General features: G+C 40.4%; 3 protein-coding genes, 2 long non-coding RNA genes and 1 pseudogene across 13 annotated transcripts; 3 read left to right on the plus strand and 3 right to left on the minus strand.

Moving 5' to 3' along the window:
- Positions 1-34181: 34181 nt before the first annotated feature.
- LOC115836920 lies at positions 34182-60359 on the minus strand. The gene is made up of 4 exons (XR_004031931.1): positions 60170-60359; positions 57786-57857; positions 42968-43144; positions 34182-34452 (listed from the first exon to the last, which is right to left on the minus strand). It is a non-coding gene; the product is annotated as an uncharacterized LOC115836920 (long non-coding RNA).
- POC1B (POC1 centriolar protein B) lies at positions 59920-163909 on the plus strand. 8 transcript variants are annotated; one of them, XR_004031930.1, is made up of 12 exons: positions 59920-60084; positions 60767-60851; positions 88338-88509; positions 93515-93694; positions 111134-111241; positions 111678-111793; positions 112917-113050; positions 115727-115795; positions 116488-116640; positions 123363-123385; positions 123683-123763; positions 158211-158265. XR_004031930.1 is itself a non-coding variant. In XM_004089153.3 (12 exons), exons 1-12 carry the CDS (start codon positions 60070-60072, stop codon positions 162473-162475), a joined length of 1437 nt encoding a protein of 478 aa, XP_004089201.1. In that variant the 5' UTR covers positions 59920-60069; the 3' UTR covers positions 162476-163909. The 8 variants fall into 8 exon arrangements, 7 of the variants coding, with proteins under 7 accessions (XP_004089201.1, XP_030675736.1, XP_030675739.1 ...); XM_004089153.3 differs by lacking the exon at positions 123363-123385 and adding an exon at positions 162371-163909 and having other exon boundaries at positions 158211-158429; XM_030819876.1 differs by lacking the exon at positions 123363-123385 and adding an exon at positions 159421-160187 and having other exon boundaries at positions 158211-158429.
- On the plus strand, positions 61180-66571 carry LOC115836919 (polypeptide N-acetylgalactosaminyltransferase 4). Its single transcript, XM_030819875.1, has one exon. It carries the CDS (start codon positions 61421-61423, stop codon positions 63155-63157), a length of 1737 nt encoding a protein of 578 aa, XP_030675735.1. The 5' UTR covers positions 61180-61420; the 3' UTR covers positions 63158-66571.
- On the minus strand, positions 82410-85604 carry LOC100590711 (annotated as a pseudogene).
- LOC115836921 lies at positions 129700-155870 on the minus strand. Its single transcript, XR_004031932.1, has 4 exons — positions 155557-155870; positions 142654-142817; positions 131730-131844; positions 129700-131317 (listed from the first exon to the last, which is right to left on the minus strand). It is a non-coding gene; the product is annotated as an uncharacterized LOC115836921 (long non-coding RNA).
- Positions 163910-228430: 64521 nt separating the features above from the next.
- DUSP6 (dual specificity phosphatase 6) lies at positions 228431-232977 on the plus strand. 2 transcript variants are annotated; one of them, XM_003259629.4, is made up of 3 exons: positions 228431-229405; positions 230019-230456; positions 231478-232977. In XM_003259629.4, exons 1-3 carry the CDS (start codon positions 229006-229008, stop codon positions 231783-231785), a joined length of 1146 nt encoding a protein of 381 aa, XP_003259677.1. In that variant the 5' UTR covers positions 228431-229005; the 3' UTR covers positions 231786-232977. The 2 variants fall into 2 exon arrangements, with proteins under 2 accessions (XP_003259677.1, XP_003259678.1); XM_003259630.4 differs by lacking the exon at positions 230019-230456.
- The last annotated feature ends 55381 nt before the right edge of the window (positions 232978-288358 follow it).

Consider the following 288358-nt stretch of genomic DNA (forward strand, 5'->3'; position numbering starts at 1 on the left):
ATATTTGAACAGTTAAAAATCTCTGCCTGACTAGCATCTTGTTAACCTGAATCAGGGCCCAAATTTTTGAACAGTTACAAATTTCTGCTTAACTCTTAAGCGTTTCCATTATTGCACTTTTCTGGTATCAAATGCTTCTGAGAGGATCTTAAGAATCTTCACAGCCTTCCTGGGATAGCTCAAAAGACTGAGGCAGAATCACCTATTAAGATGTATAATCCAAGCTTTCCTCATGATCAGACTTCCTCTAGCCAAAGAGTCAAAGATAAACTCGGTAGAATGGTGCTTTTAACAGCACATTTTGAATAGAGAATTTCATTATTTAGTGCTTTTAAGATGGGTATGTTTATTCAAAGTCTTATAGATAGCCCAATAATTTAACCTGTTGCTTTGTTTCCTAGATAGTTTGGAATGAAAATATAACATTAGTGAGGCACTCTGCATCTCTGCATTTTTTGGTTTTAAAGCTTATGAGACTAGGGTGTTTTACTTTCAATTAACTTTTTATTTTGTGAAGAATTATTTTGTCCTTAAACAGTATTTTCTTTGATGAGAATTCTTTTTTTTTTTTTTTTGGAGATGGAGTCTCACTGTCACCAGGCTGGAGTCTCACTGTCACCAGGCTGGAGTGTGGTGGCACGATCTCAGCTCACTGCAATCTCCTCCTCCTGGGTTCAAGCGATTCCCCTACCTCGGTTTCCCAAGTAGCTGGGACTACAGGTGCACACCACCACGTCCGGCTAATTTTTTGTATTTTAGTAGAGACAGGGTTTCACCATGTTGGCCAGGATGGTCTCGATCTCCTGACCTCTCCGCCCACCTCGGCCTCCCAAAATACTGGGATTACAGGCGTGAGCCACCGCACCCGGCCAATGAAAATTCTTAATGCTGTAATATTTAGTCCTATTGCACATTGGATTTTAAATGATCTGTTTTTAAAATAAGAAAATTGTTGCCATTTTTAAACTACTGTCTTGATACCATTTTATATTAATGTTATTTGCTTTGTAAATTGTTCCCCTTGGTCTGTAAAAATTAGGTGCCGATTTTTATAATCTTAAAGATATCTTTGTTAAGAAAAAGTATCTTAAAACATTGTCCTGGAGGGGAGGTGGGCAAAGTGGTGATTTGGGAAGGTTTTGGATGTGTCGGATGGATTGGTGATTGAAGAGACTGAGGATAGAGATGTAAACAGAACAGTTAAAACATTGAGTTGTACAGGCCTGGGGTACAGAGGGAATAGACTAGGATAATAACAGCAAAAGTAGAGAGAATAGAAAAGAAAGAGTACTTGAAAGCACAGATGAAATATTTGTAGCAGGCCGGGCGCGGTGGCTCACGCTTGTAATCCCAGCACTTTGGGAGGCCGAGGCGGGCGGATCACGAGGTCAGGAGATCGAGACCACAGTGAAACCCCGTCTCTACTAAAAAAAAATACAAAAAATTAGCTGGGCGTGGTGGTGGGCGCCTGTAGTCCCAGCTACTCGGAGAGGCTGAGGCAGGAGAATGGCGTGAACCCGGGAGGCGGAGCTTGCAGTGAGCCGAGATTGCGCCACTGCACTCCAGCCTGGGCGATAGAGCGAGACTCCGTCTCAAAAAAAAAAAAAAAAAAAAAAAAAAAGAAATATTTGTAGCAAAACAGGAAACCTAGTTGATGGCATTTCAAGGCATCATCTACTTTTGGATTTGTTAGCTACTTGTGTGTAGAATGAAAGAACATTTAATTAGGTGACCACTTAATTGGCAGAATGATTGGATTAAATATCAGTCTGGTAGTGGTTTCAAAGCATTGTTTACAGATCTTGTCCATGTCTTTCAGATTTTCTGTGAAACAGTTGTTTCAATAAGGAAGTAGAAGGAAAGCTTGTCACTGTCTTGGGCAGCATTAAGCTGGGAAGGGTTGAGAATAAACTAGATGACAAAATCAGGAGTCAAACTGATATGTGATGAGATGACTAAAACAATAGTTTAATATAGATAGATGTAAAATCCTGCTCTTTGGGACCTAAAGTCAGAAACAAAATGACAAGAGGAGGCAGATGTCTGCTAAAATGTGGAAAAACTATAGGTTTGGTTAACAGAATGGAAAAGGTGCATTCTAGAGTCCTGAATCCTGGCCTTGAGGGACATAGGAAGGTTTGGAATAAATGCATTGAGGAATGTTCCTGAAAAGAATAAGAGACAAAAGCTAGTTTGAGCAACAGTGAGGAAAACCAGGACATTAGTATACATTTTGCCCACCAGCAAGACAGATAAACTAAAACTGAAAACAGGTATGAAGTTGAAGGTGGCTCAGGTTTAGGTACCAAGGTAACATAACCTAAAGAAAGCAAAGCCATCTAGGTCAGTCACAACAGGAGCGAGGTGGCCAACTCGAGTAAATACCTCCAAGAAGCTATGAATGGCTCTTCATTTGCTCCTTAACAACTCTAACCTCACATAGTTGTCACTTCCCTCTCTTTTTCCATTGCTATGAGCACATTATATGTTCACGTGTTCTTCCTGCCCCTGTAAATTCCTCGAGGCCCCTTTTGTACTTGTATCTCTTCACAGTGCTTGCACTACCCTGCCTCTCCTTCCTCAACACAACAGATGTGTAAAAGAAGGTGCTTTTTTCTGCCCCCCCAAAGGAAAATCACCTCTCTGGGAGGGTGTTGAGGCTCAGAGTGAATCTCTGAGGTGTGGAAGAGGCAGTATTTTTTCGTAGCAGTTCACCAGAACTGGGTTCTAAACGGTTCCAACTCTTATACCAACTTTTAATATTTTGAGCCCTCAGTTTCCTCAACAGGAATATGAGTATTGTGATTTCTGCCCTGCTTTAGAAGCTCAGATGAACTTGAAAATGTGAAAGCACTTTTAACAATTACAAAGCACAGTATAAGGTAAGCCTATTGACTGAGCAACTGAAACCTGTGAAGAACTGTTCCTGCCTCCTCTAAGAAATTTGGCTTAAATAAAAAATTTCAGAGTTGAAAAAGACCCTTAAGTCCCAACTGGGCCATAAATACCCATGCATTATGAAGGTTACCCGGGAGATTCATCTCATTAGAATAATAGTGTTTGCGTCCATTTCCATTTTTTCTGTTTTTAGTCAATTTTCCCTTCTAAAAAGCAGGTTGCTTTCCTCTGGGTGGTAAATAAATGAGGGTGCTAGTGATCTAGTCACACAGTTTTTTATTATTTATCATTTAGCTGAACACTAGAGCTGCTCTGATGGTTTGAGACCATTACTAAGTTTTAATTGGTCTTTCTGTTCCCAGCTATATCTTTATTCCCATAATAAACCATGGGATAGATCAGTACTTCCCAAACTTTGCTGTACATTGGTGTCACTTGGGAGAACTTTAAAACATACTGGTGCCAGGCTCCCAGCTCGGGCATTGTAGTTTATGGTGTGGCCTGAGGGAGCACTGACACTTAAAATTTAATTCCCAAATGATTCTAATATGCAGCCACACTTTGAGAACTACTGAGTAAAACAGAGGGAAGCATTGAGAACCACAATGATGAAATGCAAGAAGTTAGTGAGCATAAAAGAAAGTATACAGGTGAGTGTATTAAACTTAGGTTTTTGTTCTTCTTTTTAGAGACAGGTTACAGTCCTAGTTCACTGCAGCCTCAAACTTCTGAGCTTAGGTGATCCTCCTGCCTCAGCCTCCTGAGTAGCTAGGACTACAGGTGCATGCCACCACACCCAGCCATTTTTTTTTTTTTACTTTTTATAGAGAGGAGGCCTCACTATGTTGCCTAGGCTGTTCTCAAACTCCTGGCCTCAAACAATCGTCTCATCTCAGCCTCCTGAAGTCTGGGATTACAAGTGAGCTGCTATGCCCAGCTAAGCTTAGTTTTTTTGTTTTTGTTTTCATTTACTGTTATTAAAAACCTGAACTTTTGGTGGAAGTTTACTTATACCAGGTTGAAAACGTCTTTATCTCATTTTTTTAGAAAAAAATTATGAACAAATTTAAAATAAACTACTTGGTCCTATGAAAGCAAAATTAAAGGATTTCTTTTTTTTCTTTTTTTTTTTTTTTGAGATGGAGTCTCGCTGTGTCACCCACGCTGGAGTGCAGTGGCACGATCTCCGCTCACTGCAAGCTCCGCCTCCTGGGTTCACGCCATTTTCCTGCCTCAGCCTCCTGAGTAGCTGGGACTACAGGCGCCCGCCACCACGCCCGGCTAATTTTTTGTATTTTTACTAGAGACAGGGTTTCACCGTGTTAGCCAGGATGGTCTCAATCTCCTGACCTCATGATCCGCCCGCCTTGGCCTTCCAAAATGCTAGGATTATAGGTGTGAGCCACTGCGCCTGGCCAATAAAAGGATTTCAAAATCAGGTCATGAAAGTTTACTTTTAATTTCTAGTCTCTCTATATTTTTTGCGCCCAGCCTGTGACCAAAGCCATCTAGTCTGTATTTATACAGTTTCAAAATCACACAGTACGCCTTTTTAAAGTTTATTTCTAATATATTGTACTTTTTGGCACAGTTGAAAGTAAACAGCATGTATCACTTGGCAGGAAAATGTCAGATTTTATGATGAATATTTAAAGTATTTATATTTAAGAGTATACATCTTTAAAATTAGATGTTTATATAAAATCACCTTGTGCCTGGGAAAAATTACTAGTTGATTTTTTTGTTGTTGTCTCTAAGAACAATTTCTAAGTCAAATTGGTCAAAAAATATTGGCTCCAGCCATACACTCACTTAACCTCTAAAAGATCCCAATAGCATACCCAACTGGCCTGTACCATATCCAACTATAGTTACAGTGCACAAACTGACTTATTGAGCCACTGTTCTGGATCACTTGCTTTTGTATTTTACCCCAGTAAGTCATTATAACTCTACTCCTCTCTTATAATAAAGAAGTTAAAGTTGCCTGTGACCACACAACTAGTTAGTATCATCTGGGATTTGAATCCAAAATTGTTCAACAACCGAACTCATGACCATTTTGCTGTATCTGAAATGGTATATCAGAAATGACTTGGTCCAGACGCTCTTAAGTTTTAAAATCCTGGCTGGGTGCGGTTTCTCACACCTGTAATCTCAGCACTTTGTGAGGCCAAGGCGGATGGATCACCTGAGGTCAGGAGTTCGAGACCAGCCTGGCCAACATGGTGAAACCCCGTCTCTACTAAAACTGCAAAAGTTAGCTAGGCCTGGTGGCAGGCGCCTGTAATCCTAGCTACTTGGGAGGCTGAGGCAGGAGAATCGCTTGAACCCGGGAGGCAGAGGTTGCAGTGAGCTGAGACCGTGACATTGCACTCCAGCCTGGGGGACAAGAGCAAGACTTCGTCTCAAAAAAAAAAAAAAAAAAAAAGCTTTAAAATCCTATCAAACCAGATTTTCAGATATATAAAGGCAGCTTGCAAGTCCCTCAGCCTCCAAACTCCATTCCTGTCTTCTCTTCCTTGCTCAACATCTCCAGTTTCTACAACTGTTCTTCAAGAACATAGAACATCCTAGTGGGGTGCCCATATGTCCCAGTTTGCCAGGGTAGACTTGGTATGCAAGCCTGCCATCCCACTGTAATTAAGAGCGATCTGGGCTAGGCGTAGTGGCTCACACCCGTAGTCCTAGCACTTTGGGAGGCAGAGGTGGGCAGATTGCATGAGCTCAGGAATTCAAGACCAGCCTGGACAACATGGTGAAACCCCGTCTCTACTAAAATACAAAAAATTAGCCAGAAGAATCGCTTGAACCTGGGAAGCAGAGGTTACAGTGAATCGAGATCGTACCACTACACTCTAGCCTGGGCAACAGAGCGAGATTCTTGTCTCAAAAAAAATAATGTTTTCAAGTTGCATCATCATTTCTATCCTTTTTCTCCAATGTGTCTGTATCCCTCTGCAACGTGGCAACTGTTACTTTGAAATTGTGAAATTTAGAATTCTGCTATGACAAGTGGAAAATTGAGAAAAGACACAGCGCCACTTTTTGTCATCATATAGGTGACAAGGAGGCTCCCAAGTATATCCTGCTAATAGGAGTTGCTCTCAAAAGTTAATCTCAATGAAGTCTCCTAAAGTCTCTGGCAAAGAAAACTGCTGCAATCCCTTGTACAATTCTCCAGACTAAGCTGTTTGGGGGAAGCCTACCTTTTTTCAGCCCGAAGTTCAGGAGACTGAGGATGTAACTGGGGACATGATCATTGATTCAAAGGTGATTGCTTAAGTATCTTAAAAATGTATAGAGCTAATCTGAGTACCTGCTTAAATTTCAAAGAAGCTCTGTGGCTTTTTTCTTTCATTTTTTAAAGGATAAAATTTACTCGCCAGAAATACATTGTGAGTCAGACATCCCTTTGAGGACAGCATCTAATAAAATGACTGGCACACAGGTGATCAATTAATGATTTTAAATGAATGAAATCAAGTTCTTTTAAAAAATGCTTTCCTACATGATTTTAATAGCAAAACAAGTAATAATAGAAGCTCATTTAAGAGTATTTTAGTGTATCTTCATGATGAAATAATATGCAGTTACTAAAAATGTTTTTTAAAACTTTAAAAATCATGCGTTTCATGGCCTACTCTTCATTCAGCATAATACTGTAAATATTTCCATGTAAATATTCTGGATGTAATGCTGCACAACGTTGTGTGGGTTAGGACATGTTATTCAGTCCCTGAGCTTTACCTTAACTTTCATCTGTGAAATGAGGCTAACAGTTTATCTGCCTATGGTAGCTCAGTGTTACTGTGATGATCAAATGAGATGGAGTCAGAAAATCCTGGCACAGAGCATAGCCTGTAAAAGAGACTCAGTAAACATACTGTGGTGAGAAAGAAAAGAACTTTCGGCCGGGTGCAGTGGCTCATGCCTCCCAGCACTTTGGGAGGCCGAGGCGGGCAGATCACCTGAAGTCAGGAGTTCAAGACCAGCCTGGACAACATGGCGAAACCCTGTCTCTACTAAAAATACAAAAATTAGCCAGGCATGATGGCATGCACCTGTAATCCCAGCCACTCAGGAGGCTGAGGCAGGAGAATCGCTTGAACCTGGGAGGCAGAGGTTGCAGTGAGCCAAGATCGCACCACTGCACTCCTGCCTGGGCAACAGAGTAAGAGACTGTCTCAAAAAAAAAAAAAAAAAAAAAAACTTTCATTGATGAAATGTTACTAGCAAGTTATTTAATATGTGCTGGCCCTAGTACAATGAGAGAGGCAAAGTAATGGCTTGGCCAGAAATGGTAATGGCTCACAAGGTTATTTTTGTTTGCTTGTTTGTTTTTATGTTTTTCATTGTTTGGCTACATTGAAAATTAGATTTCACCAAAAACATCCATATTTTTTGGCATCTGGCAGCATTAGGCCTTCATTCCCGTGTAACAATAACCTAGTGCTTTTCCTACCCTCCAGTTTGCCACGGTCCCCAGCACTCCCTCTGGTCTCTGTGCCACTGTCATTTATCAGTATTGGTGGCCATTTATTATTGTTTCTGTAATGGTAGAACTAAGAAGAAAGTGAAATATTTTTGTTGCTATCAAATGTGAAATAAGGAGACATTTAAAAGGATTTACTTTAAAAAGAAATTCTCGTCACTCTGGTCATCTTCACTCATATTTTACCTGCATGACTCCATAGGCATTTATGTGGAAATTGTAACCTCTTATAAAGTTTTAGAGCCATAAGGAACCAGCACTTTAGACTAGACAGTCATACTTTTCCTGGCATAGACCAATGAGTTAAGACTAATCACGCCTCTCCTGGTATAGATGAGTGAGTTAAGATTTCTGAGAAATTACAACTTGCCCAAGATCCTAGTTAAAAATAAAGTTAGGGCTGAATCTAGATGTAGAGTGTTGTCTTTATATTAGGTATTTAGAAGTTTTATTTTTTACCTTTATTTTTAAATAATGAAAATTAGTGTAAATTCTCTTTAGAGTAAACAAACCTTCCAACAACTCTCCCCTCTACAAAATACATATGTAAGTCATGGCTTTCTAAAAGTAGATTTTTAGCACTTTCTGACAACTTCAAGAAACTTTTTAGCTTAATAAGCTTTAGTTTTGCCACAGTGTTTGCAGCAAATTTATTTAAAGAGACCATCTGAAAAGTATTGAATTTTGTGTTACTGGTTTTCCTTTTCTCAAAACTGAAGAACCTGGGCAGAACTTGTCCATTGAAAGCAACACAACCTTGACCCTTGGATCTGGAGATTTCTGGAAGTCGTAAATTTGATTTGGTCTATCAGGAAGAGACTTCACAGTGGCTCTCGATTGCCTGTGGAACTGGAAAACCCACAAATAATAGATTCACTTTGGTAGATAATTTCAGTCTTCTCCAAAATTACTTAATGCAAATAACAAATGAGCAAATTATTTTGTTTTTGTGCTTTTCTTCTTCCCCTCTCTGGTTTCTGGAAAGGGAAACAGCCCAAATAAGTTGGAAAGCAGATAACATGGGTAATTGACAATTGGATCTGTACTAATTAAGTCATTATTAGTATGTATAAAAATGTAAAGCTCTTTTGAGGCCAGGTGCGGTGGCTCACGCCTGTAATCCCAACACTTTGGGAGGCTGGAGCAGGCAGATCACCTGAGGTCAGGAGTTCAAAATCAGCCCGATCAACATGGAGGAACCCTGCCTCTACTAAAAATACAAAATTTAGCTGGGTGTGGTGGTGTGTGCTTGTAATCCCAGCTACTCAGGATACTGAGGCAGGAGAATCGCTTGAATCCAGGAGGCGAAGGTTGCAGTGAGTGGAGACCACGCCACTGCACTCCAGCCTGGGCAAAAGAGTGAGACTCTGTCTCAAAAGTAAAACAAAATAAGATAAAGCTCTTTTGATATTTACCATGAGACTAATTGAATTCATTTGAAAATGGACCCAAAAGGAATTATAGCTAATAGCTCTACTTTAAAAACATCTTAGCTTTTTACGCTTTCTCTTTTGAAACATTGCTTTCAGCATTGAATTGGTAACCACTTTATATGGGAGATTTTGTGTTATATTTGTTGTGAAATATTCCCAAATATAAATATCTTTGGTGTTTATTTCAGATTATAATAATCTATGCTCACTATTAAGCTGGCAAAGTATATAATGACAAAGAAAACTACCATTAAGCGTATCACACAGACTTAAAATTTTGGTGTATATATTTGGAAGCTTGTGTTGTGTGTGTGAATACCATCATTCACATCTAGCCAAACCATTGGAACTGTACACAGCTGCGGTTTCAGATATATAACATTCAGTTGATGGATTTAGGAATGGCCCACTGCAATTTAAATTGCAAGGTAGGACGAGAAACACTTTTTAAAAAAGTTTGCATATATGAAGGTATAAGGCATGGGCCATCAATCTCTGACCAGGCTGGCTGAGAGGAAGAGAGCAAAGGACCTTGGTTCACAATGAGGCTGTCCCTGAGAAAGAAAGAAGTGAGAGTGAAAATGCTGTGTGATTAATGTCCTCAGCAACTGTATGGGAAGTCTGTCTTCTTTCCAAAAGGGCTATAAAATGAAATATAATAAGGAGTGGCCCAAGCCATTCTTCTGTGAGACCCCCAAAAGTGGAGAGAAGGACATAAACAGAGAAGCCATTTCTCCATCAGTCAGAGAGAGGGAGATGATGTAGGCTAAATAGGCAGTGCATCAAATGACAGTAGTCCCAAGGGGCGAGTGTGGAAGACCCAAGTTGAGTGGCAATGGCAAGGCAGTGTTGTAGTAACAAGCAGCCTTGTCACTCTAATAACTCAAAGTGATGCTTTGGATTCTGTTTCAGAAACCATTGCACGTCTCCCCTATGCAGGGACTATGCTAGGCAGAAGGGAAACCAAGAATCCCCCGTAGGAACAATTATAATACCACACTACGTGCAATAATGATGTCAAACAGGGTATGTTGGAGGGTTAACTTCAACAAGCATGGGGGCCCAGGGTTAAAGAATATCTAACAAAGTCCATGGGCAAGAACAGAGATGGATGAGGTTTTGCCATATGGGAAAAATGGGGACAGTCCATACTGAAAACAGCTGGTACAATGAAGCAGGAGAGATAATGATATTTCTTCATGATCTACAAACTCATAAGGTAAGCAGTAGTGCTGAATTCTCTATTCTTTCAGATTTATTGAAGTACAGCTGTTTAAAATATAGTAAAAATCTCTCTAACACAAGCTAATGAGAAAGCCTTATCTGATTAACCAGATTATTGGAGATAAGGGATTCTATCGCTTTTAGATATGTAAACGTCATTTAAATGGAGAGAGTAGCTGTGTTTGATACTAAGAGTTTTGGAAACTGACAATGAAACATTGGCTTATAAATGGGTGCTTTTGACGTTGTTTTCTAGCCTTTAAACCTTTCCCCTTACAATCTTGATTATGCTGTAAATTTGCTAAGTTAACTTTCCTTTTTCTTTCATCCAAAGCAAAATCCTGAAAATGAATAGTAAGTAGTGTGCTATTTTGTGCAAAATAATACTGATATTTTGGTTAGCAAAATGAAATAACATACCTGAAATAAATAATATACCTAGTAAATTTGTACTCATGGGTCGATTTGATGACAGAAAGGAAAAGAAAGCTTAAAGATAAATATCTCTAAAGTTATGCTTTCAATGCCATCTGTACAAACTTCACGTCAAGATCTAACAGAAAAAAAAAAAAAAAAAAACTCTGTCTTATGCCAACACAACTAATTCCATGAAGTCTGGATCATCACAAAACTCAAATTGTTTTATGATTTCTTTTTTCCCTGTCTTTTAACTGTACAGTACATTTTACTGTATATACAGTTTTATGGAATGTGGAGGCAGCATCTGATGTAATATTTTCTGTTCAGACTGTTTACTTTGTAGTCAAACATTCTTCAAAAACACTTTAGTCTCCCCTCCCCTCACCCACTCTGATTTTCCATTCAAGTCTGTCAGTTCCTATTTAGAAAGGTTAATTGACACCTGGAGTCTCAAAGCCTCTGATACAGAAGCAACTTTTGCCATCCTTAACACATTTCTTTGAATTTGCTGCCAGGTCTTATTCTACATGTAAATATTTAAGTGAGTTAGTAAAATAAAAATAAAAATAAATTAAAAAAACTTTTTTAACAAGAGTGGGAAAGCAAGGGTACCATAAAGTAATTTATGACATGAGAAAATGAACTTTCATTTCTGCATACTTCTTTTTGCAAACTTCTTGGTTATTGTCAAATTTGCAGATGTCTTTCTTACTGCTCTTCATTAAACTTTCAGCCTCCTGTGGAATTGCTGAGTCAACCAGGAGATAATGCAACACATTTGCAGAAGCCCATTCTGTTTTAATTATCTCCCCTTAATGTCACCAAGGAGGTGGGGTTGAGAGGGCCCTTTGCTGTGACCCTTAACTCTTGAAAAGTGAGTATCTTCTTATAAGAGCCAGCTTTGAGCAGTTCACTTCGGACTGCTGACATGTTTTTTACCTCTCCAAAAAGCAGAGCCTGCTTTGGAATGCAATGGAAATAACCCACCACAGAAGAAATAGTCTGTAAACCGAAGAACTTACTGTGAATGTTGGCTTTTTGCCACAGCCTCCTGCAGGGAAGGAAGAAACCTTGTCTCTTTCCACCACCTCACTTCCTCTTTCCAGCCAGTGGTCACCCACCAAATTTAGACAGGAGGAAGGCCCTGAGAGGAGAGCCAGGCCCTGCGCTTACTGGTCCATGCCTGAACTGTCCAATTGGAATATAATGTGAGCCACAAAAGTAATTTTTAATTTTCTAGTAACTGCATTAAAAAAGTAAAAAGACACAGATGGAATTAATAATATATTTTAACCCATCATATCCAAAATATTGCAATTTCAACATGCAATCAATAGGAAATTTAACAAGATATTTTTGCATTCTTTTTTTAATGGAGTCTTCAAACTCAGGTGTTTATTTTACACTTACAGCATATCTCAATTCAGACATTAAATTTTCATTAGAAATACATGTTTGGTTGTTTAACTTTCAAAGCCAGGCAGCTTTGGACTGGGGAGATATTAAGTGGTTGAGAATCCATTAATCAAGTAGTAATTTGATTCCCATTCTGCTGTCTTTCTTTTTGTATACAGGGTCCTGAAGAATGAGCTCAGAGACAGTCTTGCATATTCAAGCATATCTGAGTTATTGTATATCACACTTATGATATACTAAAATTCCTTACCCTTTACAAACTCATGGTGGGGAAATACCTCCCTGGGGTTTCAGTCCTAGGAATTACTATGTGTCTCACAATGGCATGTTTGCTTTATCGCTTCAACACTGAACCATCTAAAGGAATCACTCCTTGGCTGGTCAGAATTTTCAAACTAGGTTTACAACCCTCGGCTAGCAAGTAGACTAGGATTCGTGTATAATATATACCAGCTTCCTCTGACTTCACCTTTATTTCCTACTGCAGTGTCCCCACTTAGCCCATGTGTTTTCTTATAAGCAACTTTATATTTCTTTGGGGAAGAAAATCTTGGAGAGGGGTGTGAGCAAACCTCACCCAGATCATACCACTAGTCAGCTTGACGCTTAAAAGAGGAATTCTTATTTGCTGAATTACTAGAGTTAAATCTGCAATATTTTGTAACTCTAAGTCTTTAGTCTCTGCTTAAACAAATATATCATCAGCTTTAAGAATCTGATAAGGTAGACATTTTATATAGTACATAATTCTTGTGATTTTTGTCAAGTTTCCTTATGAGAAAAATAGAACTTTCCTTGGGCTGTCAGAATAATATAAGACAGCTTGAGATTTTTTGCCTTGAGTTTGCGTGGGCAGGAAATTTATTCTTTGCTTGGTACGTCTTTGAGCCGCACACAGCTGTGTAAGATCTCAGTTCTTTACAAATTGCTAATAAAAAAGATAATGCCAACATTTGCACTCTTCTCAAAAGTCAAACGCTGAAGATTTAAATCAAGATTTCTGGATAGAAAATCTTAATCTTTTGAGTCATGTTGCCATGCTTTTAAATTCACTTCCTAACACTGAAGGGAACTAAAATTAGAATTTGGAATAAGCCAGAAGCAATGAAACAATTTTCTCATTCATCTAACATGTACTTACTAAGCATCTAATCTATGTCTATGCATTTAGAAATTTTTTAAAATGACAACATGGGTTTGATCTCCAAATACAGGACTCAATTAAGTTTTGGCCAGAGAGGAAGAAGATAATTAATATTGGTTGTGGCCTTACTATGTACCAAGCACTTGGTTAGGCTTTTTATAAATGTTATGATGTAAATATTATTGATCCCATTTTACAGATGAAGAAACATGCTACACAACCAGTGAATAACAAAATAGGAGTTGAACTGCAGACTGATTCCAAAACCCACTGCATTATACTACTTCCTACAGTTTAAATTTTTTGCACTTGGCTAGAAAAAGCTTTTCACTCTAGTTCTTACAAATGTTCTCATAAACATTTTCAATTTATTTAAAACATATACATAATGCATTTTCAATTTATTTAAAACAGATACATAATATAAACAATTTAAATATAGTGAATGCTCATGGAAGGAAGCTCAAGAGGCAAAGCGACTGCAAGAAGGTGTGCACTGGGAAGAGCCAGAGGTGATCTTTAAGATTACTCTTGAAAGATAGATAAGAGATGGGCCATGTACATGGCTCACACCTATAATCCCAGCACTTTGGGAGGCCGAGGCGGGTGGATCACGAGATCAGGAGATCAAGACCATCCTGGCCAAAATGGTGAAACCCCATCTCTACCAAAAATATAAACAATGAGACAGGCGTGGTGGCATGTGCCTATAGTCCCAGCTACTTGGGAGGATGAGGCATAAGAATCACTGCAACCTGAGAGGCAGAGGCTGCAGTGAACCAAGATTGTGCCACTGCACTCCAGCCTGGGTGACAGAACAAGATCCTGTCTCAAAAAAAAAAAAAAAAAAAAAGAAATATGGATAAAAGATGAACAGAAGACATTCTGCTAGAATAACAAAGGGACAGGGTTGGACTAAACTGAATGACTACATTCCATAATGACTTACATGTCAATGGTCCATATTGTAAAATGAGGCTAAATGCTTAACTTTCATAATCCCAGTCCACACCACATCCAGATGTCAGCTGGCAATACTGCCAACTTATGTCTCTTCCAGCTTCAAAGCAAACTTCACACTCTACCCTGGGGCTCTACTCATTTCAAAATGCAGACTGGAACATAGCCAGGAAATAGAAAAATCCTGATTCTGGAATATGCCAAGATTCTCCCAAATTCATAGGAACACCGAGGCCACTGAATGTGATAGTGGTGGGAGAAAGGGGAGAACTTTGTACCTGTGTAGGCATCCTAGAAAGCTGTATGTTCTGTATATTCTCCAGTGTGACCTAAAGACCACCTGGCCCAGAATCTACTGGGTGTGCTCACTGGAAATGGAGTGTCCTGGCCCTCCCCATGCCTCTGAGTCAGAATCTGTGAGAGTGAAACCCATTTATCTTCATTTAAACAACATCTGTGGGTAAGCCTGGTTCTCTAAAGCCATCCTTGGCCTGTATCATTCTCGGCCTTTGGGCCCAGTGCTTCCCCAGAACTGGTAGAGGAAGACAGCAATGGCTCATTTGCTACCATGTAAAACTGCATGTTCATCTGAATAAAATCAAGAGACTTACGTGCAAAATATTGTCCTAGGTGCTGTGGAAGAGAAACAATGAGGTTTCATAGCACTTTCTCTCAGGGGGCTTATGTCAGGAAACGGACACCAGGACAATGAGTTAGGAATGCAAGAGCTCTGTTAGAGGTCATGCCTATAAATGATAAAGACATGAGAGAAGGAGTAGGCTGGGTGAGCCTTTAGACACAGTGCAAGTCTGACACCTGTGAGAGGAAGAAGGATGGAGGATTGGGTAGAAAAGTCCTCAGACTGCTGTGCAGCTCTGAGACCATTCTGGCAAGCCAAATGGAGAGCTCTAGCTCCCAGATTTCCTATAGAGGAGTCCCAGGGTGACCAGATTCTACCACCCCTGCCATGCTCAGTCTTTGGCTAAAGCTACACAACATGGGCATGTCCTTGCCTCAAACATTGCACCAGACCCCAAAGTTGCTGCAGCAGGAGGTTCTCACCTGGCAGCATTCCTTGTAGCAGTTCCTTCCTGAAGGAAGTTCTGAGAGGTGCATTTCATGGCTGCCCAGACATTCCCTAAATGCGGATTTGATGGTCTTACCCTACCTAATCAATGAAACACTGGAGAGAAGGGATGTAGCAATAGTGAAGAATCAGGCACATGGCTCTAAAACCAGATGAGCCTGTGTTGGAATCACACCTCTGTCATTTGGTGTGTGACCTCAGGTAGGTGACCTAACTCAGACTTAATCCTCATAGGAAAGAGTAGGACAATATGTATTTAATAAGATATTTTTGGCTGGCTAGTGAGACAATACCTAGACAACACCATTCTTATTCCCTAATAACATGTGCACACACACACACACATCATAATCTGCCTTCATTCATTTACATACAAGTAAAGGACAAAGAAGACCAGAAAGTAGAAAAAGGCAAGCGTGTAAATAACAGCATGATGTCTCTTGTTGATCTGGTCCAGACTGGATTTGTATCCTCTATGGTTGGCCCAAGGTTGGGGGCCTGTGTGGATTGTTAGATCCCTGGGCTCTTTTTCATCACATGGTATTTATAGAAAATGATAGTATCATGCAGCCATAAAAAGGAACGAGATCATGTCCTTTGCAGGGACGTGGATAAAACTGGAAGCCGTCATCCTCAGCAAACTAACACAGGAACAGAAAACCAAACATCACATGTTCTCACTCATAAGTGGCACCTGAACAATGAGAAAACATGGACACAGAAAGGGAAACAACATACACCAGGACCTGTCAGCGGGGCAGGGGGAGGGAGAACGTCAGGATAAATAGCTAATGCATGCGGGATGTAATACCTAGCTGATTGGTTGATAGGTGCAGCAAACCACTATGGCACATGTTTACCTATGTAACAACCTGCACATTCTGCACATGTATCCGGAACTTAAACATTAAAAAAAAATTTAAAAAAGACAGTATCTGTAGTCCACACTGGGGTTGATGAAATAAAACTGCTCAAAGCCAAATGACAGTGCTAGGGCTCTAGTCACCCAGTCCCTCCCGGGCTGCCCCAAGGGCTAGCAGGGTCAATACCCTGGCACCCCTGAACCTTTGTGATACACTAGCATGCCATGATGCACATTTGGGAAGCTCTGCTCATAGACCTCATCAAAAGGCTTTGCAAGCCCCTGGCTACATTACGAGCTTCTAAAGAACTGAGTTGACATGGAATGGGGGAGGAGTCATGCTCCTTCTCTCTTGACCACACTGAGAACCATAACATTTTGCAGCATCTCCAGGTGGTACCTTGAATGTAGATATTATCATTTTCATGGTGTGCAATGACATCTGCGAGTGAAGTCATCAGTGAAGAAAAAGAACAGAACAGATTGTGTGGTGATTGAGGCTGACACTGGTTTATGAGAAACTATGAGACATCCCTTTGGGGACACCCAGAAAAAACTGAGGGACACTTAGATTTATTGGAAGAAATTCTCAAGCCAAGAAAGATCTGAGTCATAAAAAAAACTACTTTTCAATGCAGTTGAGAGGATTAAAGAAGATAAGTCATGTAAAGTCTGGCACACAGTAAGTATTCCATAAGTAGTAACTGGGATTATATGTGTTGGATATTCTATTAGTCAAGACTCATTTGCTGCAAGTAACAGAAAATAACTTAAACGTGCTTAAGCCAATAAAAAAGTGTGTGTGTGTGTGTGTGTGTGATGTTTATTGTAAGAAAACAGAGTTATCTCATGGCACTTGAGTACAAGAATTTACCTGGCCCTGAGAAGAGAATGGAACCAAAGACTGAAAAGCCATTCAGAATTCAGACAACTTCCATAAGTGAATTTCTCTACGGACCAACTTCCTCTGTTTCTCAGTTTACTCAGTGGACAAACAGTACATCAAAATTCCTGAGTTCACCTACTCTCCAGTCCATATGGAGAATTTCTTAATGCAGACTCCCAAAAACAGATAATTAGCTAATTATCTGATTAGCTAATCTGGGTCAGGTGTGCAAACATTCTTCCTATAAATTTTCGCCTGGAATGTGGAGTCCCCTAGCATAAACACTGCCCTTGGTGATTAAAGTGAGCAGATGCCAATGTTTCTCTCTCTCAGGTCTGACTGAGGTCTTAGCAGGGAAAAGAGAGAGCACACTCCCCTTAGGACAATTATAGGAAGGTTTAATAAAAGGACGACAAAAGTGGAAGAGTGTAGGGAACAGAAATAGGGCAGGGTCTAAGCCAGGCTTTTACCACCCGTCGGCGCAACCAGAAAAGGAGAAGGAACAGTCATCAGAACCCAAAGACTCAGAGAAGTTGTGAAATTCCTATGTGAACTGCAGCTGCCCCAGATGACTCTCCAGGATGGAGCCTAGAAAATAAATTCCCTCACATCACCCACCTCCTGCTCTTGGATCGCCTACAAGAAAGTCACCCATTGGCCAAACCAGAGAGTGAGAAACCCCCTTGATCTGGTAACCTCTACAGGCCTGCCTGCCAGGGAGGAGGCTGAGGGAGAAAGGTGCAGAGTGCATCATTCGGTATGGATCTTTTCACATTATTCAGTAACAGCAAAGGAAATAGCTCCTCTACACAGTTTTTAATGGCTCTCTTTTGAAAACATCCAGTGAGTTTACAGCATCACGTCTATCATCAGGCTCCAACAGCCTTAACCCTTACTTCAGTCAAAATAGGCTATTGACCGTTCTACTTACTGTAACCTCCCACTTTTTGCCCCCCACCCTGCTGCCCTGCCTTACTTACCCATCCAAGACCCAAATTCAAATCCCACCTACTCCCTAAGACCTTCCATCAAACAATCCCTCCCTCCGCTAATTTCTTTATGCTTTGTGCACCATTTTCCTGCTTTGTGTTGTATAATAATTTTTGTCCAAGTTCATGTTCATTCATCTCTGTATCTCTATGGAGACTTACACAGACTATTGCCCATAGAAGACACTCAAGAATGTTTGCTAAGCAGTTATTGAAGGAAGTATGAAGAGTTTGGCAAATCTCTTTTTTCCTAAGGCGGTTTTCTTTCTTTTAAGATTGCTTAATAGATACTTTAAGTTTGAAACCTGGAAATGAACACTGCTCAACAAGTCAGAACATTTGTAAAATGATTGATGTTTACCTCACAACTCTGACACTGCTCAGCTGTTGCTCCTGGGTTACTTTTGAAGAACTTTTATTTATATTTTGACTACTTCTGAGAAAGAGTTGATATTAACTAGTACAAAAATGAATCACTCTTGCATCTCTTATAAAGAGATAAGACTAAATGAAAATTATTAAAACTCAGATGGATGGCATCTTGAGACCATGTTAACTTAAAAATCAAATCACATAAAATAACAATGAAGGTGACTAATAGTATATATACAGTATTTCATTTTACAACTTTTGACCTTATTCTAAGGATTCTCTGGGGATCTAGAAAACTGCTCAATTTTCCAAATGTAACATTAGAAACAGAAAATGATCCAACTTTTCCAGTCTCATAATCACAAGATCACCGTCAAGACTTGTATCTTTATATTTAGAGGCCCTCCCATGGATATGTGGTTACTATTGAGGCCCACACCATTAAAATAGAGGTTGTGAGCCCTTTTCCTTGTTCGACCTGCCATCTTTCCATTCTGTTGCTTTTTAAACTTTTATCATTGATTCTCTATACTCTTCTTTGCTGCCATACTCAGTCAAACACCACGTCACATTTCTCCTGTCTGCTTAAAAATTATTGAATTCTTCCTGACACCAGAGTTCTTTCACAAAGTTGTGAGCACTTAATAAGAAAACAAGAGGAAATCAATGAGGAGTTCAATGATGAGGATAAAAATACCTGGAAAGGTTTGTGAGAAGGATTAAACAAGGTAATGTGTGCAAAGCATAGTACCTAGAGGCACATAGTAAGCACACAATAAATATTGGGTTTGTAGTTCTACAAATAATGAGAAAAGTAGCTTCCCTCCTTTCTCTTTCCCTTCCCTTTGTCTTTGGAGGCCAAACATAAAACTGGCATGGCACACGGTAAGCACTGAGCTCACTTAACATCACCTCTTTCTCTCCCTACTTCTGGGCAGGACTTGCTTCGTTAGTGAATAAGCAGGTTTGAGAAGGAACAGCCTTGGGCTCATTAGCTCATATTCTTTTGCATCACCACTGATAGCATCTTTAAAAAAAACAGTTCCCACCTCCCACACATCCCCATAAAAACACTTAGTTGTTTCACTGACAGATTTCATCTCTGTTGAGTTCTAAATTCTTGACCTTTTAAGGTCAAGCTTCTTCTACAGTTCTAAACTCTGCCTAGGCAGCCTTCATGACAGGTAAATAGCACTTTAACATCCAAAGGGAGAGAATTTAGCTAGGGAAACAGCCCCTGTGGCCTTGATAACTAGTCTTTGTGGAAAAATGCAAAACTACTACAGAAAAGCCATATCCTGAATCCCCAGCTTCGAATACATTTCTCTCTTATTTTTGCATTATTCAATCCCCTTCAAGTATACCACTGATCATATCTTTCCTCTTCCCAAGCCCTACAATCCTGCAGTGAATTATAATAATAACAGTTAATACCACCAATTGCACCATGACAAGCTCTTGGCATATACTGTCCCATTTGGCCGTCATATTCACTCTATGATGTAGGTACTGACATTATTTCCATTTTACAGGTGAGCTACTGAGGTTTGGGGAAGTTAATTGCCCACAGTAAAATCACTGGTAAATGGTGAACATAAACACATTTCTGAATCCAAAACCAGTATTTTAAAAAAATTTTAGGCCGGGTGCAGTGGCTCACGCCTGTAATCCCAGCACTTTGGGAGGCCGAGGCAGGTGGATCACCTGAGGTCAGGAGTTCAAGACCAGCCTGACCAACATGGACAAACCCCGTCTCTACTAAAAACACAAAAATTAGCATGGTGGTGCATGCCTGTAATCTCAGCTACTCGGGAGGCTGAGGCAGGAGAATCACTTGAACCCAGGAAGCAGAGGTTGAGGTGAGCTGAGATCGGGCCATTGCTCTCCAGCCTGGGTGACAGAGTGAAACTCTATCTCAAAAAAAAAAAAATTTTTTTAATTTTATTTATTTCTTGGTGCAGGTGTCACTTGCAAATAAATCCAGTGCTTTTTCTCTGTACCTGACAGTCTCAGGGAGCTTCCCCACTCTAATCTTCAGTCTCACCTGGCCAGTTTTGATGATGTTTTTGGCTATACTCAACTAAATACCCTGCTTCTGTCTTTAGCCTAGGCTCATATGCAGTTCAGCTCAGTGCTATGCTGAGTCTATAACAGAGACAGGGAATTCTGCCTTTAATTTTCCTAAAACTTAACTTTCTTCACCCAAGTAGGGGTGCCTGTCTATTTGGATAGTAAATTCAGGCCTTATTTCCTTTTTGCACAAAATTAGTGAACACATAGCCAACCACTGGGCATAAGGCATTAATCTCTTGTTTCTGTTAACTGCTCCCTCCTTGAAAAGACCAGAAAAATAACCTGTTGGTCAATCAAAGCCAAGTTTATTGCTTATTGCATTAAGGGACAGCACTGCCTTGACAGACTCTTAGTTGTATCTCAGAAGAAGGACTTCAAAGGTAGGTATTTATAAGGTTTAGGGAGTCTGGTTTAGGGTGGGATTTTTCCATGTGGGGACTTGACTTTGACCAGGCCAAGTTTATGATTTAATAATTTAGGATTGGTAAACCCAGCAAGGCATAGGTTTTGAAGGGATTCTCGAGTTAACAGCTCTTTGATAAGCAGTCTGGGTTGGCCAGTTGAACAGTTTGTTGTTCAGATAAATGAATTTTCAGAATGTTCTTAAAACAAGTATTTTGCAACTTTATCTCCTTGGACAAGAATTTCCCAGAATACTAAAGTTATGTTAATGTAGCCAGTCCTGTTTCATGTGAGTGCAAGCAGTTTTTGTTCAGTCTTCATGTCCCTTATCTGTAAATGGATATGATCATAGCACTTCACTGACAGTCATTGTGAGATTTAATGAGTTAATAGAGGCAAAGCACTTAGGAGAGTGATTAGCCCACAGAAAGTGCTATGTATGTATTTATTATCATCTTTACAACATAGTACATTTAATAAGCCTTGCCCTGGCCAAACTAAGAAGGTCTATCAGTCTGCATGGGTTTTTTTGGAGGATTTTTCTATGATAAAGTTATATTCATAGCAATGTCTTATGAACTGAATTGTGTCCTTTTCAAATGCATATGTTGAAGCCCTAACCCCCAGTGTGACTGTATTTGGGGAGAGGACCTTTATGGAGATAAGGTTAAATGAGATCATAAGGGTGGGACCCTAATCCAATAGGACCGGTGTCCTTATAAGAAGAGGAAATGACACCAGACAGTTCTTTTCTCTCTCCATGTGCATGTTGAGGAAAGGACATATAAGAACATAGCGAGAAGGCAGCTGTCTGCAAACCAAGAAGAGAGCCCTCACCAGAAACTGAATTTTCCAGCACTTTGATCTTGAATTTCCAGTCCCCAGAAGTGTGAGAAAATAAATTTTTATGGTTTAAGCCACCCAGTCTGTGGTATTTTATGGTAGCCCTAGCAGACTAATAGAACATGATAGCCACCTGACAGCTCCACATTGCTTTGCTTTTTAAAAGCCATTCTAAATAAATAAAATTTATAAATTTTGTATCTGTTCCCCTCAATTTTCTCTTTCCTGAATTCCAGATGTATGTTTCCTGTTGAAAATGAAACTCAGCTCCCCCAAAGGAGAACTTCTCACCTCTCTCTTCTAAACACGTTCTCCCAGTGCTCACCTTGGCATTACAGGAACTGCTCTAACACAGGACTGAAGACAGAGTATTCTCTGATTCCTCCTCCCATCCTCCCATCCAGGCTATTGTTCATGATCTCATTCATTCAACAAATATTAGTACCAGGTGCTGTGCCCAGTATAAAGAATAAAATGATGAGCAAAACAGATGTTAGTCCTTCCCTCACAGAGCACACAGTCCATTGGCAGAAATGGACATTAATCAAATGAAAAGTTGCAATTGCTACAAGTGCTGCTGGGGAAATGGTGACATAAACACAGCTATATCATGAGGACTGAGACAGTCTGCACCCACATACCTTAACTCAGGAATAAGAACTAAGACCGCTTATATTAACATGACTTCACTATTTGTTCCAGTAATTCTTGCCCAGGGAGGCAAGACTATATACCAGTAAATATGTTTATTGTTTGCTTTAGGAACTCCTAAAAATCAATTTATCTGAACTTTAGCTGCTCAAACAGCCAATTTCTCAGTACAATAAATCGCTTAACTTGCAAACTGCTTGCTCATCAAACAACTGTTTATTTATCAAGATTTGTCTCAAGACTTACCTCACTCTCTTCACCATTTCTAAATTATTATATAAAATACTTTGCCCAGTTTCAATCAGATTTCCTTAAACTACTTGAGTCTAGGCCTCAAAACTCTACAGATATCAGCTCCTGACTTCTCCCTTCTGAAACATTTATAAGTTTTACTTGATCAACAGCGTATTTTGGTAGTCTCCGGGAGAGTCTATGGTCAGTAATCACGGTAAACTGATGGTCACCAAGTGCTATGCAATCAAAGTACAGGGATGGGCTAGATAGAAAGGGGTCTGATCTAAAATGAGAGTAGGGGCCAGGCACAGTGGCTCACGCCTGTAATCCCAGCAATTTGGAAGACTGAGGCAGGAGGATCACTTGAGTTCAGGAGTTTGAGACAAGCTGGTCAACATGGTGAAACCCTGTCTCTACTAAAACTACAAAAATCAGTCGAGAGTGGTGTTGGGTGCCTGTAATTCCAGCTACTCAGGAGACTGAAGCGGGAGAATTGCTTGAACCCGGGAGGCAGAGATTGCAGTGAGCCGAGATCATGTCACCGCACTTCAGTACGAGACTTCATCTCAAAACTAAAATAAAATGAGAGTAGGGAAAGAAGACTCAGAAAAGACTCTGGAGGAAATGATGAGGGCTGAAAACTCAATGTTTAGGAAGAAACAACTAGATGAAGAGTGGAGGAGGAGGCGTGTTTTAGGCAAAGGCCTTGAGTTGAGGGAGAACTGTATTTCCCTAGACTGGAAAGAAGGCTATTGTGGCTGGAGCAGAGAGAATACAGTGAAGGGCAGGAGGAAATGAAGCTAAGGCATAAGCAGGAGCCAGCATGATTATAAGGACCTTGTAGGATATGTTGAGAATTTGAGCTTTTATTCCTGAAAGTAGACGGAAACCACTGGAGTGTTTAAAGCAAAAGAGTAACAGGATCTGGTTAGGAGCAGTAGTTCACACCTGTAATCCCAATACTTTGGGAGGCTGAGGCAGGAGGATTACTTGAGCCCAGGAGTTCCAGACAAGTCTAGGCAACATAGTGAGACCCTGTCTCTTCAAAAATGTAAAAATTAGCTGAGCTTGGGGATATGCACTCATAGAATTTTAAAAAAAAATTTTTTTAAAGAAGACAGCCTGGGAAACATGGTGAAACCCCATTTCTAAAAGTAAAAATAAAAATTAGCTGGGTGCGGTGGCATGTGTCTGTAGACCCAGCTACTCAGGAGCTAAGGTGGGAGGATTGCTTGAGCCTGGGAGGTCTAGGCTACAATGAACCATGATCATGCCACTGCACTACATCCTGGGTGACAGAGTGAGACCCTGTCTTTAAAAAAAAAAAAAAGTAATAGGATCTGATGTGACACCTTTTTCTGGCCATTGAGTGGATAGTGAATTGTAGAGGAGCAAAAGTTGATGGGAGAGATAGTTAAGAGCAACTCTAGAAAAAAGACTAAAATGAATATGACCCCCATATGGTAATTCAAATGCATCCTGTTTATGATGCCTCCTCCCAGTTTAGGCTTTCACCATATCCTCTTCACCTAGTCCATGATCACCCAGCTCTACCACCTAACTACCTCTCTGATTTCAGTATGTGGCTTTTTGAAACAACTGTAAGCAATAACACCTATGTAGCCTATTTCATTCAACAAACATTTTTTAGTAACTCTCATATGCCTAGCACTGTGCTTAGTCCCAGAAATTTAGTTATGAGCAAGACAGACACATACCTTGTCCTCAAAAATCACAAGCTCGTGTAAAATAATGCACTTGAAAGCTCTTTGAAAACTATAATGCTGTATCAGCATTCTTGATTGCAAGTGACAAGGACACCAATCAAACAGCAAAAGCAAAAGGGAATTTATTAGCTTATGCACCTGAAAAGTCTAGGAGTATCCTGGCTTAGTTGTCTTTGGATTTAGGTAATGACAATAGAGATCCACACCTCTATCTCATAGGGTATTCCACATGATCAACAAGATGGCCACCAGCAGTGCAATCTTTGTAGAAAGAATACAGTCATGCATCACTTAATGATGGGGAGACATTCTGAGAAATGCATCAGTAGGTGATTTCGTTGTCATGCAAACATCATAGATGTGTATATAGTATAGCCTATTGCTCTTGCGCTGCAAACTTGTACAGCATGTTACTGTGCTGAATACGGTAGGCAGTTGTAACACAGTGGTGTTTGTGTGTCTAAACATATCTACACATAGAAAAGGTATAGTAAAAATATGATGATATAATCAGATATGGGACCACTGTCATATATGCAGTCTATCATTGACTCAAGTGTGGTTATACAGCACATGACTGTACATCTTTCCCAAGAGCTCCTAGAGAAAAATTCAGGGCAGGATTTTGATTGGCCTTGTTTCCATGAGGCAGCGAAAACTCACCTTGATGCAGAATTCTGGCCAGTCCTGGATCATGTGTCCACTCCTGGAGAAAGGAATTGGGAGAGTCAGTCCTCCTGAACCGTATACAGTGAACAGTATTTCTATGGGATGGTGTAGGGGAAGACTGTTCTCCAATGAAAGGTTTGCTGGGAAGAAACAAATACAACATATGCCCACAACAAAGATGCTATAAACAAATATTAGGCTTTATAATTGGGACCAAAATATCTAATATAATTAGGACCAAGGCTATCTTTGTAAAATCCTTTATAGGTCTCAAGATAAATACCAGACAGAAAGAAAGAAGGAATAACAAGGGAAAACTTAAAATGGAATAATTGCTAGAGGAGATGTAGGATGAGTCAAGCACATGATTTTTGGGATAAGAGACCTGAAAATGTTTTCATTCTTAGGAAAGTAGAGTTGAAAACAAATGGAGAGAAAGCAAAAAATCAAGGAAAAGCAGGTCAAGGAAAAGAAGGAATAAAGAACATAAGAAGAGGATTTTAGTCTTGAGGAGGGGCATCCTACCTTTTGACACAGGAAGGAAAAAGGTTTGATGGCTATGGATGTACTGTATTTAAAGTCCATCAATTGTTGAACAGAGTTTATTTTCACTTTGAAACATCTGTTTTATAGAAATGGTCTTAGCATTGTTTTATAGTGTAACTGCAGCATTTACTTCTTGGTGTTACATGAAATAATGGTGCTTCTTAAAATCAGTAGTCTCAGAGTTGATTAAATTTGGTAACTACATAAGCAATCTAAAGGCTTTCATGCTGATAGGTTTTCTGAACAAGGAGAGTAGGGGATGACGTGAGACAGTTTGCCGATGGGGATGGGGTTGGGATTCGGATTAGGTCAGCACAGCCCCTGCTCTGGTGTGACCCTCAGCTCCAGCAGTCACTGGTTGGATCTATAGTCAAGTTGCTTCACCTCTCTAAGTTTCAGTTTTCTCATCTATAAAATAACAGTACTTAACCTACATGTTTGAGGTAAAGATTAAATAAGATAAATGTGTGGGAAAAACAACTTAGCATATTGCCTGAACCATAGAAAATGTGAGCAAAGGTTGTTGCTTTTGTTGTTCTTATTTTTGGCTTAAGTGAGGTGTGACTGTTTGGAACAACTGCCAAGCAAGTGAGAGAGGGAGCTAAGATCAATAGTAGGTGTTCTGAGAACCCATTTGGGAGATGAAACAATAGACTACAGTGTCACAGTCGGCCTGGTGGCATGTGTTCCTCCAATAGCGTTGGGCTGATCAGGCGATCAGGTGTAGGGACGACAATGGCAGGTTGTACCATCAGATGTTTGGTCGGGTAAGTACAGCAACATGCCAGCCATACCTCTGCTGCTGGGCCTTTGATCTTCTGCTCTCTTGCCAGGAACACTGTTTCTCATAGTGACATGGCTCACTCACCCCCTTACCTCCTGCAGATGCCCCTCAAATGTCACTTCTATAGGGACGCCTCCCTGGCCACCCCACCTAAAGTAGCTCTCTCTGCCTCAGTCTGTTTAATATTTTCATGAGTGAACCATGGCACCTAACACCGTAGTACATTTTAATTTGTCTATGTATTTATTGCATACTTTTCTGGCAAGTAAGGTGGCAGTGACTTAGCTTGGTTCAATGATCTATCATCAGTGCCTGGTCTAGAACATACACATAAATAATTGTTAAATCAATAAATGAATAAATGAAAATAAAGGGTGAGAGGGCAATTCAGGTAATCATTCAAAGTGGAGGTTTCAATGGAATTTATTCTGAGCAATGAGAAGCCATGCAGGATTTTAGGTAGTAGAGCAACATGATCGGAATTCTGTTTTAAACAACAAAAACATAATTGTCTCCAATTTATAACGAAGAAAACGGAAGTTCAGAGGGTGAAGCTATTGATTCAAAAATCACAAAGCAGGCCAGGCATAGTGGCTTGTGCTTGTAATCCCAGGACTTTAGGAAGGTGAGGCAGAAAGATCGCTTGAGCTCAGAGACCCGCCTGCACAACGTAATGAGACAGCATCTCTACTAACCATCTCTACTGACAATTAAAAAAAAAAAATTAGCTGGGCATGGTGGCACATGCCTATAGTCCCTGCTACTTGGGAGGCTGAGGTGGAAGGATCATTTGAGCCAGACAGGTCAAGGCTCCAAGGCTACAGTGAATGATTATGTTGCCACTGTATTCCAGCCTGGGTAACTGAGGGAGACCCTGTTTCAAAAAAAAGAAAAAAACAGAATCACAAAGCAAGTGGCCATGCCGAAATTGAAACTCAAGCAGCCTAAACTCATGCTCTTAGCCAACACACCCTGTCTCTCCAAAAGATATATGCAGCACCTTAAATGCCAGGGCACCTTAAATGCCAAGAAAGCAACATGCCGTCTCTGTGTGGGACCTGAGTGCCCAGCCAACAACACAAGCTATGTTCTATAGTAATTCTCTGTGAGTGTGTCTTTCTAGATTAAAGAAAGCCACTGCCCTTACCACTCCCTTCAACTCCAGTGAAATATAAATGAATAAGAAGGGTATCATGAAGTACATCAGCCTTAGCCCCCAAGTCTAGAGGAATTCTTCCTTGAAATATCAGCTCCTGCCCCTCACACCCCTTGTGAAGGGAACTTCCCTATCCCTATCCCCTGATCTGTTGTGGTCGGGTTTGTTCCTTGTGATCCCAGCTACAGTCATGATGAACCCCAAGGGCGACAGTTCCATTGGTTAGGCAGTGACATATTACAATGGTTCAGTAAGATTCTGCAATCCACTGGAACTAGAAAATGCTAAGAGATCTGCCTCTTAGCAGTGTTAACAGGAGCAAATATATAGGCAGAAGAGGCTGGTGAGTAGCGAGAAGAAAATGCAGCCAATAGCCAAATGTGGCAGTGTTGGTCTAAGCCGGTGTTGCTTCGGTTCCTGAGCAGTTTCCAGAAGAAATGCATGTGTATTCTTACAATACCCCTGCTTTTCCTGAGGTAACATGGAAACCTGACCAAGCCAAGCTAAAGCAAGTTCCCAGGTCACTCTGATATTTTCTTTTGCATTTTTTTTTTCTTTTGAGACAGTGTTGCTCTGTCACCCAGGCTGGAGTGTGGTCAGCTCACTGCAAACTCCACCTCCTGGGTTCAAGCTATTCTCATGCCTCAGCCTCTTGAGTAGCTGGGATTACAGGCATGGGTCACCACGCCCAGCTAATTTTTATATTTTTAGTAGAGATGGTGTTTTGCCATGTTGGCCAGACTGGTCTCAAACTTCTGGCCTCAAGCGATCCTCCCGCCTTGACCTCCCAAAGTGCTGGGATTATAAGCATAAGCCACTGCACCTGGCCAACTCTGATATTTTCAAAGGGTACCTCCATCTGCTCCTCATGGTGGCTGACCAGTCTACACCTGCCTCTGCTATCCCTGTAGCCATCTCCTCTGTGAGTCCTGGAAAGCCAGTCCCCAGTCTGAAGTCAAGGCCAATTTTCCTGACTTACATTGATGGGATTCCAATTGATGCCTCTCTCTTTTCTGATCTGGGATACCATATTCTAACCAAGAAAAGCATCTCACCAAGACCCTTTTTTTTTCTACTCAGGTATTTTCCTCTTATTTTTACTATAATTGCTAACCCAGTCTGGAACTAAGGATCCTAAAAATAATCCCAGCAAGTCAAAGCCACCTCCTAATATTCAATTCAATCGGATAAGCTCAAAATAAGCATCTATTATGTGCTAAGAGCTGGGAACAACTGTGCTCAAGGCAGGTAAGTTTTGAGGAAGTCTCAACCTTGCCATAAAAAAATAAATAAATAAATAAATCCACAGACTTGTAGTCTTACTTTGGTCTTGGAGTCCCAATTCTGTTGTGTACAGAGAGTTCTGTTCCAAAAAACATGGAAAAGTAATGGTTTCTCTTTCCTATCAGCTTAAGAACCTGAAGTTGGTAATTTTCTGGCCTACCATACTCATGGAACATAATGCAGGAAAAGCTGATTAAAGCGAAAGCATGTCTTCTTGTCTCATGGACTGAATACTTCCATTAAGGTTTGAGTGTCCTCTTTGTTCCTTTAAATGATGGCATCTGGCCAAGTCATTAGCTTTCTGATAGCCTGTCCTCTTCCTTAGCAATCTGATCCACATCTACACTGGACTCAAATTTCATGGCTGCTTTCATGGGAGTTGGGAATGAACAAACCTGTAGGTTATTAAATCTGAAAGGACATTGCCTAAACTGTTTTCTACTCCAGATAAATGTAAGAGAAAAACTGAATAAAACAATGCTTTTTTGCCTGTTTTATATACAGTATCTATGCAATCTTTTAGTTTTTCTAGTCTTATTTTAAAAAATTAACAGGCTAGGCGTGGTGGCTCACACTTGTAATCCCAGAACTTTGGGAGGCCAAGGTGGGTGAATCACCTGAGGTCAGGAGTTCGAGACCAGCCTGGCCAACATGGTGAAACCCCACCTCTACTAAAAATACCAGAATTAGCCAGGCCTGGTGGCGTGCATCTGTAATCTCAGCTACTTGGAAGGCTAAGGCAGGAGAATTGCTTGAACCCAGGAGGCAGAGGTTGCAGTGAGCCGAGATCTTGCCACTGCATTCCAGCCCAGTGACAGAATGAGACTCCAACTCAAAAAAAAAAAAAAAAAAAATTAACATATAGCAAAATCGACCTTATCTGTATGTTTATTTCTATAATTTTGTGGCGTTGTGGGGATGTTGTGCAGAACAGGGTCTTACTCTGTTACCTGCGCTAGAGTGCAGCAGTACAATCATAGCTCACTCTAGCCATGACCTCTTAGGCTCAAGCAATCCTCCTTCCTCAACCTGCATGCCACCACACCAGCTAATTTTTTATTGCCAGTAGACATGTGGTCTTGCTATGTAGCCCAGGCTGGTCTTGAACCCCTGACCTCAAGCAATCCTCCCCCTTCAGCCTCCCAAAGTGCTGGGATTATGGGCATGAGCCACCACACCTGGCCCAGTTCTATACATTTTGACAAGTGTATAAATTCATGTAACTTCCATCACAATCAAGATGCAGAACAGTTCAACCACCCCAGAAAGCTCCCTCATGTTATCCCTTTGTCATTCCATTCCTCTCCTACCTCTAATTCCTAACAGATCACGAATCATTGATCTGTTGTCTATCACTATGGTTTTGTCTTTTAGAAAATTTCATATAAATGGAATCATGTAGTATGTAACCTTTTGAGACTGGCTCCTTTCACTCAGTGATATGGTTTGGCTGTGTCCGTACCCAAATCTCACCTTGAATTGTAGTAATCCCCACATGCCAAGGGCAGGGCCAGGTGGAAATAATTGAATCATGGGGGTGGATTCCCCCATACTGTCCTCATGGTAGTGAATAAGTCTCACGAGATCTGATGGTTTGATAAGTGGGTGTTCCCCTGCACAAGTTCTCTTGCCTGTAACCATGTTAGATGTGACTTTGCTCCTCATTTGCCTTCTGCCATGATTGTGAGGCCTCCCCAGCCATGTGGAAGTGTGAGTCAATTAAATCTCTTTCCTTTATAAACTACCCAGTCTCAGGTATGTCTTTATTAGCAGCGTGAGAATAGACTAATACACTCAGCTTAATGCCTTTGAGATTCACCCAAGTTGTTGCATGATTCAGTAGTTGGTTTCTTTATGTTGTTGAATTGTATTTCATTATTTACATGTACTAAATTTATTCACCAGTTGAAGGAATTTGGGTTGTTTTGTTTGTGGTAATTATTAACAGAGCTACTAAATAAACGTTTCTCTATAAGGGGTTATTTTGTAAACTTATTTATTTCTCTATGCTAAATACCTAAGGGGTAAGATTGCTGGATATGGTGGTGGATATATGTTGAACTTCATTTAAAAGTTGACAAACTTTTTTCCAGAGTACCTGTATTATTTTACATTCTCACCAGAAAAGTTTGAGAGTTCCAGTGGCTCAGCATTCTTGCTACCACTTGGTATTTCAGTTTTTTTTAAATTTTATTTTAGCCTTAGTAGTAGGTGTGTAATTATGGCTTTAATTTGCATTTTCCTAATGGCTAGTGATGTTGGACATTTTTTCATGGATTTATTTACCATCTATACATCCTCTTTGGTAAAGTAGCTATTGAATGCTTTATCCATTTAAAAACTGGATTGTTTTCTTGTTAAGATTTAAGAATTCTTTATATATTCTGGATAAAACTCCTTTGTTGGAAATGTGATTTGCATATATTTTATTCCATCTGTAGCTTTTATTTTCACACTCTTAACAATGTCTTTTGCAGTGCAAAAGTTTTTAATTCTGGTGAAATCCAACATGTCAGTTTCTTCCTTTATGGATTGTGCTTTTGCTGTCATGACTAAAAACTCTGTCCTTCACCCAAAGTCATGAAGATTTTTAACCTGTTTTCTTCTAAAAGTTTTACAGGTATACGTTTTCTATTTATATCTGTGATCCACGTGAGTTTTTTTTTATTCTTTATACTGTTAATACGGTGAATTGAATTGACTGATATTTAACATTAGATCATGCACTCACAATATAAATTCCATTTAGTGCGGTTTATTATTCTTTTTATCTATCGTTGGATTTGAATATATTAAGGATTTTTCATCTGTTGTCATGAGCAATATTGGTTTGTAGTTTTCTTATACTGTCTTTAGTTGTTATATCAGGTAATGCTGGCCTCTAAAATGAATTAGGTAGTATTTCTTCCTCTTATCTTTTCTGAAGAGATTTTGTAGAATTGGTGTTATTTCTTCTTTACAAGTTTGGTAGTATTTACCAGTGAAACAGTCTACACCTGGAAATTTCATTTTTTTGAAGATTATTAACTAGGAATTAATTCCTTTAATAGTTATAGGGCTTTTTAGGTTATCTATTTCATCTTGGGTAAGTGGTGATAGTTTTATGGTTTTTTATGAATTGGTCTAGTTTTTCTAAGTTGCCAAATTAGTATGTGTACAGTTGTTCATAGCGTTCTCTTTTCCTTTTCGTGTCTGTGGAGTCTAGTGATATCCCCTGTCATACCTGATAGTGGTAATTGGTGTCTTTTTTTCAATCTGTATAATGGTATGTATTTACTTTTTTGGTATGTATTTTTTGTATGTATTTAACCTGTATGTATTTACTTTTTTAACTCTATCATTCTGGTTCTTTTTTTTCTGTGAGACAGAGTTTCACTCTTGTTGCCCAGGCTACAGTGCAATGGCACAATCTCGGCTCACCGCAAACTCCACCTCCTAGGTTCAAGTGATTCTCCTGCCTCAGCCTCCCGAGTAGCTGAGACTACAGCATGTGCCGCCATGCCTGGCTAATTTTGTATTTTTGGTAGAGATGGGGTTTCTCCATGTTGGTCAGGCTGCTCTCAAACTCCCGACCTCAGGTGATCCATCTGCCTCGGCCTCCCAAAGTATTGGGATTACAGGCATGAGCCACCGTGCCCGGCCCATTCTGGTTCTTTAAAATATGTGTATGTATTCTGGTTCTTTAAATATACATACTTTAAAGAACCAGCTATTGGTTTCATTGACTTTTCTATTGTTTTTCTGGCTTTGGTTTCATGGATTGTGCTCTTATATTTATTTTTTCCTTCTGATTGCTTTGGGATTATTTTAATCTTCTTTTCTCTAATTTCTTGAATTGAAAATTTAGATGATTGACTTGAAACTGTAAATTTCCTCTATGCACTGCTTTAGTTAAGTCTTATAGTTTCAATGCATATACTTAACTTTTCAAAATTTACTTAGAATCCATATTTTACTACCTGGACTATAGAAACCTTACCACCATGCAGATTTATTTTCCCTCCCTGCTTTGTGTTGTAGTTGTCTTATTTATTATATTTATATACATTGAAAACTCTACCAGGCAATGTTATAATTTTTCAACCATCCAGCATATGTTAAAATATTCATAAAAGAAGAATAACCTATTTTCCAATATACTTGCCATGTCTGTTGCTCTTCCTTCTGCATCACAAGTTTCCTTCCAGGATCATTTCACTTCTGTCTGAAGAACCCCTTTTAGTTCTTTTAAGATACAACTGCTATCAGTGAATTATCCTAGTTTTTCTTTATATGAGAGTGGTTTTTTTTGTTTTTGTTTTTGTTTTCCAAGATGGAGTCTTGCTCTGTTGCCCAGAACTGGAGTGCAATGGTGTGATCTTGGCTCACTGCAACTTCTGCCTCCGAAGTTCAAGCAATTCTCCTGCCTCAGCCTCCTGAGTAGCTAGGATTACAAGCGTGTGCCACCATGCCTGGCTAATTTTTGTATTTTTAGTAGAGATGGGGTTTCACTATGTTGGCCAGGCTGGTCTCGAACTCCTGACCTCATAATCCACCCACCTCAGCCTCCAAAAGTGCTGGGATTACAGGCATGAGCCACCGCACTCAGCCTCTCTCTGTTATTCAAATTCAATAATTTCTATTGATCTATCTCCAAGTACACTTTTTTCTTTGTTAATTTTTTTCTGCTACTGAGCCTATCCAGTGAGTTTCTTTAAGTTATATTTTTCAGTTCTAACATTTCAGACAGTTCTTCTTTAAATCTTCTATTTCTTTGCTGAGGCATTCTATTATTCTACCTATATAAGAGTTTATTTCCTTACTTGGTGGAGCATTTTTACAATAGCTCTGCTAGCAAGTCTTCGTCAGCTAGTTCCTAAGTGAGTCATGATCTTCCTGGTTCTTTGCATGCTGCACACTTGTGGATTGTATTCTAGACATTTTGAATGATATGTTATAAGATATGGGGTCTTGTTTAACTCCTACAAAGAAAGTTTATATTTTTGTTTTAGCAGGTAATTGACACAATGGGTTCAGCTCATAAGTTCTGACCAGCCATTTGTGGGTTAAGATTCCAATGCCAGTCTGTTTTTTAAAGACTTTGTAGTCCTGCTCAAATCTGTCTCATGTATGTGCTTCCCCAGTCTCAAGCCAAAGATCTGGGCAGTGGACAGTCTTTTGGTTCAGTTCCTTATGCCTATGTTGGATAGCATCAAATTTGTGCCTTTCCAAATCAAGGGTGAGCCCAAGAGCTCATAAACAATTTTAACGGCTATAATCCTGAACCCCTTTCTTTCTGTGATCTCCCTAGTACCCCTTTGTGTCCTGGGGCTCTCACATTGTTCTCTGGTCAGTAATCTGGGCTTCTGGTAGCCTTACTCTGTTGTGCACTTTCTGAAACTGTCCCCACATCTCAGATCAAGTGATGAGGGGACACAGAGGTAGAAAAAGCCACAGGAGTTTGCCTCACCCTCTCTGGGCCACAGCTCCTCCAACTGGAGAAGCATGTTCCTCTTTCTCAGTTTTGACTCCCATGTGCTCCTGTTATTGCTACCATTGCAGTAATTAGTAGGGGCTAACATAAATAAAAGACTGGAGAAAAGGGGAAAAAATTAAAATAATTTTTATCTCCTAGTGCTAGGCATTCCTTTCCCACTCTATGAGCCATAATTGGAAGATCCCTCCTGAGCTCTCTCTGTGTCTTAGTATCTATGTTGGGTTTCAGGCAGTCTTATGTTCATTTCAAAGGAAACTGGAGGGGAAAAAATGACACACTCACCATTTTGGTCTTCATCTCCAATCTGCCTGCTATTATTTACTTTTCAGAGTCCTCAGATGCTCCACTTATTCTGCCCAGGTTTCTTATCCACATTCAGTGGGAGGAACAGGGTGGTGTGAGTACACTTACTCCATTGTACCTGGAATCAGAACCCCTCCAATATTTTTTGAAAATTCATCTAAGAGGCAAGAAAATAATAAAGTTTCTTATTCGAAATTTCCTGCCTAACTGCATGTTTAGACCTATTAATGTTAGGAAGAGGAAAAATGTAAGTGTGGGTGGATGAGGTGGGACTATCATGTAGTCATGTGAAACATTTTAAAGCCAAAAAAAGGAAAGAATGTCTTTTAAGCTTTACTTTTACAGGCTTCTGTTTTACCCAGTACCATCTGTGGGAAAGGAAATAAGAATTGAAAGGCAAAAATTAAAATAAGTCTTGGAATCAGTAAAGGACTAAAGAAAGTTTTACTGGGCAAGTTAGTATGGATTCAGGAAAGAAGGAAATACACTATACTTACTGAGGTTTTTTTGTACCATCTCCAAGCCAGAGCTTGCCAGGAATTTCCCTTTTTCCACTCACCCTGCTCATAAGCCCACCACAAAGAGCAAGACTTGGGTTTGCCTAAGCCTACGCTTGAGACAGAAATAAAACTTTTACCTCCTAACAGAGGCCTGAGCTGTGAGACTCTGAAAGCGTCTCTTATTGCTTACCTTCTTATTTTTTTTCCTTTTATAGCCTTAGGTAGTCTTAATTTCCTTACCTTTTGGTCACACAAATACCTAGTTTTGGTTCTTATATTTCCATGTAGTCTATGGAGTTAGGTCACAATAGAGATCAACCTCTACACAATGCGCCACTGTGTTAGCTGGTTTCACTCTGAATCAGTTAATTCTGGTGTGCGTGTGTGTGTGTGTGTGTGCGTGTGTGTGTGTGTGTGTGTACTTTGGGAAATTGTAAAAGTCAGAGTTTAATCAAGGATATAAGATCCTGAATTAGGAGTCTCCCGATAAGCTAGTTTTTCTCCAAAGCCTTTCCTACAAGTGTCTTCAAAATAAGCTCCCATCCTGTTCCTGGTGTAGTCAGAAACACCATTGCCTCCAATCTGCAAGGGCTAGGGGTAAGAAAAGGATTTCCGGGTACAATTAATAAGACAAAATTACGAGTTATTCATCCCAGATGAGAAACTAAATTTACTTTGAAGCTTACATTGTTTTCCCAGAGATGACTCTCATGGAAAACACCATGGAACCTCTGCTAAAATGAGGGTTGTTCTTCACCCAAAGCACTGTCTCTCCTCTCGGGAGCCTGGCAGGAAATAGAATTATGGGAAGTAAACTGCTATCAGCCTAACAGTCTAACCTAGAGCAACCAGATTGCAGGCTTTTGTGGGTTTGGGATCACATGTTCTTCACTTTTACTTATGCTGAATAATAATCCTTCTACATGGTGGGAAATCCATATAATTTTTAACTAAGTGGTATCCGGACCAGATCTGAGAGAGTGGATTCATTCATAAACCAACATTTATCAAGTTTCCTGCTAGTGGCAAGGCTTTGTTCTAGATCTATATATTGCGGATGGAAGAAGAACAAAATAAATCCCTGTCTCAGGGAGACTGCCTTTTAGTGGGAGAATCAGAGGATAACCAACCAACCAAATAAATATAATACCATGGCAGGCAGTAGTAAGTGGTATAAAGAGAAAGATAAGTGGAAGAGACTAGTGTAGGCTGAGGCCAAACAATGATCACTAGTGATCAACAGTAGTCGTAGGCTTCTCTGAAGAGGTGAATTTAAACTGAAACTTTGGTAAAGAGAGACAATGAACTATTCAAAGGGGAGATGATCCAGACTAAGAAAACAGCAAGTCCAAAGGCTCTGAGGCAGAAGGATAGATGTTCAAGGAAAAAAAAAAACAGATAGAATTGATTAGGAAGGAAACACAGATGATTTGCATGGAGCAGCCTGCTGGCTTCCAGTTCAGTTTCAGGTTGGATCACCTTGATATATCTGGTCCTCAATATTCCTGGAGGGCCCAAAAGGGAAAGACCCTAAATGTGTCTCATGTATCAGGTCTCTCTAATAAAGGCTCAAGTCTCAGGAGATTTTGGCTTATTCCCAGAGCCCTGAAATAATTCATTCAACAATTTGTAATAATTAGGAAGCTCTTACCATGTGCAAGTTACTGTGCAATTAATCATTATCACGGCTTGGCATAGAAACTGGAAAAATATCCTTGGACTTATTTTCCTGGGAAGTAATTATTACAGTGGCAAGTGGTGTTAAGTCAACTAGTCCTATTGCAGACTTGAAATACTCTGGGATGGAACTGGCTGTTCTTTCTTTCTATATTATTGGGTGCTTCTCTTGGAGTGCTCCAGGCCTTAGTCTTTGGTTCTTGTCTCTATTATATACTCTCTTCTGTGTTATATTATCTAGTCTTATAAATATAATCTCTATGGCTATTAATGTGAAATTTACATTTGTATTCATACATTCATCCTAAACTCTAAACTTTTCTACTTAACTCCCTACTTGTCCTCTCTATTAGACTGTCTGATACACATTTCAAATCTAACGTACCCAACACTGAATTTCTAATCTTCCTCTCCAATCCTCCTCTGCCCACAGTCCCCCTGATCTGAAGCTGAGTCAATGACAGCTTCATCCTTGTTCAGGATCAAAACCTCAAAATCAAATATGACTTTTTCTCTTTCCTCAAATCTCGTATCCAGTCCTTCAACAAATCCTGTTGGGTCAATGTTCAAAATATACTCAAATTCTGACCATTATTTACATGTCCACTGCTATCAGTCTAGTCCAAGCTACCATCATTTTTCACCTGGATTATTTCTCCTCTGCAGCCTCTACTCAAAACAGTTGCAAGATACTTTCAAAATTTGTCAGCTTATGCCACTCTCTGGCCCAATTCCTGCAGTGGTGCCCCATTTCATTGAAAGTGAAAATGGAAATCTTGCAGCAGCCTGGAATTCTCCTTCCCCACATTGATTCCTGGGCCTCACTTTTCTTTTTTCTCACTTTGAGTCTTAATCACACTGGCCTTTTTTTCTTGAACTTGTAGGTTCTCTCCTGCCTCACTATTCCCTCTGCCTGGATTCTCTTCCCCAGCTACACATATGGCCAATGTCTTCTCCTTTATACCTTTGCATAAATACCACCTTCTTAGTGATGCCGATCTGAACAGCCTATTCAAAACTGCAAACTTCCCCACAATGCTTACTCACTCTGCTCTTTTTCTTAAGCATCCCTTATCAATCTAACATATCATGTAATTTACTCATTGTTTATTGTTAATTGGCTGGCTGTCTCCCCTCACTAGGCATCAGTTCCACAAGGACATGGAATGCTTTACTTACTCATGGAATCTCAAGCATGGAGACTAGTGTCTGACACACAGTTAGTGTTCAGTGTTTTCGTTTTGTGAATGAATTGATTAATCTGTGATATGTTGTCCTTCCTACTGGCCTATCAGCTATATCTAATGCAAGTCATTTCATTCTTAGGTCTTTAATAAGTCTAGGTCTTTAATAAGTGTTTTTGATGGGCTGTTTAGCCAGAAGAATCCACTAATTATGCAGCATTTCATAAAATTTTTTCATCTAGTTTCTATTTCATGGAAATTTTTGCCAAAAGGTCATCATTATATGCAACACCTTTCATTTTTTTTCTTTTTATTGAAGAAGAATACATGTATAGAAAAGTACAACTTTCATAAGTGCACAGCTTGTTGCAATTTCACAAAAAAAAATTCACTCAGGTAACCAATACCCAGAGGAGGAAACACAACATTACCAGCCCCTAGATGCCCCCTCATGCTTCCCTTCCTGACTTCTGATATTACAAATTAGTTTAACACAGTTTATTTTAAAAACACCATATTCAGATTTCAATAGTTTCAGTAATGCTTATATAAAAAACTGACTTTAAAAAATTGATCTGATTTCCCCCATCACTGACAAAGACAACATAAAAATGGAACTTGTTTTAAAAAAGCACAAATAGAAGGAATTTATCAGAAGCTCACACTTCAAGATAGACTTTCTGGCAAAAATCAATTAAGTTTACATATTGGATATATCTACTTCTACCTCATGTACATTTAAGAAAGACCATGAAATACATTACTTATCAGAAATATATGTCAAGGGCTAAGCTATTGCTTTGTTGCCTTATCGGTTTGTAATATTCATGCTGTTATATCTCTAAGGATTTTCTTTTTCTTTTTTTTTTTTTGAGACGGAGTCTCGCTCTGTCGCCCAGGCTGGAGTGCAGTGGCGCAATCTCGGCTCACTGCAAGCTCCGCCTCCCGGGTTCACGCCATTCTCCTGCCTCAGCCTCTCCGACTAGCTGGGACTACAGGCGCCCACCACCACGCCCGGCTAATTTTTTGTATTTTTTAGTAGAGACGGGGTTTCACCATGGTCTTGATCTCCTGACCTCGTGATCCGCCCGCCTCGGCCTCCCAAAGTGCTGGGATTACAAGCGTGAGCCACCACGCCCGGCCTAAGGATTTTCTTAAACCAAGTGAGAAGAAGCTTGATGAAGAATCATTTCACTTAAACTTCAGGGTAAAGAACTGCACAGACGTGGGTGAGCTGTTATTCTTTATCCCCTCACACCCTCAGATCTATTCTCAGCACTTCTCTTCTCTGCATAAGCAGATGAGTCAGACTTCTTACTGCTTCCCGCCTTTCCTTCAAACCATACCTCTGGTCTCCCCGGGTATTCCCTATGACCCTTTGATGAGAAAAGAGGGTGACAGTGGCCTGGTCTGGTTTAAGAATTATCTGTCTGGGGTGGCTCTGCAAGCCATAGGAAAATCTCCCCATGGACAGAACTTCAGGAAGTACATCTGGTTGGCCACTGACATGAAAGAAGGGATAAGCTGAGGTTTCCTGAAATACACAGGCAGGGGCTAATGGGTTGGTCAAATTATCAGGGACCTGGAAGGTTGGTGCCAAGATCACCTAAAGGGAAGTTATATAACAGACCTCTAAAAATGGCTAGTCTTTGAGGCTATTTGAGTAGCATATAAATGTTCCCCCAGAGGACATCTACCTCACAGAAAGCTAAATGAGGTGGTGGCCAAGATGACCTCTCCCTTGGTTGTAGTGAGCCTCCTTCCCTGGCTGCTATGGTCTAAATATTTGTGTCCCTTCAAAACTCATATGTGGAAACCTAATCACCAATGTGAATGGTATTAGGAAGTGAGGCCACTGGGAGGTTAGGTCCCCAGGGCAGTGCCCTTATGAATGGGATTAGTGCCCTTATAAAAGAAATCCTAGAGAGCTACATAGCCCTTTCCACCATATGAAGACACAGAAGGTGGCCCTCTGTGAACCAGGAAACAGGCTCTTACCAGACACAGAGTCTCCTAGAACCTTGATCTTGAACTTCCCAGCCTCCAGAATTGTGAGACATAAATTTCTGCTGTTTATAAACAACCCAGTTTATGGTGTTTTGTCAAAGCAGTTGAGCATACTAAGACACTGGCCATGTTTGTGCTTGGGTAAATGTCTCATGTACAAAGTGGCCATGGGAATAGGAACAGAGGCAATGAAATAAATAAACATGGGCTTCCTCCCACCACAGCTGATCTGCCACTGTCACCGCTGAGTGCCCAGATTTCTAAAACAGAAGGCAACACTGAACGCTTATTTGGCACTATTTCTTGGAAGTATCAGCCATCCAGGTTAATAATATCGGACCACTTCATTATGGAAGGGGCAGGAATTTGTCTTCATGGGAATAATTACATATACTGGAGAGTATCTTCCCTTTCCTGTGCATGTTGCTTCTGCCAGCACTACCATATGTGGTTGATAGGCTGCCTTATTCATCCCCATGGTGTCACACACAGCATTGTCACTGATCAAGGAACTCCTTTACAGTGAAACAGCTGTGGTATTAGGCTCACATCGTAGAATTCATTGTTCTTACCTGGAAGCAGCTAGATTGATGGAATGATGAAATGTCCTATTGAAGGCTCATTTATGGAGCCTGCTGGGAGACAACATCTTGTGAGGTTGGGGTGCTATCCTATAAGTGGTCAGATCAGTGGTTGATACATGGTGTTGAATACATGGCTCTGGGAACTCAGGATGAGTAATAGCCCACTTCAATAATACTGTCTTCTTGTCCCTAAAACGTTGCATCTAAAGGGAGTGAGGTTCTTGTGCCCAAGGGGGAGATATATTTCTACTAGGAAACACTGAGAATGCCCCTTCAACATTTCAGGTTGTTCATGACACTCATCAAAGGCAGAGGATTGGGTGTTTTTATGGACTGGTATGATTAATTTTGATTATCAAGGAGAAATTGGGATTTTTGCTATCACATGGGAACAACACTGTATCTGGAGCCTATGGGATTCATTGCACTCCCATGTCCAGTAGTAATGGTCAATGAGAAACGGCAGCAACTCAACAAAGACGGAACCACCCGGATCCTGTGGCAAGGAAGGTTTGGCTCACCCCATCAGGTAAGACACCTTAACTGTCAAGATGCTAGGTGAGGGTAAAGAATTATGGAATGAGTGCTGGGGGGAGGAAGTCAGGATTATTAGATTAGAACTGCTTAGATGTGGAGCTGTAGTATGATAGTTATTTATTTTTTTACCTTTCTTTGCTGCCTTGCATCCTGGTGGTGACTAAAGTTACAGTTTAGGGTCCAGGAAGTAATATGACTGAAATACATCATCACTCAGTGATACAATAGCTGATGAGACTATGTTTTCCCTGTGTTGAGGACCTGAGTTTCTTTGGCTAAGTAAAGTGTTAGAATGGAAGCTGAGTGACAATAGGGTGGCCTGGGATGGTTATTCTTAGATCTGTTCTCTGCCTTTTCCTGTCATGCTCTGTGGCCTGGGAGGCTGACCTCTACTAGACCTGTTGTTTCATTTGCTTTTCCTTGCACTCTGGCAAGAAACCACTGGCAAGAGGCCAGAGGGCAGGAGGAGAGCCAGGCCAGGGATTTTTATGCCCTCCTCCTCTTTCCTCCCTGCCTCACCACAGTTGAGACAGAGGCTCCAGCTCCCAGGCCCAGTGACCTCTCCTGCACAGTTTCAGCTCTTACCAGGCTAGTAACAGCATCCCCTCCCTTTGTCCCTGCAGACCTCCTGTGGTAAGAGCTAATCCCTGACTGTCTCCCCAGCTCTTGTTGGTTCCATTAACCCTGCCCACACCTCTGTAAATAATCCCTGCATGAAATTCTCTTCAGCTAAACCCTTTGATGGTGCCATCTGTTTCCTACTAAGGCTTCAGTGGATACAGCAGGAAAAATAGCTGAGAAAGGAGAGAGGTATGGAGGTCAGCTATTGTGAAGTGGGGGAACATTTGAGGGCATATGGCTGGCACATACAGGCCAGAATAAGATGCATTTTCACAGGCTGAAATTGGCCAAGACAAAAAGAGTAATCTCTTCTAATCAGAGCTCATAGTTTGTTTTTCTGTCTGTTTGTTTTTTTATTTTTGGTATTGTCAGAAAAAGCCTGCAAAGCTGATTGGGATGTGCCCAAGATTGAGAGGTTTTCTGGGTTGCAGGAATTTCAGTTCTAAAACTGGAACAGTCCTAGGCAAGCTGGGATAGTTGGTCACCTTAATCTGTGATTATAATCAGGACTTCTGAGTCTTGCCCAGCTACTCCTGCTGTAGGGACATTCTAGGCAAAAGGACACTGTTCTAGAACCACTTGGCTCCTCCTCTCCACCCTCAATCAATGGCAGACATCACTTATCTCTCAAGGCAGCCTTTCTCTACATGCAGTCTGAGATCTCTCTTAACACATGGTTCAGGCAGCCGGTATCAACTGATCAGAGCTAGAATGCCAGACAAGAACCTTGCTAACACTCCTGAATTAGAGCTTTGGCCCCAAACTCAAAGGCAGGGCTAGACCAAAAAGAGCCTCTCGAGATGTTTTTTGCCCTTGTTTCCTTGGGTATTGCTGAAGTAAGTAGCAGTGTGGGTGGCCTTTTTAGCTCCTTTGCACTTGGCCAATAATTAGATCCTACTCATCTCCATCTTTCCATCTAGTGTAAGAGATTCAAGGGCTGATATTGTGTTGTAATAATAGCAGCTCACACCTTTAACATTAACAATCTGCCCGTTTATTATTCCAAGTGCTGTGTATTTTTTAATGATCTATATGTTAAAGATGAGGAAACAGACAGTTAAATGATTTAAGTGACTTTTCCTAGGTCACACATGTAGCAGACCCAAGACTCAAATGCACTCATTCAGGCTCTTACTACTGCACTTAGTGCCTCTCTCCTAGTTCCCTCGGATATCCTGCACCTGGCTCAGAGCTTGCCAAGCAGTGAGTGCCTGGTTATTAAACATGTGCTTAAAATTGTTAAATGAACACAAATCTTACCAGGAAATATGTCCCTTTTCATGTCTCCTTTTCCATGGACCCTGCTCTGGTTTTGTCAGGCCTTCTAAGCAAAGGCAACCTTTGACTCAGCTGACTAAACCAGCAGCATGAGAATGAAACAGAGCAGAGAGTGGTCCATTGTCAATGGGCTCAAATCCAGGTTCTATCAGCCTCTTAATCTAGAAGGTGAGAATTTCAATTGTGCTTACCTCCGAAGAGTTGTGCTAAATGAATCAAGAACTTGGCACACAGTACATACTTACTTTTAGCTTTGATTATTTTAATGGTTATTCTTGCAAATCAATCCAAATGCAGTAAATCGAAGTGCAAAGGGTATATTTCCAATTCCAGGAGCAATCCCTTTACTTCTCCAGGCTTCTTCCTCTAGCCAAGGGCTCTTTCCTTGAAGTCTGTTTCGCCCTGATCTTTTGATGCAGCTCCTTGGGGATGAGTGGAGAGAAATCCTTGAACTCCCCCTAGAGGATGGCGGTGCTCCTAACTTCAAAACCTTCCATGACGTCCCAGGACCCAGGATTAAAATGTTTTCTGATATTTTCTGTTTGTTCCTCCAAATGTTTGTTCCTCCTTCTGTGCTGGGTGTTTTCTGTTTGTCCCTCCAATATGCTTTTTACCTCCTTTTTACTCTCTTCTGGGCTCCAGGGTCCTGACTTGTATAGATAGACTCCCTTTCTCTCCAACTTCCAGTTTGATATTAACCAATGGAAGTCATCAATATTGAAGAAGAGGAGACAGGTTGGGGTATTATTTCCCCAGGCCCCTCCCAACCAGGCTGCTAAGAGTAGGCATGATCCCTCTACTAAAGGCCATGGCTTCTATCATACAGACTTGCAGACTCTAAGATCTCTGGTTCCTTGGTGTTGGCTCCCCTGCTTCCCTCTTCAAACCTAGGGACAGAAATGACTTCCTGCTGTCGCTAGCCCATAGCACAGCACCATCCCAGTTTGCTTTCTCTTAATCCTAACTACACCTTGGTAAATGGTCCCTTTATTAGCTCTCCTCAACTACCCTGTTTGAGAGTGTCATCTGTTTCCTGCCAGCTACTACATGCTGTGTCTAAATTCCTTAACGGTCTCATCTTTCCTCCACCTCCCCAGTACCCTGTGCTCCAATAAACACTACTTACTATCTCTGTAATATAATCCTGCTGCTTTGTGGCCCATGATTCTCCCATTAATTCTTATATCCGCAGTGTCCTTACATTTTCCCTATCCTCTTCACAGCCCACTCTCCACCCTGGCCCTGATACAATATCAATCCCCTTTCCTCATTAAAGGCTTCAATTCAAAGACCATGTCTTCTATTCAGTCCTTCCTGATCTCCTTTGGCACACATTATTTTTTCCCACCTCACTGACATCCATGCCATTTCTGTCCTGTTGAGTAGCAATCTTACATTTGGGTTGGATTCACCTTTTCTCTAGAGTCTATGGAGGGTCTGGGATAGTTTAACTATGTTCCATTGACTGGATTAATACAGGCCTCATCCAACGGGTACATGATATTTCCCTGGCAACAGGGAAATGGCCAACACTTCTTTGAGGGTGTTCTACTCAGTGGGAGACTGCAGGGCTTTGTTCTGTGGTTGGTATCCACGCTCTCCCCTTCAGAAGTGAGCAGGGAGCAGAGAGTTGCACCCGCTGATCGTAGGCATCTGGTGACCAAGAGGAATGTCAATCTGAGGAAGAAACTAGCATGGAGAGAGGGCAGAGTCAGGAGGATCACTAGCAAACAGAACCGGGGCCTTGATCAGACTGTGTCCAAAGCTGTTATGCAAGCCTGCTTGAGATGTTTTTTTTGTCACACCAGCTAAAAATATATGTGACATTTATGTTAACAAAAAAGCAACATTCATAGAGTGCAATTAGAAGACAACTTCATCCTTTTCTTCTTCTGCTCATTCAAACTCACATAAAGGGTTACTTCTTCCTCTGCCTCTGGATGAAACCTTGGTGGGGTCCAAGGGGGAGGGAAGGTCCTATCCTTATCTATTCTTCTGCTGAGGATAAAATGTCTTCTAGTCACCTCTAGTTACAAAATAGTTTTATTTCAGTAATTAAAATATCCATTTCTATGTCATAGTCAAACCTCTGAAATTCATTTAACATGAAAGCTTCTCTTCTCTCCTGACTCCAGCCACTAAAAGCTACAGTGGGTGTTGGGTAGAGGAGGAGAATGTTCCTATTTCGTCATCTAACATGGGGAATAGTGGCTTTTTACCTATTTCCCCTTCTTCTTCACTTACTAAGAGGTCTCTGGCTCCTCCTGGATTAAAGCAGACGAAGGAGGAGAGATATGAGGTAAGTTAGGGTCTTATTCATGTGGACACTACAATGTAATATGATGATGGCTCCCTCTCTTTGCATGTTTAAAAGCACCTCTCCCTGGGTTTGAGTCCCAGAGAGAACTGTTCTCATGGGCACTTCTGTGGGTTCTCTGAGGACCTCACTGGGCACATTCAGCTGTGTTCTCTATGATGTGGACAATGTACTTTTATCTCTATGTCATTTTTATTCCTTTCTCAGCTCCTGGGGCCCTGACAACCCATCTTCCTGTTGGGTTTATGGCATCCTTTTGGGTTTTCCCAGGCTGCAGGGCTGCACTCTTTTTCTCCCATGCAGCTCACATCCAGTCCTGGAGATACATTCATGCATCTTTGTCCCCATCGTCAGTGGGAGAACAGTCTGTTCCAAGAGCAGTCTGGTCTTTTCTCTCTGCCCTCAGAGCAGCTAGCCAGCCGCAGCCTCTTGCCTTTTGATTTCACAGGCATGAGCTGCATGGCTGTCACTGTGCTTGAGGTATTTATCTCAAATATAGTATAATCTCCTCTTAGCAGGCTTGAGGGAAGAGAGAGATAAGTCCCACCCTTCCCCCATAGGCGTGGGAAGTAGGCCTGAGACACAAACACACGGACACACTCTCCATTATTTCCAAACTCACCTTTGAGATGGATGTTTGCTGAGAGACACAAAACTGGTTTGTTGCTCCTACCTTGAAAGTCCTGTTTAGGTATTCTAGCCCTTCCCATAGAACAAAGAGTACTGACCATCTGATGTGTGGCGGCCTTAGCAGAAACAGACAGAAAAAGCAGACAGATCCCGCTTAGCATCCTAACCTACATGCATACTTTACCCCAGGTGGAATTCACTGCTGTAGAGATGGATCCTGTATAGATGTTCATCAAAGTACTGGCAGCATGTTGATGCACTTGACTTTAAAAGTCAGGGACTGAGTCAGGTGAACAAAACTAGGAACTCATGGACCAAATCCAACTGGTTAGAGAGGCAAGTGATTTATTCTCTGGCTCATGTTTCTATATGGAGGGATTTTCCAGGACTAACAATCCTGGCTTCTCTCTTTTGGCTTTCTTTGTCCTCCTGTGGGGCAGAGTTATCTGGAAAGTCTGGAAGGGACCAGGCACATGCAGCTCAGCCTTTGCTGCTCTCCCCTCTCTTCATACCCGTGTTATCTGCAAGGAGGGGAATATTCTAGTTTACTCTCTTGACTGGAGGGTTAGTTCTGCCTTGCTGGGGTGAAGGGCTGGATTTGTGGGGAGGATGGTTAGTTCAATTCGGGAGCTTTCTAGCAAGCCTATTTGGTTGTACACTTAAGCCAAATCCTTTATGGTTACATCATCAGTATTGAAGCTGACATTTTGACCTTAATCTGCCTGAAACCTGTGTGGCTTAACTGGTTCCACATTCGGGTGAGAAAGAGAAGTCTTATTTTGGAGGTTGCTTAAACACCATCAAAATCCACAGACATTATTTTCTTTTTTTTTCCTTTGGCCCACATAGTCTTTAAAATTTTTTCAAATCAGTTTACAACTTTTAAAATTAGGGAGATTTTTAACTAGAGTTCTGGATTTCCAGCATATCATGATAATTTCAGTGAGTTCACTGGGGTTGCATGCCTTGTGGCAATGATTCCTGAGAGGGGGTGGGGAGGGGAGGTAGTAGCTGCTCCCTTTAGATAAAGCATGTACTTTCCAGCTCTCCCCAGTTCCCAGCTAGTTAGAGTTGCTGCATTTAGCAAATATGAATGCAAGAAGCCTGTTTAAATGTGAAGATCAGATAAACAACAATTTTATTTTTATAAATAAAGTAGGTCCAGTGCAATTCATGCAATTCAGTTAGGGCACCTATACTGTATCTGGCAACCCTAACTCAACCAGTTTTGTTATCCACTTGGGCCTAGAAGGGAAGTGAGCTTTTTACCCTTGTAGTCATTTTTACTTATCTTTATAAGTACAATACCTAACACACTACCTGGCCCATAGTAAGATGTTCGATAACATTGATGGAATGATTATATAAACATAGCCTGAAGAACAAAATCATATTCCATAGAAAATATCACTAGTCACACAGATGAATAAAGAGTAACAACCTCTTGCTGAGCGCAACTGGAATAAAGAGTACACATTTGCAATTATCTGAGGAGCAGACCTGAGATGGAATTCTGGACCCTTGACTTGTAGGTGTGGCTTTATTGCTGACTAGCTGAATAGAGTTGAGCCAGTTAATAAGCCTTCATGAACCTTTGGTTTCTCATCTCTAAAAGGAAGGAGAAACACTTGCTGTCTAGGATTTCTACCAAAGTTAATGTTTTTTATTTTCTTTTGTTCTGAATATTCATCACAGAGAAAGATTAATATGTGCAGAATTTGACAGTAGTATTAGTCAGCAGCAGAACAGTCAATTAATGATTATGTAACTGGTGATAATAAGTCAGCTAATATACGAATAGGTTACTTTGTCACATTCCCAGGTAGTATTTTGAAAATGCCTCTACTAATACAGGTAATAGAAGCCTAGAAGCGTAGCTTTTTCAGGAGGCTTTTGTTTTTGTTTTTGTTTTTTGTTTTTTATTTGTTTGTTTTTAGACAGAATCTCATCTGTCAACTAAGCTGGAGTGCAGTGGCACCATCTCGCCATCTTGGCTCACTGCAACCTCCACCTCCTGGGTTCAACTGATTCTCATGCCTCAGCCTCCCGAATAGCTGGGACTACAGGTGCACGCCACCACACCTGATTAATTTTTTGTATTTTTAGTAGAGATGGGTTTTTGCCGTGTTGGCCAGCCTGGTCTTGAATTCCTGGCCTCAAGTGATCTGCCTGCCTCAGCTTCCCAAAGTGCTGGGATTCCAGATACGAGCCACAGCTCCTGGCCCTTTTTCAGGACTTTAAGATGCCATCAACTGACATGCACCATGATTTGAGATTTGATAACAGCTTCTTAGGGGAAAATATATCAATTATTACATCTCACACCAATTCAAGAAATTTAAAAAGTGATTTTTAAAAAGTACATCTTGTAATGGAGAAATCTTGGTATACTACATATGGTTAATTTTAGGGTATTGACAATTATTTAAAACCTTATGGACACCAGGAGATCAACCCATGGTGAATCAACATTTATTAAGCATTTAGCAAATGCCAGGCACAGTACTAAGTGCTTTCATTTAAATATGGGTTTCTCATATCGGTATTATTGACGTTTGGGGTTGGTTCTTTGTTTTGGAGGCTGTTCTGTGCATCGTAGGATGTTTAGCAGCATCCCTGATCTCTATCCACCAAATGCCAGTGGCACCTACACTCTTAATTGTGATAACCGTAAGTGTCTCTAGACATTGCTAGATGTCCCATGTGGGAAAACTTGTCCCTGGCTGAGAATCATTCACTTAAATTACTCTGTTGAATTGGGTAATTCACCACAATCCAGCAAGGCAAAGTCTTTGTGGTCCTCACTGTGTTCACACCATGCTCTGGTCTATGCAGACCTAGAAGAAGGATGACTCCTCTGCCAATCTGTTTCCTACTTTGCCTCCAGGTTACACAAGCATAGCAGCCTGTGCCCAACTGTCTCACCAGACTCAATTTAAAAACCAGCTACTTCTGCTGCTTCCGGAGTCCTTTCTCTCCATAAGACTCAGACTAGGTCTGTGAGGCTGGAGAAGCAAAGACACCACGATGCTGCCCTCTGACCTGTGTTCCTTCTCCCTCTTTTGATAAGAGTGTTTACCTAAACCTTAGGAAGGTCAGGAGATGGAGGGATATAGCTCTAACTTGTAATAAACACTATCTGTCAGGCAGGAGATGGTAATAATATCTACATTACCTTTGCGGTGCTAACTTCTAAAATGAATGCCACTTATTTTATGGAAATTAATGGAAATTTCCAGTCTCCTCTCTTTTCCCAATTACTTATTCATCTTAACTTGAAAATGTGCTAGTATTTAACTTTTTCACTAACAGCATAGCTGAATCCTTTACTGATCATTGACATCTGGGTTGTAATGTTTTCATTCTGATTTTTAGTTATTTGTCTGAATCTGTGCATTCTCAGAAAGCTGTGAGCCTCTAAATCAGTAATCCTTGTGGGAATGAGGACACAACATCTTGGAGCAGTATGCCAGAATCACCTGTGGGGCCTTTATTTAAAAATAAAATAAAATCTCAAGCCGGGCATGGTGGTTTGTGTCTGTAGTCCCAGCTACACCAGAGGCCGAAGTGGGGGGATCACTTGAACCCAGAAGTTCAAGGCTACAATGTGGTATGAGAGCACCTGTGGATAGACACTGCACTCCAGCCTGGCCAACATAGGAAGACTCCATTTCTAAAATAGTTTAAAAATAAAAATAAATAAAAAATAAAACTCAAGCCTATGTTTTCTGCCTTCAATCTCTATCCCCAAAACAAAATAAAGATTATGATCCATCACTCGCCTCATCCAGGGGTGTGTGGCCTCAACTGAGAATCAAAGCTCTGAGTGCATTAACCTTCACGTGTGTTGGGGAATACAAATGCTTGAAAAACTGACAAACATTTCTTAACTTTCATGGAGGAAAGGTCTTGATATTGAACTGCATTCAATATTCAATCCAAATTCCTCCAGGTGTTAGACTGTATAACTTTCCACAACTTTCTTCATGGGGGAGAATTATATTTGTCTACCAGATATGTGACTTTCCTTGGTCAAGGAAATCTTAGAAAGCCATCGTGGGCATCATCTGCTCTCTTTTCCAGCTGCCAGTAATGTTTCTGACAGTGGCTTCGCTGACAGCCTATGTCCTGAAGTGAGGATAACAAGGACCTGAGAGTTGAGCCCTTAGTTGACTTCTGATGGCAACATAATGCGAGCAGAAAATAAAAAACTTCCTCATTTTAAGCCACTGAGATTTGGGGGTTGTTTCAGCAGCATAACTTAGACCTTCATGACTGATACAAAGGGCCAGGGAGATCATTTATGCCTGTGAATCAGACCGTGTACAAAAATAACAGAAGGAAGTGTACTGAGTCAAATTGAGTATTTGACTCACCTATAGGAGTTTAAATTTTAAAGAATGTTTGAACACATTAATGACCAAACAGATGAGTCAGTGGACTCATCTCAGTCAGTGGGCCACCAATTAGTGAGCAAGTTTACAAGGTTATAGAATAAAAGCTGTTTTTTCAATAATGTAAATACAATGAAAATGGCCCTGTATAAGATCACTAAATGGAGGGCCAGGCACGGTGGCTCACACCTGTAATCCCAACACTTTGGGAGGCCGAGGTGGGCGGATCATGAGGTCAAGAGATGGAGACCATCCTGGCGAACATGGTGAAACCCCGTCTCTACTAAAAAATACAAAAATTAGCTGGGTGTGCACCTGTAGTCCCAGCTACTCAGGAGGCTGAGGCAGAGAACAGCTTGAACCCGGGAGGTGGAAGTTGCAGTGAACCGAGATCACACCACTGCACTCCAGCCTGGGCAACACGGCAAGACTCTGTCTCAATAAAAAAAAAAATCACTAAATGAAGTAAACCACAGTAATTTTTATAATTGAGAAGAAACCCCAGGGTGGCCAAGTTTAAAATATATTCTTTTATTATGTTAGACACTGTTGAGATTTGGGATTTTCTTTTTAGATAGAAGAACCAATCTTTAAAAGAATCTAGTTTCCTTCTACTAAAATCACAATTCTATTGTAATACACAGTGAAGACTTTTAAGATTTTAAAAAATCCTCTAATTGTTTCACACAGATATCATCTCTTCCTCTTTTATTCCCTCATTAAGTCACAAAATTTTATTAGGTACCTACTATGTGCCAGTCATTGTTCTGATATATGGTGGATTAAAAAGAAAATGTCTCTGCCCTCATGGAGTTTATATCCTGGTGATGGTCCCACAAGTGATTCTGACATACTCCCTCTGAGGGTTTTGCCCTCATTCTCATGGGGATTACTCATAGAGAATGTATATTTCAGGGAGAGATAAGTGGTTGTTTATGCTTGCTTTTTTTAAAAAAAAACTTATTATTTTTAAGTATAAAAATCAGTGGTTTATTAGTACATTTATCAAGTTGCAGAACTGTCACCACTATCTAATTCCAGAATATTTCATCACCCCAAGAAGAAACCAGTCCCTGGCACACAATCCATATTCTGTCTCTATGGATTTGGCTATTCTGAACATTTTATATGGATGGAATCATACATTGTGTCTGGCTTCTTTACTTAGCACAGTGTTTTCAAGTTTCATCCACACTGTAGCATGAATCAGTACTTCATTCCTTTTATTTGCCAGGCATATAAATGTGTATGCATGCAGCACATTTTATTTACCCATTAATCAGTTGATAGACATTTGGATTGTTTCCACTTTTGGCTATCGTGAGTAATGCTGCTATGAACGTTTGTGTCTGCGTTTCTGTGTGGACATATGTATTCAATTATCAAGGGTACCTACCTAGATGGAATTGCTGGCTGATAGGGTAACCCTATGTTTAACTTTTGAAGGAACTCTCAAATTCAAGAAGTCAAAAGAATTACCACAGGGCTCAGCAATTCCATTCCTGTGTAAAGCAGCTGTACAATTTTACATTCCCACCAGCAATTTATGAGGGTTTCCATTCCTTTACATCCTCACCAACACTTACTATTATCAGACTATTTGATTATAGCTATCACAGTGGGTGTGAAGTAGGTTTTGTGATGTTGATTTATATTTCCCCTATTGCCTAATGATGTTGGGCATCTTTTCATGTGCTTACTGGCTATTTATATACCTCTTTGGTGAAATGTCTATCAAAATCATTTGTCCTTTTTTAGCTGGGAGGAATATGTGTTTGAAGAAAAATAAAAGTGTAATGTTATAGAGAATGAAAGGAAGTGCTTATTTTGAAAATGTGGTAAGAACTAAGTGAAATGAAAGAAGTGAGTCTTGAAAAGATTTGGGAGAAGAGCATTCATGGCAGAGGAACTATCTAGGGCTGTGAAAAAAGTATAACACAGTAATGGGATAGAAAATGACTGGAAGGCAGAGCCACAGCAAATAGAGTGGTCTAGGACAGAGATCCCCAACCCCTGGGCCATGTAGCCAGTACCGGTCCATGGCCTGTTAGGAACCAGGCTGAACAGCAGGAGGTGAGCAGCAGGAGAGAAAGCCAGCATTATGGCCTGAGCTCTGCCTCCTGTCAGATCAGCAGAGGTGTTACATTCTCACAGGAGAGTGAACTGTATTGTGAAATGCACATGCAGGGATCTAGGTTGTGCGTTCCTTATGAGAATCTAATGCCTGATGATCTGAGCTGGAACACTTTTATCCTGAAACCATCCCTCCCCTTCATTCCCCTGTCTATGGAAAAACCGTCTTCCATGAAATTGGTCCCTGTTGCCATAAAGGTTGGGGACTCTAGGAAGCCTCTTTGAGGAGTGACATCTTAGCCAAGACCTATTGTAAATTATTACCATGTTTTGTCTTTCTTTGGAGACACTAAAAGCTACATTTCTTTTTTTTTTTTATTTTTTATTTTTATTTTTTTTGGTAAAAGGGTAAAAATGAAAGTCTAAGCCCTAGAAGAGAAGTTACCAGATTCTCGGGATGTTGGTTCAGGACCAAGGACAGCATCTAAGTGTTTGTTTTTTTTTTCTACCCCCCTTCCCCTGTTCATTTTAATTATGCCACACCTAAACAAATATCTCTTTATGTTTCTACTGGTGCTACTCAAATAATGCCAGAATCTATCAATTCTTGCAGTGCCTTCCATTTGGGGGAAGAGCATTCATGGCAAAAGAACTAGCAAGGGCTATGAAGAAAGTAAAACACAATAATGGGATGGAAAATGACTGGAAGGCAGAGCCACAGCAAACAGAGTGGTCTAGGACAGGGATCCCCAATCCCTGGGCCACGTACCAGTACGGTCCTGTAAGGAACCAGGCTTCCATTGTACTGAAGTTCATCCCATGACTGTGATGCCTTTACTAATGTGCATTCTTTCAACACTTTACCCCTATGTTCTTCATTGCAGTAACATACACATAACATTTACCATGTAACCATTTATAAGTGTATATAGTTCAATTATATTACATATATTCACATTGTTTTGTAACCATCACCGCAATCCATCTCCAGAACTTTTTCAGTTTCACAAACTGAAACTCCACACACCCATTAAACAATAATTCCCCATGTTCTCTCCCCACAGCCCCCGGCAAATGGCAAACACCATTCTACTTTCCTTTGTTTTTTTTTTCTTTTTTTGAGATGGAGTCTTGCTCTGTCACCCAGGCAGGAGTGCAATGGTGTGATCTCCACTCACTGCAACCTCTGCTTCCCGGGTTGAAGCGATTCTCCTGCCTCAGCCTCCCTAGTAGCTGGGATTACAGGTGCCCACCACTGCGCCCAGCTAATGTTTGTATTTTTAGTATAGATGGGGTTTCGTCATGTTGGCCAGGCTGGTCTCGAACTCCTGACCTCAGGTGATTCACCCATCTCGGCCTCCCAAAGTGCTGGGATTACAGGTGTGAGCCACCGCGCCCGGCCCATTCTACTTTCTGTCTCTCTCCTTGCTACCTTTTTGTTTACTCTGCTAATTGTTACAGGATGGTTCATTGGCAGCATAAGCATCATACCTAGGAACCTGTATTTATTATAAATGTAAATTATTGTGCCCCATTCCAGACAGACTGAAACAGAAACTCTGGAGTGGAATCTGCATTATATCAAGTCCTTTGGGTGATTCTGATGCCCGCTAAGGTTTGAGAACCATTGATCTAGTGGATTTAAGTGTAAAAATCAGCAGTCTTTAGTACTTTGAAGTTGTAAACCTATCACCACTAATTCCAGAACATTTTCATCACCCTAAAAAGATTCCATTTTTTCATTAGTAATCCCTCCCCATTCTTTCCTCCCCCTAGTCTCTGGCAACCATTAATCCACTAATTCTACCACTTTAAAAAATCACAATTGAAGTCCTTGTTCCCCTATAAGTCTTTCCTGACACAAAAACATTTCCAAAGACCAATCAAATGTCTTAAGTACATTTGACACTATTGAAATACAATACTATGGTTATTATACAGATATTTTGTAACATTCCCATGGTTATGATTGACCTACTGCTTCACATAACTTTCATTGATTGTTTCATGTGGTGAGTCCTGTTTCCCTAATTAGATTTTAAGCTGTTTGACCTAAGCATCCCTATCAATGGATGAATGGATAAAGAAAATGTGATATATATATATATATATATATATATATATATATATATACAATGGAATACTATTCAACCATGAAAAAGAATGAAATCATGTCATTTGCAGGAACATGAATAAAACTGGAGAACACTATGTTAAGTGAAATAAGCCATGCACAGGAAGATAAATATTACACATTCTCATTAATATATGAGAGCTAAAAAAGTTGATCGCATGGAGATAGAGAGTGGAATGATAGATTCTCTTTCTCCCAGAGAATGGGAAGGATGTGTGGGTGGGAGGGGGGAAATGAAGAGAGGTTGGTTAACAGGTACAATCATACAGTTAGATAGAAGAAATAAGTTCTAATATTTGATAGCAGAATCAGGTGACTACAGACAACAATAATGCACTGTACCAAAATGGCTAGAGAAGACAATTTGAAATGTACCTGACATATAGAAATGATAAATCCTTAGGTGACGGATACCCTAAATGCCCTGACTTGATCATTATACATGCTATGCATGCAACAAAATTTCACATGTACCCCATAATGTACAAATAGAGTGTATCAATAAAATTACAAGATACTTTAAACTATTGGAGGACAATGATCATGTTTTCTATTTATTTTGTAGACTTTTTCAGTAAATATAGAGCTGGCCAGCCACACTGTCAGCTTTCAATCAATGCAGAAAATCTTTATTGTGCTCCTACTATGTGTCAGGGATTGTGGTGCCTGTAGAGTGATATTAAAATGAGTAGAACACAGTTCTTATCTTTACTGACCTTTCACTACAGTAAGTGCTGACAGACACATAAACATGATGTAGATATAAAGGCAGCAACATAAAATAGTGCTAAAAAGAACTCTAAGTTGCATACCATCAGGACCCAAAGGAAAAATAATAAGTTTTATTTTTATAAGGAGGAATAGGTTCAGAGAAAGATGATTTTACATGAACATATTTTCCCAAGTTCTGAGGTATGTTTCTTTGTGTAGAAGTTGGAGCAAGAGAGTAGCACAGGCATTCATGAGTACAGAAACAGCTCTAGCAAAGGCTCCAAAGGGTGTGTGTGTGTGGTTAACTGCAATGGCTTAAGGATTGGCCCAGGGGAGATGAGTGGTTAGATATAAAATAGGACTTGGTTTGAGGCATTTAAAAGTGAACTTAAAGTGCATTTTAAAGAAGATCTATGGCATGATATGCCCGTGGTTCCCAAATGTTTATGTGTATTATAATCACCTAGAAAGCTTTTTTGAAAACAGATTTCTAGTATTCACACTAGACCTTCTAAATCAAAACCTCTGGGGTGAGGCCTAAAAATCTTTACTTTTAGCAAGCTACCCTGGTGAATCATATGTTATTTGTTGGTAAATGCAGGGTGGACAGGTGGAGGGGAGAAGTTTTGAAGTCAAAAAGCAAGTTGGTGGTTACTAAAATATTCTAGGAGGCAGAAGGCAGGGTCTGTGGAGTGACAGGAGCCATTAGACAGAAAGATAGGAAGACAAAATATATGATGAGGAGCATGCCTGTAATCCCAGCTACCTGGGAGGCTGCTGCAGGTGGATCACTTGAACTCAGGAGTTCAAGGCCAGCCTGGGCAGCCCATCATATATATATATATATATATATGGTGAGGAGGTAGTTGATAGGACTTGAAGACTGAATGTTAACTTAAATGAATCATGCAGTTTTCAAAAATGTAATTCATTATTGATTCAAACCCATCGTGTACTTTTCCATGTGCTCTCCTATACTTTGGAGGAAGTGTATCAGTAAGGGAGTTCCATTGCCTGTAAACAGGCTCAATGTTCACTCCAAGTGCTATATAGTAAGGTGAACAGTAGATGGCACTTTTGTGCTATGCTGAATTTCCAAATTTGAAGGCCAAGGAAGAACCAGTGCCAAAATAAAAACAACTCTTTGTAATGCTCAAGTAAATAAATTCAATTTCTGTTTTAGGGGGAACTGGAAAAGAAGGGCTAATTAGAGGTCAGTTTGTCCTACCTAGTACCCGGCCTCCAGTAAAACCTTGTAGGTTTTTAAATACTGATCCTGCTTGTGGCTTCTACCTACATAAATGATTAAGTTGCAATCCAGAGAGGTCTAAATAATCATTGTAGCAAGTGAAATTAGGCTTGAGGTTAGAAAAAACTTCCCCAACTTTGACCACATTTCCAAATGTCTACCTCTGGGCTTTTGCTATTTGCAAAGGTGAAGAAAAGCCGAAAAGAACAAAATCAACCATGGAAAAGAACAACGGAAAAGGCAGTTTAGAGTAATAAGTGAGGACAGTGGAATGAAAATAAAGGAGATATTACTTTCATTTTGTAAAACTTATTATTATTAAAACCTTGGCAAGAATGCAATGTTTTATACATTTACATAACACTTGCAATCACACAAAAGTCATGACAGTGATTAAGAGAGTGGATTCTGGGCCAGGTGCGGTGGCTCACACCTGTAATCCCAGCACTTTGGGAGGCCGAGGCAGGCAGATCACGAGGTCAGGAGATTGAGACCATCCTGGCTAACACAGTGAAAACCCGTCTCTACTAAAAAAAACACAAAAAATATTAGGCGGGCGTGGTTGCAGGCGCCTGTAGTCCCAGCTACTCGGGAGGCTGAGGCAGGGGAATAGCGTGAACCCGGGAGGTGGAGCTTGCAGTGAGCCGAGATTGCACCACTGCACTCCAGTCTGGGCGACAGAGTGCAAAAAAAAAAAAAAAAAAAGAGAGAGTGGATTCTGGAGGCAGACTGCGAGTGTCTAAAAATCTCAACTCTGCCACTTCCTAGCTAGCAGTGTGCCTTGGGCAAGTAACTTAGTGTCTTTGCATATCAATTTACTCACCTATAAAATGGAAATGGTAATAATAGCACATGTCTAATAAGATCGTTATGATCACTAAATGTCAAAATTTGTAAGGTACTTAGCAAAGTCCTAGCGTGTAGTGAAAACATAGGTAGGTATACTAGTCCGTTCTCACATTGCTATAAAGAACTACCTGAGACTGGATAATTTACAAAGAAAACAGGTTTAATTGGCTCATGGTTCTGTAGGCTGTACAGGAAGTATGGCTGGGGAGGCCACAGGAAACTTACAATCATGGTGGAAGGCAAAGGGGAAGCAGGCACATCCTACTTCCTGGATGGAGCAGGAGGAAGAGAGCAAAGGCGGAAGTGCTACACACTTTTAAACAACCAGATCTCATGATAACTCACTCAGAACAGCAAGGGGGAAATCCACCCCCAAGATCCAATCACCTCCCACCAGCCCTCTCCTCCAACACTGGGGATTACAATTCTGCGTGAGATTTGGGTGGGGACACAAATCCAAACCACATCAATAGGTGACAAATTTTTTAAGATCAACTTTAGGTGATAGGACTAATAGGTAGTTTCCCTCCCATCTTTTAAATTTAAAACATGTGTTTCTTGATAACTGAGAAAAAAAGTAAAAACTAAACTTTTACTAAAACACTTAAATAAAAATCTATATTTTTTCTTCTTTTGAGCTAGTTTCTAAATCTCCAACTTCTTCCTTTTTCTGCTTCTCCTGTGCCCAATATTAGACATAACATACCTGTGAGTAATCCTGAGGTCCTGATTACTCTTCAGCTTCTGGCATTATTATTTTATTCTTGGGGTGAAATACCTGTAATGAAATTTACCATTTTACCCATTTTTTAGATATACAATTCACTGGCATTAAGTACATTCACAATGTTGTGCAAACATCACCACTATTTCCAGAACTTCATCATCCCAAACAGAAACTCTGCACCCATTAAACAGTAACTCCCCAGTCTCCCTTACCCCCAGCCCTAGTAACCTCTATTCTACTTTCTGTCCTTATGAATTCACCTATTCTAGGTACCTTATATGAGTGGAATCATACAATATATGCTCCTTTGTGTTTGGCTTATTCACTTAGCAAAATGTTTTCAAGGTTCATCCATGTTGTAGCTTGTATCACAATTTCATTTCTTTTTATGGCAGGATAATATTTCCTTATATGTATATATCACACACATTTTGTTTATCCATTCATCTGTTGGATACTAGGGTTGTATCCACTTTTTGGCTATTGTAAATAATGCTTGCTTTGAACATTGGCATCTGTTAGAGTCTCTGCTTTCAATACTTATGGGATATACCTAGCAGTGAAATTGCTAGATTATAAGGTAATTGTATGTTTAACTTTTTAGGAACTGACAAACTTTTCCACAGAGCTACATCATTTTACATTCCCACCAGTATCCAGCATTATTTTTAAACATGGCAGGCTTTTAAAATAAATCAAGCCTAAACTGGGAATATGTAGCAAAACTAAGAGTCCTGCAACAGTTTGCTGACAAGTTGCTGGTATCAACACTCTTAACATATCATCTCCTAGACTAATGCAGTGTTTCTCAACATAGACAGCTGAGACTCCCATAGTAATCATCTATGGAGCTTGTTACATCAGAAGGGCCCTGGATCCCCCCTTGCATATGTTGATTCAGCATCTCTGGAAATGGAGCCCCCAAATCAACATTACAAATGCTAAAACATGAGACTCATCAACCCTAGATTGCTGAGTTCTTGAAGGTAGGGGAAATATCTTAGTCATCATTGTGTCCCTCAAGGCCAAACATACAACAGATATTTAACAAATGTATACTTAAATTAACTAATACTGTAATCTAAAGCCTACCTGTTTAGTTGTTAAATACCATATTCAATAAAATTAAACTTAATCACTAGACAACTAGGGGATCTGTAATTAAGGTGTGTAGCATACCTTTCATTTGCATAAAACACATATCTTACCAGCTGTGTTCTATCATGACTTTTGATGTTGCTAAGGATCTTTACACTATATGTAATTTTCAGCTCAGAACATCACGCTTTGAGGCAGGGTTAAAAAAAAAAAAAAAAAGGATATGGACCTGGAATTAGAAGAACTGTCTCTGTGTGGCCTCTAAGACCAATATCTAGGAATCAAGTTTATAACTTGGAAACATTGAAAACATTTTGTAATTCTACCAACTTCATTGTTTGGCTGAAGCACAAATGATACTAATGTGTAACAAAGCCTGCTGTAGAAACGTGGTCTCACAACAAACAAACAAAACCATGTTTCCAAGTCTTCCTAAAGACTTTAAGTATCCAGCTGTGTAAGTTTAGTGCTCTAAGGTATACGCAAATGAGCAGATGAGAATGGAAACATACCGCAGAAAATCATTAAGCGCATGCACAACATTTATTCATTCATTCACTCATTCATTCATCACGCACATCCAGCATCTATATCAATATCCCGCAGGGCACTGTGTGGAAAACAGTGGTTAAATAAATTCAAATCTGCCCTCAAGGGATTTAGTTCCTTTTAGTATATTAATAACTAGCAAGCTGCCCCTCTTCATGTCAAAGCTTTACGTCAACAAAATAAGCGGTAGGGGATCACCTTAAACGTCACGGGTGCTATCTCTTTAAAACGTAATAGAACTCTGATTGCATCGATCACAGGCTAACAACGCCCTTCCATTCATCGCTCTTACTCCCGTCCTGGTTACTACCCCACTTCCTGACATCAAACCAGGGAGAACGCGAGTGTTAGTTAACATGGCTTGGTGTGTGGCCACAGCTGACCCGGCCCATCCCTCCCGTCCGCTCTTTACAGGGCTGGCGGTGTCTCGGGGCTCGGCTGGCCATGCCTGGAGCGCGGGGTTTGACTGGGCCGCCGTTGTTGTAGTGACCGGGAGGCGCTGCCGCTCTGGGTAGACGGTTCCGGGAGCCGCACGGTCCCCTCTCCTTCCCCATCCCCTCCCCTCCCCTCTCCGGGTTCCCCCACCCACAGGAGCCTGGGGCTGACCACTCCCCCGATGGCCTCAGCCACGGTAAGGACGGGTTGGAGGTGGGGGGGGTCCCTCCCTGGAGCCTGTCCCGCGGGCTGCAGGGGCCAGGTCCCGGCCGAACCCGCACCTGGCGGGAGATGGAGGCAGGTGTCCGCAGCCGGGTCCTGAGCCCCTCGTCCCGGGGCGTCCGTATCTCACTCTTTGCCGCCGGGGCGGACGGAGTGCGGAACCCAGACCCAGCTCCCGGGCGCTCTTCCCCGAGTTCCGGAGCTCCGGACTGAGCTGGGCGGCCCCACGGCCCCCAGAATTCTCGGAGGGTTTCCGTGGAGCGCCTGCGTCAGAATCACCTGGGAGGTATTTAAAAAAAAAAAAAAAAGTACCAAAGCCGAGGCGCATCCTCGCACCTGCCTGCCTTGTGCCAGCGGGCGGGACCCGGGAACGTGTATTTCAAAGGGGCCGCGGTTCCTGCGATGCCCTGGACTCTGGGAAGCGCGAATAGAGCGTTTTGCGGGCTCTGCGGGGAGAGCTGGCGCCGGCGTCTTCCTGTAGCAGGACTGGGCGCCGCGCCCGTGGGTGGGCTGCTGCCCGGCCCGGCCGCCCAGCCAAGCCGCCGTCTGGGTGGCCATTCCCAGGCCGGACTCCGGGGGAGTGGCAGCGTGGATCCCGGCCCCCCAGAATTCGAGGTCTGCGGCGGCTTTCAAAACTTGACAACTTTCCTTTCCAGGAGGACCCCGTTCTGGAGCGTTATTTCAAAGGCCACAAAGCTGCGATCACTTCCTTGGACCTCAGCCCCAACGGCAAGCAACTTGGTAAGTCTTATTCTTGTTTTGCTTTTGTAATGAGACAAAACTCCACGGGCCGGAAACCTTTCCTTCTGTCCGGACAGGGTCCCTAGGAGAACGGCTAAGGTCCTCTATGAGGGTTGAGAGCACCCGGAGACGAGGGCCCAGCGCGGCGGGCGCAGCCGGGGCCCCCTCAGCCATCCTGGTCCCCGGCCCCCGGCCCGGCCAAGAGCCTCCTATCCAGCGGTCTGGGCCTGCCAGACGACTTTCGCAAACTAACCACCAGGAGGAGTGAGTGGGAAGGGGAGGGGTTTGTCCTCGGCCCGGGGAGGGTGGGGTGTTGGCTGGAGAGTTTGTGAAAAGTTGTGAGCCGAGCAGGAGGAAGTGGGGAGAGAGGAGTTGGGCTGTGCCGGAGGCCGAGGACCGAGAGGGCTCAGGTGACCCCTGGAAAGCCTGGGTGGCTGGAAAGGAGCCCAGCGCCTGCATGAAAGGAAGAACCTGCTGCGAAGTACCTGAGCTAGAGCTGTGGGTTCCGCCGCCCTTCCCCTGCGTGGTGGCTTGGTGGCCGCGTCTGCGCCCCAGCCCTGAGAATCCGGATGGCGGTGAGGTGGACTTGGGCAGGCAAGAGCTGCCTGCTGCTGGCGTTTTTAACAGTGGCCTATATCTTCGTGGAGCTCTTGGTCTCCACTTTTCAGGCCTCCGCAGGAGCCGGCCGTGCCAGGGAGCTGGGGTCAAGAAGGCTCTCAGACCTCCAGAAAAATACGGAGGATTTGTCTCGACCGCTTTATAAGAAGCCCCCTGCAGATTCCCATGCACTTGGGGAGTGGGGGAAAGCCAGCAAACTGCAGCTCAACGAGGATGAACTGAAGCAGCAAGAAGAACTCATTGAGAGATATGCCATCAATATTTACCTCAGTGACAGGATTTCCCTGCATCGACACATAGAGGATAAAAGAATGTATGAATGTAAGTCCCAGAAGTTCAACTATAGGACACTTCCTACCACCTCTGTTATCATTGCTTTCTATAACGAAGCCTGGTCGACTTTGCTCCGTACCATTCACAGTGTTTTAGAAACTTCTCCTGCAGTTCTTTTGAAAGAGATCATCTTGGTGGATGACTTGAGTGACAGAGTTTATTTGAAGACACAACTTGAAACTTATATCAGCAATCTTGATAGAGTACGCTTGATTCGGACCAATAAGCGAGAGGGTCTGGTTAGGGCCCGTCTGATTGGGGCCACTTTCGCCACTGGGGACGTCCTCACTTTCCTGGATTGTCACTGTGAGTGTAATTCCGGTTGGCTCGAACCGCTTTTGGAAAGGATTGGGAGAGATGAAACAGCAATTGTGTGTCCTGTTATAGACACAATCGATTGGAATACTTTTGAATTCTATATGCAGACAGGGGAGCCCATGATTGGTGGGTTTGACTGGCGTTTAACATTTCAGTGGCATTCTGTCCCCAAACAGGAAAGGGACAGGCGGATATCAAGAATTGACCCCATCAGATCACCTACCATGGCTGGAGGACTGTTTGCTGTCAGCAAGAAATATTTTCAGTACCTTGGAACATATGACACAGGAATGGAAGTGTGGGGAGGTGAAAACCTTGAGCTGTCTTTTAGGGTGTGGCAGTGTGGTGGCAAACTGGAGATCCACCCGTGTTCCCACGTGGGCCATGTGTTCCCCAAGCGGGCACCATATGCTCGCCCCAATTTCCTACAGAATACTGCTCGGGCAGCAGAAGTTTGGATGGATGAGTACAAAGAGCACTTCTACAATAGAAACCCTCCAGCAAGAAAAGAAGCTTATGGTGATATTTCTGAAAGAAAATTACTACGAGAGCGGCTGAGATGCAAGAGCTTTGACTGGTATTTGAAAAACGTTTTTCCTAATTTACATGTTCCAGAGGATAGACCAGGCTGGCATGGGGCTATTCACAGTAGAGGGATCTCGTCTGAATGTTTAGATTATAACTCTCCTGACAACAACCCCACAGGTGCTAACCTTTCACTGTTTGGATGCCATGGTCAAGGAGGCAATCAATTCTTTGAATATACTTCAAACAAAGAAATAAGGTTTAATTCTGTGACAGAGTTATGTGCAGAGGTACCTGAGCAAAAAAATTATGTAGGAATGCAAAATTGTCCCAAAGATGGGTTCCCTGTACCAGCAAACATTATTTGGCATTTTAAAGAAGATGGAACTATATTTCACCCACACTCAGGACTGTGTCTTAGTGCTTATCGGACACCGGAGGGCCGACCTGATGTACAAATGCGAACTTGTGATGCTCTAGATAAAAATCAGATTTGGAGTTTTGAGAAATAGAGCACAACAGCACTTTTGTCATGAGCTGATAGTAGTGTCAAGAAAGTCAAAGAGCTTTAAGAGCCTCAGTGAAGATTGTATTTTATCAAAAGCCACCTAGCAGTCATCTGTGGAGCACTGGAAAGCTGGGGTTCATCTTGGTATATCACACTGAAACTGGGTACCCACAGTGCTGCTGTTTAATATTTCACAATGCCTTACTTATTGGTTGTTTTATATAAGAGTTTTGTCAATATGGTCTCTTCTTAAAAGAAGCTGACTGTGAATTGAAACACACAAAACATTTAAGTGCCAGACTTAATATTAAAGAATGTAAAGGTCCAAGTAAAATGAGGTATGATTTGTGCTGGTGGGTAAGTTCACCGCATATCCCATTTTTTAACAAAACTCATGAATGTGCAGTTTGAACCATTGCTATTTTGATTATATAGAATTTGAATTTCTTTTTTAGCCAGCACATTAAATTTTAGATTTTATTTTTGAATCTATTTTTTTTTCTAATCAAAAAGAAATAAAATTGAGCTTAAGGCAAAAGGCCTGCTTTTAGAGATATGTGTAATTGGAAGAGGGCATTTGTTTGAGTGTGAGTTTGGAGGCCTTTTTTACATGCAGACATACCCATATCTAAATGAAATGGGGAGATATTTACATTCCATACTTTGTAAACTTGAGCTATTGGACTTCACTGGTGTATATATTAATACCTCAAATTCCTCTGATTTTGTAAGCTGTCCTCCCTGTGAACGTGTTTGTGTGTGTAGGGCATTTTCTGATTGCACTTCCTTAAGTTATGAATGTACTAGAAAGGGACTCATTCAGAATACTATGCCTCCCTTTGTTAATGCTTAATCGTTTAAAGTAAACACAATTGAGGCCTCTCTGAAGTTAAACCCAACTATGTTTATTAAAATGTGTGAAAGTGAAAGTGGGCTAGGTTCTACCAAGGCTGTGGAACTCTCCTACGAGTTCTGCTGATCAGGAAATTTAAGAATTTATCTTAAAAATGCAAGAAAAAAAGACTGCCTTGGCAATTGTGAATGCTGCTTTCCATCTCGTAGCACCAAGCCTGGCACTTAGGCAGCTTTCAGTAAGTGGGTGAATGAATGAATGAATGAATGAATGGCTCAGCTGAGGAATGTAACTTTGGTCAAGTTATTTGATGTGTTTGGGCTTGGTTTTCTCATTTGTAAAATGTGGGTGCTGGATTAGATCTTAAAGATCCCTTCCAGCTCTGAAATGCTGATTCTTCCCAGATTCACAGTATATTCTTCCCAGATTCACTCACTGTGCAATCTTTACAATACGTTTTATCTTTTCACTTTTTACATAGGTAATGTTGTTGAGCAGTTGAGCAATGTTCAGTCCAGTTGTGAAGCTGGAGAAGACAAATGGGTTTTAAAAATTAAGTGAGCTGAGACCGGGTGTGGTGGCTCACGCCTGTAATTCCAGCACTTTGGGAGGCCGAGGCGGGTGGATCACGAGGTCAGGAGATCAAGACCATCCTGGGTAACAATGAAACCTCGTCTCTACTAAAAATACAAAAAATTAGCCGGGCGTGGTGGCGGGCGCGGTAGCGGGCGCCTGTAGTCCCAGCTACTCGGGAGGCTGAGGCAGGAGAATGGCGTGAACCTGTGAGGCGGAGCTTACAATGAGCCGAGATCGTGCCACTGCACTCCAGCCTGAGCGACAGAGTAAGACTCCGTCTCAAAAAAAAAAAAAAAAAATTAAGTGAGCTGAACTCACCTGAAGTGGTTTACTTCTGTGGGTTAAGAAGTTTTAGTCAGTGTTTATAGTCATTTCATCTTGGTAATTGTTGAACCTGTTTTGTTTTTAAAACCTTTAGACTCTAAAAGTAATATTTTGACTAAGAATATAAATATTTCCAAAACTAAATTATTCAGGAAGTAAACGCTTTTTTTTAAAAAAGTATTTTTATTGGTTTTATACCAATATTATATCCAGAAGTCACAGGATAAATTTAGAATTAAATCTCTATTAGTTCAGTTTGGCCTAGATTTGTGAAAAATGCATGCCTCGTAAAGAGTCCACTGTATTCACGAGTAAAGTTGCTTTTAGTGTTTACTTGATGACTTGGAGAGTAGGAATTTTGCAAAATCTGAATTTAAGGAAATTCTTTAGGATAACCATTTCAAAAAATAAAATTGCTATGCAATCTTGAATATTTTCTCTTTTGCCTCATAAAATGAAAATGCATTCATAGTTTCTGTAAGTTATTTAGCAACCTTAAAAGTTTATCAAAGAATTGTCCAGATTCCACGTGCAGCATGCTTGGCCCTGCATTTAATTTAAGAAGGATTAATAATAATGCTCTGAATTTTTCAAAAGGGATTCTCCTAAACCCACCCACTTCTCTTTCCCAGGCTGCTTTTTAAAAATTTTTTTTATTTTTTACTTATTTTTAAATTTTCTCTTTTTATTTTTTGTTTTCTTGCCAGCCCCCTATTATATGGGAGAACGAAAATTGTTATATTTTGAAAGTACTTATTACATTATTTTTATTTTAGTATCTTGATGCTCCTACCAAAAGGGAAATGAGGCTTTTAAAAGTAAAGTACCTTAATTCTTTATTGACTTTTTGCCCTAAATTGCTAGGTGTGACCTGCAATCTTTTAGGAAGAGATTTTACAGTGATGCTTTATTTGTATCAATAATCCAGTGTAATTAGGCTATTCATTCCTCATAATAGAGTACATAACAGAAAAGCGGGACTTTCACATTTTCATATTTAGGCATGTTCCAATATAATTCCAAAAATACTCTGTAATTCTACATTTAAAAAAACCGATTCCCTAATTCGAATTTATTGGTACCAAAGCTCTCTTTGGCTGTAGACAATTAAGAGTTGACCTTTTAAGTTAATGTATATGCTTAAAAACAGTTTTAGGGAAATATTTGGTAGACAAGGAGTTTCAACTTTAAATGTTCACTATGTCATTTAGTGTCCAACTTTATGGATAGATTGACTATCTAAATAGGCATTTTTAGTCATTAAAAAAAAAATCTAGTCACCAGGAGGATCTCTATAACTCAAAATAACTTGTTTGTAAAAGAAAATTTGTTTACTTACCCATTAGTAAGTTCCTGTATGTTCATTATATGATGGCAAATCAAACTTTTCTAGGATGAAGACAGCTTATTTTTAAGTTGTATAGTCTTAGTTGGTTTAGGGTCTCAATTTTAATTAATAAAATACTTGGTTTTTATTTGCTTGTCCTTTTGAATTCCTATTTTAATAATTTTAAAATGAGCACAAAGAATGTTGAAGTTCAGATTAATCTCTTCTGAATGATGATTTTTTTCCTCTGTGATGAGTTGTTTCTGACTTTTTTCCTGTTATATTTGTAATGTTGATTAAGATGTAAAATAAAAAGTGTGCCTGGTTATTTTTGCAAATAGATTATGATTATTTTAGCCTATGGGAACATACTTATAATGGCAATGGAAGTAAGTTCAGCTTGCAGTTCTTTTACTTATTTGAAAATTCAGACAGTGGATATTTAAAAAGTCAAAATTCCCATATTATTTTACAACGTGTCATTAATCAGCAAGTATTCTGAAGGGGTGTTAGTACCATTATTTTATTAACTACTCATGAGCAAACTAGAAATGATCAGGGATCTCTGGGGCCCACTTGGACCACTATAAAAGGAAGCAATGGGCACCTGGACATATTAGCACCAATTTCACTACCCTGGGTGGAAAAGAAAAATTTCTGTCCTCTAAACCACATATCCTCATATTTCCCTGGTCCATAAATGCAATTCCCTTCCACCAGTGGCATGTCTCTTCCTCTTTAGTGATTCCTAAATCCCTATACCCCTGTCTCTCCCTGGCCAGACACACTGCCTGAGAATGACTCTTCTAAGGACTCTAACAAAGTCAGATGGTCTTATAGCTGCATTTAGCATATATATAGGTGACCTAAACATATTTTCACTAATTTTTATACACTTAAAAGTTCCTGTAAATACTTGTATTCTAACCTTACTCTCTTATTAAGTGACTTGCAGCTCTGTGTAAATCACTTCATCTCTCTGTGTTTCAGTTTCGCGAGTATAAAAAAGACTGGAAAATCCATAGAGACAGTACGTTAGTGTTTGCCAGGGTCTGGGAAAGGGAGGAATAGAGAATGCTAACCGAGGTGAATTTTCGGCAGGTGGCAGGGGGTAGGGGATTATGAGAATGTTCTGGAATTAGTGATAAAAGTTGTGCAAATGTTGGGCAAAACGCTGGTGTACTTTAAAAGACTAAATTTTATGGTATTTAAATAATATCTCAGTTTTTAAAAATACCTCAGGGAAAAAAGCAGGCTGGAGAATTTCAGGTGTCTCAGAAAAGATTTCTCTTTGCATGCTAGTCCTCTTTGCATGCCTCTGTGCATGCTAGACTTTAGAACAGGCTAGTAGGATTTAGTATTAATAATACTTGAATCATTTTGTAATTTGCAGAATTAAGAAAGTTACACATATATATGAATGAGTCAGTCTGCTTAATATTAGGTGGGGCTTGGAAATCAGTTTATATTAGAGTTTTTCCTAAAATTTCAGAGAAACTTCAATCAATCCTTTTGGACAGGAGGTGGAGATTACTGTAAAAGGTGAAATGAGTTCCTGAGTTGTATGGTTGTCCACAGCAGAAATGAAAATTAGAGGGCACATGTCCTCAGGACCTCCTGAGGCTGTGTCATGTTAAAAAAAAAAAAAAAAAAAAAAAAAAGAAAATTAGAGAAGTCCTTCTAACTTAATAATTATTGGGGTACTACTTTTTCATTTGTGCCAAGCTTTATCAATCTTCTAGGCTGGGCTGGGAGTGATATCTACTGCAGGCCAGCAGTGTCTTCGGGTGTCTGGTCACCATTCTAACCTGTCTATTTGCATTTATCTAATCCTGTTCGAAAGGGGAAGAGGAGGCACTCTATTTATTTACTACTCCCTTATTTAGTTAAGGCTACTGTGTGCCAGATGCCATTTTATGCTCTGGGTATACATACAGAGGGGAAGAAAGCAGATGTGCTTCATAAGATGGTATGAAGAGTTCATGGTCCAGTGGTGGAGACAAATAATTAACAAGTAAACACAAATCCATTTGTCGGTACAACATGATGAAACAAAGGAAAATAGTCAAAGCTGTGAAGGAAAGTAAGAGAATCCTTTTTTTTTTTTTTTTTTGAGACCAAGTCTCACTCTATCACCCAGGCTGGAGTGCAGTGGTGTGATCTCGGCTCACTGCAACCTCCGTCTCCCAAGTTCAAGCGATTCTCGTGCCTCAGCCTCCCAAGTAGCTGGGACTATAGGTGCATGCCACAATGCCTGGCTAATTTTTGTATTTTTAGTAGAGATGGGGTTTCACCATGTTGGCCAGGGTGGTCTCGAACTCCTGACCTCAAGTGATCCACCCACCTCAGTCTCCCAAAGTGCTGGGATTACAGGTGTGAGCCACTGCACCCAGCCATAGAGTGCTTTTTAAAGGGAGGATAACGGTGGAGACATCCTTACATTTATGGGGTCAAGGAATACTTCCCTGTGAAAATTAGATTTAACTGAAGACCAGAAGGAGAAGTTAACTAGGTAAAGACTAAAAGGAGAATAGCATAGGCAAAGATCAAGGGTGAGAAAGAGCTGTCCTAGATCAAGAAAGTATAAGAATGCCAAAATGGGTAGAACCTGGTAAACAGAGATGAAGCTGTAGGGGGAGGTAGAGACAGCTTAGGCAGGGCCTTGAAGCTATAGTGGGTTTAAATGGTGGCCCTCCAAAAGATGTGTCCATGTCGTAGTCCTTGGAACCTGTGATGTGACCTTATTTGGGAGGAAAAAGTCTATGTAGATGTAAGTCTACAAGGATCTTAATGATTATGAGATCATCCTGAATTATCTGGGCGGGCCCTAAATCCAGTGATGTGTCCTTGTAAAAAACATACAGAGGACATAAGAGGAGGCCACATGAAGCCAGAGGCAGAGATTGGAGTGACACAGCCACAAGCCAGTGAGTGCCTGGAGACACCAGGACCTGGGAGAGGGAGGGAATGAGATATCCCCTAGAGCCTTTGGAGAGAGTGTGGCCCTGCCAACACCATGATTTCAGGCTTCTGGTTTCTGGAACTGTGAGATAATAAATTTCTGTTGTTTTATGCCTCCAGGTTTGTGGTAATTTGTTACAGCAGCTACAGGAAACTTGACATGTTTTAGGATTTTGTTCTGAGAGTGGTGGAAATTGTTGGAGGGATTAGTAAGGGAATAACATGATTTGATTTGTACCTCAAAAAGACCACTCTGGCCACTATATGGAGATTGTACTATTAGTAGGGAAATCACTTAGGGGGATTATAGTAATACCAGCAGATGATGCTGGTTCCATCTGGGCAAGATGGAAATTTGGGAATTATTAGCATATAAATGGTATTTAGTGTCATGGGAATGAATGAGATCACCTGGGAAGAATGTAGAGCAATGAGAACAAATACCCCCATGTCTGAATATTGAAGATACCCAACCTGTAGATCAGAAGAGGAGATAGCAAAATAACTTAAGAAAGAATAATCAGAAAGATATGAGGGAAAGCCACTATAGTAGGGTATCATGAAAGCCAAGGTTAGGAGTGGGGTAGAAATGTTGAAGATAGAGACAATATTAAATAGTCATTAGAGAGAGTGGAGGAAGAAACTAATAGAGAATCATGCCCCACTTTGGAGTATATAAGACCCATGTGAACTTAGTTATCAAATTTATAGTGTTTCCAATCTGTTTGGGGGTTGGGGTGATGAGCAATTCTCACTGGTATAGTTATAATCTCAGAAAAGGCAGAGTGATTGGGATTTTTGCCAGGGGAATTTGAAGGAAGGAAGGAGAGTCAAGGGATTGAACGTTATGTGTATGAGGGGGATTATAATTGAATAAGGAGAGAAATGAAGGTTATAAATTGGTTAGTGAAGTGAAGATGGTGAGAAGAGAGCCTCAATGGAGAACATGGGTCTGGATGAGAACATGGGTCTTGGAGTTCTGGATGAGATGGAAGTGAGTGAGTCATAAGGAAAGCAAGTTGTCCTGGTGGGTTGCAATCAGAGATTTGAGAAGTGCTCATGTTCTGCTGGTGACAAAATCCTCAGAATGGGTTGCTGAGGAGGCAGGAGAAAAAAGGTCTTTGGAGAGGCCCTATTTTCCCCTCGGTCTGAAATGTTCTTCACCACCTCACTCTTTATTTGGCTGACTCCCTGTCCTTCACACCTCCACTTAAAATGCCCCTGATCATTCTATCTAAATCAAGATTCCACCCCCACACAAAATAAAACTTCCTGCTTTATCTTTCATGCCTCTTAGCACAATTTAAAATGATATAAAGCCAAGCACAGTGGTGCATGCCTGTAGTCCCACCTACCCAAGGGGCTGAGGCAGGAGGGATAGATACCTTGAGCCCAGGAGTTTGAGACCAGCCTGGGGAACATAGTGGGACCTCCATCTTCAAAAAATTAATATAAATAAATAAATAAAATGATACATTTGTCTGCATTTCCACTTGAATTTAAGCTCCCCAATTAGAGATTTCTGTCTGCTTTGTTACTTAGGACTCCCCCTTTTTGCCACAATGCCTTACATGTTGCTGGGGTCACATATCTGTTGAGTTAATTCATAGTGCTCAGAGTTGAAATGGAGAGGAAGACTGTGACCTGAAGTAGGTGACATGTGAAAGAGAAAATGATTGCTGCTTGAAAGGTGTAAGGAAACTTGGTGTCCCCAAGCAGAGTCAAGGTTTAAGTACTTAAGGAGGAAGAGGGACTTACAGAGAGGAGGATGTGAATACAAGAGGCATCATCTAGTGGGTGATGTGGCCCAGTGGTAAATTTTGAGGAGAGAAGGCATGGGTACCAGGTCAGCTTAAGGGGATATCCATAGCAATATGAGAGTGAGAGATTGCACAATGATTGATGACCAGAGATGCTTGAGGCTTCAACTTCTGGTCATGATTAGAGGAAGCAGGACCTGAAGCATAGTGGATTTTTTTCTTAGTAGACTCTTAGAAGGTAGGATATATTAGTCTGTTCTCCCACTGCAATAAAAAAATACCTGAGGCTGGGCGTGGTGGCTTATGCCTGCAATCCCAGCACTTTGGAAGGCTGAGGCGGGCAGATCACTTGAAGTCAGGAGTTTGAGACTAGCCTGGCCAACATGGTGAAACCCCGTGTCTACTAAAAATAAAAAATTAGCCAGGTGTGGTGGCAGGAGCCTGTAGTCCCAGCTACTTGGGAGACTGAGGCAGGAGAATTGCTTGAACCTGGGAGGCGAAGGCTGCAATGAGCCGAGATCATGCAACTGTACTCCAGCCTGGACGACAGAGTGAAACTTCATTTAAAAAAAAAAAAAAAGAAAGAAAGAAATACCTGGAACTGAGTAACTTATAAAGAAAAGAGTTTTAATTGGCTCACAGTTCCGCGGGCTATACAGGAAACATGGCTGAGGAGGCCTCAGGAAACTTAACAATCATGGCAGTAGGCAAAGGAGAAGCAGGCATATCTTACGTGGCCAGAGCTGGAGGAAGGGAAGGGGAGGTGCTATATACTTTTAAACAACCAGATCTTGTGAGAACTCACTATCATGAGAATGGCCAGGGGGAATTCTGCCCCTATGATCCAGTCACGTCCCTCCGGGCCCCTCCTCCAACACTGGGGATTACAATTCAACAGGAGATTTGGGTGGGGTCATAAGTCCAAACCATAATATAGGAGCTCTTAGGTTTCACAGGATGGGTGGAAAGGTGATGAGAGGGAAGAGGATGGGAGAAAACAAAATAGCCTGTGAAGTGTTGTCGTCCCTTTTTATGGTTGCAGAAGCTGAAATTTCAGTTAACTTGCCCAAAACTATAAAGCTAATAGGCAGCAGAGCCTAGTAGTGGTCCCCAATCTTTTTGGCACCAGGGACTGGCTTCATGGAAGACAATTTTCACAGTAGGATTCACACTCCTATGAGAATCTAATGCTGCTGCTGATCTCACTGGAGCTGGAGCTCAGGCCTTAATGCTTGCTTGCCTTCCGCTCACCTCCTGCTGTGTGGCCCAGTTCCTAATAGGCCACGGACCAGCACCAGTTCGCAGCCTGGGGGTTAGGGACCTCTAGCCTAATAGAGCCTGGTTTGAGTCTGATTCCAGAACCATACCCTTTTCCATTAGGCCGGTCAGCCATTTATTTCCCAGAGGGCCACATTCAAGTTTAAACAAACAGTAAAAGCCTGTTAAAGTATTTTCACATGGTTTGCAGAATCTGAGCTGTACTTTAGAAGTTTCTGTTGAAAATTACATAATTTTAACATTGAAGTTGTTACTTCCCCCTCTATTTCCTTCAAGGTTATCCTGTCATTGATTCAATCCTGTAACATGTGGTGTGCTTGTACAACAAATGATGGTAAAGAACAAGTTAATCTTTCCTTTTTTGACTGAATAGAAGCAGACTGAAATTTGAACTTTTTAGTTACTTTCCCTGCAGTGAAATCATAATAAAAGTTTGCCAAAAATTCTTTTTTTTTTTTTCAAGTTCTTGATTGCAGCCTATGTGGTACTTTGTGGAGCTACTCCTATTATAGCTTAAAAAATTACTAAATTTGTAAAAGCTGAAAAATTACAAAAGCTAAACTAATTTAGTGTATACACTGAGAGGTAGTAACAGAGTGCAGTGTTTCTCAAATTTCAGTGTGTATCAGAATTCAGTGAGAAACTTGTCAAAAATTTATATTCCCAGGTCTCACCCCAAATAATGTATAATTTACTAGAAATACATATTTTTAACAAGGATCCCAGTAACTGTAATGAAGATAATTCATAAATTCCCTTTGCTTTGAGAAGCACTGGTTTATTGGTTAAAAGCCTAGACTTGGCCGGGCACGGTGGCTCACGCCTGTAATCCCAGCACTTTGGGAGGCCGAGGCAGGCGGATCACGAGGTCAGGAGATCGAGACCATCCTGGCTAACACAGTGAAACCCCGTCTCTACTAAAAAATACAAAAAAATTAGCTGGGCGAGGTGGCGGGCGCCTGTAGTCCCAGCTGCGCGGGAGGCTGAGGCAGGAGAATGGCATGAACCCCGGGGGACGGAGCCTGCAGTGAGCCAAGATCGCGCCGCTGCACTCCAGCCTGGGTGAAAGAGCGAAACTCCTTCTCAAAAAAAAAAAAAAAAAAAAAGCCTAGACTTTGGAATCTTATAAAACTGGGTTAAAAATTGAGCTCTTTTCACTTTTCATCTATATTACCTTGACCAGTTACCTAACCTCACTAAGCCTCATTTCCTCTTCTGTAAAATAGAGATAATGATATTTATCTGCCTTGTTGTTAGGATTAAATAAAATAATACTTATAAAGGCGCCTAGTCTGGAGTACAGTGATGCAGTTACAGCACACTGCAATCTTGACCTCCTGGGCTCCAGCCGCCTGCCTCCCTCAGCCTCTGGAGTAGCTGGGACTACAGGCATGCACCACCAAACCCAGGTAATTTTTTAAATTGTTTGTAGAGATGGGGTCTCGCTATATTGCTCAGGCTGGTCTTGAACTCCTGGCCTATCATAGTCCTTCTGCCTTGGCCTCTCGAAGCACTGGGATTACAGGCATGAGCCACCGTGCCTGGGCTTGATACTTATGCAGTATTGAAAAATACTAGGCCCATAGTACCAATTCAGTAAAGGTTTCTGTTGTTGTTATTGCCAGTCCTCAAAGACATGTGAAATTTGAATAAATTAAATTCAATTTCTTCAGCTTGTCATTACCAAAGATTACTTTTTAAAGCACCCACAGCTCCTTTAGATCCAGCTTATACTAGCAAGCTAATTACTTAGTATCAGCCTGAAAGCTTAGTTATTTCCTCATTCAAGGCAAAGGGATTTTAAGTTAGTGCTGTCACTTAATTGTATTATTACGCAGTGCTTGCATAATACAAACTACTGACCGTATTGCAGTATTAAAGTTTGTCTAGTCAAGATTGGAATATTGTCTTTTTATTGTACAACCCTCTCCCTCACTTCCATCTAGGTTTGTTGTTGTTTTGAGACAGTCTTACTCTGTCACCCACGCTGGAATGCAGTGGTGCAATCTCAGCTCACTACAGCCCCAATCTCCTGGGTTCGAGTGATTCTCGTGCCTCAGCCTCCCAAGTAGCTAGTACTACAGGTGCACGCCACCACGCCCGGCTAATTTTTGTATTTTTAGTAGAAACAGGGTTTCACCATATTGGCCAAGCTGGTCTCAAATTCCTGGCCTCGAGTGATTCACCTGCCTTCGCCTCCCGAAGTGCTGAGATTACAGTGAGCCATTATGCCAGGCCCCATCTAGGTTTATAGATATATGTCTGGGGATTGCCTTTTATTTTTCTTTTCTTAAAAATATTTAGAAAAAACTCATTCTCATAGATTTCTTTAGATTTCCCTATTTTTCCCCCAAATAAAGCATTCTGGTGTTTCTTTTGTGACCCAAAGGCAAGCATGAACCTGGAAATGCAGCATAAAGTACAAAGCCATGGCACCAGGTGAAACTAGAAAGCTGAGTTTATTTTCAGTAATGGACTTTATAGTAGGACATAATGGAGGTAGAAAATATAGAGAAGAACTTCTGAAATAAGTGAAAAATCCAAGAATTTCTATATGAAGGTAATCTGAATTATCAGGATTTTTTTTTTTTTTTTGAGACAGAGTCTCGCTTTGTTGCCCAGGCTGGAGTGCAGTGGCACCATCTCAGCTAATTGCAACCTCTGCCTCCCAGAGACAAGCAATTCCCCTGCCTCAGCCTCCCGAGTAGCTGGGATTACAGGCGTGCAGCACAGTGCCTGGCTAACTTTTTTGCATTTTTAGTAGAGATGGGGTTTCACCATGTTGTCCGGGCTGGTCTTGAACTCCTGACCTCAGGTGGTCTACCCACCTCAGCCTCCCAAAGTGTTGGGATTGCAGGCGTGAGCCACTGCACCTGGCCAATCAGGATTATTTTGAATATGAAATGAAAAGGCCTGAGAGGGAATGTATTTCAAATGTACAAAGTTATCTAAAATATGTACTGTTTGGCCAGGCATGGTGGCTCACGCCTGTATCCCAACACTTTGGGGGCTGAGGTAGGCAGATCACTTGAGGCCAGGAGTGCGAGACCAGCCTGGCCAACATGGTGAAACCCTGTCTGTACTAAATACAAAAAAAATTAGCCAGTGTGTTGGGCACCTGTAGTCCCAGCTACTTGGGAGGGTGAGGCAGGAGAATTGCTTGAACCCAGGAGGCAGAGGCTGCAGTGAGCCGAGATTGTGCCACTGTATTCTAGCCTGGGCGACAGAATGAGACTCCATATCAAAAAAAAAAAAAAAGAATAAAAACATATTTCTACGTCCAGTGACGAAACTAATTTGTTGCTGAAAATATCAATAGCAAAAACCGCAATTTTGCACAACCTAATAATTGTAAAACTGGACAAAATATATGCGAGTTAGCTGTTTTCAGGCATTGACCTACAGAGAGTGTGAAAACTATGATCTTTGCAAGAAAGAAAATATGCAAGTTGATGATCTCCTTGGCTTTCTTCCTGGGAGCACTTTTCCTGCTGCACAGCAGAGAGGTAGAGCAGCCTCAGAGTAACAGCCTGGCTGAGCTCAGGATGTGCAGAGTGGGAAACTGGGAGACCACCAGGGATCTCTCACTGCTGGACTGAGAGCTGAATGATGATACTAATGACCATGCAGGGCTGGATGTCTAGATCTGTAGCTCCAACAAAGAGGAAATCTCTCTGAGCACTTCAGACATTGAGTTGAGACACCAGAAAGGCCAGGTCGTTAGGAATCAGGACCACACCTGAAAGAAAGGGCCATGCCTTAGGACTAATTTCCAAGCTCAAGTAGACCCATGCTACCAAAGAGCAAAAGGAAGTGTGCAAGAACAAAAAGGAGCCACCTATAATTTAATTGCCTCCCAGTTAAAAGAATGAAACAGGCTGGGTATGGTGACTCACACTTGCAAACCCAGCATTTTTGGGGGGCCAAGGCAGGCAGATCACTTGAGGCCAGGAGTTCGAGACCAGCCTGGACAATATGCTGAAACCCTGTCTCTACTAAAAATACAAAAAAAATTTAGCTGAGTGTGGTGGCGCACGCTTGTAATTCCAGCTTCTTGGGAGGCTGAGGCACAAGAATCACCTGAACCCGGGAGGCAGAGGTTGCAGTGAGCCAAAATCGCCCCACTGCACTCCAGCCTGGGCAACAAAGTGAGACTCTGTCTCAAAAAAACCAAAACTGAATCCTGAACTCCAGTTAGTGGGATTGTTTTTGCAGTGGTGTGTTTCCATGATTCTGAAACTACTGTTTGTATTTTAGGATTGAGCAAAGATATATTGAGCATGGGAGCCAAGTTTCTTATTGTGGGAAAACAGTCACAAATACGGAAAAAAGGAGGGCAAGAATGTATTCTGTGGTGTTAGATTAGAACTCATGGTTTTTAATACCTATATCAATTGACATACCTACATATAGATAGATAATAGCTTTCTATTTATAGCTAATTTCTTAGTTCTGCCCGTTGAGATTTCTGTCTTCCTTAGCTCTGTTCACTGACACACTAGTAGCAATGAGCAAACATTGTGCCCAGATATTGGTTTCTAAATACCATTATCCATTAAAAGAAATCAGAGCTTTTGGGGTGGAAAAAAAGGCCCATTTCAGGGCTGGAGCAGGAGAAGTACATCTTAGAACATCTTGTAATTCTAGAAAATAAGGGAGTATTTGAAGAATGGAAATACATCAAAAGGACACAGAGGCCAGCTTTTAAAGGGGCTTTCATTTGCCAAATCTGGAACAATTTGAGAGTCAAAATAAATGACAGTTATGGATTATAACCTGTTGAATTAAATAATCTATGCATTCACACTGGTAAAAATAAGTAAATGAGTAAACAGATAAATGGACAAAAATGGATGGTTCTTCCTTACAATAGTAAATACTTTTTTAGAATATTCATTAACTTACTAATTAAACATCAATTAAGTAGCAAATCATAGAATGGTGGGTTAGAAAATTATGAAAGGATGCCAAAATTAGTGTGTGACAGTTTGGTGAGGAAGACGATATTTATATAGTCTTGTCTCTCCATCATTAGTCTGTTCACACACTTCTATAAAGAACCGCCTAAGACTGGGTAATTTATAAAGGAAAAAGGTTTAATTGACACATAGTTTCACATGGCTGGGTAGGCCTCAGGAAATTTAGGATCATGGCCTAAGGGGAAACAAACATATCTTTCTTCACATGGCAGCAGGAGAGAAAAGTGCAGAGCAAAGATGGGGAAGCTCCTTATAAAACCATCAGATCTTGTGAGAAATCACTCACTATCATGAGAACAGCCCCCATGATCTAATCACCTCCCACGAGGTCCCTCCCCCAACACATGGGATTATAATTCGGATTACAATTCAAGATGAGATTTTCGGTGGGGACACAGCCAAACCATATTATGCTACAAGTTACTAATGAATTTCAAAGAGAAAAATAGTAACTTTACATGGTAGAGGTAGGATCACCTAAACCAAGCAATCAAAGTAAACATCAACACTGTTAGGACAAAGAGACATCATGTGCACCCTAATACGATGCACTGCTAAGGGCACAACATAACTTTTGTGATATTCTTGTCAAAATTATATCTTCAATCTAATAAAATTAACAAACATGCTACCAAAATAACAGGCCTATAGTCTTTAAGAACATCAACGTCAATAAAGACAAAGAGCAACCTAAGAACTCTTCTGTAATTTTTCTGTAAGCTTAAAATTATCAAAATAAAAATTTACCAAAAATAAGAGGGAAAAAGGAATGAGGCAGCTCTAGGTATTAACAAAACATTGTCTCCAACATATATCATGCTAAGTAGACTGAGGAGGCAGGATAGAGAGGCAAAATGCAGAATAGCAAGTATAATATACTACCATTTGTATAAAAAGCATACGAGAATAGACACACACACTTGTATAAGCACAAAGAATTCCCAAGAAATTAGTAATGCTGGTTGCCTCTGGGAAGGAGAACCAGGTTGCCAAGGACTAGAAGGAGATTTCATTAAATGCTGTTTTGTAATGTTGGAATTCTGTAATATTGGAATTCTGTTTCAGGTACACATATTGCCAACTGACAAGATACATAAGATAATTTGTAAGAAACAAAAAACTGGAGACAGTAACATTTCTTTTCAGAAAGTAGTGTTCCAGACAGAGCCTCTAAGTAACTGCAGCTGATTTTGGTCAAATCAATGAGTGAGAAAGCTTGGGTTGACTCAACGAAGTTATTGGTACTTAAGGTGACACAAAGGCGGGTGGCCGTTTGGACATTGTGTGACAGAGAAAGAGCAAACATGTTTTCCATTTGCTGTTCTTTGTTGTCACCTCCAGAGACAAAGCACTGACCTAGGTAAGCATGGGCTTTGTTCTTTCTTCTGCCAACAGGGATTTCTTGAAACAATGGATTATTGTTATAGAATATAAATAGTTTTTTTAAATTAGTAGATTACTAGTTAATGTTTTCCATTAATTTCCTCCCTTTTGACATTTTATCTCAAAATAGACCCGTTGAAGATGAATGGTACAAGCTTTGACATTTTAAATTATGTGGTAATGTTTATATAGGGTGTGGTTTAATGGAAATATATGAAAGCAAATTCCAAGTTGACACAGTACAACACTGACATCAATAAGCAAATACATTTTATTATCATGGTATTAGGGTTTGGTAGGACAATTCTTTTCTAAGAAAGAAGGTAAAGGAAGTAAAGAGGGAAATTCAATGTTGGTTTTCATAGTTTTTTGTTTTTTTTTTTTGAGACAGAGCCTTGCTCTGTCTGGAGCAGGCTGGAGTGCAGTGGCACAATCATGGCTCAGTACAGCCTCTATGTCCCACCTCAGCCTCCCCCACCCCCACAGAGTAGCTGGGAATACAGGTGCAGGTCACCATGCCCAGCTAATTTTTTTGTATTTTTTGTAGAGACAGGGTTTCGAGACGTTGCCCAGCTGGTCTCAGGCTTCTGGGCTGAAGTGATCTGCTGCCTTGGGGGTCATATATATTATATAATATGTATTAACTCCCTCCTATTTTCTTCTTTTTTTTTTTTTTTTTTTTTGAGACGGAGTCTTGCTGTCGCCCAGGCTAGAATGCAGTGGAGCGATCTCGGCTCACTGCAGGCTCCGCCCCCCGGGGTTCACGCCATTCTCCTTCCTCAGCCTCCCGCGTAGCTGGGACTGCAGGCGCCCGCCACCTCGCCCGGCTAATTTTTTGTATTTTTAGTAGAGACGGGGTTTCACCGTGTTAGCCAGGATGGTCTCAATCTCCTGACCTCGTGATCCACCCACCAGGGCCTCCCAAAGTGCTAGGATTACAGGCGTGAGCCACCACGCCCAGCCTCCTATTTTCTTCTAATTCCATGCCTTTCTGGCTTTGATCCCACTTTCTTGAGGAAGAAAACACATGGACAAATTCTGATGTTAGGAATATTTTAAGCATATATCTTCAATATTATTCATCCAGGACCAAAGTAAGTCCTGATGCAGGAAATGAGTGAGTTTCACAGCTTTCTGAGCCCCTACTCGACCCAGGAAGCCCAGCTGGAACCTCCTCTAACCTGGGCCCAGGGCCAGCTTTGTGGGTATACCTCCTGTACAGTTGCATAGGGCCCCATGCTTAGTTTAATGCTATGCTATCATTGTCCTGAAGTTCTTTTTTTTTTTTTTTTTTTTTTTTTTTTGAGACAGAGTCTTGCTCTGTCCCCCAGGCTGGAGTGCAGTGGTGCGATCTCGGCTCACTGCAAGCTCCGCCTCCCGGGTTCACGCCATTCTCCAGCCTCAGCCTCCCGAGTAGCTGGGACTACAGGTGTCCGCCAACATACCCGGCGAATTTTTTGTATTTTTAGTAGAGACGGCGTTTCACCGTGTTAGCCAGGATGGTCTCGATCTCCTGACCTCGTGATCCGCCCACCTCGGCCTCCCAAAGTGCTGGGATTACAGGCTTGAGCCACTGCGCCAGGCCTTTTTTTTTTTTTCTGAAATTCTTAATTATTTTCCTATAAGAGCTTCACATTTATGTTTTGCACTAGGCCCTGCAAATTATGTAGCAGGTCCTGATCAGGCCTGATTTTACTATACCTCATTTGACACACTTGTCACTCTCTTGGAATGCTCCTTCTCTTCCTGGACACCACAATGTCCTTGTCCTCTCCTACTTTGTTTGTGGCTCCTTCCTTTGCTCTTCCTTATCTGAACATTAAGTGTCCTCAACCTCTTCTTTATCTATACTGATTTCCTCAGTGATCCCATCCAGTTTACAGTCTTTAGTACTTTCTCTAAGCTACTACTAACAGAGAAAACTTTAGCAATAATAGCTACATTTGAGTATTTTCATGTGGCAGGCATAAATTGCAAGTACTATTTCCTTTAATACTTTCAACACCTCATTTTGCAAATGAAATATCCTGGGCACAGAGAGGTTGAATAACTTGCCCAAGGGCACACAGCAGTAAGTGACAGCATGGATTTGAACACAGTGATTCTAATTTCACAGGGTGTTCTTTTAACCACCACACTGCACAGTCAGAACCTCTCCCTGGGCTCCAGGGGGGTATATCCATCTTCCTACTTGACATTTTCACTTGTATGTCTAATTGGCATCTCAAATTTACTATGTCCACCCCATCCTGTATCACTTCAGATCTCCTCTTCTGGTCTTTCCCATCTCATTAAATGGCACTAAAACTCACTTGGGTGCCCAGGCCAAAATTCTAGCATCTTCTCTTTTTCTCTCCCTCACATCTAGTCATTAGCAAGCCTCATAGACTCTACAGTATATCTTGATTTTGACTCTTTCTCCTCCTTCCAAGGCCCCTAGCCTAGTCCAGACCACTGCTTTCTCCTGACTGGATGATTGCAGTAGCCTCCTAATAGATCTGTCCCTTGCCCCTTGTATCTTCTCCACACAACAGCTAGAGTGATGTTTTCTGCTTTTTCCTAAATGTTTTATTGAAGCATTGATATGTTCCAAAAATTGCACAAATCATATAACTGTAGAGCTTGATGAATCTTTAGAATGTGACCTGCTTATTTAACCAAAACCCAGAGTGAGAAACATAACATTACCAGCATCTCTGGAAGTCTCCTCTTGTGTTCCCTTCCAGCCACTATACTCCCTCCCTGCCGTCCACATAATCACTATATTTGCTTCTAACTTCATAGGTTAATTTTGCTCCTTCTTAAACTTCATATAGTAAAATTTAACACAGTAGGTATGCAACATGAATATATCACAGTTTATGTATTCGTTTTACTTGGATAGTTGGGCTTCTAGCTTTGATCTATTGTGAATAGTATTGCCACAAACACTGTACATGTCTTTTGCTAACCATACGTAAGAATTTCTGTGGGTATATTCCTAGGAGTGGAATTGCTGAATCAAATACTAAGTATATATTCAGCTTCAATAGATATTTCAAAATAGATTTTCAAAGTGGTTATAACCACTAGTAGTATATGAGCATTCCAGTTGTTCTACATCCTCACCAAGATTTGGTGTTATTTATCTTTTTCATTGTAATAATTCTGATGAGTGTGCACAGATATCTCATTGTGGTTTTAATTTACGTTTTCGTGATGACTAATGGAATTGAGCACCTTTTCATATGTTTATTGACCATATGGGTATCTTCTTTTGCAAAGTGCCTGTTTAAGTCCTTTGCCTATTTATTTTGTTGTTGTTGGGTAGTGTGCCTTTTTCTTATTGATTTGTAGCATTCTTTTTAAATTTTATTTTATTTTTTTGTAGAGATGGAGTCTCATTATGTTACCCAGGTTGGTCTCAAACTCCTGTCCTCAAGTGATCCTCTCACCTTGGCGTCTCAAATTGCTGGGATTACAGGCATGAGCCACTGTTCCTGGCTGATTCGTAGCATTATTTATAGATTCTGTATATGCACACTTTGTTGTGTGTTGGATATATGTGTTGTAAATATCTTCTTTGCCACTTGGTGGCTTGCTTTTCTACTTGGTTAGTGGTATCTCTCAGTGAACAAAACTTCTTAATTTTTTCACAGTACAAATTATCATTCTTTTCCTCTATACTTATTAACGTTAATGTCTTTTTTCACAAAAATGAATAAAATTTTTATTTTAAAACATCACAAGTAATTACAAAGACAAATGTCCCAACTATACAAACTGTTTTTCACATATACATATATACACACAAATATTTAAGGTTGGTTGATCTTTCATCTTTTTATCTGAGTAAAAAGAAGAACACTTTCCTCATTCAGGAGATTTTTGATGTTATAATAGTTACCTGACGGAACATAGAACGAATCCCCAGTACTTATTATATAAGGTGTTTCATGTAAAGTACACAAAAGGTCACCAAAGTTAACATAAAAAAACAATATATCCAACATGCTGCTTTCCCTTTTCTTCTTGTGGTCCTAATATCAATTTCCCAGTAGAAAAAAAGGATGTATCCAATGTCTTACATACCTTCAACTCACCATGCTTAACAAAAAATTGATATGTATCTTGTGGCCTTACAAGATCCATGAGAATAATCTCTCTTGTTTCTGGGTCCTTTTCCCTTGTTGGCTGCAAAGGATCTCCAAGAGGTATACCTAGATTTGCCATTAAGCTAGTCTTCTTTCATCGTTATCAAGACAGATCCTTTTCTTATTAGATTTTTTTGTCAACTTTTCCAATATTTTCTCTTGCCTTCCTTTTAGACGATATTTTGTCTGGAGATCATATTCCACTAATCACGAATCCTCCTGATGGCCTTCCTTGATAATCTATTTGCTCTCCTTGCCAGTACTCCAAAGGTTTCAAACGTGTTCTCTTGGTCCTGCGAACATTTGGTGTGTTGGAGGGCAATACTAGTTTGTGATGGATTCTGTTCTTTGGTATCACTTTAGATCGTTTTTTTTTGTTTTTTTTTTTGTTTTTTTTTTTTTTTTTTTTTTGTGAGATGGAGTCCCCCTCTGTCGCCCAGGCTGGAGTGCAGTGGCGCAATCTCGGCTCACTGCAAGCTCCGCCTCCCAGGTTGACGCCATTCTCCTGCCTCAGCCTCTCCGAGTAGCTGGGACTACAGGCGCCTGCTACCACGCCCGGCTAATTTTTTGTATTTTTAGTAGAGACGGGGTTTCATCGTGGTCTCGATCTCCTGACCTCGTGATCCGCCCGCCTCAGCCTCCCAAAGTGCTGGGATTACAAGCGTGAGCCACCGCGCCCGGCCTCACTTTAGATCGTTTTGAGTCATCTGAACTTCCATGAACTTCCTCATCATCCACATCATTGTTATTCTTTCCAGACATTAAATAATTATTATTGAGCCTGGAAGGTCCACTTTGCTCTAAAACTGAAGCCTTATGCTCTCCAGAATCCAAGTTTGACTCTGTTGGTGTATTACATGTATATCCACTGGTCTGAGGCTTTAGGGGAACATTTTGTGCAGTAATAATATTATCTTCATTCTTTGAGCTTCCTGTAGATCTAGAACAATCCAGATTTTTCTTCTTAGCCAAGTCTGCCTCATCACTTTCCAATGGCTCACTCAGCGAACAACTGGAAATTTCATCATGACCAATGATACCTCCAGAACCTTTAGCATTTAAAAACTTCTGTACTCTTTGGCTGTCTTTAGTTGCTGTCTTCTGCCTTTTAAGTGGAATAGTTTTTTTCCCAATATTCTTAGATGACTGATTTGTTTTCTTAGCAGATTTTTGCCTACTGGTGTGATGCACTGGTAATGCATTTCTTATTGACGAATTGCTATAAACAGGACTCTCCTCTGATTTTACCACCCACCAATTAGATGGATGCCTGGAAATTCTTCGACTTCTTGTGACAGTTGAAGTCACTTCTTCAGGTACAAGTTTGTTCTTGGACTCACTGGAAAAGTGCTGCTTTTTAGATTCTTCCTTATCTTTTCTAGTGCTACTTTTCTTGCTTCCCACAGGTGGCATCTGTTTTTTGGAGGCACAATCATTTCCCATCTCTTCGCGCTCTTCCATATTTCTGTCTGAATTTCTTTGAAATTTGTCTTAGGTAATATGTGACGTATGTATGTTTTCATCTTTAGACTGTCCCACATCAAGCTGTTCGTCAGCCGGTTTAGCCATAAATTTTCTTCTCTGGTTTTGTTTTATAGTCCTTTTGCTTCTAGATGATTTTTCTGCATTCTTGGAATACATTTCATATTTTGTAGATCTACAGTCATTTTCTGTTTCACCTGTCAAAGCATAACTTGTATCCAGTACTGTTTTATCAGAGGGCTGAGATGTCTCTACTAGGTGAGGTTTATGGAAATGTTTGTCATTTGCCAAAGTCTTAGCTAATATATTATGATACTTTTCTCTTGACTTTCTATCTTGAAGGAGTGCAGTGCTCTCAGCTGGGGATATGGTGCTTTGTTTCAGAGGCCCTGCCTTTCTTGGTATAGTAATCCAAGATCTACTGGCAAAACTTTGATCTGGCTCATCAATTATAAATTCATCCTCTATCAACTTCATATCATCGGGAGGACACGAATGAGGTGGAGCTATTGCTCCATGCCTGACAATGGATATGTAACTGGATTCACTTTCTCATTTTACTGTTTCTAAAAACAATGTTGAAAAACTTTTTTTAGCTTGTCATTGAATTTCATATTCCGAATCTCGTATTCTATTCTGAGATGATCCTGATGGTTTTCTTTCTTGTCCTTCTGATGTTTTATCCTCTTCATCTGATACTTTATTATCTATTTCTATTTTCCTTAAATTTACTTTATCTTCAAAGTTTAACCTTTTTTTGGTTTTAAGTGACACCTCTGTACTTGAAGGCAGCATATTTACTGAATTTTCAAAAGTGTAAGTCTCTCTCTTTTGGGCACTAGATGGAATAACATTTTGCAATACAGATGTTTTTGCATCCAAGAGAACAGAAGGTGAGCCAACAGATAAGTAAAATTCTTCATCAGCTTCACTGTGATGATCATTTATGTTTCTACTTGACATTTTTTTCGAGTCAGGTGTATTTTTGGAACCAACATCAGTTGCCAGAATTTTCTGACGAACTTCATGGGCCTGAACTGATCTGTTGGTGGCTTCACTTGGTTCTACAACAAACTGCAGAAAGGCTTCTTTCTTCCTTGAAGAAAGTGGAACTGACTTTGGATGTGGTTTCTGGCACTCTTTGCTTGGTGACTGCATACAAGTGTCTTTTATTTTGCATGTTGAATTAAGCACTGATTTTGTAGAATTTGTGCTAAAATCATTGGCAAGACTTTTTTCTTCAAAACAGCCTTGTAAGATTTCCAGAACATTCTGGCCTTGCTCTGTGTTAATGTCACGTGCCCTGGAAGGTCGACAAAATCTTCTTCTGTAGCCATTTCTGAGATGATCCAGACCCGACGCAGCCATGTTCCGGCCCCGCTGAGCTAGCGCAGGTGTCTGAGGTGGAAGCCCACACAGACTTCTTGCTCCAGGTGGCCGAACAAGAAATGAACCGCCGGACTACCAGGCGGCGCCCAAGCAACACACTTAAGTCAAAGGCGACGGCCGCGAGAGCTGGAATCCGGGAGGCATGCGCCAACAACACTTCCCGGCCATTGGCTCCGCCCTCAACAAACACGTTCATGTCTTTTTAAAGCAGTATTTGCCTACCCCAAGGTCATGAAGATATTCTGTGTTCTCTTCTAAAAGCTTACGGTTTTACGTACCACATTTAGATATATATTCTACGTGGAATTAACTTTTGTATGTGGTATAAAGTGTAGGAGTCAAGATTAATTTTCTTCCTTATGAATATCCAGTTGACCCACCACAGTTGTTTTATTTTTTATTTCTTTCTATAATTTATTGCCCTCCTTTGAGAACACGATTAAAAGAAAATCCTTTCCTTATTGTCAAAGTGACACTGTTCGTGACAGTGTTCTTAAACCAGATCATGAGATTCCCCCTGCTCAAAATCTAGAGTAGTTTCCCATCGCAGGTTTTTTTTTCTTTCAATAATTTCAGCTTTTATTTTAGATTCAGGGAGTACATGTGTAGGTTTGTTACATAGGTTTACTCCATGATGCTGAGATTTGGGATACAATTGATCCCATCACCCAGGTAGTGAGCATTGTTCTCAATAGTTTTTCAAACCTTTCCCCGCTCCTTTCCTCCCTCTTCTAGTAGTCCCCAGTGGCTATTGTTGCCATCTTTATGTCCAGTGTACCTACTGTTCAGCTCTCACTTGTAAATGAGAACATATGGTATTTGGTTTTCTGTTCCTGCATTAATTCGCTTAGGATAATGGCACATTTCACTTTAGAAGAAGAAGACACACCTCCCACCATGGCTTCTCCTCCTCCATCTGCCCCCTTTTCAGCTTTCCTCCTACCGGTCTCTTCTCTCCTGTCTACTGTGGAAACGCTGACCTCCTTGCCATTCCTCATTCTTCCAGGTGCTTTTGCACAGGGATTCCTGTGCTCAGAGTACTCTTTCTCCATGTCTCAGCCAGGATCGCTCCCTATTTCACTCACCTCTCTGCTCAAATGTCCTTTCCTCAGAATGGACCACCCAATCAGCCCCCCTAACATTGATGAGTAAATAATAAATAAAAGTCCTCTGTATCTGTGTATTATTAATGCTGTCTTCCCTACTATGTGATTCTTTGAGAGAAGGGATTGTATCTTACTTGCTTTTGTGTATCTCGTTTGCAGCATGATACACAGAACTCAAGTAGTGTCCTGAGTTTATTACATATGATAACTCATTGTTTTCCTTGCTCTGTCTACATTAGCCTTGGATAATTCTGACTCTGCTATAAATCTTTAGTAATTTGGATAAGCTCTGGTGGAATATTAACTTTTTGTATTTTTTTAAAAAGGGGCTGCTAAGCAATATTGTAGCTGAACTCACTTTAACTGTTTTACATGGAAATAATGCATGGGCTGAGCCCAAATGAACTTTGTATGTTGGCAAAAGAACATAGGTTTCAGTGACTTTATATAGCCAGGCCCTATGTTTCTCTAACAGTGATACTAATTGTGTTCAAGTTTATAACATTACATTTTTTTCTAAGCACTCTACAATCCAGATTTAGTGATTCTTATTGACCTACTTCCTATTATTGGGGCCATTCTAGGGCTACATGCATATAATAAAATTTGTTTTTTAGGCAAGAGTTAGATCTACCTTTCATTTGTTTATTTGTTCATTCTTTGTCAAGGCAATTATTTCCACCATTGATTGCATCTGTTTTCCTTTTGGTAAATCCTTAAACTGTTGTCTGACACACACGATTCTTTTATTAATTCTTTTATTAATCATCAAATGCCATTAAATTATAGAGCAGAAAGAGACTAATAAGATCATCTTATCCAGCTATAAAAGTATTACTGGATCAGTTGATAAAGTATAGTTGGTAGATTAAAATATTGCATCTTTAATAATCAGCTTCATGAAGCTGCTAACTGTGCTATGGTGTGTTAAGAGACTGTCCTAAATCTTAGGAAAAACACACTGAAGTATTTAGGAATAAAGATGCCTTGAGTTGCATAACTTACTCCTAAATGGTTCAGGAAAAAAAAATATGTATGTGTTTGTGTGTGTGGGTTTATGTGTGTTCATGTACAAGGAGAAACAAGTACAGAGCAAATTACAAACCAAATGAAGCAAAACATTAACAAGTAGATTTGCGTAAAAGGCATATTAGTGTTATTCATACTATTCTTGTAACTTTTCTGTAAGTGTGAAATTATTTCCACATAAACAGTTTGAAAAATTATCTCATCCACCCCCTTAGGAAAAACATTCAGTCCTCATGACATCATGACACAGAGGTTAACTAGCTTTCCATTACCCAGAGTTAGAAACAAAACTGACTCTTAGTCCTGTGTACCCTCTGTTACACTATGCTGCGGCCTTCTAGTAAATAAAGTTACTGAGCGCTAATCGAATATGGGGCCAGTCATCCTGCTGTGTGCTTACATAGGACACAGCCAAGCTTGCATATTAGTGATGTACTTTTGAGTACCTTTAAAAAGTAATTTGGCTATTACCTGGGCAGCCTTACAACCTCCAGCCCCTCTATTACCTGGACACCTTGTTATTAGATATGCTGCTCATTGTAATGAGACACACCTATGTTTGCATTTTAACAAACAGTGGTTTTGTTCTTCTATTTCTTGATAGCTACTGCTTCTTGGGATACCTTTCTCATGCTATGGAATTTCAAGCCACATGCTAGAGCTTACAGATATGTGGGTCACAAGGATGCTGTAACCAGCGTGCAGTTTTCTCCACATGGAAACTTATTGGCGTCTGCCTCACGAGACAGAACCGTGAGACTCTGGATTCCTGATAAGTAAGAGAAACAAATAAACACTTGATATCCTTTGGATTTGGAAATGTGAAAGAAAGCTGAGCCCGGCTGCTGCTCATGCACTGCTGCCTGCACTATTAGTCTCAGTCACATACAAGGCATGCTGCCCTTGTGGTAAAGTCAAACTAATTCATATAATTTTTTCCTCAAAATTATGTCTTCTTTTTGAAAACTATTTCCTACCATGGAAATATGCTTAATATGTCTTAAGTTTTTTTGAGGGAGTAGTGGTAGCTATCAATCCCTTTGTAGATCTGAGGTAAGCTTTAGACTATCTCCCCAGAATGATACACATCAGTATGTCTAACCAAAAATTCACAGTTTATTAACTTCCTAACGCCTGTTCATGGATCCTTCAAGGACCCTTGGATCCCTATTGAAAACCCTGTGCCTTTGATTTGATTTGTATCACTCATTATCGGGGTCCAGAATTTTCTTGTTAAAGAAAATTTCTGACAAAAGTATAAACCATTGGATTTGTGTAAGGTCATATGCGTTATAACAAATCTCTGTAACAGAGACTTTTCAAACCCTAACTAATGGCCCATCTATTTTAAGTAATTATTGAGCCATGATTTTTAAAAATGTTTTTAAGCTTTAAAGTTTGTAAATTTTCAAACATACATGAAAATAGAATGAATAGCATCACTCCCCTCCCTCATATTCCCATCAATCAGCTTCAACAGTTGTCAGGATTCTGCCCATCTTGTTTGATCTACACCTCCCCTCACTTTTTCCCCTGGAGTACTTTTAGACAAAATCCTACATATCATATCATTTCCCCCCATAAATACTTCAGAGCAGAGATCCCCAACCCCTGGGCCACTGACCAGTACCAGTCCATGGCCTGTTAGGAACCAGGCCAGAGCTCTGCCTCTGTCGGATCAGCAGCGGCATTAGATTCTCATAGGAGCACAAACCCTATTGTGAACTGTGCATGCGAGGGATCTAGGTTGCACGCTCCATATGAGAATTTCATGCCTGATGATCTGTCACTGTCTCCCCTCAACCCGGATGGGACCATCTAGTTGCAGAAAAACAAGCTCAGGGCTCCCATTGATTCTACATTATAGTGAGTATGTAATAATAATAGAAATAGGGCTGGGCTCAGTGGCTCACACCTGTAATCTCAGCACTTTGGGAGGCCAAGGCAGGCGGATCACCTGAGGTCAGGAATCTGAGACCAGCCTGGCCAACATGGTGAAACCCCGTCTCTACTAAAAATACAAAATTAGCCAGGCGTGGTGTCACGCACCTGTAATCCCAGCTACTCGGGAGGCTGAGGCAAGAGAATTGCTTGAACCTGGGAGGCGGAGGTTGCAGTGAGCCGAGATCGTGCCATTGCACTCCATCCTGGGCAGAAAAGAGCAAAACTCCTCAAAAATAATATAATAATAATAATAATAATACAAATAAAGTACATAATAAATGTAATGCACTTGAATCATCCCAAAATCATCCATCCTTCCCCCTGACTCCCTGGTCCCATGGAAAAATGGTCTTCCGTGGAACTGGTCTCTGGTGCCAAAAAGATTGGGGACCACTGCTTTAGAAGATAAGAATTTGAGTATTTCCTTGACCCTGTCGTGGCAGGATTTGACTTGTAGTCTGTGACTAAACAGGCCCTGGCACTCCCAAATGAAGGAAAGCTCATGGGCATTCCCATGCCAGTGGGTGCTTTTTTTCTGCCACCACCCAAGGGGAACTCTATGCTGAGAAATCTGAATATATTCCAATGGTAGTGAAAACTGTTGAAGAGAAGTGACATGTTAAAATGGCTGGCAATGTAGCAGGGAATTTTAAGGGACAAGGAACTTGTTTGGGGTCCAAGAGGAGAAGCATGTTCCAAAACCCTTAACTTTGAGAATTTAGAACTAGCTTTTTTACTATCTTCTGCACAGCATAACTTCAGTCTCCCTTTACTAATTCAAGGAAATGTCAGTGAACAAGCTGTATAAGGGTAGATGAACTAAAAGCTCACTGAGTCATTAATTTGTCATAGCTCATCTAAATACAATGATTAGGCTTGTGTAGGTGTCCCTAGTTTCTCTTTCTAAATCATGTCATAGTAGGGACAGAGCAATAATGGTGGATCGTGGCAACGGGAAGGAAGATGATGTGTCAGTTATCTATTGCTGTATGACAGTCGCAAAACCTTAGTACCTTACTACAGAAACAATGATTTGTCACAATTCTGTGGGTTGTCTGGATGGTTCTTTTGCTTATATGGTGCAGGCTGAGATTACTCATGCAGCTTCACAGAGCTGGCAGATGAGTAGATGGGCTCTGTTCCTCATTCGTATGCCTGGGGCCTTGGTGCGGGCTGTGGCAATGGCATCTTGGTTCTCCATGTGCCCTCTCTCCAGCAGGATAACCTGTAGTTTTCTCACAGCATGACAGCTGGGTTCCAGGAGAATCAAACCAGAAGCTGCTAGACCAATTAAGAACTAGGCCTGAAACTTGCAGTGTCACTTCTGCCACGTTCTGTTGCTCAAAGTCAAGTCACAATACCAGCCCAAAGGGAGGAGAAATAAACAGACTCCACCTCCTTTGAAGCAGAGAGACATGCGTGTACAGGGACGAGATGAGTCACAACACCTCCTCTCACAACACCTCCCCTCAAAAGTCACAACACCTCCCCTCAAAGGGAGGGGAAATAAACAGACTTCACCTTTTGTGAAGCGGAGAGACATGCATGTACAGGGATGAGATGAGTATTGGCAGCCATATTTGCAGACAGACACCACAGCTGGTGACCAGAAGGCAAAGAAAGAATAGGGAGAGGCTGGGGGCATGGCTCGCACCTGTAATTCCAGCACTTTGGGAGGCTGAGGCAGGAGGATCACTTGAGGCCAAGAGTTCAAGACCAGCATGGGCAACATAGCGAGACCCTGTCTCTATAAAAAATAAAAAAAAAATAAAATAAAATTAGCACACCTATAGTCCTAGCTCCTCAGGAGGCTGAGGAGGGAGGATCTCTTGAGCGCAGGAGTTTGAGCTGCAGTGAGTAGTGATTGCACCACTGTATTCTAGCATGTGTGACAGAAAGAGAACATGTTTCAAAAAATAAATAAGAATAGGTAGGAGCAAGCCTGAAAGCAAGTCTGGCCCAGAGTTGGTCACAGTGGGCAGTCAAGAGAATTTAGCTGAAAGGGCAAGTAAATATGTAGGAGGGAGAGAACCTATATTAAGTTAAGATGAGGAACTAGAAACCAGTTAGGCACCAGCACAATAAACACAAGGCACTCCTATCTTGGTTTCTTCTGTGTTTCCTGTTGAGACTGGATCCGGTGCTTGGTTTCGCCTATGGCTGAGAGGACAGCCTTTTAGAAAGGAAGCAAACGAACAGCCTGCTGGAGTGGAGAGTGCAGAACTAAAAATCAGGGCAGATTTTGATGATACTGATGGTCTGTCTCTTAGCTTCCCTGTCATTGCAGATGCCTTTTCTTTTCTTTGTTTTCGCTAGGCATTATGTTTGGATTCAGGCCAAAATATACTCCTGATTTCCACTCATGAAATTTACCCTTGAAACTTCACTGAGCTAGTCCCTGGATGCTCCCTCCTAATTTTTGTTTAATAAGTATTTCAGTTTTTCCTGAGTAATATCATATGTCAGGTGATGGAAATTTATGATAAAGTCACCTTTCCTCCCTACAGACCACTGGAAGGGTAAGCCAGGTTGGATCTACGAGCCTTTATTGACTGTTCCGAGTGGAATTCAACATGTATTGAGTTCTTTTTATGTGCTTGACATATTGCTAGATGCTAGTCTCATAGAGATGAATAAATCATCATTCCTGTTCTTCAGAAATGTACTGCTTAAGAGGAGACAAATCATTCTTTAAAAAGTCACTGTATAATGTAGTAAGCAAAATCGTTGTAGCAAATAGGGAGCCATTAAGCCTGTCTGGCTTGGCCAAAGGAGTCTGGGGATGGGGGAAATAGTCCAGCCTGAGAAAGCAGTAAGTGCAAAGGCAGGGGTGTGTTTGAACGGCTGTGACTGTTCTGAGTACAAAGTTCAGTGTGAGTGGCAGGATGCCTCACCAAAGCACTTGGGCATTGTGCTTTCTTTTGGAGAAGAGCCAGTGACACATTTACACTGGGATTTACATGCTTGGAGTTACGCTCTTAGCAAGGTAATAAGCACAATATGTAGGTGACTGGCAGGGGACAAAAGATTAGAGCAGGGAGACCAGTTAAGAGGCTTTTGCAATAACCTAGGTGAAGGATGTTGAGGATATATCTACCTTAAGGCACGCAGAGCCGACATAGAAGAGGAGGATTCAGAAGATATTTAGGAAGTGAGGATGATATGGTTTGCTAACTTACTGGATGTGGGAGAGGAGGCGGGAGGAGTTGAGTGTGACTTCAGGCTTCTGGCTTGGACACAGGCGGATGTCACTCTGACCAGCCAAGGTAGCAAAACACAGGATGAGGTGCAGGTGTATGGGAGATCAGTGTGAACATTTGAACATCTGAGACACATATATTGTGGCCAACTAAATTCTGTTGCCTGATGTTTTTCAAGCATTTATGACAATTTTCCCCACAGGGTATCTTGAGTATCAATATGATTTTCTAAATGGGAAAATTTCTAAGTTGTAGATACAATGTAAGGTGAAAATGCCTTGGCAACTTGGGAACACTGACACAAAGTAGCATTTACCACATATCATCTTGTAACTCTAACGCTATCTAGCCTGCTCCCATTTTAAGGTTTTCTACTTCTCACACGCCTCACATTATTTTCTCCATCCTTTTTTTTCTATTCTTTTCTGCCCTTCAGTTCTCAACACCTGAAATTTCATGGAAATTTCAGTGTTGTTGAAGAGTACAGTACAACATAGCCCTTTCCTACTTTTGTTAGGTTTTACAAGAGTTAAACCATTTTATTTAAACTATTTTATGTTTCAAAGTCTGCATTGTGATTAAGTATTAACTATAATTAAATCAAATGAGTTATAAATATTAAACTGTTTATTTCCAGGAGAGGAAAATTCTCAGAATTTAAAGCTCATACAGCTCCAGTTCGAAATGTAGACTTTTCAGCTGATGGCCAGCTTCTAGCTACAGCTTCTGAAGACAAATCCATAAAAGTATGGAGCATGTATCGCCAGCGCTTCCTATATTCCTTGTATCGACATACACACTGGGTACGCTGTGCCAAGTAAGTGCAAAAATTTTCATATTAAGATTTCCACATATTTTTTCTACTTCATGTTTGCTCCCAACTTCCAGAAAAAGGGTTTGAGGACATATTCATTCATTTATTCATTCAACAGATATTTGTTGTGTGACTGCTTTGTGCGGGAACAATAGTAAACAAAATAGTGAAAATCCTTGCTGTTACATTCCAGAGAGACAGACAAACAAGCAGGAAAATAGAGCAGGTCAGATGGCAGTAAGCACCATGGAGAAAGAGCTGGGTTAGAAGGGGGCGCGTAATTTTTTTTTTTTTTTTTTTGAGACACGGTCTCTTGTTACCCAGGCTGGAGTGCAGTGATGCTATCACTGCTCATTGCAACCTTGACTTCCTGGGTTCAGGTGATTCTCCTACCTCAGACTCTGAGTAGCTGGGACTACAGGCCTGCACCACCACGCCTGGATAATTTTTTGTATTTTTAGTAGAGACAGGGTTTCACCATGTTGCCCAGGCTGGTCAGACTTTTAGTTACTACGTTTTTCTTTTAAAGGTTTCAGCCAGTTTTTGGCTCTAGCCATCTCAGAATTATTTCTATATATGCCATATAGCTGTGTGGCTAAAAACATGGACCCTGGACCTAAATATGTAGGTTAAAGTTCCAACCCCACTACTTATCAGCTGTGAGACCTGTGGGGAAGTTACCTAACTTCTCAGTACTTCAGTTTTCTTACCTATGAAAATAAGATGATGATAGTAGTAACCTGCCACATAGGTTGTTACGGTATTCAAATGAGTAAATATCTGGATAGCACTCAGAACGGTGCCCCTCACATAGTAGTCAGTATATAATTCTTAGCTGTCATTCTCATCACCATCATTGGACATCTCATTCTTATTAAATTTATAAAGATACTTTATAACTTGAGTTGACAATTTTTTCCCAACCAAGGAGATAATGCACGATGGTCCCAAGAGGCTGATCATTTGTATTGATGTATAAAGTGATGCTGTAAATAAGAAGAGGAGGCAGAGAGCAGAGGTTCAGGCTCTGTTCTGGGATGGGTCAGGTATGAAGAGAGTTATTTAGCCCCCACTGTGAGCCAGCTCTGGGTATGGTTGGCAAAGGAAGCGTATTCTTCACAGGGAGCTGCACAATAAGCAAAAACATGACTGTTGATTTAACTAAGCAAAATAGCATGCCTAAGTTCCACCCTGAATAATAATAATAGCTGTTATTGGCCCTGCGCAGTGACTCGCGCCCGTAATCCCAGCACTTTGGGAGGCCGAGGCTGGCAGATCACTTGAGGTCAGGAGTTCAAAACCAGCCTGGCCAACATGGTGAAACCCCGTCTCTACTAAAAATACAAAAATTAGCCGGGCGTGGTGGCAGGTGCCTGTAATCCCAGCTACTCGGGAGGCTGAGGCAGGGGAATCGCTTGAACTTGGGAGCAGAGATTGCAGTGAGCTGAGATTGTGCCACTTCACTCCAGCCTGGGCGACAGAGCCAGACTCTATCTCAGAATAATAATAATAATAATAATAATAATAGCTGTTTTTGTCCAGTGCTATGTGCTCCTGTTTCATTCTAAAATGAAGGCGCTTTCTAATAACTCTCATACCTATGTATACATCGGTCATCAGAGGGAATCAGCAGACCATGTAGCCCTGAGGGTACAAATTTGACATGATGTTTAGCCTGATTCCTGTAGCTGAGGTATTAGTGGAGTGATGGTGGCTGATATAGTTTTCATTTTCTAATAACAAGAAGGAATATTATCAAGTTGTTCATGTAAGGGAAAATTTTTTATGGAAGTAAATTATAGGAGATACTGTATTCGTTGTCCTTGTATTGAATCATCTACATATAAGTCTTTTATCAAAGGGTAATCCTAATGTAAGACAATAATTTATGAAAAGTCACCAATAATGTGAAATTTTGGTCTTCAAAATATTACTTTAATAAGCATAGTCACTGCCCTGTACCATATAGCTGTATTAAGTATGTAGAGATGAAAGACACAGTCTTGGCCTCAGGGAGCCGATCGTTAGTTCAGTGGGGAAACATAGATACTAAATAATTATAAAACGGTGTGTCCTATGGGAAAAAGTGGCACAAACGATGATAAGGGAGTAATAAATGAGTGAGCATGGAACAAGATTTGTGCGAGGAAAAGTCAAGAAAGCTGTTTCAGGCCCAGAGCTGAGGGGAGAGAAGGGAAAGAGGAGGCAGCGGCATATTTGTCAGGTGCGAAGAGGGAAGGCAAGCTGTCTTCGTGAGGGAGCCAGGAGGAGCAAAGCACTATGGCCTGCAGGTACATAGTGTGCTCCAGGAACATTAATTATTCAGCTGTGGTCAGAACACAGGGAGCATATGGGACAAAACTATCCAATATTCATATGCCTGCCTGCACCACAGCATCACCCCGGAGCAAGTTGGCTCCCTGTTCTCAGCCTCTGTGGAACTTGCGGGTATTGAGGCTTCTCTCACTGGACTGAGGATGAGAAGTACCAGTTGATGGTGTTTGGGACTGAGTGATGCCATAAGACTACCTCTCTTCCAGCTGGGTGCTATTTAGGGAGAAACTCTGGAACTGGAGAGGAGTCACTGAAAATGTTCTTCCCCTTTATCAATTCGAGAGAAGAAAACGATGGTGGAACTCTGCACTTCTGTCTGCCTAGCATCCATTCCCTGTTTTCTGGTAGCAGTGCTCAAGCTTGCCCTGAGGAACCAGCCTGCCCCCTTGGTCCCCTCTATGTCGTGTGCAGGAGTGGCCCTATTTCCAGTTCCAGCAGCAGAGAGTCAGCTCAGGCTCACCCACGGAAACATAGCATCCCCTCCTGGAGGAGTGAGTCTTGTTGGAACCATGGGCCTTTCCTCTTGGTTGGCTGTGTTTAGGCTTATTTAAGCCTGTGACTGCTGAGGGACACCCTGGGCAAAGAACTGACCTAAAAATAATATTAATCCAGAAGAGAGCAGAGCTGTGAGATGAAGACAGAATGAATTTCTGTCTAATCATATGATTTGGTTTCTGTATACAGCCATACCTGAAAGTATTAGAGAGAGTGTGTGTATGTGTGTCTGTGTGTGTGTGTCTGTGTGTGTGTGTGTGAGAGAGAGAGAAAGAGAGAGTCTTTAAAAATTCCCTTTTCCTTTTTGGTTTATCCTAAAAAAGATGCTTTCCATAGGAAGTGATACTGGAGCAGAGCTTTGAAAAGTGAAATCTTCTTACCCGGTCAAGACATTTGTTTTATCTCCATCCTCAACACTGCTGCTGTAGTTTTAGCACCATTGGCCTTTGTGGAGACTTTTGCAGGAATCTCCTAAATGGTCTCTCAGATTACAGATTCCCTTCTCCCACCCTCCACCCCTGCATCTCTGCTTTTCTGAAAAACAAATCTGGTCATGCTGTTTCTCGCCTTAAAACCCCTCAGTGACTCCTTGCCCTGGCGTGTGTGCACTGCCCTCCTATCTTTCTTTTGTCACTTTCTGTCTTTCTTCTGTCACTTTCACCATTCACCTTCTTGCAGCCAGACAAGTCTCCTCAAGTGTGAATGACCCTTTTTGCCTTGTGCCTTTCCATATGGTGATTTCCATGCTGGGATGCCCCCTGCTTCCACCCTTCCTTCACAACCTGCTCTGCATCTCTTCCTCCAAGAAAGGTTTCTACCTCTCCTGGGCCAAGCTTATTGTGACTCCTTTATGCCACCACATTGCCTTTCTTATGAGGTCTGTTTGTCATCTTAGGCCTCTCTTCCCTATTAGACTTCGAATTACAAGTATTTATGTTGTATTCTCTTGCCAGGCACTGTTCTAAGTTATATGAATACAGCAGAAAATAAAACACAAAATTCCTACTCTCGTGGAGCTTCCTTTACTGAAGAGAGACAGACAGCAAATATATTAGTGATAAGTACTCTGGCGAAAAATTACGTAGGGGGTAACAAGATGAAGAGTGGTGGGTTTGGGGGTGATCTTTTACATATCGAGGTCAGGGAAGGCATATTTACCAAGGTGATGTTTGAGCCAAGACTTGACTATATTGTGGAAGTTAGTAAGGTTGGTGTCAGGAGAGTGTTCAAGATAGGTCAGATACGATCTGAGAAGCACTGTAGAGTATCAGCTACAGAGTGGGAAAGGGTCAGAGGTTGTGCAAAAATATGGTTGAATGAATCAGTGAAAGGTTGGTGAGTAGGCTTAGCTTTATCTCTAAAGCAAAGGTAATTTTCATGGATTTCTTCAGAGAAGAGTTATTTTTGTGAATCTTTTCTAGCAAATCCAGAAGTACTGGTGGATGCATGTTTTGCATGGAGATGTTTATATGGCTTCACTGCTTTCTTTGTCCATTTTGGTTGACTCTTGTTCAGTTGGCCAGTTGCTGACTTGGCACACCTGGCCTTCATGGACTGTCTTTATCTTACCTGTACCTTAAGGTTCTGAGGGATTTTTTTTTAACAAATCAGTTTTCTTACTGTTTGGAGTGAATGATTAATGTGAAACTCTGCAGAGGCCATCCTCCAGGAATGTTCTTTGATGAATAAGTTGGTTAAGTTTAATGAATAAGGATTTCATCTTCTTGGCAACTTTTTATTTATGTACACTACAACATGCTTACAGATTCTTTCCCATACATTTATTATAATATATCTTCTTGGCTTACCTTATTGCAGTTAGAACAGGAGAGTTTAGACCAATGTCTAGAGGGCCTGATTGACCACCGAGACCCAGCCTCCCAGAGTGTTTTGTGCATCTTCCCATGAGAACTTAACCTTGATGAAATCATTCTAATCCAGGACTCTCAAAGACGTGCAAGACTAGAAGTCCTATTTTCACTCTATACCTGAAGGTGAGAAAGCTCTGGGGAGCTTGAGTCATGTTTAATAAGTTTAGGAGAGTCTGAAACATAAGTCAGATGCCAGTTTACTTATTTGTAATGACAATGCTAACTGCCAGAGAGCCTGGAACATTTGCATGCCTTAGTCAGGGCCTTCTTCTTTTTTTTTTTTTTTTTTTGAGACGGAGTCTTGCTCTGTCGCCCAGGCTGGAGTGCAATGGCAGGGCCTTCTTCTTTTGCCAAGTCAGGATATAATCAGAAGGCTTTTCAGTGAGCCCTGGAACTAAAGCAAGAGTTGTTTGTAGAAAAAATCTTGTTAGATAGTTTTCTTAGGTTAGGATAGTGAGGTGGGCCCATCTCCCCATCCACACACCTGCTAGTGATCAGTACTGCTGGTCAGGCACCCATCCCCTGAGCCAGGATGGAGGCTGCTGACCAGCTCTTGCTGTTTGCTTGTTGCAGTTGTTGCGCACCTCCTCTCTGTTGACATAGTATCTTTCAGGTGATGCAGTACAATGATTAGTTTCAGCAGAGAGGCAGCGTAGAGTAGTTAAGAGCCTGGGCTCACTAGCATGTTACTTGGGCACATCACATTCTCTGGGCATTAGTCTGCTCTCATATAAAATGAGTACAATGGAAGTGCCTTCCTCATAAGGTCACTGTGAAGATTAAATGAGTTAATGAATGTAAAGTGCCAATTAATGTCAGCTATTAACTATCCTCACATGACAGTCCTCCCCCTAGGGATTATACTGGAGCCACTGTCAGCTGATATTCAAAAGTCGTTTCACATATTTGCAGATAGTTTTGGGGGTTGCTAATATAGATGGCTACTATCATCTATTAAATGTATGTTGTGTAGTAAACTTAAAAAGAAGGTCCTTTTATTTCAAAGTAGTTGGGTCTGAAAATCTCTGCCTTTTACGTGGAGTTCTTAGTCTGTTTAAATTTATGTAATCAGTCCTGTGATTGGGTTTAAGTCTACCATCTTACTGTTTTCTATTTATCCCATTTGTCCCATGTGTTTGTTATTTCTTTATCCTCTCTCCTTTTGGATTAATCAACTATTTCTTAGTATTCTACTTATCTATTTTATTGTTAGCTTTACTCTTTGTCTTTTTTGTTTTGTGGTAACCGCTAGAGATTACAATATGCATCCTTAACTTATCACAGTCTACTCTTGAATTAATTTTATGCTGTTTTATTTATAATGTTAGAACTTACAGAACTGTATCTCCATTTACTTCTTGACCATTTACACCTCCATATGGCGTAAGCTCACAATATGTTAAGTAGCCAATTTTCTTTTAAAGAAAATAAGAAACAAAAAAGTCTTTTATATTTGCCCCCATATTTGCTACTTCCAGCATTCTTTATTCATTTGTGTAGATCCAAGTTTCCATCTGATATCATTTCTCTTCAGCCTAAAACACTGCACTTACCATTTCTTGTAGTGAAGGTCTCCTGGTGATAGATGACTTCTCTCAACTTCTTGTTTATCCTTTGTAAAGGATATTTTTGCTGAGACGTAGAATTCTAGTTTGGCAGATAATTTTTTCTTTTAGTGCTTTAATGATGTCATTTACTGTGGTCTGAGTTTGTGTCTCCCAAAAAATTCATGTGTTGAAATCCATACGCCAAAGGTGGTGGTATTAAAAGATGGGGCCTTGGGGAGGTGATTAGCTCATGAAGCACACCCCTCATTAGTGGGATTTATGCCCTTATAAAAGAAGCCCCAGAGAGACCCTTGCCTCTCACCATGTGAGGACACAGCAAGAAGGTGTCATTTATGAGCCAGGAAACAGGCTGTATTAGTTTGTTCTCACACTACTAATAAAGACATACCTGAGACTGGGTAATTTATAAAGGAGAGGTTTAATTGACTCACAGTTCCGCAGAGCTGGGAGGCCTCAGGAAACTTACAAATCGTGGTGGAAGGGGAAGCAAATACATGGTAGCAGCAAGGAGAAGTGCTGAGCAAAAGGGGGAAAAGCCCCTTATAAAACTATCAAATCTTGTGAGAACTCACTCATTATAAAAAGAATTGCATGTCGGACACGGTAGCTCACACCTGTAATCCCAGCACTTTGGGAGGCCAAGGTGGGTGGATCACCTGAGGTTGGGAGTTTGAGACCAGCCTGACCAATGTGGAGAAACCCCGTCTCTGCTAAAAATACAAAAAAAAAAATTAGCTGGGTGTGGTGGAGCATGCTTGTAATCCCAGCTGTGGGAGGCTGAGGCAGGAGAATCACTTGAACCTGGGAGGTGGAGGTTGAGGTGAGCCATTGCACTCCAGCCTGGGCAACAAGAGCGAAATTCCATCTCAAAAAAAAAAAAAAAAAAAAAAAGAATAGCCTTAGGGTAACCACTCCCATGATTCAATTACCTCCCACCAGGTCCCTCCCACGACAAGTGAGGATTATGGGAACTATAATTCAAGATGAGATTTGGGTGGGGACACAGCCAAATGGTATCACAGGCCCTCATTAGACACCAAATCTGCTGGTGCTCTGATGTTGAACTTAGCCTTTAGAACTGTGAGAAATAAATTTCTGTTGTTTATATGCTACCCAGTGTGCAGTATTTTGTTATAGCAGCTTGAATGGACTAAGATGTCATTTTATTGTCTTTTAGTTTGCATTTTTTTAGTGTTAAGCCAGCAATCATTTTAATGTAATTCCCCTATATATAATGTATCTTTTTTCTCTGCTTCTCTCAGATCTTTTGTTTTCAGCAATTTGACCATAATGGGCCTAGGTATGGTTTTCTCTATTTTTCTTATAGTTCAGTGAACTGCTTGGATCTATGGATTGATATTTTTCATCATATTTGTTTTTACATCATATTTGTTGTCCTTTCTTCATTTATTGTTCTTCCCTAATTTCTTTCTCATCTCTTTCTGAAGCTCCAAATTCATGTATATTTGACCACTTGATATTGTCCCACAGTTTTTTGAGGCTTTGTTCATATTTTTCCATTTTTTTCTCCCTATGCTTAGTTTGTATAATTTCTATTGGCTTATCCTCAAGTTCACTGGTCTTTTCTGCTGTAGGATCCAATTAACTGTATCCATTTCTCTGGTGAGATTCTCCATTTGTTTGCCCATGATGCCCATCTTTTCCTTTAAATCCTTGAACATATTTATAATAATTGTTTTACAGCTCTCAACATCTGTGCCATATCTGGGTCAAATTTTTCTGCTTCTTCATATGTCCTGTGATTTTTTAATTGTATGTCCAAACATGGCTAAATTTTTGAGTTTAGATTATGCTGTCATTGTCTAAAGAGTGTTAAGTTTTGTTCTGGTAAGAAATTAACTTTCTGCTTGCCCAAAGAGATTCTGTTGAGGCTTGGATTTAGCCTGTGTAGGGTGGATCTAGTGTAGTCTTTACTCATGGGCTGTAGTGCCACTGGCCCTTCTAGCATTTCAACTGTGAATACCTGGAGTATTCACCAAAGGCTGGTCAGAGCTTGAGCATCTCTCAGTTCTGTGTAACCTCTGTAATCTTTGTTCTGCTCACAGCCACCCAGTAGTTGTTCTCTGCCAAGCCTTGTTGCCTTTGCACGGGCAGCTTTGTATTTGACAATACAAAGGGGATTGTATTGTATACAAGGGGGTTCCTTGTAAATTTTTTTTCCAATGCAGAATTTTCGGGGATTCTGCTCTTTGTAAATATTGTCTTGTACCCCGTCCTCAAAATTTCAGCCTGTTAGCAGCCCTGAGTTCTGATTTCTGTTTCCTGTGCCCAGTGAGACTGCTGTTATCTCCTTGGGCTCTACTTCCACGTACTAAGGTTTAGAAAGGGCTCCCATGTAGAAATCTGGGACAGATTTTGTGCTTATCTCATGTGTTTCCCATCTCTCAAGATTCACAACCCTATGCAGTCTCTTGCCTAGTTCCTAAAAACAGTTACTTCATATATTTGGCAGTTGTATGGTTGTTTATGGTAGGGGAGTAAGTCTGATAACCTTTACTACCCCATGGCCAGAACTGGAAATTCTGTCCAAGGAATTAGTGGAACCTGACAAGTTAATTTTAAAATTCACATGGATGTGATAAATGTGCAAGAATAGCCAAGGAAAATTGACAAGAAAACAATTAGAGCCAGGTGGCTCACACCTGTAATCCCAGCACTTTGGGAGGTCGAGGTGGGTGGATCACTTGAGGCCAGGAGTTTGAGACCAGCCTGGCCAGCATGGCCCTAACAATTAGGCCCTGACAATTAGGGCCAGGTGGCTTACACCTGTAATTCCAACACTTTGGGAGGCTGAGGCAGGTGGATCACTTGAGGCCAGGAGTTTGAGACCAGCCTGGCCAACATGGCAAAACCCCATCTCTATTAAAAATACAAAAATTAGCCAGGCATGGTGGCGCACACCTGTATTCCCAGCTACTTGGGAGGCTGAGACACAAGAATCGTGTGAACCTTGGAGGCGGAGGTTGCAGTGAGCTGAGATCACGCCACTGTACTCCAGACTGGCAGCAGAGTGAGACTCTATCAAAAAAAAAAAGAATTATAAATTAGCTTTATGACTTATCAGCCTCTTGCAAGAAGTGGGTGGATTGCTTGAGTCCAGGAGTTTGAGACCAGCCTGGGCAGCATGGCAAAACCCCATCTCTACAAAAAATACAAAAATTATCTGGGCGTGGTGGCATGCACCTGTAGTCCCAGCTACTTTGGAGGTTAAGGTGGGAGGATCACCTGAGCTTGGGAGGCCTACGCTGCAGTAAGTTGAGATGGTGCCACTGCACTTCAGCCCCACTAATGGAGTGAGACCTCGTCTCAAAAAAAAAAAAGAAAGAAAGAAGAAACTTGTCCAACCAGTTTTCAAAACATAATATAAAACCATAGTAATTAAAATATGGTGATAATGGTACAGGATTAAGAAAAGAGGTCATATAAAGCCCAGAAGCAGATACATGTGTATATGAGAACTTACAATAAATGTGGCATTTCCAATCAGTGGGGAAATATATGGTCTATTTAATATGTAGTTAAGATAACTAGATTTATATTTGGAAAAATATTAAAAAAATAAAGTTGAATATTTTACCAAAAAAATTTAGATGAATTAAACAACTGGATATTTTAAAATAATCCAAATGGTACAGCTTTTCCTCCCAGTGCATGGATAGTATACTTAAATGAATGTAGAAGATCAGTAGAGCAATTGTTTCTGCCTTTAGTATTTGAATTTTAAATGTATGCTATGGACTTAAGTAATTAAAATTCTGTGTCTGTCTCCGTGCCCAGTACTTTCTATGAGTTTGTTCTTGGAGCCCAAGCTTATTCAGTGTGACACAGAGATGGTGCCTGTTAGTGTAAGAGGAGGTGAATAGCTGGTTTCTCTAGACTAACCTTTGTTATAATTTAATTTAACAAAGGTTAATTTAAATAAATAAGGTATACCATATATTGGGAAATATATTCATGCTTTTAAAATGTAAATAGTATAGTCTTTTTATAAGTCTATTTGCAAAATATGTCAGGCATCTTTGTTGCAGTGATTCTACAACCAAAAATGTGTCCAAAATAAATACTTTTTTGCAATCACATGAAAAAGCTTTGTATTCAAAGGTAGTGCTTTCAGTATAATTTGAAATGATGAGAAATTAGAAATAACCATTTTTTCCAATTTTTATTTCAAATAAAAAACCTAGTTAAATATAGTTATATTATGATGTAACCAGTAAAAAGGGAGTATATATGCAAGTTATGGCATGAAAATATGTTTACATGGGGGCATGGAATGCAGTGATTATATTATAAAAGACCTATGCATGAACAAAAGATGAGGTATCTATTATATACAAGATATTAAGTGTAATTGTGTTTGAGTGACAAGATCTTGACTTTTAAAATTTTCTGTATTTCTCAATTTTTAAAAATAACTTTAATGATGAAGAAAGCATCATTTGAAATACATGTATGTAGGTGAGAAATATCTTTTTACTTACAAAAGAATTTTTCTAAAAGTTAAAATGAGTATAGCCCTTTGTTTTTAAAAACAATGCACATATTGTGGGATAACTTACATTTCTTTATAGTGTTCTTAATAAAAAATAGGTAGAAGTTAATTTAGTAGAGAACTTTTCCAAGTCTATTGCTTTTCCAGCATTGATTTTTTGGGAGTAAATATCTGCCTATAATTTTCAGTTGTTGATAGGATTACAAAGTGATCTTTTGACCATCTGAATTGAAAAGATTTTGTAAAATTGTGGTAAAATATATATAATAAAATTTACCATTTTAACCATTTTTATTTATACAGTTCTGTGGCATTAAGTATATTCACATTGTTGTGCAACGAATTGCAAAGATTTTTCTCAACTTACATTGGCTATATATAATATTAAGTTAGTTTAAATTCCCTTAAAACTTTTTTTTTTTTAATTTCCTAAACATTTACTAAGGACCTACTCAGTGCCAGGCACTGTGTCTGGGGATAGAGCATTGAGTGAGACAGATGTGAATTGCCTCTTCTTGCTTGTATTCTATTAGGGAAGCCAGCGTGGAGCACTGAGATATAAATGTGGATGTGGGGCCAGGCGCGGTGTTCAACGCCTGTAATCCTAACACTTTGGGAGGCTGAGACCGATGGATCACTTGAGGCCAGGAGTTCAAGACCAGCCTAGCCAACATGGCGAAACCCCATCTCTACTAAAAATACATAAATTAGCCAGATGTGGTGGCACATGCCTGTAATCCGAGCTACCTGGGGATGCAGGGTAGCTGAGGCATGAGAATCGCATGAACCCAGGAGGCGGAGGTCGCAGTGAGCTGAGATCCCACCATTGCACTCCAGCCTGGGCTACAGAGCGAGAGTCTATCAATAAATGAATGAATGAATGAATGAATGAATGTGGTTGTGGGCAACTCCAAGAACACATCCTGGGGTGCTAGCCTACTGGTGACAGTGTCAGGAAGGCCGTTCCCGAGGAAGTGACATTGAAGCAGAGAGCTTGAAGGAGGTGTAAAATCCTTTTTATAGATTTTAAACTAGGTAAAGACTAGGGAGCAGTGTTTGAGGCACAGGGAAACATCTGAGCAAGAGTAAGGGACCTAAGAGAAGGTAAAGAAGAGGAGGGTGATGAAGATGAAGACGCAGGAGGATAGGCCCTAGAGAGCAATGAGCATGTCACACTTCTCCCCAAAGGAAACGTGAAATCACTGAAGGTTTTAAGCAGAAAGATGACCCAATTTGATTTAAGATTTAAAGATCACTTTTGTTGCTTGTGGAGAGTGGAAGACAACAAGGCCAATTGTGACTTAAGGAGACAGGACCAAATAATGGATTGGAATGTGGGGAAGTAGAAGAGAAAGAAGAATCAAGCCAGACCCCCGAGTTTCTGGCTTGAGAAACCATTTACTAAGAAAGAAAACACTGAATAAAGAGGAGAAGAAGAGAACCTTCCTCTTCAAGAGGAAGAGGGTGAATTCATTTGGACAAGTTCAGAGCTGGAGGTTCCTGCAGGATATCCAAAAGGGGATGCCCAGCAAGCAGTTGTACTCATGGGTGGAGATTCCAGGAAGGAAGTCTGGGCACATAGATGGTAAATTCTCTAACAAATAATTTTCATGGCATGCTTCATCTTTTTACATCTTTTTCGTCTGCTTTTTGTCTCTCAGCAGTTGCAGAAATGAATCCTGCTATTGTGGTCAACAGATGGTTTCTCTTCTAATGCTGACCAACACTTAAAAAAAAATAAATGTTTTGCTTATTGACTTGAACTTCACCTTCAATCTGTAAACATCAAATTCTATCAAAGCAAACTCTGAGACTGCCAAATTTTTAGAGTCTGTGAAAATTTTAGGGCTGATTCAATCCAGACTCCTTCATTATACAAATAGGAAATGGTGGCCATTATGGTTGTGAGTTTACAAGATTACATAGCTGGACTGTTGCAGAACTGGCCCTAGAATTCAGGACTTAGTATTTACTGAGCAGTCTTATTTCCACTACTTTTTACTGCTTCCTCCTACTACTGAAAAGCTGTTGGCTTCAGAGTTCCTCTTACTAATGATTTGTGTCTTACAGGACATGAAATAGTGCCTGCCCTGTTTGGTCCCAGAGCCCTGAGTGTGTTTTTATAGAAAATGTATTCTGAAGATAAGAAATAGCCAAAGGAAAATTTGAATTTTTTATGAAAGTATCTATCTGTCTGTCTGTCTATCTATCTATCTATCTATCTATCCATCTATCTATTGAGACAGTCTCACTCTGTCACCCAGGCTGGAGTGCAGTGGTGCACTTGGCTCACTGCAGCCTCCGCCTCCCTGATTCTCTTGCCTTAGCCTCCCAAGTAGCTGGGATTACAGGCATGCACCACCAGGCCCAGCTAATTTTTGCATTTTTAGCAGAGATGGGGATTCACCATATTGCCTAGGATGGTCTCAAACTGATGGCCTCAATGATCTGCCTGCCTCGGCCTCCCAGAGTGCTGGGATTACAGGCATGAGCCACCACACGCGGCCTTATGAAAGCACTTTAAGACTTTTCATGGTTCATGCACACTTTTGGTTCTGTAGTGAACAAGTAACTATGACTATGAATATAGACATAAAATTTTTACATACAATTACAGGAACTCTGTAGATTCCAAGTTAAAAAGACTCCTGTTATATAATTTGGGCTATTTTCAAGGACATGTGAATCAGTTTTACTAGAAATAAGTTCAAGAATTTCTTCATTCTGGGCTGGGCACAGTGGCTCACGCCTGTAATTCTAGCACTTTGGGAGGTGAAGGCAGGAGAATTGCTTGAGCCCAGGGGTTCAAGACCAGCCTGGGCAACATGGCGAAACCCTGTCTCTACAAAAATTACAAAACTTCGCTGTGCATGGTGGCACAAGCCTGTAATCCCAGTTACTTGGGAGGCTAAGGTGGGATGATCGCCTGAGCCCTGGAGGTCGAGGCTGAAATGAGCCGAGATCGCACCACTGCTTTCCAGCCTGGGTGACAGAGTGAGACCCTGTCTCAAAAAAAAAAAATAATAAGAATTCCCTCATTCTTTTGAATGAATACCAGTAAAGTTTAAGGAATTCAGTAGTAGTTCAGCTAACTTCTCATATGCCTCTTAAACTCTTGAACGTCCATGTTTGGTGATCCAGTACTCACTATTGACTAATGTAATATTCATCTTGGTGATACACTTTGTAGAAGTTTTTAAAGGCAGTTGGGTGGTACTAAATTAAGAGAGTCAGAAATCTATTAATGTCTTAGTAGAAATTTTATATCCTCTTTAAATTCTTAAAAATCTAGTTAGATGTTATTTGAGCCCTGACAATAAAGGACTAACCTTTCCTAATCAAAGTCAGGGCAAAGAGAAGCCTGTTTTATTGGTGCTAACCTATTTCTGATGTATCTAATTAAAAATAAAAGGGAGGAGGAGGAAATAGAAATCATCATTCTCATTTTCAGCCACCTCAAATGCAAAAAAACACATACAGAGAGCATATGCAGGATTAAAATGCGGTGACCAGAGCAGGGGGAAGGCCTTAACCTCAGTACCCTTTAGTTTCTGTTAAGTTGATGGTAGAAACCTCGCCTCCTTCTGGCACCAGGTTCTTCCCGGCCACTGCCTGTACTTTAACTCATTCGAGGTTCACATCCCCTTCATTTATTTTGCTCTGGGAAATTTCTCCCAGCTATGGGCCCTCCTGCTCAGGAGGCACTTTTAGCTGACCAGGATAACACTTTTCCTCATTTGCGAGTTTCTTTAAAATCCTGTTTCCTCTATGGAGCTTCTGGTGACAAATTGGCACCTGTTTTGTTACAACCCTTTTTCATATCACTTTCTAAAATTATGTTTTTTGTGTGCCCTCCCTTCTCCCTAGAACAAAAGCCTCATAAGGGCAGGGATCTTGCCAGTCTCATTTACAGCTATATTCCTACTACCCACAGCAGTGCCCAGTGCCAGGTACAGACAAGTGCTCAGGGAATCTTGGAATGAATCAGTGGGTGAAAATTTTTCCCACAGACTCCTCAGTGACAGGGACCATGTCTGTTTTACCTACAGCTTATGGCAACACACACAAATGTTTATTCAAGGATGGTGTATAGCCTCCTAACAGCACTGCCTCCTGGTTCCTCTCCACTTTAGAACCTTCTGTTGTTTACACAGAATCCACACAGAACTTCCAGTGCTCTAAGTAATTTGGGCCAGTAGAAGACACTTTGCTTTTTGTCAGACTTAAGCAGAGTGGTTCAGAGATTTGGCTGTAGAAACAACTGCCTGATTCAAATCCGGACCCCTCTGTCCACTGACCTGATAACACTGGCAGTTACTTATCCTTTATGTGCCTCTGTTTCTTCACTGTAAATTGAGACAAGCAGTAGCACCTGTTTTACTGGGTTATGCTGAAAATTAAATGAGTTGCTACATGTAATGTGTTAAGAACCGTTCTAGGACATATGTGCTCAAGGAATGTGGGTAGGATAATGATGTGATGGTGGTGGTAGTATTTGCTTGATGTCATAGGGTAAGTACTTTTATATTTTGTTATTATCTAAGCATTTCATTTTATTAAATATTTTTCTCCATAATTGCTTTCTTGAAATGTAAGAGTTAAGTCTTCTCATAGAAATATTTTGGTCACTTAACATAGTCACATTAAAGAATATTTTTTAAAAAAGAAGCTTAGTAAGTAACACAATTTGATCCCTTGCATTAGTTTTCTACAGTTTTTTTTTTTTTTTTCTTTTGAGACAGAGTCTTACTCTGTCACCCAGGCTAGAGTGCAGTGCTGCGATCTAGGCTCACTGCAACCTCTGCCTCCCAGGTTCGAGCAATTCTCCTGCCTCAGCTTCCTAAGTAGCTGGGATTACAGGCACCTGCCACCATGCCTCACTAATTTTTGTATTTTTTAGTAGACACGGGGTTTCACCATGTTGTCCAGGCTGGTCTCAAACTCTTGACCTCAGGTGATCTGCTTGCCTTGGCCTCCCAAACTGCTGGGATTACAGGCATGAGCCACCACACCTGGCCAGTTTTTTATAATTATTATGCCAAGTTTATCCATGGGGATACCCAGTAGGTTTTTTTCCCCAGGGTCTATATACAATAAGCTTCCTCTGTTTGGAGCCTTTTTATAATACTGCCCTTCATATTTGAATCTTTCTCACATTTTCTGAAAGAAAATATTAACAAATTATTACTCACTATAAAATCAGGGTAAACTACCCAGCATGGAAAATTTTTCCTTGAAGGATTATTTTCTTGACTTTTTTTTTTTTTTTTTTTTCTGAGGCGAGGCTCACTCTGTCGCCCAAGCTGGAGTGCAGTGGCACAATTGCAGCTCACTGCAACCTCTGCCTCCTGGGTTCAGGTGGTTTTCCTGCCTCAGCCTCCTGAGTAGCTGGGATTACAGGCACCTGCCACCATGCCTGGCTATTTTAGTGGAGGCAGGGTTTCACCTTGTTGGCCACGCTGGTCTCGAACTCCTGACCTCAGGTGATCTGCCTGCCTCAGCCTCCCAAAGTGCTGGGATTACGGGCATGAGCCACTGCACCCAGACTTCTTGATTTTTAAATATTATTTCACATGGAACTTCTTTGTGTCTTTTTTCTGTGTGAATCTGTGAACGCCAGATGCAAAGTTTCTGTCACAAAGAATTAATTTTAGGTCAGCCTTAAGAATGGGAGTAGGGAGAGAACAAAAAGAAAAATCTTCAATTATATTCCACACCCTTAATTGATGACTTATAGTAATCTTTACTGTAGGCATAGAGGGAAACTACAAATAAAATTGAAACATAGTCTGTGACCTAAATCTGTCTTTTTTGGTTTTTGTTACTGTTAAAATATTAATAATAAAAATACTATTCATAGTTTTCTAATAGTCTAAAATTTGTTTTTATTTTCTGTGTGGTCTTCTGCTCTTCTATTTATATTTAAAAGGCATCGTGGCCAAACAATAAAAAAAGAACCTTGGGAAGGATCTTAAAGGAACAGACGGCATAAAAGCAGTAGACAAGATGTCTGAGATTTTTCTCATTTGCTTTTTAATGGGGTGTGTGAATGATAGATTTCTCCGTGAAGGAACTTCTGTTCTGTTCTGTATAAATGAATTGTCCTATTTTCAGTCCATTGGAGCTCTCTGGCCTCCCCAAGTCCAGGAAGTTACAGGCATGGGCAGTTAGGTTCTTTTGTTGGTGATGTCACTTAATTTTAATTCTCAACACACCATTCCTTTTCTTACAAAAAGTTTCACTGCAGGCTTGGTCGGATGAGTAATAAAGGCTCTCTCTTGAATCATATGGATAATGCTGGCAAGTGACAGAAATAGAGGAGAGTTCTTTTAAAAATACAAGGCACTTGGCTTAGAGTGAGTGCAGAATTGAATCAAAACCCCAAAGCAGATGCAATAAAACCAAAATTATTTTAATAAAAGAATAAAAGGAAAAAAGCAACTTGGTTAGTCTACATAGCATATTTTGACCTTTTAATGGTCTGTCAGTGTTATTTGTCATGATGAATATCTTGGCTGCAGAATATGACTTTACTGCATGGGATGGTAACAGTGGTCTCTGGTATTTAATATTTACAGCCTGGTTTATTTGTGGTGTAGAGGTGAGATGGTGACTCTCCAGAGCCTTTCACATAAAACATCTTCTTTCTTCTTCTTTCTAGATTTTCACCTGATGGAAGACTAATTGTGTCATGTAGTGAGGATAAAACTATTAAAATTTGGGATACCACGAATAAGCAATGTGTTAATAACTTCTCAGATTCCGTTGGGTAAGTACACTTTCTTTGTGCATTTGTGTGGGTTAGTTTTCTAAGGAGACATTTGATTATAACAATTTAAATAAAGAAATGAGTAAAGAAATTGAAATATGGCCGGGTGCAGTGACTCACGCCTGTAATCCCAGCACTTCGGGAGGTTGAGGCAGGCGGATCACCTGAGGTCAGGAGTTTAAGACCAGCCTGATCAACATGGTGAAACCCTGTCTCCACTAAAAATACAAAAATTACCTGGGCATGGTGATATGCGCCTGTAATTCCAGCTACTTGGGAGGCTGAGGTGGAAGAATCACTTGAACCCAGGAGGCAGAGGTTGCGGTGAGCTGACATTGCGCCACTGCACTCCAGCCTGGGTGACAAGAGTGAGACTCCGTCTCAAAAAAAAAAAAAAGGAATTGAAATATTAGGTCATCTTATTCTTTCCTCCTAGATTTGCAAATTTTGTGGACTTTAACCCTAGTGGTACATGCATAGCTTCAGCAGGTTCTGATCAAACTGTGAAAGTCTGGGATATAAGAGTGAACAAATTACTACAGCATTACCAAGGTAACAATTTTCCTAAAAAAAATTCAGTTACTGAATGGACTCCTTTTGGAAGGACTGATTCTCCTTGTTGGTGTGATTTGGCTGTCTTACTTGGGGTCGTGGGCTGCCTTGGAACAGGCTAGAGAATAGTATAATTAGCTCCCATCAACAGCAGGGTCTCAGAAGCCCAAGGAAAGCAGGAAGTGAAGAGACCTTAAAAATGATGTGAGGGCTGGTTAAAAAAAAAAGAAGAAGAAATGAAGAAGTTGCTATGAGATTTTCAAACTCTGGTTATCAGCATTGTGTGAGAAGTCAGGGATAGAAATGACTGAATTCTGAATCACAGGGAGTTATATGAGCACAAATAGGTGTTATAACTGGTAGAAAACAACTACCTACTATGCCTATGTATTGAACTAAAAGAGAAGTGAATTTTCTTGGTTTATATTGGATTTATATAAAATCCAAATGATTATTAAACATAGTAGCTTATCCAGTGTTTACCGTGTAGCAGACACTGTGCCAAATCTAAACAATATTCCTAGGAGGTATCATTATTACTCACATTTTAAAGATAAGGAAATTGAGATTTAAATAGGGTAATTAACTTGCTCAAATAATCAATAGAACTACTTAGGTCTTCCTGCTTACACAGTGCATAGAAAAATTAACTTTTGATCATTGTGTTATACTGCCTCCTGTTGGAAGGATGCTGTCTGGAAACAAATTCTCAAGCATGATGGCAGGACTGTGCCCATTTCAAACTGTCTCCACACTTTTCTCCCTTTAATCCCAAGCCACTAATTAGTTATTACCTTTAATTTGAGACTAGGTTATATACCCTGTCTGAGCTGATGATAATTAACTGTCAGTTTTATTGGCAATATATCCAAAGAATTTATAGTAATGTGGTCAATAAGATTACCTTTCCGTGACACAGTGTCATTTTTAAAGTTATTCTGGCTCTCTAACTGGAAGCTTAATGCTATGTGATGCCAAAATACTCGTTTTAGTGAGCTATATAGAGTTTTGTTGTTGTGGAAACAGTGCTCTTGTTTGCAACCTATTGCTAATAAGGCACTGGGGTATCTTCAAAAGTAAGAATTGTTCTCTGAACTTTTTGCTTTTATTTTCTACAAATCAGTTCACAGCGGTGGAGTTAATTGCATATCATTCCATCCTTCGGGTAACTATCTCATCACAGCTTCTTCAGATGGTACCCTTAAGATTCTGGACCTCTTAGAAGGAAGGCTCATCTACACACTTCAAGGACATACGGTATTAACACTCAGATTCTTGCTTTTTATATATAAAAATATAAAATAATATATATTTTAAATTTCTGATCCATTTTTCTGTCCCTTTATTATTTTTCCAGACATAGCACACATTGCTGCTATCATAAAATTTTTTTTACTTCCAAGGCTGTTTTTATCCTCTGGAAGCAACTCTTAGAAATATTATTTGTGGCCGGGCATGGTGGCTCACGCCTGTAATCCCAACACTTTGGGAGGCTGAGGCAGGCGGATCACCTGAGGTCAGGAGATCGAGACCATCTTGGCCAACATGATGAAACCCCACTTCTACTAAAATACAAAAAATTAGCCAGGTGTGGTGGCACGTGCCTGTAATCCAAGCTACTTGGTTGGGAGGCTGAGGCAGGGGCATCACATGAACCCAGGAGGGGGAGCTGCAGTGAGCTGAGATTGCGCCACTGCACTCCAGCCCAGCAACAGAGCAAGACTCTGTCTAAAAAAAAAAAAAAAAAAAAAAAAGGAAGAAAAAAATAAACATTATTTGTTGTAATTCTTATCAAAATCAATGTGTATCTTTCAATGGCCATTACATGAATCCTCTCCTGCTGTCTTTATCAGTATGTTGTATAGATTGACTGGGTAAATGGTGATGGGTAAGTAGATTCTGTACTTCAGATCCTTCCTTCATGTGGAGGCTGTCCCGCTTAGCCCTGACACCCAGCCTCTCACACCTCTTCCTCACTCCTTCTGCTAATTTGTTGGTGGGTTTAGGAGAAATTGAGTAAGCACAGCCTAACACCTTCTACTCTCCTGCCTTTGGGAGTGAGCCACTCTTCACTGTTTTTCTCTGATATTCCTTGTGGGGAGACCTGCCCTTGTCTAGTGTTGCCTGTGACTCATTCTGGGCATCAGTTCTAGAAAGCCTATTTGTGTTACACATAAAAGCCACATTCTCTTTTTACAAGCATTTATTAGAAAGAAAGGTGATATTTCGATTCTTATGTGCTGTATTCCTTTGTCTTATTTCTCAATTAGTTTAGAACCAAGTAGGTAAGAGGGTGCCTTTTACTGAGCCTGTGCAAAGATCCCTCCCCGGCATATAGATCAATTTTTTAAATTTATTATTTCTTTATTTTTGAGATGGATTCTTAGTCTGTCACCCAGGCTGGAGTGCAGTGGCACAATCTCGGCTCACTGTAACCTCTGCCTCCTGGGTTCAAGCGATTCTCCTAACCTCAGCCTTCTGTACAGGCGCACCACCATGCCCAGCTAATTTTTTTTTTTTTTTAGAAGAGACAGGGTTTCACCATGTTGGCCAGGCTTGTTTTGAATTCCTGACATCAGGCAATCTGCCTGCCTCGGCCTCCCAAAGTGCTGGGATTACAGGTTTGAGCCACTGTGCCCAGCCTAGATAAATTTTTTTGAGTATATAAACTATTCTTTTCTTCCAGACAATATTCAAACTTCTCTGAATTTTTTAGAATGCGTCCTCTTTTTTTCTAAGGTAGTTCCTTTTAACAAGTATAAGCTGTTTATATCTAGAAATAGAATGAGCTTTGTAGTCTAGAAGAGAGGAGTTTCTTTTTCACAGATTCTGCATGGCTTCCTGCTTTGTGTTATCATTTATTCTGCAGTGGCGTTAGGGTAAAGCAGAAATAAACACTAACCAGCTTAAATATATGCATATCCATGGATTTAGGCTGAATAAACACAACCAATAAAAGTGGCCAAGGATTGAAATAGCCATGAAAAAAGTACAAAATAATAGGGAAAAAAAGATAAACACAGTCTTCCAGTAGGAAAACACTACATGAAGATGGAATTTTAGTCTGGAAGTGAAGGTGTTTATGAAGCTATTAATATTATAACCTAAATCTGTGGAATAGTCTACTTGGAAAAATATGTTTTTCCCTAAAACTTTTCTTGTACAGATTAAGGACATACTAAAAACATATGGTATATATTAATATTTTTGAGATAAGAAATACTTACTCTTATCTGGACTGAAAAATTGACCTAGAGGCTATCCACCTTGTGACTGTGCCAAGCACAGCCTTGTCCAATTCCGCAGTAACTGCTCAATTTCAGGTTTTCATTACCTCTCACCTAGATAATTACAGTAACTTCCTAACTGGCCTCCAACCAAGCATCTTACTCCAATTCATCTTTCTCACAATTGTGATACTGATTTTAATCATTCACAGCTCTCCTCCTATCTATGTTCTGCTCTTTAAACTTTTAGTGGTTTATGGTTGCCTACATGAAGGGAGAACTCAGTGAAGCCCATTGGTCAGGAAATGGACTTCATGTAAATAGCCTCATTCCCATTACCTACATATTTATCATTCAGTTTCTGCTAGTGATTGGTTGAATACAGAGTCCAAAGCCAGAAAATCTTAACAGAAATTCTTATGAACTTACGTATGTACAAGCTTTTCTTGAAAGGAGAAAAAAGTTATTTTTTAATTAATTTTTAGTATTTTTTAGTATCATTTATTTGTGTTTTAATATGATTGGGTTGATTCTTTGATTATCTTTACTCTGCCAGCATTAGTTGCTGGCAACTGATGTGTTTTATTAGACTTATTGCATGAGTAGTATGCATAAATTAGGATGAGAAATTGATATCCATAGTCTTCTTGGCCATGAGAAAGCATTACCAAGTACTTTTTTTTCTTTATCTCCCTTTATTTCTCAGGGACCTGTCTTTACTGTTTCATTTTCAAAAGGTGGAGAGCTATTTGCATCAGGGGGTGCAGACACACAGGTTTGTAAATCTTTCAGCTCTTCTTTGATTTGGTTAAGGTAAAGGAATCCTTGACCTCAGCTAAGAGTTTTACAACCAGCTAGTTTGTATATGTTAAGATGGTTGTCAATGAGTTTATATTTTAATTAGTACCATGAAGTCTGCTATCTCATAGCTGAAACAGAGCCAGTTCTAAATTTTGGGAACTCAAATAGTTATTTTCTTTTGTTCATTTTTCACTTAACTATACATGTAACTGACACTATATGTCCATTTTCAGTAATTATATAGCACTTTTGCTTGAATCATTGCCTAATCTTAAGCTTCTTGAGGATGGTAAATATAAATCATTTATATAGCAATGCATTTATCTGAAATGACCAAAAGTCATTCATGGCCAGATTTATTGAATAAAGTGAATGACTAAGTCCAAAACATGGTTTTGGGCTTTGACCAAAAAAAAAGAGGATTTTAAGATAACCAGATATTTTCTTAATATGAATTTTAAACCAGACATGAAGGCAATTCAAAATGTTAAATCTCCCCCCCAACCACACCTTAAAAAAAGATATTGAGAAATAGTAACATAGTTGAAATATATATCTACCCTTTCTACTTTGGGAGATGATTCTGTATATTGTGGGTTTTAAAATCAGCTCTATTGCTTGTACATGCAAGTCAGTAACTGCCAACATCATTGACTTTTTTCATAGGTCTTATTATGGAGGACTAACTTTGATGAATTGCATTGTAAAGGTCTTAACAAAAGAAATCTCAAAAGATTACATTTTGATTCACCACCACATCTTCTTGATATCTACCCAAGAACACCACATCCCCATGAGGAAAAAGTTGAGACTGTAGAAGTGAGTATTTTGTTCATATTTGTCCTACATTTTGTGTACATTGTGAGGCTTTTGCTGAAGGAGGTGTTTGAAATTACTGAATTATATATGAAACCTAGTGCTGCCTTAAAACAGCAGCACTTTGATAAACAGTTGTTTTCACTACAGTGTATAATAAAGTTTTATATTTGTTTCTTGAAGGCCCAGAAGTAAAACTAAAAAATAGTGTTGATAGTAATAGGAAATGAGAAATTAAATCTAAGGCCTCTGGTGACTGTGAAGTCTGAACTAGCTTTATATTCTAGGTGTGTTTAGGGAGGTCATGTGATGGCTGTCATGAGAATAAGGCTGAAGGGCAAGAATTTTTATAATGGTTATTGAAATAGGTAGCTTAAAACTCTTTTATAGCAAAAAGAAAATCTTGTGGACAGGTAAAAGAAGAGATTTAGTGATTAAATGTAATAATTAAGACAATGTTATTGCCTGCATATATTTTGCATATATAGTTATCTATTTAGCTGTAGGTTTTTGCTGACAAATTCCCTTAGGTCCTATGAATTTAAGTGTTATGATTTAAGCGTTCTTTTGTCTTCAAAGAGAGATTTATCTTTGCTAGATGCTTAGTTGATGTTAGCCTATTCTTATTTTGCATGATTCTTCTTCAGCCGTTTCTCTTCTAAGAGCTGACTTCAGAAATTACCTGTTCATCTGAATTTTTATCACTGGCAGTCTCTTTGCTTTTAGAGTTAGGCATTTTGAGTTCTTGACATGTATTCCTGAGCGGCAATGCACGGTAGCCACATTCACTGTTCATGCTGTGCATGTACCCTCCCTCACCCACATCACTTCTTTCATTTTGTTTTCCGTAGTCTTGGTCTTTGCTGTTATCTCAGGCACTTCTGCTAGTCTCCAGTTGTGCATCTAAGTGTATGTTTTTGTTCTTTGTTTTTTAAACTATTTTCTAGATTTTGTTTAATCCAGCCATATCTTGGGATTTCTGTCTTTGCTTTTCCCTGGTAGTGTTGACTTTCAGTTCTTGGCTATAATCTTTGTCTTTTCCAACTTCTGACAATCTTTTCAGTTTTTCTTAAGTATTAAATCATGTTACCACTTCTTTGTACTACTTATTGTATTATCATTTTTCTTTTATTTAAAAGAAAAAAATGTAATCTAATTTGGTTTTCCCATTTTTTGCTTCTGTTTCTAGTTATATTTATCCCCGTGATCATATAAATTCATATAAAATACATGTGAAATATATTTTAATTTAACTTGAGTATTTTTTTCTTGTATTATCCAAGTTGGTTTTATTAACTCTTGGTATTTTTATTCTGTCATCTTGTGGTTTGGCCAAGATTGATCAGGAGGGAAATATCCATTTGGCCGCTTTCCAGGGTGTTGGGTGGCAGAACTGCAGGCTGATCTCGAGACTGCTTTCCTCATGAATTAGGTGATATTTCCATGACTCCACACTCACCTCAGCACAGAGACTCAAGCCATTTTTTCTCTGATTTACTGTCAGCCCCAGTTCATTTCAGAGTGCTAGGCTTTCTTTAAAATGTCAAGGAGTTGCCTGAGTGGCTCTGCTCTTATGGTACAGCCAAAAAGCCATTAAACCAGCTGGGCTGCTTTGTGTTGCTGGGTCAGGATGACCCAGGCCATGCAAAGCCACTCTCAAAGTTTTCACATGTACCCCTAAAAATTCTATTAAACATTGACTTTTCTTCATCGTGGAATTAGAGTTCAGTTGCACTATACAAAATGCTGAGCCTTGTGACTGAATTTTTTTGTGACCTTAAGGTAGTCAGCCTCTGTGTACACAGTTTAAATTATCTGTAAACAGGCATGGCCGCTTAAATTAAGTATAAAACATGACTTGCTTTTGTAAAACACTTTGAGGCCCTGTGATATAAAATGCCAGAAGAGTGATAGGATTCTGTATATGAACAACCAATTGTTGTAATTGTTTCTTTTTTTTTTTTTTTTTTTTTAATCTTAAAAATCTCTTGGGCCAGGTTTGGTGGCTCATGCCTGTAATCCCAGCACTTTGGAAGGCTGGGGTGGGCGGATCACGAGGTCAGGAGTTCGAGACTAGCCTGACGAACATGGTGAAACCCCGTATCTACTAAAAATACAAAAATTAGCTGGGTGTGGTGGCACGTGCCTATAATCCCAGCTACTCTGGAAGCTGAGGCAGGAGAATCGCTTGAACCTGGGAGGCAGAGGTTGCAGTGAGCCGAGATCATGTCACTGCACTCCAGCCTGGGCAACAGGGTGAGACTCCGTCTCAACAACAAAAAAAATCTCTTATAAAAAAGTCAAGGTTATGAAATTTTCTAGACAGGGAACAACTTTTGTATTATGAATAAATAATTGTTAAGTACCAAATTGTGTTTTAAAGACTCTACTTCAAATTAATAAATATGGATCCCTCACAAAGCCAAAGACTACTTAGTTCAAAACTTTCACTTAGAATGGAATAGTCAGAATAAAAGTCGTACTGTGTTCATTTATGATTAGTAAACTTTACTTTGAAATACTAAATTCAGTAGATTAATTTTTTGTCAAAGCTTTAGACAAATTTACATACAGCTACTTGGGAAATATTTTAAAACTTAGAAATCTTTTTTTGAGGTCAGTATTAGGATTTAAGGAAAATAAACAGATCTTATTAAAATATGTAGAATAAATGGTATCTAAGTGAACTGATTAATTTTTCTTTCTCTGTTTGCAGTGACCATGAGTGTTTTATTTCTGAGTTTGAAACGAGATAGCATTTCTATGATTTGTATTATGTTTTCTATGAGACTCATCTGAATTGCAAAATCTCAATCTGCTGAGTAAAATAGTTTGGCCTTTTGCAAAAGCCACCCCTTTGCTAGCCTTAAGCGCTTCACTTGTTTGAAGGTGGGGAATCCCGCAGAGTCTTAGATCTTGGGTACCAGCTGACTAAATATATAAATTACTAATTCCTACATGGATAGAGGGGGTGATAGCCAGATTACTTTTAAAATAAATGAGAGAAGGAGGCCACATGAAAGAAGGCATTAAATATCAAATTCTCTCTATGTGAAATAGCCCCCTCCTGGGTTCTTCCTACTTATCTAACTACAGATCCTTCGTAGTACTCCTGGCCTAGGCACTCCATCTTAATTAAAAACATGAGAACAGCACCCTTCTCTCTTTTTTTTGGTGGGAAAGAAGCCCAATTTTTACACAAGGTATCTTGACCCTACCCACGTTGTGCTATAGCACATCACTAGTTCATGCTGACTTTATCTTCTTCAGACTGTCATGAGTTGGATTGCATTGTCCTGCCCCTAGACAAAACCAGACTTTCCTTCAGTGTGTGTGTGTGATATTTTTCTCCGGAGCAGCCCCCTTCTTTCTTACATATTTTGATGAGAAGACAGTAAAGCCGTTCTAAGGGATGGCGAGAGGTCTTAATGACAGTAAAGCATCAAAATAGTTATTCTAGGAGAATTGTAGAATATTGTAAGCAGGGATTATAATTGGTTAAACATATTTTTTAATAAAATAATGTTCTGATGGCTTTCAGTTTGTTATGGCCATTTTAGATTACCTTAACATATAAATTGCATATGAAATTCTGTATGATATTTAGCAGGAAGGAAAATGTCCTTTACCTTAACCAAATATTTATATAATAATATTTTGTGATAGTCTGACCATGATTCATTGTTGAAACGTACAAGTGATCAATTTAAGTCTTTAAGTCTGAGATTGGGTTTTTATCTCAGTCTTCTAATGAAGTTGAAAAATCACCATTTATGATTTTTTAAAATGACCACTTGTCTATCCATTTTGTATTCTACTTCTAACTGTGGTATATGTTTATACTGTTTCAGGCCTCAGTAAATGTTCATTACATGATGATAAAATCTAATACTTTACAAGACTGTTGTTTTATACAAATTAAATTAATATTCCTAAAATCTCGGTGAAATAAGTACCACTATTATCCCATGAGAAATTGAGGTCTATGTTAGTTAAATCTTAAAGTTAGTAAGTGGCAGCACTAGAATTTCAACCCAGGCACTCTGGTTCCATTCTGTGTTTTTAACCACTTTGATGTAATGCTTCAATATAAACAAAATTACATTTTATCCTGTTAATAGATATTAAAGTATCTGTGTGCTGGATGTTGTACTAGCTTTAGAGTATGCAGAATGAACAAGATGGGCATACTCCTTGCCCTTTAGAAGCTTCTAGTCTAGTGAAGCCTTATGGAATTTATTAGTAGAGGTTTTATGTTCATGGACTCCTCAGTATCATGGACACAGAGAACCTCAATGGAGGATGTGGGATGGTACCTTTGAGGTCATACAGGCTAACCTTTACCTCATTCATTAATCCCAGTTATATACCCTTGTCCAGCCATGGAGAACTTGGCCTCTCATAGGCAGCCCACTTCATTTCAAGGCAACTCTCATTATTAACATATTCTTCCCTTTAATAAATATCAGGAGCACTAGGTACTGTTAGTGTTCCTGAGAGTTAGCTAGCAAAGAATTTAACCATATCACCCCCTCAGCGTATTTTCTTTGGAGAGGACTATAAATGTTACTTAGTAAGAACTTCCAGTTCTATTTAACTTATGTGGCAGCAACTTATGCAGTTAAATACTGTTAATTACATCAGGACTTGTTTCCCAACTTGTAGGTCAAGGATTTTTTTTAATGACAGGTGCTGACTCTATGTGATTTAGATTTCTTGAGCAGTTTCAATTTCAGATGGTGCAACTAGATTGTATTTTCATAGGTAAATAATTTTCTGGCTACACTAGGTGGCAGTAGATAAAAGAGAATAAAACGTATGCAAGCAGTCTCTGGACAGCGGGTCTTAAGATTAAAAGGAAAACAAGTCACTCTCACTATTTCTGTTCTTTGCCTCAACTCTGGACTTATAGTTAATGGCAGGAGGCTGTGTTTGATTTCTGCTTTATGGGACAACCAGGAAGAGACAACGGTTTTGGCTAGCTGAGCCGATTGCCCCTCATCCTCACCAGGCACAGCTTTATTCCTTCTTTACTATAGCATAGCAATTATACCTCCCCTTTAACACATTGGGTGGATAATTATAAAATACGTTTACTATTTCTAAAACTACAGCTATACCCATCAAGCATGGTAAGTGCTTTAAAAATTATTCCACTCCTCTTATCACTGGTCAAGCCTTCATCACTACAGACCTGGATTAACGCTGTAGTGTCCTCAGTGCCGTCCCTAATGTATTCATGATACTTTATGTGTCTGTCAGATTACTCTTTCAATTCAGCACATTTTAGCTTCCAACTTTCTGTGCCTTCCCAAATTCCTTCACCCTTCACAATTTGACCCTTGACAACCTTCTTCTTTCTACCCCTGTGTGAAAGTATGTCAGCATTCTTCCACTATGCCATGAAGAATGCTCTTTTACCCATCTCCCTCTGTTTTTGTTTTCTAGATCTTTTATTAAAGAGCCATCATATGCCATGTTTCCTCCATAGGAAGCCTTTTGCACTATCTAAGCCGAGCTTGTCCAGCCCATGGGTCACATGCTGGCTTTGAATCCAGCCCAAAACAAATTCGTAAACTGTCTTAAAACATTATAAGATATGTTTGCAATTTTTTTTTTTTAGCTCATCAGCTATCATTAATGTTAGTGTATTTTATGTGTGGCCCAAGACAATTCTTTCAGTGTGGCCCAGGGAAAGCAAAAGATTGGACACTCCTGATAAGCGCTCAGTCAATAGTTTCTTCTTTAAGGTTCTTTAGTACACTTACTGGTACGATTCATTTGATATAAAACTCTGCTATCTTTGTTGCTCTTTGTTTACTTCTTTGTATTCATAATGTTTCAATTTTATTTTTAATTTTTTTGTCTTTTCAAATTCTGAAATAGCCTCCCTCAAAGTTAGTCACCACTCTAGGTAATCATTCCGTTGCTTTTCTTTGTAACTTTATATATTTGAATCTATAATTATTGTTTAATTTTGAATGAGTTTGAACTTTATATAAATGGAATTATATTGAATATATATTTTCTGTAACTTACTTTTTAATTTAACATTAAAGTCCTGAGATTCATACATATGAATTCTGAATTCATGCATTCATAAATTGTTTTCACTGCTGTATTGCATTCCAGTGAATTTGTCACTGTAGTAATTCTTACAACCTGTTTTACTGTTGATAGACACTTAGGGTACTTCCAGTAGTTTTTTGGCCATTACAAACAATGCTGCTACAAACAGTGTTGGCATCATTGAGCTTTCTAGTTTTTGCAGTCTAATAGATATTAAGTGGTATTTTGCTTTAATTTCACTTTTCTCATTACGAATGTTCTGAATATATTTATTTTCCATATATACAGCACTCTGCTTTTAAGCTCTTTATGATACAGGTTTCTACTTATTTGAGCCTTTTTCAATGTTAACATAAGTTTTATTCTTTTCCATAAGGTCTTACTCATTTTTGTATGTTTATTCTGATGTGTTTTTAAACTTTTATGGTATTGTCAATGGTGTCCTTTAAAATTTTGCATTTTCTAACTGTGTGCTAGAATGCAGAAATGCAGTTGATTTCATATATTGATTTTGGGACTAACAATCTTATTAAACTCTGACTATTCTAATGATTTAGCAATAGATTCTAGATAACATTATATATGAATGAGAATATTATTTCTTTCTAATTGTTATCTTAATACCTGTTATTTCCTTTTCTTACTGAACTGGCTAGGATTTTTTTCTTCATCTTTTGAGGTGGGTCATTTTATTTTATTTTTAATATTCCTTTTTAGATAAATTACATTGATTTTCTAAAGTGAAAACCTTTTATTTCTGGGGTAAAGTCAACCTTGTCAAAATGATCTTTTCTTATACGTTGATAGAATTGGTAGGCTAACATTTTGCTTAAAATTTTTTTTATTCATAGTAATGAATATACCAATATATTTTAATTTTAGAATATATTAGAAAATGCCCTCCAGGTTTTTACAAATAGCATTTAGTTTCTTATGGTATGAAAATCTCATAATTTTTTTTTATGTATATACACAGATTAATCCAAAGCTTGAGGTAATCGATTTGCAGATCTCTACTCCCCCTGTTGTGGATATCCTTTCGTTTGATTCTAACACAGTAAGTTGGGGTTTTTTTTGACACTTAAGTGGCATTTAATCATTTGGCATAATCCATTTTCCTTTAAAAAATGTTGGGAGAGGAGATAAAACGTGGCCTATGTAGCCTAACATTTTAGTATAGGAAAAACTTTATAGTCATATTTACAATGCATCTAAATAGTTTACCACAAGGGGGAGCAGCACCAATTTCCAGGAAAGCTTTCTTTTTTTTTTTTAATTATTATACTTTAAGTTTTAGGGTATGTGTGCACAACGTGCAGGTTAGTTACATATGTATACATGTGCCATGTTGGTGTGCTACACCCATTAACTCGTCATTTAACATTAGGTATATCTCCTAATGCTATCCCTCCCCCCTCCCCCCACCGCACAACAGGCCCCGGTGTGTGATGTTCTCCTTCCCAGGAAAGCTTTTACTTTGAGGTCCCTGAGCTCAGTCTAATCCATACCCACTGTCTCATGTATTAAGATGCCACCCAGGTGACATTTCACATGCTGTTGCAGAGCAGATTCCCTATTGTGTTATTCGTCCTTCGGAGGTGCTAAACTTACTTCTAGTCTTCTCATTAGAAGCTGTAAGAAAAACAGCACTGCCCTTTGTTAATCTCTTTTGATGGATTATCCATAAATTAAGAAGTATTTCTAATACTTACAATTTTGTTTATAGAAATTACGTATATAAATTTATTTATTCAGTGTTTTCAAAATCTTCAAAGATTAAGAATTTTAGCCTTTCCATTTAGGATTCTGCTTATTCTTTCCAAGGCAAATCACTGCCACAGTTGATCCTGCTAGTCAGTGCAAAACTAATCGTAAGAACAAATGGGAAGAACAGCATGGTCTTTGACGACACTGCTCCTATGATGTCAGTTTAGTTAAGTATTTTGGGTACATTTTTAATTTGTAGCCAAAATAAAACCCTGACATTATGACATTACAAATTCTCTAATAGACCTCAAGAATAGTATTTATTGTAGAAGAATTCTACAGAGGACTAATCCATTTTGAGTCTATCTTGTATCAGAAAGCATTCTAATTATTCAAAGGTCCTTTCAGTGTTAATCCCATAGCAGAAAAGACTCCTAGATCTCTCATTAGGAGTTTCAGTGACAAAAACCAAGTGAGGGTAACCAATGAGCTGATTGTTAAAGGGAATTCCAAGAATCACTGGTGACCGCTAGGACTTCAAACCGGTCTGTGTTCTTATTTCTTACGGTATTCATGTTTATAACTCTAGCAGCATTGCTGCATTAATAATTTAAGAAATTAAAAATTAATGGGATGTCTACAACTTGTCACAGTACTTAGCTTATAGTAAGTGTTCAACACATTTATGTTCAATGAATTACTCCAAATGCATGTTGTAGAAATTTACAAAATCTGATGAGTTAGGTTTTCCTCCTGTAGCGAGAAGGAGCAAAAAGATAGGAGGTTTATGAGATGTGCTGCCTCCTTGTGAGGTAGTCAGTAGACTAAAGTTGCACATTCCTGGCCTAGAAAATATCATAGATCATTAAAAATCTTTGGTCCACCTTTTGAGACTCACTGTCCCTGCCAGTACCCTTCAAGTTTTGCAAAGCCTCATTACGTGAGGAATCCAGACAGTTTTGACAGACAGTGCTATTGAGGTGGGCATAACTGCCTCCTAGCAAGGGACAGCAGGATGTCCCTTGTAGTATAGATTGTACATATCTATTGTAGATCATATGAGTCTATTGTAGTATACATCTATAATACAGGACCGTAACTCGAGGAATATATGGGGTATGTGGGACTTTGAGAAGACAATTCTGTATAATAAACATATGACATTTAATAGCTGTGCTACAAAACAGAATAATAAAATGGAAGAGTAAAATTATCCACAAAGGATAATATTAGGTTGAATTATATGAAATTGTCATTTTGTAGGCAAAAACAGTCTAATATCAATGACTTCACATGGTTTCACCCAATATATATGCATTAAAAGGAAGACTCCACTAGTATATAAAAATCCAGCAAACAAACAAACAAAAAAACACAGGAAAACAAAATCTTGTTTGCTATAAATTGGTTTGAGATTATGCTAATAAACTCCTATCTAGATAGATTATAATCTGGGACATCGCTGCTTGCTGCCAAGCAAGGTATAAGGACTTTATTTTAATAGTGCATTCTGAAGACATAGATGCTCATAAAGCAGTTAGACTTTTTAAAAGAATATCTCCAAAGCGCTTTTCTTTAAATTTTCAATGTGTATCTCTTTCTTTTAGTTCAATGATAGATAATTGGTTAGAAAACTAAAATAAGATTACTTTTTCAACTATTCACCTTTCCATTAATATAGTGGTAAATAAGCCTTAATTATAGTCTCCTCCCTATATTGACGGTTTCTCTTTTGCTTCTGCACAACAAATCAGACATAATTGTAAAGGGGATTTATTTCTGCTTTGGCATGAAGCACAATTGCATTCAATATTTTTGTGTGTACCTTGCATGTGATTGTAATTTAAAAACCTGGAGAAATACTGGAAGGCAAAAAAAGTAGTGTTTAAAGGTAATTTTTGTTATTGTTATTGTAGTTACTGTTTCTTTTGAGGGTTGATTTGTTTGGTTTTTGTAGACTGCACATTTCCTTAAAAATTCATTTCATCAAGATAGGACATAAAAAAGATGTCTCTTTAAACCTTAATTTATTAAATTTCTTAGTAGCATAAAAGAAGTTTGTTATGGTGTAAGAAATAGTTGGCCTCTATTTCTACTTTCACTTGATTTAATATTATATTCAGGAAGATTTGTAGACCCAAGTGTACTGATGTCTGTGCTCTGATGTCTTCTCACTACAGAGAAGAAATTGTGGCATACAGTCTTTAACAGGTGGTATCTTTGTGGCTTGCACTTGTGTCTCTAATGCCAAGCAGGAAATTTGATACAATATTGTGGATCAAAATAAGCTGTTACTAATCTCTATTTTTAAAGCTTTATTGTTAAAAAAAAAAGTTTCTGTAAAGGAATATACTGGTGGCCATATAAACATAGTTTTAAAATATTGTTCTCAAATTCCTTACTCTTTATTCTTTTTATATTGTCACTTATATACTAATTTTCTAAAGATTATTTAGTTCAAGATTCCATTTGAGGCTTTTAATGTTTTCATTTTGTAGTTAGAACTAGACCAGGATTCTATCATCAAAATTATGGTAGGGCATTTATCATTAGCATTGACATGTGGTGTGGCTACATGGGATGTCCCACTCCTCTCTTCTAAAAAGACAAAGATAAGAATTTGTTTCCTGTATCCTAATATAAAGAGTTTTAAACTGCCTGGGCACAGTGGCTCACACCTGTAATCCTAGCACTTTGGAAGGCCAAGGCGGGTGGATCACCTGAGGTCAGGGGTTCTGGACTAGCGTGTCCAACGTGACAAAACCCCTCCTCTACTAAAACTACAAAAATTAGCCAGGCATGGTGGTGTGCGCCTATAATTCCAGCTACTTGGGAGGCTGAGGCAGGAGAACTGCTTGAACCCAGGAGGTGGAGGTTACAGTGAGCCGAAATTGTGCTACTGCACTCCAGCCTGGGAGACAGAGGGAGACTCCGTCTCAACAACAAAAAAAAAGAGTTTTAAGCTAACTGTAAATAAAATTTATCTTAAAAGACTCTAGGGTTATTACTTTTTTTTATCTTTAGGAAAATTCTTAAATTCTGATGTATTAGTTTTATTGTTTGTCTTATAAATGAACAAAATGAAATTGGTAATCTTGCTGTTGTTCCTTTGATTATCAAAATACTGGACTCTTCTCAGAGAGTTGACACGGTGTTCTCATCTTCATCCTGGCAACTGTGCATAATATGAACATAATGCAGAATATGTGTATGCCTTTCTTTAGAAGTAGGTATATTATTTCTTTCAAGTCAAATTAATTTGCAATAAACATGCAGTTATGTTATAGAAAAAAATCCAAGGGTCTACAGTCTTTTGATGTTCCATCAGTCAAAATAGTTAAAAGATGTCCTACATGAAAGCATTACATGAGATGTTGAGGGAGATACCAAGCTGGCTGCCTGACCTCAAGAAACAAACAGCCTAGCCAGACAGAAGTAACTGAGTAAGAAGAAATCAGTGTTGGTTTCAGAACATTAGATGTCAAGTATACATAAATGTCAGTGAAAGATTGTTATTAGGCAGTATTCAGAAGAGATCATTAATGGGCTGGAGTAAGCTAGAGGACTTCTCTAGAAGAAAACCTTCGACCAGTTCTTTTTTTCTTTTCTTTTTTTTTTTTTCTTTTTTGAGACAAGGTCTCTCACTCTGTCACCCAGGCTGAAGTGCAGTGGCACTATCTCGGCTCACTGCAACCTCCACATCCTGGGTTCAAGTGAGTCTCCTGCCTCAGCTTCCTGAGTAGCTCAGATTACAGGCTCCTACCACCACGCCCAGCTAATTTTTGTATTTTTTAGTAGAGACAGGGTTTCACCATGTTGGCCAAGCTGGTCTCGAACTCCTGACCTCAAGTGATCCACCCACCTCTGCCTCCCAAAGTGCTGAGATTATAGGCATGAGCCACCGTGCCTGGAGGGAAAGCAAGATATAAGTAGTTGCTTCAGAAGAAATCAAACGCATATGAACCATGGTAATAAAAATGCATCAGTCTAGTTTAGAATCTTTAAGTTGCCTAAATCAACTGATAGCAGATGTGGTGAGATCCAGAAAGGATGCCTACTCACACATACATGTCTCTGAATAAGTATTTATTAACTCACTATTCTTGGCTGTAGAGAATGTGAAGAAACAAAAATACTTGCTCCAGAGAAGCCTACATTCTACATTCCAGTCAGAGAGAGGCAATTCACAGATCTAAAAAATAAACTGTATATAGTATAGGGAACGCAAAGGTGAAAAAGGCACTGAAGGCAGAGAGGAAAAGATAGGTAGAGGGCTGCCATTTTAGCTAGTATGGCCAGGACAAGGGTCGCGTGACAGGGGTGGCATTTGAGTAAAGAGCTGAAGTAGTGAAGGGAGCAAGTCATGGCTATCTGGGAAGGGCCCTCCAGGAGAGTGGGAGCAGTGATAGATAGAAGGCCAGATTGCAGGTGACATAGGGGCCACTGGGGGGTTTCCTGCAGAGGAGGGACATGATGTGACTTGTGTCTTAACAGGTTCACTCTGCCTGCTGTAAGAGAACAGGCTGGGGATGTTGAAGGGGGTGGGCAAGGAGACTAATTAGGAAGCTAATGAAATACTCAGACGGGAGGCAATACTGGCTTGACCCAGGGAGGTAGCAGAGGAGGTGGTGATAAGTGATCGGATTCTGGGTGTATTTTGAAGGCAGAGCCAAGAGGATTTCCTGACAGAGTGAATGTCAGCTGTGGGATTCCCTATCTCCTTTCCCCAGGGACAGTAAGATGTAGCCTTGAGTAATCTCAGGATAGCTGAGAATATCTCCTGGCTCTGCATCATTTTGGCAGAGGGGCTGATGAGAGAAAAAGAATCGTGGTTTTCCTGTATTCTGTTCTAGGATCAGAAAAGTGATGGGCTGAATCAGTTCAAGAGATACTCTGCCATTTCCATGATTTTAGGAAGCACACTCTTTCCTAAATGTCATTTAGATTTTTATTTTTTAGCAAAGTGCATTGGATTCTCTTTCAGAAAGTTTTTTTGCATCAGCCTATTTTTAGGAAGAAAAAGGTTATACACTTTCATGGAGATTGTCATATGGTATATACTATCTGAAAAATATTAACATACTGACAAAATATATGGACACACAAAGAATAAACTTGCAGATACAGAGAGAATATTTCCATGAATGTTGTGGCAACAGTTCATCCTGGTTACTAGACAACATTGCGTAACTAGTTCAGAGTTATTTCAGTTCCTAACTGCTTATATAAGCAAAGATTTGGAAAGACTAAAAGAACACAGTGTATGTGAACTTCAATGTCTTAAAACTAAAACTTACAACTTTGAAAGTGTAAAATGGTCGTATGCAATGTAAAGTTTTTAAACTTTGCAGCAGTTTATATGGTGGCATTTGATTTGTCAGTTTAGGGCATATGACTTCTGAAACGAGGTGTATTTATCTATAACTTTGTGGCTGCTTCCTAAGCATTAGGAAACAGACATTTGTATGGTATCTTTAAGTGCTGGTTTAGTGGCTCTGCGGTATGTTTCTCCTGTCCCTGCTCTAAGGGTATGAAAGGAAATGAACTTAGGCATTTATAGGATCCAGGTCTCTGGACTCCCTAGCTGGTGCCTCCCTCAATTTATCTTCCTTTTAAGAGTTAAGAGACTTTTTATCTTAACTGCAAATGATAGTAAGTATGTCAAGTGGATACAGTAATTTTTTGTCCAGTAACTCAAAAAGTTAAATGTTAAGCCCTAAGATGCTTAATTGGAGTAAAAGAGGAATTTTTATAAGGTTTGAGAAACAATTTAAAAACATTCCCCTTCGAAATTAAGTGACGTAATTAAATTGTCAAAGACATTTAAAAAACAGAACATACATGATAACTAACAAGTAAATGAGGAAAAACACAACATTTTCAAAGATCTCTTGCCATTTAGAAATAGAAAACACATTTATATTTTTTCAGATACAATCTTTAAAATAGAGATAGGAGAGAAAATATTAGAGACTGGAAAGAGACTATTTGCAAATTAGTTGGATCCTTGCTTTTGAAGTACATCATGACCCATATGTTATAAAAACTGCTAACAGTTGTGAATGTGATGGCTGACCTTTTAAAAAAATTGCTTTGGGATTGTAAAAAAATAAATAAAACAACTAAAATGCTAAAGTGTTTTAGTTTGTTAAAGAAACATGGCTTATTTTTTTAAGATAGATAATCTGTATAGCTGTAAAGTTGACTAACAGTATCACTGTAATAAAAGATTAACAGTGAAAGCCAGAGGCTTCTTTTTCGCCCCTTCAAATAAAATATGCTTTTTAATAAAATGGTAATAATCACTAAGTCCCAATTTTTCTAAGATATACTGACAAATATGCTAATTTGACCTTTTTTCTCTTTAAGTTTCAAAGTCACAGGGAAAGAAAACATATTAATGAATTTACCAACAATTTGATACTCTTAAAGTTTTTTAAAATAGTCCTAGTTAAAGAATACTTATGCAGTGAAACTTGTCCTTACTCCTATTGACAAATATGATTTAGGACTTGAACTTTGCCGTACAAAATGTGAAGACAGAAAAAAAAAAGGCAACTTTACAAAAGGATTTATAAATCATGCTATTTGGGAGCCCAATAAATACTTTTTAGAATTTCCTTTAGAAAATTAGCACGTTTCTGGGAACTGGAGGTGTTCCAGGTATTATTTCTGCCTTCCAACTTCCTGAGATACTGTATTTCTAAACTGTGACGCCCCAGACTACTGCAGTAATACCGACTATCCCGGGCCTGGGAATCTAAGCTGCATCCCCAGTTCCCACAGCTGAGACCAAGGCATGCTGAAAATGCCCGACAGCTCTCAGCCCACACATCCAGTAACAACTGGTTCCTTCCTCTTCCTGTGGAAGAGAAACATCCTCTGAGATGAGAAGAAATGCACACTGAGGAATGCAAGAACAGCAGTGAGCTTTTCACACAGGAAATTACTACGGTAGCTCCCTGAAAAGTGCTTGTCTCCTGGACTGTCAGCCCATAAGGAGCTTCCTGCTGACCTAGAGGATGGTTTACTACGGAGCTAAATGCCATTTGTGGGGCTGTCAGAGTTTCACGGAAAATAGTGAACTTAACTTTCAACTGTTCTATACTTCTATACCCATCTGGTTTTCAGTTATTTGGTGCTGCATAGATAGTAAAGCTATTGGCTTTGCTCCTTTATTTTGCCACTTGACAGTTAATTATTTGGTGAAAGTAGTCAGCAAGTCTGCTAACACGTATTTTTCAGTCAGTTCTTCCTGCTTTATGCTGTCAAACTATGTAAAATATATTAGGGCTTCTAAAGATTTAGAACCTCACCATCTCAGTGAACTGGTTATTAAGGCCCAGTGCTGGTCCCGGCCTAGTTCTTTCCGTGTCTTTCAATTTCTTTGCTTTTACTTTCTGAGATTTTCAGGCCACACAGTCATATATCCTGAAACATAAATAAAATTATGTTGCTTTCAGCCAGCCAACCAACTCATCACTTAAATGTCAAATTGACTTCAGTTGACTTTTACAATGGAAGATTTTTTTAGTATAATTTGATTTTCTATTTTTTGTGTTAATTGCTAGAGTATTTTGTTTTTCTTTTACTCAGGATAATAATGGCCACTACAAAGCTCATATTTTATATCATATGTACTTTTTAACCTACTTTCCAAATCACTACAGAATTTTGGTGGGCCTTAGTATTTATGGTGGCAACATTCTCATACTTTTTATGTGTCTATTTGGATTATTTTTCTGAAGCACATAGAGTTGTTTGTTTTAAGTTGAAGGGGAGATGGAGAAGGAATGCCAGGCATTTCCTTTTCCTTTTCAGAATGTCTTTTTAATGAACATTCCTCTTTCCTCCTTGTGAACAAACCATCTCAGCTCTCAGCAAGGGACTTCTTGAGTGTCTAGTTTCTAATAAACCAATCTCTTGCCTTTGTTCCCCAACTCTAGGGAGCTAGTTTCATACATTTAATATCCTTGCTTACCTCAGAGCTCCCTTTTAGCATTTACAGACTTAGAAATCTGTTTAACCAGTTCCCTATATTAAATTCTCTCTGTTAAATAACGGCTGTACTTTCTGTTTCTCTGCTGAACCCTGAGTGATACACAGTAAATCGTCCTAAAGAAATAATAAGATATATATACAAAGATTTCTATTCAAGGATGCGTATTCCAACATTGTTTGTAATAACAACATCAACATGACAAAAACCTTTAAAGGTTTTCTATTTATTTTTAATTATTTAAAATGTTAAAAGCCTTAAAACAGCTTAATAAGCAAACGATGTTATCAAGTTTATTTCATTTTTTAGTGACTTGTGAGTTTTGACGTGTTCATGATTGCTGTTTATTTGTATTTCTGAAGATTGCGTATTTGTGTGCTTTGCCCATTTTCCTACTGTTCATTTTAAAATGGATCCTTAGGTAATTTTAATTAAGAAGATTGACCTCGGGCAGGGCACTGTGGCTCACACCTGTAATCCCAACACTTTGGGAGGCCGAGGCGGGCAAATCACAAGATCAGGAGTTTGAGACCAGCCTGGCCAACAGGGTGAAACCCTGTCTCTACTAAAAATATAAAAGTTAGCTGGGCATGGTGGTGGCTGCCTGTAATCCCAGCTACTCGAGAAACTAAGGCAGGAGAATCGCTTGAACCCTAGAGGCATAGGTTGCAGTGAGCCAAGATCGTGCCACTGTACTCCAGCCCAGGCAACAGTGCAAGACTCCATCTCAAAAAAAAAAAATTAAAAAAAAAAAAAGATTTACCTCTTGCCATGTGCTACAAATATGTTTTCCTTTTTTCTCATTTCTCCTTGAATTTAGTTTCTGATTTTTGATAGGTTTAGCTGCATTACCTTTTTTAAAACTATTTTTTTGTCGTTGTTTGGATTCTATGCAAAGAAATTCCCTCATCAACCCCCAAACATCTTAGCTACTCTTCTTGAGGTTTTATTTTTAACGATAAAACCTTTAAATCCATATGTATTAATTTAGTTATGAGGTACAGATTTATAATTAACAAAGTACCCTCAATTTGTATTGTTTCACTGATTTGAATAACCTTCTTTAAACATTAAATTCATATGAACTGTGTCTCTTTGGAAACTTTCTCTTCTGTCTTACTACTCTGTTCTTGATCTATTTGTTCCTGATCCATTGTCGTCTATTTGTTCTTGATCCATTATCATACCTTTTTAATTATTGTAGATTTAGAATATTTCTTTAAAATTTTATATAATGCACAGTTTTTTCCTTCAAAATTTTCCTGGATGTTCTTGCCTATTACTTATCCATATGAATTTTAAAATTATTCTGTCTGTTTCAAAAAACCATCCCATTGGAATGTTGATTGCCATTGCACTAGATTTATAAAATAATTTGAGAATTGCCAACTTGCCAATTTGAGTTGCTTGTCTAGGAATGTAGTATTATATTCAGGGAATTTTTTCCCCTTTTTTCTTTCATTTATTTATTGTTTAATTGACAGATAAAATTGTATGTATTTCTTATGTATAACATGATGTTTTAAAGTATATATACATGTGGAATGGTTAAATGTAACTAATTTACAAATGTGTTACCTCAGTGTTTCAGTAAATCAATTTAGGAGCATTCTCATTTACATGCCTGTGGTTCCCATAAAAATAGCCACCATTTTTCACATACTACTAAACATTTTACCTCATTACTAAGCATGCATGTAGATTCTTGCATTCCACAAATTAGCCTTAAAGGTGTTAGGTAACTTCCTCAAAGACACACAGCAAGGAAATGATGGGGGCAAGCAAGGCTCCGATAGAACTAACCTCAGAGGACAGAATGAATACCAGCACCAACCTGCCTTCCAGATGTTTAGACACACAGACCAGATGCCTTGCCACTTTGAATCCTGGTTTTAGTTTCCTTGTGGTCAGTATGATTTAACTTAAGTAAATGTTTTTTCACCATAATATAGTAGCCAAGGAGACCTGATGCATGTCTCTGGTTGTGGGGAAAAAAACGGAAAGTACTGAGGACCTCCAGTTTGGGGGCAGGTGGAGAAATAGGCCCTCGAGTCAACCAATGTTTGTAAGTAACTGGTTGTGAAGGCTACTTTGGGAATTTAAGCATTGCCTATTCCTACTTGCCAAGTACATAAATCCTTGGCACACACCAGATTTCAGCACACACAAGTCCTTAACTTAATGTTAGAATGCTCATCAGGAAGAATTGTGTTTAAGACACACTTGCCTCTTACTGTTTATCCAGAAGGTGTGCCATATGGTGTGCTCATCATAGGTTGTTCAAGCCTAATTGTGTGGATATAGCTTCCTGATATGAATAATTATTTGATCTGTCATGTCTTTAAATCTCTTTCATAATGATGTAATGGCTTTACCTCCCTTGGCAGGGCTTTGTTACTATTCACTGATTGCTCTCCCCAGGTTCTCACTTCTGTCCTGTCACTAATTTTCAGTTTTTGTCTGTCTATTGAGAAAGGATATTCTCAGCAGTAGGAACTGTGTATGCAGAAATTTCCTTTGATGGTGTTATTGCTGTTCTGGTGTGTGCAGCTATTATTTTATTTTGGAATAGATGAGAATATCAGTTTTTATCAAATTTGGTTAGGGTGATTTTTATAAAGTGAATCCTATTTTAAATTGGCCTTTTGTTGCTGTTGTTTGGTTGGCTGGTTGGGTTTTGTTTGTTTTGTTGTTTTTTAAAATGGAGACGAGGTCTCGCCATGTTGTCCAGGTTTGTCTTGAACTCCTGGGTTCAAGCCATCCTCCAGCTTCAGCCTCCCAAAGTACTGAGATTACAGGCATGAACCACCATGCCCATCCTGACTTTTATTTTTAAATACAGCTATGCTTTCCTGGTAAATATCATCAGTTAGTTGGGTTGGAAGTCTTGGGGGCAAGGCTCAAAAGAAAGCCCAAGTCCATGATACAAACTGTGTGGCTGTGTGCAGAATCCAGGCCATGTCTTCCAGTTTCTCTCTCTCTCTCACTATTAATGTTCCTCAGGTCATGCATTATCTATAGTTCCAGGAGATCCAGTCGCTCCCTGTTCAGGGCTCCTCAGACTCAGTTTGCCTCTCTTGGACTGATTATATCATAGAGCTGTATGTGTAACAGTATTAACACCTTGTCCCCATAGGTGGAACTTTCAAAGGAATTTTGCTATTTACTTGGACACTTCTGCTTGAAGCTTCAGGTTCAGTAAAATGAATTTGTGCCCTACTTGGTCCCTTCTCAAAGGTTGATAATATATAAAATAAACTTATTTTAAATGACATCCAGCATCAGGTAAAGTACCATGCTGAGTAAATATTATTCTTAATTCAGAACTATATATTCTGGGGATAGCAATTTAATAAAGTTTCAAGATGATAAACATTTAAAATAATTCCTTATTTTAAATAGAACTGGAAATGCATCATTAAGCTGAAGCAAAAACAATTGTATGCTTTGGAAAATCAGTTGAAATTTGAAGAATTTGACTAAGAAATATGCTCTCTCAGATTTGTACTTTTAGAAAATTTTGTGTACTTTTTGTACAGTTCCGTACACAGTAAAATTACTGAAAAAATTCAAGATATGTACACTATTTTAGAAATTACTTTGTTCTTTCCTTTTCTAGAAATCACTTACATATTTCAGTGTTCCGTGAATTATATATATAGTAAACATATGACTGTCTTACATTTTGGGCGCTGTGTATCAAAAGATCACATGAGAAACTTCAAACATGTCATATTATTTTTTTTTAAGTTACCATTTTTTAAATTGAGTATATTGATAAGTTTACCAAATAGTTACAATTGAGAAAAATAATTTTGATTTTAAAATAAACTATTGCTCACCTTAAATGTATTGAAAACTTTTGATTTAGACAGCAGCAGTTTTCTCTAAGACATTTTATTATTAATATTTAGTTGTGTTAAGATCTATTCATGTATCCTACAAAGTGCTATGACTATTTTTATGTATTTATTCATCAAGGAAAATGGCAGTCACGGAGTTTATATCCCAAACTATGAGTATGTTTGTGAATATGTTTTGTTTATTTTTACTTTTTACCTTGGCACCCTTTCCAGGCAGTTCTCCCGGCAACAGTGGCATTGCTTCTGCCTGTCATATGTTTTTTGCAATTGAGCTCTTCCATTATGTTTCCCTACAACAACCTATTTCATGCACATGTTGTAGCTGTTTCATCCAGCAATTAATTTATATAATCTTTCCTATAGGTTTTTAGTCAAAATGTTTTTCTTTTTTTTTTTTTTTAAATTACACTTTATGTTTGTTACATATGTATGTATACATGTGCCATGTTGGTGTGCTGCACCCATTAACTGGTCATTTACATTAGGTATATCTCCTAATGCTATCCTTCCCCACTCCCCCACCCCACGACAAGCCCTGGTGTGTGATGTTCCCCACCCTGTGTCCAAGTATTCTCATTGTTCTGTTCTCACCTATGAGTGAGAGCATGTGGTATTTGGTTTTCTGTCCTTGCGATAGTTTGCTGAGAATGATGGTTTCCACCTTCATCCATGTCCCTACAAAGGACATGAACTCATCCTTTTTTATGGCTGCATAGTATTCCACGGTGTATATATGCCACGTTTTCTTAATCCAGTCTATCATTGATGGACATTTGGGTTGGTTCCAAGTCTTTGCTATTGTGAGTAGTGCCACAATAAACATACGTGTGCATATGTCTTTATAGCAGCATGATTTATAATCCTTCAGGTATATACCCAGTAATGAGATGGCTGGGTCAAATGGTATTTCTAGTTCTAGGTCCTTGAGGAGTTGCCACACTGTCTTCCACAATGGTTGAACTAGTTTACAGTCCCACCAACAGTGTAAAAGCATTCCTATTTCTTCATATCCTCTCCAGCACCTGTTGTTTCCTGACTTTTTAATGATCGCCATTCTAACTGATGTGAGATGGTATCTCATTGTGGTTTTGATTTCCATTTCTCTGACGACCAGTGATGATGAGCATTTTTTCATGTGTCTGTTGGCTGCATAAATGTCTTCTTTGAGAAGTGCCTGTTCATATCCTTTGCCCACTTTTTGATTGGGTTGTTTGTTTTTTTCTTGTAAATTTGTTTAAGTTCTTTGTAGATTCTGGATATTAGCCCATTGTCAGATGGGTAGATTGTAAAAATTTTCTCCCATTCTGTAGCTTGCCTGTTGACTCTGATGGTAGTTTCTTTTGCTGTGCAGAAGCTTTTTAGTTTAATTATATACCATTTGTCTATTTTGGCTTTTGTTGCCATTGCTTTTGGTGTTTTAGACATGAAGTCCTTGCCCATGCCTATGTCCTGAATGGTATTGCCTAGGTTTTCTTCTAGGTTTTTTATGGTTTTAGGTCTAACATGTAAGTCTTTAATCCATCTTGAATTAATTTTTGTATAAGGTGTAAGGAAGGGATCCAGTTTCAGCTTTCTACATATGGCTAGCCAGTTTTCCCAGCACCATTTATTAAATAGGGAATCCTTTCCCCATTTCTTGTTTTTGTCAGGTTTGTCAAAGATCAGATGGTTGTAGATGTGTGGTAGTATTTCTGAGGGCTCTGTTCTGTTCCATTGGTGTATATCTTCGTTTTGGTACCAGTACCATGCTGTTTTGGTTACTGTACCCTTGTAGTATAGTTTGAAGTCAGGTAGCCTGATGCCTCCAGCTTTGTTCTTTTGGCTTAAGATTGTCTTGGCAATGTGAGCTCTTTTTTGGTTCCATATGAACTTTAAAGTAGTTTTTTCCAATTCTGTGAAGAAAGTCATTGGTAGCTTGATGAGTATGGCATTGAATCTATAAATTACCTTGGGCCATTTTCACAATATTGATTCTTCCTATCCGTGAGCATGGAATGTTCTTCCATTTGTTTGTGTCCTCTTTTGTTTCGTTGAGCAGTGGTTTGTAGTTCTCCTTGAAGAAGTCCTTCACATCCCTTGTAAGTTGGATTCCTAGGTATTTTATTCTCTTTGAAGCAATTGTGAATGGGAATTCACTCATGATTTGGCTCTCTGTTTGTCTGTTATTGGTATATAGGAATGCTTGTGATTTTTGCACATTGATTTTGTATCCTGAGACTTTGCTGAAGTTGCTTATCAGCTTAAGGAGATTTTGGGCTGAGACGATGGGGTTTTCTAAGTATACAATCATGTCATTTGCAAACAGGGACAATTTGACTTCCTCTTTTCCTAATTGAATACCCTTTATTTCTTTCTCCTGCCTGATTGCCCTGGCCGGAACTTCCAACACTATGTTGAATAGGAGTGGTGAGAGAGGGCATCCCTGTCTTGTGCCAGTTTTCAAAGGGAATGCTTCCAGTTTTTGCCCATTCAGTATGATATTGGCTGTGTGTTTGTCATAAATAGCTTTTATTATTTTGAGATATGTCCCATCAATACCTAATTTATTGAGAGATTTTAGCATGAAGGGCTGTTGAATTTTGTTGAAGGCCTTTTCTGTATCTATTGAGATAATTGTTTGGTTTTTGTCTTTGGTTCTGTTTATATGCTGGATTACATTTATTGATTTGCATATGTTGAACCAGCCTTCCATCCCAGGGATGAAGCCAACTTGATCGTGGTGGATAAGCTTTTTGATGCGTTGCTGGATTCTGTTTGCCAGTATTTTATTGAGGATTTTTGCATCGATGTTCATCAGGGATATTGGTCTAAAATTTTCTTTTTATGTTGTGTCTCTGCCAGGATTTGGTATCAGGATGATGCTGGCCTCATAAAATGAGTTAGGGAGGATTCCATCTTTTTCTATTGATTGGAATAGTTTCAGAAGGAATGGTACCAGCTCCTCTTTGTACCTCTGGTAGAATTTGGCTGTGAAACCCTTCTGGTCCTGGACTTTTTTTGGTTGGTAGGCTCTTAATTATTGCCTCAGTTTCAGAGCCTGTTATTGGTCTATTCAGGGGTTCAACTTCTTCCTGGTTTAGTCTTGGGAGGGTGTATGTGTCGAGGAATTTATCCATTTCTTCTAGATTTTCTAGTTTCTTTGCATAGAGGTGTTTATGTTATTCTCTGATGGTAGTTTATATTTCTGTGGGATCGGTGGTGATATCCCCTTTATCATTTTTATTGCATCTATTTGATTCTTCTCTTTTTTCTTCTTTATTAGTCTTGCTAGTGGTCTATCAATTTTGTTGATCTTTTCAAAAAACCAGCTCCTGGATTCACTGATTTTTTTGAAGGGTTTTTTGTGTGTCTATCTCCTTCAGTTCTGCTCTGATCTTAGTTATTTCTTGCCTTCTGCTAGCTTTTGAATGTGTTTTCTCTTGCTTCTCTAGTTCCTTTAATTGTGATGTTAGGGTATCAATTTTAGATCTTTCCTGCTTTCTCTTGTGGGCATTTAGTGCTATAAATTTCCCTCTACACACTGCTTTAAATGTGTCCCAGAGATTCTGGTATGTTGTGTCTTTGTTCTCATTGGTTTCAAAGAACATCTTTATTTCTGCCTTCATTTCATTATGTACCCAGCAGTCATTCAGGAGCAGGTTGTGCAGTTTCCATGTAGTTGAGCGGTTTTGAATGAGTTTCTTAATCCTGAGTTCTAGTTTGATTGCACTGTGGTCTGAGAGACAGTTTGTTATAATTTCTGTTATTTTACATTTGCTGAGGAGAGCTTTACTTCCAACTATGTGGTCAATTTTGGAATAAGTGCGATGTGGTGCTGAGAAGAATGTATATTCCGTTGATTTGGGGTGGAGAGTTCTATATAGTTGTCCATTAGGTCCACTTGGTGCAGAGCTGAGTTCAATTCTTGGATATCCTTGTTAACTTTCTGTCTTGTTGAACTGTCTAATGTTGACAGTGGGATGTTAGAGTCTCCCATTATTATTGTGTAGGAGTCTAAGTCTCTTTGTAGGTCTCTAAAGACTTGCTTTATGAATCTGGGTTCTCCTGTATTGGGTGCATATATATTTAGGATAGTTAGCTCTTCTTATTGAATTGATCCCTTTACCATTATGTAATGGCCTTCTTTGTCTCTTTTGATCTTTGTTGGTTTAAAGTCTGTTTTATCAGAGACTAAGGTTGCAACCCCTGCTTTTTTTTGTTTTCCATTTTCTTGGTAGATCTTCCTCTATCTCTTTATTTTGAGCCTATTGTGTCTCTGCACATGAGATGGGTCTCCTGAATACAGCACACTGATGGGTCTTGACTCTTTATCCAATTTGCCAGTCTGTGTCTTTTAATTGGGGCATTTAGCCCATTTACATTTAAGGTTAATATTGTTATGTGTGAATTGATCTTGTCATTATGATGTTAGCTGGTTATTTTGCTCGTTAGTTGATGCAGTTCCTTCCTAGCATCAATGGTCTTTACAATTTGGCATGTTTTTGCAGTGGCTGATACCGGTTGTTCCTTTCCATGTTTAGTGCTTTCTTCAGGAGCTCTTGTAAGGCAGGCCTGGTGGTGACAAAATCTCTCAGCATTGCTTGTCTGTAAAGGATTTTATTTCTCCTTCACTTATGAAGCTTAGTTTGGCTGGATATGAAATTCTGGGTTGAAAATTCTTTTCTTTAAGAATGTTGAATATTCGTCCCCACTCTCTTCTGGCTTGTAGAGTTTCTGCTGAGAGATCTGCTGTTAGTCTAATGGGCTTCCCTTTGTGGGTAACCTGACCTTTCTCTCTGGCTGCCCTTAACATTTTTTCCTTCATTTCAACTTTGGTGAATCTGACAATTATGTGTCTTGGAGTTGTTCTTCTTGAGGAGTATCTTTGTGGCGTTCTCTGTATTTCCTGAATTTGAATGTTGACCTGCCTTGCTAGGTTGGGGAAGTTCTCCTGGATAATATCCTGAAGAGTGTTTTCTAACTTTGTTCCATTCTCCCCATCACTTTCAGGTACACCAATCAGACGTAGATTTGGTCTTTTCACATAGTCCCATGTTTCCTGGAGGCTGTGTTCGTTTCTTTTTACTCTTTTTTCTCTAAACTTCTCGCTTCATTTCATTCATTTGATCTTCATCACTGATACCCTTTCTTCCACTTGATCGAATCAGCTACTGAAGCTTGTGCATGTGTCACATGGTTCTCCTGCCATGGTTTTCAGCTCTATCAGGTCATAAACGCTGTTTATTCTAGTTAGCCATTTGTCTAATCATTTTTCAAGGTTTTTAGCTTCTTTGCAATGGGTTTGAACATCTTTCTTTAGCTCAGAGAAGTCTGTTATTACTGATCGTCTGAAGCCTTCTTCTCTCAACTCATCAAAGTCATTCTCCATCCAGCTTTGTTCCATTGCTGGCGAGGAGCTGCGTTCCTTTGGAGGAGAAGAGGCGCTCTGATTTTTAGAATTTTCAGCTTTTCTGCTCTGGTTTCTCCCCATCTTTGTGGTTTTATCTACCTTTGGTCTTTGATGATGGTGACGTACACATGGGGTTTTGGTGTGGATGTCCTTTGTTTGTTAGGTTTCCTTCTAACAGTCAGGACCCTCAGCTGCAGGTCTGTTGGAGTTTGCCGGAGGTCCACTCCAGACCCTGTTTGCCTGGGTATCACCAGCAGAGGCTGCGAACAGCAAATATTGCAGAACGGCAAATGTTGCTCCCTGATCCTTCCTCTGGAAGCTTCGTCTCAGAGGGGCACCCAGCCATATGAGGTGTCAGTCAGCCCCTACTGGGAGGTACCTCCCAGTTAGGCTACTTGGGGGTCAGGGACCCACTTGAGGAGGCAGTCTGTCTGTTCTCAGATCTCAAACTCTGTGCTGGGAAAACCACTACTCTCTTCAAAGCTGTCAGACAGGGACATTTAAGTCTGCGGAAGTTTCTGCTGCCTTTTGTTCAGCTATGTCCTGCCCCGAGAGGTGGAGTCTACAGAGGCAGGCAGGCCTCCTTGAGCTGTGGTGGGCTCCACCCTGTTCGAGCTTCCTGGCTGCTTTGTTTATCTACTCAAGCCTCAGCAATGGCAGACTCTCCTCCCCCAGCCTACTGCTGCCTTGCAGTTCGATCTCAGACTGCTGTGCTAGCAGTGAGCAAGGCTCCATGGGCGTGGGACCCTCTGAGCCAGGTGCAGGATATAATCTCCTGGTGTGCCGTTTGCTAAGACCATTGGAAAAGCACAGTATTAGGGTGGGAGTGTCCTGATTTTCCAGGTACCACCTGTCATGGCTTCCCTTGGCTAGGAAAGGGAATTCCCCAACCCCATCGCCTGGGTGAGGCGATGCCCTGCCTTGCTTTGGCTCATGCTCCATGGGCTGCACCCACTGTCCAACAAGCCCCAGTGAAATGAACCCGGTACCTCAGTTGGAAATGCAGAAGTCACCCATCTTCTGTGTCACTCACGCTGGGAGCTGTAGACTGGAGCTGTTCCTATTTAGCCATCTTGGAACCTACTCTCCTCTAATTTTGTATTTTTAGTAGAGATGGGGTTTCTCCATATTGGTCAGGCTGAAAATGTTTTTCCTAAGTGTAAGGAGAAATGAATTTTAAGAGAATTTAAGCTGTTTTTTCTTAATGGGAAAAAAATGAGAATGTACTAAAAATTTGTCTCTTTTCTTCCTGCCTTCATCCTTCCCCAAGCCATTCCTCACACCAAGGTGGGATATTTGGATCTGACCATGGTAACTATGATTTCCCTGTTTTCCTCAGCCTTTTATGTACCTGGCATAAGAGAATTTGGTGTAGTGGTACATACGTGGAGACTGGGGCCAACTAGCTTGTTAGAGTAGAAAGCCCAGTGCATGTGGAATCAATTACTCTTCTGTCCATATCTCTGCAGACCCCATATGAGTGGCAGAAACAGAAAATTTTTCAGTATGCTAACCAAAGATGAGCTGGATTTCTGTGGGAGCTGAATTTAGGTTAGTGCATCTTGTGGTGTTAGCATCATGAAGGGAAATGACTCAGCTTAAGTCACGTTCAATGGACATTGTTCATTCATTTCACAAAAATGACCGTGACAGACACTAGGTAGGAGCTGGGGATGGGGGATGCGTGTGGGTTATAACAGTAAGCAAAAACTGAAAGTATGAATGTTAGTACAGTGAAAGTATGAATTGAAGGCAGTAATGTGTGGGATCAGAGAGAGTTTTCCTGGAAAAGGTATTTGAGCTGAGATCTAAAACCTTGCTACTCAAGGCCGGGCACGGTGGCTTACACCTGTAATCCCAGCACTTTGCGAGGCTGAGGCAGGTGGATCACCTGAGGTTAGGAGTTCAAGACCAGCCTGGCCAAATGGCAAAACCCCATCTCTACTAAAAATACAAAAAAATTAGCCAGGCATGGTTGTGTATGCATGTAATCCAGCTACTCAGGACACTGAGGCAGGAGAATCACTTGAACCCAGGAGGCGGAGTTGCAGTGAGCCAAGATCATGCCACTTCACTCCAGCCTGGGCAATAGAGTGAGACTCTGTCTCAAAAAATAAATAAATAAAATAAAATAAAACTTTGCTACTCAAAATATGATTCATGGACAGTTTGCTTGAGCATCACCTAAGAGTTTAGTAGAAATTCAGATTCACAGGTCCCACCCCAGACCTACCAAATCAGACCCTGCATTTTAATAAGATCTCCAGGTGATTTGTGTGTGCATTAAAGTTTGAGAAGTGCTGATCTAAAGCCTCAATAGGAGTTGAAGTGAAAGGGTTGGGAGAACTGGAATGTTCTAGGCAGAGGACAGAATATATACAAGGCTGTGTCTGTGGGGGAGCTTGTGTTACTGTAGGACCTGTGAAAAAAGTCTGGGGCCCAGAGATGGAGTGGGGCAAGGTGTTATGTGAGCCAAGCTTAGAGAGGATCATAGGAATCAGGCATGCAGGCCTTTTCATGATTTTGCCCTTTGTAGCTTGAAAACAAGCTTCCTGCCAGCCGAAGAGACACATGGAAACCAGTTAAAAGAAAAAGTCAGTAGTCCAGACAAAAACTGAAGGTAGCTGGGATTAGGATCATCTTAGTGGAAATCAAGATAATGGAATTCGTTTGAGAGATATGTAAGCAGGAGTAAGAAGTGGGTTAGCAAAGGTAATCCCTGAGTTTTTAGCTTGTACAATGATATGCCATTCATTGAAATAGGGGATTTCCTAAGGGGACCAAATTTGCGATTTCAAGTTCCAGTTTGGACATACTGAGTTTGACGTTCCTTTGAAACCTCCAGGAGTACCTATCAGACATGCAGTTGTGTACACATATCTGTAGCTTAAAGGAAAGGTCTAGAGTGGAAACAAGAATGAGTGAGTATTCTGCATGTATGTGGTAATTGAAATAGCAACCATAGATACAATTGCCTGAGTAGAAAGTATAGAATCAGAAGAGGGTTTGGGACTATTCCCTGAGGAATTGTAATAAAATGATCTGATGAAAGATGGTAAGCCTGCAAATAAGGCAGAGAAGGACTAGTAGGTAACAAGGAAGCTAAAGAGTATGGTGTCATGGCAGCCAAGGAAGGAGGATAGTTTCAAGAGGACAATAGAGTCAGCATTGCCAAAAGTCCAGAGAAAGTTTGAAAAATGTTTGATAATTTGGTGGAGATTATTGGTAACCTTTTGAAAAGCTTTTTTGTTTTTGTTTTTTTTTTTTTTTGAGACGGCGTCTCACTCTTTCGCCCAGGCAGGAGTGCAGTGGCGCTATCTCTGCTCACTGCAAGCTCCGTCTCCCAGGTTCACACCATTCTCCTGTCTCAGCCTCCTGAGTAGCTGGGACTACAGGTGCCCGCCACCGCCCCCGGCTAATTTTTTGTATTTTTAGTAGAGACGGGGTTTCACCATGTTAGCCAGGATGGTCTCGATCTCCTGACCTCGTGATCCGCCCGCCTCGGTCTCCCAAAGTGCTGGGATTATAGGTATGAGCCACCGCGCCCGGCCTGAAGAGCTTTTTTAATGGAGTAATACAGATGCGAACCAGTATGAAGGGAGTAGAAAAGTGAGTAGAGGGAAGGGTGAGAAAAGGAGTCAGCTATAATCGATTTTTTAAATCTTTTTTTTTTTTTTGAGACGGTTTCTCACTCTGTCGCCCAGGCTGTAGTGCAGTGGCACAATGTCGGCTCACTGCAACCTCCGTCTCCCAGGTTCGAGCAAGCAATTCTCCTGCCTCAGCCTCTGGAGTAGCTAGAACTGCAGGCCAACCAACTCCCTGCTAATTTTTGTATTTTTAGTCAAGATGGGGTTTCACCATGTTGGCCAGGCTGGTCTCAAACTCCTGACCTCAGGTGATCCACCCGCCTCGGCCTCCCAAAGTGCTGGGATTACAGGCGTGAGCCACCGCACCTGGCCAATTTTTAAAATCTTATTTAGTAAATTTATTGAGTACCTGTTATATACCAAGCAATGAGAATGTACAAATGAAAGAGCAAGTTCAATAATAATGATATGGGCCTAACTTGCTATGGGAGTAATTAGTGGAGTGTTTAAATAAAGAAACTATATGGTGGGGGTGGGGGGAGTCAAATATGTACCTGGAGAATTTGAGTGGAAGACAGAAAAGTTACAGATACAGCTTCCCAAAAGTGAGTGATAACTTGAGCTGATTCTTCAAAAATTTGCCTGATAGTAAGAGGAACAAGGACAGAGCTCAGAAAGTACAAATCAAGAAGCCCTGAGAAGGGAGTGAATTCAGGAAACTGGACATTTCAGCTTTGTCTCAGCATTGCGTGAGGTTGAGGGTCGAGAGAGAGAAGATGAGGATGGATTGTGAATGATCTCAAATGTGTTTTGGAGGTTTTTGGAGGTATTTGGATTCACCCTAAGAATTGGGGGGAACCAGTGAAGGATTTTCAGCCAGGAGAGTGACAAAAGCAAATTTGGATTTCAGAACAGTTATTCTGGAGATGTGAAAAAGGAGGGGTTGGAGGGAGGTAAAACTAGAGGCATGGAGGATTAGGAGGCAATTGTAATAGTAATCCAGACAGGAGGTGACAACTGTCTGATCGAGTGCTGTAGCATAGGAGATGAAGAAGAGGAGACTGGCTTATGAGGTATTGAAGAGAAAGAGTCAATAAGTTCTGTTTACTGATTGTACATGGGAGAAGAGGGAAGAGTCAAGAATATCTCTCAAATTTTTGGCTGCTGGCTGGATAATGGCACTGCTTATTAGGACAGGAAGAGACAGGGCTTGGGAGTGGAGCATCCAGTACAGAAATCTAGATTTGAGAATCTTGACTTAATTGATTCAGACACTTGGTCCCACAGGTGACCCCTAAACTGCTGCTCCATAGTATGTGATAATGATTATGATAAAGAGATGATCTACATTAATTGCACCTCATTTATCAAGAGGAATCATTAAAAGAATGCTTATTTGTTTTTTTGTTTTTTGGGGTTTTTTTGTTGTTGTTTTTTTGCTTTTTTTTTTGAGATTGAGTCTTGCTCCATCGCCCAGGCTGGAATATAGTAGAGCGATCTTGGCTCACTGCAACCTCCGTCTCCCAGGTTCAAGTGATTCTTCTGCCTCAGCCTCCCAAATAGCTGGGACTACAGGCACATGCCACCAAGCCCAGCTAATTTTTGTATTTTTAGTAGAGATGAGGTTTCGCCATGTTGGCCAGGCTGGTCTCGAACTCCTGACCTGAGGTCATCCACCCATCTCGGCCTCCCAAAGTGCTGGGATTACAGGCATGAGCCATTGTGCCCAGCAAAGAATGCTTATTTGAATCATGCTGGTTATTCGGTAAATTCTGAGACTGAAATTTTAAATGGATAAAGCCCATCATGTTTAATGGCTATGAAACATAACGGGTTTTGTTTCATATAAAGTATGTCATAATGTAGTGAAATGCTTTAGTGGTATCATGACTTCCTCTTTAAAAACTTCCTGCGGTCGTGCACGGTGTCTCATGCCTGTAATCCCAGCACTTTGGAAGGCCGAGATGGGTGGATCACAAGGTCAAGAGATCAAGAGATCGAGACCATCCTGGCCAACATGGTGAAACCCTGTCTCTACTGAAAATAGAAAAATTAGCTGGGCATGGTGGTGTGCACCTGTAGTCCCAGCTACTCAGGAGGCTGAGGCAAGAGAATCACTTGAACCTGGGAGGCGGAGGTTGTGGTGAGCTGAGATCGTGCCACTACACTCCAGCCTGGTGACACAGTGAGACTCTGTCTCAAAAAAAAAAAAAAAAAAAAAAAACTTCCTGCTTACTCATCTGTGAGTATGTTCATACACACACATGCATATGCGTGTTTGAGAAAAGATATATTATCATAATTCTTCATCATTCTGATTATAAATTAAAAGAATCTAGCTCATATTCTCTTTGACTCATGGCATCTATGAAAAGTATTTTTGAATTTTATGGTTAAATTTGAATGTTATTTTTGGTGGGCCATTTTTCCCCATGGTAATTATAGGAAAAAAAATCTTTCTATATAAACATAGCCATTGTTTTTATTATCTTTGCTTTCTGAGTTTCTTCTACCAGCAAAATAAGAAAGGAGGAAAACACCTACATGATTTTAAACATGAAAATATATGGAGGAAAAATACTTAAACTGCATCATGTTATCATAGAATCTTATTTTTTTGTTATTTATAATGAAGGATTTGATACTCTACTCATAAACAATTTAAGAATGCTATTGTGGCTGGGCACGGTGGCTCACGCCTATAGTCCCAGCACTTTGGGAAGCCAAGGGAGGTGGATCACCTGAGGTCAGGAGTTTGAGACCAGCCTGGCCAACATGGTGAAAGTCTCTACTAAAAATACAAAAATTAGCCAGGTGTAGTGGCGTGTACCTGTAGTCCCAGCTACTCAGGAGGCTAAGACAAGAGAATTTCTTGAACCCAGGAGGCGGAGGTTGCAGTGAGCCGAGATGGCACCACTGCACTACAGCCTGGGTGACAAAGAGAGACTCCATCTCAAAAAAAAAAAAAAGAATGTCATTCTTCCTGGAGATTTTTATGCCACAGTTTTTCAACTGTATCCAGTTATATAATCTTTATCATAGGGTTAAATATTTTTTATTAATTTCATAGATCTAATTGTTTGGTGTTAGATTGGCTTCCTATATTATTGTTAGGAAATCATTTTTCATCCAGTAAAACAGTGGAACCAGATTTTTAAAATACATGATAGATCTTTGTCTGCTAAGTTTTTTAAAAAAAGTATTAAATATATTTTTCACTCAGCTGCCTGAAAATGAAAATCTTTTATCCCTTTTAAAACTACATCTGAAAATATCTAATTTTTTTCTTTGGGGTTTGTTGAACAGTGTGAAAGATAACTATAGATCTTTGCCCTATTCTTTTAGCATGTTGTATAAAAGATTCTTGTTGAATTTGATATGGAACAGATAATGAGGATGGATCCCTTACTCTGAATGCCCTTTGAAGTGTAATGGCACAGTTTACAAAAGAAGTAATGGCTACTTGTTTTCCCTTTTGAGTTTGCAGGGAATTTTATGCAGCAAGTTGGTGTTACGTTCATTTGGAGTACTGGGAATATCATGCACTTGTAGGCTTTTTAGTTTAATATTAGAAGACAGAGCACTAATTCTATATCACTACCTGTTACCCATTTTATCCCCTACTCCCAGATAATTTTGGTTAGTATTTTTATATTAATTAAGATCCGTCTGGTGCAGTGTCTCATACAGCATTAGGAAGTAGATCAGCATACAGCATTAGGAAGTAGATCAGCATACAGCATTAGGAAGTAGATCCTCCTTTGAGGAATTGATGGTTTGTGTTTTCTTAATCATATAAGAAGTGAAACATAGAAGGAAATTTTTGTACAGATTCCATTTGTCCTAGCTGTATACTACCTACTAATGCCTTCAAAATTAGTAGATTTCTCTAGAGATTATAATAAAGATTAAAAACAAAGACAGACAGTAGACTTGTAGCCTCAGCTGTCTTTTCCAAGGTGACTGAATTAATCATTTGGATATTTCAGTTGATAGCTACATGGTATTTTTCAAGTCTTCTGATAAAAATGCAATTTCCAATTTGGTCTCAAGAAGAAAAAGCAAAGTCCTCTATAAAATCTTATCCCCAAAGCTGAAGGCTCTTTCTTTGAGTAAAAGATGTATGTTTTCTCCTGAGGGACAAACAAGTCTTAACTCAGCAAATTTAGTTTGGAGGACAAAATTTCACATGACATTTTTTTATTATATCCTAGTCATACTTTTAAGTCAATCAGACTTGATCAGATGAGTATATTCCTACAAGGATACATAATCCACTGTTCAGAAGACAGAAAATGGTCATTTTTTCCTTCAGGATCAACAGCCTATGTTTTCAAAAATGTTAGGAATTGAAAATGAATTCTTTGTTGTGGTCCTGTGACAGCCCCATCTGGGTGAGTCTACAGTTCCTTTTTCTGTTTCCCTGATGGATCCATCCATTCCTTAGTCAACATTGGCTTTTGATCTTAAAAAATGAACCAAATTTGGAGCAAAACTCTGAGTCACTTCTGAAAGGCAGTCATCCTCTTTGTCAAGATTCTCAGATGAACTCTGTGACTATCCGAGTCCTTTGTGCTGATGGCAAACTTAGTGTAAAGCCTCCCACTCTTTGGCCAACACTCTTCTAGTCCTCCCATTTTGGTAATTCGTCAGCCCCAGAAAGGCGTCCATCCAGCAAGCCTCCTGCTTTACACTGCCTGCTCCCTGTGTCTGGGCCTCCTTTACCCAACTTACATTCTGTGGTCCATCGTTACATCCATGGTCTTGTCCCTTTCTCCCTCTGTTGTCCTCACCTAGAAAAATGCCAACCTGGGTTAAATCTGTTTCTCTGGCTCCTTCACACCTACACCCAAGGGGCTGGATTTGACTAGACAGCCATCTTGGCTGGTCTCACCATAAATTTATTTACACAAAGCTCCATGGGCACTCAGTACTGTCTATCCAGCCCATTTATCGAGTAGTTATCCCCTCACTCTCCTGTGTCATCAGTGCTCTCTTTATGCTTTCTCTTTCCATCAGCACACATTTGTGATATATTTCTCATCTTCATAAATGAAAACCTCATTTGGCCCCTCATCCCTTTCCAGCTCCTGTCTCATTGCTCTTCTCCCCATTTATAGCAAAAGTCTTCTAAAAAAAAGAGTTGCTTAGATTCACTGTCTTTATTTCTTCACTTTGCATTCTTCTGAGTGCTATCCAATCAAGCATTCATCCTCACTCTTCCATTCATGTCAAGGTCCCAAGGACTCATCTCGGTCTACCTATATGTGGCACTTGATCCTGGTGATCACTCCTTCCTCCTGGAAGCTCTTTCCTCACTTGACTTCTGGGCCAGTAGTCTTCAACCTCAAGGGCCACCAGTCACCTTTCCTGCTCCTGTCTTCTAAAGTCTCTGCAACTCTTCTCTTGTTTGGCTCCTTCCTAGTGATCATAGACCCATGGATAAAAAGATCTACATGCCAGTAACTCCCAAATTTATATTTCTAGACCCAGCCTCTCCACAGAAATCTAGAATCATATATTTCCAATTGTATTAATGACTGTTCCCCTTGAAATTCTAATAGGCATCTCAAACATAACATGTCCAAAATTTATTCTTTACCACTTCTCCATAAAAAATTGCGTCAGCGTAGCTACATCATAACACAGCACATTGCTTAGCTTTATTTTTCTTCCTAACCCTTGTCACCTAGTGTTACATCACATATCTACATATTTACTTTTCTCCTTCACCCACTAGAGTGTAACCATGATAGCAGGGCCTCTTGTTTATTCACTCCTTGAAGTAGGCAGAACAACCATTGCTCTCAAAAATGTTTATGTCTTCATCCCCAGAATCTATGAAAATGTTTCCTTGCATGGCAAAGGGGGCTTTGCAAATGTGATTAAGTTAAGGCTTTTTTTTTTTTTTTTTTTTTTTTTTTTTTAAGAGACAGAGTCTCACTCTATTGCCCAGGCTAGAAGTACAGTGGCTCAATCTCGGCTCACTGCAACCTCTGCCTCCCAGGTTCAAGCGATTCTCCTGCCTCAGCCTCCTGAGTAGCTGGGACTACAGGTGCATGCCGCCACACCTGGCTAATTTCTTTTGTATTTTAGTAGAGACAGGGTTTCACCATGTTGCCCAGGCTGGTCTCAAATTCTTGAGCTCAGGCAATCCGCCTACTTCGGCCTCCCAAAGTGCTAGGATTACAGGCATGAGCCACAATGCCCGGCCAAGTTAAGGCTCTTGAGATGGGGAGGTTATCCTGGATTATCTGGCCGGGTCCCATATAATCACAAGGGTCCTTATAGGGAAAGAGGGATTCAGGAGAATTAGAGAAGATATAACAATTGAAGCAGTTATTGGAGTGATGCAGCCATGGGTTAAGGAATGTGGACAGCCTCTAGAAGCTGAAAGGGCAAGGAATGGAATCTCTCCTAGAGCCTTCAGAAGGAATGCAGCTTACTGACACCTTGTTTTTAGCCCCGTTAATCCTGTTTTGGACTTGCGATCTCCAAAACTATAAGACAATAAATCTATGTTGTTTTAAACCACTAAGTTTGTGGTAATTTGTTATAGCAGCAGTAGGAAATGAACACAGTCCTGTATCTCTGGCACCTGGAATTTTGCCTGGCACATAGGTGCTAAATAAAATAATTTTGCTTGAACAAATGGCATGTATTCATTATCTTAGATCTTATGTAGAGATTATTGAAGTTTCCAATCCCTACTCTAAATTTTATCATTGAAAATAAATGATATATTCTTTCTTTGAAAAATATTTGCTTTTATTTTTGTCCAAGGCAAAAGGCTTTTTTTGTTGTTATTCTAGTCTATTTCAGGAAGACGTTTTATACATACGTGTATGTGTGTGTGTGTGTGTGTGTGTGTGGTGATTTAAAAATCTCAGAACATCAGGAATAAAAAGGGCTTTAAAAGGCATTCAGTTGAATTTTCTGATTTGATGTTTGTATATCTTTCACAATATCTCTGACAAATGACCTTCCCAAGTTTATTTTAGAACCTTCAATAATGGGAAACTCACTTTGGCTTAGATATTTTCTGCCTTTTATGTGTTTTGTTCTCTACTTACAGAATTAAACCAAGAGTAGAAATGTTAGTTGTAAACCAAAACTAACTTATTTTAACTAACTGATTGAATGTATATCTACAGTTCAAGTCACTGATTATCTTTACATGTGAAATGCCTACTTTTGCACTCACATTTCTCAGGAAAATCCTTATGTTATTCAGCCAGAAGCTATCAAGTATGCCTTTAGGGGATAAAAATCTACCAGTGATTTGCAGTTAGATAATATATGCTTGCATTGCTTCCTCACTGTACCTCTGAGAAGGCATTTAAGATTGTAATTTTTAGCAGAAAATGGCATTAGTTTAGGGGGTGATATTTCTCTCCAAATACTATCAAATTACTAATACTTAATTTTTTGTGATTGGCTCAGCTGATGCAGGACAGTCAATTAAATTCAGTTCAACAAATGTGGAGCTTTGTCTATGTCTCATGTGCTGTGCCAAGCACCTGAGATGATAAAGTTATTGACCCCACATGAAGGGTTCATAATCTAATGGGGAATACAGATATGTAAACACAAATATAATAAGGAGTGAGAAATCCTCTACTGATGGCACGAAGTCTTGTGGGAGTGAAATGGCACTAGTGATTAATTCTGACTCGCCAGCCCAGAGGGTGGGTGGTGGAAAGGGTGGTAGTAGAAGGAGAGAAGAGGAAAGGAGGAAGGGGAGTAGATATAATGTATGAACTTTCCCATGTAGTTGAGCGTCACAGTATTTTGAATGTTCCTTTGTTAATTATGTAAATAATAATAGTTTAGATGTGTGGACCATGGTTATGTTGTTGAATGGTTAATTTGCTAATAAAAATGTGTTTGGAAATGCCAAAATTTTCAGTTTTCATTGATGCATTAAAACAATTCGTCCTCAAAAATAAGTGACAAATGAAGATGTATGCATTAAAATTAACCATGGTGTTTAAAGAACCTGTTAAGAGTCATTTGTCCCCAGGATGTGATATGTTTTATATTCTGTTCTCAGGACTTTCATAGTTCTTTGCATCAGTCAGATCTGTATCTTTTACTCCATTTCATTTGTTCAGGCAAAAAGTGAGGTCTTTTGACCCATACAGATAAGGATTTCTCAGCCCTTAGATTCATTCTTTGCCATTGGTGAGGCTGCATTTCCCATCTTCGAGATGGCAATCATGGGGTTATCCAAAGAAGAACTTAAGGGTAGTGATTGCCCTGCCATCCTTTTTGATAAAGTACTTCCCCAGAGTATTGTAAGCTCCATGAAGGAAGATACTTCCTACTATAGGAAGACTTGTTCTTTGCTATAGTTCTAATGCCTACCATAGGAGGTCCTCATTTGTAGGATCAATCAATGACTGTATTACTATTGCTTCACTGTATCACACAGTGTTAGCAATAGGAGTAAGAGGTGGGAAATGAGAACATGATATAATTTCTTCTTTTTATGAACTACCAAAGCATTTGTTTTTTCTGCAGTCTTACAATCATGTGTTTGCTTAAGTTTTGTCTGCTTGTTTATTTTATGCTCATTCAGCAGTGCCAGAGATGAGCCAGGCATTGTGGGGGATTTGGGCGCTGCCCAGTCTGAATTCTCTCATCACAACAGAGAATCCTTGAGAGCGGGCATCATACCATATGTATATTTATCATTGTATGATAATATGTATAGATAGATGCTCAGTAAGTATTTACTCAAAACTGAATATTAGCACCTTTGAAATAGAGTATCTCAATGTGCTGAGAGAAGCAGGTACTACAGACTCACTTGCTGGACTTCTATCAGCCAAGAATCTTAAACACCATGTTTTTCCTTTTGTACCTTTTTTAAAAAAATGTATGAATGGAATATATTGAACCTCCCCCACGCTGTGCATCTCACTCTTCTCGTGTATAAACAGGATGTAAAGACAGGGTTGGTTGGCAGAAAGGTATCTTCTAATACCTAGGTTTCAATACCTTTGAGAGACAGAGAGAGATGTCAGTTGGCTAATGTTGTAGGATGGAGAGCTGGCACCCTTTTTTCTCTCTGCCCATATGCTTTTCCCTTTTTTCTTTCATTTCCTATGTCATATGATAATAGTGTATTTTTTGCTGGTCCCAAACAAGAAAACCTATTGGAGCTCTTTTATTGCTTAGATTGTCTGTGGTCTTAAATTATCTTTGCCAATTTTCCTATTGTCCTTTCTATACTGACGACCTTGACTGCAAACCTCCAGAGTTTAATGACTGATTTGTTAATTAGATTGGGGCCTTTTTCCAAGAAGGGCTGAAGCTGTTATTACAGTATGATTAACAATATTTGTGGCCATGTATATACATACTTAGGTATGTTGTGATCCATATTTTTTTCAAAAAAACTGTCTTGGTTATAGATAATTTGGTTTCCATCTGTGAGAGCAGTAATAAAATCTGTATACAGCTGGGCGCGGTGGCTCACCCCTGTAATCCCAGCACTTTGGGAGGCTGAGGCGGGCAGATCATGAGGTCAGGAGATCGAGACCATCCTGGCTAACATGGTGAAACCCCGTCTCTACTGAAAATACAAAAAATTAGCTGGAGGTGGTGGCGGGCGCCTGTAGTCCCAGCTACTCGGGAGGCTGAGGCAGGAGAATGGCGTGAACCCGGGAAGCAGAGCTTGCAGTGAGCTGAGATTGCGCCACTGCACTCCAGCCTGGGCGACAGAGCGAGACTCTGTCTCAAAAAAAAAAAAAAAAAAAAAAAAAAAAATCTGTATATAAGTGGTTAACATTTTCAAAAATATTCAAGCTTCTACTAAGTACTAGAAATGATCCAACGGATACAGTGATGAGAAAGTAAACATAGTAGTCTAGTGAAGGAGACAGACAATAGACAAGCAGCAAATATATAAATACAAATTCTGGTCAGTTACAGAGGAAAGCATCAGGATGCCAGGCTGGAGAATGGAAGGTCCAGCTTCAGTAGGGTAGTCAGGACAAGCACTACATTTCTGAAGATGGGACAGTTAAGCCGAAGTTTGGAGGTCAAGAAGGATGCAGTCATGCTAGGATGGCAGAGAAAGCCATTGCAGGCAGAGCAGAAGCAATGTTTTTTGTTTGTTTGTTTGTTTGTTTTTTAAAGCCTGTTCTTTGAGCAGGATCTATTTGTTTGGGGGTGAGGATGGTTGTGGAGCATGGACATCCATATTTTGTTCCCAGTGAGTGAGGTCTAGGATCAGGAATGCAGACTATGATCATGAGTCAAGATTTCTTAGAGAATCCTTTGTATTTCCATACTCACCTCTACAGTGCTCCCATTTTAGTCCTTGCTATCAGCTCAGTAGCTGCAGACCCATGTAGATAAGTGCTATATGTTGTCTTCCTAGTTCCTTTAGCTCAGAGCATGAATAGGTGGTTGGTCCATAGATGCTTCTAAGTATGACTGAGTAGCATTAAAAATCCTTTATGTTAACTTGATCTTTCAGGATCTGTGGTTGTTAGGAGCCTTTCTTCTGAACGTTTTCAGTACAGTTTTAGCTTTTTTCTGTCATAAGGAGTTGAGTAATTCAAAGTGATACTAACAGGATCATTTTGAGGATGTGGTTTGGTTTCGTTTTGTTTTGTTTTGTTTTTAAGAGACAGAGTTTCTCACTCTGTAGCCCAGGCTGGAGTGCAGTGGTGCCATCATAGTTCACTGCAGCCTCAAACTCCTGGGCTCTAGCCATTCTCCAGCCTCAGCCTCCTGAGTAGCTAGAAGTACAGGCACACACTAGCATGCCTAAGTTTTTTATTTTTTTATTTTTTGTAGAGATGGGGTCTCCCTATGTTGCCCATGCTGATCTCAAACTCTTGGCCTCAAGCAATCCTCCCATTTTCGCCTCTTAACACTTTGGGATTACAGGCATGAACCACTATGCCCAGCCGTTTATGATCCATTCTGAGTTAATTTTGTAGATGGTGTGAGGTAGAGACCCAAATTAATTGTTTTGAACGTGGATATTGGGTTTTCTCCACACCATTTGTTAAAAAGATAATTCTTTCCTGATTAAATTGTTTTGGCAACCTTGTCAAAAATCAACTGACCATAAATGGAAGGGTTTATTTCTGCCCTCTCAGTTTTGTCTCTTTGATTTATATGTATGTCAGTGCCACACTGTCTTAATTACTATAGTTTTACAATAAGTTTTGAAATTTGGAAGTATGAGCCCTTCACATTTTTTTCATCAATATTATTTTAGCTGTTATAGGTTTCTTGCATTTCCATATGAGTTTTAGGATCAACTTATCAACCTCTGCAAAAAAGATAAATGGGATTTTGATAGGGTTTGCACTGAATCTGCATATCAGTGTGGGGAGTATTGCCATTTTAATAATATTAAGGTTTTTGATTCATAAATTTGGGATATGGGATGTTTATTTGTTTAGATCTTTTATTTCTTTCAACGATGGTTTGTATAATAGTTCCCAGTACACAAGTCTTACGTTTCTTTTTTTTTTTTTTTTTTTTTTTTTGAAACATGGCCTTGGTCTGTCACCCGGGCTGGAGTGAAGTGGCGTGATCTCGGCTCACTGCAACCTCTGCCTCCCAGGTTCAAGTGATTCTTTTGCCTCAGCCTCCCAAGTAGCTGGGATTACAGGCATGCACCACCACATCCGGCTAATTTTTGTATTTTTAGTGGAGACTTTCACCATGTTGGCCAGGCTGGTCTCAGACTCCTGGCTTCAGGTGATCCGCCTGCCTTGGCCTCCCAAAGTGCTGGGATTACAGGCTTGAGCCACCACACCCAGCCTTACATTTCTTTTGTTAACTTTTTTCATAAATATTTTTTATGCTATTCCATTGTAAATGGAATTATTTTCTTAATTTTATTTTTGGATTGTTCATTGCCATATGGAAGGCTTTCTGTTTTCCTATTGTGGTAACATATACATAATGTAAAATTTATCATTTTAACCATTCTTAAGTATACAATTCACTGGCATTAAGTATACTCATAGTATTCAGTGTTTTATAACCATCATCACTATCTATTTCCAGAATTTTTTCATCATCCCAAGTAGAAACTCTGTACTCCTTGAGCAATAACTCCCCATTTCCCCTACCTCCAGCCCCTGGTAACCTCTACTGTACTTTTTGTCTCTAGGAATTTACCTATTCTAGGCGCCTCATATAAGTGCAATCACACAGTGTTTGTCCTTCTGTGTCTGGCTCATTTTACTTAGCATGTTTTCAAGATGTATCCATGTTATAACATGTATCAGAATTCCATTCCTTTTTATGGCTGAGTTATATTTCATTGTATGTTTATACCACATTTTGTGTATATGTTCATCTATCGTTGTTTCTAGCTTTTGGCTATTGTGAATAATGTTGCTATGAACATTGCTGTACAAGTATCCAGTTGAGTCCCTGCTTTCAGAGTTCTCCTGGATGTATATGTAAGAGTAGAATTGCTGGATCATATGGTAATTTTATGTTTAATTTTGGGGGTAACTAACAGCCAAACTATTTTCCAAAGCAGCTGAACCATTTTACATTCCTACTAGCAATGGACAAGTGTTTCAATTTCTCCACATTCTCACCAACACTTGTTATTTTTAATTTTTTTGATAATAGTCATCCTAATAGATGTGAATATTGTTTCTAAATTAAGAATTAAACTGCATCTAACAATCTTCTTAATGGTAGATCCCTCAGATCAGTGTATGAAAAGTGTGTTTCATTGAAAAGAAAGTCAAGGAAATTGTCTCTATTCACTGTTAGCTTTGTTTCCTTATTATAAGAATTATAATAATTCCTTATTTAATTATAGTAACTTCCATAACTTATTATAGTTGAGGATAAATCTTCAATGTAAGCCTGGGCTTTCTAGAAGAGGAAATTTTAAACTTTTATATATATCATTTTAAAGTTTGGAAAATATAACTCTTCCTACATTTTCTGTGACATTAAAGACAACAGAAACCAGTGGTAGAACTCTGCCAGACAAGGGTGAAGAGGCCTGTGGATATTTCTTGAACCCTTCCTTAATGTCACCAGAATGTTCGCCAACAACCACAAAAAAGAAAACAGAAGACATGAGTGACCTCCCCTGCGAAAGTCAAAGGAGCATACCTCTCGCTCTGACTGATGCTTTAGAGCATATTATGGAACAACTCAATGTTTTGACACAGGTGGGCATGACACAGGTTGCATGCGTTGCACTTGGGGGTAAAATACACAAAACAATTCTGGATACAGCAAGTTGCAGAACTAGCAGAGCAGGGGAAATTTTTCTGTACTAGCAAAGCAAACTCAAGGTGGCAGTGCCCCAAACAAGATCTTGTGGAGATAAGCTCAGAGCCTATGCATTTGTGTGTGCACATGCACACACACAAACACACACGCACAGCTTAAGCCATTTGTAAGAAAATATTTAGAGCATAAGAAAAATGTATTGGGAGTAACCATTTCTGGTTAGCACGAAATATTGCCAATGTTTATAGTTTTTTACTTTGAAAATGTTCTCACTGTCCAGTATTTACCTTCTCTTATCCCAAAGCCTCTTACATTGATGCAGTGATCTTCCAGGCATGATGGTTTTGCATTCCCATGTTAGAATATTATCCACTTTTTTGAGGCCAGTTTACCTTTGCAAAGAAAAATACAATGGATCTTAAATAATATATCAAAATTCTTGGTTACAAGGTATAGACAGAATTTAAGGGAAGTGGTATGTTGGAATGGATACACCAAAGGTTTCTCTTCCAACTCTGTTGATTCATTGTTCCCTTTGAATAAGTCTTCTCTTGTTCCTCTTTGATGTGTAGAATGAAAATACTAGATACTAATATTTGTCAGAGTGGACAGTAGCAAGTTATATAAAAAGATGGTAAAATGGTAAAATATAAACTACAGAGATGTCAATTGCTTGTCCAGAAAAATATTTCAAATAGAAATAGCTTTTGCATAGAAATCACCCAACTGGTTCTCAACCCTGACTGTACATTATAATCATTAGGGCAGCTAAAAAATGTACATATACCTGGTTTTCACCTCCAGAGAGTCCATTTCCATAGGTCTGGGATAAGGCCGTAGCATCAGTCTTTTAAGAACCCCCGTATGATTCTGTTTTACAGCCAGTGTTGAAAACCACTAATTTAAGTGAATATTTTTATCCTGTAGATATCACCTCAGGGCCTTTGGAGGCATCTGACAGATTGTGAGAAAGAGCCATGTGAGAATTTGGAGTCATCATATGATTTGCTCAATGAAAATCATATTAAAAATCACTCACTTTCATTTTGTAATATTGTACTAGATGTGACTTTCTCTGTATTTATCAGACATCTCTTTTCCTTAAAGGCCATTGCTCTCTTCCCTTCATGTCAAATTTAATTGTAGTTGATTTCTTTCCCATATTGCCATAACTTCCTCACCCAAACTGTTACCTTTCAACATCGAGTTCTCATTAGGGTCCCTCCCAAGTGAATCTTTCCATTCCCTGTTCTTTCAGTTTCATGACCTATTTCTCCTCCTTTTTATCAGATTCAAAGCTAAATAAATCACTTTAAGCTGTATTGAATTTCTCTGTGATTTTTAATTTTTAGGGGATGGATTCATCTTACATATTAAAAAGGTTAGAAGCAGGCACAACACACTTGCAAAAGGGGAGCAGTGAATCTGTGGGCAAGCAGCAAGTAAAATAAATGTGTTCTGATTTACTTTAATTACAGATGACTTAACATCACCTAACTAAGTGGAGGGTGTTTATCGTTACTGAACTATAATTAGAAATAAATTTAAATGAAATTATGTTTTAGATGGTAGACAGATGGAGTTAACCAGTGTTAAAGGTGTTAATAATAAATGTATAAATAACTTTTAGCATTTGGAACTGTGATAATGTATAAAAGTGTCTGAAGGGCTGGGCACAATGGCTCACACCTATAATCCCAGCACTTTGGGCAGCCGAGGCAGAAGGATTGCTTGAGCCCAAGAGTTCAAGACCAACCTGGGCAATATGGTGAGACCCCATTTCTTCTTTTATTTTTTATTATATAGAGACAGGGTCTCGCTATGTTGTCTAGGCTCGTCTCAAACTCCTGGGCTCAAGCGATTCGCCCAGCTCGGCCTCCCAAAGTGCTAAGACCTCATTTCTACTACAACAACAACAACAACAACAAGTTAATTAGCTGAGCAGGGTGTCACGCACCTATGGTCACAGCTACCCAGGAGACTGAGGTGGGAAGATCACTTGAGCCCACGAGGCAGAGGTTGCAGGGAGCTAAGATCAAGCCATTACACTCCAGCCTGGGTGACAGACTAAGACCCTGTCTCAAAAAAAAGTGTGTAATAAAATGCTTGGCACATAGTAATAAAATGCTTAGCACAGAGTGGCCTCTGGCACTCAATAAATGGTAGACTGTATTAACAGTATCACCATTATTTTTAATTAGTAATGATCTATAGATAGTATAAAATATGAAGGCAAAAGCTATTAAATAATATCTTTAAAAATTGGTTACATTCAAAAGATGGTAGGGATTCAATTTTTTATCTTGAAACTGGTTGACTAAAATACCAAGCAAGTGTCATGCCTTTCCTGTATGAACTCTACCATTAGGTAACCAAATAGTAGATGAGGAAAATGTCTCTTACTTATTAGTTATCCCAACTAACAAAATGTTTTAATGATAGAATTAGAATATCATCATTTGCAGTCTCCAGGAATTAATAGATATAGACATTGAGTCACTATGACATTCATGAGAAATGACCAAATGTTATTAATCTGCCTTCTAATCAGAGAATAGGCCACCACCTGTAGTCTTTCCAAGGCATCTAACCTGATCAAGCCTTTGGATCCAACAGCCAACTTAGAGAATATACAGAAGATGGAAGAACAGGCTGAGCTGCACCCTGAGTGTGCAGTTTCTGAGCTTGTCAAATGGCCTGAGCTTATCAACAGAGAAATTGTAAAGAAAAGAGAGGGAGAGGGTGGGTACCTGTAGATTAAGAGAGACTTTAAGTGACACATTAATTCTTGACATGGGAAAGAAAATTATAGTGTCTAGGGATGTACATCTGAGAAATAAAACCATAAAGAAACACAAGAAAGCAATCATTGTAAAGGTCAGGATAGTGGCTGTTACAGAGGGCGGGCAAGGAGGTCATGTGGTAGGCACATGGAAGGCTCCTCTGGTGGCTGGCAGAGTCTAGTTCTTGCTATGGGTGATGGTTTTGAGGATGTATTTCTTATAAGAATCCATTAAATAACACATGTACCTTGTGTGGGTTCCTGAATAATCTATGTTTCATTTTATAATAAAAAATTTAAAAAAAGATACAAAAGAATGAAGGCAGAGTAGCCAATATCACAAAAAATTAGATTCCCCAAGTTTAATGTATGTATAAAACATATGTATAAAACATATGTTAACATTTAATATATATATGTTTGTATATATATTCTGGATGTGTTCTAACTCCTTCAGCTAATAAGTGAGTACAGGATTATTCAAACCATGTGTGTCCAACACTAGCGTAAGCATTTTACATGCATTATTTTATTCAATCCTCCTAACAACTCCACGAGGTAGTATTAGCATCTTCTATGTGAGGGCACTGGAGGCGATTGTTAGGATATTTTCAAAGCAATCTAGCCATCCATCTGCAGTGCTATAGGTATGGTTTGCCATGGATTGGATTGTGACAGAATGAGTAGTGATGACATTTCAGTGGCATCTGGCTGGCGTGTGGAATTTCACACCCCCTCCCCTTCTCCACTAAGTGTGTAGCTTATGGCACCACTTAGAACGCTGTGTGGCCTCTTCCCTGGTTTTGGTGCTTTAGAAGATCAGCCATAAGAGGTCTGATCTTTTGCTGCTTTTTTTCTCAAACACATCAGTTTGGGGTTTTTTTTTTTTCTTTTCTTTTCTCCAACTGCTTGATAATGCCTTGCCCTACGGTTGGGCCCAGAAGCAAAGCAAGTTCTAGGGCTCATTTTTGAGCCAATTTCTTGGTAGAAGGGTGGGCATCCCAGTTCTTAAAAGGATTTCCTATGCAGAGATTGTCTTTGTCATCCTCACCACCAGAGGACCAGGCATTGATTATTTTGTCCTCCTTTTTGCAGACTGTTTCAATCTTGGAGCAGCGACTGACTTTGACAGAGGATAAGCTGAAAGACTGCCTTGAAAATCAGCAAAAGCTTTTCAGTGCTGTCCAACAGAAAAGCTGAATAAAAAATTCATTTTCATTTGCTGGGCAGAGGCACAATAAATGAACAAATGTACATATACTCAGGAAGGTAGTGCAAGATACTCCATGCAACACAACCATGTGCTATTTATCATGGCATTTCTTAAAAGGGTGAGCAACAGAACAAAAGGCAGAAAAGGCATTATCTAAAGACTAATTTAAACACACAAATCAATGTGAAGGACTAATTTAAATTACTATCATTTATGATTACAGTAATACAGTAATAAGCATTCAAGCAACTCTGTATTTTCCCCATATTATTTTAGATGTCCATTTTCATTTCTAGGCCAAATCCTGCCAGGAAAGTAACCAGATCTCTGGATTTCACTGTTAAGTCATTTCAGATTGACCATATTCAGACAGTCATGGGGTGAAATAATTCACTTACCTCCAAAATAGCATTCTATATGCCAATAATGAGTTACTGGTCTGATTAGTTATATGTCTTTCTGTTCCAAATAAAAATTATCCTTTCTTACTAATGCCTTGAAAGGATGAACAAATAAAAATTCCCAGGCCACAGAATTTCCACAGCAAGAATACACTTATTTTAATTAACAATAGCCCAGATATAGCATAGGGCAGTGGGTTTTTTATTTAATTTATGGCGTACTTTGTTTATCCATTGGCCAACCTGAAGGAAATGAAACTCACCTATCTTTCTATCACAGATGAATGTGTTGAATGATTTGGGTTGTATCTGACCATGGTTCACAAAAATTATGTTAGTGTGTTTTCAGTATGCTAAAAGGTCAGAGTGATACAACAGTGATATTTAAAAATATGCACATATGTATGTACACATGCTTCAGAAATATTGTTGCTTAGGGTGATTTGGGCAGCTAAATACTAAGTACTTTTTAAAATTTTTGCATCATCTTCTTCCTATTTAATGAATTGTGATTTAAAACAAAATGAAAATGAGCCAGGTATTCTAAAAGATCCTGGATACAAATTAAGAATTTTGCTTTATTTTAAACCAAATTGAGATTAAATTGAAGAAAAGCAAGCAAATTAATTTCAGCTTGATTATCAACCTGTATCAAGAACAAAAATGGGAGGAGGTGTCCACATTTATGGTGTGTATAGGTAACATGGGGAAAATGCTATTCTGTGTTTTGAAAAAGAAGAAATAGTGCCGTCCTATTTATTTCTATATTTAGAAATTTTTCTCAAAGAAATTTCAATTGTGTCTATGCGGTGGGTTTCTAAGTATCTTACTGTGTGTTATAAGTGCCTTTTAATATCATACTAAGTGTGAGCTTCTGGACATTTTCAAGAGCTTACAAAAACTAAGCGGCATTGTATTTTTATAACCCCATTGAGAAGACTAAGTAAGAAATGAAATGTCCTATCAATTTTATTTTGTCATGCTTCAAACAATAAAGACATTTTTGCTTTAAAAGAAAAAGTTGTTCCTTTTCTTTTTAAATGATTAAAACCCGGAAGTACTAAACATCTTATCATCCAGCTCACTCAGTCTTTAATGTGTGTGAGAATCTTCTGGAGAGCTTGTCAAAACAGTTTCCTGGGCTCTATCTCCAGAGCTGACTCCATGGGCCAGGTGGTGCCCAATCATTTGCATCTCTAACAATCTCATAGGTGATGCTGATGCTTTTGGCCTGAAGTCCACACTTTAGGAACCACCTGTAGCCACTTCTTAGAACCTGATGTTGCCACATAGTTTTTACAGTCATCACAGAACTTTATAAGTGATATAAAAATAGTGATGATATAAATGCAGATGCCTTGAAACTTTTTCAACAGACTCAATTTTCTAACTCCCCTCTTTATTTTATTTATTTATTTATTTATTTGTTTATTTATTCATTTGTCTTTAGCATTTGAGGAATCTCCTTCATCTTCATCAGATTCCAGCCCATCCCTTTCCTAACTTGAATATCCAGCTGCCTGATCAGCGTCTCCACTTGGAACTCTAATAGGCATCTCTAAATAGGTCCAAAACCAATTCTTCTGCCCTCTACCCCTAACTCTCCACCCCAACCAGCGTCACTAGCAGCTTCTTTCCTGGACTTGCATGTGTCAATAAAATGACAACTTTCCTTCCTGTTGCTCAAGCTGAAGACGTGGAATCCTCTTTGATTCTTCTCCTTCACACCCCACAGTTCATTCCTTCAGGACATTTTGTCAGAATGTAGAAAACACTTGACCACTTCTTACCATCTTCATCTGCCACCATGATCCAAGCCACTAATCTCTTGGCTGGAAGACTACAGTTGCCTCCTATCTTATTCTCTTTGTGTTGCTATAAAGGAATACTGAGGCTGGATAATTTATAAAGAAAAGAGATGTATTTGGCTCATAGTTCTGCACACTGCACAAGGAGCATAGTGCAGATGCTTCTAGTGAGGGCTTCAAGCTGCTTTCACTCATGGTGGAAAGTGAAGGAGAGCCAGCAGCACATGGTGACAGAGGAGGAAGGAAAGGGGGGAGAGTGGTGCCAAGTTCTTTTTAACAATCAGTTCTCACAGGGACTGAGAACTCGCTCTCTACTTCGAGGAGGGCACCAAGCCATTCATGAGGGATCCAACCCCATGACCCAAACAACTCCCCTTAAGCCCCGTCTCCAACAGTGGGGAGCAGATTTCAACATGAGACTTGGTGGGGCCAAACAACCATATCCAAACCATAGCACCTCCTCACTGGTCTCCCTGATGTCACCCTTGCACAGCAGGCCACAGTCGTTCTTGAAAAACCTGAATCAAAACACGTGGCTCTTCAGCACAGAACACTTCAGGGCTTCCCATTCCAGAGTAAAAGGCCAAGACGCAACCTCTCCTCTTTAAACTTCCCTTTCCTTCTCCTTGAATAATCCTCACTCACCACCCTCTGGCCATAGTGGCCTCTTTGCAACCCTTTGAAGAAGCAGTGTTCCCACCTGAGGGCATCTGTACATTTCCTCTGCCTAGAACTTTCTGCCCTCAGGCATCAATGCCTTAAAACATTCAACCTTTGCTCACCTGGTACCTGTTCAGAGGTGCCCTCCCTGACTGCCCGAGTGACCCTCCATTCACTCCCTGACCCTTTACCAGGCTTCATTTTCTCCAGTGCACTTATTACCATCTGACACATACATCGGTTCACACATGTCTTCCCCTGGTAAGCAACTCCGCATTGATGGATCTTAGAGCTGAGAACGGTTTCCAGTTTGTAGTAGGCACACAGCGTATATTGTGTGAATATAGGACAACAATAAGTTGCAGATGTTTTTCCTCCTCCACCCCTGAAGCGGCTTCTCAGCTATGATTAATTCCTGAGCAGAATGCCTCAGCAGCCTATTTCAAGAAACTAAATTTGATGTGAGTGGCTGAGCAGGAGTGAGTCCTCAGGATATCTGTGATAGGGGAAAAACACCAAAGGAGCCATATTAATCTTCAGCCACATCATCTGATACTATCACTTCCTTCTTAGTGAGTATGGCTCAACCAAATAGAATATAATAGGATTTCTCTGTATCTGTCTTCCTAGCTGCTACAGATAGGATTATTTTCTTGCACATAAATATTTCTCTTGGACTTATACAAGTTATTATAGTAGATGTTAAAGGTTTTACAGACTTTTTTTAAAAAGGTAACTTCTCATTTGCTTGATGTATCTATTAAGCAGAGGCACATTAATTTTTTTTAAAGTTTATTTGAGCAACAGTGACTCATGAATCAGACATTGCCAAACTGCAAGCCGTTTGGGCTCCCCTGAAGGGAGTGCAAGGGGAAAACTTTTATAAGGTGTTTGAGGAAGCAAGACAGAAAATATCTGGATTGGTTAAAGTGGAACAGCAGCCTTAAAGTCTCTAGTTGGAGATTAGTTGGTGGGTTCTGATTTGTTAAATATGGTCTTCCTAGGATGTGACCACTTATTCTGAGTTAGGTTTCAGTTTGCTTACATAGGAATTCTGGGTGCTAGAGCTGCCTCAGTGTCATGGGCTCCCAATTAATTATTTTAACAAAACAAAGGTTAGTTTGTATCTCATTTACAAATAGATTATTTCTTATTTTAATCGTGAAGATTAGTTTTTTTAAATAGTACAGAAGAAAATAGAAAGTTCAATTAGTGAACTTTAGTGGAATATGTGAAAATAATTTCAGGTAAGATTTCGTTTATTCAATAATTATGGAGTATACTTAAAAACTACTATGTGGAAAGAAGGTAAATTGATAGGCTTTACCTTTCTAACAATATATGATTATTTAGTTGATAGGACCTCTGGGTCCTTTACTAAGGCTTTGGAATTTTAATACAAACTTGTGCTACTCATTGCTTCCAGAGACAGCAAGCCACAAGCTTGCCCGTGGGATGAACACAAATCCAGCTGCTGAGCTGTTTTGCTTGGCTCATAGTTTTTAAAAAATAATTTTTATTTACCTACTGACATTTAAAACTTGGAAATTTTATATTAACTAAATTAGGTCTCTGGCTTGTCTTAGGAAATCAGAAGATCTGCAACTATGGGGCCTGTATTCCTCCATGGCAGCAATGAACTAGGGCAGGGTGGAGCGAACATACACTACTCCATATTGTCTCCATCCCCCTCCACTGCTAAACATTACCTGTCTGGCCTCTGCCTAGTTAACACTGTAGATAGCCAAGTCTTTCACATAGTGTTCTAAGACTGCCACCATCTGTCCTCAATCCTTACCTTTTTGAGGTTATTTTCCGAGCATGCCTCCTTTTCTACATTCTTTATCCCTTCCCCCACAATCATGCATCTTTTCCTCAGCCCTGCTGAACTTTTCACCATTATGTGATGAAGCACCGCTCCCTTCCCAGTTCCACTTACATTGAGCATGCTTTTTCCCTGTCACCCTACATAACTCTTCTCTTCCTGGAAAACCCCTATTCATCCTTTGAAAGGCAGCTTGCATATCCCTTCATTCTTTTTCTGTTGTGCTTCCTCAGCATTCTGTGCTTATCTCTGGTACAACAGAGATTGCAATACAGTTGCAGCTCTGCCTCTTCCACTATGACTTAACCTACCCAAAAGGCAGGCGTTGTCATCTTTAGATTCTCCACCTAGTGCGTCGTCTGGCTCATAGGAGGAGCTCAACAATTCGTTCTTGAATAAATGAGTATTTTTTATTTTCATTTATTGAAGTGTTTCTTTCTAAAACATTGCTCTATGCTTCACTTAAAGCCAAAAGCAGTTAAAACTAGGGCGGGTGGGCTGGAAGAAATAGGATAGGCAAACATTTAGACGCTCGATATTTGGGGCTAAGTGGGCACTACTATAACCTGCCATTTGTTAGATAGCTCAGCAGTTACGTAGACAGTCTTATAAGCCAGAAAAACTTGATGCAAATTCTGGCTATGCCATTTTCTAATAGTGCGACTGTCAGGGAAGGTATTCACAAAGCTTAGTTTCCTTAACCATAAAAGGTAAAAATAATAATGTGAACTGCATTTGTGAAATGATTAGCACAGTAGCTGTCACGGAGTAAGTGATCAATAAATGGTAGCTATTATTGTTGTTATTATTATTATTTTCTTTCTTTCTTTTTTTTTTGTTTTGAGACGGAGTGTCGCTCTGTCGCCTAGGTTGGAGTGCAGTGGCGCGATCTCGGCTCATTGCAAACTCCGCCTCCTGGGTTCACGCCATTCTCCTGCCTCGGCCTCCCGAGTAGCTGGGACTACAGGCACTCGCTACCACGCCCGGCTAATTTTTTGTATATTTAGTAGAGACGGGGTTTCACCATGTTGGCCAGGATGGTCTTGATCTCGTGACCTCGTGATCCACCCGCCTTGGCCTCCCAAAGTGCTGGGATTACAGGCGTGAGCCACCGCACCCGGCTATTTTTGTTATTAATAAATCATTTTGTTTCTCTGGACTGCATTTCCAAAAAGTATGATTTCAACTGTAACTACTGAAATCAGATACAGGGACTGTTACTAAGTGGTAGTGAATAAATGTGTGATATTTAATTCAAAGCGAATGTTGCATTTTTAAAAATTTAACAAAAAGAATGATTATATAAAAGAAATTAGCCTTTCATACATAGAAAACCTCAAAGTTCTGGCCAAATGCTGGCAATTGAGCAACTCCTGAGGAATTCAGCCTTAGAATACTAATGCCATAATTATCCTAAACAAAAGTGAGGCAAAAACCAGAAGTGGGGGAAGGGCTTGGAAAGTGAATCAAGTAAATGTCATTAAGAAAAAGGCTTGCCTGGAACTCAAACTATTTTTGCCCTTTGACCATTTGGAGAACAGGTATTATCTGCTTACTGTCTTTTCTCTAAAGACAAGATAGTACAGACCCTCACTTAACATTTCATTTATGTGTAGAGCAAACTTGGAGGCTGTTAGTCCCATGAATTCTATGCACCTAAGAGGATTGGAAGATAAACCATCTGTTCCTGGGTAGAAATATTTGGCTGCTGAGAGAAAAAAAAAAACAGTTATTCTACTATTTGAGGGTTATTGACAAATCTGATCAATCTATGAGCAAATTTAATAATAAAAACAGGTGGGTCTCTAGTAGATTTTTAAGTGAAATTATATAATTGATATGCATCACTTTCCTTGATGGCTTATACAACCCTTTGCCTTAGCAAGTCACGAGGTTTTAGACTTCATGCACCAGAGGATTTATGAATGTCCAGTGAATCTAGGAACACAATGTAATTGCCAGGTTGTCCTCCATAAGCCCCAACTGTGACTTAGCCAGGTAACACAGTTGCAGCCTGAGCTTACTAGGAAAATAGGTCAATGGCTTGCCAAGAGGCAGAGGTTAATGGGAAGCATGGGTGGCAGGGGTATGTGCACAATTACTTTTTTCTTTGCAAGGTACATTAGTTGCATTTTCTTTGGAGTCAAATCTCAAACGTGTTCCTACTAAAAATAAACATTTGATTTGAGATTCTTCACATTATAAAATAGATTTACAACAAAAGCAATAGGAGAAATAACTTGATAACCTAAAAACTGTAAACTTATAAAGCAAAAAATACATGAATAGAAAAAATTGGCTGGTCATGGTGGCTCACACCTGTAAGCTCAGCACTTTGGGAGGCCAAGGTGGGTGGATCACTTGAGGTCAGGAGTTCAAGACCAGCCTGGCCAACATGGTGAAACCCCATCTCTACTAAAAATACAAAAAATTAGCCGGGTGTGATGATGGGCGCCTGTAATCCCAGCTACCTGGGAGGCTGAGGCAGGAGAATTGTTTGAGCCTGGGAGGCGGAGGTTGCAGTGAGCCGAGATCGTGCCACTGCACTCCAGCCTGGGCGACAAAGCAAGACTCCGTCTGAAAAGAAAAAATAAATAAATAAATAAATAAACAAATAAATAAATAAATGGCAGAAATGCAACACATAATTGGGAATATCAACATTTCAAAAGTAGAATTTAGTTCACATGATACAAAGTTAATAAGGCAGACTTAACATATATGTAAAAAACTGCATGGAAGTAAAAAAAAATTCACTTTTTTGGCCAAGGGTATCTTAAACAAAGCTTGGTCATATTCTGAACCACACAATGTAAGGGTTAGTCAAAACTCTATATGCCAAATATGCAGAAAGTATATCATAAAAATGGAAATAACAAAATAAAAATGCTCAATCACACAGAAAATATGAAAAAGAAAACTTAAACTTCACTGAACGTCTGTGTGAGAAAGGAAACCCCAACATGTAGTAAAGAGTATTTTAGAATAAAAACAGGCTGGGCATAGTGGCTCACATCTATTATCCCAGCATTTTGGGAGGCTGAGATGGGAGGATCACGTAAGGCCAGGAGTTGGAGACCAGCCTGGGCAGCATAGTGAGACTCCATCTCCACAAAAGTTTAAAAATTAATTGGGAGTGGCGGTGCATTCCTGTAGTCTTAGCTACTTGGAAGGCTGAGGCGGGAGGATTGCTTGAGCCCAGGAGTTCGAGTCTGCAGAGAGCTATTATTGCACCAGTGCACTCCAGCCTGGGTGACATAGTGAGACCCTGTTTCTAAATTTTAAAAAAGGAAGAAAAAAGACCAGGCATGGTGGCTCCCACCTGTAATCCCAGCACTTTGGGAGGCTGGGGCAGGTGGATCACGTGAGGTAAGGAATTTGAGACCAGCCTGGCCAACATGGCGAAACCAGGTCTCTACTAAAAGTACAAAAATTAGCTGGGAGTAGTGGCGGGTGCCTGTAATCCCAGCTACTGGGGAGGCTGAGGCAGGAAAATTTCTTGAATCCAGGAGGCGGAGGCTGCAGTGAGCCAATATCATGCCACTTGCACTCCAGCCTGGGTGACAAGAGTGAGTGAGACAAAGAAGGGAGGGAGGGAGGGAGGGAAGGAGGAAGGAAGGAAGGGAGGAAGGGAGGGAGGGAGGAAGGAAGGAAGGAAGGAAGGAAGGAAGGAAGGAAGGAAGGAAGGAAGGAAGGAAGGAAGGATCATGTGTTTCTCTCTCTCTGATCCTTTCATCAACTCGAAACCAAGACATGGCAGGATGAGAGAGCATCTATGGATTTTTTAAGTATTTATTTCAGAATGCTTTTAGTACATTAAAAACTTTTTTTTTTTTTTTTTTGAGACGGAGTCTTTCTCTGTCGCCCAGGCTGGAGTGCATTGGCGCGATCTCGGCTCACTGCAACTTCCACCTCCTGGGTTCAAGCAGATTCTTCTGCCTCAGCCTCCCGAATCACTGGGATTACAGGCACCCACCATGCCCGGCTAATTTTTGTGTTTTTAGTAGAAACGGGGTTTTATCATGTTGGCCAGGCTGGTCTCAAACTCCTCACCTCAAGTGATCCACCTGACTTGGCCTCCCAAAGTGCTGGGATTACAGGTGTGAGCCACTGTGCCTGGCCTACATTAAAAACTTTTGAAAACTACAAAAAAAAAAAAAAAAAAGAAAGAAAGAAAGAAAAAGAAAAAATAATGCCAGCAGGGATCACTTTGAGATGAGACACCCTTACTTAAGAAACGACTACTGTTTACCCAAGATACTTCTGTGGCCAGGAGAAAGAAGAATAAGAAAGCTCAGCAGGGCAAGGATTTGTGAAGCTCGATGCCAGATACGGAGGGGGAACAGTCCAAGGTTGTGGACAAGGACTTCTTGCTGAGATTTGCATCTCTTAATTCTGATGAAACACTATCACTACCTTAGGTTATTTCCCCTGCTTAATCCCCAGAGGAAATCCCTTTGCTTTTCAGAGATAAAAAGTTAGCAGAACAAAGACAAAGTCAGGGGAAGTGCCTGGGCCTTTTGCTATAGAATTCCACTGAAGCCTTTCCAAGCCTAGAGGATAGAACCCCAGGGCTATACTATTTATTTCCACACCTGGATTGAATATCAAGGTCTGTGAGAATATAAATCAGTTAGAAACCTGATGTTCTTGCAAGGGGGTGTTGCTTTTTCGGAACACTAATAACAACTGTGTCAAAGGCAAAAATCACAGAAAAGTTCAAAGTTCTTAAATCCCCCTTCTTCACCGCTTTCAGCAAGCGACAGTCGGAGAGTCTCACAACTGGTGATGTTGATTATTCCTTCTCTGAAAAGGAGAGATTAAAGATGCAACATTGAGGTGGGAGGAAAAGAATCAACTGCTTGAGGTGGCAGTTCTTACTCACGAGAACATCTGTCTAAGACTGTCATTATTTTCACCTTAAACTGAGCAATGAAGGCAAAAGACACAGGACTTGATTTTGAATCATATGTGATCCTGAAAAATACATTTGAAAGGACTTGAGGCCTAGGAGGGTCCTGATTTAGTAGCTTCCAATCCAGTACAAACTTATTCAAGAGAGCACATCAAAGCTCAGCCCATTCCTAAGGGCATTTCATTTTTGGAATCAGCAATGGGAAGTAATTATAATGTGCATATAAAACAACCAGAGATGATAAAATTCTAGGCAGCGTGATGCCTCCAGCTTTGTTCTTTTTGCTTAGGATTGTCTTGGCTATATGGGCTTTTTTTGGTTCCATATGAAATTCAAAATAGTTTTTCTAATTCTGTGAAGAAAGCCAATGGTAGCTTGATGGGAATAGCATTGAATCTATAAATTACGTTAGGCAGTATGGCCATTGTCACGATATTGATTCTTCCTATCCACAAGCATAGAATGTTTTTCCATTTATGTCCTCCCTTATTTCCTTGAGCAGTGCTTTGTAGTTCTCCTTGAAGAGATCCTTCACATCCCTTGTAAGTTGTATTCCTAGGTATTCAATTATCTTTATAGCAATTGTGAATGGGAGTTCACTCATGATTTGGCTCTCTGTTTGTCTATTATTGGTGTATAGGAATGCTTGTGATTTTTGCACATTGATTTCATATCCTAAGACTTTGCTAAAGATGCCTATCAGCTTAAGGAGATTTTGGGCTGAGACAGTGGGGCTTTCTAAATATACAATCATGTCATCTGCAAACAGAGACAATTTGACTTCTCTTCCTATTTCAATACGCTTTATTTCCTTCTCTTGACTGATTGCCTTGGCCAGAACTTCCAGTACTATGTTGAATAGGAATGGTGAGAGAGGGATCCTTGTCTTGTGCCAGTTTTCTTTTTTTTTTTTTTGAGACGGAGTCTCACTCTGTTGCCCAGGCTGGAGTGCAGTGGCATGATCTCGGCCCACGGCAAGCTCCGCCTCTCAGGTTCACGCCATTCTCCTGCCTCAGCCTCCCAAGTAGCTGGGACTACAGGCGCCCGCCACCATGCCCGGCTAATTTTTTGTATTTTTAGTAGAGACGGGGTTTCACCGTGTTAGCCAGGATGGTCTCGATCTCCTGACCCCGTGATCCGCCTGCCTCGGCCTCCCAAAGTGCTGGGATTACAGGCATGAGCCACCGCCCCGGGCCTTGTGCCGGTTTTCAAAGGGAATGCTTCCAGCTTTTGCCCGTTCAGTATGATATTGGCTGTGGGTTTGTCATAAATATCTCTTATTATTTTGAGAGACGTTCTATCAATACCTAGTTTATTGAGTGTTTTTAGCATGAAGGGGTGTTGAATTTTATCAAAGGCCTTTTCTGCATCTATTGAGATAATCATGTGGTTTTTGTCACTGGTTCTGTTTATGTGATGGATTACGTTTATTGATTTGCGTATGTTGAGCCAGCCTTGCATCCCAGGGATGAAGCAGACTTGATCGTGGTGGATAAGCTTTTTGATGTGCTGCTGGATTCGGTTTGCCAGTATTTGATTGAGGATTTTCGCATCGATGTTCATCAGGGCCATTGGCCTGAAATTTTCTTTTTTTGTTGTGTCTCTGCCCGGTTATGGTATTAGGATGATGCTGGCCTCATAAAATGAGATAGGGAAGAGTCCCTCTTTTTCTATTGTTTGGAATAGTGTTAGAAGGACTGGTACCAGCTCCTCTTTGTACCTTAGGTGGAATTCAGCTGTGAATCTCTCTGCTCCTTGGCTTTTCTTGGTTGGTAGGCTATTAATTACTGCCTCAATTTCAGAACTTGTTATTGGTCCATTCAGGTATTCGACTTCTTCGTGGTTTAATCTTGGGTGGGTGTGTGTCCGGGAATTTATCCATTTCTTTTAGATTTTCTAATTTATTTGCACAGAGGTGTTTATAGTATTCTTTGATGGTAGTTTGTGTTTCTGTGGGATCAGTGGTGAGCTCCCCTTTATCATTTTTTATTGTGTCTATTTGATTCTTCTCTCTTTTCTTCATTAGCCTGGCTAGCAGTCTATCTATTTTATATTTTACAAGGCTACAGTAACCAAAACAGCATGGTACTGGTACCAAAACAGATCTATAAACCAATAGAACAGAACAGAGCCCTCAGAAATAACACCACGCATCTACAACCATCTGATCTTTGATAAACCTGACAAAAACAAGTCATGGGGAAACGATTCCCTGTTTAGTAAATGGTGTTGGGAAAACTGGCTAGCCATATGCAGAAAACTGAAACTGGGCCCCTTCCTTACATCTTATACAAAAATTAACTCAAGATGGATTAAAGATTTAAACATAAGACTTAAAACCATTAAAAACCATAGAAGAAAACCTAGGCAATACCATTCAGGACATAGGCATGGGCAAAGACTTCATGACTAAAACACCAAAAGCAATTGCAACAAAAGTCAAAATTGACAAATGGGGTCTAATTAAACTAAAGAGCTTCTGCACAGCAAAAGAAACTACTATCAGAGTGAACAGGCAACCTACAGAATGGGAGAAAGTTTTTGCAATCTACTCATCTGACAAAGGGCTAATATCCAGAATCTATGAGGAACTTAAACAAATTTTCAAGAGAAAAACAAACAAAACCTTCAAAAAGTGGGCAAAGGACATGAACAGACACTTTTCAAAAGAAGGCATTTATGCAGCCAACAAACATATGAAAAAAAGCTCATCATCACTAGTCATTAGAGAAATGCGAATCAAAACCACGATAAGATACCATCTCACAGCAGTTAGAATGGCGATCATTAAAAAGTCAGGAAACAGGCCAGGTGCGGTGGCTCACGCCTGTAATCCTAGCACTCTGGGAGGCTGAGGCGGGCAGATTACGAGGTCAGGAGATCGAGACCATCCTGGCTAATATGGTGAAACCCTGTCTCTATTAAAAAATACAAAAAATTAGCCGGGCGTGGTGGCGGGCGCCTGTAGTCCCAGCTACTTGGGAGGCTGAGGCAGGAGAATGGCGTGAACCCAGGAGGCGTAGCTTGCAGTGAGCCGAGATCATGCCACTGCACTCCAGCCTGGGCGACAGAGCAAGACTCCATCTCAAAAAAAAAAAAAAAAAAAAAAAAAAAGTCAGGAAACAACAGATGCTGGAGAGGATGTGGAGAAATAGGAATGCTTTTACACTGTTGGTGGGAGTGTAAATTAGTTCAACCATTGTGGAAGACACTGTGGTGATTCCTCAAGGATCTAGAACTAGAAATACCATTTGGCCCAGCCATCCCATTACTGGGTATATACCCACAGGATTATAATTCATTCTACTATAAAGATACATGTACACGTATGTTTATTGCAGCACTATTCACAGTAGCAAAGACTTGGAACCAACCGAAATGTCCATCAATGTTAGACTGGCTAAAGAAAATGTGGCACATATACACCATGGAATACTATGCAGCCCTAAAAATGGATGAGTTCATGTCTTTGGAGGGACATGGATGAAGCTGGAAACCATCATTCTCAGCAAACTAACACAGGGAACAGAAAACCAAACACCACATGTTCTCACTCATAAGTGGGAGTTGAACAGTGAGAACATATGGGCACAGGGAGGGGAACAGCATACACTGGGGCCTGTCAGGGAGTGGGGGGCTAGGGGAGGGATAGCATTAGCAGAAATACCTAATGTAGATGGTGGGTTGATAGATGCAGCAAACCACCATGTCACATGTATACCTATGTGACAAACCTGCAGGTTCTGCAAGTGTATCCCAGAACTTAAAGTATAATAATAATAATAATAAATCCTAGGCTATGTTTATTCACCATTAGTGCAATCATTTGGTGTTTTAGCCTCGTTGTAACAATTAAGTTGCTGCATAGTCAAAATGTCTTATAAGCAGTTCTTCTTAACCCCTTTTTGTGCATCCTTTCTCCAGTGTTGATCGAGTTGGCTCCTCAGTTAGCTGAAGTTACAAACTGACAACCAATAGACATGTTTTGTTTGGCCTCTGCAGTGATTTGTTTTGGTTTTCAAATTAGGTGCCAATATTTAAATATCAATATCAAGTGAATGGCTGGGAGTGGTGGCTGATGCCTGTTTATCCCAGTACTTTGGGAGGCTGAGGCCCATGGATCACTCAAGGTCAGGAGTTTGAGACCAGCCTGGCCAACATGGTGAAACCCCCGTCTCTACTAAAAATACAAAAAAAAATTAGCTGAGCATGGTGTCAGGCGCCTATAATCCCAGCTACTCGGGAGGCTGAGGCAGAAGAATCGCTTGAACCCTGGAAGCGGAGGCTGCCACTGTACTCCAGCCTGGGCAATAGAATGAGACTCCATCCGTCCACCTCCCAACATACACCCCCCCCCAAAAAAAAAAAAAGAAAAATCAATATCAAGTGAAAATCTAGATTTCTGGTTTCCTTTTTTTTTTCTTTTTGAGACGGAGTCTCACTCTGTCACCCATGCTGGAGTATAGTGGCATGATCTCTGCTCACCGCAACCTCCACCTCCCAGGTTCAAGCAATTCTCCCTGCCTCAGCTTCTCGAGTAGCTGGGACCACAGGAGCCCACCACCACGCCCGGCTAATTTTTGTATTTTTTAGTAGAGATGGGCTTTCGGCATGTTGGCCAGGCTGGTCTTGAACTCCTGACCTCAGGTGATCCTATCGTCTCCACCTCCCAAAGTTCTGGGATTACAGGTGTGAGCCACTGTGCCCAGCCTAGATTTCTGGTTTCTGTTGAAAAATTGGAAGACCTGGTATTATCTGATATATCACATATTATATATTATATTATTACATATCGGGCATATAGTTTCCCATGGCGATAACCTCCAGTTTACCTGTTCTGCTTGTCTTCATGGCCCTGACCTGCTTTGTTGAACCAGTATCTGAACAGGGTGACTTGTGTGTCTCAAAGGCACAGCTCTCATGCTCTTGCAGACCCGGGAATAGGAGACCTAAGAAAACATACTTATTTATTTTGAGGAAATGGAGATACAGTGATGGATTGGTGCCAGAACGCAGGCAACAAGCACCATCTCTTTATTCTCAAACCAGTCCTCTCGCCACTGCTGTATGCTGCCTCCTTTAGTTTATGTTTTATTTCAAAATGGAAAACATCTTTCCAAAACCATAGGGCCTTAAGTTAATCATATATCAAGTGGAAAAGAAGAAAGAAAAGATCACACTCTGTGCAATATGATTAGAACAGTATTCAAAGGGTGTATCGAGCAGCTTTGAATAGCAGCATTAGGGAAACTTTTCCTTCTGTTTTCCAAACTTTCTCTAAAAAGTATGTATTAACTTTTGTAATAAAATGAAACTCTACTTTTAAAGATTCTAAACACTGAAACAGACACTTTGCCTAGTCATGACAATCCTACTTCCCTTTGCCAGACACTCACTTCCCTGCCTCCTTTGCAACTCAGCTTGGCCATGTGTCTCTGCCTTTTCTAATGAGATGTGGCGGGAAGTCTGCTGGTGCCTCAGGATTTCCAGGACTTTCAGTCTTGAACATAGTTACATGAAAATGCCAAGCAGAATACTAACCTCCAGCGAAGAAAACAACAACCAAAAAAAAAAAAAAAAACACTCAAAACTTGCACTTTTTTTTTTTTTTTTTTTTTAAGGGGTAGGATCTCACTCTGTCGCCCAGGCTGGAGTGCAGTGGCACAATCATATCTCACTACACCCTCAAATTCTTGGGCTCGGTCAAGGATTCCTCCCATCTCAGCCTCCCAAGTATCTGGGACTACTGATGTGTGACACCATACCTGGCTAATTTTAAACATTTTTTGTAGAGATAGGGTCTCACCATGTTGCCCATGCTGGTCTCAAACTCCTGGACTCAAGCCATCCTCCCACCTCGGCCTCCCATCGTGCGGGATTACAGGTGTGAGCCACCGCCCCTAGCCCTGCACTCATTTTTAGATACCTCATTAAATAATATCCTTCTGGCTTAAGCAACTATTTTTTTTTTTATTACTTGCAGCCAAAAACTAGCTACACAAAAGAACATTTACATTTTTTCAGATATTAAATTTAAACGTATTATCTGGAGTTTAGGATTACAGGCGTACGCCACCCATGCCTGGCTAATTTTTGTATTTTTAGTAGAGACAGATTTTCACCACGTTGGCCAGGCTGGTCTTGAACTCCTGACCTCAGGTGATCCACCCACCTCTGCCTCCCAAAGTGCTGGGATTACAGGCATGAGCCACCACACCTGGCCAGGATTTTATTTTACTTCTTTTCCCACTACTACCTGAGTAACTTGAAATGAGAGCCCATATTTGTTATTATCTCATCCAATGAAGAAGGCTAGTCAGGAGATCAATAGGGGACTATATCATATTTTCATATTTCCTTCGAGAGCATTTCCTTCCATCAACCATGTTAGTTCATTTTTCTTTAACCATGTTAGTTCATTTTTTACAAGTTTGGTTCTGACAATCCTTATGTTCCATGGGGTTGATCAGATAGAAAAATGTTTGATCATTCAAAACATGGAAAGGTATCCATTTGATGGTAAACATTTTATGTTTGTTATCATAAAGGTGTTCTATATATGCTGGAGGAGGCAGAGCACAGTGCTCACCATGGGTTGCCACTGATCTACTTCATTGGCGATGGCGAATACTAGGGGTGAGGAGGTAGGAGTCAGAAACTTAGAGGGGGTGGTGGGAGAGAGTAGGAGGTAGACAAGATGAAGAAGTGGTTTGAAAGTTTGGAGATCTTTACCTGGAGAAGAGAACACTTAGAGAATGTAAGAACTATTAGTTAGTTTCTTGTGGGTTCCTGGATTAGGGACTCATCTGGTTTATTTTAGGTAATGCAGGAATTTTTAGAAGGATATATGTGAAAATAAAGGCAAGACTCTCGATTGTGGCAACCCAGGAAGAGCTCACAGTCAAGTTAGTTGGAAGGAAGATGAATCATGTTGTAGCTGGGTCTAACTGAGCCTAGAGCTGAGATCTAGTGCAGGAAATCATTCAAAATTATTGATAGAACCTATTGAAATTATAGGTAAGCTGGTTACTATACTGTACCTCCAGTCACAGGACTCCTATTCTAGTGCTCCATCATTAACATTAACATGACTTGGCTATTTTTCGTTTTGTGTCTCTGCTTTGTTAATGTTACTAATTGACCTTTTCCCATGTTTCCAGACAAAAGTGCTGACAGAAAGAATCTCATTGATGAACTGTCCTTAGTAAGACAAACACTTGTGCTGGGTTTCCTCATAGGTCCACACATGAGCTCATAAATGGACCAGGATGGTGGAAGCACATAGAACATGGCCACTTAGGTATAAGGAAGTAAGTTGCATCCCTCAGCTTGGAATGGTGGACACAGGAGACCCACCTGCTCAGCCATCAGAAGCCTCTGTAGAAAACAGCTGCTGACCTAGGTATTTGAAAGGCTGCCATATTGAAACTCTGGACTTTTTTTTTTTTTTTTAAGATGGAGTTTCATTCTTGTTGTCCAGGTTGGAATACAATGGCGTGATCTCAGCTTATCGCAACCTCCATCTCGCAAGTTCAAGCGATTCTCCTACCTCAGCCTCCTGATAGCTGGGATTACAGGCATGCACCACCACACCTGGCTAATTTTGTATTTTTAGTAGAGACGGGATTTCCCCATGTTGGTCAGGCAGGTCTCAAACTCCAGACCTCAGGTGATCCTCCCGCCTGGGCCTCCCAAAGTGCTGGGATTAGAGGTGTGGGCAACTGCGCCTGGCCAACATTTTTTATTTTACTCCAGAAGGCAAAGGGAGGGTAGAGACAACTAATGAAGACTTTCAAGCAATGAGTACTATCTGAAAGCAAAACGGGCCTCCTTTAGAGATAGAGTGTAGCTCGTTCCTGGAGATGTTTTAAGGGAGGATAGATGGCTGCTTGGCCGGGAAATGTAGCTTAGAATCGAGATTAGAACATTTAGATCATCTGCTGATGATTTACGTCTGCCAAAATGGGACATGTAGAAGTAATTCTAGGACCAGAGGAGTCTCAAAAGTCTAAGATGGCCTTGAGGAATTTTAAGCCTCAAAAAACTCTCAGAAATGTCAGGCTCTGACTCTTCTGTGAGGCAAATATTTAACCAAAGGTAGGCTTTAAGGGGTCACTCATACCCCAAAGTGACCATACAAAATTTCAAACTCAGTTTACCTTGAGGGTTGATTTCAGAGAGTACCAAGCACTGGACATTGAAGAGATTCTCAGCTCTCATCACAGTTTCAAATTGAGGCATTGAAAACCTCAAGTTAAAAATGTACGTGTGTCAGGGCTGGGCATGGTAGCTCACACCTATAATCCCAGCACTTTGGGAGGCCGAGGCGAGCAGACACTTGAAGTCAGGAATTAGAACCCAGCCTGGCCAACATGGTGAAACCTATCTCTACTAAAAATACAAAAATTAGCCGGGTGGGGTGGCGGGCGTCTGTAATGCCAGCTACTCGGGAGGCTGAGGCAGGAGGATTGCTTGAGCCTGGAAGGTGGAGGTTGCAGTGAGCTGAGATGGAGACACTGCATTCTAGCAGAAAAGATAACTGCCAGTTAAATCACACAGTGCTGGGATTATAGGCGTAAGCCATCTTCACCTGGCTGACACAAACACATTTTTTTTTTTTTTTTTTTTTGGGATGGAGTCTTACTCTGTCACCCAGGCTGGAATGCAGTGTCTCCATCTCAGCTCACTGCAACTTCCACCTTCCAGGTTCAAGCAAGCCTCCTGCCTCAGCCTCCCGAGTAGCTGGCATTACAGACACCCGCCACCACACCCGGCTAATTTTTGTATTTTTAGTAGAGTTAGGGTTTCACCATGTTGGCCAGGGTGGGTTCTAACTCCTGTTGGGTACTGGGCTTAATACCTGGGTGACAAAATCTGTCCAACAACCCCCTGTAACATGGGTTTACCTGTGTAACAAACCTTCACATGTACCCCTGAACCTAACAAAAAAATTTAAAAGGGATGTGTATGTGTGTATGTGTGTGTGTATTTGTGAAAACACATCTTGTCGTATAGGAATTAATTAAATGAATTAGGCAATAATCTAATCACAGGGCTGACGACTTCAAGAAGGGACAATAGCAGAATAGCTGTAGGGAATAACTGATTACACTAATTTTCAGTAATTTTGGGATCTTTTCCTCTGGGGCAGTGTTTTAGAGGACGGGAGGGAAGGGAGAAACAAAAAAGAGAAGGAAGAAGAGAGATAACACTGAACTGGACACCTGCTGTGGAACAGGCACCGGCCACTTCCAAGGCTTCCTACAGTGAGCAGCTCTGAGCACTAGAATCTCTCATCTCCTTGGGGTGATAAATGAATGATGGCCCACTTTCCACACTAGTGGTAGTCACATGAAAGCACTGTACTTTGACATTAACTATTTCTTAGGGAAAAAGAGCAAGTTTGACTCGTATTGTTCATTGTTTGCATTAGGTCAACCTAATGCTCCAACATTAACCTAGAACTGTAGTTTTCTTGATTACAGCATGGCTGACCCATGCAAAGTTACTTACAAATACTTGAATTCACTAATGCTATTTGCAAATTACTGCAAGTGTCATAATGACACATTGTTCAGTTCTTAGGACTTTGTGAGGACCCATCTTGAGAAGGATTTGACTTCAAAAGATTGAGATTAAGGCTTAAAGAAAATAACCTTTGGAATTCAACCTCCGGTGAGGGAACTGGCAAGCAATCTTTGTTCAATATTTTTTTCAGAAGTGTCCTGAATGTAGGTGAACAGTAACCAGTGTGCTCCAGAGCCAGGCTCACAGGAAATCTGGGTGAGTCTAAAGAAGAAGAAAAAGAAAAATCTAATCGTGGGAAAGCATGGGAATAAAAAATAAATGAAAAAGGCAACTCAATACACTATTTTTTTTTCTTTTTTCTTTTCTTTTTTGAGATGGAGTCTTGTTCTGTCGCCCAGGCTGGAGTGCAGTGGCATGATCTCGGCTCACTGCAACCTCTGCCTCCCGGATTCAAGCGATTGTCCTACCTCAGCCTCCAGAGTAGCTGGGACTACAGGTGCGTGCCACCACGCCCAGCTAATTTTTTGTATTTTTAGTAGAGATGGGGTTTCACCGTGTTAGCCAGATGATCTCGATCTCCTGACCTCGTGATCTGCCCACCTCGGCCTCCCAAAGTGCTGGAATTACAGGCGTGAGCCACCTCGCCCTGCCAATACACTGGTATTCTTATCTTCCTCAGTGCCCTGTCTTGTGCCTCCGGCCCTGCCCTGCTCATTCCACCGCAGGAAAGGACTATACTTAGAGGGCGCCTTCCTTGCCCCAGGACGGGTAACCAGGGTAAAGAATGGTGCAATGCCCTGCTGGCTTCCATTCCACATTGTGGAGGATGTTCAGGTGGAGGACATGCTGATTCCCTCCTCAACATCCATTGTGTAGCCGCCATGGGTGAATGGGACCCTAGAAGCCATCAGGATGAGCCCAGATGGGTCCAAGCTAACACAACAATCCTATTTTCCTTGATCCAATAATTGAATCAGGGGTAGTACGACCAGAGTGGACAAAATGCAAATCCATTCTTTCCCTCACTATGAAGGGAGAAGCCTTAGATCCAGTTGCATGCTGCTCACGGCATCTTGAAATTTCACGAGGGAAGTCACTCTGAGGATAAAACTGACACACACACAAGAAGGCAGAGCTGTGAGAACAACAGATGACTTGAGCCAGGTGACTGAGTCATGTCTGAGCCTGATTACCTTTAGGTGTTTCCCGTCGGCATCCTAAGCGGTTCACGCAGCTTTCTGGAGGAAGTAAACCTGGAGAACACAAGAGTCCCTGGTTATTATGTGACAGGTGTTAAGGTGGGCTGGGGGAGTGTTCCCACGCCAAAAATGTTTGCAAAGTACGGAATCAAACAAAATGAAGTAGGCTACTTTAGAGCCATTTATAAAACACATTAAAACACAAATTTATAAATACATGTTACGCATTTCCAGGAAGGAACGACAGAGTGAAGCACTATGCAGACGTATTTAACCCAAGAATCAGATGGATTGTCTGCTTCTGTATTCATTTGTTTTCTGGGAACACATCAGTGTTGAGGAGCACAGTTTGGGAATCTACACTAAGTTATTATCAGGTATTTACACCTTCATGTGTGAAACAGCAAGACAGAAAAGATAGTGGGCGCAGGACTTGAAATGTGAGAGAAAAACAAGGACAGGAAACAGAATTTCCTCCTTCCCCCCCACCCCAGAGCTCCTGGAACTGGGAGCACTTGATTCAAGGTTGATTTGCCATGCTGGCTATGTACCACAATAATCTCTGGAGCTTCTGGGAGCTCACCCAGATTCGCATTCAGCAAGTCTGTAGGATCCCAGATGAATGATATACATATGCGTAGATAAGATATAAATAAATAGGCCAGGCATGGTGGGTCGTTTTTATAATCCTAGAGCTTTGGGAGGCTGAAGCAGGAGCATCACTTGAGGCCAGGAGTTTATGACCAGCCTGGGCAGCATAGTGAGACCCTATCTCTTAAAAAAATTTGTTTTTAATTAGCCAGGTGTGGGGGAATGCACCTGTAGTCCCAGCTACTTGGGAGGCTGAGACAGGAGGATTGCTTGGGCCCAGGAGTTCGAGGCTACAGTGAGCTATGATCGCAGCACTGCACTCCAGCCTGGGTTACAGAGCAAGATTCTGTCTCAAAAAAAAAAAAAGTTATTTGTTTATATCTTATAATATGTATCTGTATGTCTATCTGTAGATATACTGTATTTGCAATTTGTTTTATGGAGATAGCATATTCATTTTAATAGTAATGGTAAATAAGTAACCTAATGACAATTGCTTCATGATGCACTTCAACAGTTCTTATTTTAACATTTTATTTTGAAAAAAATTTCAAATTTACAGAAAAGATGAAATAATAACACAAGGTATATACCTTTTACCCAGGTTCCCCAATTGTTAACATTTTGCCGCTTTATCATTAGCTATCTGTCTTATCTATTTTCTGAAACAATTGAAAGTTGAAGACATGATACTCCAGTCCCACTAGGAATGTCAGTGTGAATTTCCTAAAAGACAAGGCCAAAGGCCAGGCACGGTGGCTCACGCCTGTAATCCCAGCACTTTGGGAGGCCGAGGCGGGCGGATCACAAGGCCAGGAGATCGAGACCATCCTGGCTAATATGGCAAAACCCCATCTCTACTAAAAATATATTAAAAAAAATTAGCCAGGCATGGTGGCGGGCGCCTGTAGTTCCAGCTACTCGGGAGGCTGAGGCAGGAGAATGGCGTGAACCCGGGAGGCGGAGCTTGCATTGAGCCGAGATTGGACTAGTGCACTTCAGCCTGGGTGACAGAGCAAGACTCCGTCAAAAAAAAAAAAAAAAAGACAAAGCCATTCTCCTACACAGCCACAGTTGTCAAGAGCAGGAAGTTGGCATTTCCACAGTATCACCATCTAGTACACCATCTCAGTCATCCCACTCTAATTAACCTATTGTTCCAATATGTACGGACATTTTTTTTCCTCCTATTTTTGAATCCAACCCATGATCATGCGATTCATTTACTTTTGATGTTTCTTCAGTCTTCTTCAACCTAGAATAATTCTTCTATCTTTTCTTATCTTTCATGATCTCAATATTTTTGAAGATTTCATGCCAGTTATTTTGCAGGATTCTCAGTTGGGGTTTGTGTAATTGTTTCCTTATGGTTGGCCAGGGATATCACAGATACCACCTTATGGTGCTGTGTTCCTGTCAGAGCATCATATCAGAAGACACATAATGTCAATTTGTCCCATTATTTGTGATGTTCACTTTGATCTCTTGCCAGAGTCAGGCAGGTATATTTAAAATAAACTTGAGGTTAAACACCACCATTTGGAGTATGAGGGTTGCTTTGCTCCATCTCTGCATGAGAAGATGAAAAAAAGAAGACAGGTGAAAAGAAAAATGAAAGGCAGTATATAACTGAGGGCAACCAGTTTTCTCAGTTTAATGATTTCCTTGATTATGAACAGGAAGAAAAAATTTTTTTCTCTCTTCTAACAGAAAAGGGTGTGCTAATGACAGACACATTCAGGAAGTATCAAGTTTGCTATTAAACAGATTATGAAATATGTTTATGCAGTATCAAACCAAAAGATTACTCTAGGTCATGCTTCTTTTTTTTTTAGACGGACTCTCGCTCTGTCACCCAGGCTAGGGTGCAGTGGCATGGTCTCAGCTCGCTGCAACCTCCACCTCCTGGGTTCAAGCGATTCTCCTGCCTCAGCCTCCCAAGTAGCTGGGACTACAGGTGCATGCCACCACGCCTAGCTAATTTTTGTATTTTTAGTAGAGACGGGGTATCATCATGTTGGCCAGGATGGTCTCGATCTCTTGACCTCATGATCCACCCACCTTGGCTTCCCAAAGTGCTGGAATTACAGGCGTGAGCCACTGCGCCCAGCCAGGATTACCAATGTTAAACACATAGATGCATATTAATCGATAGAGATAAACATACAAGTAAAAGTTTTTACAAACATGGGGACTTTTTTTTCTTCTAGATGTATGATTAATAGCTTCCAATATCAACATATACACCAAATACATTGGAAAGGCTGCACCGATTAGGAAATTGGTTAAATATAACCAATCTGCTATTGTGAGGCTCTTAGATTTGTTTCTAACTGCCTGCTCTTATAAACAGTCCAGCCAGTGAACATTCAGGCAAAGTTCCTTAATCATTTCCTTAAGAAAAATTCCCAGAAGTGGTGTTGCCAACTAAGAGTTTATGCATATTTAAGTTTTCTTTCTTTCCTGATTTTCCCACCCTAAAGTTATACCTCTTCTGGCCAGGCATGGTGGCTCACTTTGGGAAGCCGAGGTAGGCTGATCACTTGAAGTCAGGAGTTAAAGACCAGCCTGGCCAACGTGGCAAAAGCCTGTCTTTACTAAAAATACAAAAATTAGCCAGGTGTGGTGGTGCGCACCCGTAATCCTGGCTACTCAGGAGGCTGAGGCAGAATTGCTTGATCTCAGGAGGCGGAGGTTGCAGTGACCTGAGATCACGCCTCTGCACTCCAGCCTGGGCAACAGAGCCAGATTCTGTCTCAATAATAATACTAATAATAAAGTTATACCTGTTCATCTCTTTCATATGTCCTAACAATCATATGCCATTTCCCTAGTTGGCTCATTCTTTTACACTTTCAGACTGCCCACTCTCTGCTGATGGCATTGCTTCCTATTTTGGTGATAAAATAGATGCCTCTGGAAGTTTTTGAAATCCCCACCAACCCTTCTACCCACCTTTCAGTATCTGCGGCCCTAAGCCTTGCCTCCCCTTCTCTTGACATGGAAGAACTGACTTCACTTTGGGCACTGGATCCTAGCCCCCTTTGCCTACCCAAGGATGTAGCTCCAGTAAGTCTCTAAAAAACTTTATTTTGGCAAATTTCTCAAGTGATTCTCCTGCTTCAGCCTCCAGAGTAGCTGGGATTACAGGCGTGTGCCACCAGGCCCAGCTAATTTTTGTATTTTTAGTCAGGATGGGGTTTCACCATGTTGGCCAGGCTGGTCTCAAACTCCTGATCTCATGATCCACCCGCCTCAGCCTCCCAAAGTGCTGGGATTACGGGCGTGAGCCACTGCGCCCAGCCTGCAATATTTTAAATACAAAAATTCACGTGAACGAATTATTAAAATATTAATGACAGGATCAGCAATAGTGTCTTACTGAGCCATACTACAGCCTGAACCAAAAGAAAAAATTAGTAATGCTAGTGATACTGTCTTTATCTTTATAATATTCTTTGATTACTGAGTTTTTGGTGTCCCTTTAAATTTAGGGCTTAAAGTAAGTGACTCACTCTCCTTAACTGAATTTTGGCCCTCATGCTATCCTTTACGTTCATCACTCCATGTTGTTGTACAGCTGAATATTTCTTGTCTCTCATTCCCTCTTAGAATGCATGCTCCCTGAGTGCAAGGACCATGTCATACTCATCTTTCCATCTCTAACATATGTGACTTCTCTGGCTTCAGCTTGCCCATCTGTGAAATGAAAAACTGGGTAATCTTGAATGTCCTTCAGTATCTGTCTATAGAAGTCTATCTATAGAAGTTCAAGTCACCCCAAACTTTCTCTGCCTGGTGGTTGATGGTATCAATGAGGCAGCCACAAGAGTGCTGGTATTTTGCAACAGATTAGAGAGCTGTGTTCAGTAAAGTTAAGGGGTTATCTGTAAAACACACTCTCAGATGGATAATTCCTTTAAACTTCCATTTTGCTGGGACTGTACTTAAAAAGCCATTTCGAGGGTTATCTCTCCAGTAATGCTGTCCTGGTTGGGAAACTCAGGCATCGTCCTTTAATTAGGTCAAATATGTTAAGAAATAGCTTCCCCCTTCTGGTTCCTTTCCTGTTAGCTTGGTTGTCTTAAAATGTGGGGAAAGGCCATGAAGTATTGAAAAACATTTTATGTTTTCTTATCATCCTTTGTGTGTAATTAAGAGGGAAGAAACATCTGAAAAGAGTGAAGCAGTTCATTGCAGGCATAAAAAGCAATGCACCGAGCACCTACTGTCCACCTACTGTGTCCAGCCCTCTGTGGGAACAACAGCATATCAGACAAGATTTCTGTTCTCGATGAGTTTTCAAGACCCTGCTGGGAATGCAAACATGAACAAAGAAAAGCCAGAAGTTGGTTTTATAGCCAACTGCCAGGATCATAAGAACATGGGGTCAGAATTGTGGAAGTAAAGGAGAAAGCAAATTACCTTTAGGTGCCTACCATGTGAGGACTTGAAAACATTACATGTCTTTTTTTTTTTTTTTTTTTGAGATGGAGTTTCGCTCTTGTCACCCAGGCTGGAGTGCAACGGCTCAATCTTGGCTCACTGCAACCTCTGCCTCCCGAGTTCAAGTGATTCTCCTACTGCAGCCTCTCGAGTAGCTGGGATTACAGGCATGTGCCACCACGCCCAACTAATTTTTGTATTTTTAGTGGAGACGGGGTTTCACCATGTTGGCCAGGATGGTCTCAATCCCTTGACCTCGTGATCCGACCACCTCAGCCTCCCAAAGTGCTGGGATTACAGGCGTGAGCCACCTTGCCCGGCCTACATGTCTTTTTTATATGAAAACATGTCCTCACTGTCTTTTGAGTTAAGTTCTAATATTAATATCTCTGATAGACTAATAAGGACACAAGGGCTTGTAGTTAAGGTCATTCATGAATATTATTTGCTTTCCCAAAGTATTTGCATAAAGTTATTCTAATATGTTTGAAATGGGTAACTGGATCTGGGTACTATTTAGTTTAACTAAATCAGGAAGTATTGCTTGTCTTTCTTCCTCCTCAGTGGTACAGCCTTGGGTTTGGAAGTGGCTGTTACTTGACCATCTCCTCCCTGTGGGGTTTGCTTGTTAGGACACTGGTGACCAGAATTTGGAAACTCTAGTTGGGGAATTTAAATAGGCCATTAATTTCATTTTCACACTCAAATATGATTTAGGCCCTGCTACTGGGTCATCGGAAACAAAGTTCCCATGTATTTTATTTGGTAGTTCAAAAAGCTTTGTGTTCAATGACGAGTTTTTCCCAACTGGCTTCATGCTCCAGAATTGTCCTCTCTTCTTTCCAAAGGCAGGCTAGATTCCAGCTATTTCCATTAAGGAGGGCTCAGGTGAAAGCTGCCTTCTCCATACTTTTAAAGCCATAACCTTGAAATGATGGCTTTGGAGCAACAGAGCCTGTGAAACTGGCTCAGTGCTTTTTTTCTGTCTCTTTTTGATTGTTTTCAGTTTACCCTGTTGTTCTACCTCTCCTCCTTCCTCCACCCCTGACCCCAGAGTGGGGGAGGGATTGGGATTTAACCATCCATGAAAGATTTGGCAGCCTTGAAATGTGGAGGTCTATTTACCTAGAGGCCAAATATGAGGCTGGAAACAAAGCACATATACCTGCCCTCAACCTCAACCTGGATCCGATCTTCTCATTGCTAAGCAAAGGAACTCAACAAAACTCTCCAAGGCTCATGAGGTCCACTAAGTATTTCCACCGCTAAAGAAAGTCACATGACTCGAGAGGACTGTGAGTTGCCCAGCAGTGGCAACTTTTGAGGCAGGGACCACATCAGTAAAAGTATCCACCACATCAATTTTAAGATCTTAATTTTCAAAAATGATTACTTTCTGTTTCTGCAGGATGAGTAGAAAATCCATTCCATACTTGCTTAGTGACTTTTTAAAATTATCCAATGAAATCTTAATAGAAATATTGGTGCAGAGCTCTTTGAATGTAAAATTTAAATCACCATATCAAAGGCTAAGAATATGAAATAGTGGAAGGATGGCATGTGATGGGCTTGTGGAACTTCTGGGTAAGTGGTTTGGGTGGTTTCTCCCATTAGGCAGTATATGTGTGTTTTGAGTCAGACCTGTGTGTCTTCCTGGGTCTATCCTGACAGCTGATAAAAGGCTTGCAGCCTTACATATCTTTCCACGGCCACACAGTCTTGTTAACACACGGTAGGCAGAGTGGCCTGGAGGTGGTCAGTGAGTCAGCAATGTGTTTCCCAGGATGGTGAAACACAACTCTTTAAAACTCTCTGGGGACTGTAACAGACCCAAGGGGAAGAAGGCAAAATAAGTAGAAAATACGGTTCCTGGAAGAGCTTGTAATTCAATTGTAGGAAAAGAACCCCAATACAGGCAACTTCTCATGAAGTGAAAGTCATGGATACACCCAAGCATACCATGGCACACAGGGCCATCTCAACTGTTCATGGATTACACTACCTACCATCTATATCTCCCCCACCTTCCTCTACTTGAAAACCCAGCTCAGGCATCAGCTTTTCCAGGAAGCCTTCTGACACCCCAGAGGATGAATGTCTTGTCCTCATACTTCTGCCTGCCTATCTTGACCATTGCCCTTATCACAGTTTATTAGGATGTTTTTTTTCATGTGAACTGTGACCTCCATGAGGGCAGTGACTCGGGTTTACTCATCAGTGTAGCCCCAGCACCAAGCCTAATGCCAGGCACAAGTAAACACACGGTCATAGTGGGCAAATCAGTCAACAATAACTGCTGAGGGTTTACAGTGACAAGGAATGACCGTAAGGTCATCAGGCATAGATCAGATGAGTTGAGTTTTGAATGAAGTTTGAAGGAAGTAGAACTAATTGGATTAGTAGGGAGAAGATTGGGCATATCATTTATGGGAAATGTCAGTAGCTGCCTTGAGCTGACTCTCATGGAACATTGTACAGGGGATTTTAATGAGAAATGGAATTAATAAAAGAGGAAAGAGGATAGTCGGAGAACTGAAAGCACTTTGTATTCTGGACTTGATAGGCAGACTGTAATTCTTTCCACTACTGTAGATGAGAGGGTGGGCCAATGCCAGCAGTGCCCTGATCAAATTCTCACCAGCGAATCTATATTCGGCTTATTTAAATCCTAAAGTGCTTTTAGTTTAATGCAGCATTTCCTTCATTTCCTGTCTGAAGTCCTTACACATATTTCGGTGGTAGCTGTGGGTTATTTCCACAAACTACAGTAAACCTGCCCCCACAGAGGTCCAAGCCAACTCAAGTTTTTCCTTAAGGCTGCAACTTTCTTATCTTCAAGTGACCTTAATCTCACATTTATTATGACTTGAGCATCATTTCTCATGTATTCTCGCGTAGTAAAAAGCCCTTACTTGAGTTCTGCAATCACAACAGCACCATCAGGAAGAGGAAATGAGCAGAGTTGTTAAGCAGAACACACTGTACCTTTTTAAACATTAACCATTGTTCAGGTCTGTGGACCGGGCTGCTGAAAGCAATGGTGGGAATCAGGAATTACATGCAAAAAAAAAAATCTACCTATGGAAAATTTTAGCATTCTCTTAATCTGTCTTGGTCCCCAAAGTTATATGGGCTTTTATGTTTAAAGACATAGAAGTGTAGTTAAGCTGACTTATCTCTTATCTAAAAATAACTCTATCTGACCCATGTCATGTTCAGAAGAGGACAGTCATGCTGTCTGACAGCATTTAAGTTGGTTTGACCTCACACTATTAGAATATCACTATGGAAGTGGTTTATGTTCTATGAGGAACTTTGTCTTAGCAATTAAAAGGAACTTAATAATCTTTGCTATTTGCTGCCATAGCCTAGACATATAGTGGGTTAGCAATGATTTTTATAATTCATGATTAACTTTTTGTTGCTTTCTTGATTTTGTTTTTCTATAAATGTGGATCATGGAAACCAGCATTTAAATGATTCTATGAGAAATGTGGTGGCTGGCCTGGTGCGGTGGCTCACGCCTGTAATCCCAGCACTTTGGGAGGTCGAGGCAAGCAGATCACCTGAGGTCAGGAGTTCGAGACCAGCCTGGCCAACATGGTGAAACCCTTTCTCTACTAAAAATACAAAAATTAGCCAGGCATGGTGGCACATGCCTGTAATCTGAGCTACCTGGGAGGCTGAGGCAGGAGAATTGCTGGAACCGGGAGGTGGAGACTGCAGTGAGCTGAGATCGTGCCACTGCACTCCAGCCTGGGCGACAGAGCAAGACTCTGTCTCAAAAAAAAAAAAAAGTGTGGTGGCTACAGTCATCATCATTGTCATCATTTTGTTACTGGGCACTTACTATGAGCCAAATACAGAACAAATGATTTCTGTATATTAGATCCTGGCACTTCTATTGTAGTACTTCTCAAGGTGAACTTAAAGGTATGGTATAAGTATCTGTCTCTGCTATGTGACTAGTCTCCAGAGTACAGGGTCTGTATCTTATTCTGTTAGATGTTCTAACATCCCACATGTATCAAGGCACTCAATAAATGTCTGTTACATAATAGAAACAACTTGAGATAACAGAATTATACCACTTCCAAGATCTTTAAAAAATTTTATAGGCCGGGCACGGTGGCTCACGCCTGGAATCCCAGCACTTTGGGAGGCTGAGGCAGGTGGATCACATGAGGTCGGGAGGTCGAGACCAGACTGACCAACATGGAGAAACTCCGTCTCTACTAAAAATACAAAATTATCAGGGCATGGTGGCACATGCCTGTAATCCCAGCTACCTGGGAGGCTGAGGCAGGAGAATCACTTGAACCTGGGAGGCAGAGGTTCTGGTGAGCCAAGATCGTGCCATTGCATTCCAGGCTGGGCAACAAGAGCGAAACTCCATCTCAAAAAAAAAAAAAAAATTATTAGGGTAGTACTGTTGACACAATGGTATTTCTAATAACAAATTCTGGAAACAAACTGAATCTTAACTCTAGGGAAATAGTTTAATGTAAGCAACAATATAACTACTCTATGTAGCATTAGAGTGCTGGTAGAAATGAAAATTTTTGGAAACAAAACTTGTCACCCTGAAAAAGCTTGTGATGATGTCAGGCAAAAGTGTCGTAATACTAAATTGTATATGCAGTTTGGTTGCTGCCATGTTAAAGGAGGAACGTTATTCGTAGAAACAAAGAAGAACCTAAGGAAAAAAATACCAAAATTTTGATAGTCGTTTAAGTGGAATAATTATGGACTTTTTTCTTTTCCCTGTTTTCCACATTTGCCACTTTTATACTGAAAATGTAAACATAATTTTGAAAGAAAAAGAAGAGGCCAGGCACAGTGGTTCATGCCTGTAATACCAGCACTTTGGGAGGCTGAGGTGGGCAGATCACAAGGTCAGGAGTTGAGACCATCCTGACCAACATGGTGAAACCCCATCTCTACTAAAAATACAAGAAAATTTAGCTGGGCCTGGTGGCGGGTGCCTGTAGTCCCAGCTACTCGGGAGGCTGAGGTAGGAAAATCGCTTGAACCAGGGAGGCGGAGGTTGCAGTGAGCCGAGATTGCACCACTGCACTCCAGCCTGGCGACAGAGGGAGACTCTGGCTCAAAAAAAAAAAAAAAAAAGAAGAAGAAGAAAGAAAGAAAAAGAAAACAGTAATGTTTATAGCATTATCCTTGGTTAATGAGGTAATGGGTGATATTTATTTAGATGGTTCTTTCAACATTTTCTACCATAAATATGTATAACTGCTTTTTATTTTAAAAATTTCTAAACATAGCAAAGGGACAGGTGCAGTGGCTCATACTGGTAACCCCAGCACTCTGGGAGGCCAAGGTGGGAGGACTGCTTGAGCTCAGGAGTTTGAGACCAGCCTGGGCAACATGGCAAAACCTCGTCTGTAAAAAAAAAAACAAAAAAACAGTAATTAGCTGTGTGCAGTGGTGTGTGCCTGTAGTCCCAGCTACTGGGGAGGCCGAGAGGTGGGAGGATCACATGAGCCTGGGAGGTCAAGGCTGCAGTGGGCCACACTCCAGCCACTGTACTCCAGCCTGGGAGATAGAGCAAGACCCTGTTTAAAAATAATAATAATAATAAAGCAAAGGACATTTGGTAGTAAAACCCTTAAAATTCATGTCTCCTTTCTGACCCCAGTGGTGCAGAAGACTCCTCGGAAGACTCTATTGGGTCAAATATGAAAAGATCTCTGTGGAATTCCTCAAACTCACGTTTGGCCCAAATGATGGATTGCTTGACAGTGCCACTGTTACGGTAGTAATGCAGACTGTGAATAATAATAACAATAATGAAAGTGTGGCCATTTAACTTGAATGCTCATTTGATTTGCTGAAAGGCAGAAGCTTTCTATGTCGGTTAGATGTAAACTGCACAGTTCGGCAGGCCACACTGTGAAGACAGGCCTGGAATAAGGGATGTACTTGTTACACGTATCATGACAGAAACACATTTACTGTGAAGGCAGCTGTTATTCAGAATTATAAAAGGCCTGGATTTTGGGAAATTTTTCCCTTCGAAGTCCCCTGTGAGGGTTTCAGAAACAGCTTTCTCCAGTTTTTTCACCTCTAGACCGTCTCTGTATTGAGGGGTCTCTCCCCATTTACCCTGTCTGCCTGCTTGCTCTGTTTTTCTTCTTCTCCCCACCACTCTTAGCTCTCTTAGGTACCTTGCTTCTTGCTTATTTGTTACCACAATTCTACTGAGATGTCTTGACATCTCTGGCTGCAAGGCACTATTAGCAGACAGTTCCCATCTTGTTTTAAACAATCCTCTTTTAGTGTCTACTTTGCATAGCTCCTGGGCTCCATTAGCTTTAATTATCCAGCAGGAGAGCCATCCAGACAATTTCTGGTGGAATAAAATTGGACCTTTCCACTGAATAACAACAAAATAATAATAAATAAATTTAAAGCCTGAAAGAGCATTAAGTTCTTGGTTCTGCGCAAATCAGGAGAGATTATTTGCAAACATCAGGATTAATAATCAATGAATTAGAAAGAATTCCTGATCCTATTAGAAATGCTAATCTCGTGAGAACAGAGAGAACGATTTGTGAGAGGAGCTGAGCTGCCAGGCCGTGCCTGTCTCCACTGTCCTGCTGTGTGAGAAAGGAGGGAAAGGGCGAAAGCAAAGAATATTTGTTCAATACTTACTGTATTCCAGACACTGGGCAAGGGTCTCTCACACACTCCCTCTAGCTAGTCCTCACAGCAATCCTTCAAGGTAGTATTATGATCAGCCTTGTTCCTGATGAAAAACTGGAATATCAGCAAGATTAAGTAGGCTGACCTGGGCCACACATCCAGGAAGTGGCAAATTTGGACATGGGGGACTTGAATGCAGGACTTTGTAAGTCCAAGGTCATCACTTTCTCATTACAGCAGTTGCAGAGCTTGGTTAAGTAGCTGGCAGCAATATCTCAAGTTATTAAAGACCGAAAAGCAAGGTACAGATCATCTCTTAGAGGCTGGCCTCTTGCTGTCATGGCTCCAGGACTCACTCCCACACTGACTGTATCTCATATGCCTGAGATGAGAAGTCACATTATCCCGGATTGTCTCCAGGGAGTCATGCCTTTAAGTCTCAGAAATGATGGCTGCTGCCCTAAAACTAACTGACTACCCTGTGTTGTTTGGGTAGGGGCTGAAATCATTCCTCAGCACCCATTTTCTCTCTTCATAATATCCCATTAAAATACATAAACTCTTACAAAGGTAACACCTGAAATTCTTTTATTATCCACTATCTTGGCAGAAGGTAATTAGGCAATGTCCAGAGGCCAGGTGCTTTGAGTGGAGAGCCAGGTAGATGAGTTCCAGAAGAGAAATTCTCCTTTGTCACATCAGCCCTCACTTTGTGTTCAGCCCTGTCTTTATGTTTCAATTTTCCTCTTGGTAAAATTCCAATAAAAATAGGACACTAGGAACAGGGATCTAAACCAACCATTATTTGAAACCTGAAATGGATTCAAATTACTGATTTTGCAGAATCATGAGACTAACTTTTGACTTTTTTTTTTTTTTTTTCTGAGACAGGGTCTCACTCTGTCACCCAGGCTGGAGTATAGCGGCACAATCTGGGCTCACTGCAAGCTCTGCCTCCCAGGCTCAAACCATCCTCCCACCTCAACCTCCAGAGTAGCTGGGACTACAGGCGTGCACCACCATACCCAGCTAACTTTTGTATTTTTTGTAGAGACAGGGTTTCACCATGTTGCACAGGCTGGTCTCAAACTCCTGAGCTCAAGCGATCCTCCTGCCTTGGCCTCCCAAAGGGTTGGGATTACAGGTATGACATTTAGTTTTTAATAAGCATTTAATTTTAGACTAGTTTAGATCTGTAGAAAAGTGAATATAGAAGGTTTCCATGTATTGCACATCTGGTTTGCTTATTGTCAACATCCTATATTATGTACACTTGTCACAATTAAGGAACCGAAATTGATACATTACTATTGACTGCAGACCATACTTTATTCAGATTGCCTTGGTCTCTCCCCAGCATCCTTTCCTGTTCCAGGGAAGGTCAATACTAATGTATCAATAGGATACTGCGTTACATTTAGTTGTCATGTCTCTTTAGGCTTCTCTGGACTGTGACAGTTTTCCAGACTTTCCTGGTTTGGGATGACCTTGAGGAGAACTAGTGAGGTAATCTGTAGAATGTTTTTCAATTTAGGTTTATTTAATGTTCTTCCTGTGGTTAGACAGGAGTTATGGGTTTTTGGAAGCACAACTACAGACGTAAAGTGCCCTTCTCATCACATTGTATCAAGCATACATGACTTATCACTATGATTTAACATTTACTTTTATGGAAAATAAATCATGTGAAGATAAGCCAGTCTGAACCAGAACTGGACCTGTACATTTTCTAAAATGATTAAACTGGCACAAAATCAGATTGCTAAACTGTTGTGAAACAACAAACTAATGTTTCATTCAGTCTAAGTCCACGGTTGTAAGGTTTATGTAAGCGCCTTTGTAGAAAATATTTGGAGTTCCTTAGAGAAAACAGCTGTCTGAAATATAGAATGTAGTTAGGGTGCCATGTATGAAGAATTTTACTGAACTGAGAGCGAGCAAGTGCTCAGTCATTGCACAATACCAGCTGTAAAACCCTGCCTGTTTCACCTCCAGGCCAAAAATCCCCGGAAGACAATAGTAGCAATGAACCAGACTTTCACATTTCCTGCCTCCCCTGAATTCATAACATTTCCAAACTGCTGGGCTGCTCCTTAGGAGCCTGTACCATTCATTGCCTTATAGGGAAAGCACTGGCAGAATCACTTTTCATTTGTATTGCATGAGAACATCTTCATTTCAATGATTTAACTCTGATTAAATTTAGCCGTCAGCCTTTAAAGTTCTCTGAGAAGCATTCAAACTCAGATAGGGAAGAAGCACGCCAGCAGGTTCTCTGCAATCCTTTCCCTCCTACCTTCATGCAAGCTCGTTTCCAAGCAGCTGGGTGAGGCCTGGCGTCATTCAGAGAGCAATCCTTTGCCAAGCTTGGAGGTGCTTGGTTTGAATGGATCCTCCCACCCTTGCAGTCCTGCTGGGGAAGGCAGTGGGAGCTCCCTGTGCCGCCTGCCACTTTTGCATCGTTCTAGTTTAAATTGCTTCCTTCACTTTCTCGCTTCTCAGATAAATGCAGCCTGTGGCTTTTGGTTTTGATTTGATTTTTATTTTTAAAAATTTGGGACTCTTTCTATTTTTGCTTTCTTACCAAACCATCTTGTATTTTTCTCTTCCTGTTTTGGCCCTCCCGCCCCCAGCCCTACTGTGTTCATTGAACACCCAAGGTTAAACACTGGGACTGTTTCCCCTACTGAGTGTCTTTTTGTGTGCTCTCTGCTGCCTTCTTGCTATTCCAGTGTGTGCAGGCGGAGGGGACAGGAATGGGGATGCAGTTGCACAGCATTCCTCCCTGGAGAGGGCCAAAGTAAGCCCATATGGAGGTGGCGCACACGGTTCCACAGACCTCCTCCCACACCCCTTTTTATTTGTTCTTTTAACAACCCCAAGGGTGTCATTGATGCAAATTGTATGTTAGAGTTTTCATCTTGTGCCTTCTGTGTGCTCACCATCCAGAAAACTAAGCAGAACAACGAAATGACCTAAAAACAGGTCCCCAGAATTCTTGAAGTGGGTTATGGCAGATAGTACTGCCTTCTGTTTTATCAGTATCCTGAAAAAAAGGGAAGATGGTATTTTGTAATCATGTCCATGTGCTCCAGGCTGGATTGATTATCAGGGCCAATCTTAGATGTTACACAATCCCCAACTACTTTGATCTGCTCTGTCCTAGTCAGTATACCCAGCTGGATAAATAACATTAGTCCAAGCACAGCTTCCTGGACAAATGTTAAAAATTGATAATGTCCTACATTTTCTGGAAGCACAGGTGCTTCAGATCAACAGGGCTAATCTTGTTGAAACAACTAACGCTAAGCCTTTTTATAAGACAAAGAGCTTTTGTGTTTACAGGTTCAGATTTGGGAGGAAAAAGTAATTTTCTTGGAGCTAAAAATGTTTCCTCTAGAACTAATGGATTATTAACATTCGGTGTGGTTTATTGAACTCAAAAAAAAAAAAAAAAGAAGAAAAGAAAACCAACCAAAACAAACGTAATAAAACCTGCACTATTACCATCAGCTTATTACAACATTAACTTCTTCCTTATGAGTTTTTCAAAGATGACTCCCTTGGAAGCTTCAGATAAATTTATTGTTATGAAACAGATTGCTCCAGGTTTCTCTTATCAGAACAGACCTAGGTAGAATAGGGGACTCCTACTAGAATATGGCTAGTTTTTAGTCACTTAGAAATGTTTCTTATGATTGGATAGACAACCTCATAATTGGGTTCATGAGTACGCTTTACATGGCATGGATATTCTCTACTCGAATTCTCAGACGATATTCTTCCGTAAACCTATAGGCGAAAATCAAAAGACTCATTCCAGCTCTTCTCCAGTCGAGAGGCAATGTAGAAGCAAGTCTCATTCTGTTGGTGAAGACTTTAAGCAGATCCTTAATCTGCTAGGGCCTCTGCTTCCATCTGTCTAAAATAGGAAGTTCAACTAAGGTCTAACTAATAATCTGTGCACCAATTAGAACAGTGATTAGGAAAGAGATTTTGCAGTCAGACGGCCCAACTTTCAAACACTAGTTCTATCACCATGTAGCTGTATATTGTTGGGCAAAACAGTTTACCTTTCGGAGCCTCAATTTCCTCATCTGTAAAATGGTTATAATAACAGCACCTAACTTAAAAGGCTGTGGTAAAGATTATATGAGATAATTACATGAAACACTTAGCATAGGGGCTGGTTCATAAGAGATGTTAGATAAATCTTAACTTTCATTAGTAGAGGACACATTATTGTAATAAAGTTTATTTATATGTGGTTTCCACTCTGTTATCACTAAACTGATCATTTAAAAGAGAGAGAGAGAGAGAGACAGCGTCTTGCTGTGTTGCCAAGGCTGGAGTGCAGTGGCATGATTATAGCTTGCTGCAGCCTCAACCTCTTGGGCTCAAGCAATCCTCCTGCCTCAGCCTCCCAAGTAGCTGAGATTACAGACATATGCCACCATATCGAGCTAATTTTTTTTAAGTTTTGTAAATATGAGGTCTCACTGTGCTGTCTGGGCTGGTCTTAAACTCCTGGGCTTATGCTGATCCTCCAGCCTCAGCCTCCCAAAGTGCTGGGATTACAGGCATGAGCCACTGCGCCCAGCTTGATCAATTTTTATAGGGATGGATGAATCAGGCAAATATGGTTATACATTCAGAAGTCACTGTTAATATGTCATCAATATTCCTGCTCCCAGTGTTTTTGATGCCAAATAATAATTAGGTATGTTGTATCCTCTGTGGATGGCTCCTATGGCCACAGTGCTAGCATTAGAACAGATAGATGCCACTGGAAATTTGGTTCTTTTCCTGAATGGTCTCTGAGCCAGGCCCCCCAGAAAGGCTTGAAGCTAATAATTTTTGACAAATGATGGTAGCAAATTCAGGGATATATACTTTTTAGGAGTGTGTGTATGTTGGGGGGTATGTCCTCTTTCCCAGAATATCATATTCCTAAAATATCATGGGTAATCCCAATCAAACCCACAGCAGCAGCGCCCTTCGTGATGGATGAAAAAGATGACCATGAGGGAGGCGAGAGAGGAGAAGTGAAGTTCGTGGTGTTGATCAGGAAAGGGGAAAGCCTGGTTTCTAGTCATACACCTAAGCTAGCTGGGTGCATTTGGGCAAGTTGTTTGAGCCTCAGTTTTCTCATTTGTAAAATCAGGATAATACCTGCTTAGTCCTTCTCACAGGACCAAGTGAAGTCACATGCACGAAGGGACTGTGCGCAGTCATACAGCATTTCATAAATGCAAGGGACTCATTAAAAGGTCTCACATAAAACCAAAGAACTGCTGAAATAAGTCCATGGACGTAAAAGCTTCCCTGAAACATTTTCCTTCTTTGAAGGTATTTGAAATCGACAACTTCCTGTTTTGATTGTCCTTGTCTGAAGTGTTCATCTAACTAATTGCTACTTCATACAAGCAACCATTTCCACCTGGAAAGTAAGGACTTTGGAATCCCCTGCCCATATGTTAGACCCAGGGGCTCCCTGTGGGCCAAGCAGATCTGAAATCATCATTTGCTTCTGTCTCCCTCCATTGGAATAGAAGCTCCTCCAAGGCAAGGACATTGCCTATCTAGTTTACCAGTACCGGGTCCAGGATACTCAACGAACGTTGTTGAATAAAAGAATACACTGGGCCAGGCACAGTGGCTCACACCTGTAATCCCAGCACTTTGGGAGGCCGAGGCGGGTGGATCACCTGAGGTCAGGAGTTCGAGACCAGCCTGGCCAACATGGTGAAATCCTGTCTCTACTAAAAATACAAAAATTAGCTGGGCATGGTGGTGGGCACCTGTAATCCCAGCTACTCAGGAGGCTGAGGCAGGAGAATCTCTTGAACCCAGGAGGCAGAGGTTGCAGTGAGCCCAGATCACGCCACTGCACCCCAGCCTGGGGGACAAGAGTGAGATTCTGTTTTAAAAAACCAAAAAAAAAAAAAACAACAATACTTAAGTTGCTTCTCCCATCAGGATACTGGAGTTGCAACTGCAGCAAAACCAAATAAATAAAAGATGAGGAGTAGAAGGGAGAAAAGGGAGAGAAGGAAGCAGGAGGAGGAGGAGAAGGAGAAGGGGGAGGGGGAGGAGAAGAAGGGGAAGGCGGAGGGGGAGAGGAAGAGAACATAATTTTAACAGGTGGAGGGCTCTGGTAAATGATTCAGGAACATCATCTCCTACACATCCCTTCCCCTACTCCCTCCTGGCTCCTAAACTCCATGGGGAGAATGCTGGTTTTGCTGACAGGATACTTTTCAAACCAAAGCTGAAAGAACTTCAAAACAAGGTGACATCCTAGGGATACAAAGTGCCATGACTAGGACACGCTGCTTATTTAGTAAAATAAGATACACTTTGGCCCTTTCTGTTGCTGTCATGAGGAAACAGTGGTTCCAGCTGACTTTAAAACTGCTGCCTAAATGAAGGAATGAGGATCTTCTGGGAAATATAGGCTCCTAATGGAGGGTTGTGATTTGAAAAGGTTCCCACGCAGTGATTTTTTTTTTAAAGGCAGCGGCTGCTTCTCCACCATAATCTGTTATATAATTACTGTGTAACTTTGTCACTGCCTCTTACAAGACAGATTGAAACTTACCCACCTAGACCAGCATCACTGACACTTTTCTAGAATCTGTGGGACTCATTGGAATTGCATTAGGAGAATTAGGGAATCTGGTGATTTTAACCAAATTAGTTGCAAGAAAAAATGGACTCAGGGGCTCCTTTTCCTTCCCAGGCCTGTGTGGCCCTCACTCTGTAAGGGATGCCATAAAGCCAACCTCTGGGAGAAGAATGTCTTCAGAAAAATTGAACTTGGTGCCTTAGTAAATGTTTGACCCAAGTGACTCCTCCCCCACCCCTAACTTTTGACCTTTAGCATTGCATATTGGAGCCTGAAGCATCTGAGAAGCTATTTTCGTCAGAATTCTGTGATGAGGTTAACAGAAGCTGACTCTGGATAGCTTAAGCAAACAAATGAATTTATCGGAAGGATATAGAGTAGCTCACAGAAGGAGAGGCTGAAGAATCTGCTTTATTCAAGGATAAGAGAAGCTCTAGGAATTCAGGTTTTGTGAATAATGCAGTTTCCTTAGTTTCATTGCCTCCAGGGCAAATGATTTCCAACCATTCTCAGTTTTTGTGTCACTTCTCTCCACACTGAAATTCCAGGTCAAGAGTATCTGATAGGCCTACCTTCAGTTAGGGATCCAACCTCCCTTTGGCCAGGATAGGGGAAGGTATTGTGATTGATGGTCGTCTCTCCTATAGGGGAAAAGTGGGTCCCCAACAGAAAAATCAAGGCTCTCTCTCCTCAGGATGTTGTGGCGCCGTGGCTTCCCTTTGGCAGGGGAAGATGTGGCACTGAGCTAAAGAGAGAGGCGTGGAGGTGGGTTATATTATTTTTAGTTCACTATCTTCCAGTTCGACCTCATATCTTCTCTCTCCTCCAAACTATGAATTAGCATACCAGGCATTTCCACACCAGGATAGCATATGCTTATTCTCCTCAGGAACAATCTGGAATGCGTGAGCAGTTTAGAATTTTGGAGAAGGGAAAAAAATGAGTAAAAGGAGTGCTACTGGAGGTGGGAGGAGTGGGTTTCATGCCCTCCTTTTGAGCTGTTGAATTGGTTTAAGTTCTCCCCAGAACAACACACTTTTGATATAATTTGATAGAAACTCCATCATATTTCCACTGCAGTACTTGAATTTTCTGTTTGTATTTTTGTTGTTGTTGTTGTTGTTGAGATGGAGTCTTGCTCGGTCACCCAGGCTGGAGTGCAGCGGCGCGATCTCTGCTCACCACATGCTCCGCTTCCCGGGTTCACACCATTCTCCTGCCTCAGCTTCCCAAGTAGCTGGGACTACAGGTGCCCGCCACCACGCCCAGCTAATTTTTTTGTATTTTTAGTAGAGACGGGGTTTCACCATGTTAGCCAGGATGGTCTCGATCTCCTGACCTCATGATCTGCCCACCTTGGCCTCCCAAAGTGCTGGGATTACAGGCGTGAGCCACCACACCCCGGCCTCTGTAATTTTTTTAAATGAGAAAACAAAGACACAATAATAGCCAATGATGTCTAATTCCCTTTTCTAAACAGACCTCTCTAAATTTTATCTCAATATTTTATCCAAATGCATCCTAGAGTAAAACAAACAACACTCAATAGAGAAGAAATTTAATTGTTATGCCCGTGCAGGTTCTAGTTTGGCAAATATCTAATTCTATTGTTTTAGAAAATATATGGGTTTGCTTCTCCCTTAAGCTCAGTTGTTACATTTATTTAAACTTTGTTGCATTTTATATAGTCAGTAAAAAGTTAATCATTGACTTTGATTCATGTTAGAGCAACTGGGTACGTTCATTCTCCTTTTTTCTCTTTCTCCTTTCATTTCAAATTACCTATGCTAGCACCGCAAATTTTCCTCATGCCGCTATTGCTATAAGCCACAAAGGCAGAAGGGAGCTGACATTCACAGGACACCTGTCAAATGCAAGCATTATAACAAGTGTCTTTGCATATATTATTTCATTTACACTTGTAGTATCTTCACTGGACTTGTCTGTAACCAAAAACCCGAGAAGACCCGAGAGGTTAAAAAAAAAGTATCCAAAGTCACACAGCTAGTACTTGAAGGGTTCATATTGGAACTCTGTCTGATGTCAAAGCACATTCCTTTTATTATATTGCCAAATAAGATAGGTATCAGTTCATCCACAACTACTAAGCACCCCAGGAACAAATGCATGTTAGGAGTCCCTGAAGGCTAAAATGGTGCTATAAGAGATAGACGAAAGGGCCAGGAGCGATGGCTCACACCTGTAATCCCAGCACTTTGGGAGGCCGAGGCAGGCGGATCACGAGGTCAGGAGATCAAGACCATCCTGGCTAACACGGTGAAACCCCGTCTCTACTAAAAATACAAAAAAAATTAGCCGGGCGTGGTGGCGGGCACCTGTAGTCCCAGCTACTCAGGAGGCTGAGGCAGAAGAATGGCGTGAACCCGGGAGGCAGAGCTTGCAGTGAGCCAAGATGGTGCCACTGCACTCCAGCCTGGGTGACAGAGTGAGACTCTGTCTCAAAAAAAAAAAAAAAAAAAGATGGACGAAAGGAAGCAGACAGTGAGGTCTTGTATCTGACATATAGCCGCTTGGCTCTCCCTGCCCCTTCAGGAGCACCCAGAGAGTGGGTGGACTCAGAAGGTGGGTTGCTGCTGAGGTCAGTATTGAGCAGTTCTAGCTCAGGAAGCAGGGTCACTGAAGGCTGGGACTAGGGGACCACAAAGTAGTTCTGGAAGCGTATAGACTAGACCAAACACAGCTTTCATTTATGGGAACACTGATTCATTCTTTGATACAATGAGTACTTACTGTATGTGTCTATGAGAGGCCAGGTATACAAAGATGAGTAAGACATGGTTCTTCCTCCAGGGACTTCAATGTCTATTGAGGAAGAGAGATAAATTAACAAGCCATTCGAGTAAATACTATAAACTATATTTGCCACTGCACTTAGATGACCCTTCTATAGTCAACATTTCATGGGAACATGTTGATTTTTGACAACTCAGTATCCATTCCACCTTGATTTCCCTTTGAAGGATTGCCTGCTGAGTTGTTAAATCTGTTCCCTGAACCCCTTACTCACCAACAAACAGCCACCTGACCCAAGCTGGAACAATGTTCACTCCCTGGAGTGAAGAAAGAGGGTGAAAAGATGGAGAAATGATGGAAGAGCATTCATTCTGGGGCAGGGCACTGACAACACTGTTGAATGTTCTAACCATACCCATCCCTACCCGACCCATTTCTATCAGTTTCTGAAACTTCTGGTCCATCCTGAGAGCAGACAGAAATCCTCCCAATAATTCCTCACCATTTAACAATGGACAAACAACAAAGATCCCTTTGGTGAGATATGGGGTGTTGAAGACTGAAAGCAGGGAGACCAGTTAGTGTCTATTGCAGTAATCCAGGTGAGTATGGTAAGAGACTGAACTCCATGACTGGAGAGATGGTGAAGGGAAGACAAATTCCAGAATCAGAAGAGACAGAGCTAGCTGGACTTGGTGACTACTGGATGGAGAAAGTCAGGAATATAGAAGAGCAAGATGAGTGGTTTTTCAGAAACAAAACGGGGCAGCTCAGCTCCCCTCACTTCCTTTCTGTTGATCTAGAAGTTATGTTCTCACTTGGCCTTGACTTTGGCATTTTCTTTCTTGCTAAGGCTAATTTCCTATACCTGCATCTTCCCAGCCCTGAGATGTACACATCACTTCCTGCTAAAAAAAATTATCTCCATTATCTAGGAAACTTGGCAGGGACACCAAATCCTCTTTTCATCCTGTATCCTACAGCCCAGGATATATGTTCAAGTAGATTCTTGGAAATAGTCCTGAATAGCACATAGTACTCCAACATCAACAAGCACACTCTAATGATGACGGTGTGTCACAGGATGCTTACTAAGTTTGTGATCCCATTTACATGATCAACTACGTGACCACAGCCCACACAGTTCACACAGCCTCACCACACCTTCCCTATAGGGATTCTCAGCATGCTCTGTGCTATCAGCTCTGCTACAGAGGAAAGGTGCTCAAGTACTTGTGGTCAGGTGGAAAGAATTCAATAGCACTTGAGCATGCAGAGCTGGACTTGATGGACAGTGCTCTTTACTCAAAAGGCGCACACAGGGCACAAGCAGGCAGCAACCTCTATGAGTCAGAGCCTGCTCAGCCTACTTGTCCTTTGCACCATGTCTTTTGAACCAATAAATACAGTAACACCCATAACTACAATGTCTTATCTGCAGGAAAATAAGGCAGTAGCAAAATTGTGCAAGACACTGAACAAGCATCTATAAGAACTAAGGACTTCTGGCCGGGCGCAGTGACTCATGCCTGTAATCCCAGCACTTTGGGAGGCCGAGGTGGGTGGATCACTAGGTCAAGAGATCAAGACCATCCTGGCCAACATGGTGAAAGCCCATCTCTACTAAAAATACAAAAATTAGCTGGGCGTGGTGGCACACACCTGAAGTCCCAGCTACTCGGGAGCCTGAGGCAGGAGAATTGCTTGAATCCGGGAGGCAGAGGTTGCAGTGAGCCAAGATCACGCCACTGCACTCCAGCCTGCCAATAGAGTAAGACTCCATCTCAAAAAAAAAAAAAGCTAAGGACTTCACCCTCCCTAGAAAGCCCCTAAACTCTGGATTTGGGGAGCTCACCTTTGAGATAGAAAAAATTAATTGATAATGGCTTTGGTTGGGTCTTTCTCTAGTTTCTTACACTAGGAGATACTTTGGAACACAGGTACTTAAAAATATATTTTAACAAACAAATTAGTAGTACTAGAATATCACATTATTTCCTGGTGATCTTTTGAAAGATTAAAGAAAGGTACTGATCTAATAGCTTTTGGAATCCCTGCATTTTAAAAAACATGTGATTGAATAATCCCATTATGTAGGGTTGTGCAAGTAAACAATATGCTATGGTCAGTGGTCAGGCTGTAAAGGAAAAGGAAATCTTTTTTTTTTTTTTTGAGACAGAGTCTTCGCTCTGTCGCCCAGGCTGGAGTGCAATGGCATGATCTTGGCTCACTGCAACCTCTGCCTCCCGGGTTCAAGCGATTCTCCTATCTCAGCCTCCCGAGTAGCTTGGATTACAGGCACAAGCCACCATGCCTGGCTAATTTTTTGTATTTTTAGTAGAGATGGGGTTTCACCGTGTTGCCCAGACTGGTCTCGAACTCCTGAGCTCAGGCAATCCACCCGCCTCAGCCTCCCAAAGTGCTTAGGATTACAGGTGTGAGCCACCACACCTGGGCTGGAAATCTTGATAGATAATAGAAAGAGAAGACACAAGAAGGTCTCACAATTTGTCCTCTCACTTTCTGCCAGATGATTAGATCACTGTATTTGTTAACAGCTTGATCACCTGTATTTTATTTCAAGTAAATTTTCTTCAGTTTCTTTGCCAACAAAGCATACTGGATAGAAATGCCTCAGAATCAATTTATCCTGCTTCACTAGTTTTATGCATTTTAGATTTAAGGAAACAACAATTAGAATATTTTCAATGATGAAAAGAACTCCATTAAGCTGCCACAAATGTCAAAAGTTCCTGGCTATGCTAACACTTATGTAATTGTTCTGGAAACCCCACGCACCGGAATAGACCTACAACACCAGGCATGACTCACTGAATATTTCTAAGCACATTCTCTCTAAAATGATCTCCAGTTGGGATTTATTTTTTCAAAGAAAAAAAGTAAAAGACAAAATATGGTACATCAAATCCCAAAGTTTTTTCTGTGTTTTTTTTTTGGGAAAATACTGTTGCTTCACACAAGAGCATTAGAAAATGCTGCTGTTTTCATTAATAAAACAACCAGATGGGCAAGCATTAAAATAGGTTGAAACTTTGAAATTCTTCCTAAAAAAAAAAACACACACACACACATAGAGAACATGTGGGTTCTCAAATTTCCAAATGGTCTTCATTTCCTGTTGTGATTTTATTCCTAAGTTGGTTTTTTAAAACTTGTGGCTGGCAGCATATGACTAGTGTCCTAATCCCCTGAGCAATGTTAAGGAAAATTATACATGCCATAAAATGCTAATCAGCACAGGAAGGCCGGGGACCACACCACCAAGGCTCATTTGTAGCATATACTCCAACAGCTTTTACTGCATATCTTCTGTAAGTCCAAATGCTTGGGGGAAATTTACCAAAGTATATGGTATAACCTGTATCTCCAAAAGCTGATGTTGGATGCTACTTTCAATACCAAAGTAGTGCATTTTTCTTTTCTTTTCTTTTTTTTTTTTTGAGACTGAGTCTCGCTCTATAGCCCATGCTAGAGTGCAGTGGTATGATCTCGGCTCACTACAACTTCTGTCTCCTGGGTTCAAGCGATTCTCGTGCCTCCGCCTCCTGAGTAGCTGGAATTACAGGTGCCCACTACCATGCCTGGCTAATTTTTGTATTTTTAGTAGAGACGAGGTTTCAACATGTTGGCCAGGCTGGTCTTGAACTCCTGACCTCAGGTGAGCCACTCGCCTCAGCCTCCCAAAGGGCTGGGGTTACAGGCATGAGCCACTGCGCCCAGCCATGCATTTTTCACTAGTAATATTCAGAATGGAGTTTAGGAATTCAGTCAATGGCAAGCCAAACCAGAAGTGGCAAGGCAGTTCTGCCAGGCAGTGAAACATAGCAATTTGTGTCTAGGCAGTAACATGGGATCTCAGCACGTGGCTGTCATCAGTCTGTGTTCCACCTGCAGAAAGGAGAAGGTGAACCCAGCAAGCAATAACCATAAGTGGATTAAGCAGCCTGGAGTGAGGCCCCAGGGCCAAGGAGGGGGCTGAAGTTCTGGGAGGGACTGAAGTTCTAGGAAGGACTGATAAGAAAAGGCAAAATTCCAGTCTTAGAGAAACTTAGAGGCAAAATGCAGAAGAAAGAACAAAGGCAAAAGCCCAGTTATTTGAACTGGAATACAAGGTAGAACCCCTGACAGGAATCAAGCGGAAACTTCACAGCTAGAAGTAGAGCAGGAGCTCAGAACAGAACCCAGAGCCTGGCTGACCCGATACTGAGTGACATGAGCTACTTACATTTCCTCTAAGAGCAGACTTGGGCCCAGCACCTGGGGTAGGAATGAGCGCAGACTCACACCAAAGTCCTCCTGGCTCCAAACCCTGTTTTTTGTTTGTTTGTTTTTTTGTTTCACAACTTTATCCCTTTTGACAAGCTGTTCTTGTTATCTAGAATTTGCAAGCCCAAACTCCTCGGGCTACTCATTCTTCAAGATCTAGTTCAAAAAGCATCTTTTCTGGGCAGCACTTCCTGGTTCCTCTGGGTTCCAGGAATGCTTTATACATGTCTCCATGATGTGTCTACTACACCTTGTCTTATCCTGCTTTAGTTCAGGTCTCTCTCCCAGCCTAGCCTTCAACCTTCTTGCCCAACAAGCCTCAGCATCTCTTGAACCCAGCATAGTGCCAGTATAGAATAGGGCCTTGATAAATGTTTTATGATAAATAAATGAATGAAGTGACTGCGTGAACTAATGCTTAAGTGAAAATCGTTTATTGGAAATTAATTTACTAGATGAAAATCCATCAATCAATAAACAGGTTAATCGATACCATAGATTGAACATGGAATACAAAATAGTAACAGTAGCTAACATGTATGTATCACTAACTGTCCCAGGCCCTGTGCTCAGTCCTTTACATAGATTATCTTCTTTCATCTTCACAACCCGAGATATGAGTGCTATTTTAAAACCCATTTTACAGAAGAGACAATACAGGCAACATATTAGAATCTTTAAGAACTCTTTCTGATCTACTTAGCAATAAGATCCCTCGCTTCTGGGGCCCTTCACTTGCCACAAGGGATATAGTGGCTGTTAACGGGTGGGGGTAAGGATGCGATCAGACTTTGCTTATGTCCCATTCAATCCTATTGCCAGGTCCCATGCAATATTTGCCTTTCCCCTCCTGATGGGAGACACCATACTAGAATGGGCCAGAGGCCTCTTCATTCTCCTTAGAGCTCTTTACCCTGCTAGCTTCAGGGTGTGAGATGCAGTACAAACTGAAGTGAAATTATAAGGAGTATTTGTAATCACTTGATATTTGCCTATCTACCTCTTTCCAAAGACCACATGAAGTACTTCACGTATATTATCCTCTACTCCTCACTCCACCCTGTGAGGTAGTGTCTTTATCCCCTAACCCCAGAGGTTTAGCAACTTGCCTAATGTCCCAGAAGCTGGAAGCAGAGTCAGGATTTGAACTGAGTCCCATTCAACTCCAGTTTGATGCAATTCAACAAATACCCACCAAGCACCTCCTCATGGACATGGATGGGGACATGGCCATAATCACCTTCACTGGCTATTGTTCAGGATCTCCTTTAAAAGCATGATTTTAGTGGCAGCTTTTTGGTCTGCTTATTGGAAAAAGTCACAAAGATCCCATTCATTGGTGTAAAACGTTTGGCATCACTTAGCGACAGACACTATCTACGACGCTGGATAAGATGCACAGAGGCTCCAGCTGGAAAATCCAGAATCCTCCCAACTTCTGCTGTTCTCTCTCTTTCTTTCTCTTTAGGAACTCATATGCTTATGTTTACCTGTGGCCATTTTTGTTGACCTGTTCATGAAGGATGATAACCTGTGAAATGATGCACCAGCAGGAGAGAGACAGACCCAGAGTCCACACTCTGTGCTGTTTGCTTTGTGAAATTCCAGACTGTTTAATCTGCTCTATCTTATCCTAATAACTCCAGATTCCACTTTTCTTAATGACTTTCCCCTCCTTAAGTGCCTACAGAGTTATCTTTGAGGAAGGAGAAAAAGAATAGATGAATCATTTGCAGGAAATGGGGGGAGAGACGTGTGGTTGGAATGGCAGATGGCTGAGCATGTGGGCACATAGCTGTCTCTGTTGTTCCTTCCACCACCCTGTGGAAACGAGTCCTTTGGAAGTGCACATTCATTCCAAGGTGGGGGCTGTGCCCACTTTCAGGTACTAACACGTAAATCCACATCCGCTCAGTCATCTTAGACATCCAAACTCCAGGCTCAAACCCAGACTGGACTATTTATTCTCTCCTTGAAGTTTTGGCATTAGACCTTCTAAAGATAAAGTGGTAAACTACTTTCAATTAGTGACAACAGAATTTCTCGCACTGTCTCCTTTCTCCCGCAGGATATGAAGTATGTGAATATTCTTCATGTGCCACAGTGCAAGTTGCCTGACTTCCTAAGGGCCTAGCAAATGCCTAGAGGGAAGAGGGAGGAGGGACAATGTACATTCAGATAAAAAGACGAGTTAAGCAGGAAAACATTGATTGTTCTTGCTGGGGCTTTTTGTGGCAAGGGCGTGGAAAGGACATAAAGATACTACAACCTCAGGGACAAGTGCTCATGTATAGTTCCTCAAAGTTAACTTCCTGCTCAATGTATGGCGATGACACTAATTCTGGTCATTTCACTTAAATAACTGAAGTGAGTTTCTACAGTCCAAGAGTATATAAAGTTTGAAAGACTATGACTTTTCCGAAAGGCTTCATTTAGCCCTTCTGTTACTTCTATGCAAATTTCCAAATGTCATCTGGATGTATATGCTAGGATAACCATTTGTTATTATTTTATTTTTAGATGTATGACGCTTGTTTTATCAAGAGTCTCTTTCATTGATTTCTTGTTTCCACTTTCGTCACCACCATCTGCGCCCCCTCCCTTAGACCTATACCACAGCACATTAATGTGCAGAAAGATTAGAATTTGTCATATTTTCTCCGCCAACAGCCAGGGCAGCTGCAGGTGAAGGCGGGATGGAGCCCACCTGTCTTTGCTACCTGAACGCACCGCCCTCTGGCCTCGGCTGGCTCCAGTGTGCCACGCCCAGCCGAAACACAGAGCTGCCCAGGCTTTCTGGAAGCTTCTGGTCTGAGGGAGGTGTCTCCGAAGATCCTTTCGCCAGCCGACTTCAGTGATCCTGTATTAGGCTGTCAACTTTAACAGTCTTCACAGTTTCCAAAGCTTTACTACTCTTAGAGGACACATGCCTTAAAAAAGGAGGGAAGGAACCACGCTGCCACCAAAGCAGCCGGAAGTGCCTTAACTTGTGGAACCAACACTAATCGACCCTAACTGTGCTACTGAAGGGAACTGCCTTCCCCACTTCTGGGAGAGACTTACAGAGCGTGGAAGGGGGACAGTCTCTGTCAATGATGCACTAACCTCCCAACCTGATTTCCCTGAATCTGAGGGAAAGTGAGGAGTGGGGAGGGGGATAGAGAGCTTGAGGGGTCACTATGAGCTGGAGTGCTGTGGGCAGCCTTTCTCATGGAATAACATGGATCAACTTTTTTCTTTGTTTCATCTTTTAAGTGTACATCTTGCCTGTTCATGTGTTCATAAACTCAACACTTTAATCATAGTTTCCTGAGCATTAAAAAGCAAAGGGAAAAAGGAAAAAAACAAAACAAAAACAAAAAGAATTTGTCATATTTTCCTTAGTGCAATAGGTGTTTCGGTAAAATATGCATCTGGAAGTTGAGATTCGTGTTTTAGCACATATTATTATACATCACTTGGAAACAAAGCCTTGTGGTTAAGAGCATTTTTTATTAATGAACACTCGTTAAAAATCAACTTTAATAATAAACATCATCTGGTTAAGCGTAAGGTCAGTCCAGAAATGGATCTGAGTAATCATGAAAATAGTTCAGCAATCATAAATCTTAATAATAGAATTTCCACCTCCATACCTATTATGATTCGGTGACTCTTCTACTGAAAGTCATTCATATCTCCACAAAAACACTAATTCATGGATTTCCTAAAAGACTTGAAAACTATTCTTTATAATTTTAAGTCATGACTATACTAGTACAATTTTTGTGTCTCTCAAGATTCTTCACTTGACCCCCAAGCCTTAGCCTCTTCCTGAATGGACATCTGGGGACCTGCTGTCTCAGCCTCCTGCGGAAGAAGCTGGGGTTTTGGGAAGATCACCTCTCACCTGTTGCAACAGGAACCTCAGTGGCTACAGACATGGGTCTCACCTGATGGGACTCTGTACCTCATACCTTATGGCTGCTCTCCTCCCACCTCTTCCAGGCAGTTTAGTGGGATGTGGAATCTGGCTTACCCAATAGCTCCCTTAAATCACTGAGTTAAATTTTGAATCAAGGGACTAGAGGTCAAGAAGATAAATTCCTCTTTCTCCCCACATTGCTCCTCCCACCGCCCTCCCCACCTGATGGACTGTTTCAAGGTGATGTGCAGGACCCAGCAACCGGCTTTGTTCCTTGTGAAGTTATGTCCAGTTCCTTAACACACCATCTAGTATTTGCATTCCTTCCTTTCCTGCCTCACCTTTTTCTCAGTCCCTTTTATAGCCCTGAAATTGCACCACCCAGCATAGACTTAGCAAGTAATCTTTGCCTCAGGTTTTACGTTCTAGAGAATTTGGCAAAGACGATGAGTTAAAAAAAATCTCGTTATATCTTCAATTTGGCCTACAAATTTGGCCTATTTTCTTCTAAATAAGAAGGAAAAAGGGAGTTCCATAATTCCCCTTAAGATTAATAAGAGTTGCTCCAATAAAGTATGTATGGGTTGAGAATATGTTCTCTAAACCTCATCTAACTTTCTTGTGAGTTTAATCTCACCACAATATGATTGGATGCTAGAAGTTATTTTTCTGGATTGGTTGCTTCTGCCCAGTTTGATATGGTAGCTTTTCCTATATACATCCAACCTACAGGTATTTGCAAACCTACTTCCTGATCTCCATCTTGTTATTGTTGTTGCTATCCTCTGTCATCTTTGAGTCCTTACCACCCATTTTATTTTCAGTGAATTCCAGATATATACCTGAGATAAAGCCAGTTCAAATAAATATTCAAAATCTCTTTGATTCAGGATATTCTGTTTTGTGTAAAATATATATCATTTAATCAGCTGCTAAAGAATATCAGCTGCCAAAAGTAATATGATATTTGGGGATTGCAAACAGACACTTTTAAACTATCCCCATTCTGAGAAAGAAAGAAGCAAGGGACTTTTACACTTCTTTATTTAATGGGCAAGATAATAAGATAATTCCTCCTCCCCCTCTGCCTCTTCCTTCTCTTCTCCTTCTCCTCCTCCTCCTCCTCTTCCTCCTCCTCCTCCTTTTTTAAGAGACAGGGTTGGCTGGGTATGGTGGCTTATGCCTGTAATCCCAGCACTTTGGTAGGTTGAGGTAGGAGAATCGCTTGAAACTAGGAGGCAGAGGTTGCAGTGATCCAAGATCTCGCCACTGCCCTCCAACCTGGGTGACAGAGTGAGACCCTGTCTCAAAAAAAAAGAGTCTCGCTCTGTCTCCCAGGCTAGAGTGCAGTGACCTGATAATAGCTCACTGTAACCTCAAACTCCTGGGCTCAAGTGATCCTCCCACTTCAGCCTCTTGAGTAGCTAGGAATACAGGTGCCTGCGACACCTGGCTAATTTTTTTAGTTTTATTTTTGTAGAGATGGGGACTCACTATGTTGCCCAGGCTGATCTTGAACTCTGGGTGTCAAGTGATCCTCCCACCTTGGCCTCCCAAAGCACTGGGATTACAGGTGTGAGCCACTACACCCAGCCCAGGCAAGATAGCATCTTCCTATGGAGGGGTTGGGATAAGGATAAAGGCTTTTGAATATTTAATAGTATCACTCTCTCTCTTCTGCTCATGCAGAAGGCAGGGAATGTGGTGCTAGATGAGTATATTAACACTGCTATTTAATGAGTTAAAATTTATCAGAGAGTTTGTATAAATAATCTATTGCTAAAACAGAGCTTCAGACAAGCAACTCTCCTGGGGTTCAAATAAAACAAGTAAAACCCAGGACTCTTTGACCCTGACTGGGCCTAAGGAGTGAGGACAGTTCCCATTAAAATTTGAGATTAAAACTGAGTTGAGAAGGAAAAGTCAGGCATCAAAGAATTATTTCTCAAACTGTGCGTTAGAATTATTAAGTGGCTCCACTTTTTTTTTTATTTGGACTAATGATTGACAAATGGTATTTGAGTTCAAAGGCTAAAATGAACTTAACATTATGGTTGCAAAAGAATGTATAAAAATAAAATAGGATCAACAATCTACTCAAAAAATGAGTAAAGGATATGAATAGACAGTTCACAGAAAAAGAAATTCAAACAGCCTTTAAACATACAAAAACATGCTCAAATTGACTCTTAAAAGAAATGCAAATTAAAGTTACCATGAGATGCCAATATTCACCTCTCAGAGTGGCAAAGGTTTGAGAACACATTGTGTCAGCTAAAGTATGGGGAAATACATTACTGGTGGGAATGCAAATTAGTACGATCTCTGAAGGGGGCATTTGGGCAATAATTATCAAAATTATAAACTCATATACTCTGACCAAACAATTCCATATTTAAGAGTTTTACCCTACAGATATATTCACCACAAGGTGGATGAATGTATAAAACATAATCATTGCAGTCACTGCTTGCAATAGCAAAAAGATTATGAACAACCTCAATATCTATCGATAGGATGGCTGACTAAATAAATTATGCTATGTCCATGCAATAGAATACTATGTAGTCATTAAAAATGAGTCTGCTACAATTGCATACCAATAACACCAATAATAAATGCATATCCTTGTACATGCATGGACTCCCCCTGAGAAGATACACAAAATGCTAGTCTAGTCAAAAGTGGTTGGTGCCAGGGAGAGGAACTGGGTGGCCAGGAGAGACTGACTTACTCTATGCCATAGCCTTCCTTTTATATTTTGTTCCATGCACAAATGTCACCTGTCCAAAAATAAATCAACAATGGCTTATTTTTTAAAAGAAAAAAACAGTATAATATGTGCAGACATTTTAAAAGAGGCTTTCATCTAATTTGTGAGTAAACTATGCTGTGTAGTTCCAAGTCACTTGGCAACAGCACAGACTTTTAAAAATATATGCAAATAAGTCAACTTTAAAGACTAAATCAGAAATTAGAATTATCAAATGGCTGCCCATATTACTTTATAAGTAAGTAAATAAATCTTCATTCATTTCCCTTTATAACTGACTCTTTCTTGTCAGCATAGCCATGGTTTGTTTCTAGTTGTTTTCCTTGAGCTCTTTGCAGTAAAGGAATCTAACAAGTAAATGAAAGAGCGCTTGAAAAAGCAGGCTGTGATGTTGTGAGGTTTAAACTGTCCTTAAAATAAGAACTAATTTGTGTAAGGATTTAAAGGCTATTCTTCTGTACTTTGTAGTCTCCTAATTGCTTTGTGACAAATTTTGCCAGTAAGTTTTCCAAGAAATGCATGTGAAGAGTGAACAAATGAATCAGAATAATTTACTGTACTAGAGAAAACATTTCCATTTGAAAGAGCTAATCATTCATTACTTACGTAAATGTACTTTAGAAAGGAGCATATATTATCTTCTCCTTACGTATTCCTGATAGGTCTCCTTATTATATCACTCAATAACCATTTGATTTTCATACATAAAGTGAAGTACTTTGGGTTTCCTCATTGTAAGCTCAAATCACCCCATTCCAGTTGGAAGGGCTCCATCAGTCATTGAACACGACCATCCTTTTGAATCTTGAAAGTTGATAGTGTTCTAAAAAAGCACTGAATGCTACCCTTATAACTTCTTCATTAGGTCACAGTCCTATCTGTTAGCTTCTTGAAGGCAGTGTCTCTATATTATTTATCTTTTTATCCCGTGGAATATCTTATACCAACTCAGCAAATATAGAAAGCACAGATTTTTTTTTTAAAGGTAGAAGACACAGTCATTTTGGCAAAACTTAAAGCAGTTTATGTCTGTCACACACCCTGCGGTAGATATCAATGATGCTTTTCCAAAAGCAAGAAGGAATTCTGATGTGGTCCAGGGTGCTGAAATGGAGACCTAGTATGGGAAGGGGCCCAGCAGCAGATGGAAAAGGTATGACTACGTGCCTCTTGCTACAAGGGCAGACTCCAAACCCCAAAAGGCAAAACACAGCTTGAGGGCCGGGCGCGGTGGCTCACGCTTGTAATCCCAGCACTTTGGGAGGCCGAGGCGGGCGGATCACGAGGTCAGGAGATCGAGACCACGATGAAACCCCGTCTCTACTAAAAATACAAAAAATTAGCTGGGCGTGGTGGCGGGAGCCTGTAGTCCCAGCTACTCGGGAGGCTGAGGCAGGAGAATGGCGTGAACCCGGGAGGCGGAGCTTGCAGTGAGCCGAGATGGCGCCACTGCACTCCAGCCTGGGTGACAGAGCGAGACTCCATCTCAAAAAAAAAAAAAAAAAAACAGCTTGAAAGCATGTAGATGACGGTATAAATCCTTCAAATATGGCCCTCCCCAGCCCCATTTCAGCAATAGGAATAATAATAACATCATTCCTTACACTTTCGTTTGTAATGGAAAAATGGGCCTTTCTTTACAAAATCTCATATTATAGAACACTGTTTGTAACGAAATAGGCTGCAATGGCATTCTCATCCTGAAGGCAATGGGCCCTTAGATTGGAAATGCCACTTCCTGGGTGCTGAGTACTTGGAATTTCTGCAGAAGCTTCCCTCCAAAGAGTATTTCTGATGCTCTTACTCAACTTTCAACTTTTCTGTAGGTTTGAAATTTTTATAATGAACTGTTAGGGGGGAAAGGCAGTGTCCCTCCCCTCACTACCCCAGGGTAATTACTGCCACTGGCATTTGGAATAACATTTCCCCCTCTTTCGTGGCTACAATTGCAAGCATCTCTTAGTATCTCCCTGTGTGAGGTAAGATAAGTATTCTGTCATCTTCTATTAATAGGGAGAAATTCTGAGTCACAAGAGGGCTAAGTGATTTTTCTAGCTGCAGAAATAGGAGGAATAAAACTAAGCAGGTTGATGAATACATTATTTTAGCAAGAGGATGATTGTGGTGGTACTGCATCCTTTTTCTGGACAATTGCAATCGCTTCCTAATTGGTTTTCCTGCCCCCAGTTTCTCTCTCCCTTCCAGTCTACTCGCCCCCTTTGTTACAGAATTATATCCTGAAATCATGTCACACCCCTGTATAAATATCTATGATGACTTCACCTAAAGAAAAATTCAAAACTTCTTATCATGACATCCAAAGCCCATTTCTATCTGGCACTACACTACCTTTCTTGTGTTCTCTGCCAATCTTTGCCTTCCATACCATTCACCTGCACTGCACTGGTCACGCATGTCCATCCCTCCAAACCTTAGCTCATGTCATCTTTCTGTCTTGCCCAAAGTGTGGGTCTTCTCCTATCCCACTGGATGGGGGACAGTGAGAAATCTGCTCCCTGGGGAATCTAACTCAGATGCTGCCTCCCCTGGGACGCTTCCCAGCACCCCACCTCTACCTTCCACCTCCCACCCTAAGGTAGATGAACCATTTCCTCCTCTTGTTCCCATAGCACTTCCTTTCTACTGCAATGACCACATTTATTACATTACATTCTAGCTACCTGGGCACATGTCTAACCTCCCCAATTAGACTTATTTATTTTTTTTTTTTGTGACAGCAAGGCCTGAATCTCACTCATTTTCATAAGCCCCAGCAGTCATTTCAGTTTTAGACACATGATGCTGCTACCAAGATACCTTCTTCTGTTCTTTGTAATCTCCCAACGCTTTGTGACAGGTTTCACCAGTAAATAACTCAGAGTGCATACCAGTTCAAGAGTTGCATTTACAAGGGCAAGCAGATTAGTTATGCCTGACACAGCATTTTCCTGTTACGAAGTTCTCATGCTTGTGTCTAAAGAATACTATTTGACTCATCTTTCCAGTTACTTCAAGAACATTTCTACAATTGCTGAACAGAGTGGATGAGTGAGGAATCTGACTATCTGGGATGTCACTTGAAGCTTCTCAAAGTTTGGTCCATCTGTATAAGCCACTGCTGGCTGCTGGACTACAACATAGTTGCCTGAGCCCATCCCTAGATCTTCTGAATCAGAGTCCCTGTCGGGGAGGCCAGGATATGGACTGAGAGCAAGTAACTCCAGGTGTTTCTAAACATTTCATTTCTAGACCTACTGGTCTGGGTGGGAAGCTCTTGGGCTCACTGGAAACCTCTGCCTAGGCAAGGGACTGTTGGGGGATGATTGTTGTGAATGCTTCTAAACCAGTTGTTAGTCCAGGCCACATATCAGAATTCTCTGGGCAGCTTTTGGAAAATATCAATGCCAAGATCCACCTTACATCAATTAAATCAGAATTATTGGTTATGGGACTTGGGCACCTATATTTTATTTTTTTAAGCTTTCCTTTTAAGCCAGTTTGGCTATAGAGTACTTGTCAGATTCTTTTGATCAAAATCAGGGGTTAGTAGTTAGAGGCTCCAGATTTAGGTTACATTCCACACCACACTTCATCTCACTCTCACTATAAATGTAAATTTCACAGCAAATTTAACTAGATTAAAAAATATGCTTTAGCAGTAGGTACAGTTATACACACTGGGAAAAAGTCCTTCTCTCTGCCATAAGTACTCTAATTAACAGCACATTGCATGAAAGGGCCACACTGAAGTCAGCAATGTTCTAAAGGTGAACCTGCAGGTCGTGTCATCTCATGGGGGCAGGATCCTAGGCTCAGTGCTGGAAGCCGCACCATGACACAGACAGTTGAGCTGTCTGCTCTCTTGTACCTTGGTCATGCAAGGTCCATGTGTCCTGCCACACCTCCTCTACCGCATATTGTAAGCACACCAATTTCAAGAACAGAAATAATTTGTTTTTAGGCCAGGCGCAGTGGCTCACGCCTGTAATCCCAGCACTTTGGGAGGCCAAGGTAGGCAGATCACCTGAGGTCGGGAGTTCGAGACCAGCCTGACCAACATGGAGAAACCCCATCTCTACTAAAAATACAAAATTAGCCAGGTGTGGTGGTGGGTGCCTGTAATCCCAGCTACTCAGGAGACTGAGGCAGGATAATGGCTTGAATCCAGGAGGCGGAGGTTGTGGTGAGCCAAGATTGCGCCATTGCACTCCAGCCTGGGCGACAAGAGTGAGACTCTGTCCCCCTGCCAAAAAAAAAAAAAAGAAAAAAAAGAAAGAAAGAATTTGTTTTTAATATCCTTTATACTAAATTTTAAAAACCCTCAGGTCATCAAGTGGATGCACATTTAAAAATGCCTGCTAATTATTCCTGCCTAAAGCATAAAGTACTATAGCTGGTTACACTGAATTACTGAAATTACTAGAGCACTGGGATAGCTGAGTTCATGGAGGTTCCTGGAGTGTGGTGCACCTGGAAAGGGCATGGAAACTGAAGCCCCTTCCCACATGCCTTGCCCTACACATCTCTTCATCTGTATCCTTTGAAGTAGCTTTTATAATAAACTGATAAATGGGAAAACCCCCTTGGCCTTTAAATTGAAATGGAAAATAGCCATAAAGTGGAACAATATGTACCTGAAAGACTCTAGTCACTACACTGCATCATCAAACTTAATCCGTTAAAGCAAACTTATTATGTGATAACACCAGAGTACTAGGAGAAAACGATGCATGAGATGATTACATAAAGTGCTTAATAGAATGCCTCATGCAAAGTTGCTTCTAAATAAATAATTACAAGAAAAATATAAAACAGTTGGAAAATGCAATAATGTAGATGTTAAACTAAAATTTAAAAGATTTAACATTTGAATACCCACCACCAACCTAATCAAGATGTAGAACATTTCCCTCACTCCAAAAAGGTCCCCCATTCCCCTTTCCAACAAATTACCTGTCTCTTCAAGACAACCACATGTAGGCAGCATGACCTCCCAGATATCTATGCCCTAATGCCTGGAACCTGTGAATATGTTACCTTACATGGCAAAAGAGACTTTAAAGACCTTGAGATGGGGAGACTATCCTGGATTACCTAGGTGGGCCCAATGTAACCTCATGAGTCCTTAAACGTAGAAGAGGAAGACAAAGAACAAGTCAGAGAGAGAAGCGGTAGAAGAGGCAGCAGAGATGTGAGGTATGAAAACCATGTGACCTGCTGTTGCTGGCCTTGAAGACACAGGAAAGGGGGCACATGCAAAGGAATGCAGGTGGCCTCCAGAAGTTGGGAACATAGAAAGCAAACAGGGACCAGAGTCCTACACCCATAAAGACTAAATTCAGCCAACAACCTGAATAATCAGGGAAACAGGTTTTCCCCTAGAGCCTCCAAAATGAAAAGCAGCCCTGCTGACACCTTGAGTTTAGTCCAGGGAGACCCATTTGGGACTTACAACGTACAGAACTAAAAAATAAGAAATTTGTGTTAAGCCAAAAACAAAAGCAAATTACCATACAGAAAATATAACAAAAGGACAGAGAAATCCCATCATAGAGGCTTTTTCCCTGGGAAACTGGTTAGGCAGGGGCATGACCTAGCAAGGGTTTACACTTTTTTTTTTTTTTTTTGAGAGGGAGTCTTGCTCTGTTGCCCAGGCTGGAGTGCAATGGCGCGATCTCGGCTCACTGCAAGTTCCGCCTCCTGGGTACATGCCATTCTCCTGCCTCAGCCTCCCGAGTAGCTGAGACTACAGGTGCCCACCACAACACCCAGCCAATTTTTTTTTTTTTGTATTTTTTAGTAGAGACGGGGTTTCACCTTGTTAGCCAGGATGGTCTCCATCTCTGGACCTTGTGATCTGCTGCCTTGGCCTCCCAAAAATGCTGGTATTAAAGGTGTGAGCCACCATGCCCGGCCGGTTTTACACTTTTGAGGTTTGGGTAAGGAATCTAAAACTTCTGGTAGGTCCAGCAAAACCTGATGGATTTATACCAAAGGATATATACTTATCAGATGTTAATAAAAATAATCTTGGAATCATGTATGTGCAAAAATTAGTATGGAAACTGTGCTAAGCAGGTGTCTGTTTACTCAAACCTGGGTATGCTTCTACAATGTGGCTTCTAGCACAGCCTTTCTCATGTGTCCATGAATGGAAGTTTCCTTCCAGTCACGGGAGAGTGGCTCTCATGCTCAGCTCTGACCCTCCCCTCTTTCCCCTCGCTGTATTCTGAAAAGCTCCTGCTGGGCATGAAGTCGGAAGGAGGGAGGAAATTCCCAGAGAATGGGACTTCTTGTATGCAGGACTCATAATATAAATGTGTGTTTCCATTAGCTGCCTTGAACTCAGATCACTGAGAGACGACGGCTATGTGGCTCAGGGTAGTAGATTTCCAATTCTCCTCTTGCACAATATGCAGTCCATAAGATCAGCTATGAGCCAGCATTGATAGAGCAGGGAAAGAAAGTCCTAGAGTGATGGGGAACTCCTGGTATGCAGTGTGTTTTCACTGTCCCCAAACTATCCAGGTATCTCAGCCCATTAAGAAACCTGAATTTCTGGGTTACTTATATCAGCAACTAAGAGGGGCCATAAAGCAGTTGATTCTGTTCTTTGAAACTTTTTTCAAAAATTTGTATGGATTGTTTTTCTCTTCCTGAAAACGAAATTAACACTGTAGTGTTTTTTTTGTTATATGATCCCTTTTCAGCAAAGTCAATAAACATTTATTAAGAGTTGTGGTCGGGTGCGGTAGCTTACATCTGTCATCCCAGCACTTTGGGAGGCTAGTGGATCACTTGAGGCCAGGAGTTCAAGACCATCCTGGGCAACACGGCGAAACCCTGTCTCTACTAAAAATACAAAAATTAGTTGGGCATGGTAATGCACGCCTGTAATTGCAGCTACTTGAGAGGTTGAGGCACAAGAATTGCTTGAACCTGGTAGGCGGAAGTTGTAGTGAGCCGAGATTGTGCCACTGCACTCCATCCTGGTGACAGAGTGAGACTCTGTCTCAAAAAAAAAAAAAAAAAAGAATTGTGTGTGTGTGTGTGTAACAATAAAAACAGGTAGCAGTCAGTGAGTTATTGTTCTAGGACTGTTTCTACCCACTTTACAAATATAAATCATTGATTGCAATAGCTCTGTGACAGAGTATTCCCATTTTACAGATAAGGAAACAGACATGGGGAGATGAAATGGTTTCCCTGAGTCATAGGGCCAGAAAGGTAAGCCAGCATTAGAATCCAGGTTGGGCTGATTCCACAAGTCCTAGTCTTGACTAGCAAGATAAAATGTAACAAATTATGTAGAAGGTATCATGGTATACCAGGTTGAATTCATTTAGGGCCACTCATCAGGTTGGGAGCAGTGTGTACTAATGAGCTTTGAAGGGACTGAGATGCAAGTTCGGATTCCAGCATAAATTACCCGACATTTGAGCCCAGGCTTCCCCACCATAAAGTTGTGATAATGGTATACCTGTTATGCAAGGTTATCACAATGGTTAGATTTAACCTGTACAATGGTTGGTGTAGAATAAGTTGTAGCCACTATGTTGTTATTTCATGATATGTCCAGATATAACTTTTATAATTAACCCACCAACAGCCTTAAGCAGTGTTGTTTAGACTGGAGTTTGGGGCTCCCTAGGGTTCTATTAATATATTCTTGCGGGATCTGCAAGTTCTTAAGTTTGAAAAACTGAGCTAAAGCATTCCTGTATTGTGGACACACACAGTTACTTCCACTGATTTCTGAAGCAAAAATAGGGTGGCAGGAAATAGTACCCGCTTAGAAAAATAATGAGTTCTCTTACACAAGAGCTATATGTACTACTCACACCTGCGTAAATAAAGGAACACAAGATGGAGAGAAAAGTCACCAGAGGAAACATAGCCCAGACGGCAGGCTCAAGGCAAATATTCCACATCAAGATGCAACATGGATAATGCCCGACACCACACGTGTGGTGCTTCATGACAGGACACAAGAAGGTTTTGGAGAGCTGAATACATACAGTCTCTCGCCTCCCTGGCTGGCAATGTAAGCTATACTTTCCCACTAAGGATCATCGCTGGGGCTTTCGAAATAGTACAATGGGAAACAAGGTACCGTCATCTCCTTTCCAAAAGAAGGTAAATGCACTTAGAAATGTACTGCAGAAATGCCAACGTCGTGACAGTTTCTTATACATACATTTATATATGCTTTTTACATTTCCTGCTTTGTAAAAATAAAGGATAAGGAAGAAGAATCAATGAATATTTTCCCAGTGGAAGGCATGGAATTAAAACATCTGAAATAAAAAATTAACATTGCTATCTTTAAATTAATTTCTTTGCTAGAGACTGTCTAGCTTTTTAAAAAATTCTAGATAAAGTCTGCACAGGAGCCTGAATGTAAATTAATTTGTCTTTCATCAGATGATGTGAAACAGAAATGCAAGACAGCTGATGAAGAGCATAATTTTTAAAAGCTTAGCCAAATTGGCTAAGGTCTGAATTTCACAATAGTTCATATTTTTCTTCAGGTGGGATCATCCTGGCAATGCACCAATGTGCCATCTCGCTCATAGGGAAGCTCCAATCTCCCCCTAGATATACTTGTGGGTGAATGATTCTGGTGTTGACATCCAGCTACCTCTGCCTTGAGGTCTAACCTAGCCTGCCTTTCCCCTTCCCCCACATTGTTTGGAGAAATCATTAACCCGTGCTCAATAAGCCCTTGCAGCTCCTCATCATGGGGCAAGCTGCACGGAGCTTCCACGTGAGAAGCAGTCTGATTGCAAACCTGGATCTGCAATTCCCAGGGGCTGCCCTCATGGAATTTTAATTGGGGGCTATTTGAAATTCCCTTTGGCTTTCTCACAGCCTATCACTGCGTTTAAGTCATTTTACCTATTGTCAGTTCCTTAGGCCTCTTGTGTTCCTCATTTGCTACTGTTGTGGTACAACTTCTTGGTGTCTCTTGAAAGCACCCGTCAGAAGACCTTAGGGACAGTTTTGTGCACCCCATATACATTTTACATTAAGCCATACTATTTCAGGTGTATCCTTCAAATACGGTTAAATTCAGTTTTGAAGTTTTAGCTGCACTGAAAGCCATTGTCACTTTGAGGGCCTACCTGGGACCCCTAAATGTATTTACATTTTAAGTCAGAACTTCCAAAACTGTCCTTATTTGCTGAAAATCTGTTTAACTGTTTTCACATGATGTGTTAATAAATGTCATTGTATTCACAGAGATTATTCCAAGAAGATTAAAGGTCATGCTAGCCCATTTGGATCTTATAAATCTCAAGTGCCCTCAAACTCAGGAAAATTCCTGCAAAATTGGAATGTTTCTCAAATGGCCTAGAGAAAATTTTATAACCAAAATACACTGCTTTTAAAAGAAATTTTTTTTTAACTAACAATTTTTAAGGACCTTTCCAGGGAGAAACACCAGGAGGAATTCAAGCACAAGCACAGGTGCTCGGTGCACACATACATACACACACACACACAGAGAGAAATGAGAATCTATGAAAGTGCTTCTCTGCACTCATGAGAATGCATCACAGATGATCTGCTATCTCCAATCTTTAAACACAGCCCTCTTCATATGAATGATATCCTCTGAAGGGCACTGAGGCCTCTGGAATTAAGGAAGCCTGTAATTCTTCCAACTACTAGAGCCCTTATCTCCTAAGAGAGCTTTTCCTCAGTGCCTCACAGGAATGGCAATATCACCACCAACAGCATTCCTTATGCAGGAATGAAGTGGTAATATTTTAAAAATAATCTTCTGAATACCGACTTTGTGCCCTACACTTCTGGTGTGTCATCTCAGTTGTCTCTAATCCTCACAGTCCTGAGGGAGGAATATATATTCCCAATGTTACACACTTCCGAATTCCTTTTCTTGCTTTTTCTCTATAGCGCTTTCACTTTCTAATATATAATTATTTGTTTTGTTTATTGGACTGTCCTCATTAGAATGTAAACTTCAGTGAGGCAGGTTATTCTTGTGTTTATTCTCTATTGCTTTCCTGGAATCTAGAATAAATGCATCAATCAATGAATGAAGTGAGGCCCAGACTACTAGTGAGTGACAAGAGGTTTGAACCCAGGCTTATGTGCTGTGCTGACGCACTAGATAAGCAATGACACTTGTGAAGATTAGGATCTAGGGCATATTCTAAGGGAGAGAGAATATGCAACATTTAGTGAATGGTTGACTGATGAAGGGTTGCGTGCAAAGAAAACCACTGGTGTGTAAAAGGAGCAGAGAAAGCAGCCTCACTTTTGATCTTTGACATCTGTGGGGAGGATGCAACAGAAAACGTGAGGCTGGAGAAAGCCTGGCGGTGAAAATTCAAAATGCTGACCTTGAAATTCTTCACATGTGGACAGGGAATACCACGTGGAGGTGAATATAGTGTCCACAGCACTGTATGTAATCCGTGCATGTGGGCATCCTTGAGTCTGGAAAGGGTTTGGCCTCACGCCTTGACACTCTCCGTTGCTACTGTGTGCCCTTGGGCAAATTCTTTAATCTTTGTAAATGGGATAATTTACATGTTTTTTTCTGAAGACTGTCCGAAATTATGCACGTAGACATAGAAACAAGACGGTACCCATCATGTACTAAGTGCCCAATACGCATTGTTGTATCAGTTTGCTGTGGCTGGAGAACAGTGTTCCAAAGGTGACCAGTAGGGAGAAGTCAGAAATGTAGCTGGGTCCATTCTGGTAACTGTGCTAAAGGATTTTTGATCCTGGTCTACGATAACACCCCCTTTACTTGACAGCTGAATTGGAACGGATTAAATCGGTTAGGGTAGTATCTCAGTGGGCTTTGCTGCAGATGAGCGAGTCCAGGCGGGCTGTCAAGCAAGCCTCAAGGGGCATCTATGGGATGCCCAAACCGTGTCCCCAAGCCGAGGCCTTCTCACAGGTCAATTCAGAAGGATGAAAAATCAATTCCAACAGCTAATAGCACCCCACCACCACTTTAGGACATTTCACCGTACCCATTTTGTCGTCACAGGGACCCTATGAAGCAGAAAGTTTTATCTTCGTTATGCCGACGTGGAAGACTGCAACTTAGAACGGCTAAATGATTTAACTAAGGGCGCTTACCTAGGAAGAAGCGGGGGACATAATGCAAACGAGGGCTGTTCCCACTCCAGAAGCCCTTTTCGCAGCATTTCTAGGACTGAGCGGTCAGAACACTTTAATCAATGCGCCAGGAAACACTGGCATTCCCTTGGCGATAAAGTTCAGAAGCATGGATAAAACTACAGTTTCGATGTATCCTCCCGAATCTATAGTCATACTCAGGTAGCTGCGTATTAAAACAGGCAAAGTGGAAACCCAACTTCCCTCCCTTTCTCTTCTATTGGAGGTCCTGTGCTGAACCTCCAACAAGTTTGCTCTTCTCAGTTCCGCTGAAGGGCATCCTGCCTCTTCCCTCCCTGTCCCCAGGTCCCAATGACTGAAGCTTCTCGGGGTGGGAATTTTTGTGGCAGATCGTGGAGGATAGGGGGAGTCAACTCCAGCGCAGGCCTCCCCCAGCTGAAACTGGAAGATACCCAGTGAAATACAGGCGTTTTGTTCCAACGGCTGCCCAAAAATGGTGCGGAGAGGAGCTCGGCAATCCCCACCTTCGTCGAACACGCTCCTCCAGGGGCGGCCTGCCTGCAGCAGAGCTCCAAAATTGGCAACCTGGGCCTCGCAGCCGCCTTTTTTTAGCCTACATTTCCCAAACCAGGGAAGAGGCGGGTGACTAAAAATGCAAATTGCAGCGGGGGTGTTATCAGGCATGCCCGTGGGTGCGGGGCGTCGGGCGAAGGGAGACCCCGCGACCTTAGGCGCCCTCGCGGTGTTCACGGTGGGCGCAAAACGCAGCGAGGGACGCTCCCCAAAGCCGCACCCCGCCGGGCGGCTGCCCCCGCTTCCGCCTCTCAGGCAGCGGCGGGACAAAGCGCGGCCTCTTTTCCGCCGGGGTTTAGGGAGGGGAGGCCGGATTAGGGCCCGCGCCTTCCGGCCGCGGCCCTCCCGCGCCGCGCCGGCCGCACACAGGTGGTTTTCCGCTCGGGAGGGGCAGGCTTCGGCACTTTTATATAACAATAGAGCTCTGCGCGCGGGGAACGCGCCTCCCCGCCGCCGCGGCCCCCACCCGGCCACGCCTCCATCCGGCTTCCAATCCGTCCGCCCCGCGGCGCCTGGGCCGAGCGCTGCTCGCTGGCCTGGCCGGCACCTCCCCAAAGTTACCTGCTGGCTCTGCAGCGCGGTAGAGACGTTCCCCTCGACTCCTTGGGAGCCAGGAGCCAGGGGGGTCCCGGCAGGCACTCGTCCTTGCTCCCCCCACCCGCCCCAGATCTCTATGGAACCGGGAGTCCCGCGTTCAGCCCAGTACCCGTCCACCGCGTCGCGCACATCCCCGTGCCCGCCAAGCGGGGAGACGGGGACTGCGGGGCGGTGGCAGGGAGCACAGCGCGCAGGCGCGGCTGGTGCTCCCCGGAGTGCCTGGCGCTGGACAAAGGGAGGAGGCGGCGGCAGGAGAGGGCTGGGGAGGCCCCCTCTGACATGCCTCCCTGCCAACTGTAACCAATCGTCGAGCCCCCGCAGCCTGCAGGTCTTGCGGGAGGACTTCCTCACGCCTCGCCCATGGCGGGGACTGCCGGCCCGGCCCGGCGCGTCCCAGCACACCTCGTCCAGGCAGCCCCGCCAGACCGGCTCCTCCGTCAGAAGCCTAGCTCCTTGCCCAGAAATCATTAACCAGCGCGACCCCCCCAGCAGGCGATGGTGGTGGGGGGGCGGGGGGGAGAGATTTAGATTCACCCGAACAATGGCTTCTAACTCCCCACGCCGCTGGAGCGGAGTACAGTAAAAGCACTGGACTGACTTAAGAGTTTGTTTCTGCACTCTACATTGTTTTAAAGAAAATACAATGTTATTTTAAGAGAAAAGGTTTTCTTCTGATTTTGTGCACAACCAGACGTTTGTTTGTTTGCTTTAAAATGTTTCAACAAAATCCTGGTTTGTTTCGAAATATGTTGGATTAGCATTTAACACCTCATCGGTCACTAAAGCCCAGTCAGTTCACCAGCCCCAACACAGCCTCGGCTAAAAGAACATCAGAGCAAACAGAGCTGGGCCTTTAAAACTGGCAAACAAATGCCACACACCGCCTAAAGAAGGGGGATTGGGGGAGGGGAGGGTTAAGGCGAACTTGGGTCCAAATGAGTTTGAAGGGAATACAAAGAACAAAAAGTCAGCACAAGTTTTCCTAAAGCTAGCTCGCGAACGCAAGCGTCGCGAACAAGGGCTTTTGTGCATGCTAATTGCGCCATTGGTGCGCAAAAGTTCCGACGCGAAGTGTGAACTCTCAACAGAAGGAAACATGAGACAACTGAAGTGCCCTGGTTTATGTGCCCTGCTCCTCCTCCGCTGCCGCCTCCCCTTCTTTCTCCTTCCTCCCGCCGAGCCCGCTGTTGCAGCTTGTTTGCACTGGGGCTTATCCGGAGCGGAAATTCCTTTCCGTTTTTGTGAATGACAAACTCATTAACAATTCATCAACACAACCTGTTCCAGCCGGCCCGTCCCCACGGCAACAGCCCCTTCCGCAGCACGCTCATTGGCTGGCCTGGAGAATGTATCCATTGAGACGCTCGCTGTTTGTATCCATTGAGGAGCTGCCTCGCGCAGGGGGTGTGCGAGGCTGAGTCCAAGGGATAGTGAGCAAATCGAGTCTTAAATAATCCGGGGAGAAAGACGCCCGGGTAGATTTGAGGTGCAGCCTTGGAGGGAGGGATTAGGAGCCGCTAGACTTTTTTTCCTCCCTTCTCAGTAGCACGGAGTCCGAATTAATTGGATTTCATTCACTGGGGAGGAACAAAAACTGTCTGGGCAGCTTCATTGAGAGAGATTCATTGACACTAACAGCCAGCGGCTGCAGCTGGGTGCAGAGAGAACCTCCGGCTTTACTTCTGTCTCGTCTGCCCCAACCGCTAGCCTCGGCTTGGGTAAGGCGAGGCGGAATTAAACCCAGCTCGGAGAGCGGCAGCTTCGCGCGCGGTGCGCTCGGTCTATGCCTGCCCCGAGGGGCGTCTGGTAGGCACCCCGCCCTCTCCCGCAGCTCGACCCCCATGATAGATACGCTCAGACCCGTGCCCTTCGCGTCGGAAATGGCGATCAGCAAGACGGTGGCGTGGCTCAACGAGCAGCTGGAGCTGGGCAACGAGCGGCTGCTGCTGATGGACTGCCGGCCGCAGGAGCTGTACGAGTCGTCGCACATCGAGTCGGCCATCAACGTGGCCATCCCGGGCATCATGCTGCGGCGCCTGCAGAAGGGCAACCTGCCGGTGCGCGCGCTCTTCACGCGCGGCGAGGACCGGGACCGCTTCACCCGGCGCTGTGGCACCGACACAGTGGTGCTCTACGACGAGAGCAGCAGCGACTGGAACGAGAATACGGGCGGCGAGTCGGTGCTCGGGCTGCTGCTCAAGAAGCTCAAGGACGAGGGCTGCCGGGCGTTCTACCTGGAAGGTACGCGCCCAGGGAACTCCGCGCGCGGGGCAGGGCGAGGGGCGCAGGGCTGCGGGCGGGGCGCGTGGACTGAAAATGTCTCTGCTGCGCTCAGCTGTCGCTTCGGAGCCGCGCTGCTCGCCTAGGGGCCGGCAGCCGGCGAGGTAGGGGCCGCGAACCGTGCGTTCCGCACCAGAGAACCGGGCCGGCTCAGAATCCACCCGCTTCCGGCTGCGGTACCGGCGGTTTCTTTCTAACGGGTTTTGCGCCTTCTTACCCAGAACATTCTCCACCATCACCCTGTTTTCTATCGTTCGATTTTGAATTAAGATTTGCAGGACGGGAGAGATTGTTGGGGATGCAAATTGGCATATCCTAGCTCTCAAAATATTCCAAAAAGTTGCCATTTTGTCTATTTCCGGATTCAAGCGAATAAGGGTTCCCTGGCGAGGCGGGCCCGTTCGTTCCATTCCCGAGAGTGCACATTTAAAGTGTGTTTCTCTTATATATGGTTCTGTATGTAGGGGGTTCGTAGGGTGCTTGTGGTGTTTCTTGCGCCGGGCTGCGGTTCTTACAACCTGTGAAAACTACTACGGCTTCTCAGGTTACACGATTGCTTTTCTCGTTCTGGCAGGTGGCTTCAGTAAGTTCCAAGCCGAGTTCGCCCTGCATTGCGAGACCAATCTAGACGGCTCGTGTAGCAGCAGCTCGCCGCCGTTGCCAGTGCTGGGGCTTGGGGGCCTGCGGATCAGTTCTGACTCTTCTTCGGACATCGAGTCTGACCTTGACCGAGACCCCAATAGTGCAACAGACTCGGATGGCAGTCCGCTGTCCAACAGCCAGCCTTCCTTCCCAGTGGAGATCTTGCCCTTCCTCTACTTGGGCTGTGCCAAAGACTCCACCAACTTGGACGTGTTGGAGGAATTCGGCATCAAGTACATCTTGAACGTCACTCCCAATTTGCCGAATCTCTTTGAGAACGCAGGAGAGTTTAAATACAAGCAAATCCCCATCTCGGATCACTGGAGCCAAAACCTGTCCCAGTTTTTCCCTGAGGCCATTTCTTTCATAGGTGAGACTAATAGTCGTCGCTCTGACATTTAAATGCAAAATTCCTAGCCGTTCATAGAGTTTAAGCTGTTAATCGTTCTTGCTGCTTGCTAATTTGTCGGACTGCAGGTCTCTAATGTTCCCAGAGCGTCCTTAATTCTGGTTTATCTTCTTGCTAAGGGAAGAAAACCTGCCTTCTGACATGGCTGCAGATCACAGGTGTATTTGAAACGCTGTTTCTTGAATCTTTGAATTCAGTCATTGACAGTCGTTCATAATCGGACAACAGATTTTTCCCACAGTCTTTGGACTCAGGGGAAGGGTCAGATAGAAGTACTCACTATAGACAGGAATTTCAGCACTGCTTTATAATTTGAAAACATCTAGGAGTTATTTTAGGACGTCAAGTTAGTTGTTGGAAAGCAGTATGAATGCTAAATGTTACCCAGTTGAATGATACTGTGATACTGGTAACAGTGAGACAGTGGGTAACCTGAGCCCAGCAGGAAGAACTGTGGGCTGGAAGCCTGGGAGAAGTGAATCTCCAGGCATTGTAATGCATTTCCTATTACAAAGGAACTCATTTTCAGGCCATGTCGACATCCTGTTCCTCCTAATGGGCCGTCCCCTGTGACTTCCCTCTCTCTTTTAAAATGCCTGAATACCTCCATTGTTAGCTGCACAACATTTGGAGAATAATTTAATAGACCCTTGCAGTCTGGTTGTCTGTATAAAAGGCATTCACGAACATATTGCAGGGTTTCTGGTATTCACATGCTGAGGCAAAGAATGCACCCATTAAGGAGTTTTTTGTTGGCAGAAACTTAATACAAAAGCTCTCTTTTCAGAAAATATCTGAAATATGTAATTGTGTCCAGTGTACATGTTTCATTTCAATGATACATTTTCTGCTGCTTGTCGGGCTCAACTGCCACACATAACTATTATTATTATTATATTTTTAAGTTCAGTTTTTAGACTGATCATTCACAAAGGGTGGTTTTCAGTCTACTGAGATCTTGCTTTTCTTTTTGTGTTCACAGATGAAGCCCGGGGCAAGAACTGTGGTGTCTTGGTACATTGCTTGGCTGGCATTAGCCGCTCAGTCACTGTGACTGTGGCATACCTTATGCAGAAGCTCAATCTGTCGATGAACGATGCCTATGACATTGTCAAAATGAAAAAATCCAACATATCCCCTAACTTCAACTTCATGGGTCAGCTGCTGGACTTCGAGAGGACGCTGGGACTCAGCAGCCCGTGTGACAACCGGGTTCCAGCACAGCAGCTGTATTTTACCACCCCTTCCAACCAGAATGTCTACCAGGTGGACTCTCTGCAATCTACGTGAAAGACCCCACACCCCTCCTTGCTGGAATGTGTCTGGCCCTTCAGCAGTTTCTCTTGGCAGCATCAGCTGGGCTGCTTTCTTTGTGTGTGGCCCCAGGTGTCAAAATGACACCAGCTGTCTGTACTAGACAAGGTTACCAAGTGCGGAATTGGTTAATACTAACAGAGAGATTTGCTCCGTTCTCTTTGGAATAACAGGACATGCTGTATAGATACAGGCAGTAGGTTTGCTCTGTACCCATGTGTGCAGCCTACCCATGCAGGGACTGAGATTCGAGGACTTCCAGGCACATAGGGTAGGACCAAATGATAGGGTAGGAGCATGTGTTCTTTAGGGCCTTGTAAGGCTGTTTCCTTTTGCATCTGGAACTGACTATATAATTGTCTTCAATGAAGACTAATTTAATTTTGCATATAGAGGAGCCAAAGAGAGATTTCAGCTCTGTATTTGTGGTATCAGTTTGGAAAAAAAAAATCTGATACTCCATTTGATTATTGTAAATATTTGATCTTAAATCACTTGACAGTGTTTGTTTGAATTGTGTTTGTTTTTTCCTTTGATGGGCTTAAAAGAAATTATCCAAAGGGAGAAAGAGCAGTATGCCACTTCTTAAAACAGAACAAAACAAAAAAAGAAAATTGTGCTCTTTTGTAATCCAAAGGGTATATTTGCAGCATGCTTGACTTTACCAATTCTGATGACATCTTTATGGACACTATTATCACTAAGACCTTGATATGGCGAAGTCTTTAGTCTTTTTCATGTATCTTCCTCATGATTTTTTTCTCTTTATATAGTTTGACTATGCCTTACCTTTGTAAATATTTTGGCTTGTGTTGTCGCAAAGGGGATAATCTTGGAAAGACACCAAATCATGGGCTCACTTTAAAAAAAGAAAAAAAAAAACCTTCAGCTGTGCTAAACAGTATATTACCTCTGTATAAAATTCTTCAGGGAGTGTCACCTCAAATGCAATACTTTGGGTTGGTTTCTTTCCTTTAAAAAAATTTGTATAAAACTGGAAGTGTGTGTGTGAGCATGGGTACCCATTTGATAGGAGAAATGCATTTGATTGTGAAGAAGGGAGAGTTAAATTGCTCCATTATGTTCGTGGTGTAAAGTTTTGAGCTGGAATTTATTATAAGAATGTAAAACCTTAAATTATTAATAAATAACTATTTTGGCTATTGAATGTGTGTTTTTAAAAAAATGTCAGTTATACCTATGTGTGAAGTGACACATTGTAGAACTTTTTCATTCAGGGATTGATTTTGACTTGTAGGCATAGCAGGGCAAAGTTCTTTAAGCTTTTCCTAGAATATTTTTCAGCAGCAGTTTATGAAATTCATAATTTGCCACGAATAAAGATGACATCCTAGAATGGACTGACTGTATCGTGCATATGAACAATACCTCTTCTGAGTATAGTTCAGGCTTAAGATTTTAAAGCCCCTGAAGAAAAATGAATCTATAGAGCATAGCTTGCTGAGGAATACAATTTGGATATTAACCACAGAGAGGTGTAGCAAAATAAAAAGATGACAGCCACATGTTAACCTCCCTATCCTTCACTGTCAGGATCTTCTGCTCTATAATGCTGAGATAATGCCAAGGAGGAAGTAGGGATAATTCTTTTTCCAGTCTGTTGTCATTGACAATTCTACCTGCAGATACCCTAGTGTGAGAATGATGAATCCAGAATGATGTCTCCATTTTTTCCCCTAGCATGCGCATGGCAAGGCATATCTAAGCTTCCTCACTGTGTCAGGATATGGCTTTAGAATTTTACATTGGCACTTAGGAGGCAGCTTTGCCATCCCTGTTCTAATGTGCTTTTTTGTTTAACTGGTTTGGGATGTGGGTCAGAAACCCCTATTGAAACTTGTGGGGATTATTTTAGTTTCTTTTCAAGCTAAAGGCTTTATATCTTGTCATTTTTCTTGGGACCTACCCTCTCCTCCCCTCAAGTGTAAAAATATACAAACCAAAATAAAAGGCAGGTGTACGGAATCAAAAGAACTAGAACATACTTATATTTGGGGCTTTTTTTGCATGAGCTCAGTCCCTTCATGTGAAGTGGGGAGAAGGATGAGCTTTTCACCCACATGGCACATGTGTTGACTGCTTGGTTGTCTACACTAATTTAGGAGGCAAGTGGCCTTCGTTCGATGGCAATCATATAAAACTGTCCATGGTGATTTTTAAGCAACTAAGTATAAAAAGCAAACAGAAATAGTGCAGAAATATATACACCAAGTCAGTCTGTCCTATTTGGGTGTCCCAAGTCAGCAAGAGCACAGAAAGGAGAAGTGGATTGCAGTTCAACTTGGCTCATGTTAATCCAGTTCTGAACGGTTTCCGCTCCTGGCATTCCCTAAACTGCCTGTTCAAAGTAGGGATTTGCAAGCAGCGTTAGCAATTTCCTGTCCAGCTGCAGCTCAAGTAGCTGAGTGCTTTTTCCCCCCTTTCTTTTCTCTGATTTCTTTTCTCTTTCTTTTTCGTTCTTTCATTTTTTTAAAAAAATATGGGCTGTGGATAATTTTAGTGCATTTCCTCTTTGTGGATTATTATCTCTTTCCTCCTAGAACCTGCATACATTGAGTTCCTACTGCTTGGCTCAAGCCGACAGCTGGCCTCCCCAGCACTTCCTCTCGTTTTACTGTGGGTTTGTTGTTTGTCAGTCCACTTCTGAAATTAATAATGTTTTCTGGCTAAGTGCCACAAGCCATTACCACAAAGGGGAAGTAACACATATGAATAGCAGGAAGCCATGCAGGGTCACAGTGTGAGCTGAACCTGTGGAGGGAGCATAATTGAGCCTGGCCCATTCAGCAAGTGTCTGACGGCAATTTGGGGAGAGGGAGCTCGCTGCATCTAAGCAGCTCAAGCTGTGAAAAAAAAAAAAAAGTTTCCAATAAATTGGGAGCAAATGGTCTTTGTCACCAGTCTGAATAAAGGAGAGACAGAGTATGAAGAGCTTAGAGCCTCCATAAAGTTGCAATGTTTGAGGTTTCTCCCCCTTCTCCTGACATATTGTTTCAGAAGGCTGGTGAACAGAGGGGTGCCTGTTTCCCTCTATTCTCACCAAAGGACTCATGTTAAATGGGTGGTTTTTACGGTTCACATAGGCCAGAAGATTCAAAGAGCTATTCTCTTTCCTTCTTTTTCTTCTGTGGAAGGTGGAAGGTTGTAACTGACAGCATGGGCCCCCACCTCTCTCTGTGCCTCCCTTTCTTCCAGCTATATCAGGGCTCCTCTGGTTCCTTTGTGCTTGCAGTAGCCGCGTGAAGGCGATCATTTTGCATCTTGGAGTTGGGCTGGCTTCCTGAATGGAGCCCGCACGGTTACTAGGGCAACCTTTGCCAGCAGCTGCAGTTCCACCGCCTCCTTCCTCACCTGCTGTCCCCATTAGTAGCTTCCTCAGGTCTCTGAGAAAGCGCTACCTTTCCTGGCCTTTTGCAGGGGCAGGGGGTGGGGTGGGGTATGGCTTTTGGGAAGGGGAGGTTATCTGCAGGTTTCCTGGGAGCTGCAGGAGACAGAGATTGCAGTGGTTAATGGTATGAACTGGTCTTAGCGTTAAAATAGGAATGAAAAAGGGTTATCTGGGGATAAAAATACCAACACAGTCTTCAAAGGAATGAAAACTGAGACTTGCACCGACCTGACAATTAGGAGACCTGAACTGTAGCTCCTGCTTTCTTGCTAATGAATCAGGTAGCCCTGGGCAGGGCACCCAATCTTACCACATTTCTTTTTTCTTGTCTGTAAAAATGAGGGAGTTTTTACCTCCCATTCTAGGATTCTCTCATAATTCCAGCTTCTGTTCATGGATTGGTGACACTTATTACATGATAAAATGAGGTGTGGAGCAGGTGAAACAAATAACTAACATTTATCATGAGTACCAGATACTATACTTTGCATCTCATTTAATCTTCAAAACAGCTCTGTGAGATAGGTCCTATTATTATCTTTATTTTGCAAAGAGGAAACTGAGGCAGAGAAAGGCCAATAAAGCCTAAAGCCACCTTTATGGGACACCTGACACATAATGTTAGAGAAGGTTTGCATATCTAGTGCTTGTTACTGCAGAACTGAGCCTTTGGCTCTTCCTGTTGGAAACTGCTTGTCATCAGTATTTGCTCCCCTTTATAAAGTCTCATGATGTCGGCTTGGAAATGCTGTCCCCATTATACAGCTGAGGAAGTGGAGGAAGAAGAGGTTAAATGACTAGCCAAATTCCATGTGAATTCCACAGCCACATGGGAGGCCCCAGCTGGTGTGCTGTCAGAGAGGTGTCCACCGGGGATAAACTTCCATCCTCCTTCTCCGCAGAGAAGTTGCTCTTCCTTGGTCCCGTTGGCACTTAAATTATAAAACTACTTTTCCTAAGAATCTCTAAAATGGCTACCAGCTAGCATAGGGCCTGACCCTGACCCTGACCCTTGCCCATACTCCCCTTTCAGGATGACACAAGTAAACTGGCCCCAAAGAAGTTCACTTCCTCACTCTGATCCCTCCTAGAGGCAAATTGGGAGAGGGAGGTGGGTCAGGGGAAAGGGGAAGGGTGTGAAGAAGCAAGGAAGAGAGGCAGAAGACATATATATGGTGCAGGTCTACAGAAGAAGAGAGGTAAACTGACCAGCAAATTAGCAAATAATGGAGATGGGGGTTTTTAGGATACAGCCAAGGCAGATCATGTGGTAGCTGGCTGTAAGAAAATATCCTTGAAGTATCCTCTTAAAAAAACTCAGTCTTCAGACTTTCAGCTGCTTCAAAAGGGTTACTTTGGGTGTAAATTTATATGCAGTTCCTCACACAGCCATAATCTTTTTCGGAAAGATCCTGCAAGACTTTCAAATACCCTTGTTCCTCCCGTGTTCTCACTGCTCACTTAGCAATTGGTCCTGAATCAGTCGTTATGGTGAACGAATTTTCAAACTTCTTTAAAGTCCAAAATCGATTTCCTAAGAATATTGAAGGGCACAGAACAAAGTTCAAACAACTCACAAATATTTATCCAGGCCTTGGTGTGCATTGCACTGGTTCGATGAAACAAGTTAAAAATAAAAGGCAACCAAAGACCTCCCAGGAGCCCTCAGAGGCTGAAGGCAATGACCTGTTTCTAGATGGAACTGCTAAAGTGCCCAAATCAGAAAGGAGCCCTGAAAAAGCTATCGGGCAAGCCCTTGTATTTCCATATGTGCTTCCAGCTAACATTTTAGACCCCACATTTTATTTTTTTATCTAGGAAAGGATTAATAGCCCACCTGTATGCAATTTGACCCACTCACTTCCTTAGTTTGTCATGGAAAACACCACTAGAGAAGTCGTGCATATCTATTATCTATCACTGATGTAATAAAAACATGTTAAACCACCATACCTTCAAACATGAACTCTCAGTTACTCAAAGGAAAAGTGAGGAAATATCACTCACTTTTTGATAATGACATCCAAGAAAGCAAGAAGCAAATCTGGAAAAGGTTGCTAATTCTAAGGAATTCTGTTTCCTACTTTTGGGGAAACTTAAGTATTTATCACATTAAGTATTTTTCATTGGGTCCAGCTTAATTCCTATTGCAAACACGAACAGAAGGAGGAAAGAAAGAGCGGAAGGAGCAGCAGGGGATCTTCGGGTGTACCTAGCTCTCTGAAAAATTGTAGCAGGAATATCCTTTTATCTTATGTTCCATTTATTTATTGCTACATTACAAAGCGCCCCAAAACTTAGTGGCTTCAAACAACAGTCATTTATTTTGTTCCTAAGTCTGCATTTGGTCAGGGCTCAGCAGGGGAGGCTGGCCTCTGATCAGTGCAGTTTTGTCAGGGGCAGCTCAACTGCTGGCCAGAGGAATCATTTCTAATATAGTTCACTCACTTTGCTGGTGAGTTGGTTTTGGCTTTGGCTGCCCACTGGGACCTCTGCCAGGGGCCGGGGCTGGGGACTTTGGTTCTCCATGTGGCCTAAATTTCCACATAGTATGGTGGCTGGGTTCCATGGGTGAAATCCCCAGAGAGAGAGAGAGAGAGAGAGCCTGGTGGAAACTATTGATTTTCATGACCTGCTCAGAGGTCACTTCTGCTGCATACAAAGTTTAAGGAGAAAGGATGTAAAAATCCACCTTTTAATGGAGAAGAGGAAAAATTCTGAAAAAGCACAAGAGATGGAAAATATTGTTGCAGTCATTCTTGGAAAGTACAATGTGCCACATCTTGGTTGCATGAAAGTTGTTTCAATGTGGGACTATGAGAGTAATAGTGAGTACTCACTGAGATAGATATGAAAGTGTTTAGCCATATTAGTTTCTTGGTCCAATCTTGAAAACATTAACGTTTTCAACAACTGCTATAATTGTTCTTTTAATCCTATTTTTTTCATCTGTTTCTAATGTTAACAATAGAGTAATGCCATCAAAACACTCTTTAAAGGCCGGGTGCGGTGGCTTACGCCTGTATTTCCAGCATTTTGGGAGGCTGAGATGGGTGGGTCACGAGGTCAAGAGATCGAGATCATCCTGGCCCACATGGTGAAACCCTGTCTCTACTAAAAATACAAAAATTAGCTGGGCGTGGTGGCGCGTACCTGTAGTCCCAGCTACTTGGGAGGCTGAGGCAGGAGAATTGCTTGAACCCGGGAGGCAGAGGTTGCAGTGAGCCGAGATCATGCCACTGCACTCCAGACTGGTGACAGAGCGTGACTCCAACTCAAACAAACAAAGAAACAAAAAAATTTTTAGATTGACCCATAAAATAAAAGTTTTTATAAAAGAATATTAATTTTTTTATTTTGTCAGAGAAAACATTATATTTGATATTGAGTCACCCAAGTTATTGAGTGTAGCTATGGTACATTATTTTCATGCAAAATATAGTGTTTCATTGTATTATGTTATAGTAGGTAATCTTACATTGGTAGAATTTGGGTTTTTCCCCCTAATTTTGACTATTATGAACAATACTGCTAAGAACACTTCTGTGCATGTACTCTAATGCACATGTATACATGTTTCCCGGTGGTTTACAGAAGAGTGGAATAAGCATAGTTTGTGCAGAACCTCAATTTCAGACAATTAAAATTGTTTTTGAAGTGGATATTCCAATTTATATTCTCACCAATGGTACTTAACTTTTCATACTCTTCCAAATTTTTTATAAACACTTGTTTTGTTTAAACTTTTTAGTTTTCACCAATCTAGTAGATGTGAAATGGTAGTTCATCGTGATTCTAATTTCCATTATTCTGATTCCTAATGAGGTTGGATCCTTTTCTTGTGTTCATTGGCCATAAGATATTTTATTTTGTGAAGAGCCTGTTCAAATCTGTTGTCAAGTTTCAGTTGTGTTCCTTCTATTTTTTTATACTGATATCAGAGGTGCTTGGATACTCTAAATACTAGTCCTCTATTGAGTATATGCATTAAAAATATCGGTACAATGCTTTTCAAACTTTGTTCCTCAGGGAAGGACCAGGCTGCATTTGGAGGCAGGATGTACACTGCACAGCTCTACAGGGTATCAGTCAGAAAGCTAATGATACAAATGGCCATGCCCAATCTGTATAACCCTACATGGAGTTCTAGGAGACTCATGTGGGCCTTGTGCCTAAAAATATTTGAAATCCACTCATTGAATCCATTTAACAAATGTGGAAACAGAGTCAGAGAGATTGAGTTGAAAGAATAGATACTTTTGAATATCTAGATTGAAGTGGGGCTGGCCTAGAAGTGTTTTTGGTTATACTAAATCTTGAACTCAGTTTTGAAGAGGGGCTAGTTTTTCACATAGATGTGGAAAAGATGCGACAGTTGTGAGTTATGAATTACACGCAGCTTTGGAAATAGTAAAAGACAAACTTCCTTGCAAGAGATGGCAACAATGTTTTTCAAGATGTAAAACAGAGATAAAAAATCAGAATGCTTAGGGATGTGAGAGATAAAATTTAAAGAGAAGTTGCAAAGTGCAGAAATAACTGTATTTTTTTGTCTGCCTATCCTCCCTTCCCAATTACTTGTAGTTGTGGAATTCTACAGTATCAGGGAGGACTAGGTTCAGAAGTCTACAACAAAGAATGAAAACTGAAAATTATCAAAACTCATGAGGGTTTATTCTCATCTATAAAAGCCAGGAGTGGGAAATTCCAGCCTGGTAGGACAATTTTATGAGATCATTTGAGATTCAGGCTTCTTCTATCTTTGATCTTAAAGGTCCCAAGATAGAGATTCCCTGTCCAGACTTACTCACATTCTGTCACCGAAAGAAGGAAAGAGAAAAAGAAAAAAGGTTTACTTCCTTGCAGAGTCAATTCTCTTAAAGATGCCTGCTGGAAATCCTACAGCAGACTTGTACTCCATGTTCTTAATGGCTGGAATTAGCTACATGGCCATAGCTAGAGAGGCTGGGGATACAGACTTTTAGTTGGACACAAGCTTCCCCTAATATTAGGTTGGCGCAAAAGTAATTGTGCTTTTTGCCTTTAAAATCATTGCAAAAACTGCTATTACTTTTGTACCAATATAACTGAGGTTCTGTTTCTCAGGAAGTAGGGGGCACTGAATGTTAGTCATCTACCTTCTTTTCTGGAGAAAACTCCATTCCCATCATAGGGAAGGGTACATAACCCAACCCAAGCCAAAAAAGGCCTCATTTTCTGGTTTCAGTGATTGTTTGAGGGGTGGGACATGATTCCATTTCGGCCAATCAACTTATACCTTGGATTCATCTATGGAAAGGATTTTCTCTTAGGGTTGCTAAGCCCTGGACTTACTGATTCAGAATTTTTGGAAATGAAGCCTGGGAATCTGTTTTTTTATCAACGGCCCTCAGGTGATTCTTTTGATTGTCCTGTTTGGGAATTACCAGATCTGCCATGTGTAGTAAACTAACATTTAATCTAGCATCTCCTCTCTTAGGGCCTTCAAAGAACAACAGCGTGAAAGGGAGCTTGCTAGATGTCTTTCCAAAGATGGACATGAAAAGGCTGAGCATATAGTGTAGATACAACTGCACCATAACTATCATGGGCTCACGACTATAGACTCTCTTAGAGTTACGATTTTTTTTTCTAGTTTGTTACTTGCCCTATAAAGTAGCACTTGAAAATATAAATAGTCCTAAAAGCACTTTATTTTAATTTTACCAGGGCTTCTAGGTCTGCTTTGCTGGGATTTGGTGTCAGAATCTGTGTTCACTTAATCAGTACCCTTTGTGATTTTATTGACCGATCCGCCAACTCTTATGTTTTGTCTTTCTAGGCTGAAGTGTTTTAAAGTCTCTTTGGTTTCTTTTCAAACCCTAATCACTTTAAGGGACCTCCTTTAAGTAAGTTCCAGTTTCATTATGCCATTTTTGAGGTTTGATGGCTGGAACTATACTCAGTATTTCTGGAGCCAATGAATTCTGGTGTCTCTCTGTGTATATGTGTGTGCGTGTGTGCAAACGCTCATAAGATTGTGCTATTTTGTTTTTGACATCCTTCCTGATGATGCTTGCTTTTGTGACTGCCACAATACATTGGACCGACCCCTTCAGGGAATGGTCAGCAATGATGCCATCATCCTTTTCCTGGATCACGTCTGCACTCAGAGCCCTTGGTCTTCTAAGCACAAGGTGCGTTCTCTTTTCCTGCAGCTATTCCTGTGCAACCAACTGCACTGAGCACGACTATTTACTGGCTACTCACACATCTCTGTGAGACCTTCCTGACATTTTTCATTGTCACGATGATGTTTGAATTCTCAAAAAATCTCGATGTCATCGATAGATTTGAATTTTCACTTTATTGATGTTTAAATCACTTTTGAAAATTGATAGGCATACATACATACAGATTCATGAAATACACATTTTTAATATATCTTCCAGCAGAATAGTGATTACTTCTCTAATCTGCCCTTATAATATCCATCAGCAGCCCACAATAATAGAATCGGATTGACAAAACAGTGAGCTTCATATTAAAATATAGCTTTATGATAATTTCAAAAATCCTTATTCCCCTCCCCCAATTTCAATGAGATTGCTATTCTCAAACCCTTCCTATAAGGAAACTTTGGAATTGCCACTGATCTCTATCCAAGGTTTCACACTTTTGAGTCCCTTCTAACTCTTTGACAGAAGCAATTCAGGTTTAAAACTTTTAAAATGAGAGATGCTGGCTGAGTGGACCATAAATTATGCCCATGGTTTGATGAGGCTATCTCTGTTCTGATCCTATTTTCAGCTGAGGAGTGATGGTTACAAGCTCAGTCAGTGGGTTCAGTTTTCCCAGATGTGAACCCAGATCTGTCACTTGTTAGCCATGTGACCTTGGCTAGTCTGTGCAGATCCTCAATTTCAGGCAAGTCTCTCTGAGCCTTGGTTTCTTCACCTGTGCAATGAGAATAATAATAACACTTAGCTGATGGAGTTGGGAGGATTCAATGAGAAAATTGATGTAAAGCACCTAGAAAAATGCAAATAAATTGTAATTGGTGAGGCTCTGGGGAATGGAATTATGTATGCCACTATTCATTTATTAATTCAACAAGGCATGGACAACCTATTATATTCAGGGAATGTTCTGAGGGCCATAAAGAGATAAATTAGACACAAATCTTGACCTTTCAGCCTTGAAATGAAAACAGTCTTCAACATAAATCATTATAAGATATAGAGTAACAAGTAGCATAAAGAACATAGTCTCTGGATTTAGACTCTTGAAGGTTCAAATATAAGCTTCATCACTAGCTACCTGTGTAACCTTACGCCAGGCGCTTAATCTTAGTAAGTTTCCCATCTGCTAAAAAATGGAAATAATAAAGGTATTTACCTCATACTGTTGTTATCAGAATTAAATGAGAAAATGCATGTAACGTGCTCAGCACTTCGACTGTCACATAATGTGTAACATAAACTGCTTTCATAAAAGAGATCCAGAAGTACTGCAAAAATTTAGGGGAGCAAGGGATTTTTTTTCTTTTGTTTATATCCATTTGTGGAAAGGAAAGTTCATGGAAGGCTTCTTGCAAGAGACTGATAAATCATAAAGCCAATTTATTATTTTTGTTTGTTTGTTTTTTTGAGACAGAGCCTCACTCTGTCACCCAGGTTGGAGTGCAGTGGTGCAATCTCAGCTCACAGCAGCCGCTGCCTCTTGGGTTTAATCGATTATCGTGCCTCAGCCTCCTGAATAGCTGGAATTACAGGCATGCATCACCATGCATGGCTAATTTTTCTATTTTTAATAAAGACAGGGAGGCCGGGCGCGGTGGCTCACGCTTGTAATCCCAGCACTTTGGGAGGCCGAGGCGGGCGGATCATGAGGTCAGGAGATCGAGACCACGGTGAAACCCCGTCTCTACTAAAAGTACAAAAAAATTAGCCGGGCGTGGTGGCGGGCGCCTGTAGTCCCAGCTACTCGGAGAGGCTGAGGCAGGAGAATGGCGTGAACCTGGGAGGCGGAGCTTGCAGTGAGCCGAGATCGCGCCACTGCACTCCAGCCTGGGTGACAGAGCGAGACTCCGTCTCAAAAAAAAAAAAAAAAAAATAAAGACAGGGTTCTGCCATGTTGGCCAGGCTAGTCTCGAACTCCTGGCTTCAAGTGATCTGCCCACCTTGGCCTCCCAAAGTGCTGAGATTACAGATGTGAGCCACCATGCCTGGTGCAATTTATGAATTTAAAAAAGAATACATTGTGCTGTTTGCCATCAGGCTGGCTCAACTATCCTACGAGGTAGGTTTTGTAGGGATATTAAATTTCCATCTTGTAGATGCCTAAACAGAAACTCAGAGAGTTTAAATTAAGTAACTTGCTGAAGATTCCCCAGGTACTTGGTGAAGCTGGTATTTGCTCACAGGGATGTTTGACTTGAAAGCCCAGCTGCTTCTTTTTTTTTGTTTTGTTTTGTTTTGACGGAATCTGGCTCTGTTGCCCAGGCTGGAATGCAGTGGTGTAATCTCGGCTCATTGCAACCTCTGCCTCCCGGGTTCAAGCGGTTCTCCTGCCTCAGCTTCCTGAGTAGCTGGGATTACAGGCGCCTGCCACTGCGCCCAGCTAATTTTTGTATTTTTTTAAGTAGAGACAGGGTTTCACCACATTGGCCAGGCCAGGTCTCAAACTCCTGACCTCAGGTGATCCACCCACCTCGGCCTCCCAAATTGCTGGGATTACAGGCGTGAGCCACTGTGCCTGGCCAAAAGCCCAGCTTCTTAACATCTGCTTTATACCCTTCTCATGGTGTATTGCTCATGGTACAGACTACTCTCTTCCCAGGGTGAGAATAGAGTTGAATTTGCGATCACAGCATTGCTGATGAGGCCAGAATCAAAATCAAGGGAGTCTGTGCCATACTTCTTCTAAGTTATATAAAGGTCAAGAGAAATATTCCTGCTCTGCGGTAAAGCAAACAAAACAGACAAAACCACACCTTTTAAGTTACTGGAAGGTTAAGTTCCATTGACTGATGCTGGATACCTCTGATAGGTTTTTATCCTTTGGCTGTCTTGTCCTTGTCTGTTTTCTGGAACTCCAATATCCTCCACACTGGCCATTAAGCTGTGGCTAATGAAAACACAAATTAGTTACATTGCTTACAGGTTAGAGTCTTTGAGCTACCCTAATCCCTTGATGAGAGATGGGAAACACCCTGGTTTTATCAACAGCAGATTGACAGACGGTTTTCTAATAGTCAAAATGGCATCTACACTTATGGAGCCCTTCCTTTGTGCCAGGCTGGATGCTGTGTGCAGATGATCTCATCTCATCTTTAGTACCCTCACGTGAGGTAAGGTTACTCTCACACAGTGGTTAAGCACAAGGTCTTGAGCTTGATGGCTAGGTGCAAATTCTGGCTCCATCACTTACTAGCTGTCTGACGCTAAGTAAGTTGGTTAACCGCCCTATGCCTTAGTTTCCTTATCTCTAAAAGAAAAATAACAGAAGAGACATGGTCAGAAGTAACTGAATCAATACACTCAGTATGATTAGAACAGTGCCTTGATCATTGTAAGTAACTAATACATGTTAGCTCTGTCGGGCAGGGAAACTTTTTCCTCTACCCTCTTAGGTTTAACTTTTGGAGGCTTGAAAATTAAACTCACAAAAGATAGATTAGCAAGAGAAAAGATATATTTTTATTCACATAAGTACTTGGGAATTTACCGAAAAGTATGACTCAAGGAGGTGCTTAGAATTGGGTGAAGGAGAGGGTGAAGGAATAGGTGGAGAGAGGGAGAAGATTACTTATAGGAAAACAAATGACTTGTAGGAAAGATAAATAGGCCTGTAGGAGAATAGATGGGAGATACGATCATTTTGTGACAATGCCTGTTTAGGTGATTTCAATCTTTCCTGGTTACAAAACTCCTGGGAGGGGATTTTTAACAGTTGAATTCTTTTAGGAGGCTCTGCTTTTAAGCAGATAACGGATGTTTAGAAGAAAACTCTTCACAGTGTTATATTCTGGATTCTTTCAGCTCTTATTATCTCCATTTTGTAGATGGGAAAATGAAGGCTTAAAGTGATTAATTATCTAGGATCTCCAAGTGGTAAACAGTAGCGCTGAGATTTTGAAACCGGGCTCGGCTGACCTCAGAGCCTTTGATCTTCCCGCTAAGAGATCTCAAAAGGAGAAACTCTAATCTTATCTGAAAATTCTAGGAGCATATAAATTCTTTGGGATAAATTTAACATACTGGATCTCAGCGTCATCATTTGCAAAATGAGAGCCTTGAACAATATGAATTTTAATGGCCTTTCCATCTCCAAAGACATTCCTTATTTTGGGTGTTTTAATCACAATTATTAGAAAAGAAATAATGGTCACATATCAAAGAATGTACTAGAGGAGACATTGCAATGTGTGTGTGTGTGTGTACACCCACGTCCATGTGTGTACACCTGCATATGTGTTTCGATTGCTCTGAAAAGACTGATTGTCTTAGGAAGGAAAGGGACCAGCCTAAGATGTAGATACTTTAGTTATTTATTTCCACTGCATATGCTGTTGACCTAGGATTCTGCACGTCCTCAGGGAGTGTCTCTTCCAGGCCTTTTCCAAAAGGTGATTGGCAAGGGAAGTTCTTCTAAAAGAGATAAGTGGCTTCTAAAAGTAAACTCAGAATAAATGGAGTACAAATTCTGTTTACTAAATATTTCCTGGTTGATGGCCACTAACGTGCAGCCCTGCATGACACGTTCTTTGAGGAATGGAAGAAGTGAAGTTGAATTCTGTTTCTCCATCATTTGGGAAAGATATTTAGGAAGCTGTCCTGAGTAGAAGATTGCATCATTTCGGAGCAGAAACTCAAAACTATAGTAATGGATGCTACAGTGTGGGAGATGTGTTTACTTTGGAGACCACTGAGAGATGTGACAGGCTTTTGAAAACTCATAACAAAATTTGTTCAGTACATTCTTTGTGGGATGTTAAATTTGCAGAATTCTTTGCACGGCCACATGCAATTTCTGTGAAGTTCACTTCCTCTATGCCAAATATCCCTTTGCATTTTGTGTGGTTGTGCTTCAGAATTGTTGGGTTGTGCTGATGGTGGTTATTCTTACCAAAGTCTTTCCCTCACTCCTTGGAGGACAGATAGGAAAAGTACATGCATGAGCTAGTTGAGTCAAACATTTTCCAATTCTTCTGTTCCTCTTGTTTCTTTTCAAAACATGTATATATTTTTAAATATTTCATTTTTAGATGTTGAGTCTTAGTGATACTAATCTCGTACCATGATTCTTGTATTGATTCTGAATTTTCAAGATGATTTCTTCAGCCTAAAGATAGACCAATTTAAAGTCTAACTGTCTGATGAGGTGAAACCTATAATTATACAAAAAACAAACAAACAAACACACACACACACAAACAAAAACAAAGAAACGGGTGGTTATGTGGGAAGAAAAGTGGAAGGATTACCAGCTGACACCCAAAGACATAACCTAGCTTTTTCCCCCACCTGAGAAAAATAAATAAATAAAAGCTAACCAAACAAAATATGAGGAGAACTGTAAATAAATAAATTACCATTGTCCCTGAGAACCTGCCTGCATGGGAAGGAGAGGTGGGCTGTAGCCCATAAGGACCAGAGAAACAAGAAAGGAAGTGGGTGGGATTGCTACATGAGTAAGGTTCTGAGGAGTCATTAAAGCAAAAGGGAAACTAAATCCCACTGATGTGTAGATTCAAGGCTCCGAGAGGCCTTAAAAAGTGGGTGGAACTCCCAGGTCATCAGGAGGTCACAAAAGGACAGAGGAAGCTCAGGCAGCCTGGAGTCACGCTTTCTAAGGGAAACTAGAGTTAAGCCAGTTCTTTGACTTGGCTTAAGAAGTATGCGTAAATCAACCTGTAGGGATGGGTGGGGAGAAGTGAGGTTTAAAAAAAAATGTTTTGAAGCCTATTCCTTAATTTGAAGTGATAATCAGCATTTTTAGGGTTTTATTTTTTTATTTTAGGTGCACTGGAGATTTGTTTTGGTGGGAAGAAGGAATTCCTTCCTGCCTGCCTGCCTGCCTGCCTGCCTTCCTGCCTTCCTTCCTTCCTTCCTTCCTTCCTTCCTTCCTTCCTTCCTTCCTCTCTCTTTCTCTCTTTCTTTCTTTTCTTTTTTTTTTCAAGGTCTCCATATGTCACCTAGCCTGGAGGGCGGTGGCGTGAACATGGCTCACTGCAGCCTTGACTTCCCAGGCTCAACTGATCCTCCTTCCTGAGCCCCCTAAGTAGTCAGGATAACAGGTGCATGCCACCACACCTGGCTGTATGTTTTGTTGAAATGGGGTTTCGCTGTGTTGCCCAGGCTGGTCTTGAGCTCCTGAGCTCCAGTGATTCGTCTACCTCAGCCTCCCAAGCGTTGGGATTACAGGCGTGAGCCACTGTGCCTGGTCAGACCGAGCGAATTTCTTGACATATGCCTAAATAAATTAATTTTATCTCTTTCTTTCCTAAGGTCACTCTTCCCTTTAGAACCCAGGACTTGGATTCATATGCAAGAAAACTTTCACAGAACCTACTTTTTGGGTCTGGGAGTAAGGCTGAATTGGGTATATATTCCAGCTTCACCACTAATGCACAAGCTATTGCCAAGACCTAGGCAAGACCAAGTGGCAACAATGTTAGTGATGGTGCTGCCTAAACGTCAGGATTGTCAGGAGACCAATGGCTGTGAAATGCTTGGCACGGACATTGGCATATACCATAGTAACTGTCTGATTCTGAGCAAGACTCCTCATCTCTCTTGACCTCCGTTTTCTCTTCTGTGAAAGAACCATAATGCTATTTTTTTCAGGGTTATTGTACACTTTAAATGTGATGATGTGTTTGCCACCATTCTTGGCAAATTTTTCTACTTCAAGTCTTAACTCAAAAGTCACCTCTTCTCAGAAGCTTTCTGAATTCTTTGAAAAGATTAGGAGTTGATTTAACATGGTCCCATGGCAATTTGTCTTTGTTGCCATTGTATAGTTTCTCATATTCTATTATAGATGTTGGCTTAATTCTGTCCCTTCGTCTTTGTGGCTTAGTGTCTTTTCATGTAGCATAGTTGTTAAAAACTAGGCTTTCAGAGAGATTGGACATTTTTGCTTAACAATACCCTGTGATGCTGAGCTAGTTACTTTTCTTCTCTGAAACTCAGTTTTCTCAAGTATAAAATAGGAGCAGTAATACCTAGCTTATAAATACTAACGTTGACCTATCACCTAAGATGGTGCCTGGCACATATCAAATAGACAATAATTATCTGTAGAATGCATGAACAAATAGAAGCACTGTGCATATTAATGAAATGCATATGGAAAGCTCAGTGCCCTGCACTTGGTAGACTCTTCTTTTCTTTTTTCTTTTTTTGTAGGGGGATGGGGGCAGGGTCTCACTCTGTCGCCCAGGTTGGAGTGCGGTGGCGTGATCTCAGCTTATTGCAGCTTTGACCTCCTGGGTTCCAGTGATCCTCCCACCTCAGCCTCCTGAGTAGCTGGGACCACAGGTACACGCCACCATGACTGGCTAATTTTTGTATTTTTTGTAGAGGCAGTGTCTCACCATGTTGTCCATGCTGGTCTCAAGCTCCAGGGCTCAAGCAATACTCTCGCCTCGGCCTCCAAAGTGCTGGGATTACAGGCGTGAGCCACCATGCCCAGCTTGTAGACTCTTAATAAGTCATTGCATGTCATTAGATAGGTAATGTATACAATCATCCCTCAGTATACTTGGGGGATTTGTTCCAGGACTCCCCTCAGATAGTTCCCTCAAAAACTGGAGATGCTCAAGTCCCTTATATAAAATGGAGTAGTATTTGCATATAATCTATCCACATCCTCCCATATATTTTAAATTATCTCTAAATTACTAATTATACCTAATACAATGTAAATGGCATATAAATAGTTGTTATGGTGTATTTTTAATCTTTCTTTCTTTTTTTCTTTTCTTTCTTTCTGTTTTTTTTTTTAAAGACAGCCTCCACCTCCCCAGGCTCAGGCGATACTCCCATCTCACCCTCCTGAGTAGCTGGGACTCCAGACACAGGCAACCACACACAGCTAATTTTTGTATTTTTTGTAGAGACAAGATTTTGCCGCGCTGCCCAGGCTGGTCTGGAACTCCTGGGCCCAGTTTATCCATCCACCTTGGCCTCCCAAAGTGCTGGGATTACAGGCGTGAGCTACTGCACCTGGCTATTTTTAATCTTTTTTTTTTTTTTTACTGAGTATATTTGATTCAAGCTTGGTTGAATCTATGGATGAGAAATTTCAGAATATGGATGGCCTACTGTACTTGCTTATTTTCTGGGTACGAATGGTATATGTCTTATATAGGGTTTTGCCTAAAAGAAGCAAATAAACAAATGTTTGCTAAATAAACATTTGTTTCTCACCCAGAGATAGGAAGAAAGTCTTTAGGAATCTGATATGCTAAATGCACTTAGAATTACAGAACTTTTTGGAGAAAGAGATCTTAAAGCTCTTCTGAACCCTTTTCTTATGCTAATTTTAACTTTTGTTTGTTTGTTTGCTTACCATTTCTTTGGTTTCTGCTCTTATTTGAACATTTCCTTCCTTCTACTTTGGATTTACTTTGCTCTTTTTCTAGCTTGTAATTTGGGAAGCTCACATACTTAATTTTAGACCTTTCTTTTCTTTTTTTTTGTTTTTTTTTTTTGTTTTTTTAAGATAAGCATTCAAAGCTGTAAATTTCCCTTTAATCACTGCTTTAGCTGCATCCACAAAGTTTGATGTTATAGTTTCATTATTAGTCAGCTAAAAATATTTTCTAATTTTCCTTGTAACTTCTTCTTGGTCCTATGGATTATTGAGAATTGTATTATTTGATTTCTAAACACTTAGAATTTTTCTAGACATTTAATTATTGATTTCCAATTTACCTTCATGGCGGCTATGAGCAAACTCTGTATAATTTCATTCTAAATAACTGAGACTTGTTTTATGGCATATCATATGGTTCATCTTAGTGAACATATCATGGGCACTTGAAAAGAATATGTATTCTGCAGTTGTTGGGTATATTGTTCTATAAATGTCAACTAGTTGCAATTAGTTGATGGTGTTTAGATCTTCCATATTTTTACTGACATCTTGTCTAGTTGGTCTATTAATTGCAAAGAGGGAATGTTTAAATCTATAACTTCTATTGTTGAATTATCTATCTTTCCCTTTAATTTCACCAAGCTTTGTTTTGCATATTTTGAAACTGTATTATTAGTTATATACTCTCAATTTTTAAAAATTTTGTGGATGAGAAAGATTAAGTTTTGCAACATGCTTTAAGAAAATTTGTTTGGGTTATTATAAATGTGTAGAGGCTTAAGTTACACAATTCATACCATGCCTACATTTATAAAATGTTTTTTAAAAGTACTCTTATATCTCGCCTATAATCCCAGCACTTTGGAAGGCCAAGATGGGTGGATCACAAGGTCAGGGGATCGAGACCATCCTGGCCAACATGGTGAAACCCCATCTCTACTAAAAGTACAAAAATTAGCTGGGTGTGGTTGCGAGTGGCTGTAATCCCAGTTACTTGGGAGGCTGAAGCAGGAGACTCGCTTGAACCCAGGAGGCGGAGATTGCAGTGAGCCGAGATCGCGCCACTGCACTCCAGCTTGGCGACAGAGTGAGACTCCATCTAAAAAAAAAAAAAGCTCTCTTATAATCCTCCTTCCAGAGATAACCAGTCAAAAGTTTGACAAAGCATATTTTGGATTTAAAAAATGCTTACATAAATATATAGGAACATATATTTTTATATTTTTACATAAGCAAGATTATATTCATATGTTTTTCTGCAATAAGTTTTTTTCCCCACCAACTTTAACAATTTATGGAATGTCTTTCCATTTAACTGAGCATAGCTTTACCTCATCTTTACAAACAACTTTATTACATCGTTTTCTATTGTATGAATGTCTAATAATTTATAAAATCAACTTCCTATTTTAGAATATTTAGCTTCTTTGCAATCATTTACTATGATCAGCAATAGTATCATGTAAGTTATTGGTTTATGCTTCATTAATTATTTCCTTTCAATAATTCCTGAAAGTGGAATGACTGCATCAACAGCCTCCCATGTTTTACACTGATCCCTATTGCTTTATTGCCCTCTTTCAGACTCGCTACCCTCATCTCATTGGACATGGCTACTATTTTTATTCTTTCTCAGTCAGTAGGGTAGCACTCGTTTTAAAAGTTAGCCATCTCTGCACCACAATAGAAGTTCATGCAATGTCAGGTCCAAGTTTTTAATGGCAAAAATGTTGAAAATATGCAAAGTAGGGAGAAGAGGAGGACATGATGAGCTTTCCATCTCTAACTCTTGATTCTCCTTCATCTCATTACATGGAAATAGAAGAGACAATTCATGTAGAAGAGAAAAATCAAAGTTTATTAGAGATGTGTGGGATATGTAAATTGGATCTAGAGCATTTTAACTTGAGGTCTCTGTTTTCTTCAACCCATTGCTATCAAGAAAATGACTCCCATCCCCATTTAGTGCTCTAAATTTAGAAGAAACATTGTAGAAGACAATATCCCATAGAGGGATACCCAGGGCAGGATGTTATGGGAATAGGATGGCTGTTTATTGAGCACCTGCTCTCTGTATTCCAGATGCTTTTACTTATATTATCTCATTTCTCCCACATCGACCCTGTGGGTTAGGTAGTGGTGTTAATCACTATTTTATCCTTACAGAGGAGAAACCCTAAGCTCTTAAAGGGCAAGCACACTCCCTTAGAAGTGGCAGAACCTGTATTTTGTGTGTGTCTGTTTGCACTAAGGAGCACGCTCTCTGGTCTCTATGAGTATCCCCCAGGGAGTGAGTGTGGGGCATGGAGGGGCAGTAGAGAATGGAGTTGGTCTCTGTCCTCCAGGGGACAAATGCCTTTGTGAGCCTCAGGGAATCTGCTGGCTGCATTCATAGATCAAGACTCAGAACTGTCCTAAACTGCCCCTTGCTTTTGGCAACAGTAGGGCTTATGTTTGTTTCCAGAAATCACGGTAGTGATCACAATGAGGCTGTGTTCGTATGCAATTGGGTTTGACAGAAATTAATTTTTAATAAGAGGCTCCATTCAGTCAAACAATTGCCTTTCGGGGCCCATGTCGGGGTCGGTTGCCCAAGGCTGGGCACTGGCACAGAGTGTGCTTTTGGCTGTGGCTTGAGAGAGAATGAGAGAGAGAGAGAGAGAGTGAGAGTGAGTATGGTGGGTGTTGAGGGGGAGGTACTGACTGGTCTTTGTCAGATCTTAATTCAGGACCAGGCATCGGTCTAACCAGAAGCTGGAGGAGGCAGCTAGGTTATTTATTTGATTGCCAAAGAAGAATAATGTGGTGCCCCCAAGAAAACCCCTTCTGATTCCTCACACTGAGAGCCCTTCCAACCAATTCAAGGTCTGGCAGATGCTCAGGGCATGAGTTTTTCCCCTGTGTTTTTGTTAAGTGTTGCTTACTCTGTGCTGTTATTTAACTCTAACAGTAACCCTGCAAGGCACAATGCTACGGTCCATTTTAAAGACGAGGAAAACTACAGCTCAGAGAGGTTAAATAACTCAGATTATACAACCCTGTGTCAAATTATTTTGTGTCCTCTTTGTGGAGTTGAATCTCCATCTTCACCATCCCTCTAAGGACCAGTTATTGGAGTACTGGAGGCATTGTTGAAACTATCAGGTTTGCGCCATCTCTCTCAATGGAATGACATTAAACAACCGCATTTATTTATGCCCATGACTAATATTTCTCCATGCCACTCAGTTAAGCTTTGCATCAGTAACCTCTCTTCTTTGTTACTGACACCAATAAGGTGGCATTCACACCAATTTCAGAAGATCTGGGGGGCCTCTGCATTTTCTCTTTTAGAGGCTGCTTCCATTTTACTCAGGAAATGCACACTTTTTGGTGTGTTGTTTTTTTTTCTTCCAGTTCTACTAAAAGGCAGAATCTTGCAGCTCTGCCTTCTCAGTGTGGGCGGCACTGCCATTTCCAGCACTGCAAACTTATCTACCAGCCGCCCCCAAAACCTTTATCAGGAGACATGGTGACTTCTCTCCTAAATTACACAGGTCGGCTTAAAAATAGACTGTAGGGGTTCCCTTGTCAGGAGAGCTGTCAGGCTGCCCACTTTTGACAGTTTCTTCTACCTCCCTTCTTCGGTACACATCAAAGCATTTTTATTTTTATTTAAAAAATGTTCTGCTTAAGTGATCTGGAGCCCTGAAATTACCAAAAAGGCTCATTTAAAGCATCTTAGGGAACCTTAAAAATGCTTCAGTTTCATGATTTAACATCACGTGCAACTTGATTTTCTACATTTCACCATCTTTGCAGGGGCATCGTTAGCATGAAAATGAATTTTAAAAATATGTTCTAGTGGAAGTGAACACCCTGACATGAAGAGTTCTGCTCTGTGTCTAGGCTGACAAGTTGGGGGGCACAGAGTGGCTTTGCATAGTGAGTGCAGCAAAAGGAAATGAAAAATTCAATGAATAGAAGACAAAACAAATAAAAACCAAACACATAAAAATACACTCTGGAAATAAAAACAAATAATAATAACAATAAATACCCCACCACACAGAGAAATGCTGGGAAAAAGAAGGGCCTGCCACTTGGGTAAATATTCTTTAGTTAAATCTTTTCCAAAATTCTAGGGTTTGTTGAGACATCTTGTCCTTTGTGTGGGGGAATGTCAAAATCTCCATTTTTTTTTCTGTAACCTTTTGCCTCTCCATTCCTCTCCTCTTATCTGCTGTGGCTGTTCCTCCCTTATATGGCTGTCCTCGGAAGTCCAGGAATTTGAATGTTATGTGAAAGGCTAATTCTAATTGGGCTCAGTGACATTCGTGTCAAATGGGAGATGTATGGGGGTCACCCTGCGAAAAATCAACAGGAACCCACATCTGCTGTTCTGCATTGCTTCTTTCATTCCATTCTCTGGAAATACCATTCTCAGCTAAATGGCCCAACAGCCCTGTTTTCCCCTCCACCAGGCCTCCCTCTCCCTGCCACCCACTGGTTCCTTAATTAGCAGGGCAAATAGGATTCCCTAGCATTTCTTTAACATTTCAGCCTTGCAAAATGTTTATGTTTACTATCTCATTTATCACACATAGAAACTTGTGAGATAAGAAGGACAGGTTTTATTAAATCATGTTCATTTTATAGCTGAGGAAACCGAGCTTTTAGTAGGTTCTAGTTATTGCTTATGATTGCACAGCTCATTAAAAGCAGGGGCCACTTCCTCCCTCCCAGCCCCAGGTTTTTTGGCGCCCAATTTGGATGCGTTTCCTTAAACAGAATGCTTCCTGACTTGGGACATCAGGCAACATTTGTGGATCCAAGTTCGAGATTATTTTGTAATAAGAAAGCTCCTCCAGCTTAATGCCTCCATTTTATATAAGCTTTTCTTATCTCAATCTAGATGACTTCATACTTCAGGAAGTGTATAGCTTCATTCATTCAACAAATATTTACACTGTCCTAGTTTGAGTCTATAGCAGTGAATAAAACAGAGAAAGCCCCCACCCTGATGAAGCTTACGTTCCAGTGGAAGTGACCAAGAATAAAGATAGAAACAAATAATACATGATAGGTTTGTTGGTGAAAAGTGCTGAGGCAGAAATAAAGAAAGATGAGTAAAGTATTGCTAGTTTATATAAGGTGATCAGGAAACACCTCTCTGTAACAGTGTCATTTGATGAGATATCCGAGGAATTGAGGAAGTAGGTGCTCCAGATATTTGTGGGCAAAGCAGTTCTAGAGATGGGCACTGGCATGTGCAAAGGCCCTGGGTTGGGAGAATACTTGTCATGTTAGAAGAAATGCAGTTAAGATAGCCTGGCTGGAGCTGAGGAAGGAGGTGAGAGTGGGGAGAGGAGATCAGAGAGGTGGGCAGGGGAGTGTTGGTGGGATAGAGTCACAGTGAGAATTTTGGTGTTAACTCTGAGTGAGACAGAATACCACTTGAGGGGTTTGAGTATGGGGTGCTGCTATCTGAAAGGGCATTTAGACAAATGTCTGCACCCTGCTGGGTTGCGGCCCAGCTCTGACCCCTTCTATCCCAGCCTCGATCCCACCCAATCTCTTTTCATTGTTCACCAGGAATGACTACATACCTCAGATGGCCCAGTGCAAAAAGAAAACTTGGGGCCTCTTGCTCAAATTGCAGGAAAAAAAGGGTACAGTTGAAGGTCCTAAAATACAAGGCTTTTTCCATCCTTCTGCAGCTGGCTCTCAACTTGTAATGGTGTTTTAAATGTGCTATTTGATATTATTCTAGGTAAAGAAGCATTCACATTTAAAATTATTAGCATGAAATTTACCATTCATCTTTATATTGTGCAATGCCAGTTTTAAATGCAACTATATGAATCTTGTATGCAGAATCGATTAGATTATACATTCCATGTTTTGTAGTTCATACATGCATATGTAGTTGTTACCAGAGCAGAAGAAATGCTACACAAAATTGATTCAATTGTTTTTATTTTTTGCTATGCAACATTCTACCAACATTACCTTGTGCTTACTGATGAGTAAGGAACAACTAGAAGGAAAAGGAACTATTGGTTGTTCCATCTTTCCTTTTTTTCTGTATCATCATTTTCAGGATAAGTGGTTGGCTAATAACGGCAAAGTACTAGGAGTAACAAAGGATAAGATAAGTTTCCTTTGTTGTTTAGGCTTCTCAGGATGCCATTGCTTTCTTCCTACATTAGAAGCAAGTTCTGGTTAGAATGTAGAGTGTAGTCAGCACCCCCGCTTACTCAGTCATAAATGTAACATGCTTGCCTTGTATTCACTTTCTGTCTTAATCTCCCAAACTGTAGATCCATTAGAATTCTGGGCTTATGGGGCATTGAAAATGCTCTATGTGAATGGAATGGTAATAAATGATGGACACGTGTAGTGTGGATCTCTCCTTTGCTCATTTATATGCCACATTACCCCATTGGTTTTTGCTTAAAAACAAAGGCTCAAAGACAGAATTATTAAGAACTTTAGGACAGTGACATCAGAACAGTACACTAAGCTCATGGTGCATGAAACACAGGCTGCACGCCCAGGAAGCTTGCCCTGTTGCTCACCCCATTCTTTCTAGAACTAGCCTTGCCTCGGGTAGGAGATAATAAAAGGACGATTGCAAGAGAGAAATAATCCTGGGGCCTGAGGCAAGTCCCTGTGCCTTGGCCTGGTGACAATTCACACTGCCTATATGGAAGGAGGCTCTTAACAGATGCTGGTTGAGAAGATGGTACTGCTTAGAACAGAGGAGGGTTACATCAGAAAGCACAGAGAAATATGAGAGAAATAGACAAAGGAGAGACACATATAATGTAATTGTAAGTGAAAGAGAGAAAGCAGATGAGGAGTGGATGAGGGAGAGACAATGGCTGATAATAGTGACATTGGTGGTTTTGGTTGAGTTGATTTTAATTTTAGGGCTAGTGGCAGGGATAGTATCAAAGAAAAGGGAATATTTATAAAATCAGGAAATAACCAGGGCCCAGGAATAAAGATGCAAATTTGGGTATGAGTAATTATTAATCAAGAAGGGGAATTGGGAGTTAGTCTACTGATTTTATGGGAAATGGGGAGAAGTAATGAGTTTAGGATGGTCCTTGTGTGCATATGGTATCTATCTATCTATCTATCTATCTATCTATCTATCTATCTATCATCTATCTATCTATCATCTATCTATCTATCTATCTATCTATCTATCATCTGTCTATCTATCTATCTATCTGTCATTATCATCATCTTTTTTTTTTATTTGGGGGAACATGAAAGAGTAAGCACCCAGGGGCAGGATAAAATGTCAAACAAAAAAAGACAAGCCCTCTGAATTTGGAGAAAATGAGAAACTTGGGCTTTGGTTTCAGACTGTAGAATAATGTCAGGAATGAGGCATTAGAAAGAAGTTGGTTGCCTGACATTTGTTAGTGATTTATGGCTAAGGTTGTGGGAGGACAGTTGTCACCTAAAAGTAGTTACAGCACAGAGAACTTCTATGGGCCATCTGTCTGAGTGTGAAGGGATGCAGAGGGATCTCACAGTCCCCTGGGACTAAGATCTGGGATGATTCTGGGGAAAAGGCTGTGGTCTATTCTGTGTTGCCCTGAGACCAAAGCAAGAGGTGCCCCTGCCCTGGGCCCCATCCTCGAGGGGTCCCGGCCTGACCTTCCTTGGGATGCAAGGGGGAAAGAGCCTGAGAGGTTAAGGGGACAAACCCATCTGAAGCCCAATCCTTCTTTTGAGACCATGTTCCAGATACCAAGGACACTGGAACTCCCAGTCTCGATTCCAGATACCGACTGGGTTCCTTCTCTGAGTTTGTCCCACTTTCGAGCACTTCTGGCCTGTAGGATGGCCAAGGGCTGGCTGAACTACCCCCAGATGTGCCCTTGAGGCTGCTTGTGTTGTGGAATGGACCTGGGAGTTATGGAAGTGGGGAGGCAGGGGGCATGGATCAGGGAGTGGTCTCCCCATGTTACCATGTTCCAGTACGGAATTCTGGGGTGTCCAAGGAGGCTAAATTTGAACTTGACCTTTCTTGTTATTAAGAAGATATAGTTATCGGAGCAGGAGAATAGAATATATTTTATTTAGCCATTTGTTCACTTCTTTCTTTAACTTTGAATTATTTATTTATTTGATATGTGGGCATTCATTTGTTCTCCTGCCCTAGCCCTGCCTCTGTATACATTCTTTCTTGGGTCTGCTGACTTAGGGTGATGAGCGTTCCCCTTATCCCTTAACCCCTGCATTATTATTGTTGTTTTGTTATTATCGTTAGCAATGTAATGGGGACCCTGTAAGATTGAGAAGCAGAGTCTTTCTGCCTAAATATGCTCTCAGTTACTTGTCAGTTTGTGAATGGATACAGGTGTTTTAAGGTGGAGAATAAAAATGTCTTGATGTTTTAGTCATCATTTACTTCTTTGATACCTTGCACATGAGGGAAGAGACAGAAAGACCAGAATTACTGGTTAAACCAAGTATCCTATTTCAATCAGATGCCTGGAAGACATTCTTTACTTTGGGAGCTGGGGCTAGGACTTCCTTCACAAATTGGAGAAGAAACTAGTCTGTCTATGTGTCCTGTTTTTGTTTTTTTTTTCCCCTCCGTCCCTTTTAAGCCCAGGTCTTGAAACTTTTTCTTCCTTGGGCTTGAAATTAGGAATTTTCAAAAAGGGAAATGAAATAGCTTGGGCAGGGAGAACAGTGAATCTAGAATGTTCTGTTGAGTTTGGATTTTTTTAAGTTTTGCTTTGTTCCCAGAACATTCAAGCAGAGCTGGGGTCCAAGCAAACGTGAGGGGAGTAACCTTAGGATCTCTTTGTTGAACATGTGACCTGACTTATGTACTTTATGACAGCACGGACAGGATTAACAGACATGGTTTAGGTTCTTGTCAACAACAAGACACATTTCCCGAGCGCTTGCTAATGTGTCAGGCATATGCTGAACATATGTTATACGTTATCTCATAATTCATATATCCTAATACAGTTGTTGTTCTCATTTTACAGATGAGAAAACTGAGACTTTGAGAATTTAAGATACTTGCCCAATATATTACAGCTAGTTAATTCTGAGCTGAACCTGAAAATGATTCTTTTTGATAACAAAGTTCACACTTTTGGCCACAATTCTACACTGACCAGCTTTCCGAGAGTACTTGGTCCAAAGTTGGGGCAGCTATTTCATTTAATTTCTAGAAGACCAACATTTAGAAAGGTCACCTAGTCTGACCCTTTCAGTTCATTAGCTGAGAAGTTACAGACCCAGAGGGATCAAAGGACTTGTTTGAGGTCAAGCAGCTAGTTAATAACAAAACTAGAACCCAGGTGTGCTAGGATCTGTATTGGCACTTATTCTGCTACATTCTGATGAAGAACTGGTTTGGAAATGCAGTTTAAGTAATGGCAAGCAGGGAAAGTGGAAATGTTTTCTTTTAAAATTGCCAACTCCTCTTGTTTCCCTGCATTGTCTTTGCCCTGTAACCTGTCCTATTCTGAGCACTTCTATAAGAACATGAATAGCTTATGGTTTGGCACTACTATGTCATATTAAGGATGAAGGCATGTCTTAGTCTGTTTTGTGCTGCTATAACAGAATACCTGGTAGTTAGTAATTTGCAAAGAATGAAAATTCATTGGCTCACAATTCTGGAGGCTGGGAAGTCCAGTATCAGGTGCTGCTGTCTGTCATGGCATAGTTTCTCCTACAAAATTTCTAAGCCAAACGTGTGTTTCGTTTTTGTGATTGTTCCATAAAAACTCTCTTCCTTCACTTCATTGGTGAGTAGGGTGTGGATGGGGGCAAGAGAGGCATGCCCCAATTTTCAAGTAGAGTTTCTAATTTATACTTGGTTTCCATGTGGGAACCACCCTTTGTTTTCCATCTTGCCTATCGGAAACTGTGGGGAAAGTCATGTGATGTTTCTAATTTAAAATTCATCAGCATTAAAAAAAGATGAGTTTGAAAAACGAAACTGAGAAAATTTTGGAACTTTTACCTACCATATGGGTTCAGAAGTTGTTTCAGTTAGCTTTGGCAGTAGAAAAAATGGCCCCAAAAGTTAGTGGCCTACATGGCCATCATTGATTTGCTCACAATTGTGTGAGTCAGCAATCTGTGCTGAGCTCAGCTGGGAATGCTCATCTCAGTTTTTACTGTGGCCACAGCAGTAGCTAAGTAGATGTTTTGCAAAGAAGGCTATGACCATTCCTTCCATCCCTATCCAAATGCCCCTTTGCCATGTGACTTGCCACTTCTCCACTAAACAGAGGAGTTTATTTCTCTACTCCTTGTATGTGGATTTGACCATGTGGCTTATTTTTTGCCCTATGAGACATTAGCAAACATGACACAGAAGATATTTGAGAGGTACTTGCACATTCAGGTTTGCTCCCTTGCTGCTGGGAACCTGGAGACCACCTCTCGAAGCAACCTAAACTGACTTATTAGAGAATAAGAAGCCATGTGGAGAGAGACCAACCATCTCAGCGTTTCTGGCTGAGGTCTTAGGCATGTGAGTGAGACCATCTTAGACCTTCGGTTTGTGTCAAGTTGTCTCAGATCAGAACTAAGAGAAATAATAAATCATTGGTGCTGTATGCCACTTAATATCTACTTTTTGGCATGTTTGTTTAAAATACCACATTTACTATCCCATTCAAATCTTATATCCACAGCAATCTTTAAAAAGCCTATTTTTGCATGCTTAAAAGAATCTGAATGACTACCTAGCAATCTAAGGCAGTTTCATACATTTTGCTTTACAAAATGGTGATATTGATATTGTCGCCTGACATAAAACTCCTGAAACTGTTGTTATTAAGCAAAAGTCCTCATTGGCAAAGAAATTTAATCAATGAAAGGTAAATCAAAATGATATGCTGGTACCACAGATTTATAGAACAGCTCTAAGCAAGCTGTTAAACTTCCCTCTCACTGCAGAGGGGATCAAAAGCTAAAAATACTATCAAAAATTCAAATGGCACCTGCAGCACTTTCCTAAATGGATAAAGGTCAAGTTTGTAAACTAAATTAATGATGCTCATGTAAGAGATAACTAAGAATAAGCTGCAATCTGCTGAATCTTTTTACATTTTCCTCTTGGGATATAAGTTTTCTTCAAGTGAGACCACGAAAATTCCTTTGTACTCTTTTATTTCCTAGGTTAGTAGGTGGTTTGCAATATTAGGTCTAATCATATCAATGTCTTGAGAAAAAAATTCCATTATACTTTCAACATATGTTGGTGCATAAAAATCCACAAAGAAATACTCTCTGCTATTATGCTGTTGACAGTAGATGGAGATCTAATAAGGAAATGCTCATTTTGGCCAGATTTTCTAAGTTTCTCACTATTGCTCCCACGTCTATTGGGACAGAGCTGTCTCTGGCAGCTGTAGGCTTTCAGAATCAAAGCCAACAGTAAGCAGGGCATGTCTGAGCATATCACACGTGGCTCAGGACTGAGGCAGCTCCTGGGGGATAGGAGGGCCAGGCTTGTGGAACAGGGGTCATAAGGATTAGAAGGACTACATAAACGTGCTGGAATGGATGGATCTGAAGCCTCATGGGTCGTCAAAAGCTCACGCCATTCAGTTTTGGAGTGATTTGTTTTTCAACAAAAACCAATAGGAATAGAGCAACCTTAGAAGACTATTCAGGACAGAGTAGTCCTTAGGGAAATATTACTAATTATGATAGAGAAATTATGAAAACAAAACTTACCAGATGGGAATAGCATAAAAATTACTATTATTAAAACTAATGATGGTGATAATGATTCTGACAATATCAGTGTTCTTTATTTTCTATAACAAAGATCTGACATATAATGATGTCATTCAAATACGATCACTGTTTGTTAAAAAACGTTTGCCCTACACTTCAATTTGTAATATTAACATCTATTCTCTTCTATCTAGGGATGTTTTTGAGGAGGTAGTGTTAACAGAAATATTAAAAAGTATAATATCTCTAGGAATTGGAGACACAGAATTGGCTTTTTACACATAATGTTACACAATTTAGTCAGATTGTTTTCCTCTGGACATCTCAATTGTTTGGGGGGAAAGGGAATTTTCATTGTAGGTAAGGACAGTTTTATCCTACTACTCTTTGGGCAAGCTCTTTGGGCTGGCCTTAGACTTTAGGAATTGAGGGGAAAACTTCCTTATCTTCCTTCTTATTCCTCAAAGCCCATCAAGTTGGAGCTCTTAGCATAGTTGAGGTGCATTATGACATACAGTAATATTTTCCCAAATATGTTCTTTGTAACATTCGTTCTTCAGGATGATCAGTGTGAAAGAGATAAGGAGTCAGATAAGTTTGAGAAATATCATATATTCAATCCTACTTTTTGTCACAATGCACATTAGTATAATATACTGAAGACTTTACGAAATACTGTAGTAAGCAAATGATTGTCTCTTTTTAAAATCTAGTGCTTGTTGCTCTTTTTTTTTTTTTTTTTTTTTTTTGAGACGGAGTCTCGCTCTGTTGCCCAGGCTGGAGTGCAGTGGCGCAGTTTCGGCTCACTGCAAGCTCCGCCTCGCAGGTTCACGCCATTCTCATGCCTCAGCCTCTCCGAGTAGCTGGGACTACAGGCGCCCGCCACCACGCCCGGCTAATTTTTTGTATTTTTAGTAGAGACGGGGTTTCACTGTGGTCTCGATCTCCTGACCTCGTGATCCGCCCGCCTTGGCCTCCCAAAGTGCTGGGATTACAAGCGTGAGCCACCACGCCCGGCCTTGTTGCTCTTATTTAAATATAAAAAATGTCTTCCCCCATAAAATGTTTTAATATCCCACGTATCTGGCATTCACTAGAGAAATATTGAGTTAGTTGGTTCAATTTAATGAGACATTATATATATGTATAGGTATGTATATGCGAGACATCTTGGGCAGATACAATGACAAGCTAGATATGATATTGCTCTCAGAAACCTAATCAGTACAATAGGAAATATAAAACTGTTTCATAAAAGTATTATATGAAGTAGAAAGAGATAAAGACTATCAGTAGAATGCTTTCATTGGGAGGCTGACGTGGGCGGATCACGAGGTCAGGAGATCGAGACCATCCTGGCTAACATGGTGAAACCCCGTCTCTACTAAAAACACAAAAAATTAGCCGGGTGTGGTGGTGGGTGCCTGTGGTCCCAGCTACTGAGAGAGGCTGAGGCAGGAGAATGGCGTGAACCCGGGAGGCGGAGCTTGCAGTGAGCTGAGACCGCGCCACTGCACTTCAGCCTGGGCGACAGAGCGAGACTCCGTCTCAAAAAAAAAAAAAAGTTTATAGAAAAACCACAGACTTGTTTGAAAAGACGCCAGATTAGTATAGAGATAACCACTGACACATTTTATAGATAAATATTTGTTGACAAGAATAAAAAATTCCTTTTCTTTCTCTACCCTTTGCTGATTGTATATTGCTATTAATTATGATTTTTATTAATTACTGTTATCACATATATTACTAATTTAGATTCAATATAAAATACATTTTTAAGAGTAAAGGAACATTATACATTTTTTCGTGTACTATTTATCATTTATTTTCAGTAACTAAAAAGACCGTGTTCTTAATTTAATATAAATTGCCTAGACAAAACTTCATAGCTGTTAATGGACTAAAGTTCATTAACAGTGTGAGTTAAGAAAAAAAAAAGAGGCATGGGCCGTTGTATCTGGAGAAACCAGATGTGCCGTTACCTAGTGGAGGAAGACAGTTACCAGATCAATGAATGCTCCAGTATATTTTGAGCCTTTTAAAAAGTCTCCTTGACTTTTTCATTTTTAATTTTTACATTTCTTTGTTTCCTTAAAAATCTAGCCCAGCCCTGTACCTAGCTTCCCATGAAACAATAGTAGAACCTTTTTAAGGGACCTGTATCAGTCCTGGTCATTCCCTTGAAGCACATTTGGATCGCTCTTTAAATAGCTGCAGGCATTGGTAGTGCTCTTTCTGCTTCCCCACTGGTTGGTTCTGAATATGTAATTACCTTGAGGTCGAAAAGAGAGGATTAACAGAACTTATCCTAATTGCTTGTTTTTGTAGAGTTGTTAAAAAAGATTTGGGCTCCAGAAACAAGGGGTGTAGCCAGACAGAAGGCAGCCTGGAGTTCAAAAGTCTTGTAATCTTTGGCTCCACAGACCTATAAAATTGAAGTGTTGACTGAATGCAAACAGCCTGCAGTCTGCGAGGCCAGGGCCCAAGAAAGGACAAGAGGCCCATCGGTCATTTGAAAAGCCAGGGGTTTCATAATGACTCCGGACTGACCTGTTAATGGATGGCCCCATTTGATTTCGCCTTCCCTATGAACACCAGATCTGGAGCTGTCTGCCACACAACAGAGCTTTTCTTAGCTCCTGTGTTCCTAGAATTTAAGAATAAATGAGGTCTCTTGGAAAGCCCCAGCATGAAAGAAGTAAATTGGAAATATTAAGGGGCAGTGGTGCAGTAATAATACACCCTTGTTTCCTGGTGTCACTCCTTAGGTAATGGTTATAGGCTTGTAATTTGTGAGCAAGAAGATTAAGCTAAATATTAAAACATTATTGCAGGCAAGTAGGAGCAGGGAACTCTTCTGGGAAAGTGCGAGTGATCAGTCACCTCCTCACCTCTAAGTATTAAGGGTTACCGGAGGTTATAAGATTTAATAAGTATGGAAAGTTTTGCTGGGTGAGAGGGCGTCTTAAAAATTAAGCTGGAAGCCCTTTCAAGGGTCTTACTTCACAACAAATCATGCTCTGAGAAGGAAAACTTTAGTTTGAAAGCAGAAACCACAGGTTATACCTGATTGATTTGCAGAGTAAAAGGTAGATATATTATTCCATTTAAGAAGATGTAACATCATATCACTTGAAAACATTAAAGCTGATTATAAAAAGATGTTAGAAGAACAATGGAGACAGACGCTCTTTATTTTTATTTTTCACTAGGCAGAAACAGGAAAGGACTAATGACAATGCCACTGTTTTCTTTTCTTTCTGAGATGTATTTTTGTCAGCAAGCTAACTTTCAATTATTTTAGCAGAGACCTATTTTATACAATTTTGAAAAAAAACATGAATGGAAATAAATATTCTTAAATGGTTTCAATGAACTGGCTTTTTTTTCCTCTTTCTCTTTGGAAGAAGAATCTTTTAGCTTTAGAAAATCATTGTTTTATAGTATGGTTTTTACATTTTCCTTAAAAATAGGTCCATTCATCTTGTTTTATCTTAGTATTTGAACTTTTGTAATATGAGGAGAATTCATAAAAATCACGCTTACATTGCTGACTCATATTCATTATTATATTTAACTTTCTCCAAAACAAACCAGGGTTTGATAGTTGAGAGCATTTTTCTTATTTACTTCTTAAATTTGTTTGCGATCTTTTAAAACTAACAAACTAAAATAATTTGAGGTCCACATTTATGGAAAGATGTACTTATTATGGGAGCTTTGATTATTTCCATCTCTTTTTCCTCATAAACAAACCCCTCTGAAACCGTTATATTTCTAGAAAGTGTTGTCTCTTCGATAATGTGCCTTGCATTGTCAAGCCTCTGACTTTCAACCCTTGGAAAAAAAAGCTTTGAAACCTGTTAAACATCTAGGCTTCAGAAAGTAGTCACTGCCTTTTCTATTTAGAAGGAACTTCTTAATTTAATTCTTAGTAGAATAAGTGACTATTCTGCAAATAATTATTTCAGTTCTGCATAGTTTGGACTCTTGCCTGGCAGCAGCTCTTTCTCTAACACCGGTGCATTAGCCCCACAGGCAGTCTGAGAGAAATTGGGCAAATCTTGTAGCTTGTGTGGCAGGGTTCAGCATTTAACTCATAGCACAATTTAGATGTACAAAGAAACATAGCTCCTTTATTTTGTCTAGAGCCTGTCTCTTCTAGGACCTCCCACCTTCTGGTTTGTGGGAAAACTTAATTCAATTGCTATTATGTTTTAAAATTCATCCAATCTGACAAGTTAAACAATCTCTTTACGTAATATTTAGTCTCTCATGTGAATAAAAATATTCATTCTCAGATAGTTTTCATTGCCTCTTATCCCTGTCTACAGCACTGAGTCCATGTGAGTGTGGAGGTGAGTATTGCTTAAGCTCGGACAGCCCAAACAAAGGAGAAGATTTGGGGGTCTTTAGACATGGTGTCTTCTGGGTCCCAAGGTCATGGCTTTTGGTTTTTTGATCTCTAAGTTATCTCCTGGCTTTCAGAGCTGAGGACTGTAGCATATATTGTGGACTGTTCTTTTGGTTCAGGCAATGCTACTAAGGTGGCCCCTAGCTGTGTTGGCATCAACCACAGAGTCTCTGGCAGGTCCTCCATATGGCCTTGTGTTCCAGGGGTCCTACACAGCTTCTGTTGTGAAGTCCTTATGCTTTGCTCTGGTGGGCCCCATAGTTAGCCTACTGGATTATACTCATTCTGAACCTAAGCAACAGGGAAATGAGTGTGACTTGGGAACACTAAAGCTCAAGGCTTTTTACCTAAACACAGGGTACTGCTATGGTTACTTCCAGTGACTGTGCCTCAGATTGGATACTTGGCTAAGTCAGCCCCTTTCAAACTTCCAATTTGGGGTAGCTGATCTCATTGGTATCTCACTTTTCTAACATTTTTTTTTTCCTAGACGAAGCCAAGATGAAGAAAATTTGGAGGCACAAATTAACTTGTCTCTTTTCCTCTCTTCTCTCTCTTTTTCTTCAATATTATGTCCAGAAAAGGACAGACTTTCTTTTACTTCCTTTATGACACTCTGTTTACCATAGAGATGACCTAGCTTTGATAGGAGGGTAGGCTTCTCTTCCACATCATGGTAGAGCTCTATGATCTAAACCTTCCAGACTCAATTTTTTATATGCTGACGGAAAGAATAAAGTGATCTGAATTTTTTCTCAATGTAATAATATGACTTGCAAGGCTGTTGTCTTGGTGTATTTTATTTTCCATCTCAGAAGCTGATAATTCTTTACTATACCCTGAATTTGCTCTGCAAAAAATACCATGAATAGTATTAGTGGTAGTTGTAACATCTCTTTGGAAATGTCAGGGAAGGTTGGGGAGTTGAGCTGAGACATATTGGATCCATTCCTTCTTTCTTTGGGCCCCTTGCTTCAGCAATATTCTTGGTATTTTGCTTAATTAAAATGGAAACTAAATGTAACCTCACTGTGTGTGTGTGTATGTGTGTGCGTGCGGTTTTCTCTGCCAAAATACAGTCCACCTGAGATGTTCACCATATATTTTGCCTCCCACTCCATCGATTGGTTCCTATTACCTTATCATAGCACTTAGTCTTACTAAATTATATATTTTTAATTTGCCTGCCTGTTTATATTATGTCACTCCCACTAAAATATAAATGCAAATAGAGGAAGATTTATAATTTTATTCACCATGGTATTCCAGTGCCTAGAAAGGGATATGCTCATACCAGGGACTCACCAAATATCTGTTGAATAAATAAATTTATAAAAAACAGATGGATGAATGAATCCACATCCAGATTCTGCAGTCAACTTGCTTTCTACTCTTCCTTCCAGATTCAAGATCTCTGCAGAATTTGACCTTGCATAGGCTTATCAACAATGGCTGATTGTCAATGATATTACTATAGATGCCTAAGCAACCACATTCATTGAGGTTAACTCTAAGTTATGTCTTTATTTAAAAATTTTTTTGAGCTTGAAAATTGGAGAGCATGTTTTCTGGGGTTGGACAGATACTATCCTGATTATGAAGGCGATGCAAGAGAAATGTATGCAACATTTAACAAGTGCTACAAACTTTTAATAACACCTTGTTCATATGTTCATAATTTTATTTTGGTGCCTGACCAGCACGTTTTTTTTTTTTTTAAGACATAGTCTTTCTCTGTTGCCCAGGCTGGAGTGCAGTGGCGTGATCTAGGCTCACTGCAACCTCCACCTCCCGGGTTCTAGCGATTCTCCTGTCTCAGCCTCCCAAGTAACTGGGACTACAGGCACGTGCCACCACGCCCTGCTAATCTGTGTATTTTTAGTAGAGACAGGGTTTCACCATGTTGGCCAGGCTGGTCTCAAACTCCTGACCTCAGGTGATCTGCCCACCTCGGCCTCCCAAAATGCTGGGATTATAGGAGTGAGCCACTGCGCCTGGCCCTGACCCAGTACTTGACACACAGTGAGCATTATTAGTGTTTGCTGAATCTGTTTAGTGTGAAAGGTGAATCTGGAATTTCCAATTTTGCCTTAAGTCGTTGCATAAATGATCTTGAAGTTACTAAACCCCAGGCAAAAATGATATAGTTCATGGTCTGTTCATTCTAAAAAAACAAACAAGATCTTTTAGCCCTATTATGCATTATTATTATTATTATTATTATTATTATTTGAGACGGAGTCTTGTTCTTGCCACCCAGGCTGGAGTGCAATGGCGCGATCTCAGCTCACTGCAACCTCCACCTCCCGGGTTCAAGTGATTCTCCTGCCTCAGCCTCCTAAGTAGCTGGGATTACAGGTGCACGCCACCACACCCAGCTAATTTTTTGTATTTTTAGTAGAGATGGGGTTTCACCATGTTGGCCACGCTGGTCTTGAACTCCTGACCTCAGGTGATCCACCTGCCTCAGCCTCCCAAAGTGCTGGGATTACAGGTGTGAGCCACTGTGGCAGGCCTAGTCTGCATTATTTTATCTTAATTTAGGTTCTGTTGTTAAACTGGAAAACACCATTGCTGGAGTTTGGGTTTTCAGTCTTCTGGAAATCTCTGCTAATAATTTAATAAATGTAAAACATAAAGTTTCTTGCAACTCACATTTCAGTTTATGATATCAAAACTGTGCCCTGTCCCAACATGCTACAACATGCTAGTTGGTCTTGAAGCAGCAGAAGCAAACTATTCACAAATTAATCAAGGATACCTTGCATTGTGATTGAGAAGTTGCACAACCATTGTTGACTGCATGGGATGACAGGTTGCTTAGATCTCCTATGCTTGGAGGAGGTGCAGAATTGCCCAGAGATCCAGGAATAAGTTGTTACGGGCCTGTGTCTACAATGAACACAGAAGTCCTCTGCTTTCTCATGATTATGACTGTGAGTTATCTCAGCTGCGTGCCCAAACCATTTGGATCGCCGGGAAAAGCATCACCTGTATTTAAGGGCTGGGCTTGGACAATTGAGATCTGGGCAAATCACCATGGCCATGGGACTTTTGGCATATTCAGGCAGTTCTTCAGCTGTTCAGTGAAGTAATTAAACTGAGTTATTCTCACTCGCTGATGATGCCAGTGGTGCAGTTTAGGGAATATTTCAGGCCTACAGATTTAGACATAGAATTAGGATGTGCTGTTAGTGTCTACTGATCTTTTCCCGGCATAAAAGTTACACCAATTTCCATCAACATGGTGTACACTTTATTGATAGTAGGCCACTTAAAGCAAAGTGGGGCTGATAGAGAAAGTGACTTTATTTGATTGAAAAATATGTATTGAGCACCTATTGGGTATTAGTACTGTACTACGTAGGTCCTGAGAGGGATGTAAAGGAGCAAAAAATGATTCTTACTTTCAAGAAGCTGACAATTCACTGTTAAATACATTTATATTTTGACATAAATAGCATATGTTTTGATATAAGAAGACAATTTAGTATATTTTTAAGTTCTCATATGGCATAGGGTAGGGAAATTCCTTTCCTTAGACTATAGCATTAAGAAAAAACAAAGGGGCTGGGCGCGGTGGCTCATGCCTGTAATCCCAGCACTTTGGGGAGCTGAGGCGGGCGGATCACAAGTTCAGGAGATCAAGACCATCCTGGCTAACATGGTGAAACCCTGTCTCTAGTAAAAGTACAAAAAATTAGCCGGTCGCAGTGGCGGGCACCTGTAGTCCCAGCTACTCGGGAGGCTGAGGCAGGAGAATGGTGTGATCCCGGGAGGCGGAGCTTGCAGTGAGCCGAGATAGCGCCACTGCAGTGCGGCCTGGGCGAAAGAGCGAGACTCCGTCTCCAAAAAAAAAAAAAAAGAAAAGAAAAGAAAAACAAAGGTAGATGGGTTGGTGACTTTTTTTTTTTTTTTTTTTTTCCAGGCTTGGTTTTGCTCTGTCAACCAGGCTGGAGTTCAGGGGCGTGATCACAGCTCACCGTAGCCTCGACCTCCTGGGCTCCAGCCATCCTCCCGTCTCAGCCTCCTGAGTAGTTGGGACTACAGGCGTCTGCCACCATGCCTGGCTAATTAATTAATTAATTATTTTTTTTTGGTAGAGACAGGATCCTAATACATTGCCCGGCTGGTCTAAAACTCCTGGGCTCAAGTGATCCTTTTTCCCACTTTGGTCCCCCAAAGTCTGGGATTACAGGCATGAGCTATGTGCCCAGCTGGTTGATGGTTAAAAAAAAAATCTTTTGGCAAAGATAGCATCTTCTCACATTTCCTTTGCTTAGGTACTAGAACCATGAAAAAATGGCGCTGAAAACTTCATAATAGAAATGAATGGGTTTTATTGAAACAAAAAAATTCTAACCAATCAAAACATGCGTTATTGAATTGGAAGTTTATGATGTATTTGCAAACCTTCTTTGACATCTATTGTCCTTGTATCTTCTCCTCCCGATGTTGAAAGTACACAGCAGAAAAAAACCTTTGTGTTGAGATTTATTTTATCCTTTGCATGATTTTCAGTTTCTTTTGGTTACCAATTTAATAAGGATGATATTTTTAATTTCAGGACTCTTGCTGATTATTTTTATTTCTCAGGAAAATCCTTTTTTCCACCCTTCTATCCTGCCCACCAGCAGAGAGAATACAGAGCCTTATAAGTCTCTCTTTCCTCCTGTGGCATGCCTTATAATGCCAGTGTTCTTCACTTCAGCTCAGCTTCCAAATTTAATTCATTTGTTAGGCCTATTTTTACCTTCAGACATGAAATCTGAATGTGTTGCTAAACTATCAGAGAAAGTGCTTTTCTTTGTGCCTTCCATCTAAGGCAATGTGTGCTTTCCTAATGGTATTATTTATAGCTGTGGGCTGTGAAAACGGAGCACAGACAAGCTGCCTACATCCCATGTCACACTTTTTTTTTGTTGTTGTTGGAGTAGTTAGTCATTAGTACTGAAGTGTTTGGTCACGAGCAGGAAAGAATGAAAATGTAAAATTCAGTGGGCTTCATTTCCATGGTTCTGGTGTGAAATTTGTGGGGGAGATTCCGAAGTGAGGTATGTCCCAGGTACTCACCTGAAAAAGGGTTCCAGGTACATGGTGTGTCCTCAGCATCCCTGGCCCCATCCCTTCTGTCCTGGAATTCTGTGTTTGTGGATATATTAGTCAGGACAGGCTAGTTTAGTTTATGCTACAGTAACAAGCGGCTCCCAAATCTTAGTGTCTTAGAGACTGATAGATCTTCTCCACCACATCCTTTGCCGATTGGCTGTTGCTCTGCTTCCAGTCATCTGCTGGAGCAGTCTCTCCCTGGAACACTTGGTCACTGTGGCAGAAGGAAAGGAAACATGGCGAATTACTTCCTGGCTTGAAAAGCTTCTGTGTGGAAGTGACACACATCTCTTCTGTCTACATTTCAGAAGGGATGGGGCCAGGGATGCTGAGGACACACCATGTACCCTTTTTCAGGTGAGTACCTGGGGCATACCTTACTCCGGAGTCTCCCCCACAAATTTCACACCAGAACCGTGGAAATGAAGCATTTTGAATTTTAATGACCAAACAATTCAGTGCTAATGACTAACTGCTCCAACCACAACCAAAAGCGTGACATGGGATGTAGACAGCAAACCACTTTTGAATTTGACAGGCAGTGAAATATATTCCTCCCTCAGAGAGAGACACCTCAGGGAGGGGCACCCAAATATTTGGAGAACAGACTACTACAGTGGGGATTCATTGACTTTCACTTGATAACAGTGAACACAAAGTAAGACATTTTCAGACAAGGACTGAATCTTGTGACTAAACTTGGGGAAGAATGAATAACTTTTTTAACTTTTTTTTTTCTAGGGGTCGGGAGTAGACATAAATGAGGTAGAGGGTCTCACTGTCTGGAACACTAGGCTTTTGAGGGTCACTTTCTTCCTTCCTTCGTTCCTTCCTTCGTTCCTTCCTTCTTTCCTCCCTCCTTCCCTCCCTCCCTCCCTTCCTCCCTCCCTTCCTCCCTTCCTTCGTTTTCCTTCCTTCCTTCCTTTCTTTTTTTTTTTTTTTTCCAGACGGAGTCTCACTCTGTTGCCCAGGCTGGGGTGCAGTGGCACTATCTTGGCCCACTGCAACCTCTGCCTCCTGGGTTCAAGCGAGTCTCCTGCCTTAGCCTCCCGAATAGCTGGGATTACAGGTGCACACCACAACACCTAGCTAATTTTTGTATTTTTAGTAGAGATGGGGTTTCACCATGTTGTCCGGGCTGGTCTTGAACTCTTGACCTCAAGTGATCTGCTTGAGGGTCACTTTTTCTAAAGTGTTTGTTTACATCTGAGTTATATGTTGTTTCTGTATCCATTGTGTTTGTTGTTTGATCTACTCAGTTGAAAAATGAACTTTTGGTTGTTCTGAGTTCTTGGTGACTCTCATTTGGCACGTGCTTATGTATTCAGGTGCGTCTCTCGCCGCTCCTGCCTCAGACTCTAGGCTCCGGCTGCAATTCACTATCTGTTATTCTAGACATTTCCTTACAGTGCCTTTTAATTTTGCCTTGTCTGGCCGTCTCCTCTTATCCTTTAGGGATCAAAGTCAACATCACTTTTCCTGGTGTACGTTAGGTGCCTCTGTGTTCCAAAAGAAAACTGTCCTTTTTGATATTTGTTAAAACATTTATCCCATGGAAGTACTGTAATGCATTGTTTATCCATCTCTCACTACGTCTAATTTATCATTGCTCTGTGAGGTTCACAACTCCAGCCTCATTTCTCCTCATTCTCCTCCTTTGACCAGAATGCTTTCGCCATACTGGTTCACTTTCTGTTCTATGAGTAAGCCCAGTTCGGTTTCACCTTGGGGCCTTTTCAGTATCTGTTCCTGCTACCTGAAATGTTCTTCCCTCTCATCTTCAGAACACTGGCCCCTTTTTAGTCATTCATGTCTCAGTTTAAATAAAATATCACTTTCTTAGAAGTACCTTCTCTGACTAATCTATCTAAAGTCGTCACTTGGACTTTGGCTATCATATCACATTATCTTTACATACATAAGGGGCATGTAAAGATATTCTATCCAGTACTTTTCTTGTTTATTTATTTAACATCTGCTTCTCTTCATTAAATGAACAATAAAACAAACCCTAAAAAAGTAATGGGCTGGTTGAACTTTGGAGGCTCTGTTAAAAAAACAAAAAGCAAAAAACAGTGGCATCTTTATCCTTTCAAGGCTACTTGTAAAGTTTATCTTCAGAGATTCTAGAATATAGCACATAAAATCTAAGCCAGTGGTGTTCAAAGCGGCTTCTGTGGGGCTCCTTTTGAGGTCACTGTAGGGTGTTTGGAGAGGGGAGGAACAGGGAATCTGAGTGTATGGGATTCCCTGCCTCCTTAATCTGGCTCATTTGTTCCCCATTATAGCTATAGAACAGCAACTTTTTCTGAATTAAAAATGTAGGCTTTTGCATAAAGTTTTGAATCCACGTTTTTAAAAAAGGGGTGAGATGTTTGAACACCATTGGTCTAAGTAACAATTTGGGGAAGTAAAGTTACATACATGGGGACTGGGGACAAAAGGAGAACAATTTAGATCCTGGCCTGGTTCACAGAGTGGCTCAGAGAAGTAAACATACCCATTGGGGATACCATCCCTCTTCTCATCTGCTCTACCTCCTTACCCTTGCACTCACCCCCATGCCCTTGACCATTACCTGCAGACCAACGTCTAGCATTTGATTTACTCATTATCTTGATCTTAGCTTTGTCTTTGGTCTCATGGAAATTTCTGTATTTTACATTGAGAGATAGGATGTTGCATATCCTGCAGAACCTCTGCTTACCCCAGGCAGGTTGATGTCAAAATATTCCGTTATGTTGAACAACCTCAGGCTAACTAGTCAGCATGTGGAGAAAAGAATATGAAATGTTACATAATTTAACCGATTATTCAATGGTCATGTAGAAAGGTCTTTCATTGCTGCAGCAAATTCATTGTTTCTCTGATGAAGATCAGTATGTAGGGAGATTGAAAGTAAGAAATATAAAAATGTTCCAGAGGAGTCTTTCAGGAATTCATTTTGTCAAAGGAAAGCATTAGCTTGATTAAGCTTGAACGGATAGCACTATTAAGCTATATTTTAGTAGTCTCCTACCCCACCATTCTGATCCTGTTTTGACTATTCAGATGTGTTCACTTGTCTCTTTCTTTGTACGTTTCATTGTCTCTTCTCTTTTCCTCATTCTCTCTTGCCTTTTCCTCTTTTCCATTCATTCTTTCCCTCCTTTGACCTTTTCCCTGTTCCTTCTCTCTATTAAATTGTTTATGATTTTCACATGCATTAACTAAGAGATAAATATAATATTTGCTTCAAGCATTATTGGCACAAATAACCTCCATGGAATAAAACTGACAATGTCTTAAATTGCACATCATAAAATTTGTTATCAATTAAAAATTAATTGAAAGATAAGATCTTGACAACACTTGTACCTGAAAAATCTTACCCAGTAGTATTGAATGTGGTGGAAATAATAACCACAAAAGAAAATTCGCAAGGATAGAAAATAATAAAAGTTGAATAGACAAAACCTTATTGATGAATGAAATTATAGTGTTACAATAAATTAAAGAAAAAAGAGCTGGCCTAATTCTGATTAAAGTATATTATAAACATCCTGAGGGTCAAAATTTCCTCAGAAACAAAAATGACGGGGTCAAAATGGTGGAATGGTGGGGTTGAAATGTCCTGTAAAAACTGATTTTTATGTACCAATTTATCTTATAGAAATTTCCATGTCTTTAAATATTCAGCTGTAATATTTTCAATGGCTGTATAGCATTATGCTTTGTGCAAATGAAATAGTTTATTTGACTAGTCTTCTATTATTACATTTTCTACATAATATATCTTATTGTTTCAATTGTTTTACAGTTTTTGCTGTTGAAATTCTGCGAAGAATAAGTGGGTGACAAAATTTTTGTTAGGTAACATTTCCTAAATCTTTCTATTTTTGTATGGGTTTCAGAAATAGATATTATCTGAAAACCTGCTATGAAGAAAAAGAGACTCTATATTATTTCACTTGAATTCTGCATTAAGACTATTTTTAAAATATGGCTTTTGTATTAAATTAAAGCTTTTCTTTAACTTCCATTGCTGCCTGTGAGTGTGACAAAACATGAGACAGTGTCTGATCTTGGCTTTTAAAATAAGCAAACCCCAAATACCTCAACTCAAATAGCTCAAAAACAGCATGAAAAGATTGAAATGTCACAGAGGAGCTGCTAGGATTTAATCAGTGGGAATTTATTTGACTTGTGCTTATTCCAGAGCTATTTATAGTCAAAGGTAAATATAATTTTAGGTCTCCTTTTGAAACCGCAAGCAGAACCAAATGTAGTTTCTGCAAGAGGCTAGAAGAAATGAGTTGGGAATAAACTCATTTCATACTCATTGCTTAGCATAGTGAACACAATTCATGAATAGTTGTTAAATGAATGAGTAAATTAATTCATGAAAAATGAATATTAATTTCATACTTTGTGACAAGCAAGATATCGACTAAGTCTCTCACCCAGCACCAAGCACATAAAATTCAGGTATTTAAATGAATTCTTGACAAATAAATGAAGAAAAACACACTTTTCTACCACCTTGAACACGACTGAGCATTTACACTTAATCTTACTTAGCCAAAAGGCTGAGAAACGATACGACTGAGCATTAAAAAATATCTGAGACCCATGTGATCATATTTTAGCACTTGTTAAGTTCAGTAGCCAATGGTATGGATGGGGGCTTTTGGTGTGTGTAACTGGCGATGGATGGATGCTATGAATGAATGCTATGAGGGAATTAGTGTAGCCTCCAGAAGTAACCATAGTGTATAGAGCATCTCTTGTGTGCTATGTGCTAGGTACTCTCTCATTTTATAAATGAAGAAACAGGCTGAGAATATCAGAAAAAAAAAGGAATAAAAACTCTCACAAGGTTTCAAGACAAAAGGTGTAGCAGGTATAGCTACCCACTTCTATATGATCCCCAAACTCATGAATTCCATTATACCTACAGCATCTCATACAAGTTTATAATCCAATAAAACTTCTGAAGATCACTCATAATCCCACTACCCAGAGATAGTTGCTTGTATTTTCTACAATTTTGGGAATCACGTCTATTTTCACAGAAAGATACAGTATTTGGGAGTAGACTTTTTGTTCTGTATTACAGTTTCCTTTTATTCTTTTTCTTTTAGCAATATATTGGAACATTTCCTTATAGTGTTTTTTTTTTTTTAGCATGTAATTAAGTGGCCACTTCCTCAACCCCCATACATGGTAAATAAATTATAAAGTCTTTGAGGGTAGGGACTTTTAAGAAAAATGCATCTACTATAGTGTTTAGGGTAATGTTGGATATGAAGCACTTGATTATTACTATTACTCTAGCTGAATTATATAGTATTCATTTTGTGTTGGGCATTGGTCTAATTGCATTATGTGGATTAATTCATTTAGCTTTCAAAAACTATCTATAAGGTAATGCTATTATTATTCCATTTTCCACATGAAGAAAGTGCCCAGTTCACAGTTAGTAAGGGGTGGAGGTGAGTTCTAACCCAGGTGGCCTGGCTCCGGAATACTTGCTCCTAACCACCATGCTCATCCACTGAAAATAGATACACAATGAATACTTGTCAAGTCTAGGAAGTGGAGAGTAAAGGTAATTATGGGTATGCCTTGACATTTCTCATGTGTAAAAAGCTCACAATTCACCCCCATTGCTCTACTGCCTTAATTCTAGACTTCTCTGCTAAGGCTTTTAAATTTAAAAAAAAATTCATCCTTATTTCTCCCAATTTCCCTTTGAACTTTTGGTCTATTGCAATTGAATACATGAACACAACATATCCATTCCCTTTTTTGCCTTGACTCTATCCAAATTCTATCACCAGTGAAGGCTTAGCTCAGTAGCTCAGTTCCTACATTCTTTTTTTTTTTTTTTTTTTTTTTTTTGAGTCAGAGTTTCACTGTTGTTGCCCAGGCTGGAGAGCAATGGCATGATCTCGGCTCACCCCAACCTCCACCTCCTGGGTTTAAGTGATTCTCCTGCCTCAGCCTCCCGAGTAGCTGTGATTACAGGCGTATGCCACCACGCCCGGCTAATTTTATAGTTTTTTAGTAGAGTTGGGGTTTCTCCATGTTGGTCAGGCTGGTCTTGAACTCCTGACCTCAGGTGATCTGCCTGCCTCAGCTTCCCAAAGTGCTGGGATTACAGGCGTGAGCCACCGCACCCCTGCTAGTTCCTACATTCTTGATGAAGCACTCCATCTCCTTTAAGCTTTATTGTCTGTTTCTCTTCTCTGAGCCCTTCTGATCTAATATTAGGTGAGGATTTGCTCTTGTCCATATTTATGTTTCTTACTGCCTCAGAAAAAAATGCTTGATTCATGGCAGGCAGGAAACTGGTATTCCTTTGTTGCATGAGCAAATGGCCAGATGAATAACTGAGACTTACACTGTTTTACAACTTATTGCATCTGCCGTTGTCCTGTCTCTACAAGTATGCTGTAAAAGCTTTTGGCAGAGAAGGATTAACTTTTGACCATTTCTTCACTCCTCAAAGTGCCTGAGACTAAGTAAGTCTGTACTGGATTGTTAGCCAATATTTGCAGTTGTGTCCCAGCTAGGAGTTGTAAATGGTGGAGAAGGTACTGACCTTTTTTTCTTTTTCTTTTTTTTTTTTTTTAGATGGAGTCTAGCTCTGACCAGGCTGGAGTACGGTGGCATGATCTTGGCTCACTGTAACCTTTGCCACCCAGGTCCCAGAGATTCTCCTGCCTCAGCCTCCCAAGTAGCTGGGATTACAGGTGCCTGCCACCACTCTCAGCTAATTTTTGTATTTTTAGTAGAGACGGTGTTTCACTGTGTTGGCCAGGCTGGTCTCAAACTCCTGACCTCAGGATTCACCCACCTCGGCCTCCCAAAGTGCTGGGATTACAAGCATGAGCTATTGCACCCGGCCGACCTTTTTTTCTTAAAAAAATAAAAATAAAAAAATATATATACATACACACACATACACTTATATATATAATTTGACCTACTTTTCCTTTTATTAAATGTGCTTAATTTCTTATTTATTTGTATTTTTGATTTACTTGTTAAAATATATATTAAAGAATTGATTGATTTATTGATTGATGTTAGAGATGGTCACCCAGACTGAAGTGCAGTGGCACTATCATAACTCACTGTAACCCAGAACTTCTCGGTTCAAGTGATCCTCTTGCCTCAGCTGCCTGAGAAGCTGGGATTACAGGTGTGTGCCACCACATCTTGCTAATTAAAAAATAAAGTTTCTTTTTTTTAGAGCCGGGGTCTCACTATGTTGCCCAGGCTAAACTTGAGCTTCTGGTCTCAATGAATCCCTCTGCTCTCACCTCCCAAAGCTTTGGGATTACAGACATGAGCCACTGTGCCCAGCCCAAGCATTGTTTTAAATGAATCACTATTTTCATGGATTTAAAGAATAGAAAGGATCTTTGTGTAGCATGACAGATAAATCTGGTTGTTGAGATTTTCCTACTTCCCAGCTAGAGTTGATGGTACTACTTACGCATTAAGATTTTTTTGGACAGAAAACTTAATTATTTAAACTGTTTTAATTGAAATTATTAATGCTTCTTTACTGAGAAATGTAATACACACAAAGACATGTACAAAACAAAAATATATATGTAGCTCAATAATTTATCACAAACACAGGTATAATCATTACCCAAGTCAAGAAATAGAGTATTAGCATCATTATAGATTCCTTTTATACCCCTCTGATCATTGGCTCTTCCCTTCCTCTAAAAAATAATGGCTATCTGGGCTCTTATGATAATCATGTCTTTGTTTTTCTTTATAGTTTTATCACCAAACATGGATCTTTGTAGTTTAGTTGTGCCTGTTTTTAAACTTCTGTAAATGGAATCATTGAGTATGTATTTTTCAGAAACGTATTTCTTATGCTTAGCTTACATTTGGGAGATTCATCTATGCTGTTCTATATGGTTGTATGTAGTTCATCTATATTCATTGCTGAATAGTACTGCATACTGCATTCTGTGACTATGCCTCAAATAATTTACCCATTTTACTGTTGATAGAATTTATAGTTGTTTTTATTTTTTGATCTCAGGAATAATGTTACCACAGATTTATTGTACAAATTTTTGATGCACATATGCACCCATTTCTACTGGTTATGTGTAAGAGTGAAATTCCTAGTTCAGAGAGTAACATATAGTAATATATTGTCAACTTATTAGATAATGCTAGGCTGCTTTCCAAAGTGGTTATACTATGTCAATTTACATTTCTACCAGCAACGCGTACATCCACATTATTGACAGCATTTTGTACTGTCAATCTTTAAAATTTTTCTCACTCCAGTAGGTATGTTGTGTTATCTTATTGTGACTTTAAATTGCAGTTTAACAATTATTAATATGGTTGAGAAACTTCGTATGTTTACTGATAATTTGCATATCTTCTCTAGCATAATTTCTGTTTAACTATTTTGCCCATTATTCTCTTGGACTTCTTGTTTTTTTCTTATTATTTGTAGAAATTCTTAATAATTTCTGGAAATATGCTCTTTGTCAAGTATGTTTTACAAAAATCTCCTACGCTGGCTTACTTTTTCACTCTATTAATTAATATACCTTTCAATGAGCAGAAGTTACTAATTTTAATTTAGTCCAATTTATCAATTTTTTCTTTATGAATAGTGCCTTTTGTGTCTTCTATTTAAGTATTTTTTCCTTATCTTGAGGTAATATATTGTTTTATATTACCTTCTAAGAACCTTTATCATTTGATTTTATACTTATATCTATAACCCACCTAGAATTTGTTTTTATGCATAGTGAAAGGAACCAGGTTTCATTTTTTTCATATGGATATCTAATTTGAACAACACTATTTGATGAACAGATCACCTCTTCTCCTGTTATTCTGCAGTGCCACTATTGTCCATGAATGCATGGATCTCTTTCTGGGCTCTTTATTCTGTTTCATTGGTCAATATCTGTTTACCAACACAACCCTGCATTACTTGCTATTGCTTTATAATGTCTTGATATCTAGCAGAGTCTTGTCTTCTTTGAGTTTCTTAGCTTTTCTTGGTCTTTTGAATTGCCATATACATTGTAGGATGAGCTGTCATTTTCAGCAAAGAACCTGATGAAATTTTGATTGGGATTTTACTGACTATATAGATTAATTTGGGGAACATTAATAAATTTATAACATTGAGTTTCTCAATCCATGAACATGATTTCTCCTTTCATTTATATAGATCTCCTCTATGTTAATTTCTGTGGAGAGATTTTTTAGATATTTTGTTAGATTTACAACTTTATTTTGAAGTTAAACAATGGTAATTAAATAGAATCTTAAATTTTTATTTATTTTTAATTGACACATAATTGTACATATTTATGGGGTACAATGTGATGTTTTAATACATGTATACATTGTGTGGTGATCAAATCACATAGTCATAACCTCAAACATTTATTTTTTTTTTTGTGGTGAGAACATTCAAAATCTTCTCTTCTAATTCCTTTGAAATACACAATACAACATTGTTAGCTATCGCCACCCTACAGTGCAACAGAACACCGGGATTTATTATTCCTTATCTAATTGTAACTTTGTTTGACCAACCTCTTTCCACTGACCAACCTCTTTCCATCCCCCTTTCTCCCACCCTCCCCACCCTCTGGTCACCACTAATCTACTCTGTGCTTCTTTGATATGAGCTTTTTTAGACAAATGAGTGAGATTATGTGGTGTTTGGTCTTTCTGTGCTTGGCTTATTTCACTTAACATAATGTCCTCCAGGTTCACCCATGCTGCTGCAAATGATAGGATTTCACTTTTTTAAGTGGATGTCCAGTATTCTTTTGTGTTTCTATACCACATTTTCTTTATCCATTCTTCACTGATGGACACGTAGGTTGATTCTGTTTTGTGGCTATTGTGAATAGTGCTGCAAAAAGACATGGGAGTGAAGACATCTCTTTAACATTTATTTTATAACATTTATTATAACATTTATTTCCTTTGGATAAGTACCCAGGAGTGGAATTGACGGATCACATGGTATTTCTATTTTTAAGTTTTTGAGGAAATTTCATACTGTTTTCCATAATGCTGTAACAAATTACATAATCACTAACAATGTATAATGGTTTCCCTTTATCCACATCCATACCAGCATCTGTTATTTTTTGTCCTTTTGATATTAGCCGTTTTAGTTAGAGTGAGCTGTTATCTCACTGTGGTTTTGATTTGCATTTCCCTGGTAATTAATGTTATTGAACATTTTTTCACGTGCTTGTCCATTTCTGTGTCTTCTTTTGAGAAATGTCTGTTCAAATGCTTTGCCATTTTAAAATTTGATTGTTTGCTTTTTTTGCTACTGAGTTGTTTGAGTTCCATGTATATTCTGGAAATTAACCCCTTGTCAGATGCATGGCTTGCATATACTTTCCCTTTTCTGTAGGTTGTTTCTTCACTCTGTTGATTATTTCTTTTGCTGTGCAGCTTTTTAGTGAGGCGTAATCCCATCTATCTCTTTTTATTTTTGTTGCCTGTGCTTTTGAGTTCTTATTTTAAAAATTCTCACCTAAACCAGTGTCATAAAATGTTTCCCCTATGCTTTGTTCTGGTAGTTTTCTAGGGTTAGCTCTCACATTTAAGTCTTTAATCCATTTTGAGTTCGATTTTGGTGTATGGTGAGAGATAGGGGTCTAGTTTCATTCTTCTGCATATGGTTATCCAATTTCTTCAGCATTACTTATTGAAGAGACTGTCCTTTCCCCATTACATGTTCTTGGTGCCTTTGATGAAGAAGAGTTGGTTGTAAATGTGTTGATTTATGTAAGTATTCTCTATTCTGTTCCTTTGGTCTATGTGTCTGTTTTCACGCCAGTATTATGCTGTCTTGGTTACTATAGCTTTGCAGTATATTTTGAAGTCAAATAGCGTGATACTTCCAGCTTTGTTCTTTTTGCTTAAGGTTGCTTTTACGATTTAAGATCTTTTGTGGTTCCATATAAGTTTTAGGATGGTTTCTGTTTTTGTGAAGATTGTCGGCATTAGCATAGGGATTGTATTGAATCTGTTAGATTGCTACTCCTTAGTAACAGACCATAGCATATTACTGGAATAAAAAGAGCAAACTGATAAAGGAACAAGTTTGGGCTTCATACCTCTTTTGGATTTTTGAAAATAACAACTGGCGGAGAAAAAAATTTATAAAAATTTTTAACAATTCTCTTTTAAGATTTTTATTGGAAATAACTATAGACAGGATTTATGCCAAATAGAAAGATATCCTACTAATTGACAGACACACTAAAATTAAAAATAAAAACTAAATAGTGAATATAATTGACTGATTGTCTCCCTAGGACTAGTAATGCATTTTTGTTTTTAGTTATAATCAATAGATATGGATGAGGCTCTACCAAATGCCATTCACAGTACAGCAGCCTGAGTACCTTTTTAAAACAATGTAATTCAAATCAGTTCTACAATGACTGCCAACTGCATTTAGAAACAAATACCCAATCATTCAATCATTTCGTGACTCTCAAAAACCTACATAACCCATATAATTCAACCCCACTGTCCCTCTTCCCTCCTTCATTGGATGACAGCCCTTTCCAGCTTTCTTTGTATTCCTTCAATATACCAAGATTGTTCCCATTACACATTTTTGCACTTGTTGATCCATTTGCCTGGAAGTTCTTGTCCCCAGTTTTTCTCTTGACTGACCTTATTTTGTCATTCAGGTTACAACTTAAGCTACTCAATGAGACCTTATCTCACAAACAGTCTAAATTAACTTCCCCTCATCTCTGCTGCCCATTGTTCAATCCCATTACATCAACTTATTTAATTTTCTTCATAGCATGGATCTTTATCTGAAATTATGCTATTTATTTGTTTACTTGACTATACTCTTTCCTCTTTTAGTAAATAGGGATCCATTTTCCAGTGCCTAGTACAGTGCCTGTTACATAGTAGGTCTTAAAAATAATGGTTGATGAACTCTCAAACGTGATATCTAAAAGGTTGTGGCAAACTGTAGTGCTTAATTTAATAGAGAATTCTATTGCCTAGATCAGCAAATTTAATATTAGAGAAACTTTATGAGTGAGATTCCCTGCAGAGAGATAATTCTGGCTTATAAGGTATTAAATATCTAACTTTAAATGAGGACCAATCTTTGCAACTTGCCTGGAAAAATACATGTACACAGACACACACACACACACACACACGCACACATTCATATGGAAAATGAGATCATCCATATTCTCTTAAGAAGAAATATTGAGGTAATTCTTTCATAAAAATATTATCTGAACAGCATTTACCCTCTGTCAAGCACTCAGTATATACATATATACATACATACATACATATATATATGTATACATTTTTGTTTTTTTGAGATGGAGTGTTGCTCTTGTTTCCCCTGCTGGAGTGCAATGGCACGATCTCCACTCACCGTAACCTCCGCCTCCAGGGTTCAAGTGATTCTCTTGCCTCAGCCTCCCAAGTAGCTGGGATTACAGGCGTGCATCACCATGCCCAGCTAATTTTGTATTTTTAATAGAGATGGAGTTTCTCCATGTTGGTCAGGCTGGTCTTGAACTCCCGACCTCAGGTGATCCGCCCGCCTCGGCCTCCCAAAGTTTACACGATTACAGGCATGAGCCACCATACCCAGCCACACTCAGTATATATTTTAATTAATTTTAAGTAACAACCTTTCTATTTAAATAGGCAAAATGCATCCCCTAATTCTCACCCTCAAATGGCATACACACATGGACATACTTTTTCAGGACTGGGATGACAGAGAAGAAAAATACTGGTACTGAGACTGTAATGAACTTTCCAGTTACCATGGCTACCTTTAATTAAAGTCTATATATGGAAGCCCTTAATCTAGCTAAAAATGTGTAATGATGCTCATCTTGCATAGTATTGGTATTAATAATTAAATCCATTTATGATTTCAGTATTGCAATACAAATCTACCACTGTCTGTCTAGTGAAATGTAGTCTTCACTGTTGTAGGCAAAATTCTAAGATGGCCCCCAAGATTCCTGCCCCTTGGGGTATTCATCTTGTATAACCCTCAACTCTTGCCTATGGGCAGGACTGTGAATATGATGGATTTCACTCCTGTGATTAGGTTACGTTATATAGGAAAGGTGAAGAGTTTTTGCAAATGGAATATAGGTCCCATATTAATTGGTTAAGTTGCCTAAAGAAAGGAGATTATTCTGGGTCAGCCTGACAGAATCAGACGGGCAGCTCAGCTCTGCATGGAGGAGCCCATGACATGCACATGGCCCAGTTTTGCACCAAACATTTCAGCGACATGGCTGGTACACACATTTCATCATTTTAATTTCACTATAGGTACATGCTATTAGTGAAGTAAATCCTTTCAGAAAAATAAATAACTTTTTTTTTTTTTTTTTCCCAAGACAGAGTCTCACTCTGTTGCCCAGGCTGGAGTGCAGTGGCACGATCTCAGCTCATTGCGACCTTCACATCTTAGGTTCCAATGATTGTACCTCAGTCTCCCAAGTAGCTGGGATTACAGGCACATGCCAGTATGCCCAGCTAATTTTTGTATTTCTAGTACAGAAGTGGCTTCACCCTGTTGGCCAGGCTGGTCTCAAATGTCCTGCAGAGATCCACCCACCTCGGCCTCTCAAAGTGCTGGGATTACAGGCATGAGCCACCGCACCTGGCCGAACTTTTTGTAATTTAATAATTCCTTGCTAATTTTGCTCTTCATTATATTTTTGAATGTAATATTATTTCCAAACCGTTCCTTCAGTTCTTTGTATCAGTCATAATCTGCCAGTGTCCTTCACACACAGCAAAGCCTTAATAAACCTTATGTGACAAGAACAATATGACATGGCTTCACAGACCCATTGCCTGCAAAATTGTACAATAGGCCACAATTAATTAGGCTGAAGATAATTGTGAATATTTTTGGACTGGTAAATGTTTGGAAAGGCAAGATTCTTGAAACTCTCAAGCTGATATATTCACATATTTGTGCAAGAGACAGCAGGAGGTGGATACAGTGCTAGCCATTAGGATGTGTTATGTTTAAAAGGAACATTAATTCTATTGTTTTTGGTTTAAAAGCAAACTATATCCACATTGCATACTGCGATTCCATCCAATGCTCCACAACACCAGCTTTCATTAAGTACTTTATTGCCTTCTATTCATCCCTTTCCCAAGCCATGGGCTCACTCCACAGCCGTCTCCCAGTTGTTCCTATCTTTAAGAAGGGGCTCATTTCCCTTCGCTATGAGTGTTTTCTTTGCTGGTTCCTAATTATTTTACTGCATTAGTCTAAGCTGTTAGCAAAGTAGCTCTAAGAACAGACTTAATGAGAGTGACAGATTTTGACTTTCATATAAAATTATAAACCTGTGTCCATGGAAACAGAAGGAAAAGCAAAACCTGAGATTCCCTTCCTTTTTATCTCGCTGTGTGGCACAATGAAAAATAACCACAGTGATAATAGCAGAATTACTTGTTGCAGCAAATCCAATATTCCAGGTGTTGGGAAGGCACAGTCCAATGACCTATGGATTTTTGTCGAATACTAGGGGGGCAAATTCAAACATGTTTCAGATACTATAAATCTCAGTATGTGATTCTAATCTATTATAACCTGAAAGCATTAAAATGTTAGGTTGTAATAAATATTTGTTTGGATACAGTTACTACACCATCACCTTGGGTTAAGGCTTTAACATAACGAATTTTGCAGGGGACACAAACATTCAGTCCATAACAACTTTCTGGGTTTTTTTTTTTGTATACAGTTGTAATGGCCATGAAAATTTGCCATTGACATTGTCAAGCGAACTGCTGTGGGGAGCAGAGTTGACCGAGAGTCTCAGCCACCTTTCCTTAGAATTCAGACTTTTGATGGCTGTCCCCAGCCAACAGCTGCATATTGGTGGGATCTGAGGCTTTACCACAAATTTTGGCCCAGCAACTCCTTGTCCATCTGGCTGAAAGTTTCATAGCACTGCCCTGCAGACTGAGACACTTCCTCTCCAATTCTCTTTTTTGTCCCCTTCTTTCACAGCAGTCACACATGCATCTTACACTTGGGCCTCTCCCTGGCTACTCCTGATCCCTCTTCTTTGTCCTTCTTCAGCATTTGCCCCAGGAGATATCTTTCATATCTAATCACTTCTTTTTTTTTCCTTTGTTACACGGATATGTTGTATGGTGGTAGCGTTTGGGCATCCAGCGTACCCATTATCCAAATAGTGAACATTGTACCCAATGAGTAATTTTTCAGCCCTCACCCCCCTTTTGGAGTCCCCAGTGTCTGTTATATCCCTCAGCATGTCCATAATTACATCTTGAGGCCTGCTTCTCAGAGAATCTCAACTGGCACCACTGCCTTTTTCCAAAAAAAAAAAAAAAAGTAAAATAATTTACACGGAAGCCAGTAATATATCAAGCCATTTAAAATAGGCACTGAAAATGAGGAAATGGGAAAATAAAGAATGCAGAATTGAGCCCAAAGAGGGTTGATTAATTTACAGAATGAATATCATGTATGGGTCACATATCTGGCTCTAAGAATAAAGTGTATCTGCCAATGGAAAGTGAAAACATGTGAATAAGATGGTTTCTGCTTTTGCAGTTTAGAATAATAAGTAATAACCTAAGGACCAGAAGATATTGAGAAATGAAAAATCTCTTACCTCCAAAGCAATTTTGACATGTTTTGATTACCTGTGTTAGCGACTTATAGGAGTGATATGGATATAGTCAGCTCATAATAATTTTTAAAAATCAATTTCATTTTGCTTTGGATACAATATGTATAACCTATATTGTATTAATATGTAATATATTTTATAGCAAATTTTCCTTTAAAATATTTTTCTCAGGTTAATATTATTATAACATTAGTTGGTTTATACCCTAAATTTTAGGGTGGATAACAGTAATAGACAGAGATTCATTCTGGAATTAAAATATGGATCATTAACAGTATAAGCCTTTATATATATATAAATACATATAATATATAAAAATATATATATAAATATATACAAATACATATAAATATATATAAAATATATAAATATATAAATATATAAAAATATATAAATATATAAAAATATATAAAAATATAAAAATATAAAAATATATAAATATATAAAAATATATAAATATATAATATATAAATATATATAAATATATATAAATATATATAAATATATATAAATATATAAATATATATAAAATATATATAAAATATATAAATATATATAAGTATATATAAATATATAAATATATATAAAATATATATAAAATATATATAAATATATAAATATATATAAAATATATATAAAATATATATAAAATATATATAAATATATAAATATATATAAAAAATATATAAAATATATATAAATAAATATATAAATAATATATATAAATATATATAAATATATAAAAATATAAAAATATATAAATATATATAAATATAAATATAAATATATATATATTTTTAAGATGGAGTCTCGCTCTGTCACCAGGTTGTAGTACAGTGGCACCATCTCGGCTCACTGCAACCTCTGCCTCCCAGGTTCAAGCAATTCTCCTGCCTCAGCCTCCCGAGTAGCTGGAACTATAGGCACATGCCGCCATGCCCGGCTAATTTTTTTTTTTTTTTTTTTTGTATTTTAGTAGAGATGGGATTTCACCATGTTGCCCAGGCTGGTCTCAAACTTCTGAGCTCAGGCAATCCACCCACCTTGGCCTCCCAAAGTGCTAGGATTACTGGCGTGAGCCACTGCGCGCCAGCCACCTTATAATATTAATTAATCAGAAGTATATTGCCAGGTGCAGTGGCTCATGCCTGTAATCTCAGCACTTTGGGAGGCTGAGGTGGGTGGATTACTTGAAGTCAGGAGTTCGAGACCAGCCTGGCCAACATGCTGAAACCCCATTCCTACTAAAAATACAAAAATTAGCTGGGTGTGGTGGCTGGCGCCAGTAATTCCAGCTACTCAGGTGGCTGAGGCAGGAGAATCGCTTGAACCCGGGAGGTGGAGGCTGCAGTGAGTGGAGATTATGGCACTACACTCCAGCCCCGGCAACAGAGTGAGACTCTCTCAAAAAAGAAAAAAAAGAAAGTATGTAGTATGTTGTTTGCTTGCAGGCCCGTTGTGTCCTCATAGTCAAAGTGGTTTGTGTCATCTCAATCCAATCTCAGACTAAAACCTCTATCTGAATAATACTAAAGTACATTCAACAGTCATAAAAATGTTACACATTTATTTTACT

Source organism: Nomascus leucogenys, chromosome 10 (genome assembly GCF_006542625.1).
Source record: "Nomascus leucogenys isolate Asia chromosome 10, Asia_NLE_v1, whole genome shotgun sequence".
Lineage (NCBI taxonomy): Eukaryota > Metazoa > Chordata > Mammalia > Primates > Hylobatidae > Nomascus > Nomascus leucogenys.

Excerpts from the sequence above, each read along its gene's own strand:
- POC1B (XM_030819876.1), top strand. Across the intron at positions 88,510-93,514 it reads AGACTCTGGATTCCTGATAA|GAGAGGAAAATTCTCAGAAT; the intron begins GTAAGAGAAACA and ends GTTTATTTCCAG. Across the intron at positions 111,794-112,916 it reads ATTACTACAGCATTACCAAG|TTCACAGCGGTGGAGTTAAT; the intron begins GTAACAATTTTC and ends TCTACAAATCAG.
- LOC115836919 (XM_030819875.1), top strand. The coding sequence starts at position 61,421 with ATGGCGGTGAGGTGGACTTGGGCAGGCAAGAGCTGCCTGCTGCTGGCG.
- DUSP6 (XM_003259629.4), top strand. The coding sequence starts at position 229,006 with ATGATAGATACGCTCAGACCCGTGCCCTTCGCGTCGGAAATGGCGATC. Across the intron at positions 229,406-230,018 it reads CCGGGCGTTCTACCTGGAAG|GTGGCTTCAGTAAGTTCCAA; the intron begins GTACGCGCCCAG and ends TCGTTCTGGCAG. Across the intron at positions 230,457-231,477 it reads TGAGGCCATTTCTTTCATAG|ATGAAGCCCGGGGCAAGAAC; the intron begins GTGAGACTAATA and ends TTGTGTTCACAG.